Genomic DNA, 210,745 nt, shown 5'->3' with positions numbered 1-210,745 from the left:
TGTAATGAGGTGACCAGAACTGAACACAGTACTCCAAGTGGGGTCTAACTAAGGTCTTACATAGCTGTAACATTACCTCGTGGCTCTTGAACTCAGTCCCACAGTTGATGAAGGCTAACACGCCATACACCTTCTTAACAACACTGTCAACCTTTGCAGCAGCTTTGAGTGAGCTGTGGACATGGACCCCAATATCTCACTGATCCTCCACACTGCCAAGAGTCTTACCACTAATATTATATTCTGTCTTCAAATTTAACCTACTGAAATGAACCACTTCACACTTATCTGGGTTGAACTCCATCTGCCATTTCTCAACCCAGTTTTGCATCCTATCGATGTCCTGCTGTAACCTCTGACAACCCTCCACACTATCCACAACACCCCCAACCTTTGTGTCATCAACAAACTTACTAACCTACCCTTCTACTTCCTCATCCATCCGGGTCATTTATAAAAATCACAAAGAGGAGGGGGTCCCAGAACAGATTCCTGCAGAACACCACTGGTCACCGTCCTCCATGCAGAATATGAACTATCTACAACCACCCTTTGCCATCTGTAGTCAAGCCGATTCTGGATCCATAAAGCAAGGTCTCCTCATTACTTTCTGAATGAGTCTTGCATGGGGAACCTTATCAAATGCTTTACTGAAATCCATATACTGTACCCACCCTCTGAACATCCCCTCCTGGATCCAGCAGCAATGATGGGGTCCAAGATGGCTGGGGGAAGTTCTGTTGCAGTGAATGGCCAAACCAAGCTTCCACGCGAGGGATGCCCTTCCCGTGCTTCACGGCACATGTTTGCTAGATGGCCATTGACCCTACGAGAGGGTTCATCCGCACTTTGACAGGTCTTGTTTATCATCCTGTGGGGTGTCTAGCCACCCTCATCACCAGGCAAGCCCGGTGGGGGAGCTGGTTTAGTTGCCGACCACCTGACAATGCAACAGGTAGTACTGGGTTACATGGTACCAGTGGCCCTCAGATGAGTGACCTGACCTATCCCTAATTAAACTATGTCTCTCCAAATCCTCATAAATCCTGCGTCTCAGGATCTTCTCCAACGACTTGCCCACCACTGAAGTAAGACCCACTGGTCTATAATTTCCTGGGTTATCTCTACTCCCTTTCTTGAACAAGGGAACAACATTTGCAGCCTTCCAATCCTCTGGAACCTCTCCCATCCCCATTGATGATGCAAAGATCATCACCAGAGGCTCAGCAACTTCCTCCTCACTTCCCACAGTAGTCTGGGGTACTTCACATTTGGTCTCAGGGACTTATCTAACAATGTTTTTTCAAAAGCTCCTGCTTTAACAGTACCTAGTTTCTTGAACATTTCACAAGCTTTTCTTCTTAACTAGATTTTCTACATCCTTTGTACACCTTGGTTCTTTTACCCTACCATCCTTTCCCTGCCTCAATGGAACATACCTATGCAGAACGCCATGATTTGCCACATTTCTGCCGTGCATTTCCCTGAGAACATCTGCTCCCAATTTATGTTCCCCAGTTCCTGCCTAATAGCATATTTCGTGCTACCCCAATTAAATGTTTTTCCAAATGGGAGATAGAGTAGTAATCACTACCTCCAAAATGTTCTCCCACCGAGAGATCTGATACCTGACCAGGTTCATTTCCCAATACCAGATCAAGTACAGCCTCTCCTCTAGTTGGCTTATCTACATTTTGCATAAGGGAACCTTCCTGAACACATCTAACAAACTCCATCCCATCAAAACACCTTGCACTAAGGAGATGCTAGTCAATATTAGGAAAGTTAAAATCACCTATCAGAACACCCTATTATTACCGCACCATTTCAAAATCTGCCTCCCTATCTGTTCCTCAATGTCTCTGTTAATGTTGAGGGTCTATAAAAGAACACCCAGTAGAGTTATTGCCTTCTTCCTGTTTCTGACTTCCATCCACAATGACTCAGTAGACATTCCCTCCATGACTTCCTCCTTTTCTGCAGCCATGATACTATCTCTGATTAGCAGTGCCACTCCCTCATCTCTCTTGCCACCTTCCCTGTTCTTTTTGAAACATCTAAAGCCTGGCACACTCAGCAGCCATTCCTTCCCCTGAGTCATCCAAGTCTCTGTAATGGCCACAACTTAATATTTCCACGTATTGGTCCTTGCTAATGATACTCCTTGCATTAAAATAGACAGATCTCAAACCATCTAGCTGAGTGCTTCTTTGCTCTATCATCTGCCTGTCCTTCCTCATAAACTCCCTAAAACCTGTCATTACTTGTGCGCCAACCACCCTATCCTCTGCCTCTTCACTTCGGTTCCCACCCCCCTGCAAATCTGGTTTAAACCCTCCCCAATAGCATTAGCAAACCCTCCCAGAATATTGGTTCCCCTCCAGTTCAGGTGCAACCTGTCACACTTGTACAGATCACCCCAGAAAAGCTTTGAATGATCCAAGAATTTGAAACTCTGCCCTCTGCACCATCTCCTCAGCCACTCATTCATCTACACTATCTTCCTATTCTGACCTTCTCTAGCTCGTGGCACTGGGGATGATCTGGAAATTACCACCTTGGAGGTCCTGCTCTTCAGCCTCTTTCCTAACTCCCTAAACTTACTGCACAGGACCTCTACCCCTCTCCTATCTATGTCATTGGTACCTACATGTACCATGTACTTCCAGCTGCTCACTCTCCCCTTCAAGAATATTCTGCAATTGCTCAGAGACATGCTGGACCCTAGAATCCTCATCCTGAAGTGTGAATTCTGTTTTCTCTCTCCACCGATGCTTGCCTGAACTGCTGAGTGTTTCCAGCACTGTCCATGTCTTGCTTTGCCACCAGGCAGTTTCAAGTGATGAGAGAATCTCAGTCCCCACTCTTCAAGGCCCAGGCTCCACACCAGAAGACGCATCAAATCTTACACTCCTTCAGGCTTTGGCAAGTGGCTACAAATGCCTTCCGTAGATGGTGCACACCACAATCATGGGGGGAAGGGTTAGGAATGGATGGTGTGTCAGGCAAGCAGCTTGCTTTGTTCTGTATCTTCAAAAGCTCCTTGAGTGTTCTTGCAGCTGCACTGATCTGGACAAATGGGAAGTATTCCATCACACTCCTGATCTGTGTCTTGTAGATGTTGAAGGGCCTTGGTATGTTGCAGTGGTGACTCTCACCTCACCTCTGGGATTCTGCTTTTAGGTCCATATTTGGGTCAGGATGTGATACAGTCAAGGCTTAAGCTGTCCTGGTGATCCCCAGAATAACCAAAGTGGAAACTATTTGTACAAAAATGAGGAACTGGGAGCAGAAGTTGGCCACCCAGACTTGAATCTAATCCTGATTCCACCTCCTCCCCCCAAATAACCCTCATCCCATCAACAATCCTACCCAAATGTTTCAAGAATATTCAAAGATTCTGCTTCCCCCACTCTCAAGGATGGGTTCTGAGGTATTTCAACTCTTGGAGAGTAGGTTTGTCCCACCACTGTCTTAAACCTTTTTAAATTATGTGCCCCAGTTTTAAATTCTCCAACAAGAGGAAAAATTCCGAGACAACTCAGGATCTTTTTTTCAGCAATGTCCCCTCTTATTCTCTAAACTCCAAAGGTATGCAAGCCTAGCCTGTCCAATCTCTCCTCATGCAACCGCACATCTATTTCAGGTAAAAATCTATGAACTACCTCTAAATCGTTTGCAATGAAGGACTTACTTACTAACTTAAGCCTGTCATCCCTACTGGGGCATAGATCACTGAGAACAGCTCATCAGAGTGCTCTATCCTGAGCCAGTCTTTCGTTATTGCCAGATGAAGCCCATCTTCTTGGTATGCTTCCTCACTCAGGGATAAGGTCTTTGGAGCTTCTGTTGGCTTTTCTGCAGCTCTGGTCATTTATAGGATGGGATTGCTAACCCTGTGCCCAACCTTCCTCCTTTTGCAGCTGGGCTTGGAAGCATCCATGGCATAGTTTGCAATTGTAACACTCTGGTTCCATTGGCTGTGTAAGTCTAGGGAAGACACCTACTGGTCCCGCCAAACGTGGAAGGGAGATTGAAGTGCAAGCCCCCCAAACCCCCCCCCCCCGTTTGTGTGGATGCTACGTAATGTGTTACCCTGTTACAAATCAGTACCACGAAATAACAGACGGTACATCGCATACAATTAAAAGATTTAGCTTTATAATTCTTAATTTGAGTGAAGGGTTAGTGAAGAAAAAGCAAAAAAGAAAGAAAGGGGCCCATTTTAATGAAACAGTCTAATGTGCACAAGTTGGAGCTCATGGTTTCCCCTTCGCCAATCTTCCTTCAGTCTTCATCAAATCCCGCCCCACTCCGGGTTGGCTCCTCTGACCTCTTCTCTCTTCTTCCCCCCTCAGAAACCCCAAGCCCAACCTTAGTCCCTCACCAGAGAAACCTCCCCTGAATCCGTTCATTCCCATTGGATGGCACACATTTCTCCTCTCTCTTATCTTCAACAGTAACCCAAACAAGCAGCTTACACAGAGAACAGAAAAGCAAAATAGAGAAAAAATATGAACCATGTGAACCAGGGCATTACACAATGGAGAACATCCTCTAAATATGGAGACCAGTTCTGCAGACCAAACTCTGGGTGTGTCTGACCAGGGCCCCAACTGAAGCAATTGCTGTTCAGCAGCATTGCTGACAATACCTACTCTCAATGTGCTGACATCCAAGAGGAGACCAGGGGTGGGCAAACTTTTTGACTTGAGGGCCACAAAGGGTTCTAAAATTTGACAGGGGGGCTGGACCAGGAGCAGATGGACGGAGTGTTTTGGTAATACACCTCATAAGAGAAAATAAAATATCATGGGATATGTAGAAAACATGTGCTTTAATATCAATTGAAAATGAACAAATGCATTACAACAAAATATCTGTCTTTGAAGTCCCATGGTATTTAGCTATTTATTGAAATGACTTTTAAAACACTGAAAATTAAATGAATAAAATACAGCTTTTTTAAATAGTAAGTTATTATTTTAAAGCACTGAAAATTCTGTTATCCTTCAAGATATTATCATCATCACTCTCCTCCTGACTGTCTTTATTTCAAAAGCGGTAGGAGATGCAGGTCTACTTGTCCTGCTCCTTCTTATTCAATTGTCCCCTGTGCCAAAACTCAACAACGACCCGCACAATGACAAAGCAGGGAGAGCGCGCCGGTATGCGGAGCTCTGTGCTAGCAAATCCCCGCAGGCGATCTCTCTGAGCCGGAACACTGGCTAATTGTGAGCCGGTTCGGATGTGCCAGGTCACAAGGTCACAAAGTAAAGCGCAAATGTGGAGTAATACGCTGCACCTCAACAAAGGTCAATGTATGTAGATTGCGTCATCTATTGGGAAAACGCCAGAATTGCGGGGAGAAAACGTTAACAAGGTTTATTAATATAATTTCATCAAGTTCTGCGGGCCGGATTAAAAAGCTTAACCGGCCGCAGTTTGCCCATGCCTGGACTAGACACTGTTACTTTGATATGGCCCATACCTTCATTCCCTGCTCCAGCCTCACACGCCTTTATTGAGAGCAATGCTTTATTTTAAACTTTATGGAGAGAATAGGGTTCCCAGGTACTGTGGAGCGGGGGGGGGGGGGGGGGGGTGCGGTTAGAGGGTGATGGTGAAGATTAGAACCAGGGCTGTAAGTATATTGATATGTTTGTGGTGATAGGCTTAGGGACACTTAAGAACTTCAATGTGCAGAGAATAGTGGGATGTGGACATCGTGAAGGCCGAAGTGATTAGTTTAATTAGTTCATCGTTGCTGTGCTAAAATTTGTTCTATGTTATATGTTTTCTCCTTCTCTTTCTCTGCTCCTTCCCTCTCCCTTACTCACCCTCTCTCACTCTCTCCCTTTCCCCATGTACTCTTCATGACTCCCACTCTCTCGGTGTACCCTCCCCACCCCCCAATCTCTCTCCCTCTCACTCTCCATCTCTGGTGTGCCCATGGGGTGGTTATGTCCCCATTCTAGGACCCTGGTTCTAAGGTCTGTATTCATCCTTTGCCCAACCAGAGCCATCTCTGTCTGGCAGGAATACCCTACAGTGCCAACATTTCTGTACAACACAACACCTGTCCCCCATGGCGCAGGTGGGGACTTGATTCTTTTTGTAGATGTACAAAGGGATATATTTTGTTTCACCACAATGCTGCTTATCATGAGATAGCACCACCACCTCAATTTCAGCCTTCCCTTCCCTCAGGCCCCAGAGGGTCATAAATCTGAGGAACTGTTAATGCCATAAAAATGCCATGTCCATGGGAGTATTTAAAGTCAAAATTTATAGGTTCTTGATTGGGAAAGGAGTTAACAGTTATAGGGAGAAGATGGAAGAATGGGGTTGAAAAAAATTAACCATGGGACATAGAAGCAGAATTAGGTTATTTGGCCCATTGAGTCTGTTCCACCATTCAATCATGGCTGAACTTTTTTCTCCTCCTCAGCCTTCTTCCTGTAATCTTTGATCCATGTCCAGTCAAGAACCAATCAATTTCTGCCTTAAATATACCCAATGACCTGGCCTCCACAGCTGCCTATGGTAATAAATTCCACAGATTCAGCACCCTCTGGCTAAAGAAATTTCTATGTGTTTCTGTTTTAAATGGACAGCCCTCTAACCTGAGGCTGTGCCTCTTGTCCTAGACTCCCCATCTTGAGAAACATCCTTTCCACATTTATTCTGTCTAGGCCTTTCAACATTCGAAAGGTTTCAATAAGATCTTCTCTCATCCTTCTAAATTCTGGCGAGTACAGACCCAGAGCCTTCAAACGTTACTCATGATAACGCTTTCATTCCTCTGAACCTCCTCTGAACACTCTGTAAAGCCAGCACACCTTGTCTTAGATGAGGAGCCCAAAACTGTTCACAATACTCAAGGTGTGGCCTCACCAGTGCCTTATAAAGCCTCAGTATCACATCCCTGCTCTTGTATTCTAGACCTCTTGAAAAGAATGCTAACATTGCATTTGCCTTCCTCAACTCCAATTCTACCTACAAGTGTTCTGCACAAGGACTCCCAGGTCCCTTTGCATCTTAGGTTTTTGGATTTTCTCCCCATTTAGGAAATAGTCTGCATATTTATTTCTACTACCAAAGTACAGGACCATGCATTTTCCAACATAGTATTTCATTTGCTATTGTCTTGCCCATTCTCCTAATCTGTCTAAGTCCTTTTGCAGCCTACCTGAATCCTCAGCACTACCTGCCCCTCCAACAACCTTTGTATCATTTGCAAACTTGGCAACAAAGCCATCTATTCTATCACTTAAATCATTGATATATTGCATTTAAAGAAGTGGTCCCAACACCAACCCCTGCAGAACACCACTAGTCACTGGCAGCCAACCAGAAAAGGATCCTTTCATTCCCGCTCGTTGCATCCTACCAATCAGCCAATGCTTTAACCATGCCAGTAACTTTCCTATTACTTTCCATGGGTTCTTAAGCAGCCTCATGTGTGGCACTTTGTCAAAGACTTTCTGAAAGTCCAAATGTACAATATCCACTGCATCCCCTTTATCTATCCTAAATGTAATCTCCTCAAAGAATTTCAACAGATTCATCAAGCAAGATTTTCCCTAAAGGAAACCATGCTGATGTTGTTCTATCTTGTCCTGTGTCACCAGGTACTCCATTACCTCATCCTTAACAATTGACTCCAACGCCTTCCCAACCACTGATGTCAGGCTAACTAGTCTATAATTTCCTTTCTGCTGCCTTTCTACTTTCTTAAAGGGTGGAGTGACATTTGCAATTTTCCAGTCCTCTGGCACCACGCCAGGGTCCAATGCTTTTTGAAAGATCATTACTAATGCCTCCACAATTTCTACTGCTACCTCTTTCAGAACCCTAGGGTGCAGTTAATCAGGCCCAGGTGACTTATATATCCTTAGGTCTTTCAACTTTTTGAGCAGTTTCTCCCTTGTAATAGTAACTGCACTTACTGCTCTTCCCTCACATCCATCAACATCTAGCACACTGCTAGTGTCTTCCACAGTGAATATTGATGCAAAATACTAATTTAGTTCATCTGCCAACTCCTTGGCCCCTGTTATTATTTCTCTGGCCTAATTTTTAAGCAGTCCTATATCCATTCCCATCTATCTTTTATTTTTTACATACTTGAAAAGTTTTTTACTATCCTCTTTGATATTGTTTGCTAGCTTGCTTTCATATTTCATCTTTTCCCTCCTAATCATTCTTTTAGTTGCTCTCTGTTGGGTTTTAAAAGCTTTTCAATCCTCTGTCTTTCCACTAATTTTTGCTTTGTTGTATGCCCTTTCCTTTGTTTTTACATTAGCTTTGACTTCCCCTGTCAGCCACAGTTGTATGATTTTGCCATTTGAGTATTTCTTTGGTTTTGGTATACATCTATCCTGCACCTTCCTTATTTTTCCCAGAAACTCTCACCATTGCTGCTCTGCTGTCTTCTCTGCCAGCATCTTCTTCCAACTTACTTTAACCAACTCCTCTCTCATTATTTTCTGTTACTCCACTGAAATGTCAGGCTTTACTTTCTCCCTACCAAATTTCAAGTTGAACTCAGTCAATCATATCGTGATCTCTGCCTCCTGTACCTTGAGCTCCCTACTCACCTCCAGTTCATTACATAACATCCAGTATAGCTGATCCCCTAGTAGGCTCAACGACAAATTGTTCTAAAAAGCTATCTCATAGACATTCAACAAACTTACCCTCTTGAGATCCATTTCCAACCTGATTTTCTCAATTGACCTGCACGTTGAAATCTCCCATGACTATCATAACATTTCCCTGGTGGCACGCCTTTGTAATCTGTGTTCCACATCCCAACTACTGTTGGGAGACCTGTATATAACTGCCATCAGGATCATAAAAACATAGAAAATAGGTGCAGGAGTAGGCCATTCAGCCCTTAGAGCTTGCACCACCATTCAGTATGATCACGGCTGATCATCCAACTCAGAACCCTGTACCTGCTTTCTCTCCATACCCCCTGATCCCTTTAGCCACAAGGGCCATATCTAACTTCCTCTTAAATATAGCCAATGAACTGGCCTCAACTGTTTCCTATGGCAGTGAATTACACAGATTCACCACTCTCTGTGTGAAGAAGTTTTTCCTCAAATCGGTCCTAAAAGGCTTCCCCTTTATCCTTAAACTGTGACCCCTCATTCTGGACTTCCCCAACATTGGAAACAATCTTCCTGCATCTAGCTTGTCCAATCCCTTTAGAATTTTATACATTTCAATAAGATCCCCCCTCAATCTTCTAAATTCCAGTGACTATAAGCCTAGTCGATCCAGTCTTTCTTCATATGAAAGTCCTGCCATCCCAGGAATCAATCTGGTGAACCTTCTCTGTACTCCCTCTATGGCAAGAATGTCTTTCCTCAGATTAGGGGACCAAAACTGCACACAATATTCTAGGTGCGGTCTCACTAAGGCCTTGTACAACTGCAGTAGAACCTCCCTGCTCCTGTACTCAAATCATTTTGCTATGAATGCCAACATACCATTTGCCTTTTTCACCGCCTGCTGTACCTGCATGCCCACCTTCAATGACTGGTGTGCAATGACACCCAGGTCTCGTTGCATCTCCCCTTTTCCTAATCGGGCACCGTTCAGATAATAATCTGTTTTCCTTTTCTTGCAACCAAAGTGGATAACCTCACATTTATCCACATTAAATTGCATCTGCCATGAATTTGCCCACTCACCTAACCTATCCAAGTAACCCTGCATCCTCTTAGCATCCTCCTCACAGCTAACACTGCTGCCCAGCTTCGTGTCATCTGTAAACTTGGAGATGCTACATTTAATTCCCTCATCTAAATCATTAATATATATTGTAAACAACTGGGGTCCCAGCACTGAGCCTTGTGGTACCCCACTAGTCACTGCCTGCCATTCTGAAAGGGTCCCATTTACTCCCACTCGTTGCTTCCTGTCTGCCAACTGTTATGGATGCACCACAGCTCTGAGGGGCCAAAGGGTGCAGGGGAGCCCCCTCCTTTTTGAGAATCGCAAGAGCATTATTGGGTTGTGTCAGAGGACCCAGGAAATGAGAGAGAGAGACCTGGCCATTGTCTCCTGGAGACAACTTTTGTGGATTGGGGACTATGCTATGTGCAAGCCCTCGGGTAAAGTGGGCTGGTTGAGAGAGAGTTTGCATCATCCCAACCTGATTGACATCTGAGACCCCGTGTGGAAGTATAAAAGAGGGTCTAGGGGAACAACCCCTTTCAGACGCACCAGAAGAAACGCTAGCGATCCCGCAATAGCGGGAAGCCATTTGAAGGAAGCCACATGCGTTCGGTTCCCTTGCCTGGGGGCTGGTGGCTGGTACCACGGAAAACGATTTGGAACTAACAACAGGGAACTCACTCCCCCGACGCAGCGGATTGGCCTCATAAAAGTCCTGAGCAAGTTTAAAACCGTCTCTCTTAAACCCAAATAGCTGCAGCTTGAAAGGACAGTGACTTTTATCTTTCCATCGGACAATACAATATCCCCTAGAGGACATTGGTTCCAGTCCAGCAGGTGCAGACCATCCTGTTTATACCGGTTCCACCTCCCCCAGAACTGGTTCCAATGCCCCAGACATTTGAATCCCTCCCCCTTTTTTCAAGCCACGTATTCATCTGAAATATCCTCCTATTTCTACTCTGACTAACACGTGGCACTGGTAGTAATCCAGAGATTATGACCTTCGTGGTCCGACTTTTTAGTTTATCTCCTAACTCCCTAAATTCACCTTGTAGGACCTCATCCTGTTTTTTACCTATATCGTTGGTACCTATGTGCACCACGACCACTGGCTGTTCACCCTCCCATTCCAGAATGTCCTGCAGCCACTCAGAGACATCCTTGACCCTTGCACCAGGGAGGCAACATACCATCCTAGAGTCTCGTTTGCGGCCGCAGAAACGCCTATCTATTCCCCTTATAATTGAATCCCCTATCACTATAGCTCTCCCACTCCTTTTCCTTCTCTCCTGTGCCGCAGAGCCACCCAAGGTGCAATGAACTCGGCTGCTGCTGCCTTCCCCTGATGACACATCTCCCCCCAACAGTATCCAAAACAGTATATCTGCTTAGGAGGGAGATGACCTTAGGGGATTTCTGCAGCGGAATCCTTTTACCCTTGCGGTTTCTTAACTCAATCCAGAAGGATTCAACAGCTTCTGATTCTATGTCACATCTTTCTACTGATTTGATGTCATTCTTTACCAGTAGAACTACACCACCCCCTCTGCCTACCTTCCTATCCCTCTGACACAACATGTAACCTTGGACTTACAGTTCCCAACTACAACCATCTTTCGACCACAATTCAGTGATGGCCACATCATCATACCCAACAATGTGTAAAAGTGCAACAAGATCAATCACCTTATCCACCATATTCCAACCACCATATACTCCGTGCATTGCAATATAGCACTTTGAGTACCATATTTGCTACCCTTTTTGATTCTGCATCCCTAATGCACTGATACTTACCCTGCTGGCTGCAATTATGTCCTATCATCGACCTGTTCTTCATGACTGCATGCTGTCTTTGCTTTTTTTTAATTATCTGTCCTATCCTGAGTCCCTTCACTCTGGTTCCCACCCCTCTGTAAATTAGTTTAAACCCTCCCCAACAGCTCTAACAAACCTGCCCAAGAGAATATTGGTTATCTTAAGGTTCAGGTGCAACCCGTCACTTTTGAGTAGGTCATGTCTCCACCAGAAGAGATCCCAATAATCCAAGAACCTGAAGACCTGCACCAGCTTTTCAACCATGCATTAACTTGCCAAGTCATCATGTTCCTACCCTCACTGGCGCGTGGGACAGGCAGCAATCCAGAAATTACGACCCAGGAGGTCCTGCTTCTCAGCATTCTACCCAGCTCTCTAAATTCTATTTTCAGGAACACTTTGCATTGGTTTCCAATGTCATTGGTATCAATGTGTACCAAGACATGTGGCTTGGATGGGAGAGCAGATTCTATGGGTTGTATATCCTAATTCTGCTCCTTTATCCTAAGGCCTTGTTTCTTTAAACTCACTGACAGTCATCTCATTATCACAAATCTCCATAGAGAAGCTTTGGTGTTACTACTTCCCCTGCTTTGCTTTGGAAACTATGATCCCTCACTCTTCACCCCCACCCCCTCCCCAATTCTAGGGAAGGGGCCCTGACCTGAAACATTAACTGGTTTCTCTTTCCATAGTTGCTGCCTGACTGGCTGAGATCTTCCAACATCTCTGTTCTTGTTTAAGAAACATTCAAGTGTTTAAATTTTATCACGTTTGGATTCTAGCTTTCATTCTTTTGTTTAATCCCCTCCTATAATTAAACCAGCCCCTTCCATGTACAAACCTCTCATCCCCTCATACAGAGGCATGAGAGAGGAGCTTGCCCAGGTCGATTGGAAGGGGATAATGGCGGGAATGACTGTGGTAACTTCTACTTTCAAAAAGACCACTGATCAATTTGATGGCCAAAAGAAGATCTTTATCTGGGACGGGAAATTATATTTACAATACAGAGGCTTCCAGGTACCTCATGCGGCATGGGTGGAGGAACTATATACAATGCATACTGGGAGTAAAAAAGAGCGGAAGCAAAAACCCCGCCAACCCCGGATCCCGCCTCTTGCTACCAACAGCTTCCTGATTAGTAATAGCTTACTTTTAATAATACTCACATTACATCACTTCTCCCCCTTCAAAATCCCCAAATATAGAAGAACTGGGAAATAAAAAACAGTGGTATCATTAGCAACAGGTTATATTTATATTTGCAACAGGTGGTATTTAAACAGGAAACGTGAAAGCCGGGTACTAAAAATCCCCTGTCATCCGCTTCAGGCCTTCCTTCACTGTCTGAACAGCCCGCCCAGCCAAACCATTTGAGGCTGGGTGGAAAGGGGCCACCTGAATGTGACAAATGCCATTCTGCCGCATGAACTCACCGAACAGCTCTCTGGTGAACGTCGGGCCATTATCAGTGACTAGAATGTCAGGCAACCCGTGGACTGCAGACACTTGCCTGAGTTTGTCTATGGTTGAGGGGGCTGTGATGTTGTGCATGATGTGAGCTTCGATCCATTTGGAATGCGTATCTACCATTACAAGAAACATCTGTCCCATAAAGGGGCCAGCAAAGTCCAAATGTAGCCTAGACCAGGGGTAGAATGGCCACTCCCATGGGTGCAAAGGAGCCGGTGGTGGCATGTTCTGATTGGTCTGACATTGCGTGCATGATTTTACCTTGTTCTCCAGATCCTGATCCATTCTTGGCCACCAGATGTAGGATCTTGCAAGGCTTTTCATTCAAGACACACCTGGATGAGTCTCATGAATTTCCTCTGCAATCTGTGAACGGCCAGGGGGAGGCACGATGACCCTCGCCCCCTAGAAAATGCAACCCTCCTGCAGACTCAGTTCGGTCTTGTGTTTGGCATAAGGCCTCAGTTCCTTTCCTTCCACAACTCTGGACCAACCTTGTAAAAGGAAAGTCTTACTTGAGACAGGACTGGGTCTCTCTCTGTCCATTGCTTGATCTGGGTCGCCTTTACAGGTGTCTCGGACAGCCTCTCCAGTGAAAACACAGTCTCTGGAGGTACACATGTAGTAACAGGCATCTCAGGTAAAGGGAGTCGACTCAGCGCATCGGCGTTTGCATTATCCCCACCCGCTCTGTACACTATAGTATACTGGTAGGCTGACAATGTGAGACCCCAACGCTGTATCCTGGCTGAGGCTAGTGGTGGGATGTATCTGCTCTCCCTAAAAAGGCTCATCAGTGGTTTATGATCCATATAAATTGTGAATGCACGTCCATAGAGGTACCAATGAAAACGTTTGACCACAAAAACAATGGCCAGACCTTCTTTGTCTAGCTGTGAATATCCCTTCTCAGCAGCCACCAGGGTACGTGAAGCAAAACCAATAGGCTTCTCTGAATGGTCCTCCATTATGTGTGAGAGAACTGCCTCAACTCCATAGGGCGAAGCGTTGCATGAAAGGGTGATCTCCTTGTCTGGGTCATAGTGAACGAGCAGCTTCGCTGAGTGATGGAGTTCTTTCACTTTCTTGAAAGCTTCCTCCTGCTCTTCACCCCACTGCCACTTAGTGTCATTGTGAAGCAGCTTATACAGTGGGGCCAAAACCTTTGAGAGGTCTGGAAGAAACTTGCCATAATAATTCACCATGCCCAAAAATGATCTGAGTTCAGTGACGCTCTTGGGGCTGGGGGCCTCCTTGATAGCTCTCACTTTTTCCTCCAGTGGGCAAAACACCTCAGCTGTAATCTTGTGTCCCAGGTAGGTCACACTCAGAGCCAGGAACACACATTTTCTGTGTTTCAACCGCAGCCCTGTATCTGAGAGTCTCTTCAGCACCTGTTCTAAGTTAGCCAGATGCTCCCCCTCCGTGGCTCCCATGATCAAAATATCATCAAGATACACTGCTACTATTGGAGTATAAAAGTTGCATTGTTTGCTGTGTAACCAAAACTATGTAGTCAGCTTTCAGTTTGCTATTTGCTATGCATGTATCCAATTTAGTAGGAAAGTGAAATCTTAAGAATGTAGAAGACAATGGTATGTTAATGAGAGTAAGCTAAGAGATGTAGATTAGAACATGATTAAGTCAATGGGTAGAAACAATAGTGGCAGATGTACTTGCGATACGCAACTGTAGACCGATTGGATATGCTAATACAACTAAACCGGGAGATTGCTATAAAAAATGCTATGTACAAGGATCGGTGGGCAATCAGCAACTAGCTCAATGACTGTCTCAGCTTTGATTTGCAAATTAAAGTTTAACCCTTCTTGAAGAATCTCCTGGTTGTTTGTGGGGCACGAGAAACCACGACACTACATGCAGAATCCCCAGCAGCAAAGAGTCCATTGTCCTTTGGAAAATGGTGGGGCTAGACGCCACTCCAAACACCAGGTGATTGTATTTGAATAATCCCTTGTGTGTATTGATTGTGACGTACTCCTTTGAATCCTTGTCAAGCAGCAGCTGTTGGTAGGCATGGCTCATGTCCAGCTTTGTGAACAGCTTACCCCCTGACAGGGTCGCAAACAGGTCATCCGCCCGTGGCAATGGGTACTCCTCCAGCTTAGAGACCCGATTCATTGTAAGCTTGTAGTCCCCACATATCCTCACCATTTTATCTGCCTTATCAAAACTGGAACAATAGGAGCTGCCCACCTTGAAAACTGGATGGGCTCAATGATGCCCATCCCCTGTAAACGTTCCAATTCCATCTCGACTTTGCCTTTCAGGGCAGTGATCTGGGCTTAAAACAACGTGTTGTGGCCCCAGGGTCAACATGGAGTTTTACAGTCATGCCCTTCAGTGTGCCCAGCTCGTCCCTGAGAACGTCACTATACTGCTGCAGAATGTCCTCCGTCGTGTATGCATACTTAATTTCATGCCAGCTGAGCCGGATTTTGCAAAGCCAATCACGGTCCAAAAGACTGGGCCCACGGCCCTTAGCTATCACCAGCCTAGCTTCAGCCTCTGACCCCCAGCTGAAATATCCACATATAACACCCCTAAATGAGGTATGGGCTGCCTCATATAGGTCCTGAGTTTGAGCTTAGATGGTCTGATGAGAGGCAGGTTGGATCCCCATGTCCTCCTGTAGGTCTCTTCACTGATGACCGATGCAGTACCCCCTGAATCAATCTCGAACTTAATGTCCATTCCCTTGACAGTGACTGTAACATAATATGGTTCAGGTGGTTCCTCATCTGTTTCCACCCCAAACATGTTGTAGGCACATGCTGCCTCTTCATCTGCTTCTTCTTGGTGGTGTGTGGCTGCCTGAGTCTGTTGAGCTTTCCCCTGCCCAGGCTTAACCTTACCCTTTATCCTCCTGCACTTTTTAACTAAATGTCCCTTTTTGCTACAAGCACGCCAGACAGTATCTTTGAATTTACAAACATTTGCATACTGCGTTCCATCACACCGAAAACATTCCACCCGCTTTGCCTGTTTACCAGTCTCGCTCCTGACTTGGAGCACTGCTGCCGACTGTGACCCCCCCATATCCTTTCTGTATATCCTTGGCATTATTAGCAGCCAACTCCATGCCTTGGGGAATCTCTAGGGCTGTCTTGAAAGTCAACAGTGGGGTTTCCCCCAACAAGCGGCATTTTACAGCTTCATTATTAATGCCGCACACTAATCTATCAAGGAGCATGTCATCCAACGCAGCTCCGAAATCGCAATGTTCTGACAGCTGCCAAAGCTCAGCCACAAAATTGCCCACAGACTGACCTGGCTTCCGGACATGGCTGTGAAACTTGAACTGTTGGACTATCACCGAAGGCTTTGGATTGAGGTGGTTCCCCACGAGCTTGACCAGTTTGTCGTATGGAATTTCTCCCGGTTTCTGCGGTGTTCCTTATCAGCTTCTACGTCTTTGCCCCACACACACTCAGGAGAATAGAGCGCTTCTTAGCCTCCTCAGTAATTCCATTAGCACAGAAAAAGGGGCCCAACCTTTCCTCATACTCTGGCCAGTCCTCGATTTGCTCGTTGAACACACCAATATTTCCCAACGTAGCCATTTGAACACGAGGCTCCTCATCCACTCACAGCTCCTGTTCGAAACACGCCAACCAGTCCACAAAACCAGTTCACCTCGTTGCCAAAAATATGTGGTAACTTCTACTTTCCAAAAAGACCATTCAACAATTTGATGTCCAAAAGAAGATCTTTATCTGGGACGGGAAATTATATTTACAATACAGAGGCTTCCAGGTACCTTGTGTGGCATGGGTGGAGGAACTATATACAATGCATACTGGCAGTAAAAAGAGCGGAAGTAAAGACCCCGCCAACCCCAGATCCCGCCTCTTGCTACCAACAGCTTCCCGATTAGTATTAGCTTACTTTTAATAATACTCACATTACAACAATGACAGCACAACAGAGGTGGCTGAAGTTGCTGGGAATAGTTCACAAAGCACAGGATAGATATGTCCAACAGAAGAATAAGTTCTCAGATGGCAGAGATAGGCAATCATGGCTGACATGGGAAGTTAAGGATTGCATAAAAGCCAAGAAAAGCTCATATAAAGTAGCAAAAGTGAGTGGGAAGTTGGATGATTGGGAAATTTTAAAAATCCTACAAAAGGTAACTGAAAAAAGCTATAAGAAGGGAAAAGATGAAATATGAGGGTAAACTAACCGATAATATAAAGTAGTACATTAAAAGATTTTTCAGTCATACAAAGAACAAAAGGGAGGTGAGAGTTGATATTGGACCATTGGAAAATGATGCTGGTGAGGTCTTAATGGGGGACAAAGAAATGACAGATGAACTTAATAAGTATTTTGCTTCAGTCTTTACTGTGGAATGCACTAGCTATATGCTAGTTATCCATGAGTGTCAGGGAGCAGGAGTGAGTGCCATTGCTATTGCAAAGGAAAAAGTGCTAGGCAAGCTGAAAGGTCTAAAGGTGGATAAGTCATCTGGACTAGATGGACTACATCCCAGAGTCCTGAAAGAGGTTGCTGAAGAGATAACTGATGCATTGAGCATTATCTTTCAAGAATCACTTGACTCTAGCATCGTCCTGGAAAACTGGAAAATTGCAAATGTTACTCCACTCTTTAAGAAGCCATTTTTCTGCCTTTTTTCCAGCTGGTTCAGATCTTGCTGCAAGCTTTAATAGTCTTTCTCACTGTCCCCTACACCTCTAATATTGGCGTAGTCCACAAATTTGATGATCCAGTTTACCACATCATCATCCAGATCATTGATATAGATGACACATAACAATGGACCCAGCACTGTTCCCTGCAGTACACCATGAGTCTTCTGTCAGAGAGATAACCATCTACTACCACTCTTTGGCTTCTCCCGCGAAGTCAATGTTTAATGCAATTTACCACCTCATCATGCTAAGCAACTGAACCTTCTTGATCAACCTCCCATGTGGGACTTTGTCAAGGCCTTGCTAAAGTCCATGCAGACAACATCCACTACCTTGACTTCATCAACTTTCCTGATAGCTTCCTCAAAAAAACTTTATAGGATTGGTTAGACCATGACTTACCATGCACAAAAGTTCGTTTACTAGCCATAAGACCATAAGATATAGGAGCAGAATTCAGTCATTTTGCCTGTGGTGTCTGCTCCTCTATTTCAACATGGTTGATCCAATTGTCCTCTCAGCCCCAATCTCCTATCTTCTCCCCATATCCCTTCATGCCCTAACCAATCAAGAATCTATCTACCTGTGTCTTAAATATATACAATGATTTGGCCTTCACAGATGCCTGTGGCAAAGAATTCTACATGTTCACCACCCTCTGGCTAAAGAAATTCATCCTAATCTCTGTTCTAAAAGGACACCCCTCTATTCTGAGGCTATGTCCTCTGGTCTTAGACTCTCCCACCAGAGGAAACATCCTCTCCACATCCACTCTATCAAGGCCTTTCACCATTCAATAGATTTCAATTAAGTCACCCCTCATTCTTCTGAATTCTAGTGAATACAGGCCCAGAGCCATCAAGTTCTCTTCATATGACAAGCCATTCAATCCCAGAATCATTTTCGTGAAGCTCCTTTGAACTCATTCCAGTTTCAGCACATTCTTTCTAAGATAAGGACCCAAAACTGCTCACAATACTGTAGCAAGGCCTTACAAGTGCCTTATAAATGCTCAACATTACATCCTTGCTTTTATATTTAGCCCTCTTGAAATGAATCCTAACATCACATTTGCCTTCCTCACCATAGACTCAACCTGCAAACTATCCTTTAGGGAATCCTACACAATGACTCCAAGTCTCTTTGCACCTCAGATTTTTATATTTTCTCCATTTTGAAAAATAGTCAATCCTTTCATTTCTTCTACCAAATTGTATGACCATACATTTCCCGACAATGTATTCCATCTGCCATTTCTTTGCTCATTCTCCTAATCTGTAACCTCTCTTCTTCCTTAAAGCTACCTGCCCCTCCACCTATCTTCATATTGCCTGCAAACTTTGCCACAAAGCCATCAATTCCATCATCCAAATCATTGACATATAACATAAAAAGAATCAGTTCCAACACAGACCCCTGTGGAACACCACTAGTCACTGGCAACCAACCAGAAAAGGATCCCTTTATTCCCACTCTTTGCCTCCTGTCAATCAGTCAATACTTTATCCATGCTACAATCTTTCCTATAATACCATGGACTGGTAGCTTGTTAAGCAGCTTCATGTGAAAGGCGTTCTGAAAACCCAAGTTTATAACATCAACTAATTTTATTTTGGTTATCCTGCTTGTTATTTTTTTCAAAGAATTCAAACGGATTTGTCAGACAAGATTTTCCCTGAAGGAACCATGCTGATTATGGCCTATTTTATCATGTGCCTCCAAGTACCCTGGGACCTCATCTTTAATAATTGACTCCAACATCTATCGAACCACTGAGGTCAGACTAACTGGCCTATAGTTTCCTTTCTTCTGCCTCTATCCCTACTTGAAGAGTGGAAGGACATTTGCAATTTACCAGTCTTTCAGAACCATTCTAGAATCTAGTGATTCTAATGTATCTCCACAATGTGCCTTTTCTCCCCCACTCCCTTCCCTACTGAGTCACAGAGCTGGACTCAGTGCCAGAGACCAACCACTGTGACTTTCATCTGTTAGCTAACCCCCCCCCCCCACCGCCCCAACAGTATCCAGAGTGATATACTGCACCTGTTGTTGAGGGGATGGCCCCAGGGGTTTTCTGCACTGGCTTCTTAACCCCTATTCCCTTCCTGCCACCCAATTTCCTGTGTCCCGCACCGTGGGTGTAAGTATCTCCTTATATATCCTATCTATTACCTCTTCATCCTCCCAGTGATCTGGACTTTATCCAGTTCCAGCTCCAACTCCTTAAAGCAAAGTAATAGAAACTGCAGCTGGGTGCACCTCTCACAGTTGTAGTCAAAAGAAGATCTAGAGATCTCCCTGACTTTCCACTATTCTGCCTAGCATCGCTTCTTCCTAGCTGAGTAAATATAAAGAAAGGAAAGAGAAAAAGCTTAACCTTGAGCTTTTTTTGCTTTCTCTGACTAAAGCCTCAAGATCACCACTCTGAATTTGTCCACTCAGACGATGGTCACTGCACTTGCCCCTGCCTTCCTTTAATTTGCTCTTGCTAATCAATCCCAAACATGGATTGGTCGCTGGCCATAGCTTCCTTTTCTACTCGGGCAGTAGACTTGAGTGAAATCCCCTCCTCTCACAACTCCCGATATCTGGATTCCAATATCCCTAATCACTCCGCATCTATCCAAATATCCGGTCCCTTAGAATACCTTCCAATAACTTTCCCACTACTAATGTCCAGATCACTGGCCTATAATTTCTTGGCTTATTCTTAGGGCCTTTTTTAAACAATGGAACAACATCCTAGCTCTTCTCCAATCCTCCAGTACCTCACCTTTGGCTAAGGATGTTTTAAATACTCTAACTCTGCTAGGGCCCCTGCAATTTATACACTCTTCTCCTACAGGATCTGAAGGAACACCTTGTCAGGCCCTGGGGATTTATCCACCCTAATTTGCCTCATGGCAACAAACACCTCCTCCTCTGTTACCTGTGTAGGGTCCATTACCTCACTGCTGCTTTACCTCATCTCTATCAACTCCGTGTCCATCTCCTGAGCAAATACAGAAGCAAAAAAAAATCCATTTAAGATCTCCTGCTCCATGTATAGATTACCATTTTGTCCCTTGCAATCCTTTTGCTCCTATATCTGTAGAAGCCCTTAAGATTCTCCTTCAACTTGTCTGCTAGAGCAACCTCATGCCTTCTTTTAGCCCTTCTGATTTCCTTCTTCAGTGTTGTCTTGCATTTCTTTTACTCCTCAAGTACCTCATTTGTTCCTACCTGCATATACCTACTATGTATGCACCTCCTTTTTTTTAACCAGGGCCTCAATATATCTCAAAAAGCAAGGTTCCTTAAACCTGTTATCTTTGCCTTTTATTCTGACAGGAACATACAAACACTGCATTCACCTTTCACTTTTGAAGGCCTCCCAATTACCAAGTACACCTTTGCCAGAAAACAACCTGTCCCAATCTACACTTGCCAGATCCTTTCCAATGCTATCAAAATTGGCCTTTCTCCAATTTAGAATCTCATCCCAAGGACCAGACCTATTCTTTTCCATAATTAATTTGAAACTAATGATTTATGATCACTAAATGCAAAGTGTTCCCCAATACAAACTTCTGTCACCTGCTCTGTCTGGTTCTCCAAAAGGAGATCTGGTATTCTCTCTCGTTGTGACATATATGTATTGATTGAGTAAACTGTCATGAACACATTTAATGAACTCTTTCCCATCCAGTCCTTTTACTGAGTCCAATCAATATACCGTTTGGAAAGAGAAAATCTCCTACTAATAACAACCTTATGTTTCTTGCAACATTTTGTGATTGGATTTGTCCTGTAAATCCCACAGACTGCCTGTCTGTGTATATTGTGATACAGCACAGAGTGGGCCCTTCCCTAACCTAATCACGGGACAGTTTATAATAACCAATTTACCTACCCAGTATCTGTTTGAACTTTGAGAGGAAACTGGAGCACCCGGGGAGAACACACATATTTCACAGGGAGGGCGTATTGACTCCTTAGAGGCAGCGCTGGAATTGAACTCTGAACTCCGGAACGCCCCAAGCTGTAGTAGTGGCATGCTAACCACTCCGCTACCGTGGATATAATATAATCCTATTAACGTGCTCCTTGTTCCTCAGTTCTACCTATAAAGCCTCACTAGACAAGCAGTCCAGTCCTATCATTTTGATTCCTGACTTTGTATATTGGCTTAAAAACATCTTTGAATGTACAGTAGGCTTAGCAACATCGGGTTCCTCTTTATCAACTGCAGCTTGGCATTCAGTACTATCATCCCCTCAGAAGCTGATTGGGCAATCGAGGTCAGGTGACCTTGCAGCTTGCAAAGCTCAAGCAAATAAAAAGAGGGAGAGCTCTCGTAGAGTGGCCTGTCGGGAAGCGGCCTGGTCGGGGGAAGTGCCTGGTGTGAAAAGTGCTGGTCTTTGGCTCGAGATATTCTGGCAGTTGGATAGTGCAATCAAGAATTGATTAGCAGTTGATTGGCAATCAAGATTTGAATAGCCCAGACTCAGCAGAAAACAGCTGATTGGGCAATCGAGGTCAGGTGACCTTGCAGCTTGCAAAGCTCAAGCAAATAAAAAGAGGGAGAGCTCTCGTAGAGTGGCCTGGTTGAGGGAAGTGCTAGTTTTTTTTTTTTGGTGTGAGAGTCTTTGGTGAGGAGACTGAGGGAGGAGACTATGCTGGGCACAATTGGAGAGGGTGAAGACATGACTGCTAAGCTGATTCAGTGTGCTATGTGCATGATGTGGGAGGTCAGGGATGCTGATGGTACCCCTGGCTGCTATAGCTGTGGAAAGTGTGTCCAGATTCAGCTTCTGAAGGAGCATGTTGCAGCACTGAAGAAAGAACTGGATGACCTCTGGTTTATCTGTGAAAATGAGAGTTTTCTGGACAGGACCTACAGTGAGGTCATTACACTGAGGATACTGGAAGAGAGAAAGGTGGCAATGATGAGGAAGGAAGGGATGCTTGAAGTACAGGAGATCCCAGGGGATGTACCTCTCGTAAACAGGTTCACCCTCTTGGAAGCTGTCAGGACAGAAGATACTGCCAGTCTGAGAGGCGGACAGGTCTACGAGCCGAAAATTGGTGCAGAAGCAGAGCTGAGGAGTCAGACATCAGGAAGAGCCGTGGTAGTAGGGGACTCCATAGTAAGAGGTACGGAAAGGGGTTTCTGCGGCAACAGGCGAGATTTAAGGATGGTGTTGCCTCCCTCCAGGATCCAGGACATCATGGACTGATTGCAGGGAATCCTCAAGGGTGAAGGTGAACAGCTGGCAGTGGTAGTGCACGTTGGCACAAATGACATCGGGAAGAAGAGGAAGGACATTCTGCAGCGGGACTTCAGAGAACTCAGAAGAAGGCTGAAAAGCAGGACTTCCAGGGTGGTTATCTCTGGTTTGCTTCCAGTTCCTTGTGCTGGAGAGGGCAGGAACGGGGAGATAATGGATCTGAATGTGTGGCTGAGGAACTGGTGCAGGAAGCAAGGATTTACATTCTTGGACCACTGGGATCTGTCTTGAGGTAGAGATGAATTGTACAAAAGTGACAGGTTGCACCTTAATAGGCGGGGGACCAGCATTCTGGCAGACAGGTTTGCCACTGCAACACGGATTAAACTAAGTAGTGGGGGGAGGGGATGAACTTGAAATATAAGGATGGAGTTAAAGGGAAAGTGAAAATAAGAAAAGTTAAAAAGAACAACAGAATCAATGGTGTAGAAAGCTCAAGAAGACATCATACAGTATGGCCAAATGATTTAGGAATTGATATGAAAGGAGAGGGGAGTAAGGAATTAAAAGTATTATATATGAATGCACGAAGTATAAGGAATAAAGCAGATGAACTTGAGGCTCAGTTGGAAATTGGCAACTACAATGTTGTGGGAATAACAGACATGGCTTCAAGCGGACAGGGCCTGGGAAATGAATATTCAAGGATATACATCTTATTGAAAGGACAGACTGACGGGCAGAGGGGGTGGGGTGGCTCTGTTGGTGAGGAATGATATTCAGTCCCTTGCAAGGGGGGACATAGAATCAGGGGATGTAGAGTCAGTATGGATAGAACTGAGAAATTCTAAGGGTAGAAACTCCCTAATGGGAGTTATCTACAGGCCCCCAAACAGCAGTCTGGATGTAGGGTGTAAGTTGAATGAAGAGTTAAAATTGGCATGTCGCAAAGGTAATGATACAGTTGTCATGGGGGATTTCAACGTGTAGGTAGACTGGGAGAATCAGAATGGTACTGGACCCCAAGAAAGGGAGTTTGTGGAGTGCCTCCGAGATGGATTCTTAGAACAGCTTGTACTGGAGCCTACCAGGGAGAAGGCAATTCTAGATTTAGTGTTGTGCAATGAACTGGATTTGATCAGGGCCCTCGAGGTAAAGGAACCATTAGGAGGTAGTGACCATAATATGATATGTTTTAACCTACAATTTGAGAAGGAGAAGGGAAAATCGGATGTGTCAGTATTACAGTTGAACAAAGGGAACTATGGAGCTATGAGGGAGGAGCTGGCCAAAGTTCAATGGAACAATACCCTAGCAAGGAAGACAGTGAAACAACAATGGCAGGTATTTCTGGGAATAATGCAGAAGGTGCAGGATCGGTTCATTCCAAAGAGGAAGAAAGATCCTAAGGGGAGTAAGGGGAGGCCGTGGCTGACGAGGGAAGTAAAGTGCAGTATAAAAATAAAAGAGAAGTATAATATAGCAAAGATGAGCGGGAAACCGGAGGACTTAAAAGCTTTTAAAGAGCAACAGAAGATAACAAAAAAGGCAATACACCAAGAAAAAAATGAGGTACCAAGGTAAACTAGCCAAGAATATAAAGGAGGATAGTAAAAGCTTCTTTAGGTATGTGAATAGCAAAAAAATAGTTAAGACCAAAATTGGGCCATTGAAGACAGAAACGGGTGAATTTATTATGGGAAACAAGGAAATGGCAGACGAATTGAACAGTTACTTTGGATCTGATTTCACTATGGAAGACACAAACAATCTCCCAGATGTAATAGTGGCCAAAGGAACTAGGGTAAAGGATGAACTGAAGGAAATTTGTATTAGGCAAGAAACGGTGTTGGATAGACTGCTGAGTCTGAAGGCTGATAAGTCCCCGGGACCTGATGGTCTGCACCCCAGGGTACTTAAAGAGGTGGCTCTAGAAATTGCGGACGCATTGGAAAATCATTTTCCAATGTTCTTTCGATTCAGGAACAGTTCCTGCTGATTGGAGGGTGGCTAATGTCCCACTTTTCAAGAAAGGAGGGAGAGAGAAAATGGGGAATTATAGACTGGTTAGCCTGATGTCAGTGGTGGGAAAGATGCTGGAGTCAATTGTAAAAGAGGAAATTACGACACATTTGGATAGCAGTAGAAGGATCAGTCCGAGCCAGCATGGATTTATGAAGGGAAAATCATGCTTGACTAATCTTCTGCAGTTTTTTGAGGATGTAACTATGAAAATGGACAAGGGAGAGCCAGAGGATGTAGTGTACCTGGACTTCCAGAAAGCTTTTGATAAAGTCTCACATAGGAGATTAGTGGGCAAAATTAGGGTACATGGTATTGGGGGCAGAGTACTGACATGGATTGAAAATTGGCTGGCTGACAGGAAACAAAGAGTAGTGATTAATGGGTCCCTTTTGGAATGGCAGGCTGTGACCAGTGGGGTACCACAAGGGTCAGTGCTGGGACTGCAGCTGTTTACAATATACATTAATGATTTAGATGAAGGGATTAAAAGTAACATTAGCAAATTTGCCGATGACACAAAGCTGGGTGGCAGTGTGAAATGTCAGGAGGATGTTATGAGAATGCAGGGTGACTTGGACAGGGTGGGTGAGTGGGCAAATGTATGGCAGATGCAGTTTAATGTGATTAAATGTGAGGTTATCCACTTTGGTGGCAAGAACAGGAAGGCAGATTACAATCTAAATGGAGTCAAGTTAGGAAAAGGGGAAGTACAACGAGATCTAGGTGTTCTTGTACATCTTTCAATGAAAGCAAGCATGCAGGTACAGCAGGCAGTGAAGAAAGCTAATGGCATGCTGGCTTTTATAACAAGAGGAATTGAGTATAGGAGTAAAGAGGTCCTTCTGCAGCTGTACAGGGCCCTGGTGAGACCCCACCTGGAGTATTGTGTGCAGTTTTGGTCTCCAAATTTGAGGAAGGACATTCTTGCTACTGAGGGAGTGCAGCGTAGGTTCACAAGCTTAATTCCCGGAATGGCGGGACTCTCATATGTTGAAAGATTGGAGTGACTGGGCTTGTATACACTGAAATTTAGAAGGAAGAGAGGGGATCTGATTGAAACATATAAGATTATTAAGGGATTGGACATGCTGGAGACAGGAAGCATGTTCCTGCTGATGGATGAGTCCAGAACTAGAGGCCACAGTTTAAGAATAAGGGGTAGGCCATTTAGAGCAGAGATGCAGAAAAGCTTTTTCACCCAGAGAGCGGTGGATATGTGGAATGCTCTGCTCCAGAAGGCAGTGGAGGCCAAGTCTCTGGATGCATTCAAGAGAGTTGGATAGAGCTCTTATAGATAGCGGGGTCAAGGGATATGGGAAGAGGGCAGGAACGGGGTACCGATTGTGTATGATCAGCCATGATCACAGCGAATGGTGGTGCTGGCTAGAAGGGCCGAATAGCCTACTCCTGCACCTACTGTCTATTGTCTGTTGTCTAAAACTAATAAGCTTCAGGACCTAGATGTCAATACCTCCTCATGCAATTGGATCCTTGATTTCCTCACTTATAGATCCCAGTCAGTTCGGATTGACGACGACACCTCTTCCACAATCTCCATCAGCAGAGATGCACCACAAGGCTGTGTGCTTAACTCCCTGCCCTACTTGCTTTACACTTATGAAAGTGTGGATAAGCACAGCTTCAATGCCATATTCAAGTTTGCTGATGACACCACTGTTGTAGGCTGAATGAAAGGGGGTAATGAATCAGCAAATAGGAGGGAAATTGAAAATGTGGCTAAGTGGTACCTCTCACTCAATGTCAGCAAGACCACAGAGGAGGAAACTAGAGGTCCATGAGCCATTTCTCATTGAGGCATCAAAGATGGAGAGGGTTAGCAACTTTAAATTACTCGGTGTTATCATTTTGGAGGACCTGTCCTGGGGTGCAATATGCAAGTACAATTACGAAGAAGGCACAACAGTGCCTCTGCTTCCTCGGGAGTTGGTGAATATTCAACATGACATCTATTATTTTGACAACCTTCTATGGATGTGTGTTGGAGAGTATATCGACTGGCCTCATCACAGCCAGGTGTGGACACACCAACAAATCCTACAAAAAGTAGTGAATATGGCCCAGCCCATCATGGGTATAGCCCTTTCCTCCACTGAGCACACCTACGTGGAGTATTGTCGCGTTACCCCTCAACCATCAGGCTCTTGAACCAGTGGGGACAACTTCATTCAGCTTCACTTGCCCCATTGCTAAACTGTTCCCACAATCTTTGGACTCACTTTCAAGCACTCCTCATCTCATGTTTTTGATATTTATAGTTTATTTATTAATTATTATTATTATTTCTCTTTTGTACTTGCAGAGTCTGTTGGCTTTTGCACATTGGTTGTTTATCTGCCCTGTTGGGTGCGGTCTTTCAGTAATTCTAGTATGGTTCCTAGGTTTACGGATCTCACTAGCACTTGGCATAGGTAGCAATCCTGAGGTCACAACCCTGGAGGCCTTGTCCTTTAACTTAGCACCTAACTTTCTGAACGAACTTTGCAGGACCTCATCATCCCTCCTACCTATTCCATTGGTACTGATGTGGACCATGACCTCAGGATGCTTTTACTTAAGAATGTTGTGGACTTGATCCAGGGTCCCTGACCCTGACACCCTGGAGGCAACATAACATTCAGGAATCTCATTTTCATTCATAGAACCACCTTTCTGTTCCCTGAACCAACAAATCCCCTATCACTACACCTCATTTCTCTCCCCTTCCCTTCTGAGTCACAGAGCCAGACTCAGTGCCAGAGACTTGACCACAGTGGCTTTACTTTGCAATGTTATCGCCCCAACAGTATCCTAAATGGAATATCTATTATTGAGGGGAACAGCCACAGGGGTGCTCTGCACAGTCTGCCTATCCCCTTTCCCCCACCTGTGTCCTGCACCTTGAGTGTAACTACCACCATGTCTGTTCTGTCTTTCAAACCCTCAGTCTCCTGAATGATCCGGAGTTCATTTAGTTCCAGCTCCAAATCCAACTCCTTAACATGCATGCTTGTAGTATTATGGGCATCTTACCTAAGAAACTATGTGCTGGCATTGGAGAATGTCCCAAACATTTTCCCGAGAATGATTACAGGAATGAAAGTGTTATCATATGAGGAGCATTTGATAGCTCTGGGCCTGCGTTCACTGACACTTAGAAGATTGAGGTGGTTACCATTGAAACTTATCGCATATTGAAAGGCCTAAATAGGGAGGATGTGGAGAAGATGTTTTTCCTATGGTGGGCCAGAGGGCACAGCCTCAGAATAGAGTTATATCTATTTAGAATAGAGGTGAGGAAGAATTTCTTTAGCCACAGGGTGGTGAATTTGAGGAATTAAGTGCCACAGACAACTGGAAGCCAAGTCACTGACTATATTTAAAGCAGAGGTCAAAAGGTTCTTGATCAGTTAGGACATCAAAGGTTATGGGGAGAAGGCAGGAGAGTGGAGTTGAGAGGAATAGTAAATCCGCCATGATGGAATTGCAGAGCAGACTCGATGGGAAAAACGGCCTAATTCTGCTCCAATGTCTTATGGTCTTATATTGTCACCAAGGAATGATTTGCAGGGAAAGGATTGTGATTGGAACAGGTCGGACCAGTTCTGGAGCAGGTCGGACCAGTCCAAACTGGATGGTCTGAACCTGTACAGGACCGGGACTGTGGCCCAGGGAGGTGGGATCAGCAACCTGTTCACGGAGACAGAGGAAGAAAAATGGGGTAGAAACAAAGGGCACGAAGAGAGAAAGCAAATGTGGTAGTTGGAGAAATCAGAGATGAAAACCAGACTGGGACACAGAACAAAAAAATGTGGAGATAAATAATAATGTTAAAAGATTTGCCTGAAGGCTTTATAGCTCAATGCACTTTGTTATCACAATATTAGAAGTATATGGGGATATCGGTATGTCACTGAAGACTCTTGTAAATTTCTACAGATGTATGGTGGAGAGAATTCTGACTGGTTACATTACTGTCTGGTTTGGAGGGGCCACTGCACAGGACCACAAATTCATAGAGGGTTGTAGAGTAAGCCAGCTTTTTCATGGTTCAACTCATCCCACATTGAGGACATCTTCAAAAGCCGGTGAAGGCAGCATCCATCATTAAGGGCCTTCATCACTGGGGAGTGGGGACATGCCCTTTTCTCATTACTACCACCAGGGAGAAGGTATAGGGTACATGAAACTCACACCTGGTGGCTCAGGGACAACTTCTTCCCCTTCAGATGAGATTTCGGAACCGTTCATGATTTATTATTTTCCTTTTGCACTATTTCTGTAATTTATAGATTATTTTTATGTCTCTTACTTCTACCACAAAACAACAAATTTCACATGGTTTGTCAGAATCAGTATTCTGATTCTGATTCTGGGGATGATGGGGACCATGGAGACTGAATGCCCAGGAGTAATTAATACTTAGGCAGGAAAAACAAAAGAGTTAAGGAGTAGAGGTGGTGTTGCTGGTTTCAGAGATTAATATGATGGGGAGGAAGAATATTAGCTTGGGTGATGGGGAATCTGAATGTTTTGAGCCGGGAAATACCAAGGGAGAGAATATGTGAGGGTAGCTGTTTACAGACTCCAAAACAACAGTGGGAATGCTGCAGCTGGCATTCCAGAGGAAATTGGGGAATTATGTGGTAAGGGTGTAATTGTAACTGTGGATGACTGCGCTTAGACTGGGTGACCAAATTAGCATCAACCCTGTGGAAGAGGAATAGCTGGATTTTGTACTGATCACATTGAATAATAGAGCCCAACAGTTTCCTGTCTCTGCTCCCATAAGGGGAGGGGGGGCTTGGGGCTCCTTAATCCCTCTTCACTAAACAACATATCCCAGGAACTAGATTGCTTAATCTTTTGCTGTTCTACCTGATCGCATTTGGTGTGATATGTAGGTAGTGAAATGAAACGGGCTGACTGAGGCGAAGTATGGGATAGGAATACAAAGTCTGTGCTGACCATGAGACCAACTTAAACTAATCCCCTCTGCCTGGATATGGTCCATATCCCCACATTCCCCCTGTTTGTGTGTCCATCTAAATGCATTGGTGTTGTATCTGTTTTCATCACTTTCTCTGGAAATGCATTCCAGGCATCCACTATTCTCTCTGTAAAATAAAGATATGTTCTACAAATCTCCTTTAAACATTCTGTCTCTTACTGTAAACCTATACGCTCAAGTATTTGATATTTCTACTATGGAAAACAAACTCTGTCTCTATGCCTCTCATAATTTTATATACATCACTCAGCCTCCTACACTCCGGAGAAAATAATCCAAGCTTGTCCATCACCTCCTCACAGCTAATGCTCTCTAATCCCAACAACATCTTGGTGAACCACTTCTGCATTCTCTTGAAACCCTCTACATTCTTCCTACAGTGAGGTATCTGAATTCCAAATGTAATCTAACTAGAGTTTCAATACAGCTGCAACCTTGATTGTCAACTTTTATATCAGTGCTTGACTAATGAAGGCAAGTATGCTATATGCCTTCTCTGATTACTCACATTGCCACTTCCAAAATCTGCCCATACATCAACATTCTTTTGGGTCCTGTATTTAACTATACTTTTCTCTTTTTCCACGGTAGGGGAGTTTAAAACTGGAGGACTCCCAGTTTAAGGTAACAGAGGAAATTTTAAAGAGGAGGATCTTCTTCAACAGAAAGGTGGTGGGTATTTGGAACAAGATGCTAGACATGGTGGTGGCAGGTACAATTACACTTAGTTCAGAGATAGGAAAGATTTAGATGAATATGAGCCAAATCCCAGCAAATGGGAAGAACTTAGATAAGTATTACACTTGGCACGGATGCTGTAGACCAAAGGGCCTGTTTCCATGCTGCATGGAAAATTTTAGAATATGTGGAAATCAAATTGAAGGGGAGCAGCCAAATAAATGTTGAGACTGTGATTACATCAGTCACAATCTCATGGAACAAAGGTGCAGATGAGAGGGTTGGAATGGACAAATTCCGTTCTTGTTGCATTCTTGATTTTTTTGTGGTGCACATCGCCATCTGCTGTTATTATAATGTATGACATCCAGGGATTGCACCACAATTGGGTAGGATGGCTCACATTACAGTGACAGTGTTGTAGAATAGAGGGATCTAGGACTACAAACACACGGTTCCCTAAACCCAACATCAGGTAGATAGGGTGGTGAAGGTGTTTGGCATATTGGCCTTCATCAGACAGGGCAATGATATAATAAGAGTTGAGATGTCACATTGCCCTTGTATTAGTCATTGATGAGACTGCACTTGGAGTACTGAGTTCAGTTTTAATCAGCCTATTATAGAAAAGATGTCACTGTTGGAAAGAGAGCAAAGAAGATAAAGGAAAATGTTGCCAGGACTCAAGGGTCTGAGTTATAGGGATAGATTGAATTTATTCATTGGCATATAGGAGACTGAGGGGTGAGCTTAGAGGGGTGCATAAAATCACGAAGGGCATAGATAGGGTGAATGCACACAGTCCTTTTCTATGGCAAGGGGATTCAAAAACCAGAGACATAGTTCTCAGGTGAGAGGAGAAAACTTTACAAAGGTCCTGAGAGGCAATTTTTTCACATTGATAATGGTTTGTCCATGGAGTAAGATGCCAGAGGAAATGGTTGATGCAGATAAAATGGTATCATTTAATATGCACATGGAAGGGTTAAGCTCAGAGGGATATGGGCCAAACAAAGGGAATTGGGACTAGCTAGGTGGGCACCATGGTTGGCATGGACTGGTCAATCAGGAAGATGTTTCTGTGCTGTATGTATCTGTGACCAAATTGAAAGGATCAATGAAAGTTATTCATCATCTGTTGGTTACTTGTGATTCCAAGTTGTGCCTGGATTTGATCTTGAAGAATCCATCCAGGTAGTTCTGCTGAAGGATCTCAGCCCTAAATGTTGACTGTATTCTTTTTCCATTGATGCTGCCTGGCCTGCTGAGATCCTCCAGCATGTTCTGTGTATCGCTTGGATTTCCAGCATATACAGATTTTCTCTTGTTTGTGTTCAGGTATGTCTTCTACCATACTCCCATGAAGTATCTTCCTCTTGGTGTGCAAGGTTCTTGGCCTTAAACATACTTAAGGACTGGCTGTACACAGCAAAATGGGATCAAGAGTTCACATTTCCTTATTTCTGTCCTGTATGGGTCAGATTCAGATTCATTTATTTCCCTCCTCATTTGACTTCTTTATTTCAGGTCACCCCTGGTCACCTAACACTCTTTAGTCTAGGACTCTCCAACCAAGGAGACAGCCTCTCAACATCAACCTTACAATTCTTTTCAAAATCTTAAATTGATTAACCTAAACAATGAATGCAAGTTCTAAATGGCAAAGACAAAATAACTCAATTATTCCAACAGGTGACACAAGGAATGGGAGATGTTGGAATCCAGAGCAACAAAGGGGAAAGAGGTAGAGGAGGTTCTAAATGAATATTTTGCTTCAGTATTCACTCGTGAGAGGGACCTTGATGTTTGTAAGGACAGAGTTTTAAAAAAAGGCTGATATGCTAGTATCAGAATCAGATTTATTATCACCAGCATGTGTCATGAAATTTGATAACTTAGCAGCAGCAGTTCAATTCAATAAATAAAATAGAAGAAAAAACTAAATATTAATTACAATATGTATATTGAATAGATTAAAAATTGTACAAAAACAGAAATAATATATTTTTGAAAAGTGAGGTAGTGTTCATGTGTTCAACTTCCATTTAGGAATCAGATGGCAGAGGGGAAGAAGCTGTTCCTGAATCACTGAGTTTGTGCCTCAGGCTTCTGTACCTCCACCTGATGATAAAAATAAGAAAAGGGCATACCCTGGGTGCTGGAGGTCCTTAATAATGGACACTGCCTTTCTGAGATACCACTCCTTGAAGGTGTCCTGGGTACTTTGTAGGCTGGTACCCAAAATGGAGCTGACGAAATTTACGACCCTCTGCAGCTTCTTTATGTCCTGTGCAGTAGTTACCCCATATCAGACAGTGAAGCAGCCTGTCAGAATGCTCTCCATGATAAATCTATAGAAGTTATTGAGTGTTTTTGTTGACATATCAAATCTCTACAAACTCCTAATGAAGTATAGTCGCTGTCTTGCCTTCTTTATAAAGCTGCATCAATATGTTAGGACCAGGTTAGGTCCTTAGGGATCTTGACACCCAGAAACTTGAAACTGCTCACTCTCTCCACTTCTGATCCCTCTGTGAGGATTGGTATCTGTTCCTTCATCTTACCCTTCCTGAAGTCCGCAATCAGCTCTTTCGTCTTACTGAAGTTGACTGCAAGGTTTTTGCTGCGTCACCACTCCACCAGTTGGCATATCTCATTCCCTGTACGCCCTGTTATTTCCATATGAGATTTTACCAACAATAGTTGTATCAACAGCAAATTTATAAAGAGTATTTGAGCTATGCCTAGCCACACAGTCATGGGTATAGAGAGAGTAGAGCAGTGGGCTAAGCACTCACCCCTGAAGTGCACCAGTGTTGATTATCAGTGAGGAGTCGATATTGTCACCAATCCACACTGATTGTGGTCTTCTGGTTAGGAAGTCGAGGAGTCAATTGCAGACGAAGATACAGAAGCCCAGGTTCTGTAACTTATCAATCAGGATTGTGGGAATGATGGGATAAATGCTGAGCTATAGTCAATGAACAGCATCCTGACATAGGTGTTTGTGTTGTCCAGGTTATCTGTGTGAAGAGCCATTGAGATCGTGTGTGCCATTGACTTATTGTTGTAATAGGCAAATTGTACTGGGTCCAGGTCCTTGCTGAGGCAGGATTAGTCTAGTCATGACCAATCTCTCAAAGCATTTCATCACTGTAGATGTGAATGCTTTAATGTTAAGAAAGAGGATAGGCTAAAACATTTGATTAATAACTCCCTGGGGCCGGATAGTATATACTCCTGGTTACTACTGGAGGCGAGGCAAGGGAATACTGTTTGAGCAATGATCTTTGAGCATTCACAGGCCACAGTAGTTGTGCCAGATGATTGGAGGGTGACAGATTTTATTCCATTTTTCATTAAAGGGAGTAAGGATAACCCTGGGAATTATAGACCAGTGAGTCTTTCTTCAGTGGTGGGAAAATACTTGAATAATCTGCATGGCTTTGTGAGGGGTAGGTCATGCCTCACAAACCTAATTGTATTATTTAAGAATGTGACAACACATTGTTGAATGTGGAGCAGTGGATGTGTGTATATGGGTTTTAGTAAGGTGTTTAAGAAGGTTCCCAATGGCAGGCTCATTCAGAAAGTCAGGAGGCATGGGATCCAGGAAAACTTGGCTGTGTGGATTCAGAACTGGCTTGTCCAGAGGGTGATTATAGATAATGCTGGTCTGCAGGGATTGGTTCTGGAATCCTTGCTCTTTGTGGTTTTTATAAATGACTTAGAAGAGGAAGTGGAAGAATGAGTAAGTTTACAGATGACACAAAGGCTAATTGTGTTGTGGATACTGTAGAAGGGTGTTGGTTACAATTGGACATTGACAGGGTGCAGGGCTGGGCAGTGACGTGGCAGATGGAGTTCAATCCAGAAAAGAGTGATATGATATACTTTGGAAGGTCGATATGAAGGAAGAATATAGGATTAATGGCAGGATTCTTAGCAGCGTGAGGGATCTTGGGGTCCACATCCACAAATCCATTAAGGTTGTCACACACATTGATAGGGTTGTTAAGAAGGCCTTTAATTAGTTGGGAGACTGAGTTTAAGAGTCACAAGGTAAAGTTGCTGCTTCATAAAACCCTGGCTAGACCAGTCCTGATGAAGGGTCTCGGCCCAAAATGTCAACTGTACTTCTTCCTATAGATGCTGCTTGGCCTGCTGTGTTCCACCAGCATTTTGTGTGTGTTCTTTGAATATTGTGTTCAGTTCTGGCTGCCTTATTTTAGGAGGGTGCAGATTTGCCAGGATTTAGAGAGCATGTCTTATGAGGATAGGCTGAATAAGCTAGAACTTCCTTCTTTGGCTTAAAGGAGGATGAAAGGTGTACAAGATGATAAGAGGCACGGATCAAGTGAATAGTCAGAGACTTTTTCCTCCAGTGAACTGATGCCTAATAAGAAGGGGCATAATTTTAAGGTGATTGGAGGGAAGTACAGGAGGAATGTCAGAAATAGGTAGCTGTGTTTTCCCCCCCCCAGAGAATGGAAGGTGCATGGAACACACCGCCAGAGGTGGTGGTAGAGGCAGATACATTAGGGATATTTAAGAAACTCTAAATCACGTGGATGATAGAAAAATGGTGGGTTGTGTAGAAGGAAAGAGTTAGATTGATCTTGGAGTAAATCAAAAGTCAGCTCACCATGATGGGCCAAAGTATTTCTACTGTGCTGTAAAGATCTGTAGGAACTCAGCAGGTCGAGGAGCATCTGTGGAGGGAAAGGAATTGTTGATGTTTCAGGTTGAAAGCATCAGGGCTGAATGTGGAGACGGGAAAATTAGTACATAGAGGGATGAGAGAGAGGGGCCAGTAGGTGATGGCTGGACTGAGGAGGGGTGAGGGTTGATGGGCTAATGGAGTCAGAAGTTGGGGGAGTGGGTTGAAGGCAGAGGCTGCTGGAGAAAGATGAGCAGGAACACAAAGGGTTCACAGTGCTGGAATCTGGTGAGGTGACAATGGGAACCATTATGGGAGAACTGGAGGGTAAATAGAACCAGATAGGCACAAGTAGGTGGTGGGGTGTGTGGAAAAGGGACAAAAATGAAGGGGACTTGAGGTGGATCAAAACAGATGGTCAGGGTTACCTAAATTTGGAAAATTCAGGGTACATGCCATTGTGCTGTCGACTACCCAGGCAGAATATGAGGTGTTGTTTGAATTTGCGTTGGCCCTCGCCCCAGCAGTGGAGTGTATCGGTCAGGGCAGGAATGGGAAGGGGAACTGAAATACTCTGTAACTGGGAGTGCGATATGGCCATTGGGGACTGAGCACAGATGCTCTGCAAACCTATCACCTGACCTGTGCCTAATCTCATTGATGCACACATTTAGACGACACAAAGGTTGGTGGTGTTGTGGATAGTGTAGAGGATTGTCGAAGATTGCAGAGAGACATTGATCGGATACAGAAGTGGGCTGAGAAGTGGCAGATGGAGTTCAACCCGGAGAAGTGTAAGGTTGTACACTTTGGAAGGACAAACTCCAAGGCAGAGTACAAAGTAAATGGTAGGATACTTGGTAGTGTGAAGGAGCAGAGGGATCTGGGGGTATGTGTCCACAGATCCCTGTAAGTTGCCTCACAGGTAGATAGGGTAGTTAAGAAAGCTTATGGGGTGTTACTTTCATAAATTGAGGGATAAGAGTTTAAGAGTCACAAGGTAATGATGCAGCTCGATAAAACTCTGGTTAGGCCACACTTGGAGTACTGTGTCCAGTTCTGGTCGCTTCACTATAAGAACGATGTGGAAGCTTTGGAAAGGGTACAGAGGTGATTTACCAGGATGCTGCCTGGTTTAGAGAGTGCATTATGATCAGAGATTAAGGGAGCTAGGGCTTTACTCTTTGGAGAGGAGGAGGATGAGAGGAGACATGATAGAGGTGTACAAGATATTAAGAGGAATAGATAGAGTGGACAGCTAGTGCCTCTTACCTCAGGCACCACTACTCAATACAAAAGGACATAGCTTTAAGGTAAGGGGAGGGAAGTTCAAGGGAGATATTAGAGGAAGCTTTTTTAACTCAAAGTGGTTGGTGTGTGGAATGCACTGCCTGAGTCTGTGGTGGAGGCAGATACACAAGTGAGATTTAAGTGATTACTTGACAGGTACATGGAGGAATTTAAGGTGGGGAGGATATTTGGGAGGCAGGGTTAAAGGGTCAGCACAACATTGTGGACCAAAGGGCCTGTACTGTGCTGTACATGTGGGACACACCAGAAGCACTAGTAATGGTAACTGGTTTATGATTGTTACATAACAGAGCGAAAAGCTTTTGTTTATGTGCCACCCAGATCATTCCATACATCAGAGTAGTACAAAAGAGAAAATAGAACAATGCTAAATACAGTGGCCCTTGAAGTGTGGTGCAGGTAAACAAATAAAGTGAAAGGACCATGATAAGGTGGATTCAGAGATCAAGAGATCACCTTTAGTGCATGGAGATTCCTGAAAGAAGATGAAATGGTTGAAGGAGGTGCACATGATTCTGTGCCCCATCGAAGACGCCACAAGTAACTTTGAAATGCAGCAACAGGTGTGGATGGCTCTGCAATGAGGCTCTCCCATATGGGCTGAATGTGCTTTCCTCTATGGGATTACAACCCTCTCATTCCTTAAGCAAAGTTTATCAGGCACACTGTGGGAGAAGTGATATGAGGGGGTGTCACACTGGTGTGGGATATTACTGATGGGCTGTCACATCTGATGGGGAGTGCTGCAGGTGTTATGTTTTGCTCTATTCTCTGAAGGCCCCGAGTGCTGTTTCTGTGGAACCAACTTTTGGAGGCCCCAGAGTGTTTTCCACGGTGTCCTATTCATTTCTCAGCCAACTTCTACACTCAGCCATCTGTGGGAGAATGCTGCACATCAATTCTGAGTCCTTGTTTCCTGTATTATAACAGTGACCACAGTTTTTGCTATAATGTATGCAGGGATGTTTGAAAGTGCTGTGGGAATTTAGGATTAACTTGTCTACACTCTTCATACCAGAATCATACTTCTCTCCACATCTGCCAGCCACTTTGGAATTGGAATTGGCTTTGGTTTATCATTGTCACATTTACAGAGATACAGTGAAAAGCTTGCCTTGCAAACTTTTCATACAGAACAAATCATTACACAGTGTATTGAGATAGATCAAGGTAAAGCAATAACAATATTGAAATAAAGTGTAACAGCCACAGTGAAAGAGCAGTGCAGGTAAACAATAAGGTGCAAGGTAGATTGTGAAGTTATGATTCTGCCTTATCTTACTAGGGGACTGTTCAACAGTCTTGACACTGCAGGGTAGAAGCTGTCCTTGAGCCTGGTGGTACATGTTTTCAGTATTTTTATCCTTTACCCAATGGAAGAGGGAAGAAGAGTGTTCAGGAATGGGTGAGATCTTTGATTATACAGGCTGCTTCACATGTACTGAGTTCTGTGGCTCACCTCTCATCTTTAAGATGCTCCTTTCACCAGGCTTTCACCTGGCTGCCCACCCTTTGGCCTTGATCTGCTGTGAAGTGGCTGGAACAATTTCAGTTCTGTGGAAGAACTGGTTAATTTTCGCTGGCTCTCAGAATCAGTAGCCTGGGACTGCCAATCTCTGACAAAGCCAGCAAACTTAAGGAAGGGGGGAAATGCATATACATGTACCCATTTTTACATCAACAGTGCTGAGGCTGAGAGAGTTGAGAACTTCAAGTTCCAAGATGTAAATATCACCAGCAGTCTGTCCTGATCAGCCATGCAGACACCAAGCCAAGACACATCAATGCTTCTGCTTCCTTAGGTGGCTAATGAAATTTGGTATGTCATCTTTGATCTTCAAATTTTATCATGTACCATAGCAGGCATCCTGTCCAGCCGCATCGTAGCTTTGTATAGCAAGCTCTGCCCGTGACCATAGAAACAGCAGAGTTGTGGGCACCATTCAGGACACCATGGAAACCTAACTCCCCTCCATAGATCCTGTCAACACTTCTTACTGTCTCAGTAAAGCTGCCAGCATAATCAAAGACCTCACCCACCCTACAGATTCTCTCTTCTACCCCTCACATTGGATGGAAAATAGAAGAGCCTGAAAGCATGGACCTTCAGGCTCAAGGATTTCTATCCTGCTGCTATTGATGCTTCCCCATTACTACAGGAGTGATTTTTGATATCACAATCTACCTCATTATCACCTTACACCTTATTGTCTGTATGCACTGCACTTCCTCTGTAACACTTTATTCTGTACTGTTATTGTTTTTACATTGAACTGCCTTAAAGTACAGTACTGGATAGTAGACAAGTTTTTCCACTGTACCTTGATATGTGTGATACTGATAAACCAACGTACACCCCAGCCCCTGGCTCTGTGGGGACCTGTGTGCTCTGGTAGGGGAGCTTGTGAGTCCATTAATCTGAGCAACAGTGTCAAGGTTTGGTATTGCAGGAATTGAGAGGAAAAACATTAAACAAAGGTTTGGTTATAAATATTTAATAAAACTTTTCTATTTAGCAGTCATTATTTTGTAAAGTTAACTGACATCATCGCATCGAGCAGCTGATTGTATAATCTTAAAATGAGTTCATTCAATGGGAACAGCACCACACACAGTTAGCACCTCCATCCAGTGAATACTGGTCATCAAAGTTAATACTTGTGCCGGCACTCAACCGATCCATCAGACACTCCAGGGCAGCGACAACACAGGAAAGACAGAGTGAAGCTCACTCTGCACTGTCCCCATACAGATTAGACATTTATAGTATTCTATTACATATTCCCAGGGTAGGAACATTCCATTTTATAGATTGAAGCTCCTTCTGTACCACTGTATGGTAATCCCACGGCATAGGTTAGACAATGGAGTAAAGCTCCCTCAGCAATGTTGTGCTACGCACTCCTGAAAGACATTGTGAGTTACAAGCTCCCTTAGCACTGTCTCATCACACACTCTGGGGGAAGATCTGTGAGTGCTGCTCCTCACGTTCCAGTTACTTTTTAGCCCCACCCTCTTCATATATGGTCATCCAGTAAGGAGGGTGGGGCAAGGAGGGAGGAGGATGTCCCAGTAAACTTGCTTCTGGGGCTGGCTATCCATAGATCCTGGAAGTGGGCAGTGGTGGGTTCCGCCTGGGCTGACTGACTGGCAATATTCAGAGGCGGGGGTGGGGGTTATATCGTGCCTGAGTAACTGTGGGAAAGGATCATGCAGAGTCCGGGGGTACCATGGAGGTGTTCTCAGACTGTAGGGGATAAATGGCATCCTAGATAGGGATAGGAATATTTTAACTTCATTTCTATTAGTCACTGTTGTTGTCTCAGTATTTTTGTTGTAGTATTGTAGAAATGTAAAGTTGCAATAAACACATTTTTTGCAATTAAAAAAAGGGCAGAGTAGAAACCGATTAAAGATTTCACTGTACTGTCCTGTCACACACTCATGGGCTAGAAAGTAACGCTCCTTCTCCACTGTCCCGTGTGTTACATACAGAGTAAAGTTCTATCTGCAGCCCATTTATGAGAAGTGACTTTCTGTCACCCATTTTTTCATCTGCTTTTACCTATCCGATCACCTCCCCATTGGTTCCAGAGGAATCCCCACTAGAGCAAGCATGTTCCTGCTTTGGGCGAGTACAGAATGGAGCTTCAAAACCAGGCAGTATACAGCTGGTGTAGGACAAAGTCACAAATCTGAGACCCTGACTGATGTGTGCTGGCATGAAATAAATCTAACGCTGTGGTAAATTGTAAGCTCGCCTCAAAAGAAATTGGAAAGCTTGTGACACAGATCCTGAGACTGAGGTGACGGAGCTGGAAATGATGTTGCTGCGGATAGTGAGATAATTATTCCAAGAGTTCCCGTGCTCCAGATCCACACTGATACTGTCCTTAACATACACGTGGAAACCATTTGTCATCAAGAGAGCAAAAAGTGTTGCAGGGAGATTCAGTAGTGTTTGCAAATTGTGAAAAAACAAGTTTCCAGAGACAGGAGGGTGGTGACCAGGGAAGCAGGACTAAGGTAACTGTGGGTGGGGGAGAACCAGAGAGCAGATGAGGAAATGTTCCTTTACGCAGGCAATTGCAGTGATAATGAACACACTGCCTAGAATAGAAGCACATCCATTCAGAAAACTCATTGGGACTGCAGGAATACGACAAACGGGGAGAAACCAGGATCCGGGTAATACTGAGTAACTTGACACAGGGACTAGGAACCAAATGGCCTCTTTCCATGCTGCACAAGCCCTTCTGCTGGGTCTGAGCTGGATTCTCCAATGCTTCAGAGGAGACAGGTACCTCCAATGGAGGGCTGCTTAACTGGGTGTCCCTCAGCTCAGTCACTTCAATATGCCAGGGTGGGGTTCCAAACACAAAGAGAAAGCTTTTACTTCTAATCGCTGCCCAGTGAATCTTTACTGGAAAACCAGGAATAGGTTTTGCGTAATTAGGATTTTTAAAAAATTGCTGCCATGCCTGTTATTCTCAATGACGTCCACCCACAACTGAGGTGGGTTTGGCAGAAGCAGTGAGTTGGTGAGTGGAGGTGGCACAATACAAAAGGCTGATCCCAGCATTCAAAATACCTGGCGTCCTTCCACCCACTCCCACTGTGCTTAGACAGCACTAATGCATCTCCTCTATGGACATGGAGGGAGAAGGGAGTGGTATCTGATCCAGGGAGAAGGGGGATCATCTGACCCACTGTAGAGATAGAGCACTAGGGTGGAAAGAGGGCAAGAAGTTGGGGTGGGAGGGAGGTGAACAAGTCTGGTGTGGGTGGGTGACAATGATCCATTGTTTCAATTTTTGCTCACCCTTCTCCCTCCCCTGCAGGGCATGTTACTGGTCCTTGCTTTAGTCAGAGCCACTCCTACAGGGGACAAATGCCACAAACAATGGTTCATCTTTTGCAATTTTAAAGAAAAACCCTCTGAAATAATTCCATCAGTTTGTAGGAAGAGTCAGTGGTGCACTCTGCACATCCAACAGCACTCGCAACAAACATAGCAGAGGTACTGGAAGACATCGAGCCACTCTTCGGTGCAATGCAAGCACAGGGAAAGTTCTCCACTCGCCAACCACAGTCCTTGGAAAAGTGGCAGGAAACTCACCACCACCTCGGGAAACCTTACAGCCAGCAAATCTGTTCCGTCCGAATAGTTAAACCTGCGCAAAGAAACAAACAGATCAACTATTACTATTGGGAGGGGCAAGAGCAGAGAGAGATGAAGGTGTGTGTCTGTGTGAGATCTGAGGGTCAGTGTGTGCATGGGACCTGTCCCCCAATGAAGGTCAGTTTGTGTGGGACTTGTGTACTCCCCAGTAAGGGTGTGTAGGACCCATGCCAGTGGGTGTCACAGAGAGCGAGGATTCTTTCAACTATTTAGCACACACCCTGTTTACCTGAGAAGGCACTTCCGTTTCTGAGCCCCTGGGACCAGCATCAAGAAGCTGTCCATCTGCCTCCTCTGTCCAGCCGCCGAGATGGAGTTGCGAATGGGCCCTTAGTGTTTCAGGTGAACTTAACCGAGGTACTGAGAGTGAAGGATAGCATTGATCAGCAAGCAGGCACTGCACACTCCATTCTCCTCCCTCACTTCCACCTCCCTGGGTTTCCCTCCAGCACTGGAAGATGATCATTGCACTCCTGCAGCCCTAGTGACATCCCATCAATTACGTCTCTGCACTTATTCCAAAGGAAATTACCCCCTGAACATTCTCATAAATGCAATTGTTGTGCTGTGACAATATCCTCGTAAAATATTCTGCAGTCCCTGTTGTCAATGACCAATCCACACTCATCCCACGTACGGCTTTGTCCCATAGCCTTCTCTACCTTACTGATTCAAAAGCTTATCCAAAAATTTTCACAACATTTTAAATGTTGTGAGAGACTCTGCCTCCACCGGCAGTGTGTTCCAGATTCCGAACAGCCTGTGCTTGCATACATTTTTCCTTAGATTCCCTCGAAACCGCTTACTCCTCACCTTTCAACACTGCCACAACCCTCCCCAATATTGAGACATCTTGAGGCACCAGCTTTTGAAGAAGGCAGCATCTATCATTAAGGACCCTCCCCATCTGAAACACGCTCTCTTCTCATTACAACCATCAGAGAGGACGTACAGGAGCCAGAAGACCCGCACTCAATGTGTTAGAACAAATTCCCCTCTGCCATCAGATTTCTGAACAGTCCATGAACACTACCTCATTATTTGTTTTTAGCACCATTTATATATTTTTGTAACTTATATGAAAACAAATTTGACAACATATATCTGTGATAACAAATCTGATTCAGATTCAACTCATGCCCCCTGGATGTAGACAGGGGAAGAGTTACTACCTGCCTTATCTATGCCTCTCATTATTTTATAACTCACCATCAGGACTTCCTCAGCTTCCTCTCAATAAAAGCCCAGTCCAACCAGTTCCTTCCCATAACTGGAAAAACTCTTATCACAGACAACACCCTGGTGAGACTCATCTGCCCTTTTTTCCAGTGCCTGTCTCCCCAAAGCGTCCTCCTGCAATGCATGAGCCAGTTTGCCTTGCTTGTTTTCTTGAATTATTCAGTTTATCCTTTTCCCTTCTTTCACTCTGAACCTAACCTTGCATTTCCCCCATGTCCTACTGCTGTGCTCAGTTTACTGAGTGGTGTTGGCTTGGCCCTTCGAGTGCTGAGACATTATGAGGTACCTGGAGCAGTGGGCTGCTCAGTGATCAAGCTGTGGACCTGTGACCTTGGTCCCATCTGTTGCGGCTGTACTGTCTGCTGGTGGAGCTGCGAGAGAGAACAGAATGAGAGGGTGTGAAACACAATCCCCAGAAAGGCAAAATCCTCACTGTTACCATGCCAACACTTCCCTGCCACCCCCCAGTACTGTCTCAAACCTACCTACCATCACTTGCCCAGCTCCTACCCTCCCCCCCCTTGCCACTCCAATCCCCACCTACCCTAAACTGCACCTAACCACAGATCTCTATCTATGGCTTTCTGGGGATAATTTCCTCCTCCTCCCTGTCCACAGGCCCAGCAACACTTCTCACCACCTGTCCTTCCTCATGGGCACATCAACTCTCTGATACATCTCAGCCTCTCTGAGCCCTCAATGTGACTACCCACCAAGCCCACCTTTCCTAGGTGAGCTGCAGGAAAACCGGGGGAGCTGGTATTTGGCTGCTGCTGCAAACTCAAACTTGGTCTGGGGTCACACATTACATTATTCTGTGTCACCTCTACAGCCTGATGTCAAATCTGAGACTCTGCTTGCAGCTTCTCCAGTGCCTCAATAAAACAGAAACAGACCCTTTGGCCCACCATGTCTGGACTGACCATGATTCCAATCTAAACCAATTCCATCTTGCCTGCACGTGATCTATAGCCCTCTATATTCCCTTGCTGTTCATGTGCCTTTAAAATGTTTATCGTATCTGATTCCACCATCCCACCCCCTGCAGTGCGATCCAAGACCTACCATTCTATGTAAAAAAAGGTTTTGAAAATCTCTTTTAATCTTTCCCCTTAATCCCCTGCTTTAAAGCTATGCCCTCTACTATCTGAAATTTCCCCTCTAGATGAAACTTATCTACCTTATTTCTAGCAGGTCAGCCTCCAGCCTCCCATGCTCCAGAGAAAATAACCAAAGTTTGTCCAAGCTCTCTTTATAGCTAATATTCAGGCAACGTCCCAGTGAATCTCTTCTGTACACAGTACTTCAAGTGTGGCTTTCCAATGTTTATAATCAGTGCTCCAATCAAAGAAGACAAATATGTTCTATGTTGTCTTTACTGCCCTGCCTACTTGTGTGTTACTGTTACATCGTGTACTTGCACATATCAATGATCTTGAGGGTCTCACTATTTAGTGTGTACTTCCCCTTACATATTCCTCCTTGCCAAGATCAACAACGATGCAAGTTGATTGGGTGGTTAAGAAGGTGTTTTGGCCTTCATTAGTCAGGGAATTGAGTTCAAAAGCTGCAAGATAATGTTGCAGCTCTATACAACTCTGGTTATTCTACACGGAGTATTGTGTTCAGTTCTGGTCCCCTTATTATAGGAAGGATGTGGTAGTTTTAGAGAGGGTTCAGAAGAGATTTACTAGGATGCTGCCTGTATTAGAGAGCAGGTCTTATGAGGAAAGGTTGAGTGAGCTGGGGCATTTCTCTTTGGAATGAAGGAGGATGAGAAATGACTTGAAAAGATATATACAAGATAAGAGGTATTGATAGAATGGACAGCCAGCATCTTTATTCCAGGGTGGAAATCGCTAATAGAAGAGGGCATAATTTTAATGATTAGAGGAAAGAATATGGGATGTCGAGGTAGATTTTTCTTTATTCCCCCCACAGTAGGTGGTGGATGCGCGGAATACACTGTCAGGGATGGTGATAGGGGCAGACACATTAGGGATATTTAAGGGACTCATAGATAGGCACATTGGTCAAAGAAAAATGAAGGGTATGTAGGAGGAAAGGGTTAGATTTATCTGGTGTGGTTACATCTCTGATCATCTCACACCTTAAAACCCTCTTCATTTCCCCTTTCACTCTCTCAGTTAATTATAGCCACATCCTATTCTTAAGGACACAAGTTCTTCATATTGTGTTCATTCACAGGGCTCATGGTCTGCAATTATAATGCAGGGCAAGCTGCTGGTAATAACTCATCCCTCTAGGAAAGTGATGGCTGGGTCTAATACACCAACTCCACACAGGGAGTCAATGACTGAGGGTGTGGCTCAATCATAGCCTGATGACTGGCATTATCACTTTGGGATTCTGATAGGAAGGTGGTGACACTATGAGCTGTGTGAAGTAACACATCCTCCTTCCCAATGACTCAGCTGTGGCTGACTTAGTAACTCTCTGGGTATCCAGTCCGACCTCAGATTTCACACTAAAACATCCAGTGAGGAATCTTGGAGGGGGTAACTGAGGGAGAGTTGCACTGTGAGAGGGATGATACTGACAGAGTACTACACAGTGGAAGAAGCATTACTGAACGAATGCAATACTGTGGGAGGGGCAGTACTGAGGCAGTGTCACACTATGTGAGGGGCTGTACTGAGAGTGTACCTTGGTATCACGGAGGAAGTATTGAGGAGCTTTGATAAGATAGTGCAGAGGGAACTACATCCAACCCATTATGTATCAGAAGACATTCTGTGCTTACCTCATGCATGTAGATAGCATGTAGACTCATTTCTGTGGAAGCAATGTTAGCGAGAAGTAGGGATCTGCCTGAGCCAGCACTCTCTGTCACACTGATGTAGCAAAGAGAAAAACAAGTGGTAAATGCCAATTAGCCATTAACTAATTGTGACTGGTTTCAAATGCCTCATTTCTGAGACTGTTTTCTCTGTGCGTGCTAGGCGATTTATCACCAAGGTAGTGGACGTGGAGAGCATGCACCATACATTCATCAGACAGGGTCACTACTGCTCTTCACAGAGAAATCTCCTTAGCCATCTTCCTGTCCTTGGTCAGTGTTTGAATGCAGCTGGTTCAACAAAACCTTGGAACCCTTGTTGGGCTTTACGAAAGCCAGCAAAATATTCAACTGTAGCGTGCATCACAGTCAAGGAGAAGCATTTAAACAAGGCATTTGTCTCAACTGATGGTCCTCAAGGCTGGTCTAGACTATAGGAGTGAGTTTGCCTGCACTGTACATGGAAACCAGACTGACTTGTCTCAGGAGGTGGGTGAAAACCTCTCATTGTCTGACCTAATCAAGCCAGAATCCTCCAGGTTTATTTCAGAATCATCTTCTTGGTCCTGGTCAAGACTGCAAGAAACTGCAGAGAGTTGAAGAGACAGCTCGCCATATCAAATAAAACCAACCTCCCCTCCATGGACTTTGTCTACACTTCACACTGCCTTAGGAAGGCAGCCAGTGTAAATCAAAGACCCTCCCCTCCCCGGACATTCTTTCTTCTCCCCTCTTCCATCAGTCAAAAGGAACAAAAGCCTGAAAGCAAGTACCACTGCGTTCAAGGACAATTTCCATCCCACAGTAATAAGACAATTGGAAAGTTCCTTTGTATGACAAAATGGACTCACAATCTACCCTTTTGTGATCTGGTTGTCTGCCCTCATTGCACTTCTTTTTGGCTGTTACACTTTATTTTGCACTCTGTTGTTTTCCTTTGTACTGTTGCAATAAATTATCTGAATGAACTGTATGCAAGAAAAGTTTTTCACTGTACCTTAGTACATATGACAATAAATCATTTAGTCAATTCTTTATTCTGTGTGTTCAGATGGTCACTTACCTCTCTTCAATGATGGTCCTGTCACTGCGGTACAGGGAACTCTCGGCACCATTCTCCACCAGAAGTGTGTGGGATCTTGTGCGGGCCGGATGGTGAGAGGAGGACAGCGAGGCCAGTACACTGGCAGCAGCAGATGCTGTACTGCAAGACTGTGCAGGAAATCCATCCCTGCCCATCAGCGGTGAGCCAGGCAGGGCAGAGTGTGTCAGCAAGCTCATGATGAGATTTTCAGGCTGCAAGGAGAAGGGTGCAGTGAGCTACGGGTAGTTGCAGATCACACACACAATGCCACACCCCTTTGACTGCCACGCTCCCACAGTACTACCCCTCTGTTATCCAGCAAACCCATCATTTAAGTTAAAAGAGAAGCTATTGAGTTTTTGGGCATGAACATGGAAGCCATTGAATACAGAGAAGATTCTGCAAACAGCAAGAGCTGAATGACCTGTTGAATTACTTCTGGTCAGCTGAGAGTTATTTATTGCTTTGGAACCAGCCAGCACTCTGCAGTTTACTTAGTCATGGAATGATTCAGGATGTAAACAGACCCTTCACCCCACCATTAATCTTGCCCCAACCCATTTTTTTCTTTCCAAATTCCCACAAACCCACCCTTAGATTCTACCACATGCATCCAAATATTTTATTTAGAGATACAGCATGGTAACAGGCCCTACCATCCCAATGTGCCTGCACAGTCCAATTACATGCGTGTGACACAATTAATCTACTAATTCAGAGCATCTGGAAGAAACCCACATTGTCATGAGGAGAACGTACAAACTCTTTCAGAGAGTGGCAGAATTGAACCCATGTCCCTGGCACTGTAATAGCATTATGATAAGCCCTATGCAACCTTGCTGCCCAAATTACAGTGCACAGTTAATCTACCAGTTCACATGATATGGGAGGAAACCCATGCTACCACTAGAAGAACTTGTAAACTCCACACAGACAGCAACTGAGATCAGCATTGAACCCAGGTCTCTGATACCATGTGGCTGATGCTCCCACAATCATGGTCAGCAAGCAGAGTGTGTTAGGGAGTCCTTACAACTGTTAAGATACTGGGGAGTCAATTTGAACTTGTTGAGGAGCTAGACGTTTCAACTGCACTTAAGCTGATGTCAAAATGGACAAATTACAATCAAAGATTCAAAGTATGTATGCAGTATACAACTCTGAGATTTGTCTTTCTGCAGATAGCCATGAAACAGAAGCATCAAACAGCCAACGCACAAACGGCAAAAACTGAGTGACTAACACAGAGAACATTAAACATCAAACTGCAGTCCTTGGAACAGTCTGGGAATGTTCAGTTTAGTTCAGTTCAATTTAGCTCTGTGTTGTCTGTTGACTGCAGGGCACAGAGCTAGATCGCCCTGATCAAAATTATACAAAATAGCAATTAAAACAAAGAGCAACCAGAAACCAGCACTGATGGGAGAGGCCAACCCCCAGCCAAGAACAGACTCCACACTGCACCCCCTCTAGCATCTCCTCTCCTGGACTGCAGCAGGCAAGCCCATGGTTTGAAGCCTCATCTTCCCTACAAGTGAGGCTACTTAGCTTCCCCGCCACCTGCTGTCCCACCAAACAAGGGAAACAGGACTGTGGCATCTTACATTAATAGTGTCCAATGCAAGAAAAATGTCCAAGGAAGTAACCCATGGTTGCATTGCACTCTGCCTTCCTCCAGCCGGCTCATCTGACACTCCAGCTGGCTACTCTGAGCAACAAGCAGCTCACTAATGCGGTAAACCTGTGGTACCCAAAGTTCTTGGAGTCCAGTATTGTCTTGTGACTATTAAAAACACATTTAACAAAGAGAAAAAACACATCTGTTGACCTTCCCCCCCACCCCTGCCCCCAAGAAGTCACTGCATCCAAATACACCACCATCTTACTGGTTTCACAAGTTCAGAGATATCCTTCACCACATTTTAAGACCGCAAGACATAAGTGCAGAATCAGGCCATTCAGCCTATCGAGTCTACTCTACCATTCAATTAAGATTTTTATTTTCCCTCTCAACCCCACTCTCCTACCTTCTCTCTGTAAGCTTTGATACCCTTATTAATCAAGAACCTATCAACCTCTGTTTAAGAATACCTAATGACTTGACCTCTACAGCAATTTATAGCAATGAATTCCACAGATTCACTACCCTCTGGCTAAAGAAATTCTTCCTTATCTCTGTTTTAAAGGGATGCCTTCTGTTCTGAAGCTGTGCCCACTCTCCTAGGCTCCCACACTGTAGGAAACATCCTTTCCACATCCACTCTGTCTAGGCCTTTCAACATTTGAAAGATTTCAATGAGATTCCCCTTCATTCTTCTAAACTCCAGCAAGTACAGGCCCACAGCCATTAATATTAACCCTTTTAATCCAGGAATCATTCTCGTAAGCCTTCTTTGGATCGTCTCCAATGCCAGCACATACTTTCTTAGATATGGGGCCCAAACTGCACACAATACTCCAAAAGTGGTCCGGCTAATGCCTCAAAGTATCAGCGTTACATCCTTGTTGTTATATTCCATTCCTTCTCCATCCTCTCCACACCAAAACACAGCCCATTGTTTCTTTCAGAGTGCTGGCAAAAGGACTTCAAATCTGTCAACTCCATTTCTCTTTCTACTGATGCTTCTGAGTGTTTGCTGTGTAAAGGGGGTTTCTTCTTTTTCTCTTTGTTACTGTTGGGAAAGGGTTTGTTTGTTTGTTAAAAGCAGGAATGTTTCTTTGTTGCGAGAGTGTGCTGGAAGCTTGTTTGTTAAAATTTACTGATAACGAGAATGGTATTCCTTTGTAAACCAAATGGGGATTAATGTTCTTTCTTCTGAGTTTGTAAGCTTTTGTTGAACGGCTTTTGGGGAGATCGGCACGAGGGGGTCGAGAGAGAGGACGCAATGCTGTAAGCTGGGCGAGGATCAGACCCCAAAGGGGGGTCCGAAGCCGGGAGGTACTCCGAGGGGGGAGGGGGGGGATGAAGCTAGATGTGCTTGGTTGACCACTCGGAGGGTCCTGAGCTGCGAGTCGAGAGTTCGGAGGGTCCTAAGCTGCGAGTCGAGGAGTTCGGAGGGGATCGAATGGTGGCCAGAAGACTTCAGAAATTGAGCTCCAATGGTTGTGCACGAAGTGGTTTGGACTTTGATAAGTTTGGCGCCTTTTCTTTATTTTTCTCTTCATATATACTGTATCGTTATTAATCACTAAGTTATAGTAACCTTTATAAATTGTACTCATTTAATCGCATATGGTGTACTGTCTGTTTTTGGGCAAGGCGGGGACATCACACAGCATCCACACCAGCTGATTACCCAGTTTGGTGGGGCCGAAGGCTGCTCCCCCTAGACGAGAATAAGCAGAGTGAGCCTGAGGCGACCCAGGGGGTTACAGCTGTATTTTGTGTTTGTACTTTTGAACTCTGCATTTGTTTCATAAAATGCAGAAAGAATCTTTAATATTCACTTTTACCACTCAGTCTCTTCTAAAAGATGTTCCCTCCGACAATGTGGCAGAGTCTTGTTAAGGCCCATCAGACTATCAGCACTGTCCCTTCGACACTGTAGCACTCATTCAGAAAGGCATATGAAGCCACAATACCCTAACTCAAAAACCAGCTTGGCATTGGCAGAAATTCCTCTCCATTAATAGAAGCAGCTGCTCACCCTATTAAAATCTGAAATAAACACATTATTGCCAGGCAAGGATAATAACAAGTTTTGTTGTCAAGCTGGATGAACGTGTTTAAGCTACAGACTAGCTGTGAGAAGCAGAGGAAAAAAGATTGTGAATGGCTTCTGTATGCTTCAACAGAGAGCTGTGGATGCTGTGGTTAAATGTTCAGTCCAGGACACATCCTTTCACCCATCCTATAATAGTGGTGTCAAGTATTCAAGCCAATAATTTGCAGATTTACATTATATAGAATTTTTGATTTATATTTTGTTATGACAATACATATATTGCTCCTTTAGAAATCTGTACTCAATCTATTTTACTAATCCAGTCTATATTTACCCAGGTATGCTAACTAAGTAAAGATAATCTCCCTTGCACAGGTGTCTTTCTAAGTGAGAAACACCAAACTCACTGTAGAGTTACAAGGTACAGCCAGCAAAGGCACTTTAGTCCATCAGCACCACAAGGGTTAAAAAAAAGTGTTGGTAACATTCAGCAAGGAGAAAGCAGAGGAGTTAATGTTTCAAGTCTATTTGTGTTGCCACTTTCAAGGTGCTCAAGTCAAGTCAAGTCACTTTTATTGTCATTTCAACCATAACTGCTGGTACAGTACATAGTAAAAATGAGGCAATGTTTTTCAGGACCATGGTGCTGCATGAAACAGTACAAAAACTAGACTGAACTACGTAAAAAAAAACAGAGAGAAAAACCATACAACAACTACACTAGACTACAGACCTACACAGGACTGCATAAAGTGCACAAAACAGTGCAGGCATTACAATAAATAATGAACAGGACCAGGCTCTGGGTATTGAGGAGTCTGATAGCTTGGGGAAGAAACTGTTACATAGTCTGGTCGTGAGAGCCGAATGCTTTGGTGCCTTTTCCCAGACAGCAGGAGGGAGAAGAGATTGTATGAGGGGTGCATGGGGTCCTTCATAATGCTGTTTGCTTTGCGGATGCAGCATGTAGTATAAATGTCCGTGATGGCAGGAAGAGAGACCCCGATGACCTTCTCAGCTGACCTCACTATCTGCCGCAAGGTTTTGTGAACTGAGATGGTGCAATTTCCAAACCAGGCAGTGATGCAGTTGCTCAGGATGCTCTCAATACAACCCCTGTAGAATGTGATGAGGATGGGGCGGTGGGAGATGGACTTTCCTCAGACTTTGCAGAAAGTAGAGACGCTGCTGGGCTTTCTTTGCTATGGAGCTGGTGTTGAGGGACCAGGTGAGATTCTCCAAGAAATTTGGTGCTCTTTACGATCTCTACCGAGGAGCCATCGATGTTCAGTGGGGAGTGGTCGATCCATACCCTCCTGAAGTCAACAACCATCTCTTGTTTTGTTCACATTCAGAGACAGGTTGTTGGCTCTGCACCAGTCCGTTAGCCGCTGCACCTCCTCTCTGTAAGCTGACTTGTTGTTCTTGCTGATGAGACCCACCACGGCTGTGGACTTGCACCCCTAGATCAATCTGTACATCGATGTTCCTAAGGATCATATCATTTACTGCATAATGTGCTTTTACTTTTGACCTTCCAAGTGCAACATCTCACACTTGGCTTGACTAAACTCCATCTGCCATTTCTACACAATGGATATATCCAACTAATCTATATCCTGTTGTATCCTTTGACAACCTTCTGCACTATCCACAATTCTGCCAACTTTTGTATTATTTGCAGTCCACCTACACTTTCATCCAAATCATATCAGACAGGAGGTCCCAGCACTGATCCTTGTGTGATACCACAGGTCCCAGATCTCCAAGCAAAATAACACCCCTCCACTACAATCCTCTTTCTTCTATGGCCAAGGCAATTTACAATCCAATCAAAGGAGTCTCCATGAATCCCACATGCCTTACCGTTCTGGATCAACCTATTATGAGCAAATTAGTTGAATGCTTTACTAAAGTCCATATTGATAACAATCACTGCTCTACCTGCATCGGTCATCTTCGTACCTCCTCAAAAAAACCCAATCAGATTTGTTATTCCAGAATCTACAGGGGTTTTGCCTTTGGAGGACTGTACCAGTGTTTCTGCTCCCTCACTTCTTCATTCCACACCGAGACTCTAACTATCCTAGAACTTGCAGTGATACTTACAACATTGGCAGACTCGTTGGAGAGAAGTGAGCTGCAGAGTGGAGTGTCAGAGAGGAGGTGCTGGGCAGGAAGCCCGGCAGCTGCATCATGTTGCACTTTGTCCTTCAGGTGGCTGATGAAGACCGAGCTGTCCTGTGGTGGATGCCAGCGAGGGTTGGTGATGGTGAAGTGCATGAGAGAGAGTTCAGTCTTCCCATTCTCCGCCTGCTGGTAGACACTGGCCTCAGTTTGGCCTTCTGACTGCCACTGTTAAAGAGAGGACCATTATCTACAGAGATAATTGATATCATCAAACCATTCCACCTCCCACAAGCAGCCCAACCAATCCAGGGTCTGACCCCAAACCTCCCCAACCCAAGATTCCAGGATTCATCCCCCAAAACATCTCCAACTCAGGGAATCCGCCCCCCCCAAAAAAAAACAACCCCATCCAAACCAGGGTCCATTCTTGAAAAAACCTCCCCAACCCAAGGTCCATCCCCCAAACCTCCCCAGCTCTAGGCCCATCCCCCAACAAAGGACTGTCCCCCTAAGTCTGCCCAATCCAGGATCTGTCCCCAAAGACTTCCCCAAAGAGTCTGACCCCTAACCTCTCCAACCCAGGATCCATCCTAAAACATCCCCAAACCCAGGGAATGCCCTCAAACCAACACAATCCAGGGTCTGTAGCCCAAACCAGTTCAATCTAGAGTCTGGTTGTGGAACATTAGAGACAAGAATTTCCACCTGTAAGGAAACCCCATGGTTTCTAGAAAAAGGCTCTTTGGCCCAACATGAATGTGTTGACCCAGTTTTCTGACTGAGCTAGTGCAGTTAGCTAGAGTCTGTGACCGCGTGAAGTGAGTGTTGGTTATAGGCTCGGTGCTGCTCCCGTGCCCTTCACACCATCTACTCACCATTGGATTTCCATGCTTGCGGACATCCATCTGTGCGAAGGAGCAGATGTCGCCAACTCCAACCACCTCCACCGAGAAGTTCCGGAAGAAGTCAATGATCTCCAGGGATTTGGGTCGCAAGGAAAAGATCAGCACAAACGGAGTGATGATGGGGCTGAGTAACTCCTCCAGAATAAACACCTGGAATACACAGAACTGAAGGTCAGCCGCCACCCTAACATGGCATCCTAGTCCGAGACACCAGCCTGGGTGTCTGCTCACTGCTGAGTTGGAAGGTCAACCCAACATTCTCCCGGGCCCCACTCACTGAGCGCCAGCCGGCCACAAGATCTGGAGACGCTCTGCCTGCAGATAAGCCGAAGGGTCACCTCTAGAATTGTGAGCCTCGTTCACAGGCAGGTTTGCGGCTAACACATGGCTAAGGGTAGAAAGTTTCCAAGGTCTATACAGGGAAAAGGACAAAGCTCAAGGAAATCTACTTAAGTTCAGGGGAGGGATGAATAATATTTCTCTGCACTTGCCTCAAAATTTAAAGAAAGGGTTAGGGGGTAGTAGTGAGGAAGTACAACACTTCCACAGAGGCTGACAAAGTGCCTCGCTCTCTGAGAACACAGGAACAGGCCCTCCAGCCCAAGATAATCTGCATCAAACATGATGTCGTTAAACTGAATCTCTTCTACCCAAAGCCGATCCACATCCCTCAATATTCACGTATTTATCTAAGAGCCTTTTAAACGCCACTATCATATCTGCATTGACCCATAGGTGCCCCGTCCAGGCACTATGTGTACAAAAAATACCCTCCCCCGTACATCCCTTTTAGACTTTCCTCTGTCATCTTAAATGCATGTTCTGTTATATTTGACATTCTGTAACCTATGAAGAAGGGTCTATCTACCCTATTTGTGCCTCCCATAATCTGATAAACGTCTGTCAGCTCTCTTCTCAGTCTCTAACACCTCAGAATAAACAACCCAAGTCTGTCCATCTTCTTATTATTGCTCAGACCCTCTAATCCAGGCTGTATCTTAGTGAACCTCTTCTGCATGCTTTCCAAAGCCTCTACATCCTTCCTGTAATAGACCAAACAGAACTGCACACAAGTGCAGTGCTGAGTGCTGGACTGTTAAGAGGGGGTGTTTTGAGAGAGTACTGGAGTGCTACCAATAGAGAGTCAGCACCTGGCACTTCACTGTCAGGGGAAGGAACTGAGAGATTGCTGAATTCTGGTGGGGCAGTTTGAAGGGAGTGAAGCACTGTTGGAGGTGCAGTGCTAATGGGACCCTGTACTGTGGAGTGGTAGCACTGAAACAGGACCACATCACCAAAGGTACATTGCTCTGCTGAGCTGCCAATTCTCAAATGAAGCACTTCAGATGACAGGGGTGCATCTGGTCCCTCAGAAGAGGAACTCAGAGCTTTCCCCCTGTCTTCAGGGATCAATAGTTAACCCCAAACCACAAATGAAACAAAACACCTACCACAGTCACACTGCTGCAGATAATACAGCTGTGATATAGTGACCATACTTCGAAAGGGTTTCAGTGGCTGAGAGAGAACTGGGTGTGTCCTAAAGTAGCGAAAGGTGTTAAGGAATCGTGCTCTGATGGACCCTACTGAGCTCTCCCCTGGGGTGGAATTCAGATACTGCCATACCGCTTTGTACTGGAAGAGCTGTGCCATCTCATCCCGGGTCTCTGATTTATTTGCGTTTCCCTTCCAATGGTCAGGCATGTAGTGAATGTGGGCAAGAACACACTGCAGAAGCTGCTCTGGGCACCACACCATGTATTCATCTGGTATGAAAGACCTGAAGAGAGAGACAGCAACAAAGCTACATATCAGGACTCATTTCAGGAACACAAGTAGTGAGACAACCAGTGCCCAGGACAAGAGCAGAAATTACTCTGTTTGGCCATTAAAAACTGGGGTTGCGTCATTGTGGAGAAAACTTCTGCTCTACGTTTAATCCATACCCCAGATGTGTGTCAGGATAGTGTAGAGGGAGCTTCACTCTGTCCAATCGCTGGATTGTATGATTGGATGATGTGGTGGGAGCTTCATTTTGTATCCGATGGGACAGTGAGGAGGAGCTTCGGTCTGTGTCTGATCCTGGGAGTACGTGATGGGACAGAGCAGAATTAAGTTTGTCATGTGTCTGACCCTGGGAGTGTGTAATGGGATAGTATAGAGAGATCTTCCCTCTTTATCTGACCCCAGGAGTATGGGAGGGGATGGTATAGAACTTTACTCTGTGCCTGTCACTGGCTGCAATGAGACAAGGTAGAAGGAAGTTTTTATGTCTATCCCATTCTGTTTCTGCTTTAAGTGTGTGGGAGGGGGCAGAGCTTTACTCTGTATCTGGCCGGGTTCAGCCTGCTTCAGATGTGTGTGTGTATGTGATGGTGTTGCATAGAGGGAACTCTGCCCTGTAACATTTGACTGGGTTAGTGCAGTAGGAGAACTACAGCTGCAGTCTGGAATGAGGATCCATAGGCTCTAGTCTCTGGTGTTTCGAAATTCCCCATTCGCACAGTGGTCCTGTCCTTGCTTGGTGTGAGTCACCAGCAACCCAACCCCCATTGCTTACCTACACACCGTCACTACAATGCCCAGCACCGTAATGGCGGTTAGGATGTGTTGTACCGTCAGCACATCCTCATCGTAGACAGTGAGGGCGATCAGGACAGCCAGGATGGAGCCTGAGAAGAAGGCCAGATTCTGGGCAATGACCATCAGAAGTGGCGAAGTGAAGGAGTTCATGTATTTGGCAGCAGGTTTGTAGCCACAGCTGAGGCGGGCTTGTAGCTCATGATCCAACTCATTGAAGTGCCGGAGGTAGAGGCGGCCAAACAGGGACCAGCGACGGGCTCCCAAGCTACCCGGCTCCCTCTTGATCACCTCAGTGTAGCTGAAGAAGGCATAGAGGACCTGCCAGACTAGAATGAAGGGGCAGAGCAGGAGGTTGGCAACACCCATCAGCAGCACCATCCGGCTGAGCTGCTGGGCCAGCTCCAAGCGGCTGCTGGAGCGTTTATACTTGGGATGAAGGTTCCACTTGTTCTGGAACAGGGAGCCAGGGCCCCAGAAGAAGATCAGTTCAAAGTTGTACTTCAAGCCCTGGGAAAAAAAGACGATGTCGCCCAGGAACGGGATGCTGAGGCGGACGGGCAGCAGAGACTTGTTCACCATGGCCACCATGTAGTTCTTGAAACGCAGAATGCGATGGTAAATGTCCAGCTCTGTCAGCTCCTTCTTGTGGATGCACATCTGGTGTTCCCGCTGCAGCTGGATCAGGCGAGCCTGCACCTCCTGCCACGTATAATTGCACAGTTCGATCTGCAAGGGAAAGAAAAGCCACCCCCTCAGTCACTGCCCCATGAGATTCATATGAGAATGCAGAGCATGGTAATAGCCCAGACAGAGTTGACATGGAGAGTATCTTTATAGTGGTGGGAGAGGGCACATCCTCAGAATATATGGACATTTCTTTGTACAAAGATGAGGAATTTCTTTAGTCAGAGGGTGATGAATCTGTGTAATTTGTTGCCACAGATGGCTGTGCAGGCCAAGTCTTTAGATATTTAGGTATTTAACTCAGTAAACTCAGAAAAAGCTGCAGAGGGTTATAGACTCAGCCAACTTCATCATAGGTACTAGCCTACACACATTTCTTATTCTAATTTATAGTATATTTTACTGTATTTATTGTACTGTATTGTTGCCGCAAAACAAGACATTTCACACATACGTCAGCGATAATAAACCTGATTCTGATTCAACACTTAGCGCAGAGGTTGGATTGATAAAGGCATCAAAGGTTATGGGAAAAGGCAGGAGAATGGGGTTGAGAGGGAAAATAAATCAGCCTTGATTGAATGGCCTAATTCTGCTCTGACGTTTTATAGCTTCAACCTACACGTTACTAGGCCACAGGCTATACTAACCCAATGGACAATGAGTCTCATGAAGGATACCTGCCACCCCCGTCACTCCCCTTTTCTGTCTTCTACCTTCTGATGGAGCTGCCATGTTCTTGGATTCTTAACGCTACCTTTCTCAGTAATCCTGATTTTAAAATTTTACTCTTTTAGTTAGAGATACAGTATGGTAACATGCCCTTCTGGCTCAACAAGTCTGCACCGCCTAATTGTAACCATGTGACAAATCAACCTACTAATATTATTAACCCATACATCTCTACAATGTGGGAAGAAACTGGAGCACTCAGAAGGAACACACAATCACAGAGAGAACATACAAATTCGTTCCAAACAGGGGTGAAATTGAAACTGGGTCACTGGAATTAAGCAGTTCAAGAATAGCTACTTCCCTTCAACTACTCAGTTCTTAAACCAATCAGCAAATTCCTGGTCAACACAACTTAGCAACACATAACCACTTTGTAAATGGTGTCCTTTCTTGTCAAAATTGTACATCATTTATGTTTTGCTTGGGAATGCTGTTTATCTGATGCTACGTGCCTGTGATGCTTTGCAAGCAAGTTTTTCATTGCACCTGTGCATATGTGTACGTGCATATGGCAACAAACTCAATTTGAACCTTTGCATCATTTTGTTGTTTTTATCCAGGTTGTTACATCTTTTCAAAGTCAAATTCAAGGTCAAGTCGACTGCCATATGCACATGAACATGTTCAAGTTCAATTGACATTCAACCATATACGAAGACCATGAATACAGACAAACAAAACTCCAGGGCCAAGATGCAAAACACAGAACCAACAGTTACATACAGCACAAGACACATATAAGTTTAAAAAGATAATACTTTACAGCAGTTTTCGGAGTTGGACTGTGCCCAATTAGTAAATAGGAACCAACAGAAAGGACAAATAAAGATAAAGCAGGGGCAAGTGGAGCAGCCTTTAAGTGAGTAGGCCAGTTTGGGAGTGGCTTTGATTCATCAGGCTTGGACAAGGCAAGTATCTGGTAAATTTCTTCTTCTTTATTCTCATCTGTTAGAGCACAGTTAATGCAGCAAGAATGGCTCCAGGGGCTGAATTGAGTTCTGTGTGCGAGGTGTGGGAATTTTGGAACACTTCCAGTCTACAAAGTAACTGCAACACATACAACATGCTGGAGGAACTCAGCAGGTTGGGCAGCATCCGTGGAAACGTTGACGGTTTGTTTCCACGGATGCTGCCCAACCTGCTGAGTTCCTCCAGCGTGTTGTGCATGTTGCTTTGACCCCAGCATCTGCAGATATTTAGTGTTTCCAAAGAAACTACAACTGCACTAGGGACAGGTTACACCTGAACAAATATCCCCTTTGCAGACAGATTTGCTAGAGAGTTTAAACTAATTTGGCAGGGGGAAAATCGGGCTGAGGAAGGGGTAGGATGGGTTTACAAACAGTGTGTAGTGAGACTTCTAGCAAGGAGAGGCTGAAGATAGGAAAAATTTGCAGACAATGAGATGAGCTGCAATGTAAAAGGGAGAAAATTGAAAAAGGTTATGAATACAGGAGTGAAGGTGTTAAATTTGAATGTACATAGTATACGGAATAAGGTAGATGAACTTGTAGCACAGTTACAGACTTGGATGTTACTGACTAGTATGTATGACATTGTGGGCATCACTGAATCATGGCTGAAAGAAGACAATAGCTGGGAGCTTAATGTCCAAGGATTATACATTGTATTGAAAGGACAGGCAGATAGTCAGAAAGGTGGGGTGGCTCTGTTGGTAATAAAAATAATCAAATCATTAGAAAAAAGTAACACAGGATCAGAAGGTAAAGAATCATTGTGGGTAGAGCTAAGAAACTGTGAAGGTAAAAAGACCTTGATGGGAGTAATATACAGACCTCCAAACAGTAGTAACATGTTGGTGCTGGATCCCAAGAAAGGGAATTTGTAGAATGCCTACAAAGTGGTTTTTAGAGCAGCTCATGGTTGAGTCCGCTAGGGTATTAGCTAATCTGGGCTGGGTGTTATGCAATGAACTGGAATTGATTAGAACCCTTAGGAACCAGTGATTGTAATATGATAGAAGTTGCCTTGAAATTTGAGAAGGAGAAACTAAAGTCAGATGTATTGGTTTTAAAGTGGAATAAAGGTAATTACAGAGGCATGAGAAAGGAGCTGGCCAAAATTAATTGGAAGGAACACTAGCAGGGATGATGGCAAAGCAGCAATGGCTGGAATTTCTGGAAGCAATTTGGAAGGCGGAGGATAGATAGATCACAAGGAAGTATTCTAAAAGCAGGATGATGCAACTGTAGCTGAAAAGAGAAGTCAATGCCACCATAAAAGCCAAAGAGAGGGTATATAACAGAGGAAAAATTAGTGGGAAGTAAGGGGATCGGGAAGCTAAAAACTAACAGAAGGCAATTAAAAAGTCATAAAGAAGGAAAAGATGGAATACGAAGGTAAGCTCGTCAATAATATTAAAGAGGATATCAAAAGTTTCTTCAGATATATAAAGTGTAAAAGAGAGGCAAGAGTAGATATTGGACTGCTGGCAATGCTGGAGAGGTAGCAATGGGAAAAAGAAAATGGCAGATGAATTGAGTAAGTATTTTTCATCAGTCTTCACTGTGGAAGACACTAGCAGTATGCCAGAAGTTCAAGAGTGTCAGGGGGTGGAAGTGTGTGAAATTGCCATTACTAGGGAGAAGGTGTTTGGGAGACTGAAGGGTCTGAAGGTAGATAGGTCACCTGGACTAGATGGTCTATACCCCAGGGTTTTGAAAAAAGTGACTGATGGTGTCTGAAAGCATTAGTAATGATATTTCAAGAATCAATGAATTATGGCATGGTTTCAGAAGACTGGAAAATTGCAAATATCACTCCAAGAAGGGAGAGAGACAGAAGAAAGTAAATTAAAGACCATTTAGTCTGACCTAAGTGGTTGGGAAGATGTTGGATTTGATTGTTCAGTATGTGGTTGGAAGTACATGATAAAATAGGTTGTAGTCAGCATGGTTTCCTTAAGAGAAAATCTTTCCTGACATATCTGTTGGAATTCTTTTGAAATACTAAGTAGGATTAGACAAAAGAGAATCAGTGGATGTTGTGTACGGATTTTCAGAAGGCCTTTGACAAGGTACAAGCCCATTACAGGAAAGGTACTAGCATGGATAAAGCAGAGGCTGACAGGCAGGAGGTAAAGAGTAGGAATACAGGGAGCCTTTTTGGTTGGCTGCTGGTGACTAGTGGTGTTCCATAGGGATCTGTGCTGGGACTGCTTCTTTTTATGTTACATGTCAATGACTTGGATGATGGAATTAACAGTTTTGTTGCAAAATTTATAGACAATATGATGAGGTGGAGGGGCAGGTAGTTTTGAGAAAGTAGAGAGGCTACAGAAGGACTTGGACAGATTAGGAGAATGGGCAAAGAAGTGGCAGATCGAATACACTGTTGGGAAATGAATGTCATACACTTTGGTAGAAGAAATAAAAATGTAGACTATTTTCTAAATGGAAAAAAAAATTCAAAAATCTAAGATGCAAAGGGACTTGATAGACCTTGGCCATGATTCTTTTGTAGGTTGAGCTGGTGGTGAAGAAGGCAAAGGCTATTTTCAAGAGGACTAGAATAAAAAAGCAGAAGAGGAGGCCAAGGACTGCTATGTCAGAATGGGAATGAGAATAGAAATTAAAATGATCGGCCACCTGGAAATTCTGCGTTTTGCAGATGGAGCAGAAGTAGTTGTCAAAGCAGTTTGCCCAATTTATATTGGGTCTCACCAATGGAAGCTGCATTGGGGGCACTGGATACAGTAGATAACCCCAATAGATTCACAGTTGAAGTGATGTCTCACTTGGAAAGATTGTTTTGGGACCTGAATTGAGGTGAAGAAAGAGGTGAATGGGCAGCTGTACCATTTTTGTCCATTGCAAAAATTAGTGGGGAGAGATGACTGGACAAGGAAATCATGGACAGAGTGGTCCTTGCAGAAAGTGGAGAGTGGAGCAGGTGGGAGAGGGGAGGAGGAGATGTGCTGGTAGGATCCCATTGAAATGTGGAGAATGACATGTTGGATGCAGAGGCTCATGGGGTGGCAGGTGACGACAAAAGAGGAACTCCTATCCCTCTTAAGGCAGTGGAAAGATGGAGTGATTGCAGGTGTCTGGGAAATGGAGGAGATGCAGGTGACAGCAATATCAATGGTGGAAGAAGAGAAATCCTGTTCTTTGAAGCAGAACATCTCTGATGCCCTGGAAAACATCATCCTTGGAACAGATGTGACAGAGACCAAGGACTGAGAAAAAAAACCCATCATTTTTACAAAAGATAGGATGGGAAGAGGTATAATCAAGATAGACATGAGAACCAATAGACTTTATAAGACCATAAGATTATGCCAAGCAAGAATCCATCAACCTCTGCCTTAAATAAACAAAGACCTGGCCTCCACAGCTGCCTACGATAATGAATATCACAGATTCACCACTCTGACTAAAGAAATTCTTTGACACCACTCTATTCAGAGGCTGTGTCCTCTGGTCATAGACTCTCCCACCATAGGAAACATCCTCTCCACATCCACTCTATCAAGGCCTTTCGCTATTTGATAGATTTCAATTAGGTCACCACTCATTCTTCTGAATTTTAGTGAATACAGGCCCAGAACCATCAAATGCTCTTCTTATGACGAGCCATTCAACCCTGGAATCATTTTCGTGAACCACCTTTGAACCCTCTCCAGTTTCAGCACATCCTTCCTAAGGGGCCCAAAACTGCTAACAGTAGTCCAAGTGAGGCCTCAGCAGTGCTTTGTAAAGCCTCAACTTTACATCCTTGCTCTTATATTCCTGTCGTCTTGAAATGAATGCTAACATTGCATTTGCCTTCCTCTCCACAGACTCAAGCTGCAAATTAACCTTTAGGGAATTCTGCACAAGGCCTCCCAAGTCCCTTTGCACCTCAGATTTTTATGTTTTCATGCATTTGAATTGCCATCATACAACCAGTTAGGATACTTTCAAAATCCGTAAAAGTTTGTATTTTTTTCCCCCAAGAAGAGTGTTCGATGACAAGCTGAACCTCCATTACTCTGTATTTCATTGTACCCTAGTAGATATGACAATAATCTAATCAAAAACCAAATCCCATCAAGGGAAAAAAATGTAAGAAAAATAGTGGGGTGGGAACATTAATAAAAAATTTTCAAAAAAGCTCCAATGCACAAACATGGGCTCTGAGAACTGAGCATCTCAATCCTGACGAAGGGTCTCCGCCCGAAACGTCAACAGTGCTTCTCCTATAGATGCTACTTGGTCTGCTATGTTCCACCAGCATTTTGTGTGTTGTTTGAATTTCCAGCATCTGCAAATTTCCTTGTGTTTGCCCAATGCTAACTGTTCATGAGGGGAACTGACGTAGGCATCCGAACTGGGAAAGGTAAACTGCAGTTCACCACAGCAGTAACAGAGGAGTTATTCTCTACGATTGCACAGTGAGACCTTCAACTGTATCAAACTAACAGAAAGACCAATCACCCTCCCCACTAACACATTGATACATCAGGTCACTGGGTACATTGAAGCCTTCTAAACAGTCCCCATGTGAACTGTGGGCTATACCGTGGGAATCTTCAATGCTTTGATGTAGAACGTTCTGATTTCCCAGTAGCTCAAGAGGTTGCAGATAACTTTGACCAACCGATAGACCCAGAAGACAGCAGCCATAATCAGGAGGAAGATAATCCAGCCATTGTTTCGAATCCTAGAAGAGAAGCAGAAAAAGGTAACATTAAAATTAATTTGTAAGGCATTATCCATTCCAGCAACAGTCAACAGAGTAAAACTATATATATATATATATATCAATAATTTTTAATGTATTTAAATTACTATTTTGTATTTCATGAGTTATACTTTTCTCATGTGACCTAATCTGATACAAGCTTGGGTTTTCAGAGTTTGTTCCCTTCCACAAAGGAAACTAATAGTTATTAAAAAAAACATGATTAATTAGTCTGAATCTCAGGGGTAGGGATTCAAATCCTATCAGTTAAACCTATTTAAATAAATCAGGTAATCTGTGAGTTTACACCATAAAAGCAACCACATAAAAAGATGTGTTTACTGCAAGTTCTCAGCAGACCAGACTGCTCTTTCTGAATTGCATGCAAGACAGTTACTGGCTCACAGATAGTTCAGCCTTCAATACTGTAATTGCAAGCAAACTCATCACCAAACTGAGAGACCTAAAGCTTAATGACACCCTTTGCAATTGCATCCTTGACTTCCAGACTAGCAAATTGGAATCCGTAAGGATGGGCAGTGACACCACAACTCCTCCACCACAATTATTCTGAACACTGGTGCCCACAAGGTTGTGTCCTCAGCCCCCTATTCGATTCACCATACACTGAGTGGTCATGCTCTGCTCTAACTCAATCAACAAGTTTGCACAACACATTACAGCTGTGGGCTGCATCTTAAATAATGATGAGTTGGAGTACAGGAAGAAACAGAATGTTTAATGCTATTGCATCATGATGACAAGCTGTCAGCAAAACTGCAGAGTCAGTCATTGACTTCAGAAAGGAGGCAGTGCAAGTGCTTTTGTCTACCTCAATGGTGTTGAGGTTGAGAGTGTTAAAAGCTTTAAGTTCCCAAGTGTGAACATCATCAATAGCCTGAATTGGTCCAACCACATTGATATCATGGCCAAGAAAGTGCAGCAGTGCCTCTACTTCCTCAGGAGTTAAAGAAATTTGTCATGTCTTCTTTGACACTCACCAATTTTTATCAATGCACCATAGATTTCATCCTATCCAGATGCATCACAGCTTGTTAGGGCAACTGCTCTGCCCATGATAGCAAGAAACTACAGAGAATTGTGCACATTATTCAACACATCTCCCCTCCATGGACTCTGTCTATGCTTCTCATTACCTCAGTAAAGGAGCCAGTATTGTCAAAGACCCCACCCATGTTGGACATTGTCTCTTATTCCCCCGGGTCTCTGGTGCTACAGAATCAGATTACATGACATGAAATTTGTTGTTTTTCAGCAGTACAGAGCAAAGATATAAATGCACAGGATTGGGAGAAGTTACAGACAGTTGTAAGCTCAGCCAGCTCCGTCAAGAGCATTAGCTTCCCCACCATAGAGGACATCTTCAAAAGGTCATGATGGACCCTCACCTGGAATATGCCCTCTTCTCATTACCACCATCAGGAGGAGGTACAGGAGCCTGAGTAGGCACAATCACCATTTTTGAAACAAATTCTTCAACTGGTCATCAAATTTCTAAATGGTCCATGAACTATCTATTTTAGCACTGTTTATTTATCGTATTATACATTCTTATTGTAATTTATAGCCATTTTTGTCCTGCACTGTACTGTTATTAAACAACAAATTTTATGACATTCGTCAGTGATAATAAACCTGATTTTAACAAATAAATAGTGGAAACAAGGGATAATGAGGTAATGTTCACTAAATTTCCTTGTGATCAGGAGAGACTGGAACTCATTCTGTTGAATTGTTAGTCACTGAAAAATTAGAATGGTTTGATATAAAAACAGACTATGCTCAACATGTCCTACAGCAATAAATTGTATGATCAATACTTCTCATTTAAGTGCTATTATTTATCTGACAATGGGCCAGCAGTTTTTACTCTCCCTAGGGATACTTACATTTCTGGAAGTATCAGCTGAATGTACAGCATCAACAGGAAACAAGAGTACATTGTCCTTGTGTATAATACAGTATCAGCAGGCTATCTACTCAATGCATCAGGATAACTCCATCCCTCTTCCTGACAATAGTTTGAAACTGAACCAGCCTGCTCAACATCATGAAATATCTGATCAGAGGGTCAGCTTGACCTTGTATCTGTGTCTTTATCAGAAGTTTGCTTTCACCTCTCCTTCCATCTCACTTCATCCATTGATGAAATCCTCACCTGTGCCAACAATTACAAAGCACTCCTGACTGGTCCCCAACTCTGCTCATTATTCAAGCTGATCAGACTGCTGCTGAAACTCTAACACACCCGTTCCAATTAATCCCATCAATCCTGTTCGTTGCCTTCACCAAATCCATTAGAGCCTTATATTTTTTCCCCAAATCCCTTCATGGCATTTTTCCTTCCTACTTGTAGAATTTTCTGAATTCTGCTTATTGAGTTTGAAACTCCTGAATTCTGTGGCTCACCCACTCGTGCCCATGCATTCTGCATTTAGTGCCCTGAGCTTTGGACTTCTGTCCCCAAAACTCCCCGCGTTCTCACTTCCCTTGTTCTTTATACACGTCTCCAGTTGAAGCAACTTCCTACAGTTGAAGCATAAGAGGCCAAACCTGCACTGAAATTTGTAGAAAAGCTAATTTTAAATGAACTTGCTGTTGGTTGGGACAGGCTTTTTGCATGTAAATGGACACCTGGCAAGTGGGATACTTAAAAGTGAGACAGGGAGAGTTCAGGGTCAGCATGTTCTGTTTAGAGTGAAGCGCTGGGCCGGCAGGATTAGGGAACACCATTTGATGAGGGTTTTTTAGGCTCTAGTGAGAAAAAAGGAAGGGGAATAGATTAGGGACAGGCAGCTGGCATAATGCAAATCCCTTGAGGAGTCTGTTCCTTGATAAACTTCAACAGATGTATAGTGGAAAGCATTTTGACTGAATGCGATACATCACAACCTTGCATGGAAACTCTAATGCATGGGAACATGAGATTACAGCAGTGGAACTCATCCAGTTCCATAATGGGTTGATGGGTTGAGCTCCCTCCACCAACAAAGACATCTATGGGGGGGGGGGAGAGAGGGAGAAAGTGGGGGGGGGGGAGAGAAAGCGGGGGGGGGAGAGAAAGCGGGGGGGGGGAGAGAAAGCGGGGGGGGAGAGAAAGTGGGGGGGGGAGAGAAAGTGGGGGGGGAAGAGAAAGTGGGGGGGGGGAGAGAAAGTGGGGGGGGAGAGAAAGTGGGGGGGAGAGAAAGTGGGGGGGGAGAGAAAGTGGGGGGGGAGAGAAAGTGGGGGGGGGGAGAGAAAGTGGGGGGGGAGAGAAAGTGTGGAGGGAAAAAGCAGAGGGTTCAGAGTTATTGGCCAACATCAAAGAGTGGTTAAAGCAGAGGGCAGGTCATCCTGCCCAGGGATTTTGCAGTACTGGCCCATTGCAACAGGAGGGGCAGCAGAGTAGTCATCTCATGAGATCTTGTCCCAGGGATGTGTTAGACCAAACACTGGCATCTTGCCTCACCAGTTGAAGTGCCAGGGAGAAGTAGCAGTCTATCTCTGGATCATTGGTGTTGAGCAATATCACTCTCACTGGCTTCACTGAAGATAGAAAGGGTGCAGAGGAGATTTACAAGGATATTGCCTGGATTGGGGAGCATGTCTTATGAGAATAGGTTGAGTGAACTCACCCTTTTCTCCTTGGAATGACAGAGGATGAGAGATGACCTGATAGAGGTGTATAAGATGTTGAGAGGCATTGATTGTGTGGATAGTCAGAGGCTTTTTCTCAGGGCTGAGATGGTTGCCACAACAGGTTTAAGGTGCTGGGGAGTAGGTACAGAGGAGATGTCAGGGGTAAGTTTTTTACTCAGAGAGTGGTGCGTGTGTGGAATGGGCTGCCGGCAACTGTGGTGGAGGCGGATATGGTAGGGTCTTTTAAAAGTCTTTTGGATAGGTACATGGAGCTTAGTAAGATAGAGGGCTGTAGGTAAACCTGGTAATTTCTAAGGTAGGGACATGTTCAGCACAACTTCGTGGGCCGAAGGGTCTGTATTGTGTTGCAGATTTTCTGTTTTTATGTTTCTATAAATGGCTGACAGCTGAGTAAGGGCAGCAGCTGCTTCTCAACAGGAGCCAAACAGCAACTCTGCCTATTCATAGCATATCACGTTTCTAAACAGACTCAAAGTTAGTGTTTAAATAGTTTTCACTTGAAGACAAACGTGCTGAATTATTGCTTTGAAAATAAAAGACATAATTACTTTTCCACAATATTCATATCACATGGCATCAGATCATACAGCACAGGAACAGGCCATTCTGCCCACTAGATCTATGCTGACTAATGGGTATCCATCCATATAGATCCCATTTTCCAGTATTTGCCCTTGGCCTTCAATGTCTTGGCAATTCAAGCACTCATTTAGACCCTTTAATGCTGTCGGTGACACTGCCTACACCACCCTCTCTGGCAGTGCATTCCAAGTGCTCAGCACTCTCTGGGTGAAGGAGGTCTCTCCCAAGTCATTTCTAAGTTTTTTACTCCTTACTCTAAACCTATGAATTCAGTTTTATTCATCCCTGATAAGTGGAATAATTTCTTGGAGTCTAACCTTTCTACATTGTATATACCTTATTTTGTCTGCCTTTAACATCCTCTGCACCAGGGAAATAGACTCAGCCTCTCCACACTCTCTTCATAACTGAAACAATCCATCCCATGGAACATCCTGGTGAATCTCATCTGCATCTTGTCCATTGAATTCAGCTTCTAATGTGGTGACCAGAACTGCATACATACTCCAGCTAAGGTCTGACCAATGTTTTATCAAGATGTAACATAACCTCCCTGCCCTTGTTTTCAAAGCCCCATCTAATGAAGTCCAGTATCACATCTGCCACATTACCTCTCCAATTTGCCACCTTCATTTCAAAGGTGGTTGTAGGTTACAACGGGATATTAACAGGATGCAGGGCTGGGTTGAGAAGTGGCAGATGGAGTTCAAACTTGAAAAGTGTGAAGTGATTCGCTTTGGAAGGTTAAACTTGAAGGCCGAGTTCAGGGTGAATGGCAAGATTCTAAGCAGTGTAGAGGAACAGAGGGAACTTGGGCTCCACATCCATAGGTCTTTCAAAGTTGTTGTGCAAATTGACAGGGTGGTTAAGAAGGCGTATGGTACAATGGTCTTCATTAGTCAGGGAACTGAGGTTAAGAGAGGTAATTTTGCAGTTCTATAAAATTCTGGTTAGACCACAGTTGGAGTATTGTGTTCAATTCTGGTTGTCTCATTATAGGAAGGTTGTGGAAACATTAGAAAAAGTGCAGAGGAGATTTACCAGGATGCTGCTTGGTTTAGAGACCATGTCTTGCGACGAAAGGTTGAGTGAGCTCAGGCTTATCTCTTCAGAGCAAAAGATGAGAGGCGTCTACAGTAAAGGTGTATAAGATTATAAGAGGCATAGATTGATTGGATAGCTAGTACCTTTTTCTCAGGGTGGCAATGGCTAATGCCAGAGGGTATCCTTACAACTTGCATTAAGGAAAGCTTAAGGGTGATGTCAGAAATTTTTTGTTTTACAGAGAGAATGGTAAATATATGGAATGCATTGCTGGGTGGTAATGGCTAATATAATTAGACATTTGTTAAGGTGTGTGGAGGAATTTAGGAGAGATATCATCAAAGGCAGGTTTTTTGAAAAAACGTAAGAGAGGTGGGAGCCTGGAATGTACTCGTGGGGATGGTGGTTGAAGTTCACACATTAGGGACATTTAAGAGACCCTTAGATAAACACATAGATGAAAGAAAATGGAGGACTGTGGGCTATGTGGGAGAGACAGGTTAGATTAAGAGGTCAGCACCACATCATTGGCCACAGGGCCTCTAATGTGCTATACTGTCAAATACTCTATGTTCAAGGATCCTTGGATTTGCACATCAAGATCTCTCTGTTGCTCAATACTCCTAAGGACCCAAAATGATGTGTGACTGATCCTACTTGTCATGTTGTTTGTAGGAAATGTTTGCACCAGGAATGACTCACATGCTTTTCCTTGAAATGTTGCCGTCAGATCTTTTTACCTTCACCAGAGAGAGAGGGCAGACTGACTCCTGTTTAATCCTACATTAGAAAGATAACTTCCTCGGAACTGCACCAGGACTGCCAGCCTGGGCTTTAGCACTCATTTCTGTAAAGCAGGCTTGAACCCAACAGCCTGTTACATGTTGGTGAGGGTGTCACTAGTGAGAACTTGTTGGGGGTCATCAGGGCTTGTGGAGAGAGAAGAGTGGGACTGAATCATATTGAGAAAAACTAATGGAACTAAGGAGCCAGCAGAGGCTGTAAGCAATGATTTGTCAACTTGATATATTGTAAACATTCCAACTTTGCTGCAACCTGCCAATGACTCACCTTATTTGGGTACAGCATAGAAAATGGTTCAGTAAACATCTCGGCACACAGATTTCAACCCTCCTGACTAACGTTACCTGCCCATCCTCCACCCTTCAGAGAGAAGCTTCTATAATTCATGGATACAGGGAATGAACTGCCAGAGGATATGTTAGAAGTGGGTACAATTAAAAGACATTTGGACAGGTACATAGATAGAAAAGGTTGGAGAGAGATAAGGGCAAAATGCAGGCACATGGGACTAGCTCAGTTTGGCTACTCATCAATATTAAACCCATTTTTCAGTACTCAACATGCAGCTTTCTATGCCTAGGTGATTCAATTGCTCACCTAGACAGTTCTTAAAGGTCACCAACAACTTTGCTTCAAACACTATCACTCCCATTCTGGCTCAGTACAGCTGACACCTATGAGCAACTATTTCCAAAGTCTCCAAGGAACAGGAATTACCAACAGTGACTAAGATGACTGTAGCAACTTAGTGAATATTATTCCTGACTTTGAACAGTATGGAGGTTTAGCTCCCACCCACTCTCAAGCTTAGCAGTGAGGGAGTATGGCATTGACAGAGGGATCATATTAAGAGAGTGTGCACTATGGAAGAGACAACGATAAAGCAACATGTACAAAATGCTGGAAGAACTCAGCAAGTCAGACAGCTTCTCACAATTTCTTCATCAGAATCAGGTTTATTATCACCGGCATGTGATGCAGGTTACATGTAGCTTGTACTCCTCCCTGCTCCGCCCACCTTCATAACCTGGCTTCTGCCCCCTTCCTATACAGCTCTGAAGGTCTTGGCCTGAAACAACATCAGTTTGTTCTCCTCCATAGATGCTGCCTGACTTGCTGAGTTCCTCCAGCATCTTGTGTGTGTTGCTCTAGATCTCCAGTATCTGCATAATCTTGTGTCAATGATGAAGGAGCTCTATACTGCTGAAGTTGCAGTCCTGAGGGCATATTGTACTATCAAGGGTATAGCACCAACAGAACAATGAGGAAGCTTTGCATTGTCAGGACAGCCAGTCTCTTCAAAAGCTAAGAAGCTTTCCCTGATATCCTTGAAATATTTGCGGAACTGACAGTAACAGAGTCATGAAGAGTATTCTGAATTAATGACAAAAATTCCCTAGCAGAGCAATAAAGTATTAAGATTTGTCTCTGCAGGTCAGTTTTCAAAAGCTGACTCACATTAATTAGCAACGTGGACTTGTAAGGACTTGACTTCACTGCACAGCTAGTGTTCTCAGGATCCACAGAACAAAACATCACATCAGTAATGCATTTCAGCACAGCCCAGTCAGGAGAAGTGTGTGTGGCTCTGGTTACCCCATCACAGGAAAGAGTGTGAAAAGGGTGCACAAGAAGTTTACCAGAAAGCTACCAGGATCAGAGAGTATATGCCAAATGGAAAGTTGGACAAACTTGGGTTGTTCTCCCTGGAGCAGGATTTCTTAGCCAAGGTTCCATGAGAAAGGCCACTAGGGTTTCGTCTTTTGAACTTAACGCAATGCGTGATGCTACTGCTCAGAGGTGGGCAGTGACCGAGTAGCCCTGTTAGCAATCTCAGCATAGTATGGCAGTGCACAGTTGGACCATGTTTATTTGGTTGAGTCCATTCTCAGTTTTTGATGTAAGATAGAGGAGACCATTGGTAATTGGTGATCGCTGTATTGCATGAGGGGAGGACAGTAGGCTATTGAGGAGCATGAAGTATGTTTTCCGAGCATTGAATGGACTCACCCAATTTGACCTTTTCTCCTTGGAGCAATGGAGGATGACAGGTGACCTGATATAGGTGCATAAGATGACGAGAGGCATTGATTGTGTGGATAGCCAGAGGCTTTTTCCTAGAGCTGAGATGGCTAACACGAGGAGCATAGTTTTAAAGTGTTTGGAAGTAGATACAGAGGGTACGTCAGGGATAAGTTTTTCACACAGAGACTGGTGGGTGCATAGAATGCACTGCCAGCAACGGTGGTGGTGGACACAATAGGGTCTTTTAAAAGACTCTTGGATAGGTACATGAAACTTAGAAAAACAGAGGGCTATGTGGTAGGAAATGCTAGGCCACTTCTAGAGTAGGTTTCATGGTTACCACAACATTGTGGACTGAAGGGCCTGTAATGTGCTATAGATTTCTATATTTCTATGTTATGTTTCTGTTACATTCTGATCATGCACTCAAGATAAGAGTTACTGACCTACCCTGGACAAGTTCTGGATTTCTGTGAAAGAAGAATATCCTGCCATTCATAGGAAAGCAATGAATACTTTGCTGCAGTTTTCAACTTCCTACATGTGTGAGCAAACTTTTTCTTGTTTAACAAGCATCATGAGCAGGGACAGAAATTGTCATTTCAGTTGAAGGTGAAATCTGTGCGATGTTACCTCAAGTTAAACTCAGAAATGAGAAGTTTACTTTGATAGTCTTAGAAACATAGAAAACCTGCAGCATAATACAGGTCCTTCGGCCCACAAAATTGTGCCGAACTTGTCCCTACCTTAGAAATTACTAGGCTTACCTATAGCCCTCTATTTTTCGAAGCTCCGTGTACCTATCCAAAAGTCTCTTAAAAGACCCTATCGTATCCGCCTCCACCACTGTTGTCAGCAGCCTCTTCCATGCAAACACCACTCTGAGTAAAAAACCTTACCCCTGACATCTCCTCTGTAGCCACTCCCCAGCACCTGAAACCTATGTCCTCTTGTGGCAACCATTTCAGCCCTGGGAAAAAGCCTCTGACTATCCACAGGATCAATGCCTCTCGTTATCTTATCCAACTCTATCAGGTCACCTCTCATCCTTCATTGCATCAAGGAGAAAAGGGCGAGTTCACTCAACCTATTCTCATAAGGCATGCTCCCTAATCAAGTCAAGTCAAGTCAAGTCACTTTTATTGTCGTTTTGACCATAATTGCTGGTACGGTACATAGTAAAAATGAGAACGTTTTTCAGGACCATGGTGTTACATGACACAGTACAAAAACCAGACTGAACTACGTAAAAAAAAACCCAACACAGAGAGAGCTACACTAGACTACAGACCTACACAGGACTACATAAAGTGCACAAAAACAGTGCAGGCATTACAATAAATAATAAACAGGACAATAGGGCAAGGTGTCAGTCCAGGCTTCGGGTATTGAGGAGTCTGATAGCTTGGGGGAAGAAACTGTTACATAGTCCGGCCGTGAGAGCTCGAATGCTTTGGAGCCTTTTCCCAGATGGCAAGAGGGAGAAGAGATTTTATGAGGGGTGCATTGGGTCCTTCATAATGCTGTTTCCTTTGCGGATATAGTGTGTAGTGTAAATGTCCGTGATGGCGGGAAGAGAGGCCCCGATGATCTTCTCAGCTGACCTCACTATCTGCTGCAAGGTTTTGTGAACTGAGATGGTGCAATTTCCAAACCAGGCAGTGATGCAGTTGCTCAGGATGCTCTCAATACAACCCCTGTAGAATGTGATGAGGATGGGGCGGTGGGAGATGGACTTTCCTCAGCCTTTGCAGAAAGTAGAGACGCTGCTGGGCTTTCTTTGCTATGGAGTTGGTGTTGAGGGACCAGGTGAGATTCTCCGCCAGGTGAACACCAAGAAATCTGGTGCTCTTTACGATCTCTACCGAGGAGCCATCAATGTTCAGTGGGGAGTGGTCGATCACCAAGACCTTTTCCTTAGTGAATACTGAAGTAAAGTATTCATTAAGTACCTCTGCTATTTCCTCTGGTTTCATACACACTTTCCCACTGTCACACTTGATAGGTCCTATCCTTTCACGTCTTATCCTCTTGCTCTTCACATACTTGTAGAATGCCTTGGGGTTTTCCTTAATCCTGCCCGCCAAGGCCTTCTCACGGCCCCTTCTGGCTCTCCTAATTTCCTTCTTAAGCTCCTTCCTATTAGCCTTATAATTTTCTAGATTTCTAACGTTACCTAGCTCTCTGAACCTTCTGTAAGCTTTTCTTTTCTTCTTGACTAGTTTTACTACAGCCTTTGTACACCATGGTTCCTGTACCCTACCATAACTTCTCTGTCTCATTGGAACGTACTTATGCAGAACTCCACACAAATATCCCCAGAACATTTGCCACATTTTTTCTGTACTTTCCCCTGAGAACATCTGTTTAAACTTCAAGCTTCCAATTTCCTGCCTGATAGCCTCATAATTCCCCTTACTCCAATTAAACATTTTTTCTAACTTGTCTGTTTCTATCTCTCTCCAATGCTATTGTAAAGGAGATAGAATTATGATCACTATTTCCAAAATGATCTCCCACTGAGAGATTGGACACCTGACCAGGTTCATTTCCCAATACCAAATCAAGTACAGCCTCTCCTCTTGTTGGCTTATCTACATATTGTGTCAAGAAACCTTCCTGAACACATCTAACAAACTCCACCCCATTTAAAACCCTTGATCTAGGGAGATGCCGATCAATATTGGGGAAATTAAAATATCCCATCATGAAAACCATGTTATTTTTGCACCATTCCAAAATCTGTCTCCCTATCTACTCTTCGATATCCCTGTTACTATTGGGTGGCCTACAAAAAACACCTAGTAAAGTTATTGTCCCCTTCCTGTTCCTAACCTCCATCCACAGAGACTGCGTAGACAATCCTCTATGGCGTCCACCTTTTCTGCAGCCGTGACACTATCTCTGATCAACAGTGCCATGCCCCCACCTCTTTTCCCTCCCTCCTTGCCTTCTCTGAAACATCTAAACATCTAAGTAACCATTCCTGCCACCACACCATAGCTCTAAGTACTGATCCACGCTCTAAGCTCATCCGCTTTGTTAACAACACTCTTGCGTTAATATAGACACATCTGAAACTTTCGGTCTGAGCGCATCCCTTCTCTGGAACCTGCCTATCCTCCCTCTTGCACTGTCTATAAGCTTTCTCTATTTGTGAGCCAACCTCCTCTTCCCCAGTCTCTTCAGTTCGGTTCCCACCCCCCAACAATTCTAGTTTAAACTCTCCCCAGTAGCCTGAGCAAACCTCCCCGCCAGGATATTGGACCCCGGGATTCAAGTGCAACCTGTCCTTTTTGTAAAGGTCACACCTGTCCCAATGATCCAGAAATCTGAATGCCTGCCCCCTGCTCCAATCCCTCCGCCGTGCATTTATCCTCCACCTCATTCTATTCCTACTCTCACTGTCGCGTGGCACAGGCAGTAATCTCGAGATTACTACCTTTGTGGTCCTGCTTCTCAACTTTCTTCCTAACTCCCTGTAGTCTTTTTTCAGGACCTCTTCCCCTTTTCCTACCTATGTCATTGGTACCAATATGTACCATGACCTCTGGCTGTTCTCCCTCCCACTGCAGGATATCTTGGACGTGATCCGAAACATCGTGGACCCTGGCACCTGGGAGGTAAACTTCCCTGTGTCCACAGAATCGCCTGTCTGACCCCTTAACTATAGAGTTCCCTATCACTACTGCCTTCCTCTTCCTTTCCCTACCCTTCTGAGCCACAAGGCCAGACTCTATGCCAGAGGCACGGCCACTGTTTCTTCCCCCAGGTTGGCTGTCCCCTCCCCAACAGTACTCAAACAGCTGTACTTATTGTCAAGGGGTACAGCCAAGGGGTACTCTCTAGTACCTGACTCTTCCCCTTCCCCCTCTTTACTGTGACCCACTTGTCTGTTTCCTGTGGCCCTGGTGTGACCACCTGCCTATAACTTCTTTCTATCACCTCCTTGCTCTTCCTGACCAGGCGAAGGTCATTGAGCTGCCTTTCCAGTTCCCTAAATGGGTTCCTTAGGAGCTGCAGCTCGACACACCTGGGTGCAGATATGGCTGTCCAGGAAGTTGGGAGACTCCAGGACCTCCCACATCTGACACCGAGCACAGAAAACTAGCCTCGCACACAATCTTTCTCATTTCCTCAAATAACACAGGTAAACCTACCTCACCTCATCCTGGTACTGCCTAAGCCCTTATGAGTTTTAAAACTAAAAATTTATGAAAGGGAAAGAAAGATCAACTTCAAGAAAGGCAAGCTAAACTTAACTGCATTTCCCCCCCCCAAGAAAAGTTGGATAAAAATTCATTCTTTACTCAAGAGTATGGACAATTATTGTTGGATTTATATATATATCTATAAAAAAATTTACTGATCAAATGTACTGTGAGCTGTAGATGTAATGCTATTTATACGGGGGGTTCCCTGAGACCCGAATGTTATTTCAAGGGTTCCTCCAGGGCAAAAAGGTTGAGAAAGGCTGCCCTAGAGTGTTGGAGGCTGGGGGAAATATGACAAGAGGTTGTTAATACTGTAAGAGGCAAAGATAGGGCAAGTGGTGAGAATCTTTTCTCCGGGGTATAAATGACAAAATTAGAGAACACGCATTTAAGGTCAGGGAATGAAGTTTAAAAGTATGTGAGCAACAAGTTTTAGAGTGGTAGGTGCTTGGATTGAATTACTGGGTAGCAGTGGGAGCAAGTGGTATGTTGTAGTTTAACAACTAGACTACTAAGCTAGATTACATTCAGAGTAATGCTCTGAACAGGCCTTTCAGCCCTACTGGTCCATGCCAACCACAGCAACCCCCTCCCCCCCCACATTAGTTCCAGTTGCTCAAAACCCTCCAAGCCCCTCCCCTCTATACATCTATCCAAATACCTCTTAACTGATGCAACTGGAACTGCCTCAACCATGTCCTCTGACAGCTCATTCCAGGTTCTCACCACCCTCTGTATAAAAAAGTTACCTCTTGGGTGCTGTTAAATCTCTCCCCTCTTATCTGTGCACTCTAGTTATGGACTCCCCAAACCTGGGGTAAAAAAAGACTCTGACTGATCACCTTATCCATACCCCTCAGAGACCAGGATATGTAGAGAATGGGAAGATATAGATATTACACAGGAGGACATTTAGTACAGTATACATTTAATTCAGATCTGCCATCATCATGAGCCAAATGGTAATTCCAATGTTGTACTTTTCTATCTTTATTATCACAAAGCAATGACATATTGGCTCATTATTTGCAACAGATCTCCATTCCACAGGTGACTGTTCATGAAACTGCTGGGTTACTTTTACTCTAAAACTCTGGTTAGACTACACTTGGAATATTGTGTTTATTTCTGGTTGCCTCATTATAGTAAGGGTGTAGAAACTTTAGGGTGCAGGCAAGATTTACTAGGAGATTGCCTGGGTTAGAGAGCATGTCTTATGAGGATAGGCGGAGCAATAGGCTTTTCACTTTGGAGCAAAGGATGAGAGGTTGACTTGACGTAAGTGTGTAAGATAAGAGACATAGACAGAGTGGACAACCTGAGACTTTTCTCCAAGGTGGAAATGGCTAATGCAAGAGGGCATAATTTTAAGGTGATTGGAGGAAAGTATATGGTGGATGTTAGAGGTAGGTTTTTTCTTTAAGCACAGAAAATGGTGGGTATGTAAAATGTTCTGCCAGGTGTGGTGGTAAAGGCAGAAAAATTAGGGACATTTAAAAAAACTCTTAGGTCAGTACATGGATGAAAGAAAAACCAGAGGACTATGTGGTGGGGAAAGGTTATACTGATCCGAGAAAAGGTTAAAAGGTTGGCACAACATTGTGGGCGAAGGGCCTGTACTGTGTTGTTCTAAGTTCTAATAGATCTATCCATCTAAATGTCTGGCCCAGCTCTGTGTTTATGCAACACATACCTAGTCCCAGCTCTTACCTTGTGGTACATTCTTCAGTGGGTAGAATAGCATCAGGCAGAGTGACTTTATTCCTCTCTGGGTACCCAGATCCAGTATGGTTTATGAACTTATTTGCAAACAGCACATCATATTCCACACAGTTGAATAGGAAAGTAGTGAAAAGCACAACAAACAAGAACTGCCTAAAATACAGAAAAAGAAGAAAAGACTTCACCATTAATAAACACAATCCTAATCACCACAGTTTAGTAAAATGATCACTTCGATAACTTTGCACTAAAATGAACTTTTGTTCTAATTGTTTTCTTTCTTGCAAAAACTGCTTTGTTTGTCTTGTAATTGTTCATATGTGCTGTAACACTGCTGCAATGAATTTTTTCATTGCACCTGTCAATATATATAGTTGTGCATATGACAAAAAACTTGACTTTAACCTGTATCCAAGGTTCTCAATCCAAAATTCTTAGCATCTCCTTGATATTTCACTGAACACCAAAGAACTTTCCTCTGTATTTAACTCATACAGGCTTGACTGAACAGGGCAAATTACAAGAGCATTATGCAAGAACTAGGAGGAGTTCATTGTCAACAGCTGTTTTTGGGCAAGTTCACATTTGACATGTGGAAGCTATTTAAAGACTAACTGCAAGGAGTACAAGGCAGGAATGTGTTAAGTATTTAATATTTCAGTAAGATTTGAATAATCTTATAAATATACTGTTTGATTAAGCGTTCTTTGTTGTTTATATCATTCATTACGGTTATATGTAAAATATGTGAAATGCGTATGTCATAATGTTATGTATGCACCTTGCTTAAAGTAAAAATATGAAGTTACACCAACATCTCTTGGCTCCTTTTTCTTCCAATTAGTTCAATGTTTTGCAATTACAAAACCTAACTGTGCTGATGCAGTATTTTAAAAATTAACCTGAGATGACTATCAACCTGTTGAAGTGCAGCAAGATACTTGAGTATTAAAAAAGCACCATGCAGCAAGTGTTCTTTGTAAGGGGAGACAACACTGTTAGAAATCACAGGTTCATAAACAGTGAGTACCAAGCGATAATGATCAGAAAATAAAGGCAGAAATGGCTGGCTACATTGGCAAGATTGACCGGTAGATTCCACAATAGATAACTGGTTTTTGTATACTGAGCTAATTGAACAATACTTCGAAACAAATGAAATAGCCAATGGGAAATGAATACCAATTATGCTGACTGCATTGGATTTAAAGGCATACAGTTTGTTTCAGTTTGACTGCTCCAACCAAATCAGCAGAAGTGAGCTTTGGTGATATTGTTAATATAATGCAAGAAGCTTTAGGTTTCATAAATAGAACCAAAAGCAAGGGGAATCCCTTTCAGCTTATGTGGCTGAATTGAAGGAATTGTCCAAGCACTGTCATTTTAATAATGGGCTTGATAGTGCACTCTGAGATCATTTAGTTTGTGAAATCTTACAAGAAAGAGCTCCTAGCTGAAGCACAACTTACATTTAAAAGAGCAGTTGAGATAGCTGTATCAATGGAAACCCCAGAGAGAAATACAATTGAGTTGCAGTCAGGAATGTAAGTGAGTGTAAACAAAACTGCAATCTCTAAACAGAAACCAAATTGTGTTACCATCATGGCAAGGACTCACATACACCAAAAAATGCACATTTATAAGTTAAACTTGCAGAAAGCAAATTAAGAAAGGATGATGCCACAACTGTCTCCATGCTGTACTTAATGAACTGTTGCCCAATAGAGGGAAAACAGATGTTGGTGGTCAACCTTTGTTTCTGGTTGGAAAGCATATTGAACCAAGGAAGTACCATGCTGCCAGAGGAATTGTGGAAGTAATGAAAGCAGTGGTCCGACTATAACAGTTTTTGTAGGCAACATATCTGAGAAAACTTCTGATATTTTAGTTTTGTTGTTACTTTCAAAATGTAGCTTGGTTTTAAGCTGGAAGAGAGCTCACGGAGCTTCACAAAAATTGCAAGCATTTGGCTTTTGTGAATATAAGGAACCAGAATTCACTCTGTGTGCATTAAGGTTATTGCATGAACTTCAAGTGGTAGGCAAAAGCTGCTTGTAAAAGTATATGTAAAGACCAAAACCCAGCTAGATGAATGGAAGGCCAAAAAGAAAGGAGTCAGTGGAGATACAAAAGTAGAGGGCTTATCAGATGATGTTGTGCATGAGGAGACCAAGAGGAGAGATCAGATTGTAAAGGGAGCAACAGAAGGATTAATAAGAGAATATTCCAGTGAACTAAATGTAACTTCCAAAGATCAAGATGCACAAATTAGAAGAAAAAGGAAAGAGAAGAAAGATGTCTAGATCTGTCAGAACCATTTTCTGCAGTCTTAGAATCAACTCCTACAACCACAACAGAAGTGGCCCTAGAACCTGAGATTGTTTTCACAGTCACAAGTCTCACCTGCCAAGCAGAGTGATACCCCTTGTCAGGAAGGATGTTATCCCACAAAAGTAAGAAAGTCTCCACAGCGATTAAATCTTTAGGCCTGAAGGGGACAATATAAAATTTACTATGCTGTGGATGTCTATATATAGTAGCTTTATTACATAAGATACTGTGTATAAGTTGAGATGCATTCTCTATTGAGTTGGTGTTCACAGCCAAGTAGGGAGGAGTATTGTGAATTTAATATGAGTATTCTTATAAGTATATTTTTGATTACACATTCTTCGTTTATATAATTCATTAATGCTATCTGTAAAAATAAGTGAATTGTATACATCATGATGCTACCACGCCATATGTGCGTGCCTCATTTAAAGTAAAAAGGACGAATTTATAGATCCACATCCCTTGGCTGCTTGTTTTCCTTCCAATTAGTTTAATGTTTTGAAGTTACAAAGCATAACAGTATGTTCCATTCAGAAGGAAGGACAAGGAAGGTAAGATAAAAGAACATTGGATGTCAAAAGAGGTGTTGAATTTAGTCAAGAAAAAGGAAAAGTATGTACAGCTTAGGAAACTAGAATGAAACGGAGTCTTTGAGGATTATAAAGTCAGAAAAACTCAAGAAGGGAATTAGGAAAGCCAGGAGGTAACATGAAAAATCCTTGGCAAGTAGGATTAAGGCAAATCCCAAGGCATTCTATACATACATCAGTAGCAAAAGAAATAACTAGAGAGAGGGTAGGACCACTCAAGGATAAGGGGAGTATGCAGAGGATGTAGGTGAGGTCCATAATGAGCACTTCACATCAGTATTTACCAAGAAGGCTGTGGAAGATAGAGAGATCAGTGCTAGTGTCTTGACATACTAGGGCAGTTGGATGTAAAGGAAGAGGTAGCATTGGCTCTATTAGAGCATTAAAGTGGATACATCACCAAGGCATAATGGGACATACCCCAGGTTATTAATAGACACAAGCAAAGAGATTGCTGGAGCCTTGACCAATATCTTCATGCAAGTTCCCGGAGGACTGGCAAGTAGCTAATGTCGCTTCATTATTCAAGAAGGGTACCATGGATAATCCTGCTTACTTTAGACCTGTGATTCTCATGTCAGTGGTAGGCAAGTTACTGGAGAGAATTCTTAGGGATAGGATTTATGAGCATCTGGAAAACCGTGGCTCAATTAGGGAGAGCCAGCATGGCTTTGTGCAGACAAGGTAGTGTCTCACTAACTTGATCGAGTTTTTTGACTGGGTGGCGAGAGAGATTGATGGAGGTAGCATTATTGATGTTGTCTACATCACGGACTGAGTAAGGTGTCTGACAAGGTCCCTCATGGGAGATTCATCCAGAAGATTAAGATACATGGGATACATGGTGAATTGGCTGTTTGTATTCAGAACTGGCTTGCTCATAGAGATGGAGGGTACTAGTCGAAGGGACTCATCCTAGCTGGAGGTCTGGGATTAGTGATGTTCTGCAGGGATCTGTACTGGGATCTCTGTTGTTTGTGATGTTTACAAATGACTTAGGTGAAAACATAGATGGGTGGATTACTAAGTTTGAGGGTTGGACAAACTGGGGTTGTTTTCTCTGGAGTGGCAGAGGCTGAGGGAAGATCTGATAGAAGTTTATCAAGATTATGAGAACCATAGATAAAGCAGACATACAGCATCTTTTTCCCAGGATTGAAATATCAAATATCAGAAGGTATGCTTTTAAGGCAAGTGGGTACTCTCAAAGGAGATACGAGAAGCAAGCTTATCTTACAGAGTGGTGGGTGCCTGGAATCTGCTGCCTGGGGAGGTGGTAGAAGCAGAAACATTGAAAACTTTTAAGACGTTTAGAGACACATGAACGTGAGGAAAATGGAAGGATATGGACATTCTGTAAGTAGAAGGGATTAGTTTAATTAGCCATTTGATTACCACTTTAATTGGCTTGGTATAACCAAAGGGCCTGTTCCCATGCTGGATTATTCTTTGTTCTATATGCTGTCCTTATCCGAGGAAAGTTATGGAGTCATAGTAAGGAAACAGGCCCTTTCCTCCACCTCACTAACCATCAACCACCCTTTTTCTGTTCTTCCCACGTTCTCATCAACTACCTCCTCATTCTGCCACTTACCTACACATTAGGAGCAATTTATAGCTGCCAATTCACTCACTAACCCACATATCATTGGAATATAGGAGGAAATCCACATGATCACAGAGAACATGCCAACTCTCAGAGTTGAGTATGTGGATCTAACCTGTTGTGTACCTAGTCTGACAGCACACTGTACTGTGAGCTCACAGTATTTGACATTAATCGCACACTTGTTACAATAAGATTCTACTTACACCAGTTCGAAGAACTCAGAGAGCATCATGCAGGCAAAGCCATTCTTCTGGTGGAAATGATATATGTAGCCAAGTTAAGGGACATTGTCTGGCTATGGCAGTGAGTCCAGACAACACAGACATTCTCCATTACACCAACCTCTCAGCACAGACACATCACTGTAACATTTTCAAGTAATCATGAATAGAATAAGGGCTTAGGATTTACATGCATTTCATAAAGTAAAGGCAGTATGTACTTCTCATTTTGTGAAGTTGGCAGTGGTCTGCTTCTTTGAACCAATGCAGTCAATGTGGAGATAATGTTCCAATGACTCTGCTACAGACAGAGTTCCAGATATTTAAATAAACAGTAAATGCTGGAAAGAAAAACAGAGGTAATGTTTCAGGTCAATAACCTGTCACCAGTTCTGATAGTCCCTGACCTATAAGGTTAAAACTGTTTCTGTTTCCATAGATGTTGCTTGATGCACTGCGTGTTTGCAGCATCTGCAGTTTTTTTTAATATTCCCAGCACTTTTATGCAGCAAGGATAGAAGATAAGAACATAAAAAATAGATTCTAGAGGAAATAGAATTCTGTAGATGCTGGAATATGAAGCAATAAATAACCTGCTCAGTGAGGAGGGAGGGGGGAAGGAATTCTTGACTTTCACGATATAGGACAAAGAGGAAGTGATGGACATGTGATGAGAATAAGTTACAGGGAGCAGTGAAACAGAGGAAAGCAACTGATGAGTTTGCACAATTAGCAGCTGGCATGGACCTCAAGGGTCAAACTGACTCATTTTGTGTTGTAATAAGTAAATACGACAGTCTTAATTGTGTGGCCTTGGCCAGTTTTCACATGACATAAACAAACCAACCTATTGCATAAATAAACCAGATAACTTGTTAAATAAAACCCCTTTATTCATGAAAGCACACAAAAATGATCTCCCCTTCCTTAAATCTGTCATTTCTGTAAAAGTGAAGCCAATAATCAGACTGCTTTCCACAAATATTATAGTACAAGTTATTTCTGTTTAGACTGCATATCAGTTCTTTCAATTTACCTGAAGAACCTGAAGGCAGTAGAGCACAGAAATCCGGTGTGCAGAAAGTCACCATAAATGAGAGGAAGCAAAGTTCCGGAAGGGTCCAGTAATAAGAACTTTGAAATTACGACCATTGGTTGGTTGAACATCAGTCCATGTCAAGGACAATGTTCTGAACTAAAATAATGTCATTTAATCACTTCAGTAACCTAATTAAACTCAAGTTCCCAAGAGGACCCTACGGGACCCTTCTATGTATATCACTGGAAGCTACTTTGGGAAGATGTAAAAGATTTAAAGTTACCTTTATTTGTCACATGTACACCAAAGCATCAAAACATACAGTGAAATGTGTCATTTGTGTTAGCAACCAACTGTCTGAGGACGTGCTGGGAGCGGCCACAAGTGAAACCATGCTTCTGGCATCAACATAACTTCCTAACCTTAACCTGCACATCTTTTTAATATGGAAGGAAACTGCAGATGGTGCTGTAACAGTTATGATAACTGCAATGATACCGTGCCGCCCCTGTCATATCACTGCCTGACCCTGAAGTGCTCTTCCAGTACTTGTTGTTCGAGCAGGTACAGACTTTTTTCCTTGTCATTATTCCCTAAACAATGCAGTATAATAACTACTTTACAGAGCATTTATATAGTATTAGATATTATAAGCAATCTGGAGATGATTTAAAGTATACAGGAGGATGTGCGTTGGTTATTGTGGATCGTGATAAAAAAAAATCGGAAGTTCTCTTACTAAGTTGGAACAGGTACATCCGGTATTATTAGGTGTCAGTGGGGGGGGAAGGGTGTGTGTGTGTGTGTGTGTGTGTATTTTATATATATATATATATATTTTACCTTTCTATGCATATAAAGCACTTAAAAACACAAGTTTCAGCGCTGAGCTGGGGAACGGAATTTCCCGAGTTCAATCAAGTGACAGAGTAAAATTATTGGAATCGTTGACCGACATAGCCTTTTCCAGTGACCGATGGCATTTCACCTCTTTCCAATCGCTTTATTATTTCCACTTTATTTTCAATCGTGATCGTGATTATTTTCATGAACAGAAATACTGCAGATTCAGGTTACTGCTGTTGGGTCCTAATGTCCACTGCACGGAGACTGGCTAAATAAGGTCTGGGGTTCCGCTGGGTCCCAAGATCCACCGCATTGAGACCACGTTGAATAAGGGACTTGAGCAACCACGAATTTTGGTATCCACGAGGGGTCCCGGAACCAATTACTCACGGATAAGGAGGGCCAACTGTAAATCGATTAGATCTTCCATTAGAGTCCTGAAGGGTTTCGACCCAAAATGTCATTCCCATTTCCCTCCACAGATGCTGCCCAACCCATTGAGTTCCTCTAGTATCTTGTGATTCCAGCAGTTGTAGTCCCTAGATCTCCCAATGCCTTCTCATTTTTTTTTGGGCCCTTATGACAAATTCTGTTCCTAATTCTGATTCTATTTTCCTTGGTGTGATAAACAACATTGAGGTAAAGTGCAGATCTCATTTCTGTGTCATCACAAAAATGCCTACTTTTGCTTTTATAATATTGAGTGACTGCCCTACACCTGCTTATAGTACATAGAATATAGAAGTAAATAACACAATGTAGGCCCTTTGGCCCACAATCTTGTGCCAATTCTTTAACCTACCCTAAGATCGATCTAACCCTTCTCTTCCACATAGCCCTCCTTTTTTCTTTCATCCATATCCCTATCTGAGACTCATAAATCATGTCCCTAATGTATCTGCCTCTACCATAACCCCTGGTGTTCCATGCACACACCGTACTGTGTAAAAGTACTAGTTCTGACATACCATTATACCTTACTTCAAATCAACTTAAAATTATACCTTCTTGTATTAGCCATTTCCACCCCAGGAAAAAGTCTGACTGTCCACTCAATCTATGCCTCTTATCTTATTATATACAGTTGGCCCTCCTTATCCGCAAGGGATTGGTTCCAGGACCCTTCGCGGATACCAAAAACACGGATGCTCAACTCCCTTATTTAACCTGTCTTAATGCGGTGGACCTTAGGACCCAGCGGAATCCCAGACTTTATTTAACCAGGCTCAGCTTGGTGGACGTTAGGACCTGGCGTCAGAGCTCTGGTAATCCGCAGTGTTTCTGTTCATGAAAGTAATCACGATCGCGATTGAAAGTGAAGTGGAAATAATAAAGAGGTGATCAGAAAGAGGTGAAATAAAGAGGTCATTGTAAAAGCATTAGGCTATGTCAGTCAACAACTGGAACAATTTTAAAGGATGTAGGGAGAAAGGCCCTGCCCCGATGGAAGCTACAATTATTACTAAGCAACGGAGTGATCTTATTATTGGGTTTTGAGTTTTTGATCCTCCACATCAACCCGGCACGAATGGAGAGTGCACTCGATAGTGGTCTGTCACTGGTTCATTTTCCCGAGCCCGGCACTGAAACAAAAGTTCTTAAGTGTTTTATATGCATAGAAAGGTAAAATATAATCTATATACTAAGACAAACATTTGACTAACTGACACTAAATAATACCAGATGTACCTGTTCCGACGTACTTAGTAAGAGAACTTCTGATTTTTTTTCGATCCTGATCCACGGTAACCCACATACATCCTCCTGTATACTTGAAATTATCTCTAGATTACTTATGATACCAAATACAATGTAAATGTTATGTAAAATAGTTGTTATACTGCATTGTTTAGGGAATACTGACAAGAAAAAAAAAGTCTGTACATGCTCAAACAAGTGCTGGAAGAGCACTTCCGGGTTTTCTTGATTCACGGTTGGTTGAATTCGTGGATGCGGAACTCGCAGATAAGGAGGGCCAACTGTACCTCTTATCAAGTTGTCTTTCATCATCCTTTGCTCTAAAGTGAAAAGCTCGCTCAAGCCATGCTCTCTAATTCAAACTGCATCCTGGTAAATCCCTCTTTCTCTTCCACATCCTTCCTGTAATGAACTGATCTGAACTGAATACTCCGAATATGGTCTAACCTGAGTTATATACAGCTGCTACATTACTTCACAACTCTTGAACTCAATCCCCCAACAATGAAGATCAACACATCATACACCTTCTTAACCACCCTATCAATTTGAAGTTTAAAGTTGATTTATTCTTAAAGTACATGTACGTTACCATATACAACTCAGATTCGTTTTCTTGCAGGCATACTCAGCAAATCCAAGAACCATAACATATTCAGTGAAAGACAGCATGACAGAGGAAGGGCAAGCACCAATATGCAAAAAACAATGACCTGTGAAAATACAAAAGAAAAAACCCAAAATAATAATAATAAGAAGAAAATAAGTGGTAAATAGAGAACATACGATGAAAAGTCCTTGAATGTGACTCCATAGGTTGTGGGAATAGTTCAGTGATGGGGCAAATGAAGTTGAGTGAACTTGCATGGTAACTTTGAGGAATCTATGGACATGAATCCAAAATCCCTTTGTTCCTCAAGACTAAATTTATACTTCCAAAGTGAATGACTTCACACTTCTCTGGATTGAACTGCGGATTTGTCTGTTTACTGGTGCTGCTGGTCATAGTTAAGCCAATGCACACATCCAAAGCCCTGGTACTGATGTCCTCATTTAGCATCTGATTAGTATTTGGTCAATTAACAATTTGATTTTTAAAAATTCTCATCATTGGTTTTAAATCTTTCCATGTTTGGTTTTAAATCCTTGTGATCACTGTGATCTCTTTCACCCTAATACCTTCTATAACCTTTGCACCTCAACTTTGGTCTCTTGCATATTCCTGAGGTCAACTGCTCCACCTATGAGTTGTACCTCAACCAGACAGTACCAAATTCCGGTGTTCCATCCCCAAACTGCTCTGCTACTTGCTTTCACTTTCTGGTTCTCAGGAAAGCTGCCACGTTGACAATGCTTTTGGCCATTTGCTTTAATACTTCCTGAAATGGTCCAGTGTCAAAGTTCCATTCAAATGGAGAAATTTATCAAGTCAGTGAGGACTAATGGAGAGGAAAAGTTGATGTTTCAGTCCAAGACATTTCATTAGGACTGTAAAGGAAAGGAACAGAAACCAGAATAAGAAAGTGGAGTGGAGGGGAAGGAGCACAAGTTAGCAAGTGATAGGTGAGACCAGGTGAAGGGAAAGGTGGCTGAGAAAGGTGGTGGGGGGCAGAGGTGAAGTAAGAAGCTGGGAAGGGATAGGTGGAAGAGGTAAAGGGCTGAAGGAGAAGGAATCCAATAGGAGAGGATGGGGTTCCAAGAAAGGGAAAGAGAAGGGGAACAAGAGGGAGGTGATGGCTGGTGGGGAGACAAGAGTGGATGAGAGGGGAACCAGAATGGGGAATAGAAACAGAAAGAAGGAGAAATGGGGGAATTAAAGGTAATTGATCTTCATGCCATCAGATTAATATGATGTGCTGCGTCCCCAGTCTGAATTTGGTCTCAACATTACAGTAGAGGCCGTGGACAGACATGTCAAAATGTGAATAGGAAGTCATACTGAAATGGGTAGGTACCAAGAGGTACTACATTTTGCAGTGGACAGGGCAAAAGTACTTGACAATAAGGTGATGTCTGTTCTGACATGTAAAACTTAGAGCCGATCAGTGACCACATACCATATACTAACTTATTATTATTTAATACTTGGCATAATTAACTTATTATTATTACTTAATTATTTAAGGTTTTATATTGCCATATTTCTACACTATTCTTGGTTGGCTGTAACAAAACCCAATTTTCCTCAGGATCAATAAAGTATGTCTGTCTGTAAACCCATCTTGTCCTCATACAGAGGCCATGAAGTTGTACAGCATAGGGAAAAAACGCTTCGACCCATGTGTCCACGCCAAAAAAGATGTATATTTAAGTTAATCCCATTTCCCACATGCCCTATATCCTGCTAAACTTGTCATCCATATAACTGTCCACGTTTCTTAAATGTATCTAATGTAGTTCTTAATCACTTTCTCTAGCAGCTGATTACTATTATTACCACCCACTATGTAAAAATTATATCCCTTATACTATCCCTTTCAACAAAAGTTTATTACATATTTAATTTTAATAAATCAACTTAGCATTAATCATTGTTTATGGAAAACCACTCAAAGTTTCTTAAAAGGTTGGGTCTAATTTGAGATATTGTCTTCAAAGCAGCACTGCAGTTAACAAATGGTGTTAAAAGCATGAGAACCCAAATAGACTAATTCTGTTTCTATTTCTAATTTTCTTAAATAGTGTCTATCCACCAAGCAGCTGTTTGTAATATTTTGGCAAATTACAGCTAAATTATAGCTGTCATTGCAGGTGTAACCTTACAAATTTTAGTAAATGTATAGTTTGTGCAATCAATTTGCCAAAATATTGGTCAAATGAATGGCCTAATTCTGTTTATCTTATGGTTTAATTTAAGTGGACCATGGAATTGTACTGAAACCATCCATTGACTTATGCATGGCCTCATTCCCAGGTTCCCAACTCTTAAGTTTTGGGTTCGACATGCATTTAACGAACACTGTAGAGGTTATGATAAGTGTGATGTTGTATACAACTCAAATCAGGGCATATTGCTTGTGTATAAATATCTGAATCGTTTATGGGGGAGCCTTTATAGTTATTGTTGATGAATTAATGATTAACCCATCACCTGTGATCAGAAAAACAGATAACCATGTGAGAGGTGACAAATGCTCAGGAGAAGCAAGACTTTGGACTCTAGTTCAAACGGTTCCCCACAAAGGGGGTTTCCTCATGCAAGCCGAGATCTAAATGAGATTTGTCACTGACACCATTCAGCAGACTTATATTCAGTGGCCACTTTATACTCCTGTACACCTGCTCGTTCATGCAACTATCTAATCAGACAAACATGTGGCAGCAATTGAATTCATAAAAGCATGCAGACATGGTCAAGAGGTTCAGTTGTTGTTCAGGCCAAATAGCAGAATGGGAATAAATGCGATCTGAGTGATTTTGACCATGGAATAATTGTTGGTGCCAGAAGGGATGGTTTGAGTATTTCAGAAACTGCTGATCTCATGGGATTTTCACACACCAGTCTTGAGAGTTTATAGAGAACGGTGCAGAAAACAAAATATATCATCATATTCTCTTAGTTAAATAGAGTTACAGAGAAGGTTTGGTAAAACAAAAAATGCATCCAGTAAGCAACAGTTCTGTGGGTGAAAGCACCCTGAGGAGAGTCAGAGAAGAATGGCTAGAATGGTTCCAGCTGACAGGAAGGCAACAGTAACTCAAATAACCATGCGTTACAACAATGGTGTGCAGAAGAGCATTTCTAAACACACATTTCAAACCTTGACTACAGCAGCATAAGACCATGAACACACAGTCACTTTATTAGCTACAGGTGGTCCCCAATAAAATGGGCACTGAGTACAATGTCAATACCAGGCTGGTAAAAGGTGAACCCTGGTCACTTCCTATCTTCATTTCCAAAACGGTCAGAGGCCAGTTCCCTCACCTACTAATCAGAATCTTATGGCCTCAAGTCCTTTCCTTGAAGAAAAAAATCTTCATAGGCACATCAGAGCAGCACAGAGGGAGTGCCAAACTGGGAGTGGTAGTATAGATGGGAAGGTGCCAGCAATGAAGGAGTAACATGCTATGGGAGGGGCAGTAGTGAGTGAGTGTTATACTCTGAGGTGCTGTTGGGGAATGTTACACTATGAAAAGGGCAATACTGAGTGTGTCACATTGTAGGAGAGGTGGTACTGAGGCAGCATCACACTGGGAGCAGTGCTACTTAAGAGTAATACATTGCATTGGGGAAAATGGTATTGGAGAAATGTCGCTGTGGCAGTACTGAGGGAATGTCACACTGTGGGAAGGGTGGTACTGAGGGAGTGCAGTACCATTGGAGGGCTGAGAACCTTCATCAGAAACGGTCATCCCTACCTTTCTGCCCTTCAACCACACACATCTCTCTACAAACAGCAACGATTTCCCTCTTTTCATATTACTAGTTACAAAACCAGGGGATATTCAGCTCACCTCCTACATAAAACCCGCACTAATTGCATGCTGCCCAATTACACCCAGGGCAAATTATGGCTCATTAACTATTCAACACATCATGGAGCCACTGGAAGAATGTGGAACATGGGGGGGGGGGGGAGAATGTGAAACACATTTGGGTTACAGGAGGAAGAAGCTGGAGGTCCATGAACCAGTTCTCATTAAGTAAACAGGAGAAACGGGAGATGAAGAGGTTCAGTAGCTTTAAATTTTTTGACATGGTTCTGTCCTAAGACCAAAACCCAAGAGCTATCACAATGAAGGCACAACAACACTTCTTCTTTCTTAGGAGTTTGCATATTCAGCATGTCACCAAAAACTTTTGACAAACCTCTAGAGATGCACAGGTCAATTGCATCACAGTCAGTAATGGAAACACCAATGCCCATGAACAGAAAAGGCTACAGGAATTGGTGAAATCAGCCCAGTCCATCACAGGCAAAGCCCTACCATCATTGAGCACATTTACATGGAGTGCTCCAAAAGAAGGCAGCATCCATCAAAGACCCCCACTATCCAGACCATGCCCTCTTCTTACTCCATTTGAGAGAAAGTACAGGAGTCTTGAGTCCCACACCAGCAGATTCATTGAGCTACAACCATTAGGCTCCTGCACCAGTGTTGATAACTTCAATCATCATTACTCTGAACTATAGACTCACTTCCAATTTCTTTACAACCCATGTTCTCAAAATTCTTTTTTGCATAGTTGTTTTGTTTTGTACATTAGTTGTTTGTCAATCTTTACCTGTTTGTGTAGTTTATTTTTCCATAAATTCTATTATATTTTATTCCCTGTAAATGGCTGCAAAATCAGTTGGTGGTGTAGTGGCATCAACACTGGACTTCGAGGCAAACAGTCCTGAGTTTAAAACCTGCCAGCTCCTTGCACGCTTTCCATCTGTGCTTGGTTGAGCATGAGATAGCAACTTGGCCTCATAAAAAACAGTCAAGTGCTACCGAAATGGTAAAAACAGTACTGCCATAAGACGCAAAAAGGAACAACACAAAATGCCTGTGAGAAAATGAATCCCAAAAATAATATATGGCAACGTATATATAATTTGATAGTAAATTTACTCTGAACTTTGGACACAAACTAACTGGAAATGCCAGAGGCAGCACCTAAGCTCCTGGTCGAAGTTAGGTCACAGGAGAATGACTTACTTCCACTCCAATATTGTTGGTTCCCAGTTAACTGAAAAATCCTAGGTGAAACTGCCAAAAAATGGATGGTTGGTTGAGATGCCCCTTTTCCTCCAGTACCAGCATCACTCCTTGCCCCCATGAAAACATTGGTTGTTCACCTCCATGTTTGACCTCCTGCTCAAAGGAATCACTTTGGTATGTGAGAGAGGCTTCACTACCTAAATATACTGCCAAGTCTAAATTAATATCTGACTAGAAAAGGATATTCTTGTGAAGAAATTATCCAGGTTCTTAATGTGATGCCACGAATCTGTAAAAGAATACAATTAATATAATTAATCATTACCCACAGCACAGATTAATTATGAGTAAGCGGTTATGGACAGAAGCAGGACTGGCACATTGAGCCCTCAAACCTGCTCCATTTCATAAGATCATGGCTGATTCAATAGTAGCCTCAACACCACTTTCCTCTCACCACTTTCTCCTGATTTTTGTCAAATCAATTTTGAAGATATTCAATTACTACTTCCACAGTTATTTTTGTGAAGACTGTTGTAAAGAGTCACAACTGCCCAAGAGAACAAATCATTTCTCATCTTCATCTGAAATTGGGACCCTGCATTCTGAAACTATGCTCTCAAGTTCTAGATGGCTCCACTGGAGGGAGAGCCTCTCAGCATCCTGCTCAGAATCTTATACATGATCAATTCTTATTCTTCTAAACTCCACACAGTACAAGTGTCAGCTCACACCCCTTCCTTTCGTCCTTGGAATGAACTCAGTGAACCTTCTCTGCACATCATATGGAGACCAGAACTGTATGTATATGCAATATCATCTTATCTTCTACAGTAGTCTCAGATCTTCCTTATTTTTATACTCCATACCCCTTACAATAAAGGCCAACATTTCACCAGCTTTCCTACCTAACCCTGAGGACCTGAAGATTATTTTCTACCCCAACTTTTGAGCCTTACTCTATCTACTAATTTATTTTTCCAGACTCTGATTTCTGCATCCACAATGCTCTGTGTAGAAAGTGATAGCCTGGAACATTTTAACAATAGAAAAGAGATGGTGCTGGAGATCTGGAAATGTATAAAAGGTGGAAAACTCCAGAATCCAACCTGGTGTATTCGCTATCATCATAGGAAATAAAAGGGGAGATTTCTGGGACCTCCATACAGATTTATGTATCTTTGTTAGCCACAGCAGAGGTATTCAACATAGAACATAAAACAGTACAGCACAGGAACAGACCATTTGGCCCCCAATGTTGTACTGAACCAGCTAAAAAGCACATCAAAAATACCCAAAACACTAAACCCTCCCACCTACACCATGCCCACGTTCCTCTATCCATGTGTCTATCCAAATGTCTCTTGAAGGCCTCTAAGTATTTGCCTCTACCACCATACCAGGGAGCATATTCCAGGCATCCACAACTCTGAGTAAAAAACTTACCCCTCACATTCCCCTTGAACCTACCCTCTGGTATTAGACATTTCTACCCTGGGAAAAAGACGCACACTGCCCACTCTATTAATGCCTCTCATAATCTTATAAATCTCTATCAGATCTCCCCTCAGCTTCCATTGCTCTAGAGAAAACAACTCAAGTTTATCCAGCCTCCCATGATAGCAAATTCCCTCTAAACCAGACAGCATCCTTGTAAACCTCTTCTGCACCCTCTCCAAAGCCTCAATATCCTTCCTATAGTGGGGAGACCAGAAACGTATGCAATACACTAGACGTGGCCGAACCAGAGTTTTAAGGTTGTAATATAACCTCTGGACTTTTAACCTCAATGCCTCAACTGATAAAAGCGGGCATTTCATAAGCCTTCTTAACCACCTTAATCAACCTGTGTAACTACTTTCAAGGAGCAATGCACTTGGATCCCAAGATCCTTTGCCAGCAATACTTGTCCTAAACAGTGTACTGTCTCCTTGCATTTGCCCTATCTCGGTGCAATACCCTACATTTATCTGGGTATTTGCCATTTCTCCATCTGTCATTTCTCAGCCCATATATGCAACTGATCTATATTGTGCCGGATTGATTGCCAGTCTTCTACACTACCCACAGCTCCCCAATCTTGGCATCATCCACAAAATTACAAACCCGCCCATCAACATTTTCATCCAGTTCACTTATACACATCACAAACAGCAGCAGTTCCAGCTGAGATCCCTTCAGTAACCACAAATTACAGACCTCCAGCTCGAGTAAGTCCCTTCAAACCACTTCCCACTGTCTTCTATGTGCAAGTCAGTTCTGAACCCAAACAGCCAATTCACTGCGGACCCAATGCATCTTAATCTTCCGGTTTAGCCTCCCATGAGGGACTTTCGTCAAACGCCTTACTAGAATCTACGCAGACAACAGCCATTACCCTACCCTCATCAATCTCTCGTGTCACCTTGTCAAACAGCTCAGTCGTGTTGGTAAGGCACAACCTGCCACATACAAAACCATGCTGGCTCTCCCTAATTAGGCTATGGGTTTCCAAATGCTCATATATCCCACCCCTAAGAATTTTTTACAGCAATTTCACTACAGCTAACATGAGACTACATGGCCTATAGTTCCAAGGATTTTCCCTTCTTCCTCTCTTTAATAGAGATACAACATTAACCATTCGCCAGCTGTCTGGAACCTTGTCTGTAGCTAGAGAGGACACGAAGATAGTGGTCAAGAGCCTAGCAACCTCATCTCTTGCCTCCTTCAGTCACCTGGGGTAAATCCCAACAGGCTTGGGGACTTATCATTTGGAGGCCCAACACTTCCTCCTCGATCTCTAAACATCCTATATGCATGTACTCAATACTTATCTCCTAGTCGTCCATATCCTTTTCCTTGGTAAATACTGAAGCAAAGTACTCCTTAAATACTTCACTCATATTCTCCACATCCAAGCAAATGTTCCCTCCTTTATCCTTGAGTGGCACCATCCTCTCTCTAATTATCCTCTTACTCTTAATGCATAGAATTCCTTGGGAGTCACCTTAATCCTACTTACCAAGGTCTTTTCCTGGCCCCTCCTGGCTTTCCTAATTCCCTTCTTTAATTCTTTTCTGGCTTCTTTATACTCATGTGTTTCGTTGGATCATAACTTCCGAAACAATACATACTTTTCCTTTTTCTTCTTGACTAAATTCATCATCTCTCTAGACATCCAAGGTTCTTTTAGCTTTCCATCCCATCCTCCCTTCTGACAGGAACGTACCTTTTCTGTACTCTGTGCATTGATCTTTAAACCTCTCCATATGTCTGATGTGAACTTGCCAGTGAAAAGATGTTCCCAATTAATACTTTAGTCTGTCTAATGCCCTCATAATTTGCCCTACTCCAATTTAATACTTTCCCAAAAAGACCACAGCTATCCCGAAAGTTAAAGAGTTGTGGTTACTGTCCCCTAGCTGTTCACCCATTGTAACGTCAGTCATCTGGCTGGGCTTATTACCCAACACCAGATCCAGTACGGTCCCTCCTCTTATTGAAACGTTCACACATTGATTTGAGAAACCTTCCTGGATACACAATAAATTCTGCCCCATCTAAACCCCTTGCACCAAGGTGGTCACATTTGACATTAGTGAAGTTGAAATCTCCCATGGAAATAAGTCTATTAGTTTTTTTTTAAAAACACATTTCCTTAATCTAATTACCTATCTGTTCCTCAATGCCCTGGTGGTTATTGGGTGGGGGGGGGGGTTGGTCTGTTGTACAATCTCATCAGTGTGATTGCTCCCTTCCTATCACTGAGTTCTACCCAAATGGAGTCAGACCCAAATCTGAAAAACTGAAGCATAAATAATATTATGCATTTATTTAAGGAGGATTGCAGGGATAATCAGGGAGCTTTGTGAGCCTTACATCAGTGGTGGGAAAACTACTGAATGGAACTCAGAGACTGGATTTATCCGTTTTTGTGAAGATCAGCATGGCTTTGTGTGTAGGAAATTGTGTCTCAGAAATTTGATTTGAATTTTTGAAGAGGTGTCCACAGAGGACTAACAAAGGCATGGCAGTAGACATTGTCTACATGGACTGTAACAAGGTCCACACGGTAGATCGCTCTGGAAGGTTGAAAGACATGGGTTCTAGGGTACGTTAGCTAATAAAATACAAAATTGGCTTGGTGAAAGGAGGGAGAAGGGTAGTGAAGATTGCTTTTCAGTTGGAGACCTGTGACCACTAGAATGCACAGCGATTGGGGTTGGGTCCCTGTAGTCTATATTGTGATGTTAGAAATCTCAAATAAGACATTCGGCACAATTTTTGAGTTTGCAGAGGACATCAAAAGTGGTGGTGTGGCTGCCAGTCAAGAAGGTTGCCCAAGGTAAAGGTGATGGAATCTAACTTGGACAAGTGCAAAGTGATGCATTTTGGGAAGTTAAACAAGAGCAGGACGTGTAAAGTGAATAAAAGGATCCTGGAGTATATTGTTAAATTGAGACCCAAAGGTTCTTTGAAGTTGGGAACACAGATAAAGTGGATTGTAATGAAGGCATATGGCATTGTTGCCTTTATTGGCTGAGGCATTAAGTATAAGAGTTAGGACATCAGGTTACAGTTGGATAATTGTTGTTTAGGCTGCACTTGGAGTATTTACTGTGTGTAATTCTGGTCGCCACACTACAGGAACAACTTGACTAAGTTGGAGAGGATACAGGAAAGGTTTGTAAGGATTTTGCCTGGATTGGAAGCTTTTTTCATTAGGAGAGATGGGATAGTCTAGTCCTGGAGATTTCCCTGGAGTGAAGGAAGCTGTGGGGTGACAAGATTGAGGTATGGTCAAGTCCCATGAGTTGTGTTTCCAGAAAACTATCCAGATTGTGATTTTTTGTCATGTGAACCCTCCTTTCTCAACAAAGGAAAAGACGTACATGTAGAAATTTGGCATTTTTTAAAAAACATAGCACACAGAAGATGGTTAAATATTTCGAGACAACAGGAGCTGTAGTGATTACATTAATGACAGCAATTTAAAAAAAAATCAAGAGGGCAAATCAGATCTAAATAGAAGTCAGAATTAAGCTCTGTACCTTTGAGTCCCTCTGGAACATGAACCAATAGATCTTCACCAGGTGGAGAATCCTCTTCATACTCATCCCCCACAAGCCTCTGGTATTCCTGGTAAGTCTCAAACCTCGCCATTTTTAAAAATTACATTCCTCAGAGCTGCCCTGTGTAAACAACTGAAAAAAAAATAGCAGTGTCAATATGAAATCATCCAAACAGCATGACAGTGTGCAACATGCAAAAGAGTGGGGGCAATTTGGGAATACTCAAAATAAGAAGAGTATGAGAATGTGTTGCAAGGGGGATCTTGGGGCCTAAGCCCATAGCCCCCTAAAAGGGGTAACACAAGAAGATAGGGTGGTGAAGGCAGCAAAAGGCATACTTACCTTTATCACTCAAGGAACTGAGTATAAAAGAGTCATCAAGCCATGTTGTAGCTGTGTAAAGCTCTGATTAGGCTTCAATTGGAGTACTGTGCGCAGTTCTAGTCACCCTACTATAGGCAGGATGTGGAGAGGGTGTCGAAGAGGTTTACAAGAACGCTGCCTGGATTAGTACAAACTATAAGGAAAGGGTGGACAAATCTGGGTTGTTTTATCTGATGCAGAGGATGCTGGGGTGGTGGGGGGGGGACACGACTTGGTACTGGTTTATAAAATTAGTTATAGATAGGTTGGATAGTTAAAGCCCTTTTTCTGCTGAGCTCAAAATATCAAATACTAGAGAACATAGTTTGAAGGGACAATATATAATGGAAATGTGAAAGATAAATCTTTGTTTTACAGAAAGTGATGGGTGTCAGGAATACACCAGGCTGGTGGTGATAGTAGATATGGTAATGGAGCTTAAGAGGCATTGAGACAGATACATCAATATGCAGAGAATGTGCAGGTAAATAGACTTAGTTTGATTTGGCATCATGGGCTGAAGTGCCTATTCCTGTGTTGTGCTGTTCAATAATCAATAAGAGGCCAGGCCAGGCAAATAAATACCAATTGAACAGCACCACATTGATACAAGGACCTACACATCAAGATCAATGTGTCTGAGACTCTGATTAAAGAAATTTGGGAAAACACTTTTGATCAAATATGGGGAGGACGACAACCAAGCTCGTAACTATAGAATGGATCAGAGCTTGGAATGTACCCTGGCCAGAATAGATAACACCCGAATCATTGCTGAACTAGTAAAAGGTAACAATGGAGCAAATCAGTAAAACTTTTTCAAAGTACAGTTGCTGGAAATCTAAACTAGAAACAGAAATTCCTAGAAATACTCAGCAGGTTGGGCCATTTCTGAACGAAGAGGAAATGAGTTAATGTTTCAGTTAGAAGACTTTTCTTCATAACTGAGAAGGAAACAAGCTTCTCGGGTTTTCAAGTTTCTCTTCTCTCCTTCCCAGTTTTCACAAATGATCTTTGAACTAAAACTACTCTGTTTTCTCTCCCAATAGACAAAGCCTAACCAGCTGACTGTTTGCAGCAGGTTAATCAGACAGGCTGATTCTGGGATTGATAACACAAAAATTGTAAACTCCTGCTTTGAGACTTGAGACAAAGCAAGCTGTTAATGACAATAGTTCTCCTCACACGGCTGCTCTCTATGGGGGAGGACTACCATCATTAATGAAGTTGGAGGCACAATAACATCAAGTGTTTAAACTTGTAGAACAAATTGAGCAAAAGGATTTGAGTTTCCAGCAAACAAAACACCAGAATATGTTGAGGGTATTCAGCAGATTTACACCTCAAGTCAATGACTTCTCATCAGGCTTAATTAATGAAGGCCCAATTGCCCAAAATATTAACTCAATTTGAATTTGAATTTAAAAAAAACACAAAATGCTGGCAGAACTCAGTAGGCCAGACAGCATCTATGGGAGGAGGTAATAAAGACATTTCGGGCCGAAACGTCATTATTACCTCCTCCTATAGATGCTGTCTGGCCTGCTGAGTTCTGCCAGCATTTCGTGTTTTTTTATTTATTTCCAGCATCTGCAGATTGACTCGTGTTGCCTTTGAATTTGAATTTATTTATTTAAATCTTACATCCGTCCCACAACATGGAGTAAAAATCTTTGTGCTATGATTCCATCACAATGTACAGACGTGTGAATTTATAAGTCTCGTGGCTTGTAGAAAGAAGCTGTCCCATAGCCTGTTGGTCCTGGCTTTAATGCTGCGGCACCATTTGCCAGACGGAAGCAGCTGAAACAGTTTGTGGTTGGGTTGACTGGTGTCCCTGATGATCTTCCAGCCCTTTACACACCTGTTGCTATAAATGTCCTCAATGGAGGGAAGTTTACATTGACAGATGTGTTGGGCTGACTGTACCACTCTCTGCAGTGCCCAGCGATCAAGGTTTGTGCAGTTCTGTGCCAGGCAGTGATAGAGCCAATCAGGATGCTCTCAATGGTGCCCTGTAGAAGGTCTTGAGGATATGAAACTGCCAAGGAACTTGAAACTACTCACTCTCTCAACTCCAGTCCCACTGATGCTGATCGGGGCAAGCCTTTCTCCATTCCTCCTGTAATCCATGAGCAGCTCTTCTGTTTTTCTGGACATTGAGAGAAAGGTTTTATCTTGACACCACTATGCCAGGGTGTTTACCTCTCCTCTGTCGGCTGTCTCGTCAGTGCTAGAAATAAGGCCAGTCAATGTCGTGTCATCTGCAAATTTGATCAACAGATTGGAGCTGTATGCGGCAACATAGCCCTGGGTGTAAAGGGAGTAGAGGAGGGGACTCAGGACACAACCCCGGGGGGGGGGCACCTGTGATGAGGGTCAGAGGGGCAGAGATGAGGGAGCCCATCCTTACCACCTGTTGGTGATTGAATAGGAAGTCCAGGATCCAGCTGCACAAGGCAGGGTGCAGGCATAGGTCTCTAAGCTTCCTGTTAAGTCTGGAGGGAATTATGATGTTGAATGCTGAACTGTACTCCAGGAAAAGCATTCTAACATATGCATCCCTCTTCTCCCGGTGAGTGAGGACAGTGTGTAGTGTGTTGTCAGTAAACCGATTCCTTTGGTAGGCAAATTGTGGGGGGGGGGGGGTCCAGTGTGGGTGGTAGTATGCTATAGATGTAGTCTTTAACAGGCCTCTCAAAGCATTTGCTCATAACTGAGGTGAGTGCAACAGGGCGCTAATCTTTCAGGCTTGGTTTTCTTAGGTACAGGGACAATGGTGGATGATTTGAAACAGGAGTGCACTACGCACTGGGAGAGGGTGAGATTAAAAATATCCGTAAACACAACAGCCAGCTGTTCCACACACACTTTGAGGACCCGATTTGGGATACCATCGGGCCCCTGCTGCCTTGTGGCTGTTGCCACATTGGAAAGCTCTACATACCTCAGCCTCAGAGATGACCAAGGTGCAAATCTTGTTGATGGATCTCCTCGGGGGGTTAGTCTTATCAACCTCAAATTAAGTATAAAAAACATTTAGCATGTTCGGGAGTGAGGTGGCAATGTTAGCTCTAATGTTGCATTTCCTCCTGAAGTCTGTGATGGTGTGCAGTCCTTGCCGTATGTTGCATGTGTCATTGTTGCAGAGTTGTGACTGGATTTTGTCCCTGTGCTGCCATTTTACCACCTTGATGGCTCTATGTAAATCACAGTGGCATCTCGAGCTCCTGTTGGACTCCTGAGGCGAAGGCTTTATTCCTTGTGCTAAGAGCAATACGCACTGAACTATTTATTCAGGGCTTCTGGTTTGGGCACAGCTGAACGGATTTTTAGGGAACAATATCTTCAATGCACATCTGTATGAAGCTTGTGACCACCTCTGTGTATTCAGAAATGTTATCAAAATACCTCCCAGGTGACACCTTCAAAGTAGTCTTGTAACATTGAATTTCTCTCTCCACAGAACCTGCCTAAACTGTTGAGTGCTTCACAAACACAAAACCTGCAGATGCTAGAAATCCAAGCAACTCACACAAAATGTTGGAGGAACTCAAAAGGCCAGCAGCATCTATGGAAAAGAGAACACAGTCAATATTTCAGGCCAAGACCCTTCATCAGGACTGGAAAGGAAGGGAAAAAGTCAGATTAAGAGAGTGGGGGCGGGGTGAAGAGGAAGCAGGGAAAGAGGTAGAGGGGAGAAAGTACAAGGTGACAGGGTGGGGGACTGAAGTAAAGAGCAGGGAAGTTGATTGGTGAAAGAGGTGGATTGTGCAGTCAAGTGTCTGTCTTAACATGTTAAGTAAGCATTCAGTAGTTTTGCAGCTGTGGGTTAGAAAATGTTCTTCAGCCTGGTGTTACGTGCTTTCAGATCTTTGTATCTTCTGCCCAATAAAGAGAGGAGAATAGAAAATTCCTAGGGTTAATGGGGTCTTTGATTATGTTGGCTTCTTTACTGAGTCAGTGAGAAGAGCAGACACAGAAAATAGAGGGAAGGCTGGTTTCCATGATACGCTGAGCTGTGTCCACAACTCTCTGCAGTTTCTTGCAGGCAGAGCAGTTATCATACCAAGCCATAGTGCATCTGGATAGAATGCCTTCTATAGTGCATCAATAAAAATTCTTAAAGAGTACATACCAAATTTCTTTCACCTCCTGAGGAAGTAGAGGCACTGGTCGGCTTTCTTTAATGCTTTCATGAATTAAATGCAGGCAGATGGGAGGTAGTATACATGGGTTCATTATCCATTCAGAAATCTGTTGGCGGAGGGGTGAAAGCTGTTCCTGAAACATTGAGTGTGTTTTCCATAAGACCATAAGGTATAGGAGCAGATTTAGATACAGGAGCTTGAGAACACTCATTCAGCATTTTGGGAATGGCTTCTTCCCCCTGCCATCAGATTTCTGAACAGTCCCTGAACCCATGAAATCTATCTCACTGTCTTTTTGCACTATTTATGTATTTCTTATTGCAACATAGTAACTTTTAATGTATTGCACTGTACTGCTGCCACAAAACACTAAGTTTCATGAAATACTTAAGTTATAATAAACTTGGTTCTGATTCCTCCATTACAGTACCTGCATTTAAGACTGCAGGACACTTTGGTATGTTTGGAGATTGTGAACATTGACGCGATTCTTTGTGCTGAACAGTTGAAAGAATGCTCACTATGCATCTCAAAAACCGAATGTTTTGTTTTTGAATCTTCTTGCCCTTTTACCTCCACATTTGGTACAGAGTGACCAGCTCCTAGGCTTGACATCCCTTCCTCATAAGACAGCCTTTGATAAGAGACTCTCCGTGGTATGAACAAGCGATTGTTGGAATGTCTGACACCACTTGCTCAGTTTGAATCACAGTGTTTTTGAATATTGGAAAGAGAACATTCCCAGATGTGTGTCAGTAAGAGGCTGTCACCGGAAACCCTCTCAACACGTTGATGAGACATGTCAAGTGGGATCAACAAGTACAAAATGAAGACTGACTGTCAGAGACAGCAGATAAACAGAGAAGCTTCTTCATGTGAGAGCTATCCAAGGAATTTCAAAACGTGCCAAACATCAAATTTTTTAGTTATAGCAGTTCACTCAAAAGCAGTTGACATTGAGGAAGCACTGCATTGTCAATAGCATAGCCGTAATGGAGTCACAAAGTCAGAGTAAACAGCATGGAAATAGGCCTTTTGGCCCAGCATAAACATGCTACCCACAATGCCTAGTGAAATCAATAAAGTCTTCTTTGGAAGTTTACAATCATGATGTTCAGTGATCAATTTGGGAGTTTACTTAAAGGCTTGCAAAAGATTGACCATTTATCTTCTGATGATAGGTTTACTCAACACTTCTGGTCTTTGATTTGAATTTTGAGAATGCACATTTTCTTTTTCTTTTCAGCAAGTATCCAGGGACAGTTTTGGGCTCATAGACAAATGGATTAAAGGGTCATTACTGTGGTCAGAGCTGTTCACACAATCTGTGGCAATGATGTGGATGAGGGTTTTAAAAAATATTTTTGATGAAGTACAGCATGAAACAGGCCCTTCAGGTTGCTTGAGCCGCGCTTCCCAGCAACTCCCAATTTAACCCTAGTCTAATCACAGGATAATTTACAATGACCAATTAACCTAACAACCAGTACACCTTTGGACTGTGGGAGGAAACCAAAGCAGCTGGAGAAAACGCACACAGTCACGAGGAGAACATACAAACTCCTTACAGGCATCAACGGGAATTAAACCCCATTTCCACTGTACTGTAAAGCTTTGGGCAAACCATTATGCTACCATACCACCCCAAGTGCCGTCAGTTTCGAGTATCAAATATCCAAGACTGCTGATGATAAAAAGTTGAATGGCAGTTGAACGGCCCATTTTGTCTTCAAAGCAGTGCTATGCAAAGACATAAAACTACTATACATTGCAAAATAAATAAATAATGCAAACGAAAGAAATAATAAGGTAGTGTACATGGGTTCAGGGACCATATGGAAATCTGATGGCAGTGAGAAAGAAGCTATTCCTAAATCATTAAGTTCAGAGTAACTTTATTATTAAAATAGATATACTCAGTTGCCACTTTATTAGGTACACTTGCTTGCTAATGCAAATATCTAATCAGCCAATCATGTGGCAGCAAGTTAATGTGTAAAAGCAAGAGGTTCAGTTGTTGTTCAAACCAAACATCAGGATAAGGAAGAAATGTGATCTAAGTGTCATATTGATTGATTGTTGGTGCCACATATAGAACATAGAACAGTCCAGCACAGGAACAGGTCATTTGGCCCACAATGTTGTGCCGAACTAGCTAAAAAGCAAATCAAAAACACCCAAACAATAATCCCTCCTACCTACACCATGTCCATATCCCTCTATCTTCCTTCTATGTGCCTATCCAAACATCACTCAAAAATCTTAATTATTTGCCTCTACCACCATACCAGGCATCGCACTCCAGGCATCCACAACTTTGAGTAAAACATTTTCCCCTCACATCCCCTTGAACCTACCCCCTCACCTTCAATGCATGCCCTCTGATATTAGACGTTTCAACCCTGGAAAACAGATGCTCAGTCTACTCTATCTATGCCTCTCATAATCTTGTAAAGCTCTATCAGAACTCCCCACAGCCTCCGGCACTCCAGAGGAAACAACCCAACTTTATCTTGTGACATCACATGCCCTCTGAACTGGGCAGTATCCTTGTAGACCTCTTTGCACCCTCTCCAAAGTCTCAACATCCTTCCTTTAGTGGGGAGACCAGAACAGTAGGCAATACTCCAGTTGTGGCCGAACCAGAGTTTTATAAAGTTGTAACATAACTTTTGAACTGGCTTTTGAACTCAATGCCTCAACTAATGAAAGCAAGTATTCCATAAGCTTCTTAACCACCTTAATCAACCTGTGTAACTACCTTCAAGGAGCTATGAACTTGGATCCCAAGATCTCTCTGCACAGCAATACTGTTAGAGATCTTGCCCTTAATGCACTTTCTCCTTGCACTTGCCCTATCACAGTGCAACACCTCACATTTATCTGGGTTACACTCCATCTATCATCTCTCAACCCATATCTATAACTGATCTATATTGAGCTGTGTTGATTGCCAGTCTTCTACACTATCCACAATTCCAGCAATCTTGGTATCATCCACAAATTCACTAACCCACTCATCTACATTTTCATTCAGGTCATTTATATCATCACAAACAGGAGAGGTCCCAGCATAGATCCCTGCAAAACACGACTAATTACAGACCTCCAGCTCGAATAAGTCCCTCCTGCCACTACCCTCCATCTTCTATGTGCAAGCCAGTTCTGAATCCAAGCAGCCAAATCGGTCTGGAGCCTATGTGTCTGAATCTTCTAGACTAACCTCCTATAAAGGACTTTGTCATTAACCTCTTATGAAGGACTTTGTCAATCCCTTACCTAAATCCATATAGACAACACCCACTGCCCTACCCTCATCAATCTCTCTCATCAGCTTGTCAAAAAACTCAATCAAGTTGGTAAGGCACGACCTACCAAGTACATTCATTCTGGCTCTCCCTAATTAGGCCATGGGTTTCCAAATATTCATATATCCTATCCCTAAGAATAGTCTCCAGCAACTTCCCTCCAACAAGCGTGAGACTCATTGGTCTCTCGTTCAATGGATTTTCATTTGTTCTCTTCATAAATAGAGGTACAACATTAGCCAATCACCAGTCCACCGGGATCATGCTGGAGTTTAAAGAGAACACGAAGATGTTGGTCAAGAGCCCAGCAATCTTGTCTCTCGCCTCCTTCAATAACCTGGGGTAAATCCATCAGGCCTTGGGGACTTATCCACCTTATACTCATTAGGAGGTTCAACACTTAGTCCTCCTTGACTTCTAAACACCCATTTTTATACACTCAGCACTGATCTCCTGCTCCCCCATATCCTTTTGCTTGGTAAATATGGAAGCAAAGTACTCATTAAGTACCTTGCTTACATTCTCTGCATCCAAGCAAATTATCCCCCCCTTTATCCTTGACTGGTTCCACACGCTCCCTATTAATTCTCGTGCTTTTGATGTATGTATAGCATGCCTTGGGAGTCATGCTATACATGACTAATCCTACCTACCAAGGACTTTAAGGCCTCCTGGTTTACCTTCTTTATACTCCTTCTGTCCTTCGTTTGATCCTAACTTCCAGTTCAATACAGTCCTTATCCACGAGGGATTGGTTCCGGGACCCCTCACGGATACCAAAAAAAAACACGGATACTCAAGTCCCTTATTCAACCAGTCACAATGCGGTGGACCTTAGGACCCAGCAGAATCCCAGAGCTTATTTAACCTGTCTCAGTGCAGTGGACATTAACAGCCAGCGGCGGAGCTCTGAATCTGCAGTGTTTCTGTTCACGAAAATAATCACAATAGACAATAGGTGCAGAAGTAGACCATTCGGCCCCTCGAGTCTGCACCGCCATTCTGAGATCATGGATGATCATTCACTATCCATCAGATATCTATCTAGCTCCTTCTTGAAAGCATCCAGAGAATTGGCCTCCACCGTCTTCCGAGGCAGTGCATTCCACACCTCCACAACTCTCTGGGAGAAGAAGTTTTTCCTCAACTCTGTTTTAAATAACTGACCTCTTATTCTCAATCCATGCCCTCTGGTATGGACTCTCCCAACATCTGGAACATATTTCCTGCCTCAATCCTATCAAATCCTTTAATTATCTTAAACGTTTCAATCAGATCCCCTCTCAGTCTTCTCAATTCCAGTGTGTACAAGCCCAATCTCTCCAATCTCTCTGTGTAAGACAGCCCTGCCATCCCAGGAATCAACCTAGTGAATCTACGCTGCACTTCCTCAATTGCCAGAATGTCCTTCCTTAAACCTGGAGACCAAAACTGTACACAATATTCCAGGTGTGGTCTCACCAGGGCCCTGTACAAATGCAAAAGGACATCCTTGCTCTTGTACTCAATTCCCCTTGTAATAAAGGCCAACATTCCATTTGCCCTCTTCACTGCCTGTTGCACTTGCTCATTCACCTTCATTGACTGATGAACTAGGACTCCTAGGTCTCTTTGCATTTCTCCCTTACCTAACTCTACACCGTTCAGACAATACTCTGCCCTCTTGTTCCTGCTTCCAAAGTGGATAACTTCACATTTATTCACATTGAATGACATCTGCCAAGTATCTGCCCACTCACCCAGCCTATCCAAGTCTCCCTGTATTCTCCTAATGTCCTCTTCACATGTCACACTGCCACCCAGTTTAGTATCATCAGCAAACTTGCTGATATAGTTTTTATACAATTGAAAATGAAGTGGAAATAATAAAGCGTTCGGAAAGAAGAGAAACGCCATCGGTCATTGGAAAAGCGTTAGGCTATGTAGGTCAATGATCAGAACAATTTTAAAGGATAAAGTGAGAAAGGCCCGGCCCCGATGAAAGCTACAATTATTACTAAGCAACGCAGTGGTTTAATTATTGGGTTTTGGGGTTTTGAGATTTTTATCCTCCACATTAACCCGCCACGGAAAGAGAGCGCACTCGATAGTGGTCTGTCACTGGATCGAACTCAGGAACCTGTTCCTGAGCCCGGTGCTGAAACATACGTTCTTAAGTGTTTTATATGCATAGAATGGTAAAATATAATCTATACACTAAGACAAACGTTTGACTAACTGACACTAAATAATACTGGATGTACCTGTCCCAACTTACTTAGTAAGAGAACTTACTATTTTTTTCGATCCCGATCCACGATAACCAACACACATTCTCCTGTATACTTTAAATCATCTCTAGGTTACTTATAATACCTAATACAATGTAAATGCTATGTAAAATAGTTGTTATACTACATTGTTTAGGGAATAATGACAAGGAAAAAAAAAGTCTGTACATGCTCGAACAACAAGTGCTGGAAGAGCACTTCTGGGTTTTCTCGATTCGCGGTTGGTTGAATTTGCAGATGCAGAACTCATGGATAAGGAGGGTCGACTGTACATACTTTTCCTTTTACTTCTTGACTAAATTCATCACCTATCTGGGTATTCAAGGTACTCTATCTTTTAATCACTGTCCTTCCTTCTAACAGGAACATACCTTTCCTCTACTCTGTGTAATACACCTTTAAACACCTTCCACATGTTTGATGGGAACTGGGATAATCCTGGAAACTGCTGACTGGTGAGTCTCACTACACTGAGGAGGATTCTCAGGGACTGGACTTATGAGTATTCGGAAAGCCATGGCCTAATTAAGGATAACCAGCATGGTCTTGTGCAGAGCTTTTTTTTTACAGGTGACAAGGTGATGAAGGTAGAGCTGTGGCTGTGGATTTTACTAAGGCATTTGACAAAGTCTGTCATGAGAAACTCATCCAGAAGATTAAGATGCATGGGATTCATGGTGAATTGGCCGTTTGGATTCAGAACTGACTTGCACATAGAAGACAGTGGGTAGTGGTAGAAGAGACTCATTCTAGCCAGAGGTCTGTAATTACTAGTGTTTTGTAGATTCTGTATTGGGACCTCTGCTGTTTATAAATGATATGGATAAAAATGTAAATGGGTGGATTAGTAAGCTTGCAGATGATACAAAGATTGGTGGTGCTTGGGTAGTGTAGAAGACTGGCAAAGATTATAGCGGGATATAGATCAGCTGCAGATATGGGTGGAAAAATCACAGATAGAGTTAAGCCCAGCCAAATATAAAGCATTGTACCTTTGTAGGTCAAATGTGAAGAGACAGTACACAGTTAAGGGCTTAGCAGTGTCGATGAGCAGAGGGATCTTAGAGATCCAAGTTCATAGCTGCCTGAAAGTGACAAAACAGATTGATAGGGTGGTTAAGAAGGCATACGGTATGCTTGTCTTTATTAGTCGAGGGCAGGTATTGATTTAAAAGTAAAAAAAAGTTATGTTGCAACATTATATAACTCTAGTTAGGCTACATCTGTAGTATTGCACACAGTTCTGGTTGCCTCTTTATAGGAAGGATGTTGAGAATTTGAAGAGGGTGCAGAAGTGGTTTACCAAAATGCTGTCGGGATTAGAGAAATTGCTAAAATGAGAGTTTTGATAAACTTCGATTGTTTTCTCTGGAGCGGCGGAGGCTGAGAGGAGATCTCATTGAGGATTATAAGATTATGAAAGGCATTGATATAATAGACAGACAATGTCTAATACCAGAAGGCATGCATTTAAGGTGACGGGATACATTCAAAAGAGACACGAGGGGCAGTTTTTTCTTAAAACGCTGAGAGTGGTGGATGGATGGAAGTGGCCGCCTTGGGGTAGTGGTAGAGGAAGAAACATTGGGGACTTTAAAGAAATGTTTATATAGGCACATGAATGTGACGGAAATCCAATGATATGGACATTGTGCAGGCAGATCACTATTGGCCACTTGATTACTAATTTAATTGGTTTGGTTTAATACTGTGGGCTGAAAGGCCTGTTCTTGTGCTGTACTGTTCTATGAGAAGTGAAATACTTAAAAGCTGGGGTTCTCAACCTGGGGTCCACAAAGCCCTTGTTTAATGGTATTGGTCCATGACATAAAAAAAGTTCGGTGCTCCAAGACAGATAGTGTCATATATTTATGATAAATTAAACTCCCAGAAATATATGCCCATATCAGGAATGAAAACCTGGAATAGGGACATATCTGAATTGAGACAAGACTTATACTGGGATGTGATTTGGGATAATGCTGCCAGTGCTTCAAAAAACCAGAATCATCGGTATATACACTTGAAATTTTGTCACAGAGTATATACAACACCTAGAATTAGACAGCAAATGGGACTGTTCCTGACCCATATTGCTCATTTAGCTCCCACGGAGCCGTTGGCTCTTTTATACATGTTGTATGGGAATGTCCAGGGGTTTTTGGTTTGGGGGGGGGTAAGGTTATCAGTACTCTTACAGAACTAACAGGGGTACAATTACCAATGGACCCCACTGTACATCTTCTAAATGATGACTCCCACCTTTCCCTTATGGAAAAAAGAGGCAAAATCTGGCTGGCAAGCCTGACTGAAGCTAAGAAGATAGTAGTCCTCATGATATTTCAAGTACTCACTGGCTTCGGAGCTTTTTGGACATTTCTTACCTGGAATTATTATCAGCAAGAGTAAATGCTGCATGACCAAACACAACCTTAATGTGGACAAATTTGATACCTAACTTAAAAGATCTTCTATTAAAATAGGAATGCTCCGTCTGTGTTTGCATACTATTCAGCTGGTTGGTGGAGGGGAGAGGGGTGGGGGGGGTGGGGGGGTAGGGATGAGGGTTGGGGGGGTGGCTGAGTTACAGTCAAAATGTAATCAGCAACTGGTTATATTGAATGTAATTTGTTGGTGTTGCAATAAAAATTAGTGATTAAAAATAGGTTGGGAACTCCTGCTTAAAACGGACCTGAGGGGCAACTTCTTCACCCAAAGGGTGGAATGAACTGCCGAAGGAAGTAGCTGAGGAGGTACAATAGCAGCATTTAAAATACATTTGGATAAGTACATAGATAAGATTTCTTTTCCCTAGAGCAAACAAGACTGATGAAGGGCATCCTGATAGAGTTAGAGGTCCTCCTAAGCTTACACAGGGAGTGCTTCATATCCAGGACTCACAGCCAGAAGTGGTAGATTCTGGTGGAATAACTATGTTCAAGAGACAGGTCACTTGAATAGACCAGGTTTAGGAAGATACAGACCTGGTGTAAACAAATGGTATTAGTGTAGATGAGGAAAGGGGCTAGCATCAACATGGTTAGCAAAATGGCCTGGTTCTAGGCTTTACAAATCTATAACTCATTTATAAGATTCCTTCTTCATATCCACAAGATAATTTTTGTTCAGGCTGCATTAGTCACCATGAAACTTTGCATGAACACAATCCCATACATAATGCAGAATGAGGATACAAGTCTCAGCTAGCTTGATAGCTTGTTGTAAGATTTTATTGCCTGAATTGGTTGTTCTCTCATGTAACAGCAAGCATGCTTGAAATGTAATTACTTGGCCATAAAGTACTCCACAATCTTATGAGAAAAACCTGCTCATGAATGTGACCTCAGCTTTGCCAGCATTACTTCACAGGGATTTTAACCAGCAAGGCAAAGCAAAACTCCACTTAGACAACTTACAGTGCTGTAAGGCTGTTCAGATCACTAACACGAGAAAATCTGCAGATGCTGGAAATCTGAGCAACATACACAAAATGCTGGAGGAACTCAGCAGGCCAGGTAGCATCTATGGAAAAAAAAGTACAGATGACGTTTCGGGCCGAAACTTTTTTTTCCATAGATGCTTCCTAGCCTGCTGAGTTCCTCCAGCATTTTGCGTGTGTTGTTCAGTTCACAGACAGGAGAGAGGAAGGGGTGGAAGGTTAAGATGATACAGCAGGATAAGGAACAATGTGAATAAGTTAGAAGGGAGCATAATTGCCAGCAGTCAGGCCAAATGGCTGGTTTCTTACTTAACAATCTGTGTTTATGCTCCCTGTACACCACAGGATGGGAGCCACTATAATTCACTGCAGTTTATCAACATGATGTCCAAGTGGGAAAGAGGAAAGAGAGCAAATGAGTCCCTCTTTTGACACATCTGCATTCTGCATTCCCATTGTGTTCACACTAACAATTATATGTCACAAGGAAGATGCAGATGCTGGGATATGGAGCAACAATCAATCTGCTGGAGGAACTCAGGTTGAACAGCATCTGCTGAGGAAAGGAATTGTTGGCATTTCAGGTCAAAACCCTGCATTAGGATTCAAGAGACAAAGAGATAGGGACGAGATGTTGGAATGAACAATAAGAATATTTAGTTAAATAAATGTAAGTGAACGTGAAATTGAATGTTCTGTCTTGAAAAATGGTGCTGGGGAATGGCTGGGGTGGGGGTAAAAGTAACTGCTTAAATTGGGACATTTGGAAGAAAAGCCAGATAAATACAGGGTTGATAGAGAAGGATAAAGGGGAGTGTGGCAATCCCATAGAGAATCTGTGTAAAACTTGCTCAGATGGCATCCATCATCAAGGTCCCTCATCATCAGGGATATGCCCTCTTCTCGGTATTACCATTAGGATGGAGGTACAGAAGCCTAAAAGCCCACACTCAACAATCCAGGGACAGTTTCTTTCTCTGTGCCATCAGATTTCTGAACGCTCCATACATCAATGAACAGTGCTTCATTATTTCTTTATTTTAGTAATACATATTTTTTGTAATTTATAGATTTTTAGGTTTTTAAAGTTGCAAAACAAACTTTACATCATGTGTCAGTGATAATTAAACTGATTCTGATTTTGACAATAAAGATGGAGCAGAACAGATTTATTGAGACACCAGCTAGTGTGGGGAAATGCTGCCAAAAAGTATTATTTAAAGATTCAGGATCATAACAGCTGAACAAAGAAGATCATGAAGTGATTACATTGAATTGTTTAAACTTTTGAAGGGACGGCAGTATAGGTGCAAGTCTCCAAGAGTCAAGAACAAGGAGGCATAGATGCAATTTTAAAAAAAGATTTAAGATAGTGGAAAAACTTGAAATGGCGAGATACTGAATTGCACATCAAAACTAATTAAGAGGCAAGTCTGGTAGCTGAAGGAAAAGAGATTTAAAAGATAATGGGAATTTAGAATTAATTACATGGCATAAAAGTACCTGGATAAAGAGGTGGGATTGAATAGCTGATTCTGACCTGTGATTTCCATGTAATTCTGGATAGGAGAGGACAAGCCCCTGTAGTGTTACCTGTTTAAATAAAGATGTTCAAGGAGACAAACATTTGCATTGGAATTTTAAAACCTACAGACGTGTGCATTGCCCAGGTCAGGGGTCGGCAACCCGCGGCTCTTTCATCTCTGTGCTGCGGCTCCCCGTGGTTTGTTAGTTTTTGAAATGTAATTCGAAATTTGAAGATTATGGTGATCTTGTACAATCTAAAAACGTTGTGAAGACCCCATTTCCTGGCACATCCGAACCGGCTCACAATTAGCCACCGTTCCGGCTAAGGGAGATAGCCTACGGGGGTTTGTGAGTACGTGTCTTTTGGAGCATCCGCGCCCACGGGGACGGGTTGAGGGAGGCTTTAAATCAAGGCTGTTTAGTTCGAATAAAGTTACCTTTGACTGCAGTGTCTTTATTTTAGCGCTGCATGTAGCGCTACACCGCTACAACGTGTTTTTTATCGCTATTAATATACATCACCACTGCCAATGCCTGACACCCACCAGTGCACGCTTTCTTTTAATTCTTCGATCCAAGGTAGGCTAACTATGGAGTAACCTTTAACCCAACGTCTTTTTTTCGGAGTTCAAAATGTTTTTGTTGCATGCAGAAATGTAATTTCGTTTTCTCTGCAGGAGTTCATCAATTTCATAAATGCAACACATTATAGTTTGTTTATACATAGCATAAAGGCAAAAAAAAACCTGTTGTATGCAGTGTTATTTCATTTTAAATGTCAAACGGGTTTTGTGGCTCCCAGTGTTTTCTTTTCTGTGGTAAATGGGTCCATATTGGCTCTTTCAGTGGTAAACGTTGCCGACCCCTGGCCCAGATAAAGGAAGCCATCCACTTGAAATGTGTTATCACCATAACACTGCCTCAGTCTGCTTGCTTTACAGTGCCTGCTTGCCTGTTGTAATCCTACTTACACGAGTTCCTCTTCTTTAACAACATGAACCACTCTCTAGGTAGGGTGACACGTGTGACACCAAAGCCTTAGGCATTACACAGCCACACATACTTTGAAGGAATTCAGGTGGCCCTGAACCTTCAATATATGATAGGGACCTATCTAAACTGCTATGACAGGGAATCGCTTCTTTTAGAGTCAGAAAGTCAGAGTACTACAGCAGAAACATGTCTTCTAGCCCACCTGGTCAACGGTGAACTGTTATTATACTTAGCAATCCACACCTATATCATAGCCCATCATACCCCTTCTGTCCATGTAATTATCCAAACTTTCTCTTAAATGTTGCAATCAAACTGTATCCACACTCACAATCTCTTTTTCTTTGGCTGTCCATCGATTTCGATGTTGACTGTGCTGAGAGTTTAGTCTCTGCAGGCACGTTTATGGGCCACAAGACCAACATTGCATGCCATTCAAAAACTCTACTCCAACACGCCTTGCACAGTAATAAGACAGACGGTGGCTGTACCATCGACCCTTTTGGATTCATCTGCCACAGACACCATGCTGCCAGCGTCCTCATTGGCTGCAGCCTTTGCCTGAAGAGGCATAACCTACAAAGTAGCCAAGGCATGCTTACCTCCTTGACTTGGCTAGCCACGATCCTAATACTAGATAAAGTCTAGTGGTATACCAATGGAACATCACCTTCAAGGCTAGGTTAGACCTACCAGAGAACAAATCTCTGCCACATTTCGCTGATGTTCGGCCAGTATCATTCCTACGCCACGGTGAGGCGCCAAGTAGGATTTTGTAGGAGTGACACTGGCCGAACATCACACTCACGTGAATGAACAAGGTCCTCCTCAGGCTTCTCATAATATTTCACTAGTTCTAGTCTCACCCAAACTCAGTGGAAAAAGCCTGCTTGCATGTACCCTATCTATACCCCTCATAATTTAGTATACCTCCGTCAAAACTCTCCATCTCTAGGGAATAAAGTCCTAACCTATTCAACGTTTTTCTGTTACTTTTATGTGATCCTCATTCACAAACATCAAATGAATATTATTTTTCAACTTGTGTTGGAAAACTTAACATGACAGACGTTGCACTTATGAAAGGCACATGGCAATAAAAACACAACTCAGCCACTGATTCAATCTCTTAGCCTTGTATCTCAATCCTGACTTGTTCCATCTTAAGGTGACACCAGACTCCAATGCAAGACTGAGTGATTTGAAGGTGAGTTGTCCCACCAAATGAACACTCAGGATCCTTGCAGCAAGCCACTCTATCTATGAAGGGTTCCAGAACTGATACACTAGCTGCTGCACTTCCCACAGATATTGCCTGATTTACCGAGTGTTTCCAACATTGTTTTTATTGTGAGGATGAATGATACAGCCAGCAAACTTTTCCCAACTAATACAAGAGAGCATAATTTTAAGTTGATTGGAGGAAAGTATAGGTGTGTTACAGAGGAAGATTTATTTTTCATTTTTACAGTAAGTGTGTGGAATGTGCTGTTAGGGTTATGGAAAAGGAAGATACATTTGGGTACGTTTTAGAGATTCTTAGGCAGATGGATGAAAAAATGGTGGACGATGTGGGAGGGAAGGGTTAGATTGATCTTGGAGAATGTTAAACTGTGGGCACAACATCATGGGTCCAATATCTGCAGTTTGTTTTAGATTTTCATTTCCAGTCCACCTTGGACTGAGTGGTCAATTGACCAGGGCTGTTATCATCCCTAGTTAATGGAGTAGTGACTTTGGAATCCAGTCTTCCTGACCATGTCTTCCCCTTCCATTAGATTCCTCAAACTCCATAATAGAAACTTGTACAGAAATGAAACAGCACAGAATTAAAACTCAAACTGACATCAATCACCTGCAATACAAGTACAGGGAGTGATACTCTGGCATACAGCAGGCACAAGTAACCATTTCCCATGACTGAGCTATGCAAATGTGATTACCATTAGACAGGTAGATTCTTTATTGATCCCAAGGAAATTACAGTGTCACAGTTGCACTACAAGTGAACAGATATACAAACATTAGAAGCAAGAAAGAATTTAAAAAAGTTACCTCAAACAGTCTAACAGGAGGGGTCATCACTTCCCCGGCTACAGGTTGACTCATAATGGAGCTGAATGGGTAAGAATGACCTCATAGTGCTCCCCTGTTCAGCCAAGATGCCAACCAGAAGGTGGAAAAAAAATTCTAGAATTGCCAGGATTTTCCATAGGGTCCTTTGTTCTACCACAGGCTTCAGTGTGCCCAGTTTTATTCCTATAGCAGAGCCAGCCTTTCTAATGGGTTTATTGAACCTGCTGGCATCACCTGTGTTGTTGCCATTGCCCCAACACACCACCACATACAAGATTGTACTGGCAACAACAGACTGGTAGAACACATGAAGGAGAGGCCTGCATACTCCAAAGGACCACAGTCTCCTCAGGAAGCAGAGGTGACTCTGGTCCTTCTTGTACACAGCCTCTCTGTTGGTGCTCCACTGAAATCTGTCATCCAGGTGCACCCCCAGATACCTGTAGGTCATCACTGCATCCACACTTTCACAACCAATAGTAACAGGGAGCAGTGCAGGCTGTATCTTTCGAAAGTCCATCACCATCTCTTTGTCTTACTGATGTTGAGTTTGAGGTGATTCAGCTTGCACCATTTGACAAAGTCCTCCACCAGGGCCCTGCTTTCATCCTGTCATCCTCCCTTTATGCATGTAACTGTTGCTGAGTCATCAGAGAATTTCTGCAGATGACATGACTCAGCATTGTATCTAAAACCCAAGGTATACAGGGCAAACAGGAAGGGAGCCAATACAGCCCCTTTGGGGCCCCAGTGCTGCTTATAGGCATGCCTGATGCACAGCTCCGAAGCCACAGAAACTGTGGTCTGCCAGTCACGTAGTCCATTATAGGGTACAATGGAAGTGCCAACCTCCATTTTACGGAGCTTTCCTCCACAGTAATAGTGTGGGCTGTATGATATTGAAGGCAATAATAAAGAAAAAATCAAAAAACATGTACTGCCCTGCTTATCCAAATGGGAGTAGGCTCTGTTCAGCAGGTAGATAATAGCATCATCGACTCCAATGTGCTCCTGGTAGGCAAACTGTAGGGGATTGAGTGCTGTTCTGACCAGGGGTCGGAGGCAAGTCAGGATGAGTCTCTCTAGGGTCTTCATGATGTATGAGGTCAGGACCACTGGACAGTAGTCATCCAAGGTTTTCAGTCAGCCCTTCTTGGGTACTGGGACCACAGATGATCCCCCCCCCCCCCACCCAGTCAGGACCCTTTCCAGACTGAGACTCAGATTGAAAATGTGCTACAGAACTCCACACATCTGCTCAGCACAATCCTTCAGGACCTTGGGGTTCACACCATCCAGTCCCAATGCTTTAATGTGTCTGAGTTTCCCCAGAGCCCATCTCACCTGCTCAGTAACGAAGGCAAGTCCAAGATGACTGAAGAGTTGGTGGAAAGTCAGGGGTGGGGGAGGGGGAGGAAGATTGGGATGATAGCAGTTGATAACACTGGACCTCTTGTATGTAAATGTTCAAGATGCATACAGCTCCATAGCTCTCCTCTCACTTGGAAGATCAGATTACAACCTGGTTCACCTCATACCTTGTATAAGCCCAAAGTACAGCAGCAGCTAGCTACCACCAAGATAGTAAAGAAATGGTCTCCAGAGGCCATTGATGCCTAGAAGAGCTGCTTTGTGGTTACTGACTGGAATGTGCTTTGTGAACAATATGGTGAGGATATTAACAGATGTAATGATTGCATCACTGGGTACATCATTTTCCCTAATGCCTTCAAGGACTGTTCGCTGCTTCCCTAACAACAAGCCATGGGTCACCAGTGATCTGAAGGCTCTTCTCAACCACAAAAAGAGAGCCTTCAGATTGGGAGAGGGGGAGGAATTGAAACACATGCAGAGAGAACTAAAGGAGAAGATTGAGGTGGCTAAAGAGTACAGAAGAGAGCTGGAGAACAAGCTTGGGCAGAGTAGCACGTGGGAGGTATGGAGAGGCATGAAGAACATAACTGGCTTCAATCAGCCTGGCATGTAGAGTCTTGGAATGCAGCCATGAATGGGCTAACGAGTTAAACCAGTTCTTCAATAGGTTTGACAATTGCCCTCTGTTCACATCTCCCTCAGCACACCAGTCTAGGTGCTGAGGCATCCAATGCACCCTCAGCACCAACACCTCTCCTCCTTCCTCCAATTCAACACACTGATGAACAATACAGGCTACTACTGCCTACATCCGCTCCATGCCTCATGCATCATATTTCCAATGCAACCAGCAGTAGGAACCCTGAATGTTTCTCTACTAGGAAGGGACAGGGACATTGAAACAACAGGGATTAGTTTCCAAGATAAGATCGACTGACAACAGTAGGCCTGTTGCCCCAATTTACCGATTGATGAACATATCACGTTCCACAGGAGGGCAGGATCTCCAGGAAGTCTAACATACATACCCTCATCAAAGGCAAGCAGACCAACTTAGGTTGCCTATTTTGTTCATTAAGTGTCCTTATCGAAATGCTGGATTGTATTACAGCTCCAAGAAACACTGCATCAGCTGTTTCTCTACTAATAACTGGGTGTCTCACAAATCCACAACAAACACAAGACACATAGCTTTCTTACCTGGTATCATTCTACGGATGAGATCTCCCACCGTCCAGAGTTCGGATATCCAGTCCAGTAAATAGCCTTCGCTTTGTTAATTAAAGCAGTCTGTGGAGCCAACAGTCTCGTTTGTCTCAATTTGTAGTACGTTACCTAACTGCAACATCTACCGTTCATCTCCAGCCTCCTGCGCTTTGCCTCTGCCACTGGCCTACTGGCGAGCAGTAGAGATACTTTGCTTGCTTTCTTCTTGTACAAGTCCCATACTAACAACCAGAGATTCTGGCGACATCTGGCAGTTTAGTGCTGAGTGTCAACTGTACACTTTTTCGCCAGTCCCTGCCTTTTCGTTTCACTCAGTTTCCTCTTCGTTTGTGTGCACGTCTTTCTTCTCGATAGCTTAGCAACAGCACGTAAATGTAGAATAAGTCCTGCTCTTGGTGTTTGCGGTACTCGAGCAGTTTCTGGTGACTTTTTGCTGTGTCACCGTACTTACTGAAGCACCTCGTGTGCGCACTCCTCTTGCAGTTTCTCTGTTCTGTTGACTCTGTTCTTGCACTCTATTTATATTCCTCTTGCAGTCTGTTTATATCTGCCTGGTGTTTAACCTACACTTCTTATGCTTTGTCCTCTCACCCTAATTTGTACTGTGGTGTTTGTTTTCCTGTGTATGCCTCGTCTGCTCTTTGCTCTCTCCACCCCACCAGTCCGTTCTACTTTCCTGTTGTGTCAGCACTCGCTGGACATCATTATTATTTGCCCTGTTTCCTCTGAGTTAGTTGCTTCTTGTTACAGTCTTTGCTCTGTTGGTTGCTCCTGTGTTTTTTTCTCTCTCTCTCTCTCTACCTTCCTTTGTCTTGCTTGGATTGTTTGTCTAAAGTCTCCAATGACTTTTCTGTTTGCTCCCCTCATTTGATCTTCCCTCAATTACATTCCATGCTGGTTTTTGTCCAACCCTATTCCACTTTTCCAACTATATCATCTCCTGATTATTTTCCCTGCTTAATCAGTAATTTGTTAGCTTTTCATAAGAAAACTCCCCTCCCCGATTATTTCTCTGCTTTCAATTATCTTCCTTTCCCAGTTTACACCCTGTGCCCCCACCCCCACCGCGTGGTATCTGACCCGTTCTATTTAGCACCCCCTTTAACTATCCCTCCCTCTCATTTCAACCTCGTTTTGTTTCTCAACTCCTAAACCTTGCCTTTCCCCACCGGTGTCCCCTCTCTTCGCACACCCCACCCTGTACAATTCCTCCTCTCCCTTCCCTTGCACCTCTTGTAAATTTACTCCTACCCTTTTCTCCCTTGTAATTTTCTTTCAGCTTCCCCTCGTGTATTTCTGGCCCTGTTTTCACACCTCCCTCATCACCCCCTGAAGCTCCCTCTTTCACAACACCAAAGACAAATGACAGCTCTTACCAGTGACATCACATAGATGGACCTCTGACCCTGTCGGTGACCTCATAAGCGCCAAAATTATTTACAACAAAGCATACTGCCCGTTCTTGCCCTCGCCCGCACAAAATACGTAAAACAGAATTAAATATAAATAACCCTGATATAAAAATAAATAAAATAATAAACAAAACACGAATATAATCTACGCTATGAATTGTGGATGGGGTCAAAGATGGCGCCGCCCGCGTTGCTGGGGTAACGACACGAAGAGCGGTTCGGAGAGTCGATCCCGGTTCTTTTCATTTTGCTTGCTATGTTTCACTTGTGTTTAAGAAACGGTTATATGATCAGGGGATGTTTCCCCATCCACTCTGTGCGCATCTGGACCCGAACCGGGGGGAGATTTTCCGTTGGCAGCGGAAGGTAGGAGACAGCCGGGCGCTTGCTTTCCCGAGTATGCTAGGATTTGTAGTTCGCGATTCGTAGGAAGTATAAAGTATAAGCAGGAGCAATAATGATAGGAACTACAACGCCTAGCACACTTTGCAACAGATACGCCTGCCCTTTGCTCTGACTAAAAAGGGACATTAGCTTCAGACCCCAGTGCCGTGCCAATTATAATCTGATCTCCATATAGATCGCCGTGGTGACAACAGATTTAAATTATGTGATCATCTGACCTCAAGTAGATTGACAGAATCATTAGCAAGAGGATCAGGGAAACTGAACATTCCAAAACAAATGAAGCTAGAGGACAAAAGTCCAATTCCTATATCTTAGAGGATATCCTGACAAAGATCATGGCTTTCTGGCTCTTTATCTCTTGAACGTCCTGCTTCACCTATAGTTCTAATGTGTTGATCCGGAGCAGACTTTTCACAGTTCCACGAGGAAGGAGGTACAGAGACTCCTAAAGTCTCACACCACCAGGTTCAAGAACAGCTGACACAAGGAATTCTGCAGGTGCCGGAAACCTTGAGCAACACACATAAAATCAGATTGTTCGGATCTGATTCCTCCTTCAGCACTCTACCGCTTGCTTCCTTCCTGTCTCGTCTGAACTCACTAATTTCTTGCCAGCTTGTGCTCTCCCCTCCCCTGATTTTTTTTAAAATTCTGGTTTACGTCGCCTTCCATTCCAATCCTGATGAAGGGTCTCAACCAAAATGCCAACTCTTCAGTTCCCTCGATAGATGCTGCCTTCAGCATTTCTGGAATCAGAATCGGGTTTATGTTCTCTGACATATGTAACGAAGTTTGTTGTTTTGAAGCCGCAGTATGTGTAATATATTTTTAAAATCAATATGTTACAATAATTATAAAAAACTAAGTAGAACAAAAAGTAAGCAAAATAATGAGGTGGTGCTCAAGAGATCAGAAATCTGATGGTGGAGGCCAAGAAGCTGTTCCTAACACATTGAGTGTGTGTGTTTTTAAGCTCCTGCACATCTTCCCTCACAGTAGTAATGATGTTGAGGTTCCTTAATGGGAAATGCTGCCTTTTGAAGATGTCCTCAATGGTGGGGAGGCCAGTACTTGTGATTGAGCTGCCAACTTCTCAATGAAGATTAGTGTGTGTGTTCTCCCCACTTGCCCTTCTTGACATCCAAAATCAATTCCTTGATATTACTGACATTGAGTGCAAAGTTATTGTTCTGACACCACTCAGCTAACCGATCTATCTCAATCCTGTATGCTTCTTCCTCATCATCTAAGATTCTGCCAATTATGGTTGATTAGCAAATTTATAAATGGTATTTATAGTGCCTAGAAACATGGTCATGAGTAGAGAGAGTAGAGCAGTGAGTGGGCTAAGCACACACCACTGAGGTGCACCTATGTTGATAGTCACTGAGGAGGTATTATTTCAAGTCAAGTCACTTTTTATTGTCATTTCGACCATAACTGATGGTACAGTACACAGTAAAAATGAGACAATGTTTTTCAGGACCATGGTGCTGCATGAAACAGTACAAAAACTACACTGAACTACGTAAAAACAACACAGAAAAAAACTACATTAGACAACAGACCTACCCAGGACTGCATAAAGTGCACAAAGCAGTGCAGGCATTACAAAAAAAAAATAAACAAGACAATAGGCACAGTAGAGGGCAGTAAGTTGGTGTCAGTCCAGGCTCTGGGTATTGAGGAGTCTGATGGCTTGAGGGGGAAGAAACTTAACATATTTTCATTTCACGCTGACTGTCGTCTCCCTATGAGAAAGTCAGAGAGAGATATGGAGGCCTAAATTTCGAAGCATTTTAATTTGTACTGATGGTGTTGAAGGTTGAGCTGATACTGCTGTTGTTCAGGTGATCCAAGGCCAAGTGGACAGCCAGTGACTCAAGAACTTAACTCAGTGACTTGAGTGTTACTCAAGAACAGCTGATTTCCTTCAACCATTCAATTCTTGAACCACACATCCCTAATCACTACAGATTAGCAACACAATGACCACTATGAGAATGTTGCACTAAAAAATAACTTCATTTTTATTTTTTTGTCCTGACTATTTTCTTGTAAAAATTGTGTATAATTTATATTTTCTTGTTAATGCTGCTTATATGATGTGTGCCACGTCATGCCACGTTCTAGGACTTGGATATCAGCGCCATGATTCAAAGATTCAAAATCTTTATTATCATTCTCACCGTCCATCAACTCTGCAGGGCAGAATGAGACAGCGTTTCCCAGGAGCAGTGCAATCATAACATAACAAATGCAACACTAAATAATAAACATAACAATAAATAGTAAAACACAACAGCCACACGTCAGTCAAAAACAAGTTATAAGTGTCCAGTGCAAGTTAAAAACGTCCAAAACAGAGTCAGGTAGGGCAGCTATTTAGCAGTCTGACTGCCTGTGGGAGGAAGCTGTTTAGTAAATATAATATAAATATAATATATAAGCACTACTCTGAAGTTTTATGAATAGTGGGTAATCAAGACAGATACAAGAGAAATGAAAGAACAAAGGCAAATGGAAGATGTGGATGTGACTCCCATGTACAGTCTATGTATATAAGATAATCTTAAGTCATAACATCATAAAAGTACAGCACAAAAAAGGCCATTTGGCCCATCTAGTCCATGCCGAGCCATTTAGGCTGCCTACTCCCCTCGACCTGCACAGGGACCATAGCCCTACATACCCCTCCCATCCATGTGCCTATCTAAACCTCTCTTAAATATTGAAATCGAGCTCACGTGCACCATTTGTGCCGGCAGCTCATTCTACACTCTTACAACCATCTAAGTGAAAAAGTTTCCCCACATGTTCCCCTTAAACTTTTTACCTTTCACCCTTAACCCATGACCTCTAGTTCTAGTCCCACCAACCTCAGTGGAAAAAGCCTTCTCACATTTACCCTGCCTATACCCCTCATAATATTGTATCCCTCTATCAAATCACAGCCAGACTTGGCAGTTACTGTGTTTTATAGGATTGCTTTTATATTTCTGTTTACTGTGTTTTTTTTATGCTGCATTGGATCCTGAGTGACAATCACTTGTTCTCCTTTACTTTTGAATGACAATAAACAATCTGAAATATTGAAAGGTGATTTCCACAAATCTCTGCTGTGATTGCTGCCGTGTGAAATCACTGCTTGCCTTTTAGTTACTGACGACAGAGCTTCCAGGCACATAATAATGAGGTTATGAAAAGGGTTAATTACCTCGTGCCGCTCTTTGTCCACTCTATAGACGAAGCCAATCTGCAACAACAGCACTTGCTGTAGTGACCTGGCATATTGACTGAATTATGTTTTATTTCAGACATGTAGTGAGTGGTCAATTGAATCAATCTGAATGTGTGACATTCCCTGGACAGACATTAATGGCGTTAAATCCATTCCCTCTCAAAGTAACAACCACACTTTCACTCTGATATCAGTGTTTAGAGATCAAACTTGTCTTTGACATTTCACAGAAAATGCTGGAGGAGCTCAGCAGACCAGGCAGCATCTATGGAAAAGTGTACAGTCGAATTTTCAGGCTGAGACCCTTCAGCAAAACTCCGAGGGGTCCTCCAGCATTTTGTGTGTGTTGCTTGGATTTCCAGCATCTGAAGAATTTCTCTTGTTTGTGATTAGATTAACACTATCTAGGACAGAGGGATGAAGAGGAATAACAGACATTAAAAATTTACACAACAGTCAGATAAAACTTCTCAGGATATATTTTCATCAATGAAAACAGGATTCAGCACTCCATGCGAGCATATGGAATTCTGAAATGAAGTACACACCATTAAACTTAAACGAAGGCACAACCCAGAAAGATGAAGAAATGATCACTATTGAGGAAGAAGTTAACCAATGGAAGAGCAAAACCCTCCATGGAAGACATCCCCACGATCTGAACAGACCAGATGTTGACAAGGAAGTGTCGAATGCCTGGCTCAGAGTTGGAGATCTTTTCCCAGAAACAGAGGGGTTCCTGTGCCAATACAGGACCAGGTGGTTAACAGAAAAAAAACCCCCAAAAGTACATAATAATAGACCAACTAATTCCGGACAATAAATGCAAAAAATGCCAAGAGAAACCAGAAACAATCCAACAAATTACAGGATCCTGAAGCAGTTTAACTCAATCTGATTACGTACACAGGTGTGATCAAGTGGCAAACATCATTCACGAAAATCTTGCTTTAAAATACAAACTCATAAAAGACACCATTCTTTACTATAAATACGAGCCTGATCCACTTTTAGAGTTAGAGTCCCACAAATTATGTGACGACTGATCCATTATTACAAATCCGACAATCCATATTAACCATCTGGGTATAATATTACAGGAAAAACAAGCATGAACAACTTACTTAATAGATAACACCATATGTATAATATACAGAAATCAGTAAGTGAACAACACCGGAAATATGCTGAATTATAAGAGGAAGTTGAAAGACTATGGAATATGAACAGGGTATACATTGTCCCGATAGTACTGTAGATTCCGAACTACAGAGCGCATCTGATTAAAAGCCGCACGCTCTAATTTTAGAAAGAAAATCAATTTTGTACTTGTACAGGCCGCACCGGATTTTAAGCCGCAGGTGTCCCACGTTGTAATATGAGATATTTACACAGAAAGATATTACACGTGAGGATTTTTTAACTTTTAATTAAATCCGTATGGTAACATAAACAAATATATATTGCAAATGCTTTTTTTCGAACAGTGCCTGTAACACAGCTACTTTTAGATATACATACGTATCGGTAACACACAAATTACGTTGCGTATACTTTTTTACTGAACAGTGCACGAACAACATACCAATATCTCCTAACGACTAGTAAAAAAAAATATACTGCAGCCTACCAGGAAAAGTTATTGATCGCCTTCTTCATCTTCCTCCTGCGCACTAAAACCATCAAAGTCCTCTTCTTCAGTGTCCGAATTGAATAAAACCTCAGGATCTTGTCATTCACTTCAGTCTCTTCGTTGTCGCTCTCACTTGAGCACACGCGGTCAATAGACAATAGACAATAGGTGCAGAAGTAGACCATTTGGCCCCTCGAGCCTGCACCGCCATTCTGAGATCATGGCTGATCATTCACTATCAATACCCAGTCCCTGCCTTGTCCCCATATCCCTTGATTCCCCTATCCATCAGATATCTATCCAGCTCCTTCTTGAAAGCATCCAGAGAATTGGCCTCCACCGTCTTCCGAGGCAGTGCATTCCACACCTCCACAACTCTCTGGGAGAAGAAGCTCTTCCTCAACTCTGTTTTAAATAACTGACCTCTTATTCTCAATCCATGCCCTCTGGTAGTGGACTCTCCCAACATCTGGAACATATTTCCTGCCTCAATCCTATCAAATCCTTTAATTATCTTAAACGTTTCAATCAGATCCCCTCTCAATCTCCTCAATTCCAGCGTGTACAAGCCTAATCTCTCCAATCTCTCTGCATAAGACAGCCCTGCCATTCCCAGGAATCAACCTAGTGAATCTACGCTGCACTTCCTCAATTGCCAGAATGTCCTTCCTTAAACCTGACCAAAACTGTACACAATATTCCAGGTGTGGTCTCACCAGGGCCCTGTACAAATGCAAAAGGACATCCTTGCTCTTGTATTCAATTCCCCTTGTAACAAAGGCCAACATTCCATTTGCCCTCTTCACTACCTGTTGCATTTGCTCATTCACCTTCATTGACTGGTGAACTAGGACTCCTAGGTCTCTTTGCATTTCTCCCTTACCTAACTCTACACCGTTCAGACAATACTCTGCCCTCTTGTTCCTGCTTCCAAAGTGGATAACTTCACATTTATTCACATTGAATGACATCTGCCAAGTATTTGCCCACTCACTCAGCCTATCCAAGTCTCCCTGTATTCTCCTAACGTCCTCTTCGCATGTCACACTGCCACCCAGTTTAGTATCGTCAGCAAACTTGCTGATAGAGTTTTCAATGTCCTCTTCACGCAGCAGTCCAGCCTTTCGAAACCCGCTGGTGATGGTGGATGTTGTGACACGGCTCCACGCATTTAGGATCCACTGGCAGACTTGAGTTAAAGATGCTCTTTGCATGCGTACTGTTTTGGTAAAGGATTTCTCGCTGCTCGTCATCCAAGCCTCCCACTCAACGCGCAGCGCCACTTTAAATGCCCGGTTCACGCTGATGTCCAGTGGCTGCAAATACTTCGTGGTGCCCCCAGGAATCACAGCTGGAATTGAGTTTGTACTCTTGATGGCAGCTTTCACTGAACTTTCATTGTCAGCTGCTTAAAAAATCACCATCGGTGGAAGCTTTAGTCTGGATGCTGTGCAGCTCAGAACACAAGTAAAATGCGTTCTCTCATGGCCACTTGTTTTCAGTGTGATGGACGAGTCACCTTTTTTATTAACAGTCCGAGTGAGAGGCAGGTCAAATGTCAAAGGTACTTCATCCATATTTATGATATCATCTGGCCCGATGGAATTCTCCGCTATCTTTGTTTGAGTGAATGTGCAGAAGTTAGCAAGCTTTTCCTCGTGGTCGGGAGGGAGCTGCTGACACAGAGTCGTGTGTACCCTGACAGACAGGCCTTTTCGTCTCATAAATCTAAAACACCACGATGGCCCACCTCTAAAATCTTCGATTTTCATTTTGGTGGCGATTGCTTTAGCCTTCAGTCTGATCTGCACGGTGGAAACACCGCAGCTGCCTGCTCTCTGTGTGTTAACCCAGTCTTCAAGAAAGTTTTCAAGTTCGGGCCATCTGCTATGATTACCTCTGAAAGCTTTTGTCGTCTTTTTGCATTGACTCAGTTCTTCACGCTGGCGTCTCCACCGTCTCAACATCGATTCATTTATGCCAAGATTATGTGCAGCAGCTTGATTTCCTTCTTCAACCGCCAGATTGATCACCTTTAACTTAAAAGCTGCATCATATGCTTTTCTTCGAGTGTTTTCCATGTTGATGAGGGTGAGTACAAATGACTGATTTACAATAATTTAATTGTGAAAGTGCGCTTGATTTATCATACAATTTCATTGGACCTCTGTGAACTACTCATCAATTTTATTGGTCTACTGTTACGAGGCAAAATGTTTTTGGCGGCATGAAAAAAAAACATGCATTCGCCGCACCGTAGTATAGGCCGCAGTGTTGCCGTAGTGTTCAAAGCGTGGGAAAAAAGTAGCGGCTTATAGTCCGGAATTTACGGTAATATCTACAACTGGTATCATCCCAAAGTCACTACACATTAGAATTAAACAATTACACCTACACAGCAATATTTATGTAAATCTCCAGAAAGCATCACTAGAGTAGATGATGCACCCAGGCTGCCCACCCTAAAGCCATTCTCGATCTCACTAAATCAGTTTGGTACTTGGAGCAATCCAACCTTGTTCCTGGGTTAGGTGGACGAGCATTGAAACTCTTCTGCATTGCCTCCTCTCCAAATTGTTCACTCCAACTCTGACAGTGATACGAACTCCATCTGCAACACCAGCTCGCACAGATTGCACCTCAAAATGCCCCAGCCCGGCTGATTCCCCCAAACCAGTGTCACCTCCACCTGCCTCCTCACTGTCTATGGCAATAGTTCACCATAATTTGCTTCAGAAACGGTATTATAAATGATGTTTTTAGTCAAATCTCTGTCTTATGAATTACCAGTGAGATGTTACACAGCTTTGGTAGCGCCATCTTAAACTTGGAAACCCGGGAGTCACAGGGACTGAATAGACAGCAACAGGAACTGAGTTCCGCTGATTGTTGGCACTAACCGCTACGCTACTGAGCCGCCCCTTGAAATATTAACGCTGTTCTTTTTTCTACAGCTGCTGTCTGACCTTCTGAACATTTCTACTTTATTTCCAATTTCCCAGCAGTAGCAATTTCTTTAATTTGCAGAATCTTAGTTGAATTGCTTTAAATGAGTTTTATGAATATGTGATTTTAATCTTCCTACAGGTTCTCTCTGAGCAGGAGCCAGCAGTTCTGGAGATACCCTCCAAGTGGAAAAAGTTTAGAGACCAGCTTGTTTTTTCAGGTGTTGAACCTGATGCAAAATGGTGTCAGGCTGCAGGCAGGCAGCTACATGCGGGGCTCACTGAGGATTCGGAGTGCCTTCCTGCTGGTGGGCACACCTGGCCTAATAACTCTTGGACTAAGACTGAATGGGACTGTAGCTTACTGTGAAGAAGATAATGGCTGTCATGTTAAAGACCCTGTGCCACCAGGTCCTGAGTTCAACTGGAGAGAATTTTGGAGGTTCCTTCGTCCAGAGCTTTCCTCTCTGATTTGGGCTGTTATTGTAAGTATTCTATCACCTGCTGATTAAGTGTAATCTGAAGATTTTCTGGCCCATATCCCTCTGTGCCCATTTCCTCTTCAGTGATGATCCCTTTCATCAATGCTGCATGACATTTAATACCTGGCTATTGAGGTACTTCATTTATACTCTGGTCCCAGTTGCCCATATTTTGGTTCTAAATTTATTTTGGAATGTCAGCAACACTGGGAAGCCAACATTTACCACTCATTCCCAGTTAGAAGGTAGCCTTCTTCAGCAGTTGCAGCATGTGGTTAAGACCATAAGGCATGGAAGGTGTATACGCCATTCAGCCCAACTATCATGCTCCACCATTCAATGAGCAAACACGAGGAAATCTGCAGATGCTGGAAATTCAAACAACACACACAAAATGCTGGTGGAACACAGCAGGCCAGGCAGCATCTATAAAGAGAAGCATTGTCGACGTTTCGGGCCGAGACCCTTTGTCAGGACTAACTGAAATGAAAGATACAAAGAGAGTTGAAAGTAGTGGGGGAGGGAGAAATGCAAAATGATAGGAGAAGACCGGAGGGGGTGGGATGAAGCTAAGAGCTGGAAAGGTGATTGGCAAAAGTGATACAGAGCTGGAGAAGGGAAAGGATCATGGGACTGGAGGCCTCGGGAGAAAGAAAGGGGGGGAACACCAGAGGGAGATGGAGAACAGGCAGAGTGATGGACAGAGAGAGAGATAAAAAATAAACAACTAAATATGTCAGGGAAGGGGTAAGAAGGGGAGGAGGGGCATTAATGGAAGTTAGAGAAGTCAATGTTCATGCCATCAGGTTGGAAGCTACCCAGCCGATATATCGGGTGTTGTTCCTCCAACCTGAGTGTGGCTTCATCTTGACAGTAGAGGAGGCCATGGATAGACATATCAGCATGGGAATGGGATGTGGAATTAAAATGTGTGGCCACTGGGAGATCCTGCTTTCTCTGGCGGACCGAGCATAGGTGTTCAGTGAAGCGGTCTCCCAGTCTGCGTTGGGTCTCACCAATATATAAAAGACCACACTGGGAGCACCGGACGCAATATACCACACCAGCCGTCTCACAGGTGAAGTGTCGCCTCACCTGGAAGGACTGTCTGGGGTCCTGAATGTTGGTGAGGGAGGAAGTATAAGGGCAGGTGTAGCACTTGTTCCGCTTATAAGGATAAGTGCCAGGAGGGAGATCGGTGGGAAGGGGTGGGGGGGACTCGTGTTCAAGGGAGTCGCGTAGGGAGTGATCCCTGTGGAAAGCAGAAAGGGGGGAAAGATGTGCTTGGTAGTGGGATCCCGTTGGAGGTGGCGGAAGTTACGGAGAATTAACCTTTGGACCCGGAGGCTGGTGGGGTGGTAGGTGAGGACAAGGGGAACCCTATCCCAGGTGGGGTGAGGGCAGATGTTCGGGAAATGGGAGAGATGACTTTGAGAGCAGAGTTGATGGTGGAAGAAAGGAAGCCCCTTTGTTTAAAAAAGGAAGACATCTCCTTTGTCCTGGAATGAAAAGCCTCATCCTGAGAGCAGATGCAGTGGAGACGGAGGAATTGTGAGAAGGGGATAGCATTTTTGCAAGAGACAGGGTGGGAAGAGGAATAGTCCAGGTAGCTGTGAAAGTCTTTAGGCTTATAGTAGATATCAGTAGATAAGCCGTCTCCAGAGATGGAGACAGAAAGATCAAGAAAGGGGAGGGAGGTGTTGAAAATGGACCAGGTAAATTTGAGGGCAGGGTGAAAGTTGGAGGCAAAGTTAACGAAGTCAACGAGCTCAGCATGCGTGCAGGAGGCATCGCCAATGCAGTCGTCAATTGTACTACCTGGACTATTCCTCTTTTTACTCCCGAGGCCACCCCTCCCATGATCCTTTCCCTTCTCCAGCTCTGTATCACTTTCGCCAATCACCTTTCCAGCTCTTAGCTTCATCCCACCCTTCCGGTCTTCTCCTATCATTTGGCATTTCCTCCTCCCCCCACTACTTTCAAATCTCTTAGTATCGTTCCTTTCAGTTAGTCCTGACGAAGGGTCTCGGCCCGAAACGTCGACAGTGCTTCTCCTTATAGATGCTGCCTGGCCTGCTGTGTTCCACCAGCATTTGTGTGTGTGGTTCATTTTTTAAAACACTATTTTCCTGTCATCTCCATGTAATCGTTAATATTCCCAACCAATCAATAACCTATCTATCTCTCCCTTAAATGCACTCAATGAATTAGTCTCCACAGAGCTCTGTGGCAACCAATTCTACAGATTCACCACTCTCTGGCTGAAGGAATTCCTCCTCATGTCAGTGCTAAAGGGACATTCTTTATTCTGAGGCTATGTCCTTAAATTTTAGACACCCCTAATTATGGAAACATCCTCTCCACATTAAGCAACACACAAAATAATCACATAATTCTACAGCTCACATGTATATTGCATTTATCCTAATTGTACTAATTCTGCATACAGACACAGCATCAGCATAAAAGGCCTGCAAGTCACTCAGAATCAGGTTTATTATCACCGGCATGTGATATGAAATTTGTTAACTTAGCAACAGCAGTTCAATGCAATACATAATCCAGCAGAGAGAGAAAAATATTAAAATAATAATAAATAAATCAATTACTGTATATGTCTCTTGAATAGATTAAAAAATGTGCAAAAAACAGAAATACTGTATATTTTACAAAAAAAGTGAGGTAGTGTCCAAGGGTTCAATGTCCATTTTGGAATTGGATGGCAGAGGGGAAGAAGCGGTTCCTGAATCACTGAGTGTGTGCCTTCAGGCTTCTGTGCCTCCTACCTGATGGTAACAGTGAGAAAAGGGCATGCCCTGGCTCCTGGAGGTCCTTAATAATGGACGCTCACCATCCTTAATTGTAATATATTACTTCATCACTGGATCTACACCCTATCCAGAGTTATGGTGGGAGTATGTACACTAGAATGATTCCAAAACAAAGGGCTTGATGTGCAAGAAGTGTTTGTTGTCTTTGGGTCTGTACTTAATGGAGTACAGCCCAAAATATTGACTGCACTCTTTTCCATTGATGCTGCCTGACCTGCTGAGTTCATGAGCTAGAAAATGAAAGGTTACAGGTAACAATCATATCATTCACTGTGACAAAAGAGACTGCAGATGCTGGAATCTGGAACAGCAATCAATCAGCAACTCGAGCAGTACCTGTGGAGAGAAAGTCATTGTGACATTTTGGGTTATTCGTGGTATTAACTGGCAGAGTAGGTTTGAGGGGACAAGTGGCCTACTCCAGCTTCATATTCATTTGTTCAAAATGTTTAAACCCTCCCTTCCCTTGCTCTATTTTCTGAATTCTTGCTCAAAAGGTTGGTAGTTTTGATGTATATTATTGACATGCTTTTCTGCACACAAGATTTCCAGATGGCAGACCTCACATGTAGCAAATAATTGGTTGTGTGATAAATAGATTTCACAAAGACAGAGACAATGTGTTGCAATGAGCAGATGTAGCAGATAAATTTTAATATGGAAATGTGTGAGGAGATGTGAATGAACAGGGATACTATGTTCTATTTCATGTAAGCAGTGTTTTTATTTTCTTTTGTATAGCACTTGACAAACTGATGAAAGGTGGGTAGGGTTGTTGAGAGAGAAACATGGTTGAAATCTCCTGATATTGCAATGAATGCATCTGGGTGTTGAATCTGGAGTCTCGTGGTGGTAGTGTGTATAATGTCACACGCAGCATCGGGATTGCGTTGGGAAGGTGGAATGTAAACAACAAGCAATATGGTGGGGCTGAACTCATGCGGTAGATAATATGGATGTAAACTAACAGCAAGCAATTTGATGTCTGGATTGTAGATATATTCTTACACAGAAATGTGACAGGGATTACACCATCTGTTGTTCACAAGCACTGCAAGCCCACCTCCCTTCCTCTCACCACACTGTAGATCTGTCTGCTCGTAGCGTTGAAAGCCCATTCACAGTGACAAATTTGGGATTTGCTTGTGTAGTCATGTCTTGGTGAAACACAAAATGTTGCATTCCTTGTATTTGTTCTGTGTCCTCGTGTATTGCTAGTTTCTCCATTTTATTTGCCAGCTATCTTACATTCCCCATAATGATAGATGGGAGATATGGTTTTACATCTCTGTTTCATGTTGTGCCGCTTTTTACCTATCTGCAGCCTTGGTATCTTCATCTCTGCTCACACCAGAATATGGAGCTTCTGCTGGGCAAACAAAGGTTACTTCCCGGCTGCTGGTAGCTGCTCCTTCATATATACCCTACTACCTCCGCTGCTGTGGTTACAGCACTTGTTGGAATAAAGTATCCTGAAAATACTTGGTAGAAGGGATTAAAGTATTGACTACAGTATTTTCTAAATGGGGAAAACCATCAAAATTCTGAGGTGCAAAGGGACTTGGGAGCCTTTGAGTAGGATTCCCTTAGAGGTTAACTTGTAGCTTGAGTTTGTGGTGAGGAATGCAAATGCAATGGTAGCATTGATTTCAAGAGAACTAGAATATAAAAGCATGGATGTAATGCTGAGGCTTGATAAAGCACTGGTGAGGCCTCACTTTGAGTTTTGTGAGCAGTTTTGGGCCCCTTTTCTAAGAAATGATGTGATGACATTGAGGAGGGTTCAGAGGAGGTTTCCAAGAATGATTCTGCAAATGAAAGGGTTATCATATGATGGCTCTGAGTCTGTACTCACTGGAATTTAGAAGAAAGAGGTGGGATCTCATTGAAACCTATAAAATGTTGAAAGCCTAGATAGAGTGAATTTGGAGAAGATGCTTCCTTTAGAGTGTGAGTCTAGGACCAGAGTGCACAGCCTCAGAATAGAGGGACATCCATTTAGAAAGGAGGTGGGAAGGAATTTTTTAGCCAGAGGTTGGTGTATCTGTGGAATTCATTGCCGCAGGTGGCAATGGAGGCCAGGTCACTAGGTGTATTTAAGACGAAGGTTGATAGGTTCTTGATTAGTCAGTACATGAAAGGTTATGGGGAGAAGGCAAGAGAATGGGGTTGAGAGGAAAATGGTTCAGCCATGATGAAATGGTGAAGCAGACTGGATGGGCCAACTTGGGCTACTATGTTTTATGGTGTTATGTGGCAAAGCAAGCTGAGAAGTTTGTTGGAAAGCCTTACGGGAACTGTGGTGTTAGAAATAAGGTGTAAAATACTATTTCCATGTATATGTAACAAATAAAACTGAATCTGGAAATTGTGATGGGTTTGGACTAGTTTATTATTGTAGCCTATTAATTTATCGAAGATCTAGAAGTCAAAGCCTGGAGACTTGAGTCTAGAGGCCCAGAGGCCTGTCTAGGAGTTGGTGAACTGTGGGTGTGTGTGGTTGGGAGGGATGATGGGGGCTCGTTTTGCTGCTGTTGTTGTGTTACTTATTGTGTTCTGCGTTCTGCTGAACACTGTGGATATGTTATGTTAGCATCAGAATGTGTAGCGATATTTGCAGGCTTCCCCCAGTAGTCCTTACTGGTCAGTTGTTAATGCAAACAATGTATTTTTCTGTATATTTCCATGTATATGTGATAAATAAAACTGAATCCGGAAATTGTGATGGGTTTGGACTAGTTTATTATTGTAGCCTATGGTGGGATACAGTGAAAAGCTTTTGTTTGCCTGCCATCTGGAAAGATCATCACATACATAATACAATTAAGGTAGTAAAATGAAACAAATGGGGTGCTATTATATAGTGTTACACTTGCAGGTAAAGTGTAGTTTTGTATATTATTTTAAAACTATGTCTGTAGCCTACAGTTGCTGGGAACTGGGAATGCAGATTTAAGAAAATTAACAAAAGACAAATGGGACATGAGGAAACTACCTTTATGCTGGGGGTTGATATGAATGAATATAATAATAATAATAATAATAATAATAAATACTCTATTGATCCTGAATGGAAAATTCCAGCAGCAAAATTTAAAAACAGACTCAGCAGTGTGCAGACTTAACTAATAATAACATACAGAATGATAAATACACAATAATAATGTAGTGATGCTGCTCCCCAAGATAAAGCACCAAAGAAGACCGAAAAAGCTCTCCAACATCCTACTGCACACATCGAAGGATCTCAGCTTCCTCTTGTAAACAGCCTTGGTGTTGGTTTTCCAGTCAAGTCTGTTGTTGAGGTGAACACCTAAGTATTTGTACTCCTCCACCACTGCAATCTCTTCTAGAATGTAGACAGGACTCACCACAGTCCTCCTTCTGCTAAAAACAGCTACCACCTCCCCAGCTTTGGCCACATTCAGGAGCAGCTGATTCCTCCTGCACCAGTCCACAAATGCTTGACACATCAGTGAATCAGTTTCATGACAACATTCTAATAGTAGTTGGATAAATATTTGATGTGAAAGAAGTAGTTCAAGGCTATGGAGAAGTAACATGTGATCAGGGCTAATTGGAGAGTTTTATCATTTCTCCAGGACAGGTACAATGGACCGACCGAATGATCTCCTTTTGTGGTGTATAATTTCTAACCTCTGGTTTCTCTCTAAACATACATATTCTGAATTATTTGCTGATGCATCCATTTCTTCTCCCTTTCCTAGTTTGCCTGTGGTGCGGCATACCTGAATTCTCAGATCCCGCTTTTGTTAGGGGATTTGATGAACGCTATTGTCCAATGCCTGCGGACGAATCCTGCCTGCTACTTCAGGAGCATGAAAGTGCCAAGCACAAAGTTGCTAGGGGTCTACGTTATACAGGTAAGATCTCATGAGATAAGTAGTAGTTTGTGTATTTAGTTGGTGAGAATGTCCCCATGTCAGAACATGACACGATGGACCACTCAGGCAGGTAATCCTGGAGAGTACTGGAGCAGCTCACATAGGAAATAGCTTTGCATGCTGTGCAGAGTTACAGAGGGCATTTCCAAGAGATGGCTCAAGTTATGTGGGTTGGGCTCTTGATGGGAGGTTTGGGGACTCCATCTTTATTTTATTTAGAGATACAGCATAATACAGGCTCTTCCTGCCCAATTACATCAATTAACTTAGAATTCTATACATCTTTGTAATGTGAGAGGAATCTGGAGTAAATCCCCACAGTCTCAGGGAGAGCTTACAAACTCCTTATAAACAGCAGCAGAATTGAACCTTAGTCACTGGCACTGTAATAGTGTTAACTGCTAGGGTACCATGCCAGTCTGGGAAGCAATCTTGGCCAAGTGAAATGTCCTCTTGTCACTCACAATGACGGGCCTGCCAGCTGCTTCATTTGCATGCCTTGGTCTCATGGCTAGCTCCTCCAACATCCAGTCTCTCTATAGCACCCTCATTTCCAGCCAATAGAGCCATTGCCAGATCAACTTCATTCGCCATATACATTTGTATGTATTAGGAATTTGCTTTGTTGTGTTGGTACAACATGCAACAAAAGCAACAACATTCAACAATTATAAGACTAAAGTATTACATAAAAAATAAAATTATATGTTTAACTATGGATAGGAAACAAAATGTGAATAAATACATAAACACCAGCATGTATTCACAATATAAACAGCATTTTAAAAAAGTGTTTTAAAGTTTTCACCATGTTTTACAGTGACTGAAGTAATAGATTTAATTGAATTGACTTTACATCCTTTACATACATGAGGAGTAAAAATCTTTACATTACTTCTCCGTCTAAATGTGCAATGTGCAATTTATTTTTTCTTACAGAAACATTTGCATGATGCTAAACTAGGGCACATCATCAGTGATGCTATCTGGGGTTATCAGGTGTTTCTAGTCTTTCAACATCATACACCCTCGCCCAGGTGACCTGACCAGGATTGATCAGACCCCAGCCTATACCCTAGCAGCAACCCATGGATCTGCCCTCTTTATCCAGAGCCATCTTGGCACATTCTCTGCTGCACCTGTGGTGGTAGAAATGGCTCTCCTCTTCTCTCTCCCATGATTCCAAGTGCAGTGTATACTTTGCAGAGGGTCTGGCCTGCAAAGCCACGACACCCGACCTCCATGAGCCAACACTTTGCTCTCCAGCCCTCTTCTTTGGCAGTTGTTCTTCAGATCTTCATACTTGGTTCTTTTCTGCTCATAGGCCTCCTCCATGCGTTCTTCCCACGGCATGGTAAGCTCAAGCATAAGAATGTGCTTCGATGAGTCGGACCACAACACAATTTCAGGCCGCAATGTCATCTCTGTGATGTGGGGAGGGAACTGCAGCTATTTTCCCAGGTCTGCTTTTAGTTTCCAGTCCTGCATAGTGAAGAGCAACCAGGCTGCTTTCTGGTGTTCTGTTGGTCTTTCCCCCTCTTTGACAAAGCAGATGGTAGACTTGTTTTCCAGCATGTGTTAAGGGTGCTGCAGATTGTCTTAGCAATTGTCCGGAGGACCTGATCATGCCACCATCGATAACGGCTATCGGCAAGAGCTCTGGGGCAGCAGCTCAGAATATGCTCTAGCGTACCGGTCTTCTCACAGATGGGGCAAATGGGTCGTTCTGCAAGGCCCCAGCAGTGCAGGTTGGATGGACTAGGAAGGATGTCATAAACAGCCTGGATAAGGAACTTGATGAGGTGTGGATCCACCTTCCAGAGATCGTTCCACAACATCTTTCGCTCGATAACCTGCTCCCATTTGGTCCCGGCTCCTTGCTGTTTCATTGCCACAGCTCTGCTGGTCCTCTCCTCCTCTACAGCTGCCCTTACTTCATTCTGGACCAGTTCTCATCGCTCTTTCCCTTGTGCTTTGTCAAAATGGGGAACTTCAAGGCTTCCAAGTCCAACTCTTCCTTTGGCGACTGCCCGCATCAGCACTTTGTGGAGCAGTCGCGCCTTAGCTTCTGCTCTCCACTTTCTTCCAGTTCTCACTGCCACTCTTGTTCTGGCAACCTTTGGATCTGAAGATTCCCGGAACTGCAGCATCTCTCTTGCTCGCAAAACCTTGAACTCCTCCTCAATGGATTTCAGGGGGAGCCTCAGTTTGCAGTTTTCCCATACAGAGCGATGCTGCTAATGTTCCTTGGTAAACCCAGCCATTTTCACAGGAACCGGCTGACTACCCTCTCTAATTCAGCAACAATGGAAATTGGAAACTCATAGAGAAGCAGTGGCCAGAAGATTCTTGGTAATATACCGTGCTGGTAAATCCATGCCTTAAACCGCCCTGGAAGGCCAGACTTGTCAACCTCTTGCAACCATCGTTCAAACTCCCCACAGGTGCTCCTTATTGCCGCCTTATCTCTGAGTGTTGCATCAAGCATCTTCCCAAGACTTTTTACGGGGTTCTCTGTGATGGTAGGAATTGGAATGTCCTCAATAGAGAAACTCCTGTACTCTCCCCTTCTTCAGCACTACAGATCTTGATTTTGCAGGCTTAAATGACATCCTTGCCCACCTCATCAACCTTTCCAGCCCCTTAAGAATCCACCTAGTGCCAGGCTCTGACTCCATAGTGATAGTCAGATCATCCATGAAGGCTCGTATTGGTGTTTGGCGGATCCCAGATCTTGATTTCGGGCCTCGACACTCTGGCTCTGCAGATTTTACCAGCATGTTCATTGCCAGGGCGAAAAGGATGACTGAGATGGTGCAGCCTGTGATGATACCAATCTCCAGCCTGAACCAGCCTGATGTTATTGGCCCTGTTGAGACTCTCAGGTAGAACTCATTGTAGTAGTCCATAAGGAGGCCTCTGATTCCTTCAGGAACATGGTGCCTCTTCAGAGCGTCTTCAACAACCTTGTGGGTGATTGATCCATAGGCATTGGCCAAATTCAACCACTAAACCAATAAGTCACCCTTATTCTCTCTGGCCTCTCTCAGGAGCTGTGTGATGACTCCAGTGTGCTCCAAGCAGCCTGGTACCCTTGGAACGCCATCCTTCTGTTTGGAGGTGTCGATGTAATTGTTCCTCAGGAGGTATTCTGTTAGGTGCTTTGCCACCACGCTGAAGAAGAGCTTCCCTTCAACACTCAACAAGGATATTATCCTAAACTGGCTGATGTTCCTGGAGTTCTCTTCTTTTAGAATCCACACTCCGTTTGCATACTTCCATTGTTTGGGCACTTTGCCTCTCTTCCAGACTGCCTTGAGGATTCTCCACAGCCACCAGAGAGGCCGGGGGCAGCGTTTGTAGGTGTTGTAGGTGGTGCCACTCAGACCAGGCGCTGAGCCAGCTCTGGCTTTCCTGACTACTTGCTGAACCTCCTTGAAGAGAGGCTCTCGAAGGTGGAAAGCCTCTGCTGGTTCTGCGGGGGCAATGAGGGCCTCACAGTCTCCCAGTTCAGCTTCTCTGTCTGGGCTACTGAAGGTGCTTCGAAGATGGTGGTCCATCTGTTCCTTTGTGCAGGACAGCTTTCCACTTCTGACTCAGCAACTGTTTAGTGAACTGAATTTGGTTACTGATAAATGCAGATCTTTTCTGTGCTCTTTCTCTCCTGCACCTCCGATGTTGCTCTGCTCTTCTCAGAGTTATGAGCCTTTTCTTTAGCATCAAACGCAGTTCTTCTAGTGGTGCCCTTGCCTCATGGTTGGCCAACTTATGTTGTTGCTTGAGCATCTTCAGCTCTTTCCGGATGTTGTGGATTTTGGTGGCTCTGTTGTTTTTAATATGGCTGTTTGGCCCGCTTCTCTTCCTCGGTACCAAATCTTTCTGCTGCCACAGTTATGATCACTGTTGTCATTATCTGCAGTCTCCTCTCCACATCACCTTTGGCCTCTGTTTCCAACACTAGATCTATGTCCTCATCAAATCTTTGCCACTCTGCTGTCTGGCAGGCTTTGGGCCTGCTGGCACAGTCTGAGATATGATGTTGGGATGCACAGCTTGCACCACAGCTTGCTCTGGGTACTGTGGGGTGCTTCCTGACTCTGCTCCTCCTCTGTCTCACCAGATTGGGAATCTACACTTTGGGGTACTCTCTGTTGCTCTTTACACTTCATCCTTGACCGGTGGATTTTCAAGCCTCTCTGGTTCTTACAAATTTAGCCACAGATGCACTGTATACTCGTCGTTTGTCCGTTGCACTGGGTCGGTAGCGTTGTATCCTGCATGTACAACAGGGCAGTCAGTATAACAATTGTATCAGCGTGAATTAATCAGTCTCATGGCCTGGTGGAAGAAGCTGGCCTGGAGCCTGTTGGTCCTGGCTTTTATGCTGTGGTACTGTTTCCTGGATGATAGCAGCTGGAACAGTTTGTGGTTGGGGTGTCTCAGGTCCCCAATGATCCATCGGGCCCTTTTTACACACTTCTCTTTGTAAATGTCGTGAATTGTAGGAAGTTCATATTTGCTATCTGCACCACCCTCTGCATAGTCCAGTAATTGTCCAAAGTACAGTTCCCATGCTAGACAGCGATGCAACCAGTCAGGATGCCCTCAATTGTGTCCCTGTAGAAAGTTCTTAAGACTTGGGGGCCCATACCAAACTTCTTCAACTGTTTGAGGTGAAAGAGGCACTGTTGTGCTTTTTTCACTACACAGCCAGAATGTATAGACCATTTGAGATCCTTGGTGATGTGTAAGCCTAGAAACTTAAAGCTGTTCACCCTCTCAACCCCAGATCCATTGATGTCAAGAGGGGTTAGCCTGTCTCCATTCCTCCTGTAGCCCACAACCAGCATCTCCATTCTTGCAACATTGAGGGGGAGGTTGTTTTCTTGACACCACTGCCTTGTTATTATTTGAGATTAGGCCAATCAATGTAGTGTTGCAGCAAACTTCATTAGCAGATTGGGGCTGTGGGTGGTGACACAGTCATAGGTATACAGAGAGTACAGGAGGGGGCTTAGGACCACAGCTGTGAGGGGCACCTGTGTTGAGAGTCAGAGGGGCAGAAGTGAGGGTGCGCACCTGCTGACAATCTGATAGGAAGCCCAGGATCCAGCTGCTCAAACCAGGGTGAAGGCCAAGGTCTCTGAGCTTCTTGTCAAGCTTGTGGGGAATTATGGTGTTGAATATTGAACTGTAGTCCAAGAACAGCATTCTCACATAAGCAGAAGATAGAGGTTGAGTGACTAACTAGAATGGTTGATCAGATTAACTGCCAGGGGAAAGAAACTTTTCAGATGTCTTGAATTACTTGTTTTTATACCCTTATAGTACTCGCCAGAAGGGAACTTTTGGAAAAGGCAGTTGGGTGGCCGGGTAGTGTCTGCAATGATCTATCATGACCATTTATTTGTCTTTGTCAAGTCCTATAGTGATGGTAGACTATAACCGGTGGCATTTTCAGCTGACCTGATAGTTTTTGTATATTGTGGGAGGATGCTGCTCCAAATCAGACCCCAATGGCTTATGTGAGGATACTGTCTGAGATGGCAGTGTAGAATTGCTCCAATATGTTCTGGGTAAGATGGGATTTTACCAGCTGTCATGAGAAGTACATCCTCTGCTAAGCCTTTTTATTATTGAAAGAGATATTGTTCTCTCAAATGAGGTCCTGTGATATAAAAATGCCCAGGAACCTAAAATTTGAAATGGTGCTAGCTGCAGTGTTGTTAATAATGAGTGGGTGGAGAGGAGACAGGTTTCTTCTGAAGTTGATGTGTACCTTCATGGTTTTGAGGATATTTAGCTCTAAATTGTTGTGATTGCACCAGGGCACTAACTTGTTTACTTGGATTTGTCGCCTCCAATGACAGTGGTGCGTTCGGCAAACTTTGTCAGTTTAGCAGATGGATCACTGGAGACACAGTCATTGGTGTATAGAGAAAATTGGTGAGGGGAGAAATTGGAGAGAACATATTCCTGTGGTGCACCAGTGTTGAGTGAGCGGGATGTGGAGATGTGCTTGCCTGGTCTCACAAACTGCCTCCTATCAGAGAGAAAATTTGTGATCCACCTGCAGATGGGACCTGGTATGTTAAATGTAGTGAGTTTTCTTGCAGAAGCTTAGGGATGATGGTATTGAAGTTTGAATTGAAATCATCAAAGAGAATTTGGAAATACTGTTTATATCAGGGAAGTTGAGATACTGTAGTATGAATATGTTCCATATTCTTAAAATGACCCGGAAATGACAGGCAACTTATTTAGAGGACTGCAATAAACACTTGCTGATGGGACCTATATATCATTCTGAAGTCAGCGACCTCGGTGAAAATAATGTCACCATTGCACACCAATGGGGAGGTATCTCTGAAGGGTTCTCAGGCAGAGAGTTACCAGTCTGGGTTACAAATGCACATTATCCTCAATTGGGAGACTGAGAACTGTGGCCGAGACCTACTGTTTCTTCTTTTCCAGAAGAAATTGAGAAGCTTCTGAACTTTGACGCAAAAGCAGGGTGTGGGATAAAGTGACCGAGGATAATGCTTACAATTGGTGTAAGACCAATATTCAGGCCCTGTAGGGAAGCACTGGAGTAGTTCCTCTAGCATTTTGTGTGTGTTGCTTGGATTTTCAGCATTTGCAGATTTTCTCTTGTTTCTAAATCTCCATGTTGAATATTTAAGAGCTAAATCGTTCTTCCTGTATTGTTCACTGAGAGTGACCAAGCTGGTGGGATGGGACCAGGAGAGCTTAAGGGAGCCATTAGATTTTTCTGAGCTTCTCGTTTCCCCTGTTCTGCAGAAGAGACGTCCTTCTCCCGGACCTATGGCCATGGTGGTGATGATGACAGAATTAAGGAACAGTGCTAAAAAGTCTAGCCAGTTCTCAATGTCTGGGGCATACATCTTTTGATGCTGCTTTCCTTCACACTCTCATTCTATTTAGATTGTCTATGCCAGCCTATCACAACCTTTTTGCCCTGGAGGAAACTTTGAAATACTTTTTCGTTCTCAGGGAACCCCTGCGTACGTTACTGTGATCAGTACGTTGTAGATATAATGATTCAAAAGTAGTTGTCAATGCTGTCTTGAGTAGGGAATGAATTTTTAGCAAACCTTTCTTGGAAAAAAAACAGGTAGTTAAGCTGAGATGACTGTTCTTGAAATTAATCTCTTTTTTTTCCCTTTCATAAATTTTTAAAACTCATAAGGCAACCATAATAAGTTTCTGTTAAATAACTGACTTAAGCCAAAATGGGATTTAAGTTTTCTAAAGATAAGCTCGGTTGTAAATTGATTTCTGGGTAATAAGTTCTGCTACTAAATAACTTGCTTCCTGATTCTTTTACTGAATGTAACCTTTACTGTGTTTGTTTTGAGATTCCAATAGTTGTTTAAAATAATCAGCACTTTTACATGCCCGTATAGTTGTGATTTGTACTTAAGTGCCTTTTCAATTTTGCTGGAGCCATTGCTGTATTTGTAAGTTGTTTGCCACAGACTAGGCACAATGGAACAGGACAACTTGGATCACCAGTCCATGTGAAACCCATTGATAGTAGCTTTCGTTGTAAAGACAGTTTTTTTGTGTCTGTTGTTGCACTAATACAGTGAAATGACTTAGAAGGTTGTATTGTCAGACATTGGACCAAATAAAAAAGTACAGTATAATTGGTAAATAAATGAGAAAACTGCAAAAAATATATAAAAGCTTCATAATACAGTTCACTTTTAACCTACACAATCCACCTTTTGCAGCATTTACAGCAAAACCAAAGTGGCAGGCCATCAGCTAAGTCAAAATTCCTTCCTTAGAAAGAAAATTTCCCTCCAATTTTTTACTACACCAGTAGAGTTTGTTTGCTCCCATAAGTCAAGTCAGTGATGTATAAGAGGAAGTTGGGGAAGTGTAGTTCAGGAGGGAAAGGCTGATAACATAGCTCAAGTTGCTTAAGTCCATTCAATGCTCAGAAAACGGACTTCACGCTCCTCATCAGCCTACCGTTTTCCCCTCCATGCAATAAAATGCTTGCCAATTATCAATGCCCTCCCCTATCTCACATCAAAATCTGAGAATGGACTCAACCAAATAAACACGGTCCTACTGTACACTGCCATACTGGGCTGAGAGATCTCTAGCAAGATTGCCAACGGGGCTGCTCGGTCACTACCCAGCATTGCGAGCAGTAGCATCACACATTGCCCAAAGTTCAAAAAATGATGTATATTTTTTAGATCACAATCTCTCACAGAACCCCTAGCAACTCCAGTTGAGAAACCCAGATCTATGCCCTCTTTACCATTGTCTCCCTGTGTGCGGTTCAGAGTTAGGGGGCAGGGAGGCAAGTCCACCCTGGGCCAGTAATTTTCAGCAGAGGTTGGGAGAGATCTTTTGAAAGTTCTTCAGCATGCTTAACTTCATTTGTTAGAGTGTTGATTATAAAAAGTCACGGTGCAGCTATAGAAAACTGGTTAGGTACATTTGGAGTATGGTGTACAGTCTGGTCACTGCATTGCAGGAAGGACGTGGAGGCTTTGGAGAGAGGGCAGGAGAGGTTCATTGGGATGTTGATTGGATTAGAGGATATTAACTGTAAGAGATTGGAGAAACTTGGATTGTTTTCTCCGGAGTGGATAAAACTGAGGGGAGAATTGATAGTATATAAACTTATGAGAGGCATAGATAAGTGATAAAGAGGGTGGAAATGTCAGATACCAAAGGGCATAGATTAGGGACAAGATGGAAAGTTTAAACGAGATTTACACAACAAGTTTACACAGTGGTAGGTGCCTGGAATGGGCTGCCAGAGGAGGAGGTGAATCAGAATTTTGTTTTTTATTGCTGACATATGTCATGAAATTTGTTGTTTTGTGGCAACAGTAGAATGTGAGACATGTATTGCTGTTGTCTAGGTGCAGCTGTCTAAAGCATTTAGACAGACACATGAACAGATAGGAAATGGAGGGAAATAGACCACACACAGCCAGATGGAATTAGAATAAATAGGTGTCATGGTTGGCTTGAAAATGGAGGGCTTAGGCTGTTCTGTTCTACATCATTTCTTTAGTCTTTACTCTGACCACTGGGAGCTCTCTGGCTATGTGTAACCTGGGAGCAGAAAATTTAGTTGAACATCAGATCTCTGGCCTTGGTATGCAGTTGAAACCTAAGAGAGAAGGCCTCAATGCTGGGGACTTTCATACAGCACTGAAATAGCTTTTTGGCTTACTATGGTGGCGTGGTAGCATAGAACTTAGCATAATGCTTTATAGCGCCAGCAGTGAAGGTTCAATTGCTGCTGCTGTCTGCGAGGTGTTTGTATGTTCTCCCCACAACCTTATGGGTATCCTTCGGGTGATCCAGTTTTTCCCACATTCCAAAGACGTACAGATTAGTTCGGTTAGTAAGTTGCGGGCATGCCCTGTTGGTGCGAGATTCATGGTGATGCTTAGGGGTTGCTCTCAACACATCCTCAGTCTGTGTGGTTGTTGAGGCAAATGTAACACCCTGTAAGGTTTCACTGCTAATGTTATGGCTTCTCTGTAATGTTCCACTGCTAAGGTAGTGGTTTCTCTGTAGCAGCAACGTTTGGGTTATGACTAGAGATAATGGGGCATGTTAGCCAATGAGCGGGATGTTGTTCTTTCTTGTGTGTCTGGGAGCCAGGAATTTGCAGTCTTTTGCTGGGGAGAAATGAGGAGAGAAGTCACGAATGGAGGGTCTTGGTAGAACTCGAATGGAGTGGACTTGGAGCGAGTGTTCAAAGGTCAGCGATGATCTGAGGGGGTCGATGGTAGACGAACGGTCTATCAGTGAGCTCCAACGTTTGCGCATTAGACTGTTTCATGAGAATGAGCACTTTTTTTCTTTTTTTGTTTTCTTTACTAACCATATAGTCAAGTTAAGAATTATAAAGCTCAATTGTTTAATTGCATTTGTGTACTGTTTGTTATTTCATGGTACTGATTTGTAACGGGGACACATCACGCAGCATCCACCCAAATGAGATTTCTTAAGTTTGGCCATTTCGGGTGGGGGCTATCATCCCCTATATTAAGCTGACAGCTGAAGCAGGAGTTACACAAATAATACATTTCACTGTATGTTTTGATGTTTCGATGTACATATGACAGATAAAGCCAATCTTCTTCATATGCATGCTGACCAGCAAGCACCCATCTATACAAATACCATTTACCAGCACCTATTGCACACAACCTTCTGACCTTTGGCAGTTCAGGTGCTCAGATGCGTGAATAATTTTTGTCCTTATGGAAGGTAAAAATCATTAACAGAAAAGCAATTTCCTACACTTGCTCTAGATCAGTTTTTCTCCTTCTGATTACCAGGGAATCCTGAGCTGCTTTTATATCACTCTCTTGTCCAGAGTTGGCGAACGAGTTGCTGCTGCGATGAGGAAGGAGTTATTTGCAACACTGATCAGGTGTGAAATTTTTATTATGTTGGAACATTTCTTGTTGTATGATTTTGTCTCACAAATTGTAATGTGAAAATTGACAAGTTTGCTTACGCTTTCAGTAATGATGAAGGAACTTTGCCTGCTCATTTTTGCCAAAATATAAGAGGTGTTATTAATGATTCCTTGTTTCTCCACAGCATGTCTTCTCCAAGTAATCTGTAGCTATAAATAAACTGGCAAAAAGTTCAATTGTTAATGAAGAATTCAGTGTAAAATCACTTGAAAAACACCATAGTTTGTGAAGCGTTCAGTGAGGAGCAGGTAGATATTCTGGCCTCAGAATTTCTTTATTTTGCAATCTAAGATTAAAACAGTGCTGTGGATCACCCTAACAATATTGTCAATGTGTTGTAAAAAGCAAGAGCATCAGTTCACAGAGCAGCATTGTCAGGTTTCCTTGTGTAATATCACCAGAAGATGTAGGAGCAGGATTCAGTCATTTGGTCCATTGAGTCTGCTCTGCCATCTAATCATGGCTGATCCATTTTTCCTCTCAGCCCCAAATTCTTTCCTTCCCTTGGTATCCCTTCATGCCTTGACTGATCAAGAATTTATTAATCTCTGCCTTAAATATACATAAAAACTGGGCCTCTACAGCTGCCTGTGGCAATGAATTCCACGGATTCACTACTTTTTAGCTAAAGAAATTTCTCCTTATCTCCATTCTAAAAGGATGCCCCTCTATTCTGAGGCCATGTCCTCTAGTCCTAGGCACTCATATGACAAGCTGTTTAATTCTGGAATCATTTCCGTGAACCTCTTTTGAAACCTCTCCAGTTTCAGCATATCCTTTCTAAGATAAAGGCCCAAAACTGCTCACAATACTCTTAAGTGAGGCCTCACCAGTGCTTTATGAAGTCTCAACAATACATCCTTGCTTTTATATTTTCGTCTTCTTGAAGTGAATGCTAACATTGCATTTGCCTTCCTCACCACAGGCTCAACCCACAGATTAACCTTTGGGAAATCCTGTGCAAGGACTCCCAAATCCCTTTGTACCTTGGATTTTTATATTTTCTCTCCATTTAGAAAATAGTCACCTCTTTTGTTTCTTCTACCAAAGTGCATGACCATACACTTCCCAACACTGTATCCCATCTTACACTTTTTTGCCCACTCTCCTAATCTGTCTGTCCTTCTGTAGCCTCCCTATTTCTTCAAAACTAGTCACCAGCAGCCAACCAGAAAAGGCTCCCTTTATTCCCATTCTTTGCCTTCTGCTAATCAGCCACTGCTTTATACATACTAGAATCTTTCCTGCAATACCGTGGGTTTATAGCTTGTCAAACAGCCTCATGTGTGGCACATTATCAAAGGCCTTCTGAAAATCCAAATACACATCAACTGAATCTCCTTTGTCTAACATGCTTGTTCCATCTTCAAAGAATGCCAACAGATTTGTCAGGCAAGATTTTCCCTTGAGGAAACCATGCTGACTACAACCTATTTTGTCATATGGCTTCAAGTACTCCAAAACCACATCTTTAACAATTGACTTCAACATCTTGCCAGCCTCTGAGAACAGACTAACTGGCCTATTCACACAAAATGCTGGTGGAACGTAACTGGCCTATTACTTCCTTTCTTCTGCCTCTCTCCCTTCTCAAAGAGTTGAGTGACATTTGCAATTTTGCAGTCTTCCAGCACCATTCCAGAATCTAACGATTCTTGAAAGATCATTACTGATGCCAACACAATCTCTTCAGCCACCTCTTTCAGAACCCTGGGGTGTACACAATCTGGTCCAGGTGTCTTATCTACCTTCAGACTTTACAGTTTCCCAAGAACCTTCTCCCTAGTAATGGTAACTTCACACACTTCATGACCACTGACACCCAGAACTTCTACCATATTGTTAGTATCTTCCACAGTAAAGATTGATGCAAAATATTTATTAAGTTCATCTACCATTTCCTAGTTCCCCATTACTTACTCTCCAGCATTGTTTTCCAGCAGTCCGATATATGCACTTTTGCCTCTCTTTTACACTTTATGTATCTGAAGAAACATTTGGAATCCTTTTTAATATTATTGGCTAGCTTAGTTTCATATTCCATCTTTATCTTAATGACATTTTTGGTTGCCTTCTGTTGGTATTTGAAAGCTTCTCAATCCTCAAGCTTCCCACTGTTTTTAGCTCTATTATATTTCCGCTGTTCAGCTTTTATGTTGGCTTTGACTTCCCTTGTTCACCATGGTTGTGTCATCTTGCCATTAAAATACCTTTTCCACTATGGGATGTATATATCCTGGGGCTTCCGAATTGCTTATAGAAATTCCAGTCATTGTTGCTTTGCTGTTGTCCCTGCCAGTGTTCTTTTCCAATTAATTCTGGCCAATTCCTCTTTCTTGCCTCTGTGATAGCCTTGACTCCACTGTAATACTGATACATCTGACCTGAGCTTCTCTTTCTCAAATTTCAGAATGAATTTGATCATATTATGATCATTTGCCCCTAAGGTTCTTTTACCTTAAGGTCTCTAATTAACTCTGGTTCATTGCACAGCACCCAATCCAGAACAGCTGATCCTCTTGAGGGTTCAACCACGAGCTGCTCTAAAAAGCCATCTCATAGGCATTCTAGAAATTCCCCCTCTTAGAATCACGTACCAACCTGATTTACCAGTTTACCTGCATATTGAAATCCCCCATGACTATTGTAACATTGTCCTTTTGACATGCATTTTCTATTTCCCATGTAACTTGTAGACCACATCCTTATTACTATTTGGAGGTCTGTATATAACTCCCATCCAGGTCTTTTTACCCTTGCAGTTCCTTAGCTCTATCCACAATAATTCAACACCTTCTGATCCAATGTCACCTCTTTCTGATGATTTAAATTCATTTTTACCAACAGAGTCACTCCACCCTTTCTGCCTTCCTACTTATTCTTTCAATACGATGTGCATCTTAAACATTAAGCTTCTAGCTATAATCTTTCAACCATGATTCAGTGATGCCTCATTGAAGACGATGTTGTCTGTTTCACTGTGGCATTTCTTCAAGATGTGTTGAAAGTTCTTTCAGTTGTTATAAGGCAACAAATGAGGTGCAAAGTTTGTGTAAGATTACATATGATATTTGGCAGATGTATTCTATGTAATTCTGACTGTGCAGGTGTTTACTTCAGCCTTCTCATGTCTTTCTTTGGTTAGATCTACAGCAGAGCCCTCAATTCCCTTCTTCTTCATTAGCTTGTCCAGCCACCTGTTGAATGTAACTCATCAGCTACTCCCTGGTAGCAAGTTACACATTCTTGCTACTCTGGTGTGATTCCAAAGAAGAAATCCAGAGATACTTCTTCTTTGTTGAATTTTTTTTTTGATAAACAGCTTACTTTGTTGACCTTTGATTCTCTGTGCATCAACTCTATCAAAACCTTGCAGAATTTTAAAGAGTGCTGTTAAATCTTCTGTCAGACCATAAGGGGGATTGACCATCTCCTTTGCTCATACCACATACACAATAACCCCTGTGTGAAAAAGTTACCTCACAGGTCCCTATTAAATCTTTTCCCATTCACATTAAGTGCATATCTTGCAGTTTTACACTGTTCTGCCCTGTGAAAAAGACATTGACTATCTGTCTATGCTTCTCATAATTTTATATCCCTCTCCAAGGTCACCACTCAGACCCCTGTATTCCAGTGAAAAATATCCCATTCTCTTCTTGAAACTAAAGTTCTCCATTCCAGGTAATATCCTGTTGAAACATTTCTGAACCATTTTCAGTGCTACTACATCTTTTCTGCAGTGACCAGAACTGTACACAATATCCCAAGTGTGACCTTCCCACATTTTGTACAGCAGCAACACGATGTTCCAAATAAAACACTCAAAATGTTTGCCTATAAAGGCAACAAGTTAAGCATCTTCTTTCCTACCCGATCCACTTATTTAACCATTTTCAGGGAGCAATGAACTTGCACCCAAGATACCTCTGTACATCACTGCTTCTGATGTCCTTCTGTTTACAGTAAATCTCTATAACCTGAAGTGTATTACCTCATACTTGTTTGGAATAGCTTCCTTATGTCACCATTCTGCCCACCTCTCCAGCTGATCTGTGTCCTGCTTTATTCTTGCACAACCACCCTCACTATCCATAATTCCACCAATATTTGTGTCATCAGCAATCTTATTTATCAGATCATAGAACATTTGCATCCAAGTTATTTATGTCTATGACAAACAACAATGATCCCAGCACGATGTTCCCTTAACAAAAGTTGTGAAGAGCAATTATCTCAAAAATATAATTGGAAAATACTAGAAATACTTTCTCCACAGATGTTGCTTGAACTCCTGAGCATTTTGACATTTTCTGTTTGTATTTCAGATTTCCAGAGCAGTGATCCCAGCACTGATTATTGTGGAACACACTACCCACAACCTTCTTTTGTGCTATCCTTTACTCCCATGCTCTGCAATCTCTCCAGAAGTCAGACAAGAGGTGCTTCTATGCCCTTGAGTGAATTATCTAACCTTATTTGTTACCCTTGTGTTTGCTCCCATCAAGAAGTGGCTGCTGTCCTTCTACTGTAAGCCAAAATTCTCCCACAAGTGCCAGGGAGAGAGTGGGTCACTTGGCTCTGATTGCCCAGAAAGTAACTTTGCTTGGAGACTTGGCCCAGTGAAGCCTCATGAACAGGTCCAACAAACCTCTCACCAACAGGACCACAAAGTCGCACTGGCAACACCATCCTCTAGCTCCTGGTAGCTTTTGACTTTGGGCTTTGTGCTACATATGGATTCTATTTCGGTTTCCTTTGTAGGTTTCTTTCTACCACTATATTTTTGTCCCCTGCGAGTATTACTAATCCACCTGACTTTAATCCTTTCAGCCTGCTCTGTACCTAGTTCCTTCCATGCAAGATTGGCTCCAACTCTTCTGGCCTGTTACATACCCTGTGTGCATAACTTTATAAACATCTTAACTTATTTTAATAGGATTTCAAGTTCAGTTTATTGTCATTCAACCATGCACATGTATACCGCCAAATGAGACAATGTTCCTCCAGACCAAGGTGTACATCTCAGTACAGTGGATCCAGTTAATTGGGCCATTGGTGTTAATTGGTCAGCCACTTATTTGTAACTACTCTTAAAGACCAAAAACTAAACAAGAACATTGGCAGGATTCCCTTTGTGTATTTGGGACACCGTGCTGCTTAATTGGAGCAGATAGGTTATTGCTGAACAGGTTCTAACTTGAGTCAGTCATGTGGACTTGTGTAACTGTCAGATACTACACGGTGCTTAGAATGAACAGTTTTTAAATAGCATCAGTTGCATGTGCTTGTGTTCAAAAACCAGTGATTTTGGTTACTGACAGTTAGCAAGAAAAAAACAGTAAGACAATTCTGAACTGTTTTGCTCATGCAGTTTCAAACATTCAGGCTTGGAGATGCCAAAAACAGCTGGAGTGAAAAATTAAACTCTTTCACTACCTCAACACGTTTGAATTGACCTTATTTCTTACATCCTTCACATACATGCGGAGTAAAAATCTTTACAATATTTCTCCATCTAAAGGTACTATCCTTTACTCCCATGCAATCTTAGTAATTTATAAAAAAATATAATAGATAGAACAGTCAATGTAACATAGAAATACACTCAACTCAGCGTGAGTTAATCAATCCGATGGCCTGGTGGAAGAAGCTGTCCTGGAGCCTGTTGGTCCTGGCTTTTATACTGCAGTACCATTTCCCGGATGGTAGCAGCTGGAACAGTTTGTAGTTGGGGTGACTTTGGTCCGCAATGATCTTTTGGGCCCTTTTTTACACCTGTCTTTGTAAATGTCCTGAATCATGGGAAGTTCATAACTACAGATGCACTGAGCTGTCTGCACCACTTCCTGCAGAGTCCTGCGATTGAGCGAGGTACCATACCAGGCAGTGATGCAGCCAGTTAGAATACTCTCAATTGTGCCCCTGTAGAAAGTGCTTAGGATTTGGGGGCCCATACCAAACGTCCTCAACAATCTGAGGTGAAAGAGGCGCTGTAGTGCCTTTTTCACCACACAGCTGGTGTGTACAGACCACGTGAGGTCCTTGGTGATGTTTATGCCGAGGAACTTAAAGCTGTTTACCTTCTCAACCCCAGATCCATTGATGTCAATAGGGGTTAGCCCGTCTCCATTCCTCCTGTAATCCACAACCAGCTACTTTGTTTTTGCTTCATTGAGGCGGAGATTGTTCTCTTGACACCATTGTGTCTGAGAGATGACACAGTTAGGAACTATGAAGAATTTGAATGTGTGGACAATCATTTTGAATGTTAGGATGAAAATGAATATTTGGAATATGCAATCATCAAAAACATTGTATGAAGATAGTCCATTATCTGCACTATGTGTTGGCGCTGTTTTTATTCATTGTGTATACTGGATGAATTCCTCTGTCAATAACTATTAGGAACTCATATAGTTTTCTAGTATTGTAGTAGGATTGGTAGTGTTCTAATTTGTACTATATTTCATTTAAATACATAAATTGTTACTCAGTGTGTCTTTTTTATCCTTTTTAACTATTTCCGTGAAATGGGATAATTGGGTTACTGCTTAAGCGGGCCCAGAATTACTGGTCCCAATGTATCCTAATTAACCAGAATCCACTTTACTTATAACTCAAATACATAAAGTATTATTACCACCAGTAAAGTAATAAATAATAAGGTGCATTTATGACACAAGTTAAAGTAAACAGTATAACGCTATTGCCGCTTCATGATTCGTGACTGGTGGCAGGGAGTTCAGTTATCTTATACGGCCTGGGGGAAGAAGCTGTTTCCCACCTTAACAGTTCTTGCTTGAATGCTATGATACCTCCTTCCTAATGGTAGGGGGTCAAAGACATTGTAGGACAAATTGAAGCATCATTGACAATGCTAAGGGTTCTGTGTGCGCAGCACTCCTGATAAATATCTCTGCGTGAAAAAGAGACCCCAATGATCCTCTTAGCAGTCCTTGCCATCCTTTGTAGGAGCTTGTGGTCAGATGCTTGCATTTCCCATACCAGACAATGATGCATGCAGCTGGTATGGACACAGTCTTTGTTGCTCCTGTTAAAATTAGTTAGATTGGGGAGGAGAGCCTCCCTCGCCTCAATCTCCTCAGGAAGTAGAGCTGCTGCTGTGCTTTCTTGACCAAAGAGGTGATGTTGAGGAACCAGGTGAGATCATTGTCTTGAGGTCAGCAGGAGATGCTCATGGAGTGAGTACTGTTTTAGATTCGTTCCATAACCTTTACTTTTTCTAACCTTTGATCACTCTTACTTAACTTATTTTTACCTACACTCTTGCTATTTTTTTGGACTTATCGTTAAGAGTTTATTGTGAATTTTTGAAGATATGTATTCAGAAATGGCTCTTCGATCTAAAGGACGAGAACCTGGGCGGAACCCGAATGGTAATGGAAAGAAGCAAGCTCATCCGCAACGCACTGAATTAACTTATGAATTGTTTTTGGAGGTTTTGGATAAAAAATTTGATGAACAACAACAAATTTTTAAACAAGATATAAAGGCTTTTCAAGATTATATGGATAAGACGGATTCAGTAATTAACCAGCAGCAAGTTCTTATCGCATCTCTGCAAGAAGACACTCGGAAACGAGATTTGATAATTGAAAAATTGCAACAGGATTTACTTTCGACCTCTAAACTGGTGGAAACACTTAAAGTCAAGTGTGTCGACTTTGAGAATCGGTCCAGAAGACAGAACCTACGTATACTTGGTCTCCCGGATGGCATAGAACAAGGCGACCCCTCGAAATACTTTGCTCAACTTTTAAAGGATGCGTTCCCGTCTGTATTTCCAGATAGCCCCTCTGTTACTTGATCGCGCTCATAGGATTATGCGTCGATCACCGAGTGCTTCAGCTAAACCCTCGGTTGTAATTGTCCGGTTTCATTACGTACATGATAAAGAGCAACTTATTCATGTGGCCCGGCGTGTAGGAATGGTTAAATTTCAGGATCACAATTTCCGGCTTGGTAGAAGACTTTAGTTCTGAAGTAATGAAGGCAAGGCTTCTTTTTAAACCTCTGATGTCTGAATGTTATGAGAAAAATCTAAAATCTGTCCTCTTATACCCTGCGAAGCTTAGAATCTTGCTGCCGAATGCTCCACGCCGGTTTTCCTTTCTACATCTGAAGCGGGAAGTTTTCTGATTGAGAACTTCCCTGCTGCTACGGTCTCTCATTCCTAATAAATGAGGGATTTTGATCGTGTAAGATGGTTTTTGATTCCTCAAACCAGATTTTGTTTCTGGCTATTGGTGTAGGTTTACTCTATACTTTATATTCAAGTTAAAGTGTTCTTTCGTCATATTAATTGGTTTGTTTTATACACTAACCATTATACTATGTTGACGACTATTATTTTTGTTCCTTCGAATGTGTATTTTTAACCCTTCGAAGGTGAATTTTTTTTACTAAGATGGTGGTTTTTTGGAAAAATATTTTTGGTGTTTTTTTAAGATGGCAAGTTTTTTCTCTCGTCTTCTTCCTACAATGCATCGCTTATCACAGTTTAAATTTTTTTTTTGGTTTGTTTGGGTTATAACCCAATTTATAAGTTTTTAGTGATTATATTCTTTTTGTTTTTTTTACAACCAAGTATATTAAGAAGTTTGGTTTTAGTATAGTGATCATAATTTTTAAAGTTTGAGTGGATTTTTTAAAATATATATCCTTTATATATGGAGTGGTCTTCCGCTGATATGGGGGTAGAATTAGTTTCATTTTTTCCTTTTCCCAGCCTATTTTTGGCTGTTGTTTTTTTTCTCTTTCTTGATTGGGTGGGGGGTAGTCTTTTTTCTAACTCTATATTTCCTTTATCAGTTTGTTTTAGTTTTTTCATTTGGGCTGTTTTTGAACTACAAATATGTCTATGATGTAGTCACTTCCGGGTCCGCTCTTTATTTTTGTTCCTCTTCCGGGTGCATGAGTTTATAATTTGGTTAACCCTTTTTATACCAAAGGGTTGATTTTAGAAATATGGCTCAGACCATTAATTTTGTGTCTTGGAATACTTATGGTTTAAACCATCCGATTAAACGAAAGAAGATTTTCAAAGTATTCCAAAGACTTAATGCTCATATCATTTTTGTACAAGAAACTCATGTGAGGAAGGAGGACAATTATTGCTTTTTTAGGTTCTGGCGGGGTCAACAGTACCATTCGAATTCGAATGCCAAAGTAAAGGGAGTTTCAATTTTTATTGACTCCTCTATTGCATTTGTCCAACACGATATCTTTTCGGATCCTAATGGTAGATTTTTGTTAATTACGGGCTTACTTTGTAATAAAAAGGTTGCTATGGTTAATGTTTATGCTCCAAATGTGGATTGTCCTGATTTTTTTAAGTCCTTATTTACGTCTTTACCTAATCTAAATGAATATAAGTTGATAATGGGTGGTGAATTTAATTGTTGTTTAAATCCTTTGATGGACAAGTCTATATCTACTCAGACTTTACCCAATAAGTCGGCCACTTGTATCAACTCTTTCATGACTGATAATGGACTTTTTGATATTTGGAGATTTCGGCATCCTAAGGATAAGGAGTTTTCTTTTTTCTCACATGTTTATCATTCTTATTTGAGAATTGATTATTTTTTTATTGACTCTTGTTTAATTCCTTCGGTAAATGGTTGTGATTATGATATTATAGCTATTTCTGACCATGCTCCATTAAAACTTTCTATTAAATTTATGGATATAGTTCCTAATGCTAGACAGTGGCGATTTGATTCTACCTTATTGCAAGATCTGGACTTTATTAAATTTATGAATGAACAGATCGACTTCTTCTTTTCAACCAACTCCACGGAAGATATTTCTTACAGAACACTTTGGGACACTTTTAAAGCATATATACGTGGACAGATTATCTCTTACTCTGTTGGTCTGAGAAAACGCTTAAAGAAGGAAGCTCTTTTATTGGTTGATAAAATTAAAGAGATTGACAAGAAATATTTGATTACTCCTAGTAAGGAGCTTTACAAGCAAAGGGTTGAACTTCAAACAGAATATAGTTTATTACTTACATCTTCGATTGAAAATCAACTGATGAAGTCCAGATCTGATTTTTATATACATAGTGATAAATCGGGTAAACTGCTAGCTTGTCAATTGAAGAATGCTTTGGTTAAACGTCAAATTACTAAGATCCGTCAGCAAAATGGAGATTTGATGGTTAACCATGATGAGATAAATAAATCATTTCAAGATTTTTATACTTCCCTATATCATTTGGAATTTCCTCAGGATTGTGGTACCATGTGTGATTTTCTTGGGAAATTGAATTTCCCAAAATTATCACCAGATGATCTTTCAATATTGGCAACTCCTATGACTGATGCAGAAATCAAAGGGGTTAATTCCTCCATGAATTCAGGGAAAGCACCTGGTCTGGATGGGTATACAGTAGAATTTTTTAAATGTTTTTCCGCTACTCTCTCTCCTTGGTTATATAAGGTTTTTGAAGAAGCAATTAGATTGGGCAATTTGCCACAATCTTTTTATAGAGCTTCCATCTCTTTAATACTGAAGAAAGACAAAGACCCTACTGATTGCGCATCCTATAGACCTTATTGAATGTAGATTCCAAGATTTTTTCCAAGTTACTTGCATCCAGGTTGGAGAAAGTATTACTCCAAATTATCTCGGAAGATCAAACTGGTTTTATTAAAAATCGTTATTTTTTTTTAATGTTAGGAGATTATTGAATATTGTGTATACTCCTTCACATAATATTTCAGAATGTGTTATTTCATTAGATGCGGAGAAAGCATTTGACAGAGTTGAATGGCCATACTTATTTAATGTGTTGGAGAAGTTTAATTTTAGTCCGACATTTATTTCCTGGATTAAACTGATTTATCATACTCCAGTAGCCTCAGTGTTTACTAATAATCAAAGATCTCCCTTTTTTCGTTTATTTCGGGGCACTAGACAAGGCTGTCCTCTTAGCCCACTATTATTTGATATTGCTTTAGAACCCTTGGCAATTGCTATCAGAGATTCACAGGATATTCTTGGTATTAATCGTGGGACAGATACTCAAAAGTTGTCTTTGTATGCAGATGATTTATTATTATTTATTTCTAATACTGAGAAATCTATTCCAGTAGTTTTATCATTGTTGGCTCAATTTAGTGATTTTTCTGGGTATAAATTAAATCTTAATAAGAGTGAATTGTTTCCTTTAAATAGACAGGTCCCAATTTATGGAAACTTACCTTTTAAATTAGTTAATGACTCTTTTATTTACTTAGGGATTAAAATCACAAAAAACCATAAAGACTTATTTAAGGTTAATTTTGTACCCTTAATTGATCAGATTAAATGCTTGTTTACTAAGTGGCCACCATTATCTTTATCTCTGATAGGTAGGATTAATGCTATTAAGATGGTTATTTTACCTAAGTTTTTATATATTTTTCAAGCGGTACCAATTTTTATTCCAAAATCTTTTTTTACTAATGTTGATTCAAAAATTTCCTCATATATATGGCAGAATAAAAATCCCAGGTTAGGTAAAATATACTTACAGAAGGCAAAGAAGGAAGGTGGCTTAGCATTGCCTAATTTAGATTTTATTATTGGGCAGTTAATATTAGATATTTGATATGTAGGTTGAAAGATTGGGATGGATCTTTTAGACCTCATTGGGTGAGCCTGGAAATTAAATCGGTACCAGGTTTTGCACTGGGTTCTATTTTGGGGACTTCTCTCCCTTTTGCTCTTTCTAAATTGCCGAAACGAATTGACAACCCAATAGTTAAACATACTTTACGTATATGGTTTCAATTTCGGAAATTTTTTGCGTTTACTCAGTTTGTTTTAAATATTCCTATTGTATCCAATTGTTTTTTCCACCCTTCAATTATAGACCAAGCTTATTCGGCTTGGAAGACTAAGGGATTACTATAATTTTCTGATTTATTTTTGGACAATTGTTTTATGTCTTTTGAGCAATTATCTAATAAATATAATTTGCCTAGATTTCATTTTTTTAGATGTAAAGGGGGTTTCTTTTTTTTTCTTTGTTACGGTTGGGAAAGGGTTTCCTTTTGTTAACTAGCAGGAATGCTAATTTACTGATAACGAGAATGGTATTCCTTTGTAAACCAAATGGGGATTAATGTTCTTTCTTCTGAGTCTGTAAGCTTTTGTTGACGGGCTTTTGGGCAGATCGGCGCGAGGGGGTCGAGAGAGAGGACGCAATGCTCTAAGCTGGGCGAGGATCGGACCCCAAAGGGGGTTCCGAGGCCGGGAGATTCTCCGAGGAGGGGCGGGGGATGAAGCTAGATGTGCTTGGTTGACCACTCGGAGGGTCCTGAGCTGTTTGGAGAGTCGAGGAGTTTGGAGGGTCCTGAGCTGCGAGTCGAGGAGTTCGGAGGGGATCGAATGGTGGCCAGAAGACTTCAGTAATTGAGCTCCAACGGTTGTGCACAAAGTGGTTTGGACTTTGATAAGTTTGGCGCCTTTTCTTTAATTTTCTCTTCATATATACTGTATCGTTATTAATCACTTAGTTATAGTAACCTTTATAAATTGTACTCATTTAATCGCATATGGTGTGCTGTCTGTTTTTGGGCGAGGCGTGGACATCACTCAGCATCCACACCAGCTGATTACCCAGTTTGGCGGGGCCGAAGGCTGCTCCCCCTAGACGAGAACGAGCTGAGCGAGCCTGAGGCGACACAGGGGGTTACATAGATATTTACAGATTAGGAATTTTTTAAATACTGTACTTCCTACTTTTCCAAATTTTGTGTCTTCAGGTATTTTGGAGAGTAAGTTTGAATTAAACCCTTTTCAGAAAGGGCTTATATCAAAACTTTATAAGATCATTATGAAGATACATTCAGAGCCCCTTTATAAGACAAAAAATGATTGGGAAAGAGAACTTAACCTTATTATTCCTATTGAGAATTGGGATAGAATTCTTCAATTAGTTAATACATCATCTATATGTGCCAAACATTCATTAATACAGTTTAAGGTCGTATATAGGGCCCATATGTCCAAAGATAAATTGGCTCATTTTTATTCCTATATAAATCCTATTTGTGTTAGATGTCAATCTGAAATAGCATCTTTAGCTCATATGTTCTGGTCGTGTCTGCTTTTGAAAAAATATTGGAAAGGTATTTTTGATATTACCTCTGCGGTATTGAACATTGATTTACAACCCCATCCTATTACCGCAATTTTTGGTTTACCAATGATGGACTCACTTCATTTATCTTCTTCCGCCTGTCGAATGATTGCGTTTCTTACACTAATGGCTAGAAGATCTATTTTGTTGAATTGGAAGGAAATTAATCCTCCTTCTGTATTTCATTGGTTTTCTCAAACTATGTTATGTTTAAATTTAGAAAAAATTAGAAGTGGTGTATTTGATACTTCTATTAAATTTGAAAAGATATGGAGACCATTTATTCAATATTTTCATATGATGTAATATGACCCTGTTTCAAGCCTATTTGATTTTCCAGTTTTGATTTTATATATGTTGAGGTAGTGATGATGTTTCGGGCCGAAACGTCGTCACTACCTCCTCCCATAGATGCTGTCTGGCTTGCTGAGTTCTGCCAGCATTTTGTGTTTCTATTTATTTCCAGCATCTGCAGATTCACTCATGTTGCCTTTGAGATAATTGTCTCCTCACTTTATTGGTAATCACCTTTTTTAGATTTCCATCTGTAATTATTTGTACCCTCGCTATTAATGTCCTCCCACAATTGATTCTTTCTGTGTTCTGTTTTCCTGTTTGCATATTTAGCTGCTGACAGATCCCACTTCAGCACCTCATTTTGCTAGTTTAAAGTGTTTACCAATTCCTTATTTACCCTTTCTACCAGTTCCCATCCCAGTTCAAGTACTGTTGATGCAGCTCCTTCCTATCCCAGCACTGGAATTAGTTTCATATGAAAAGTAAAGCTCACTGGCCTGAACCATTAACTCTGACTGAACAGCTGAATAATTGCAAGATTTTCTAATTTTATGTTCTAAGAGGGATGATAAGCGTTGCTTTGTTTGGGGAGGTATTTGTGAGGAATCCACATAAACCATTGCTTCACACTTCTAATTCAATGGTGGTATGAGTATCTAAACTTAAATGAAAAGGTCTATTTGAATATTCTATCCATCTGAGCTTTTTTTCTTTCTCTAATTTGGTGTCAGGCAGGATGTGGCCTTTTATGATGCTACTCGGACAGGACATCTTGTGAGTCGTCTAACCAGTGATATCCAGGAGTTTAAATCCTCCTTCAAATTGGTGGTTTCTCAGGTGAGCTAATTGGGATTTGGGCTGGGATATATCAACACTGTCAATCACAAAGATCTGAGTTTGCTTCCATTCTTCATCCATATTGAGTACACATGTGTGAGGCTGAATCTTACCTTGGACTTAAGAAGGCTGAACCCCAATCTGCAGAATATACTCTTTCTTGAGGCAGGTCTTCCAATTCAGTAACAAGCTCGTACTGCACTATCACAAGGGCAACGTCAAAGGAATGCTGCACTGCCAGAGAGATACCTCTTGAGGGAAAACTTTAGTCCGAGTGATAGGACTGAAAGAATACAGACCGCCACAGGAGGTGCATTAGTAAAAGAATGCAGCAGTGTTGGAGAGGATGGGATGAGATGTGAAACTTGGGTTCCTCCTGCCTTCTTGGACAGATGTAAAATACCCCGAGATAATATGTTACAAAACTTAATAAAAGAAATTATGAAGTTGTGAAGGAAGAGTTTGACATGGTTGGTTGGGAAAATACATTTTAAAAAGAGTTGCATGGTGTCTAGCATTTAAATAAATAAATTGGTAAATTTGTTGACCCATGTACTATAGTTCAGTGAAGAAATTTTGCTTTGCATGCCATTTATACAGATAATTTCAACACATCGGTACATTGAGGTAGTACACGGGAGAGCAATAGCAGAATGTAGAATAAAGTGTTACAGTTACAGAAAAAGTGCAATGCAGATAGACAGTAAGGTGCAAGGCATAACAAAGTATATTGTGAGATCAAGAGTCTCTTATCATACTAGAGGACCGTTCAGTAATCTTTAAATGGCAGAATAGAAGCTGTCTTTGAGCCTGGTGTACATGCTTTCAGGCTTTTGTATCTTCTGCCCATTGAGGAAGGGAGAGAATATCAGCAAAATGCAAAGAAAATGGAGGTATAAAAACAAAAGGAATGTTTACCCTTTTGATGCCTTATCATTCATAAAGGTCATTTGTAAATGACTTGACAAGTTTCAACAACTTCCTGTTGCAGTACATTGGAGAACTGGACCAGGCATTTATTTTCTATCGTGGTTTACTCTAACACAGGTATCTTCTTCCCAGGGTATTTATTATGTTATTGTCACAAACATGTAGCGTGTTTCTTAATAGCCATCAAATAATGAACCAAGGACCAAAGAAGTCAGGATCTCTATATGATTTGAAGGGTAACCACTGGGCACTGAATTTATGTTCATAGGTTCAGCTTGTCACCAGAAACTTTGACAAATCTCTATAGATGCACAATGGGGTGTTTCCTAACTAGTTGCATCAGGATCTGATATGGATACACCAATACCAAGAAAAGGAAAAGGTTACAAAAAGTGGTGGACACGGCCAGTCGATTTCAGGCAAAGTCCTCCCCACCACTGAGTGCATTTACGTGGAATACTGCTACAGAAAAGCAGCATCCATCATCAAAGACACCCTCTATCCAGACCATGGCTTCTTGTCACATCGTGCAAGAGGTACAGAAGCCTTAGGTCCCAAACCATCAGGTTTAGGGACAGTTATTACCCTACAGCCATCAGGCTCCTGAACCAACTTAGACAACTTTAATTACCATGATTCTAAAGTTATTTTACGATCTACAGACTCACTTTCAAGGACCCTTTACAAATCATTTTCCTCAGAGTCCTGACGAAGGGTCTTGGCCCGGAACGTCGACAGCACTTCTCCCCATAGATGCTGCCTGACCTGCTGCGTTCCACCAGCATTTTGTGTGTGTTTCCTCAGCATTATGTTTTATTTGAACAGTTTTGTCTTCTTTTGCACATTGATTACCAATCTTTGACAGTTTATATCTTTTTTTTGTAAATTACGTTCTATTTCTTTTACTCCTGTATATGCCTGCAAGAAAATGAATCTCAAGGTAGTATATAGCAAAATACTTGATAATAAATTTACTTTCAGCTTTCAACTTTGAACATCAGGCTCATACATGGGCAGCACTGACAAGTATGCAACAGCATTGCACGATGCAAGGGTCCCAGTGCCAGCTGCCCGAATGCAGCTTGTGGTATGATCAGACCAATCCATTGTGAAAGTAACTGCTCAGATATCATTTCATCCTCCCCATCCACTCCCTTTATATTTTCCTACCTTTCCATTTCCCCTCATTTCTTGGCAGCTTTCCCAGTGAACAGCTTGCAAATGACTCAGCAGGTGGAAGCTCAGCAAGCAGCTGTTGTGTGAAAAAGAGGAGGAGTACTCTACCCTTTCTACGTGGGAGAAAACCATTAGAGCAAAAACTCCCAATTCCGCATCACTTTTAGTGACATGTTGTGACTTTGGTAATTGGTTTATATTTGTCACATGTTCTGAGGGACAGTGAATAGCTTTTGTTTGCTTATCATCTAGATAGACCATTCCATATACAAGTGCATAAGATGATAAATCTAATTCTGATTTATATTGAGGTAGTACAAAAGGAAAAACAGAATGCAGAATGTAGTGTTTCAGCGATAAAGAAAGTGCAAAAAAAGTGCAGACAAGAACAAATAAAGTGCAAAAAGTATAATAAGTTAGATTGAGGACTTTACCTGAACATACATTGGTTTTGCTCAGACGTTTTATAACAGCAGGATAGAAACTATCCTTTTTTTTAAAAAAACTTTTTTTATTGAGTTTTCAAATAATTACAGAAATAAAAGAAAATATACGAAAAAAATATATATACCCTTCCCCCTCCCCTTAACCCCTCCCCCCCAACATCCCTATAGAAAAAAAAAGAAAGAAAGAAAGGAAAAAAAAGAAAGAGTGCCTGGATATCGGAAGATCCCCACATGCTCCATGGAGTTCGTAATAACTTTAGTATATATATTTATTTCTTTCCCCAAATAACCAATTATTTCATCTTCGGAGCACCTATATATTTAATCCTGTCTTTTGTAAATAAGGGCGCCAAATTTTCAAAAATGTTTCATATTTATCTCTTAAATTATAAGTAATTTTTTCAAGTGGAATACAGCCATAAATTTCCTTCTTCCAACGATCTATACTTAAGTATGTATCCGATTTCCAAGTAACTGCAATAGCCTTTTTGGCTACTGCCAGTGCAATTTTTATAAATTCTTTCTGATATTTATTCAATTTGGGTTTCAGTTTTATCCCTTCAATATTGCCTAGTAAAAATAATATTGGATTATGTGGAAGTTATGTTCCAATAATTTGTTCCAATAAAACTCTTAAATTTGTCCAAAAAGGTTGAATTTTAGACCAAGACCAAGTAGAATGTAAAAAAGTACCGATTTCTTGGTTACATCGGAAACACTGATCGGATAAATTTGGGTTTAATTAATTTATTTTTTGTGGTGTAATATATAATTGATGTAAAAACTTATATTGCATTAATCTTAACCGGACATTTATTGTATTTGTCATACTATCAAGACATAGTCTTGACCAATTTGTTTCTTCAATTTTAATACTCAAGTTACTTTCCCATTTTTGTCTTGACTTATGAACTCCTTGTTTAATTGCCTGTTTTTGACTCAAGTTATGCATACAAGAGATAAATTTTTTAATCTTTCCTTTTTGAATTAAATCTATTTCATTAGATTTCGGCAGTAACATTGTTTGACCTAATTTTTCTCTTAAATAAGCCCTTAGTTGGAAGTAACAAAAAAGAGTGTTGTTTGATACTTTATATTTACTCTTTAATTGATCAAATGACATTAATATACCTCCTTCAAAACAATCTCCGATATATCTAATCCCTTTTTGAAACCAATTATATAAAAGTTGATTATCCATTGTAAAAGGAATAAGTCTATTTTGAATTAAAGATCTCTTTGCTAATAAAGATCTCTTTGTCTCATCATTAACATTTATCTTATTCCATAAGTCAATCAAATGTTTTAATATAGGAGATTCTTTCTTTTCCCATATCCATTTAGATTCCCATTTATATATATATAATCTTCTGGTGTATTTTCTCTTATTTTATCTAGTTCTATTCTAATCCATGCCAGTCTATCTTTCTCAAAAAAAGATGCAATAAATCTAAGTTGATTTGCTTTATAATAATTCTTAAAATTTGGAAGTTGTAACCCTCCTAGATCAAATTTTCATGTCAATTTTTCCAACGATATTCTTGACATCTTACCTTTCCAAAGAAACTTCCTCACATATTTGTTTAACTCTTGAAAAAACTTCTGGGGTAGTTGTATTGGTTGTGATTGAAATAAGTATTGTAGTCTAGGGAATATATTCATTTTTATGGTATTTACTCTACCTACAAATGTTATTGGTAATACCATCCATTTATCAAGATCTTCTTGAATTTTTTTCAGTAATGGTAAGTAATTTAATTTATATAAGTTCTTTATATCATTATCAACTCTTATACCTAAATATTTTATACCATTTGCCGGCCATCTAAATTGAGTTATTAATCGGCATTGACTATAATCTCCTTTAGTAAGAGGTAAAATTTCACTTTTTTCCCAATTTATTTTATAACCTGATATTTTCCCATATTTTAATCTATAGGATAATTTACGCAATGAGTGCAATGGGTTTGTTAAATAAAGCAGAACATCATCAGCAAATAAGTTAATCTTGTATTCTTCCTGATTAACTCTAAGACCCTTAATATCTGGGTCCATTCTAATTAATTCAGCTAATGGTTCTATCGCCAACATGAATAAAGCAGGTGATATTGGACAACCTTGCCTAGTTGACCTTGTTAACTGAAATGGTGTTGAAATTTGACCATTTGTCACTACTTTAGCTTTGGGATTAGTATTTAAGGTTTTAATCCATTTAAAAAAAGATACTCCTAATCCATAATTTTCCAATACTTTAAATAAAAAATCCCATTCCAATCTTTCAAATGCTTTTTCTGCATCTAAAGCAACTGCCACACTCATTTCCTCCCTCTTTTGCGCCAAATGAATTATACTAAATAACCGAGTTACATTATCTGCCGATTGTCTATTTTTAATAAATCCTGTTTGATCCATATGTACTAATTTTGGTAAGTATTTAGATAATCTGTTAAATAAGATTTTTGCTATTATTTTATAATCAGTGTTTAATAAAGAAATAGGTCTATATGATGCTGGCCTTAAAAGATCTCTTATCTTTTTTTGGCAATACTATTAAAATAGCTGTCGAAAAAGATTCTGGAAGTTTATGCATTCTTTCCGCTTGATGTATTAACTCCATAAAAGGAGGAATTAATAAATCTTTAAACTTTTTTATAAAATTCAGGCAGAAAACCATCTTCTCCTGGAGATTTATTACTTTGAAGTGATCCTAGGGCTTCTTCGACCTCTTTCAATGTAAAAGGCATATCTAATTCCTTCTGTTCTTCCGTATTTAATTTTGGAAGAGTTATTTGTGATAAAAACCTTTCTATCTTGACATTATCATTTTGTGATTCTGATTTATACAACTCAGAATAAAAATTCTTAAAAGTTTCATTAATTTCTAAAGGTTTACAAGTAATTTTATTTACTCTTGTTCGAGTTGCATTTATTGTTTTAGAAGTCTGATCTGTTTTTAACTGCCATGCAAGGACCTTATGTGATCTTTCACCTAGTTCATAATATCTCTGTTTAGTTCTCATAATTGCTTTTTCTGTTCGATATGTCTGGAGTGTATTATATTGTAACTTCTTATTAATAAGTTGTCTTCATTTTCCTTCTGTCATATTTCTTTGAGATTCTTTTTCTAATTTTGTAATCTCTTTTTCCAATTGATCTATTTCTATCATATATTCCTTCTTAATTTTAGAAGTATAACTTATTATCTGACCCCTCAAATATGCCTTCATTGCTTCCCACAATATAAATTTATCATCAACTGAATGTGAATTTGTATCTAAAATGAACTGAATCTGCTTTTTCATAAAATCACAAAAATCTTGATGTTTTAGTAATATTGAATTAAATCTCCATCTATAGATTGATTCCTCTTTATCTGTCATTATCATTGTCATTATCAAAGGAGAATGATCTGACAATATTCTCGTTTTATATTCCACATTTTTCACTCTATCTTGAATATTCGTTGATAATAGGAAAAAATCTATCCTTGAATATGTTTTATGTCTATTTGAATAAAATGAATAATCTCTTTCTTTTGGATTAATTCTTCTCCATATATCAATCAAATTTAAGTCTTTCATCAATGATATAGTTAATTTTACTACTTTTGATTTTGTGACAGCCTTTGTTGATCTATCTAAAACTGGATCTAGACAAAAGTTAAAATCTCCACCTATTAATATTTTGTCATGTGCGTTAGCCAAATTCAAAAAGACCTCTTGTATAAATTTTACATCATTTTCATTTGGTGCATAAATATTCATAAGAGTCCATAGTTCTGAAAAAATTTGACAATGTATAATTACATATCTCCCCACCGAATCAATTAATACGTTTTGTATTTTAATTGGTAAATTTTTATTAACCAAAATTGCAACTCCTCTCGCCTTTGAATTAAATGAAGCTGCAATAACATTTCCAACCCAGTCTCTTTTTAATTTCTGATGTTCTATGTCTGTTAAATGTGTTTCTTGTAAAAAAGCTATATCTGTTTTCATTTTTTTTAATGTATGTTAAAATTCTTTTTCTTTTTACCGGTCCATTAAGCCCATTAACATTAAAACTTTAAAAATTCAGTAAATTAGTCATTATTTTTAATTATGTTACTCCAATCTATAATAATACCTAATCTTTCAACTTTTGTGGTATCTTGGGAAATCTTTTTAAAATTCTCCATGTTGCTATGTGTGTCCCTACCGATCATCCAGGCAGAAAGATAGAAGAAAAATAGAGTATAAAGAAAAAAACAAAATACCCCCCTACTAATGTTGTGAAAACAAACCACAACATTACCCCCCTCTGTTGTACGGGTCATGGTGATCGCCATGATTACACACGTGAATCCCACAGTAACCGATCCAAAGCTCCCCAGCCCCCCCGCAACATAAAGAAGTATATATATATATATAAAAGAAGAAAAAAAACTATTCTCAATTAGTATTTCTGAAATTTTGCTTTTCTCCCCTGTATCATCCTTAAATGTCCATCACTTCCGTTCACTGTCTCTATCTTCATCTTTAATCCATTACGCTTGGAAGTCTCTATGTGTAATTAGTGAATAAATGGAAGTTTTTGTGCGAACTCCTCCGCTTCTCGATAATCGGTAAAAAATCTTCTTTTTCCCTTCTCCAAAAAACTTATCAGTGTTGCTGAGTGACGCATTATAAATTTATGACGCTTTTCCCATAAGACTTTTTTCGCTGGGTTAAATTCCTTCTTTCTCTTCAAAAAGTTATAACTTATATCAGGATAAAAGAGAACTGCCTTCCCTGCTATCATTAGTGGCCCGTTTCTCTTTTTGGCACATTGGGCAGCAGCCTTCAGGATCTTTTCTTTATCTTGGTATCTTAAGCATTTTATCAAAATTGATCGTGGATTTTGATCAGCTTGAGGTCTTGACCTTAAGGCTCCATGAGCCCTTTCAATCTCAATTAGAGTTTCTCCTTCCATTTCCAATTTTTCAGGGATCCATTTTTGAAAAATATTTATTGGATCTTCTCCTTCTATATCTTCTTTAAGTCCAACAATTTTAATATTGTTTCGTCTACTAAAATTTTCAAGCTTATCAATTTTTTCCATAAATTGTTTTCTTTCTTATGTCCAGGCAGTAGTATCATTTTCCATTTTATTCATTCTTTCAACTATGTCTTCCGTTGTAGTTTCCAAATCTATAATTCTCTATTCCATTTTTTCCTGTCTTTTTGTCATTTTATCAAACATAATCTCCATATTTGTCATTTTTCTTTTGATTACTTTTAATGCGCCTAATTTACGCATTATTTGCATCAAAGTCTTTTCTGTATTTCCAGAAAAACTTTCACCTCCATCTTCGTCTGATTTTTCCAAAGAATCTGACTCTCCCTCAGATTCACTTTCACTTTCGGTTTCAGTCGTAACTGGGAATTGTAGTTCTGGTTGCTCTCGTTTGCACATGCTCCTTCCTTCACGTTTGTGCAGTTCTCGTTGGTCTTTTTCTTCAGGATTGATCGATGTTGCCGCAGTTTCCTGTTCTGTATCGCCGGAGGTGAAATGTACCTGAGCCCGCGGTTCTTTGGCAGAAGTGGGCCTTGATTCTGTTCCAACTTGCATTGTCTTCACGGTAGTAGTTTTCTTCATCTTCTGTTTGTGAGGCATAACTTGAAACAATCTGGAGTAGTTTATAAGTAACTTTTAGAAAGTATTGACTAATTTTTCTTCACTTAAACATTAATTTATTGATTTTTTACGGGAGAGCTGGGTTCCAGCGTCTCGATCCTACGTCATCACGTGACATCCCCCCCTCGAAACTATCCTTTAGCCTGTAGGGACATGTTCTGAAGCTTTTCATATCTTCTGGGAAAGGGGAGAAGAGAGAATGACCAAGGTGGCAAGGTTCTTTGATGATGTCAAATGAGATGCATGGAGACCAAAGCCGTAGATGGAACAGACAGACAAGTAGAGAGACCTGGTGAGAGAATCTCTTGGAGTAATTTCTCTGAATTCAAAGTGCAGTTAGTTTTTATACTTTTTACCCACAAATTTGACATAAATTTCAATGGTTACAATTACATAGTTTACTGCAATGTTTTAACTGGTTCCATAGAATTACATGTTTACACCCTTAACTGGCAAGGCCCTTTGTTGGCACCAAGTCATTCACATGGATAATCTAAAAGTTTGTGAGAACAAAATCAGTTTTCCAAACATTTTTCTATAGCCACAGGGCTGTCTCTGTAAATACACAAACATCTCAGATATTGACTTACAGAAGAAATATTACAACAACCATGTCTGATGTGCTGAGTGGAGAAATGGTGACTGGAACCTTCTTTGATTTCTGTATCAGTGGTGAAAACCATCTTAGCTGATGATGTCTGATGGCTGGTTTCATATTATGGCCTTATTACCTGTACCTTAGGCATACTGGAATGTCTCATAGTCATCTTAATTTCCAAGCCACATGTCTTCCTGCTGTGAGTCAACACCTACTGTCTTCACAGAGAGTGCAAGTTGTTTACACAGATGTCTTTATAATGTCAAGATTACTACTTGTTACATTTGAACTGAAGGCAAATTTTGGCTTGCATTAATGCCTAATACATCTTGCACCATAACTCATTATTAAAAATACTTCTCTCTAACACAACCATTAATCATGCCCTAGTTTGGCACTTGGGTAAAACAAAGCAGCAGAAATGGGTGCGATCTGAGCTTTATTCTCCTGTTTCAACACCTCTTGAGTAACATGAAGCCTTTGATTCACAGGAGCAGTGAAAGATTTAACCCTAGACCACCCCTCCCCAAACTCTGTTTCACTCTCCACAGATGCTGCCTGACCTTGTCATGATGAGGAAGAGGAGGAGATAGTGGGAGCAATTGTTGAAGTCGGGCAGCAGCTGCGGAAAAAAAAGCGGAGTTATTGTTTCATAGGAATCAAAGCTGTTTTAAGTTGCAGGAGGGGGAAAGTTAGGGAATGGAAAGGGATTGTCTGTGATAAGAGTGAGACCAGGAGAGACTGAATGACTTGGATGATGGGAGAACAGGTAGGGATGAATCACTGATGGGCCATGTAAAAGAAAGCTTTGTTCAAAGACAAAGTTCAAAGTCGTTTATTGTTATATGCTGAAGTCCATGTAAGCACAGGTGAAATGAAAACTTTAGCTGCAGCTGCAACACAGGGACATAGCATCAGATAAGCAGCATTCACAAGAAAAACGTAACAGCAACTATGCATAACTTTTACTAGAGGGAACTTAGGATGGAAATCAGCAGAAGAGAGTAATGTTAGAGATCTAGAAGGTTATAAGGCTACTAGGAAGGAGCTTAAGAAGGAAATTAGGAGAGCCAGAAGGGGCCATGAGAAGGCCTTGGTGGGCAGGATTAAGGAAAACCCCAAGGAATTCTACAAGTATGTGAAGAGCAAGAGGATAAGACGTGAAAGAATAGGACCTATCAAGTGTGACAGTGGGAAAGTGTGTATGGAACAGGAGGAAATAGCAGAGATACTTAACGAATACTTCAGTATTCACTATGGAAAAGGATCTTAATGATCTTGAGCATGTAGATACTAAGAAAGAGGATGTGCTGGAGCTTTTGGAAAGCATCAAGATGGATAAGTTGCTGTTGAGTTGAAAGGTCTGTTCCGAGGATGTAAAGACAAATAATTGACCCACAGGCATCTGGGGAATTTGCTCAATTACTCTTGAATACAGGGAATAAGAAAGCTTGGATCCTGACTGTGCAGGGTTGCCATCAAACCTCTGTCCCAAGTATGATGGCAGAATATAGTATTGATGGTAAGAATCTTGGCAGTGTAGAGGATTAGAGGGATCTTGGAGTCTGAGTCCATAGGACGCTCAAAGTAGCTGCACAGGTTGACTGGTTAAGAAGGGATATGGTGTATTTGCCTTCATCAATTGTGGAATTGAATTTAGGAGCCGCAAGATAATGTTGCCGTTATATTGGATCCTGGTCAGGCTCCACTTGGAGTACTGTGCTCAGTTCTGGTCTCCTTACTACGGGAAGGATATAGAAACCATAGAAAGGGTGCAGAGGAGTTTTACAAGTATGTTGCCTGGAGTGGGGAGCATGTCTTACGAGAATAGGTTGAGTGACCTCGGCCTTTTCTCCTTGGAGCAGAGGAGGATGAAAGGTGACCTGATAGAGGAATATAAAATGATGAGAGGCATTGATTGTGTGGGTAGTCAGAGGCTTTTTCCCAGGCTGAAATAACTGCCACAAGAGGACACAGGTTTAAGGTGCTGGTAAGTAGGTACAAAGGAGATGTCAGGGGTAAGTTTTTTACTCAGAGAGTGGTGAGTGCGTGGAATGGGCTGCCGGCAACGGTGGTGGAGGCAGTCACGATAGGATCTTTTAAGAGACTTTTGGATAGCTACATGGAGCTTAGAAAAATAGAGGGCTACAGGTAAGCCTAGTAATTTCTAAGGTAGAGATGTGTTTGGCACAACTTTGTGGGCTGTAGGGCCTGTCTTATGCTGTAGGTTTTCTATGTTTCTATGTTAACCCAAATTTATTGAACCTCTCCTTATAGCACATGCTCTTTAATCCAGGTTGCATCCTGGTGAATCTCCTCTGCATCCTTTCCAAAGCATCCCATCCTTCCTACAATTAGGTGACTGGACATGAATGTGAGTGCTTTGCCTGTTGATTCACTCGCAGGACATGAGCCGTCACTGGGAAATCCAATAACTTTTGGAACTGAATGGCTTGATGGCTAACTCTTAACAATGTTGGTGGGCCAGGAATCACACATAGGCAAGCGAAGGCAAGGACAATTCATGTTCAGCCCTGAGAATGATCCATAAGTTACAGATAACGAGTGGAATAGTTAGGGGGATTGCACACAGTCTTTTTCCTATGGTTGGGCAATCAAGAACTAGGGGCATAGGATTAAGGTGAGAGCGGAGATAGATTTAATAGGAACCTGAGCGGCAATTTCTTCAAAGTACAAAGTAAATTTGTTACTGAAGTATGTACTATATGCTACCAAGTACAACTTTGAGATTCAATTTCTTGCAGACGTTTAGAGGAAACATAAGGAAGTATAACTGAATGTGAAAAAACATACACAAAGAGTGGCGTTGTAGTGGTGTGCTACACGCAGCGCTAAAATAACAACACGGAGTCAGTAAACTGCAGTTAAAGAAGATTTTATTTGAACTTCACAGCCTTGCTTTAAAGCCTCCCTGATCCTGCCCTCCCCAGGCGCGGATGCTGTGGGGGGCACGTACTCACAATCCCGCGCAGGCTTTTCCCTTTGTTGGTGAAGCAGACCTGGTGCCCTTTTGGGACTGGCCTTTGTGCCGGCGCGCTGGCTATTTGTGAGCCGGTTCGAGTGCGCTAGGAAGTGGGTCGCCACATAACCCCCCGCCCCACCCCAGAACCGGCGATACACCCCCCAATGTGCACAGTTTTCACAGTCTGGGCCGGACCTCTGTTTGAGAGGTCGGCCTCTGCGCCGTGGTGCCGGAAACTCGACTGGTTGCGCCAAGTCCACATGGGCTGGTTTGAGTCGGTCCACCGTGAAAACCTCCTCTGTCCCCCCAATGTCCAGCGTGAACGTGGACCCGTTGTTCCAGAGCACCATAAACAGCCCCTCGTAGGACCGTTGCAACGGTGGCTGATGCCTGCCCCTTCGTACAAACACAAACTTACAGTTCTGCTGGTCTTGGGGTATGCAGGTCGGGTTCTGCCCATGCTGCGAAGTGGGTATGGGGGCCAGGTCACTGAGCCTCTCGCGTAGTCTGCCCAAGACTGCTGCGGGTTCTTCCTCTTGTCCCCTTGGGGCTGGTATGAACTCCCCGGGGATGACCAGGGGTGCGCTGTACACCAACTTGGCCGACAAGGCGTGCAGATCGTCCTTGGGCACCATGCGGATGCCGAGTAGGACCCAGGGAAGCTCGTCCACCCAGTTAGCTCCTCTCAGGCGGGCCATGAGAGTCGACTTTAGGTGACGGTGGAAACGCTCCACCAGGCTGTTCGACTGTGGGTGGTAGGCAGTGGTGTGGTGCAGCTGTGTCCCCAAAAGGCTGGCCATAGCTGACCACAGGCTGGAGGTGAACTGGGCGCCTCTGTTGGAGGTAATGTGGGCCGGCACACCAAAGCGGGACACCCAGGTGGCGATCAGTGCCCAGGCGCAAGATTTGGAGGTGGTGTCGGTGAGCGGGATCGCCTCTGGCCATCTTGTGAACCGGTCCACGATAGTCAGGAGGTGCCGCGCTCCGTGCGACACTGTCAGGGGGCCCACAATATCCACATGAATGTGGTCGAAACGCCGGTAGGTGTGCCGCTGCACCTTGGCCGTCTGGCAGTGCATGCACATTCTGGGCCATTCACTGACCTGCTTGCGGAGTCCGTGCCAAACGAACCTGCTGGAAACCATCCGGACGGTTGTCCTGATGGAGGGGTGCGCTAAGTTATGAATGGAGTCGAAAATGCGTCGCCGGGACGACGGGACGGGACGGGGCTGGCCGGTGGCGACGTCACAGAGTAGGGTCCTCTCACCTGGGCCCACGGGGAGGTCCTGGAGCTGCAAACCGGAGACTGCGGTTCTGTAACTCGGGATCTCCTCGTCTGCCTGCTGCGCCGCTGCCAGCGCCTCAAAGTCTACCCCTTGGGAAAGGGCATGAACGGTAGGGCGAGAGAGCGCGTCCGCCACGACATTGTCCTTACCCGAGACGTGCCGGACATCCGTCGTGTATTCAGAGATGTAGGTCAGTTGGCACTGCTGGCGGGACGACCAGGGATCGGACACCTTCGTGAACGTAAAGGTAAGCAGCTTGTGATCTGTGAACGCGGTGAAGGGCCTACCTTCTAAGAAGTACCTGAAATACCGGATTTCCAGGTATAACGCAAACAGTTCCCTGTCGAAAGCACTGTATTTGAGCTCGGGCAGCTGCAGGTGTTTGCTGAAAAACGCCAGGGGTTGCCAGCGACCCGCGATGAGTTGCTCCAGTACGCCACTGACTGCCGTGTTTTGGGGATGTCGTCCGGATGCATCGGGATTTGATGGTATCCCTGGACGAGGTCTACCTTGGAGAAGATCCGTGCGCCGAGCAGGTTTGCTGCAAAGTCCTGAATGTGCGGCACAGGGTAGCAGTCTGGTGTGGTAGCCTCTTTCAGCCTGCGGTAGTCGCCGCATGGTCTCCAGCCCCCTGTCGCTTTGGGCACCATGTGCAGGGGGAAGGCCCATGGGCTGTTGGACCGCCAGATGATCCCCAATTCCTCCATCCTCTTGAACTCCTCCTTCGCCAGTAGGAGCTTGTCCTTATTATCTGTATTATTATAAAACCTTTATAAATCGTTACCTTTTAAAATTGAAGGATAGAGGAATGAGGCATCACCTCCGCCACCTGTACCATTTAGTCTCCCAAAGACCTGTCCATATTTTTGCTTTCTCTGCAACTTAAAGCATCTTATATTTCTAGCCTTTTCCAAGTCTGAGGAAATGTTAATGAACTGATATCTTAATTCTTTTCTCTCTCCTTTCATAGGTGCTACCTTACTTGATGAATATTTCTGGTATTTTGTCTTATATTATATTTGGGGCACAACTGATGCCCCTAATTAAACTAGCTTGGACCAAGGATGGATCAGTGTTACTTAGACAGCTGCAAGGATAGATTCTGCCAGTTTATTTTCCTGAATAGAGTGTTCCTCTTGGCTATAAGCTTTACTCTAAAATAAATCCTTCTATTTGCATTTGGTAGTACTCCAATGCCTCCAGTTACTAATCAATCCAAGCTGTCCTTCCCTTGGGAGCTATAGTTTGCATCCAACCCAAATAGGATTTATTAGACTGGTATAATATATCACTTAAGAAGCTTTAGATAAGTACATGAAGAGCTGGGGCTTAGAGGGATATGAGCCGAAGGCAGGAAATTGGGACCAGCTGAGTGGGCATTGTGGCCAGCATGAACTGGTTGGGATGAAGGGCCTGTATCTCTGCTGCATTGCTCTATGATGCTGTGAAACTGTACCCTATGCATTTGGCATAGTCCAATCCAAAACTGTTCTGCTGTTTGTCTGTTTTGATCTCCAGGGTCTGAAGAGTATTGCACAAACAATTGGCTGCCTGGTATCTCTGTACTTCGTTTCACCAACGCTGACTGAACTCATGTGTGTAGTGATGCCAGTCCTGGTCGGAACTGGCGCATACATGGGCTCCTACCTTCGGAAACTCTCCCGTAAAGCTCAGGAGCAGGTATGGCTGGAAATAGTTATGTGAGTGCTAGTAGAATGTTGAACCAAACTAGGAGGACCTGCTGAGGCGAGTCCAGGGGTGCAATGAAGGACCAAGTGAATGAGTCAGCTGGTAGGTACAGGGGAGTGGATGTAATTAATTAGGGCTGTGTCTATATTTGGTTTGGTTTGTTATTGTCATATGTACTAAGATATAGTGAAAACCTTGTCATGCATACTGTTACACAGATCAAATCATTACACAGTGCATTGAGCTGGAAAAAGGTAAAACAATAACACTGGTGGTAGAGGCAGATAGATTAGGGGTACGTGGATGAAAGGAAAATGGAGAGCTATGTGGGAGGGATGAGTTGGATTGATCTTAGAGTAGGTTAAGGATTGGCTCAATATCATGGGCTGAAAGGCTTGTAAAGTGCTGTTCTATGATCTATGCAGAATGAAGTATAAAAGATATTGAAAAAGTGCAGTGCAGGTAAACGATCAAATTCAAGATCGAAATGAAGTAAATTGTGAGGCTAAAAGTCTATCTTACAGTACAAGGGATTTGTTCAAATGTGTGATAGTAGGGATAGAAACTGAACTTGACCCTGATGGTACGTGTTTTCAGGCTTTTGTATCTTCTGCCTGAATGGAGAGGAGAATATGTGGGCATATTCTGTAAATCCAATAACCATAATAGAATCAATGGAAGACCTCACTCAACCGGGCAGACAGCCCGTGTACAAAAGAAAAAAAGAAATAAGAAAAGTAAGTAAATAAGCAATAAGTATAGAGAGCATGAGATGAAGAAACCTTGTAAGTGGGTCCATAGGTTATGGGAAAAGTTCTGTGATAGGGCACGTGAAATTGAGTTCAAGAGCTTAATGGTTGAGGAGTAATAACAGTTACTGAACTCGGTGGTGTGAGTCCTGAGGCTCCTGTTCAACCTTCTTCATGACAGCAGTGAGAAGAGTGCATGACCTGGGTGGTGTGGGTCTCTGACAATGGAACGAGGCAGCAAGAAGTATAGACAGAGTCCATAGAGGGGAAACTGGTTCCTGTGATTTGCTCATCTGTTTCCACAACTCTCTGCAGCTTCTTGTAGTCACATGCAGAGCAGTTATCATACCAAGATTTAAAGGTCAGATGTTCTTACATATTGTTAGCACTGGGCCAACTGAATTGTATAGAAAATATTTTGGCCCAGTGAATTGCTGGACCACCAATATACTGTAATGGGAGTGTCTCGAAGGAGATTAGTGTTTAGCAAAACATATGGGAATTAGTTAAAAGAGGATAAAGGGATGAAATCCTCAAGGTAATTAAGTATTGAACTATCTGTGGGAAACAAAGTGAACATTGAGCCCTCAGAGTCTCAGTGGTTGCCACACTTCTTTCTGAGTCAGCAGCCTGAGGAGTTGAAATCTGTTCCAGATTCCAAGAATGGCACTCATAATTCAGCCTAACTTTAATCAGTGTGGTAAAGATGGAGGCTTTTATTTTCAGAGGGCTGGGACTGGTGGAAGAGTACCCTGTCAGGGGCAATACTAGAGGAGATGAGGGCAGGAGAGCATTGTGGTGGTATAGCACAGTTTGAGCAGGACCAGGTAGTAGAGCACAGGCAGAGCAACATCAGGGGAGAGTTGCCTTGTCAGGGGGCATTGCCTGGAGAGATACTCCCGACCGAACTGCAGGACCAAGGCAGGTATGTCTTATCAAGTAGAATTGAGAGTGATGAAGTCATGCACTGACAGAGGTCTCTGCATGACTTGTTATTCACTGGTAATGGTGATTTTCAGAACATATAGAACATAGAATAGTACCTCACATTACAGGCCATTCGGCCCACAATGTTGTGCCGAAGCAAATTGTGTTTATGGCAAATTAGTCACAGACCCATTAGACTTGTTTCCGAAGTGTATATTATAACATTATAGATAAGCATAGAACTTCCTCCGCACTGTCCTGTTGAATTTTCCTAGGACAATTTGAGGAGCACTGTTGCGACTGGAGGTCTGTGACTGGTGGTATTCCACGGGCATCAGAGCAACCTCAATTTTGTAGTTTGTGAAATGTATAAGAACCCAGATGAAAGTATAGTCTTGCTGGTTAGTACATTTATAAACAATTTAATATTGTGGAGGTGTAGATAATGTGATGGGTTTCAAAGGATTCAGTAGGATATAGATCAGATCCAACAGCAAAGGAAGTGGCAGATGGAGTTCAATCTGTGCAAGTGGGAGGAGATCCATTTTGGGAGGTCAAATGTAGGGGAAAGGACCCTCAGAACATTGAAATGCTGAGGGATCTTGGGTGCAAGTCCAGAGTGCCCTGAAAATGGCAGTACAAATGGACAGGGTAGGAATGAAGGCATATGGTATGCTTGCCTCCATCAATTAGGCCATTGAGTATAAAAGATGGCAAGTCACGTTGCTGTTGTAGAAAGCTTTAGTTTGGCCGCATTGGGAGTATTGTGTGCAGTTCTGATCATCACATTAAAGGAAGGACTTGGAAGCTTTAGAGAGGGTGCAGAAAAGGTTTGCCAGAATGTTGCTTAGATTAGAGAATATTTGCTGTAGGAAGAAGTTAGACAAACTTAGGTTGTTTACTCTGAATCTTCAAAGGCTGAGGTGTGACCTGATAGAAGTATATAAAATTATGACATGCAGATATAAAGTTGTTTTTCCCCCAGGGCAGTAATATCAAATTACAAAGAGCATAACTTTAATGGACAATGGAACGAAGCAGCATAAGTATAGACAGAGTCCATAGAGGGGAAACTGGTTCCTATGATGTGCTGATCTGTTTCCACAACTCTCTGCAGTTTCCTGCAGTCACATGCAGAACATGCAGGAAAGTGGAAAGTTTAAGGAGGATTTTTTTTACATGTGCAGTGGTAGGTACAGTATCTGGAACTCACTGCCTGGTGGAAGTGGTGGGGGCAGATACAAAAGCAAAGTTAAAGAGGCATTTAGAAAGACATCCCAAGAATGATTAAATAATTTAGGAAATGCAGCACAGATTGGATAAATAGTGATGATTACTGTACACTATTATTAGGAGTGTGACTCACCAAGTGCCCTGTACTGCTGCAGATCTGTATTTTCCCATCACTTTTATGCTTTCCTGTACCTACTCTGTATCCATTCAATTTGAGTAATTTCATGCTAATTATGGTAATTCGGAGCCAGAGCTTAATGTTGTATTCATCGTGATTCAAGTTGTAAGGAAAAATTAAAGCAAAATGTGCAAAACTAATATTTTTCCACCAACTGGAATGATTTGTACAAATTCATCCTTTGGAGTGCTGAGTGTCTTTTGGAATTTAATACCAAAAGTGCAGGAGTTGAGTTTCTAACTTCACTAATTCAATCTGGAATCTCTTTCAATAAATCATTGCAGGTTTCCAAAGCAACATGTGTGGCAGATGAGGCACTAGGAAACGTACGGACAGTGAAGGCATTTGCGATGGAAGAGCTGGAAAATGAGTAAGGAAAAATGGGAACCATCCCACTGGAACCAATACCAGGGCTGATGTGTTTTCTATGCTAAGTTAATATTTGGGAATAATTCCGTCACATGCCTTGGAGTAATGGAAGCACAATGTATTGTCAAGAGAAGGAAGGTGATATCAAGTCATGCAGGATTAGGGTTAGGGTAATACTACACAGGAAAGGATCTTTTACTTATATCCCCATTGTGCTGTATATGTGTAGGAGCTGATTGTTCATCATGCCTTAAGTAATGCAAGTTAATAGAATCAATGAGAGAATACAGACTGTGTATCATTGAACATAATACATTGCTGGTGAGAATATCTTGACTAACACCTGATGTGATTGTTTTTATAAGGCTTTACTCAAAAGAAGTGGATAAATCCAGGGATATCAACCAGTATCTAGGATTTGGAATCGGCATCTTCCAGGGATTATCTAACTTTGCGCTGAATTGTAAGTACTGTCATTTTATTCATGGGTAAATCCCATCCAATAGAAACAGATTGACAGAGAACACTGTCTTGGAGAAATGCTGGAGTACCCTGTCACAGGGATACATTGGTGACAGGGAGGCAATTGGTGCTATTACTGTAACTGAAAGGGAGATGCCAGAACTGGAGAGCCACAGTAGCATATTGAAGGAGATAGAAAGAACAATCAAGGAAAATATAAAGATAAAAGTCAAATTTATTGTCATATGCACAAGTATACATGTATGCACAGGTACAATGAAAAACTTATTTGCAGCTGCATCACAGCACATAGCACCAAATAAACAGAATTCACAATAAAAGCATACATGATACATAGGTTATACACAAATTTTATAAGAAGAAAACACAATAGAAGAAAATAATCCATTTTAGTGTAAAGTGGTCATAGTGTTATTAAGCTGAATTAATTTGGGTTGTGCCCATTCGTTCAAGAACCAAATGTTTGAAGGGATATAGCTGTGCTTTGCTCAGCATATTGCCAAGCATGTTAAAAGTCTTTTTTTGGCATTAGAGGAAAAGATCAAATAAAATAAACAGTGTAATGAAAATAATTGGACTTTGGCTAGATAAAATCCCTGGTTTGAATATTAAAAGTCAAGTTGAGCTTATTATCATGTGCACAAGTATGGTGAGGTTTCGTTGTACCTGGGAAGTAATAACAAGCTGCTCTTGCGCATGCACAGTAGTTCATTTAAAACTTGTTAATCATTGGAGGAATTGCAGAGTGAAATTCTTGTATTTAACAACTGGGATAAATAGTCCAGGGATCCATAATCAGCTGTAGGAAATTTCATAGAGTCTTTATTGTAACCAAAGCAGAAGTCAGCACAATGAGGATAGATACCAAAATGCCATCTGTGACCAATGAATGAATTCTTAAAAGGAGGAATAGATCATCGCCTCCACAATCTCCATCAGCATAGGTACACCACAAAGCTGTGTATTTAGCCCCATGCTCTACTCACTTCATACTTCAGTCTGTGAGGCTAAACACAGCTCCAATTCCATATCTGAGTATGCTGATTTAATTGGCCAGATTGTAAGCAATGACAAATCAGCATATAGGAGTGAGATTGAAAATCTGGCTGAGTGCTGCCACATTAACGACCCTTCACTCAATGTCAGCAGGTCCAAGGAGCTGATTATTGACTTCAGGAGGAGGAAACTAGGTCCATGAGCCAGTCCTTATCAGGGAATCCGAGGTGCAGAGGTTCAGAAACTTAAAATTCCTCAGTGTTATTATTTCAGAGGATCTGTCCTGGGTCCAGCACTTAAGTGCTGTTACGAAGAAAGTATGGCTTAGAATTTTGCATAGGTTTGGCATGATGTTTAAGACTTTGACAAAATTCGATAGATTTGTGGTGGAGGGTATATTGACTGGTTGCATCACAGCCTGTTATTGAAACATCAGTGCCATTGAATGGAAAATCTTACAGAATACTTTGGATACAGCCCAGTCCATCACGGGTAAAGCCTTCCCCACCATTGAGCACATTTACACAGAGTGCTGTCGCAGGAAAGCAGCATCCATCGTCAAGGACCCCCACCACCCAGGTCATCCTCTCTTCTCGTTGCTGCCATCAGAAAGAAGATACAGGAGTCTTAGGACTCACACCACCATGTTCTGGAACAGTTATTACCCCTCAACCATTGTGCTCTTTAACCAGTGGGATAACCATTCAACTTCATTTGACCCATCACTGAACTGTTCCCACAACTTATGGACTCACTTTCAAGGACTCCTCATCTCATGTTCTCAATATTTATTGCTTATTTTTTTTTCCTTTTTGTATTTAAAGAGTTTGTATTCTGACCTGATGGGTATGGTCTTTCATTGATTCTATTATGTTTCTTGGATTTACTGAGTATGCCTGCAAGAAAGTGAATCTCAGAACTGTATATGGTGATGTATATGTGCTTTGAAAGTAAATTTACTTTAAACATTGAATAATAGATTTAAATAACACACAAAAAGCTGGAGGAACTTTGTAGGTGAGGCAGCAACTGCGGAGGGAAATTGACAGTCAGCATTTCAGGTTGAGATCCTTAATCAGGCTGCATTTGGCCCATAACCTTCCAAATCTTTTCAAATCTGTCCAACTGTCTTTTTAAAAAAGTTGTTAATGTACTTTCCTTAATCACTTCCTCTGGAAGTTTATTCCACATTGATACCACCTTTTGTGTAAAAAGAAGTTGTCTCTCAAATTCCTCTTCCCTCTCACCTTAAAACCTTACAGTTCTTGATTCCCCAACCTTGGGAAAGAATCCCGAGTTTCTTCACTCTCTATATGCCCTTCATGTAAACCAAACATTAGGTTTTATTTCTCAAGAGACAGAACTGACTAAAGAAAATATACAAAAAGCTGGTTTGGCTGCATGCTTAATATTGTTCCCAATTTCTACACCATGCTGTGGGGTCCCAAATAGAGGAGATTGATATGACAGATATAGTGAAATTACTGATAATTGTGAGAATGTCCAGTTGCACTAATAAATCCATTCAGGAATTCAGCACAAACCAATTTATCCACAGAGCGATAAAACATAGAAAACCTACAGCATAATCCAGGCCCTTTGGCCCACAAAGCTGTGCCGAACATGTCCTTACTTTAGAACTATCTAGGTTTACCCATAGCCCTCTATTTTTCTAAGCACCAAGTACCTATTCAGGAGTCTCTTAAAAGACCCTATCATTTCCACCTCCACCGCCGCCGCTGGTAGCCCATTCCACGCACTCATCACTCTCTGCGTAAAGAAAAACTTACCCCTTACCTCTGTGCCTCGGGGCCTTCTATTGAAGGAAGCGTTTGTGGTTGTACAGCAGCACAGTGATTCATTTACTCTGTTAGTCTAGCAAACCTATTGATCTGGAAAAACAATTCATGTTGTACTGTAGGATTTGTATCAAGATAAATGAGTTGATGCATAAATAGCAACATTATGGTCTAACATTCATTACAGGTGTGCATTTGCAGGATGATCAGACTGGGAATTGTTCAGTATTCTAAAAGAATAGACATAAAGGGAAAATATATGGGGTAGCTTTGATAATTAAGCAATGCTGAGTATTAATAATAGATGCACTGGATAGTGATGTGGAATCCATTTGAGTGAAAGTAATGAATATCAGGGGAAGGAAGACACAGATGGGAGTAGTTTATAGGCGTCAATGTATTGCTTCTCAATAGGAAAAAGCATAATTGGGCAAACATCAAGGCATATAAGAAGGGAACTACAATTATCATGGGTAATTTTAATCTGCATATTGATTTAACTAATCAAATTGGCAAGGGCACCATTGAAGAAGAATTTGAGGAATGCACTGTGGATAGGTTCACCTAGCAGATGTTACAGAACTATACAGAAACAAGCTATTTTATCAGAATCAGATTATCATGAACTTCGTTGTTTTGTGGCTGCAGTGCAGTGCAAAGATATAGAAATTACTATAGATTACACAATAAATAAGTAATGCAAGAAAAAGGCATAATGAGGTAGTGTCCATCACTTCATGACCATTCAGAATTCTGATGTTAGAAGGGAAGAAGCTTTCCTTAAGCATTGAATGTGGGGTCTTCAGGCTCCTGGACCACCTCACTGATAATAGTTGTGAGAAGAGGTCATGTCCCAGATGGTGAAGATCCTTAATGATGGATGCAGACTCTTGAAGATGTCTAATTTTCTGCATTCCCATACACAGTTCAAGGGCGGACACCCAGGGCCCATAACCTCCTTAAGTCTAATAAGAACATTTACAGAGGTATGAATATAGTGTTGTCTGGTGTGATTAGGTGAATAAGCTCAGTGGATCAGCAGTGGCAGATACTTAAACAGCTAGTTAATGCTCAGCAGAAATTTTTCCTAATTTAAAAGAGGGATTCCATGAGAAAGAGGAATACCCACACTCAACAAAGCAGGTGAAGGAAAATATTAAATCAAAATTTAAAACATACAAAGTAGTAAGTGATAGTGAAAACAACTGTGTATCTTATAAGAACCAGTAGGGATAGGTTATAAACTTAAGGAGGGAGAAGTGGATGCAAAGTGTGGGCCCCTGACAGAATGAGACGGAGCAATTATTGCCGGAAAACAAGGATACTCCATTGAGAGTAGGGGAGATTCAAACAAGAGGACATGAGTTGAGACTTAGGGGGCAAAAGTTTAAGGGTAACATGAGGGAGAATTTCTTTACTCAGAGACTGGTAGCCGTGTGGAATGAGCTTCCAGTAGAAGCTGTAGAGGCAGGTTCGGTATTGTCATTTAAAGCAAAATTGGATAGGTATATGGACAGGAAAGGAATGGAGGGTTATGGGCTGAGTGCGGGTCAGTGGGATTAGGTGAGATTAAGTGTTCGGCACGGACAAGAAGGGCCAAGATGGCCTGTTTCCATGCTGTAATTGTTATATGTTATATGGTTATATGACAGTTAAGTTAAATCAATACTTTTTACCAGCCTAAATCTTGTTGGAGGACACAATAAGTATCCAAAAGATATTTGATAGTCTCAATTCAAACAAGTAAAGAGGAAGTTGCTGCAATCAATTTCACAATAGACAAGATAACAAAATATTAGAAGACATAATGACACTTAAAAGCAGACAAATCACCAGGTTCCAACAGCATGCTCCTGAGGATTATAAAGGAAGCAGCTAACAGAGATGGTGAAGTTTTACAAAATTTACTGAGATGCGGAATTTACTAGTGGATAAGAAAACCACAAATGTGATTTCTTTGTTTGAGATCAAGAAAGATAAAAAAGAAATAAGTATAGTTTTCTGTTGTTGGGAGATGCTGGAGTCTATAATTAATGTAGAAATATCTGGTTACTTAGAGAAGTTTAATGCATTTAAACAAAGACAAAAAGGTTTTTATGGAAGGAATTTTGATGAATTTGCTAGAATTTTTCAAGCATGTAATGAGTAGAGTCAATAGGGGTGAATCTGTAAATTGGTAAATTGGTTTATTATTGTCACAAGTACCAAGGTACTGTGAAAGTCTTTGTTTTACATGCTATCTACATAGCTCATTTCATCACAATAGTGCATTGAGATAATGCAGGGGAAAACAATAAAAGAATGCAGAATAAAATGTTACAGACACAGAGTAGGGGAATGCAAGTAGACAATAAGGTGAAAATCTGTAACTAGGCAGATTGTGAGGTTAAGAGTCCATCTATCTACTGGTTTTATAACAGTGGGATCGAAGCTGTCGTTGAGCCTGGTGGTACGTGCTTTCAGGTATCTGTATCTCCTCCCCAATGGGAAAGGGGAAAAGAGAGAATTCTGTGAGGTGTAATGTGGCTTTTTGATTATGTTGTCTACTTAACAAAGACAGCGAGAATATAAACAAGAGTCCATAAGACCTTAAGAGCAGAATCAGGCCATTTGGCCCATTGAGTCTTCTCTGCTATTCAATCATGGCTGATTTACTTTTCTTGAGCTTTCTCTTAACTGTTGAAACTTTTGAGAACATATCAGTCTCTGGTTTATGTATACCCAATTACTTGACCTACACAGCAATGAATTCCACAGATTCAATACCCTCTTGCTGAAGAAATACCACATTTTTATTCGGAAGGGATGTCCATGAGATTTATGAAGGTCCATAAAAACCCATGAACTCTCCCTCACTATTTTACACAGCTTATTTGTTAATTCTTTATTAGAACTTAGAGTATTGTTTATGTATTGCAATGTACTGCGACCACAAAACAATGAATTTCACAACACATATCACTGATGATAATCACTATCAGGATCAGAATCAAGTTTGAGGCTGTGCACTGTGATCCTAGACTTTCCCACTACTGGAAACATCTTCTCCATGTCCACTCTATGCAGGTCTTTCAATATTCAGGCTTCAATGAGATCTCCCCACACCCATCCCCACCCCTGCCATCCTTCAGCCAGTACAGGTCCAGAGTTATCAGTTGCTCCTCATACATTAACCCTTTATGTCTGAGATCTTAAACCTCCTTTGGACCCTCTCCAATGTCAGCATATTTTTTGTTAGATAAGGGGCCAAAGCTGCTTACAATACTCCAAAGGCAACACGAGTGAATCTGCAGATACTGGAAATAAATAAAAACACAAAATGCTGGCAGAACTCAGCAGGCCAGATAGCATCTATGGGAGGAGGTAGTGACGACGTTTTGGGCTGAAGCCCTTCGGGTTTCGGCCTGAAACGTCGTCACTACCTCCTCCCATGGATGCTGTCTAGCCTGCTGAGTTCTGCCAGCATTTTGTGTTTTTACAATACTCCAAATGTGATCTAACCAATGCTTTATAAAGTCTCAACATTACATGCTTGCTTTTATCTTCTAGTCCTCTTGAAATGAATGCTAGCATTGCATTTACCTTCCTTAGTACTGATTTAACCTGCAAGCTAACCTTTAGGGAACCCTGCATTAGGACGAGTCCCTTTGCATCTCTGAATTCTGAGTGGGTTCCCCTTTTAGAAAGTAGTCTACACTATTCCTTCTACCAAAGTGCATGACCATACACTTAGCTACACTGTATTTTCATCTGCCACTTCCTTACCCATTCTCCAAATCTGTCCTGGTCCTTCCGCAGACTCCCTGCTTCCTCAACACTACCTCCCCTCTAGCTATCTTGGTATCATCCACAAACTTGAGCACAAAGTGATGTGAAACTTCAACCAGAATTTGGTGGTGAAAGTATTCTATTCACCTGATGCTCTTGTCAGAAAGTTGCTATTGAACAAGGCTTAAGTGGCTGTGGATATTATGCACTATCCACGGTGGAAGGAGTGCATGTTTTGGTGAGTGGGTACAGAATGGATCAAGTCTTGTGCAGTTTGCTGTTGAACATCTTGTTTATGGATCCTGTGGATGGGATGTTCACTAGTTCCAACTCCCCCAACAACCAAAGGCATTTTCACGTTCCACAACTATTATGGTCTTGGCTTTTGCTTACTTTGCAATGATCTCCATGTTGCTGGTTCCCACGGAATTCTAGATCTGTGCCTTCAGATACCCATCCCATAATCTTGGGATTTCCAGTCTGATAACCCTTTGCCTCCCTACCTCCCAGTCTGTTTCTGGGACATTAATTTAATTCAGATTTCTGTTACCTTCCCTAGAGTCTCCTCCTTTTCAGAGTTAGAATCAGGTTTAATATCATTGGCATATGTCATGAAATAAGTTGTTTTGTGGCAGTGGTACATTGCTATATATATTAAAAATTAAATAAGCAGTGCAAAAAGAGCAAAAATACATAGTGAGGTAGTGTTCATGCATTCATTGTCCATTCAGGAATCTGATGGTGGAAGGGAAGAAGGTGTCCTGTGTGTGTCTTCAGGCTCCTAGTACCTCCTCCTTGATGGTAACAATGAGAATAGGGCATTTACTGAGTGATGGGGCTTAATAATTGATGCCACCTTCTCGAGGCATCGCCTTTTTAAGGTGTCCTGGATGCTGGGGAGGCAAGTGCCCATGATGGAGCTGGCTGAGTTTACAACTTTCTGCAGCTGCTTCCGATGCTGTGCAGTGGCCCCTCCATACCAGCTGGTGATGCAACCAGTTAGAATGCTCTCCATGGTACACCTGTAGAAATTTGCAAGTGTCTTTGTGATATTAGCTTAGAACAATTATCTATGCAAAGGCAGAATGTTAATGCTAATAGTTGTTCTCTGTTGTTGCACTTGTAGGTTTAAGGTACAATAAAATGTCAACAATGTTGTTTCTTGCAGGTGTGGTTCTGGGGACGATCTGTGTCAGTGGATCATTGATGGCAAAGGAACAGCTACACGCTGGAGACATGATGTCATTTCTGGTGGCCACTCAGACTGTGCAGAGGTCTGTTGGTTGGGACTGTGGTGGGAGGAGAGTGTGGGTGATTTGGAATGCTGCCATTTCTTTCTTTCCAGAGCAGGTGGATTCAGAGCCACTACCTATAGATGGTGATTTGCACTGACCATTTCCTGTTTATCCTCTGGCACTTGAATTCCAGCACTATTCAAACTCAGTTGGGAATGGGTCAGAATTTTCAGATGTAGCATCGACACTAAGCTGTTGTCCCTATGGGGCTGGGTTCAAATTCTCAGCTTTGACATGAAAGATCTCATCCATTGATGCTTGTTAACACCAGAATACATAGGAGCAGAGTTAGGCCATTTGACCCATTGATCTGCTCTGCCACTTGATCATGGCTGATTCAAGTTCCCTCTGAACCTCATTCTCCTGTCTTCTCCCTGTAATGTTTGATTTCCTTATTAATCATGAACCTGTCAGCCTCTACTTTAAAGATACTCAATGACATGGCATCCACTGCCATCTGTGGCAATAACTTCCATTGGTCCATCCTCTTCTCTGTTCTAATGTTATCCCAGTTTGAAGTAATATTTTCTGGTACTGTCGTTCGTATGCTGAGCAAAAGATTCTGACTCTCCCCTCTATCCATGTATCTCATACTTTAATAAACTTCTGTCAGGTCCCCCCTCAGCCTTTGCCGCTCCGGAAAAAACAACCCTAGTGTGTTCAAGCTTTATTGTAGCTCATATCCCCTAATCCAGGCAGCATCCTGGAGAATCTACTGTCCTATCTCGTCTGCCTTAACTGTGATTCCAAACCCACATATGTAGTGTACTTGAAACCATCCCTTCAGCTGAGGAACATTCAAGAATGGGAAATAATTGCTGATGTTGGCAGTAATATCCATGTTCCGTGCAAAAGAAAATAGATATTGCTGGTTCTCAGGTAATTACTTCTTTCTCTTGATATAGGTCCTTGGGACAAATTTCCCTTGCTTTTGGACAGGTGAGTCCTTTTACCCCTACCTTATCTCTTAATATCAGAAACTCAGTCAAATGTACTGTAAATGACCCTCCGCCACACTTCATACACAACACATGAAATCAACACCAAGACCCTAACACTGCACCCCTACTATATCACTGCTTCTCTGAACGCCAGATATCTTTAAAATATACCACCGACTGTAACGCTAACATTATTCCTTCCCTCCTTCCAACCTAGTCTGCAAGCCCCACTTTGTAATTCTAAAAGCGCAGCTGTGATCCCACTTCTCCCTGTGTTTGCCAGATCATCCGTGGAATGGCCTCTGGAAGCCGAGTGTTTGAGTTTCTGATGTTGGAACCAACTATCCCGATAAAAGGTGGACACCAGATCCCATCGGATGCTCTGGTTGGACACATCCAGTTCCATGATGTTACATTCAGGTGTGTAAGAGCTGAAGGTGTCGAAGGTTAGCTCATTATTGGACATTGCACCCAGGCTTCAAGTGGGGTGTCACTAATTGGTTCTCCTTTTATTGTACATAAGTTAGATTTAAATCTTCATACAGTGAAATATGCTATGTCAAAATAGAGAGGAAGCTCACTCCACACTGAACCTCTCAAATGTTCAAAGGCGACAACTGCATTATCCTTCTGTCTCCTTCGTTCAAAGGAAAACAAGACCAGCCTATTCAGTCTCTCTTGAGAACTAAAATCCTCCAGTCCAGGATAACATCCTGGTAAATCTCCTCTTCACTCTGTTCAGTGAAACATATCCATCTTATAGTGTGGTGACCAGAACTGCATACAATGCTCCAATTGCAGTCTAACCAGTGTTTTGTAAAGTGGCAAAATAACATCTCAGCTTTTATATTCTATATCCCAATCTTTAAAAGCAAGCATGTCTTGCTTATCACCTTGATAGCACTTCTAAAGAAACATAGACTTAGACTTGTCACTTAGACTTCACTAATGTTTTACTACTTCCTGTATTTGTCCTATCACTAAATGGCCTCTCTTAACATATCACTTCATATTCATAAGGATTAAATTCTATCTACCAACTCTCTGCCATGTTTCCATCTTATCTATATCCTCCTCTAGCTTGAGACAATCTCTTTGCTATCCCTGCAAACACAATTTTGTATCCTTGCAAAGTTACTACTCAGACCTCCTACTTCAACATCCAACTCATGAATGTACAAAAATCACAAAACTAATGGTCCCAGCATCAGTCCCTGCCTTACATACTGGCATAGACTTCTAATAAAAAAAATAGCTTTCCAATACCACTCTCTGCAACCTACTACTGAGCCAATTTTGGATTTGATTAGCCAGCTTACAATAGATCCCATGCACATTAAACTTCTGGACTTGTATTTTGTAAAGTTGCAATATAACATTCCAACTTTTATGTTCTATGTCCCAATCTATGAATGTCTACATACCATGCAGGATCTTCCTCTACACTGTTGTACCAGACATATCCAGAGCAAGCACAGCTTGGGTTAGAGTCAGAAAGGGTGTCAGTGATGCTGCAAATAGTGCAGTTGCCACACAATTCCAGCAACCCAGATATTGGATGCTGTCTGTGTGGAGCTTACACATTCTCCTATTGAGTGTATGGATTTCCTCTGGGTGTACTAAGGTTTCCTTCCACATCCAAATGCCTGGATACAAAGCTGTTGGCTCAGCCGTTCCTTTCTTGAGTCTTTTACTTTGGTTTCCCTGCTAGCATACAGCTATCAACCATATCCAATCCGTTTACTGCATTTTTGCTCTTAATGCTCTTACCAGCCACAGGAAGGGTAGAATTCTCCTTGTCTTCACCTTCCACCCTGTCAGCTTCTATTATCAATAGATAATTCCCAGCAGGATTCCACCAGCAGCCACATCCACTCTTCTTCCTATCCAACATTCCAATTGAATTAAAATTCCACCAGCCACTTAACCTTCTCATAGGCCTTTTCTGTGAACACATGCCCGTTTACAATCTTCCTACTACCCAGGGACTGAAAAAGTTCTTTCAGGTGAAGCGTTTCTATTTCCTACAACTACATTCATGATTAAGAAGTCATCTCCCCTGCAGTGTACAAGCCAAATATAGATTCCAACACTTGGAATTGGAATTGGTTTATTATTGTCGCATGTACAATGAAAAGTTTTAGTGTTATGCACCATCCAGACAGATCATTCCCTACATAAGTATGTTGAAGAAGTAAAAAGGAAAACAGAGTGCAGAAGGCTAAATGTGGGAAATTAGGACTAGCTGGCTGGCCACCTTAATCAGTATGGATTCTTTAGGTCTAGTGGCATGTATCTGTGCTGTATGGTTCCATGACTCTATTGTGTTTAAAGATAAAGACAAAAGATTAGTTTTATTTGACACAAGTACATCAAAACATACAGTGAAATGCTTAATTTCACAGTTGACAACTAACACAGTCTGAGGATGAGCTGGGGGCTGTCCACAAGTGTTGCCATGCTTCCAGCACCAACATAGCTTGCCCACAACTTACTAACCCTAACTGTACATCTTTAGAATGTGGGAGGAAACCAGAGCACCCAGAGGAAACTCACATTGTTATGAGGAGATTGTACAAACTTCTTACAAAGAACAGAGGGAATTAAATGCTGATCACTGGCACTGTAGAGCATTATGCCAGCTGCTATGCTACAGTTGCAGTGCAGGCAAACAATTAAATGAGAGTAAGATTGAGAGATCACAAGTTCATATCTTAGTATATGAGAGGACCATTCAAGAATCAGAACAGGGGGAAGAACCCTGTTCTGTCTGTGGGGTCTAATCTTCTGTCACTTTAATTCTCTGCTGCAGACTAATGTTGCCTTCAGTAATGTTTGTGTTTTCTCAAGGAAGAACTCTTGTTTTCCATCTGGGTAAAACAAATCCTCGGACATAAATTCTCACTCTTTCTCTCTACATCAACGTGGCTTCAACTCCATCTGGTAGTTTTTGAAGTAATTGTTGCCGTGACAACTTTAATCTTCTGCTTGTGCAACATTCCCTCTGTCCTCTCCACCTTTCCATCTCAGAAATATGCTTTTCCACTTCTATGTGAACTCTTTGAACTGAAATATCCACACATTTCCTCCCCCCATTGATGCTGCTCCACCTGCCGAGTGTTTCCAGCCATTTTTGTTTCAGATTTCTAAACTCTACAGGTTTTTTCTCTCCAATATCTTTTTCACCTGGTTAAGGAGGGAGAGCTGCTAATGAAGCAACCAACCAGAGCATTGTCCCATCAGCATCTGTAAAGTGAATGATAATCTATTGCTGACAAATAAGCTTTGATTAATTCATGAGGGAGAATACTCTGCTGTTTCTGGAACATTTCCTGTTTCTCTTACAAGATGGACAAGGCTTTGGTGCAGCACTGGGGTTTCAGGCCTGATTATGGGCTCAAAATTCTCAAAGCAAGTTTCTGATGGTCTGCTGTCAACCACATGCCACATCAACCACCAATCCCTGAGCTATAAATAACATTGATGAGGCTTCATTGTAAATCAAATCAAACAGATTCTCTTTGTTCCCATAGATATCCCACTAGACCTGGCCACTTGGTGCTGAACAGGCTGAACCTGACCCTACCTGCGTCTAAGGTGGTGGCCATCGTTGGACAGTCGGGAATAGGTGAGGACAGTTTCATATTGATAGCCAAGAGCCATGGTTCCTTCTTACCTCACCCTATTCCCTCCAAGCTACTGATCATCCAGCCTTTCCTGCTGGCTTTGACCTTACCTGGTACTGTTAATGATATTCCCTCCTTAGATCCTGCTTTTCCTTATGTTTTCTCATTGCACTCCACCCCCCCTTTACGCCAACTCCCATTCTATCTACAGCCTCCCTTTCCTGTTTATTCATGTTGGAGCCCTCCTGATCCCTCCCAGAACTCCTGAATATTTCCAATAGTTCCAACAGTGGAATGGTGCAGTGGCATAGCAGTTCATGTAATACCATTATAGCGCCATTAAGCAGGTTCAGTTCCACTGCTGTCAGTAAGGTGGTTGTATGTTCTCCCCGTGACCACATTGATTTCCTCCAGGTGCTTTAGTTTCCTCCCACATTAGTAGATCATTTGATCATGTGAGTATAATCGGGCAGCACAGTTGGGCCTGTCACTGTGTATCTCTGAATTAAACGAATGAGAGTTTTCTACCCAAATTTATGTGGTCCTACACCATGATGATGAGGGTAATCTGTCCAATATCACTTTTCTTAAGCTGTTCTACACAGCCACATATCAGTGATGGCATCCCTATCCATCTGGACACTGTTCTCATCACTCATCAGTGACATTGATCATTTCCTGCTTCTGATATATCTGAACAACACGAGCAGAAATTTCAAAATTAGAAGTACATTTATTATCACAGTAAGTGTACTATACTATATCTTTTTGCAGGCAACCACAAAACAAAGAAACACAATAAAATTCATGAAAAACCCCACACCACAAAGATCTTGTGTGCAAAAAAGAAAGAACAAATCATGCAAACAATAATAAAAAACAAAGAAACAATCCACAGAAAATGAACTGCAGAGTCCCCAAAAGTAAGTCCACAGTCACAGAGCCAGTTCAGTGCTGCAGCCAGTCCAGGAGCTCGATGGCAACAGGCCACAGCTGTGGAGCCAGGTTCCGTGCTGAGGCAAGTGCCAATGGCTGTAGAGTATGTACAGTGTTGAGTTGAGTAAAGCCTCCTAGACGAGTGAGCTGAACACTGGTTTGTCCTCTGCCCTCAGCCTCAACGCCTTAATCTTCTTAATCTGGTTTGGAGCTTAAATCAGCCAAACTTTTGGTCATTATCCACTCTCAGGCCTGGGCCCTGCCACTTTAGTCCAGCCCCAGTCTGCTCCAACAATGGCCGCCATGGTTTTACCTGCATTCTCTAGTGTCCAGTTCTCCGAATATTTCAGGATACTACAAAAATGCCAGTTCACACAGACATTTCAAAAGAACACCTCCCAGCAGGAAATTTGTCGTCGGCATCAGTATGTCTCACAAGATGATGGTGTGACACTTTTCTGATGGTTCTTGGGGTTGTAGACTTGGGGCTAGTTGCACTTTCTAGAGTGGCTGTACAGTTCCACTCCAGAGTAACAGTCTCTTTCACAACGGCTGCAGGTGAAGGAAGAAGGTGATGCTGCTCTGGCTTCTCTTATTGATGAGCACATTGGTCCTTGCTATCTCAGCAGGTTGTGCACCACTTTCAACTGCGGCCCTCCATGCTGTCCGGTCTTCAACTGTTTCCTCCTATGTGTTGAGGTCAATGTCTTCCAATTTCATGCCCCACTTAACCTGTAGCGGAGGTATGGTCTTACTTGTGGGCGGTAATCTTCGCTCAGCTTGCCATGCAGTGGGAAATTACAGGCTGCAGATTGCAGTGATCGTAGTCCTGAAAAGGTATATTTAGGAGAATTATTAATAGTTTTGTTTGCTGCCTTAAAAGAGTCACTGTCTCACCAGCGCCATCTTTGCAGCCCAAATACTGGTGCAACTGAATCTGTTATCTTTTATCCTTGTCAGGGTAAACATAAAACAGAATGATACAAGCCCTTTTGTACCTTTTAACCTACCCCAGAATCATTCTAATTCTTACCACCCATATAGCCCTCTATTTTTCTTTCATCTATGTGCCTATAGACTCATAGAGAAGTACAGCATAGAAACAGGCCTTTTGGCCCATCTAGTCCATGCTGAAACCATTTAAACAGCCTACTCTCATTGACCTGCACCAGAACATAGAAACATAGAAAACCTACAGCACAGTACAGGCCCTTCGGCCCACAATGCTGGGCCGAACACGTACTTACTTTAGAAATTACCTAGGGTTACCCATAGCCCTCTATTTTTCTAAGCTCCACGTACCTATCTAATTGTCTCTTAAAAGGCCCTATTGTATCCGCCTCCACCACCATCACTGGCATCTCATTCCACACACTCATCATTCTCTGCATAAAAAAATTTGCCCCTGACATCTCCTTAAAACTGTACCCTCTTGTGTTAGCCATTTCCAGCCCTGGGAAAAAGCCTCTGACTATCCACATGATCACTGCCTCTCATCATCTTATACACCTCTGTCAGGTCACCTCCATTGTTCCAAGGATAAAAGGCCAAGTTCACTCAACCTATTCTCAAAAGGCATGCTCCCCAATCCAGACAACATCTTTGTAAATCTCCTCTGCACCCTTTCTACAGTTTCCACATCTTTCCTGTAGTGAGGTGATCAGAACTGAGCACAGTACTCCAAGTGGGGCCTGACAGGGTCCTATATAGCTGTAACATTACCTCTCAGCTCTTGAACTCAATCCCATGGTTGATGAAGGCCAATACACTGTATGCCTTCTTAATCACAGAGTCAACCCACACAGCAGCTTTGAGTGTCCTGTGGACTCTGATCCCAAGATCCCTCTGATCCTCCACACTGCCAAGAGTCTTACTATTGATACTATACTCTGCCATCATATTTGACCTACCAAAATGAACCACTTCACACTTATCTGGGTTGAACACCATCTGCCACTTCTCAGCTCAGTTTTGCATTCTATCAATGTCCCGCTGTAACCTCTGACAGCCCTCCACACTATCCTTAGCACCTCTAACCTTTGTGTCATCAGCAAACTTACTAACCCATCCCTCCACTTCCTCATCCAGGTTATTCATAAAACTCACAAAGAGTAGGGGTCCCAGAATAGATCCCCGAGGCACACCACTAGTCACTGATCTCCATGCAGAATATAACTCATCTACAACCACTCTTTGCCTTCTGTGGACAAGCCAATTCTGGATCCACAAAGCAATGTCCCCTTGGATCCCGTGCCTCCTTACTTTCTCAATAAGCCTTGCATGGTGTACTTTATCAAATGCCTTGCTGATATCCATATACACTACATCTACTGCTCTACCTTCATCAATTGTGTTTAGTTACATCCTCAATCAGGCTCATAAGGTACATCCTATCTTTGACAAAGCCGTGCTGACTATTCCTAATCTTATTATGCCTCTCCAAATGTTCATAAATCCTGCCTCTCAGGATTTTCTCCATCAACTTACCAACCATTGATCTAAGACTCACTGGTCTATAATTTCCAGGGCTATCTCTACTCCCTTTCTTGAATAAGGGAACAATATCTGCAACTCACCAATCTTCCGGAACCTCTCCCATCCACATTGATGATACAAAGATCATTGCCAGAGGCTCAGCAATCTCCTCCCTCGCCTTCCACAGTAGCTTGGGGTATATCTTGTCTGGTCCCAGTGACTTATCTAACTTAATGCTTTCCAAAAGCTCTAACACATCCACTTTCTTATTGTCTATATGCTCAAGCTTTTCAGTGCATTGTAAACCATCCCTACAATCGCTAAGGTCCTTTTCTGTAGTGAATACTGAAGCAAAGTATTCATTAAGTATCTCTGCTACCTCCTCCGGTTCCATACACACGTTTCCACTGTCACACTTGATTGGTCCTATTCTCTCACATCCTTATCCTCTTGCTCTTCATATACTTGGAGAATGCCTTGGGGTTTTCCTTAATTCTGCTTGCCAATGCCTTCTCATGGAACCTTCTGGCTCTCCTAACTTCATTCTTAATATCCTTCCTGTTAGCCTTATAATTTTCTAGATCTCTATCATTACCCAGTTTTTTGAACCTTTCGTATAGTTCTTTTCTTCTTGACTAGATTTTCAACAGCCTTTGTACACCATGGTTCCTGTATTCAACCATCCTTTCCCTGTCTCATTGGAACGTACCTACTCAGAATCCCACGCAAATACCCCCTGAATATTTGCCACATTTCTTCCATACGTTTCCCTGAGAACATCTGTTTCCAATTTATGCTTCCAAGTTCCTACCTGATAGCTTCATATTACCCCTTACTCAATTAAATGTTTTCCTAACTTGTCTGCTCTTATCCTTCTTCAATGCTGTAGTAAAGGAGATAGAATTGTGATCACTATCTCCAAAATGCTCTTCCACTGAGAGATCTGACACCTGACCAGGTTCATTTCCCAATACCAGATCAAGTACAGCCTCTCACCTTGTCGACTTATCTACATATTTTGTCAAGAAACCTCCCGAACACAGCTAACAAACTCCACCCCATCTAAAACCCTTGCTCTAGGGACATGCCGATCAATATTGGGGATATTAAAATATCCCATCATGAAAACTATTTTATTATTGCACCGATCCAAAATCTGTCTCCCTATCTGTTCCTCAATGTCCCTGTTACTATTGGGAGGCCTATAAAAAACACCCAGTAGAGTTATTGACCCCTTCCTGTTCCTAACTTCCACCCACAGAGACTCAGTAGACAATCCCTTCATGACTTCTTCCTTTTCTGCAGCCATGATACTATCTCTGATCAGCAGTGCTACGCCCCCATCTCTCTTGCCACCTCTCCCTGTCCTTTCTGAAACATCTAAAGCTTAGCACTCGAAGTAACCATTCCTGCCCCTGAGCCATCTAAGTCTCTATAATGGCCATAACATCATAGCTCCAAGTACTGATCCACACTCTAAGCTCATCTGTTTTGTTCATTATACTCCTTGCATTAAAATAGACACATCTCAAACCATCAGTCTGAGTGCATCCCTTCTCTATCACCTGCCTATCCTCCCTTTCAAACAGCCTACAAGCTTTCTCTATTTGTGAGCCAACTGCCCTTTCCTCTGTCTCTTCAGTTTGGTTCCCACCCCCAGCAATTCTAGTTTAAACTCTCCCCAACAGCATTAGCAAACCTGCCTGCCAGGATATTGGTCCCCCTCGGATTCAAGTGCAACCCATCCTTATTGTACAGGTTACACCTGGCCCAGAAGAAGACCATCGCTCTCCATACCCCTACCATCCATGTTCCTATCCAAACCACTCTTAAACATTGAAATCAAGCTTACATGTACCACTTGTGGTGGCAGCTTGTTCCACACTCTCACAACTCTCTGAGTGAAGAAATTTCCCCTCATGTTTTCTCTTAAACTTTTCACCTGTCACTCTTAAATCATGACCTCTGCTTGTGGTCTCACCTAACCTCAGTTGGAAAAGCTTGCTTGCATTTACCCTATCGTTGCCCCTCATAATTTTGTATAACTATCAAATCTACTCTCAAGCTTCTACATTCTAAGAAATATAGTCCTAACCCGGGGGTCGGCAACCTGCGGCTCCCGAGCCATTTGTGGCTCTTTCACCTCTGTGCTGCGGCTCCCTGTGGCTTTGGGAAATAATTGGTCAGTATTTAATTAAAATGTATTTTATGTTAGTTTGTTAGCTTTTGAAATGTAATTATGGTGATCTTGTACAACCTAAGTGTAGCGACACATTTCCTGCCACATCCGAAACGGCTCACAATTAGCCAGCATTCCGGCTAAGGGAGATAGCCTACGGGGGTTTGTGAGTACGCGTCTTTTGCAGCATCTGCGTCCATGGGGGCTGGGTTGAGGGAGGCTTAAAAGCAAGGCTGTTTAGTTCGAATAAAGCTATCTTTGACTGCAGTTTACTGACACCGCTACAACGTGTTTTTTATCGCTGGCTGTCCAGACGGAAGGTGCTGAAACGCTTTGTCGCGTGTCTGGAAGAAGTGAAAACTTTCCTGGGCAGCAAAGGGCTCACCTTTCCTGAGCTGGAACAGCCAGAGTGGCTGGAAAAGCTACACTTCATGGTAGACATGACAGCGCACCTGAACACGCTGAACACAGCTCTTCAGGGGAAAGGACGTACAGCCCTGCACATGTTGGAGGATGTTTTGGCATTCGAGCGCAAGTTGACAGTGCTTGCCAGAGATTTACAGAAAGGCACTTTGTCTCACTTCCCCAATTTGAGGTCACGACATGATAATTTCGGAGTATTTACATTCTGCAATCATCGCAATGCAAACATCGTTTGGGAAACGCTTCTGTGAGTTCAGAGAGGAAAAAAACACATTATCCTTCCCGGTCACTCCCTTAAGCATCGATCCTTCCCTACTGAATACGACTGCATTGGCAGGTGTGAGTCAACCTGATCTTGAGATGGAACTGGCCGACATAGCCGACAAAGACATATGGGTGTCCAAGTTTAGACGCTTGACAGCAGACCTTGAAGATGTTGCCCGTCAGAAGGCCGTTCTTGCTCAGAAACACAAATGGAGTGATATTGAAAACCTCACGGATGACAGCTTGCGATCCTGTGTAAAGATGAAGGTGACATCATACAGCCCTGATGTGCAGACGCTGTGCGCTGAGGTCCAGGAGCAGAAATCCCATTAACCAAGTATGATAAATATTTTAATTGCCTATTATTTTACTTATATTCATATTTTTTCATTGTTCAGTGAAATAGTCCTTTCATTTTTCAGGATGACAGCTGGCTGACGTTATTTTTGGTTTGCTGCTGGCGGAAAATTTAAGTTCGGCGTTTTTCATAAATACAAGAAGGACTCAAATAGACATTGAATATTTTACTTAAAAGTAACTTTCAACCCAAAGTCTTTTTTTCGGAGTTCAAAATGTTTTTGTTGCATGCAGAAATGTAATTTCGTTTTCTCTGCAGGAGTTCATCAATTTCATAAATGCAACACATTATAGTTTGTTTATACATAGCATAAAGGCAAAAAAAACGTTGTATGCAGTGTTATTTCATTTTAAATGTCAAACGGGTTTTGCGGCTCCCAGTGTTTTCTTTTCTGTGGGAAACGGGTCCAAGTGGCTCTTTCAGTGGTAAAGGTTGCTGACCCCTGTCCTAACCTATTCAATCTTATAACTCAGGTCCTTATAAAGTAACATCCTTATAAATTTTCTCTGCACTCTTGCAACCTTGCTTACATCTTTCCTGTAGGTAGGTAACCAAAACTGCACACAATACTCCAGATTAGGACTCACCAATGTTTTATCGAAGTTCAACATTACAACCCATCTCCTGTACTAATTCCATTGATTTATGAAGGCCAATGTGCCAAAAGCTTTCTTTATGAGTCTACCTAACTGTGATGCCACTTTCAATTAATTATAGACCTGAACTCCCAGATCCCTTTGCTCTGCCACACTCCTTAGTGCCCTATCATACACTGTTTAAGACCACCATTGGTTAGTCCTACCAAAGAAAGAAAACCTTGCATTTGTCTGCATTAAATTCCACCTGCCATTTCTCAGCCCATTTTTCTAGCTGATGCAGATCCCTCTACAAGCTTTGATAGCCTTCCTTACTGTCCACTACACCCCCAATCTTGGTGTCATTCTCAAGTTTGCTGATCCATTTAACCACATCATTGATATAGATGACAAATAAAAAGGACTCAGCACTGATCCCTACAGCACATCGCTAGTCACAGGCCTCCAGTCAGAGCAACCACCCTCTACTACCATTCTTTGGCTTCTCCCACAAAGCCAATGTCTAATCCAATTTACTAACTCATTTTAAAGGCCAAGCAACTGGACCTTCTTGTCCAACCTCCCACGTGGGACCTTGTCAAATGACTTTCCTACAACTAAAGTCAGACTCACCAGCCTGTATTTTCCTGCTTTATGTTTAGAACCTTTTTAAACAACAGAATAACATTGGCAATCCACCAATCTTCTGTTACCTGTCCTGTCGCTAAGGATGATTTAAATATCTCTGCTAAGGCCCTGGAAATTTCTGCACTTGCCTCCCCTAGGGTCTAAGGATTTATCCACCCTGATTTCCACCCCTCAGGATAGCAAACACTTCCTCCTCTGTAATCTGTACAGGTTCTACGAAGTTGATGCCACTTTGCCTCACTTTTATAGACTCTGTATCCATTTCCTGAGTAAATACAGATGCAAAAAAATTTTTAAGATCTCCCCCATCTTTTTGACTCCACACATGGATTACCATTCTTGTCTTCCAGGGACTGATTTGTCCCTTGCAATATCTGTAGAATCCCTTAGGTTTCTACTTCACCTTATCTACTAGAGTAACTATATGTCTTATTTTAGCCCTTCTGATTTCTTGCATAAGTGTTCTCTTGCATTTCTTATACTCCATGAGCATCTCATTTGTTCCTACCTGCCTCTACCTGCTATGCACTTCCTCTTATCTCTTAACGAGGGCCTTAATATCTCTTGAAAACCAAGGTTCCCTACACTTGTTATCTTTACTTTTTATCCTGACAGACACATACAAGCTTTGTATTCTCAGAATTTTGCTTTTCACTTACCAAGTACAAGTGTGCATTGCTTAACGTCCACTTGGACAATGTCCGATCGCATATGCATCCGTAGTCCCAATTGGAGAACGTGGCATAGAGGATGTAACCAGTTTCATGTATTGCACGACTTTTGAGTGTAGTAGTGTTATCTCTCTGTTTAATTTTCTTTCAAAAATATTACCATAAAGTGCATCATGGCTTCCAAACGGAACAAAACCACTCCTAGTGATAGCAGCAGCAAGAGACAAAGTATATAATATGGTGTTCGCACAACGTCCAAATCACATAACGTCTGATTTCACAGAACGTATCATGGATGTTAAGCAATGCATACCAAGTACACCTTTGCCAGATACCAGCCCGTCCCAATCCACACTTGCCATACCATCAAAATTGGTCTCTCTCCAATTTAGAATCTCAACCTGTGGACTAGACCTTTCTTTTTGCATATTTACTTTGAAGCTAATGGCATTGTGGTCACGAGATGCAAAGTGTTCCCTTACATAAACTTTTATGACCTACCCTGTCTCATTCCCTAAAAGCAGATCCTGAATAGCACGTTCTCTTGTCGGGACTTCTTTGTGCTGATGAAGGAAACTTTCCTGAACACATTTGACCCACTGTATCCCACCTAGTCCTTTTACAGTATGGGATTCCCAGTTATAATGTGAGAAATTAAAATTACCTACTATAACAACCTTGTGTTTTGTGCAGCAGTCTGCGATCTCTACAAATCTGTTCCTCTAAATCCCTAGGTCTGTTGGGTGGTCTATAATATAGCCCCATTAATATGGTCATACCTCTCTTATTACTTGGTTCCACCCATAACACCTCACTAGTTGACTTCTCCAGTCTTATTTTTATAGACCACTGCCATGACATTTCCCTGACTCGTCACTCCTCCTTTAATCCCTCTCGCTTGGTCATGTCTAAAACAACGGAACCCTCAAATATTCAGCTCCCAGTCCTGCCACTTCTGCAACCAAGTCTCTCTAATGCCTCCAATGTCATAATTCCAGGTGTTGATCTGTGCCCTGAGTTCATCCATTTTTTCTACGATACTTCTTGCAAGTAAATATATGCAGCTCAGGATACTAGTTGCACCATGCTCACCCTTTTAATTCTTGACTTTGTCTGAGGTCTTACCTACATTTGTCTCCACTAACTGTTTTGGCACTCTGGTTCCCATACCTCTGCAATTCTAATTTAAACCACACTGCAGCATCAGCAAACCTTCCTGCTAGGATATTAGCCCCCTCCAGTTCAGCTGGAAGCAAGCTCTTCTGTACAGGTCCCGCCTTTGCTGGAAGAAAGACCAATGATCCAAAGATCTTATGCCCTTCCCCCTACACCAATTCCTTAGCCACGTGTTGAACTACATAACTTTCCTGTTTCTGGCCTCATTAGCACATGGCATGGGTAGCAATCCTGAGAACTCAATCCTGGAGGTCCTGTCCTTTAACTTAGCACCTAACTCCCTGAACTCCCTCTGCAGAACCTTGTCACTCGTCCTATCCATGTCATTGGTCCCTGTGTGGACCACAACCACTGGCTGTCCACACTCCCTCTTAAGAATGCTGAAGACTTGATCTGAGATGTCCGGTGGTAACATACCATCTAGGAATCTTGTTTTTACCCACAGAACCTCCTGTCCTATAACTAACAAATCCCCTGTGTCCTAGTGTGCCTCTTCTCCCCACTTCCCTTCTGAGTCACAGAGCCAGACTCAGTGCTAGAGATGTGACTGCTGTGACTTTTCTCTGCTTGGTCACCCACCTCCCCCAAACCCCCAATTTGTTGAGGGGGTTGGCCACAGGGGTTTTCTGCACAGGCTCTTTAACACCTCACCCCTTCCTGGTCATCAGCCAGTTTCCTGTGTCCTGCACCTTAGGTGTAACCACCACTCTATACATCCTGTCTATCAGCCCTTTAGCCTCCCAAATGTTCCGGAGTTCATCCAGTTCCAGCTCCAGCTCCAACTCCTTAATGTGGATGGTTAGAAGCTGCAGTGGGATGCACTTTTCATAGTTGTTGTCATCAAGAACATTGGTGTCCCTGCCGTCCCAAATCCCACAAGTGGAGTATTCCACCCTCCTGCTTGACCATCTAAGAGTCTTTTAAATGTCTATAATGTACCTGCCTCTACCACCACCCAGCAGTGCGTTCTGTGCACTTACCATTCTCTGTCTAAAAAAAAAACTACCTCTGCTATTGCCCTCTATACTACCTCTTATCACCTTAAAATCATGCTCCCTTGTCTCAGCCATTTCTGTCCTGGGAAAATGGTCTCAGGCTGTCCAGTTGATCTATGCCTCTGATCAACTTGTACATTCCATCAAAAGTCACCTCTCATCCTCCTTTGTTTCAAAGAAAAAAGCCCTAACTCACTCAAACTATCCTCATAAGACATGCTCTCTAATCCAGGCAGTGTCCTAGTATATCTCCTTTGCTCCCTCTAAAGCTTCCACATATTTCCTATAGTGAGAGAACCAAACTGAACACAATACTCCTAGTGTGATCTAACCATTGCTTTATAGAACTGCAACATTACATCATGGCTCTTCAACTCAATTCCCCAACTAATGAAGGCCAATACACCATACACTTCCTTCCTTGACTACCCAGTTAACTTTGAGGAATCTATAGACATGGACTCCAAGATCCCTCTGTTCCTTCACATTAATCTTGTACTCAGCCTTCATGTTCGACCTTCCAAAGCGAAACACTTGACTTTTCCAGATTGAACTCCATCTGCCACTTCCTAGCCCAACTCTCCATCCTATTAATGTCCCACTGTAACCTACAACAAACATCAGCTCTATAACCATCCTGCAAACCCTATTTTTTAAGAAACGTATGCTTCAAGGAAGATTAAAAAAAGATAGCAGGTAATGGATCTTGAACAACATACAGCAGGTCAGGCAGCTTCTACGGAGGAAAATGGATGGTTGACATCTTTTGTCTAGATGATACGTGTGGGACAGTGCTAGCAGTTTTTGTGTCCAGGAGTGTTATACCTCAGGCAGCATGGGCAGATCCAGAAAGAAAAAAGTGCCAAACAAGATAAGACTTGGCATCCATTTAACCTGTTATGGTGACCCTGTATTGGGACCAAGTCGGTCCCTGACCACCAAGAGCCAATGAATTTCCCGGGAGTTACAGAGTCACTGAGCAGTACAGCAAAGATACAGGCCCTTTGGTCCAACCATTCCATGCTGGTCTCAGTGACCACCCAGCTAGTCCAAAAATTTCCTTTAGCCCATATCCCTCTAAGCCAGTGGTCCCCAAACTTTTACATGCAGTGGACCTATACCAGGGGTCAGCAACCTTTACCACTGAAAGAGCCACTTGGACCCGTTTCCCACAGAAAAGAAAACACTGGGAGCCGCAAAACCCGTTTGACATTTAAAATGAAATAACACTGCATACAACGTTTTTTTTGCCTTTATGCTATGTATAAACAAACTATAATGTGTTGCATTTATGAAATTGATGAACTCCTGCAGAGAAAACGAAATTACATTTCTGCATGCAACAAAAACATTTTGAACTCCGAAAAAAAGACTTTGGGTTGAAAGTTACTTTTAAGTAAAATATTCAATGTCTATTTGAGTCCTTCTTGTATTTATGAAAAACGCCGAACTTAAATTTTCCGCCAGCAGCAAACCAAAAATAACGTCAGCCAGCTGTCATCCTGAAAAATGAAAGGACTATTTCACTGAACAATGAAAAAATATGAATATAAGTAAAATAATAGGCAATTAAAATATTTATCATACTTGGTTAATGGGATTTCTGCTCCTGGACCTCAGCGCACAGCGTCTGCACATCAGGGCTGTATGATGTCACCTTCATCTTTACACAGGATCGCAAGCTGTCATCCGTGAGGTTTTCAATATCACTCCATTTGTGTTTCTGAGCAAGAACGGCCTTCTGACGGGCAACATCTTCAAGGTCTGCTGTCAAGCGTCTAAACTTGGACACCCATATGTCTTTGTCGGCTATGTCGGCCAGTTCCATCTCAAGATCAGGTTGACTCACACCTGCCAATGCAGTCGTATTCAGTAGGGAAGGATCGATGCTTAAGGGAGTGACCGGGAAGGATAATGTGTTTTTTTCCTCTCTGAACTCACAGAAGCGTTTCCCAAACGATGTTTGCATTGCGATGATTGCAGAATGTAAATACTCCGAAATTATCATGTCGTGACCTCAAATTGGGGAAGTGAGACAAAGTGCCTTTCTGTAAATCTCTGGCAAGCACTGTCAACTTGCGCTCGAATGCCAAAACATCCTCCAACATGTGCAGGGCTGTACGTCCTTTCCCCTGAAGAGCTGTGTTCAGCGTGTTCAGGTGCGCTGTCATGTCTACCATGAAGTGTAGCTTTTCCAGCCACTCTGGCTGTTCCAGCTCAGGAAAGGTGAGCCCTTTGCTGCCCAGGAAAGTTTTCACTTCTTCCAGACACGCGACAAAGCGTTTCAGCACCTTCCGTCTGGACAGCCAGCGATAAAAAACACGTTGTAGCGGTGTCAGTAAACTGCAGTCAAAGATAGCTTTATTCGAACTAAACAGCCTTGCTTTTAAGCCTCCCTCAACCCAGCCCCCATGGACGCAGATGCTGCAAAAGACGCGTACTCACAAACCCCCGTAGGCTATCTCCCTTAGCCGGAATGCTGGCTAATTGTGAGCCGTTTCGGATGTGGCAGGAAATGTGTCGCTACACTTAGGTTGTACAAGATCACCATAATTACATTTCAAAAGCTAACAAACTAACATAAAATACATTTTAATTAAATACTGACCAATTATTTCCCAAAGCCACAGGGAGCCGCAGCACAGAGGTGAAAGAGCCACAAATGGCTCGGGAGCCGCAGGTTGCCGACCCCCGACCTATACCATTTAAGCGAATGGTCCATGGTTCCTGGGTTGGGAACTTCTGCTCTAAGCTCTGCCCCCTGTGTACCTGTTGAAGTGCTTCTTAAATGATATTATTGTACCTGCCTCAATCACTTCCTCTGACAGTTCATTCCATATACTCACTATCCAATTGCATGAAAAATTGCTCCTCAGGTAACTTTTAAATCTTTCCCCTTTGACTTCAAACCTATGCCCCAATGCTCTGGACTTCCCTGCAATAAAACTGTTACCACACACCTTAACTGTGCCTTTCATAATTTTAAACAGTTTTATGAGGTTGCCCCTCATTCTTCTAAATTCCAAGGATTAAAGGCCTAGCCAGCCTCTTCCAATTATTATTGTTCTAGGACCCGAAGTTCTAAGTTATAGGGAAAATTCTTCCCTGATCACCCAATGCAGTCCAAATGTGTTCACACTAACCAAGCTCCTAATAACTCAGCAGATTTATTTTCTGTGATCAAATCTCTGTTTTAGTGAGGAATTAGAACATAAGTATAGAGTGTTCTTCATGGGAAAAAGTTGGGAGTACGACTGTTAATTTGTTTTAAAAATGTGATTAATATGATTAAAGGAAAGTCAACGGTAACATCTCTGCTGGAGCGATTCTATGAACCATCCAGTGGAGTGATCACCTTGGATGGACATGACCTCAGGACCCTGGATCCACACTGGCTGCGTCGTCACGTTATTGGATACATTAGCCAGGTAAGTACTCTTCATACTGCCCATTTCTCTCCTCTTCCCGCAATGCATCTCCCCTTGCCCTTCTCTACTCTGCTTCCCTTCCTTTCTTTTGCTGCCCTGTTTCTCTGCTTCTCCAGTCCTGTTTCCCTTTTCTCTGGGCTCCCATGTGTCCAGAAAAGAGCTGATATTACCTCTCACCTTATACCTATGCCTTCTTGTTTTATATTCATTCCAACATAGGAAAAATAGATTCTTACTGTCTACCCTGATCAAGTCAACCTTCAGCCTCCTCTGCTCCAGGGGAAATGAACCCAGCCATTCACAGTGAAATACTCCAACCCAGGCAACATCCTGGCTGATCTCTCTGCATTCCCTCCAGCACAATCATATCTTTCCTTTAGTATAGGTACCAGAACTGCATGTAGTCTAATCAGAGTTTTATAGAGTTCTGATAATACTGAAGTTAGCTATGCCTGTTCTGGACCCTGATGGTCGTTGGGTAATATCATAGGGTAAATGTTATTGAAGCATCACAAATCTTTCCAGTATTGCCTTTTGCCCATACAGGAATATAAACTCTCAGTATCTCACTAACTCTCAGACTGGAGTTGTTATTAATGTTCCCCTCACTCAGCTGAGGCTGATGTAGGGAGTTCCCTTGGGATGGATCTGATGTTTCAGTTCCAACACCCAGGGTGAGATGGTTTGGCTCTTGTTAGAAATCCTCTGAATTGATATTCCTCTTGTGTGCATTGCAGGAGCCGGTACTGTTCAGTAGCAGCATCATGGAGAACATCCGATTTGGTAACCCAAATGCCACAGATGAGGAAGTGTACTTTGCAGCTCAGCAAGCAAATGCAGATGGGTTTATCCGAAGTTTCCCTGATGGATACATGACTGTTGTAGGTGCGTGTGACAGCACATTCCTACTAACAGAACACATGCATGCAGATTACTTCAGCAAAGATCATCTGGGAACACACCTCGGACAGTCAGCCACACACAGGAACACACCTTGGATATTTGTGCGTGCGCTTGCACACACGCACACGCACGCACACACACACACACACACACACACACACACACACACACACACTCACTCACTCACACACTCTCTGTCTCTCTCCCCCCTCTCTCTCCCCTCTCCCTCTCTCTCTCCCCCCCTCTCCCTCTCTACCCTCTTTCTCCCCCTCTTTCTCTCTCCCTCTCTCTATCTCTCCCCCCCTCTCTCTCCCCTCTTTCTCTCTCTCCTCTCTCTCTGCCTCTCTCCCCTCCCCTCTCCCTCCCTCTCTCTCTCCCTCTCCCCCCTCTCCCTCTCTCCCCCCTCTCCCTCCCCCTCCCTCCCTCTCTCTATCTCTCTCCCCCTCCCCCTCTCTCTCCCCCTCTCTCCCCCTCTCTCTTCCCCTCTCTCTCCCCTCTCTCTCCCCTCTCTCTCTCTCCCCCTCTCCCCCTCTCCCACTTACCGCTCCCACTTCCCACTCCCCCTCTCCCTCCTCCTCTCCCTCCCTCCCTCCCTCTCTCTCTCTGTGTCCCTCCCCCTCTCTCTCTCCCTCTCCCCCTCTCTCTTCCCCTCTCTCTCCCCTCTTTCTCTCTCTCTCTCTCCCCTCTTTCTCTCTCTCTCTCTCCCCCCCCCTCTCTCTCTCTCTCTCTCTCTCTCTCTCTCTCTCCTCTCTCTCTCTCTCTCTCTCTCTCTCCCTCTCCCTCTCCCTCTCCCTCTCTCTCCCTCTCTCCAGTCAGAGGAGAGCCACACACAGAGGAACACACCTTGGAGAGTTGGACACAGACATACAGTTCACCTCAGGCAGTTGGCTACACACGAACTGACCTTGGACAGTTGGACACATACAGAACGTGTCTCAGATAATTAGGCACACATAAACACACTTTGGACAGTAGGATACACATTTGAGCACACCTTCAACAGTTGACAAAGGAAACATCTTCATGGAATGAGGAAGGGCAGAGTCTTCACTGCATTAATAGATTGATCAACATGTTTGTTAACAGCCTGTGTTTATTGGTCAGGTGAGCGGGGAGTGACTCTCTCTGGGGGTCAGAAGCAGAGGATTGCTATCGCTCGCGCCCTGATTAAAAATCCCAGCATCCTGATCCTTGACGAAGCCACAAGTGCGCTTGATGCAGAATCGGAGCGGGTAGTGCAGGAGGCACTAGACAACATCCAGAAAGGCCGGACAGTACTAGTCATTGCACATAGGCTGAGTACAATCAAAGGGGCCGATGTAATCTGTGTGTTGGCGAATGGACATGTTAAGGAGGTAAGTATAGCTCACTTCTCTTGGTTGTTCCTGCTACAACGGTCAGCCTCAAGGCTACAACTAGCAGTGGGATGACAGCATTGCATCATGCTAAAAAAGATTCAGATTAAGATTTATTTATCACATGTTTGTGGAAATGTACAGTAAACTGTATCGTTTACGTTAACAATCAACACATCCAAGGATCTACTGGAGACAACCAGTAAGTGTTGTCAAGCATTCCAGCACCAACATAGCATGTTCACAATGTTCAGTAGAACAACAAAAAACACAACAGCAAAACAAGTCCCCTTCACACCCTCTCACCCAACCCACCCACTCAGGCACACACACAGATAGGCCCCCAATTCCAGGTCAGGCCACCAACAAGTCTCCAGTCCTTGGCCCCACGCTCTCAGAATTGTAGATATTGGGCCTCCTCTCTTCCCTCTTCCCCCCACCCCCCATCCTTGGTTTGGACTTGCAGAGATATCAGGCCTCTGACCTCCAGGCAGGCTGAACCAGTGGCTTTGATCTATCGGCCTCTGCTTCCAGACTTGCCAACTTTGGTCTTCAACCTTTGGGTTTCTACCTCCAGACCCACTGAGGTCAGGTCTTCAACTTTCAGTTTTGTCCCCAAACTTTGCCAGCCTCTGGGTTTGAACTTTGGGCCTAGACTTATTGACTCGCAAGGACCTCTGACCTTGGTGACCTGGGAGGGTTACTGGCTCTCATGGCTCCTGCACATATACCCAGGGACTCTCAATTAAATACAATGGCTGTTGTCAGTGGAACTCGTCACTCAGGTCACATCTTCCCATACTTAACCAGAGGCTGAAAGGATGTGGACAGTGTCATGCTAAGAATTAAAGTAGTGGAACCTTATCGTCTTTAAAGCCTGTTCCACCATTCAGTAATATTAGAACTGACTCTCTACATCAGCTCCCTGTCACCTCTGTCCTAGGAGGTTAAAACATGGTATTGTATTTCAAGAAATGAAAAGTGATCTGATTTACAAGTTTTTCATTACACCTATGCATAGATGTACTTGTGCATATGGCAATAAACTTGCCTTTGAGCAACACACACAAAATGCTGGAGGAACTATCTCCTTTAGTTCCTCCATCTCCATTCTCAGGATGAGGTTTTCCACCGAGAAGTTCCTCAAGCATTTTATGTTGGTTGCTCAAGATTTCTAGCTTATGCAGGATCTCTTGTATTTCCTTGAAACTCTACATTGACTTTGAGTGCTTACAACTATCTAAGGCACTAATAATTAGAAATATTTCATAGGGAAAATTAGCTCGACATTGGAATTACTCGATGACTGAAAGCTCTCCTAAGGAAATGTTAAAATCTGGAGTACAGCAAACAGTTTTAACCCCTTGTTTCATTGAAGCAGTTGAGGGAAAGTTCACCAGGATTATACTGGGTAGGAAGAGATTGTTCACCAAGAAAAGTTTAGACAGGTTATCCACGTGCATGACTGCACTTGTGTGGTAATGATGGAGAGGATGAATGTTCAGGACAGTGAATGATGTGCTGTGAGGTGGGCTGTTTTGTCCAGATTATGGCAGGCTTTTTGAGTCTTGTTCAAAATTCAAAGGAAATTTATTATCAAAGTACATATACGTCACCATATACAACCGTGAGGTTCCTTTTCTGGCAGGTATATACAGGATGTGTAACACAATACAATCAATGAAAGACAGCACCCAACAGGATGGGTAAACAACTAATGTGCAAAAGGCAACAGATAGTGCAAATACAAAAGGAAAAAAAAATCATGTTAATAATAAATGAATAAGCAAAAAAAATCAAGAATGTAAGATTGAGATTCCTTGAGTGTGTGTCTGTAAGTAAGATGTGGGAACAGTGGTGATGGGACAAGTGAAGCTATTTCTCTCCAGTTCAAGAGCCTGATGATTAAGGGGTAATAACTGTTCCTGAAGCTGGTGGTGTGGGTCTTGAGGCTCCTGTACTTTTTTCCTGATGGCAGCTGTGAGAAGAGAGCATGAGCGTGAGCTGTGTAGTGGGGATCCTTGATAATAGATGCTACTTTCCTGTGGCAGCACTCCATGAGGGTAGATGTGCTGACTGGTGGGGAGGATTTTAGCCGTGATGGAATAGGTTTTATCCACTACTTTTTGTAGGATTTTCCATTCAAGGGCATTAGTGTTTCCAAACAAGGCCTTAATTCAACCAGTGAATGTACTCCACCACACTGTTGGTCAAAGTTACACTCATTAGATCTTCTTGTGGGTTGGGCAAACACTATGGTTGAAGACCAGCTATCCCCGTGGTCAATGACTGAATTTCAGGCCCCACAGATGAGGCCAGTGACCTTCCAGGTCAGCAAATTCCCCCAGATCAGCAGATCCCAGTGTCAGTGGCCTTTGTAGGCAGGAGGGTTGGCAAGTCCAGTGGTCGGAGGTATGTGCATATCCAGAGCTTGAGGCCTTGAGTTTGGGATCCCATCATTGGCATGACCTGGAGTCGATATCAAAGTTGATAAATCTGGAAATCGGACGCCCAATGCCCGCAAGTTATCTGTGGAAGTTCAAGGCCTGATGCCTGCAAGTTCACTGGTAGTTGGATCCCCAAAGGGCCTTTCCTGGTTTTGTATACCTCTCTGTGTGACTGGGTGGCTGGGTGTGAGGGAGAAAAGGGGTTTGTTTGCTGCTGTTTGTTTTGTTGTTGCGTGTGTTATTCTGCTGAACATTGTGGGCATTCTATTTTGGCACCAGGATTTGCTGTGACACCTGTGAGCTGTTCCCAGTACACCCTTAGGTTGTGTTTGGTTGTTAACACAAGTATTGCATTTCACTGTATTTTTCAATCCACCCATGATAAATAAATGAATCTGAATCTGTAAATAGAGAGTGGTTCAACACACTTCTGACCTATAGACAGTGAAAGGCCTTGATTACCAGATTTGATTCACTTGCAGCAGGATGTTCAGTCTTTGACCTGCCATGTATTTATGTGGTTGAACTAGTTGAGTTACTGAGCTCTGGAACGTTAATGGTTGTGTAATTAGTGATGGAAATGCCATTGTATGTCGAGGGTCAGTGGTCATCTTCTCTTGTCTGAGGTGGTCCTTGCCCAGCACTTTTGTGGTGCAGATGTTACTGATAAGCAATCTGAACCTGAATGCCATCTGGGTTTGCTATATACAGGCTGGGGATACTCACTTGCTAAAGAGTTGTGAGCAGAAATTAACATACTGTCCTTAACAGCCAACACCCTCATCATAGCAACTATCAGAACTTGGAGTTTTCTGTCTGTTATCCTTCAGACAAAAGTGACAATGTAAAGATTCATAGAGATAAGTATTGGGAAGCATTTGAGCTGACATAGATGGAAGCAGACTATTTCTGGGAATTTGGGAATAACAGACCTTAAAAGATCAGAATTATTTGTCACATTGATGCGTACAGTGAAATGCTTTGTTTGTGTCAATGACCAGCACAGTCCAAGGATCTGCTGGGGGCAGCCTGCAGGTGTCACCAACATTGCATGCCCACAACTCACTAACCTGGACGTCTTTGAATGTGGGAGGAAACCAGAGCAGCTGGTAGAAACCCTGTGGTCACGAGGAGAATGTACAGACTCCTTATTGATAGAGTAAAACACTATCATAGTGTTATGTTAATCTCAATGCTTCCTTGCCAGCCCAGTTCATTCAATGTGCTGGGAACCAGTGGATGATTCAGGAATGTCAAGTACAAGTATGTACATGAATTTTACTTGATTCCCTCTTCTTGTCACAGGTGGGGACACACGCAGAGCTGCTGCAGAAAGGAGGGCTTTACGCAGAATTGGTGCGCAGACAAGCCAACGACGAACCTGTTATGTGAGGAGCAGGAAAACTCAAGGAATGGATTCCTGGCAGTCATTCACACTGAACTGTCCATTTAAACTTAATGGGGAAGGAAGCTCTAGGTCCAATCACATTGCCTCACTCACTGGTATTTCTGACAATATGGACTCTGAGGTTCCAATAGGGAGCAAGGAGGGATTCTCTCATACTGTCCTCCACAGATGTAAAAATCCATCACACCACACTCCATCCCAGGCTTTGCCTGTACCTGGAGTACAGGTGAGGATCTGTCACTATAACTCAGGTATAATACTGATCAGTATAGGTCTCTCAGTGTCTAACACAGGCATACTACACTGTTGGAAGCAGATATGTCACTGATTGTGTAAGTCTTGGGGATAAATGGCCCTTTATGCAGTTAGAAACTTTTAACATCATGTATATGTATACTGATTATAAGGCATATTTTGTTTCACTTTATTTATAAATTATACTTTCCCCAGTTGAGCTCTGGTTGCATTTATACACCTACATGGGTGAGCATGTCCATTCCCAAGTTGGGATTTGATTGCATTTACACACCTGCATGGGTGAGCACATCCAAATAGGTGCAGTCTCGCATTCTCCCTTTGTTATTATACACAAGGCTTGTGGAGAAGAATTTGCAATGGCAGTACTGAGCTGAAGAGAATTACCTTAACAAACAATG

The 210,745-nt window shown here is 42.5% G+C and overlaps 2 protein-coding genes and 1 pseudogene across 6 annotated transcripts; 1 reads left to right on the top strand and 2 right to left on the bottom strand.

The window, feature by feature from the left end:
* Positions 1-12,822: 12,822 nt before the first annotated feature.
* On the bottom strand, positions 12,823-16,574 carry LOC132405062 (uncharacterized protein K02A2.6-like; annotated as a pseudogene).
* Positions 16,575-39,713: 23,139 nt separating this feature from the next.
* Positions 39,714-118,477, bottom strand: atg9b (autophagy related 9B). 5 transcript variants are annotated; one of them, XM_059978467.1, is made up of 16 exons: positions 117,049-118,477; positions 111,419-111,471; positions 96,327-96,479; positions 91,539-91,582; positions 82,041-82,105; positions 77,293-77,457; positions 63,091-63,232; positions 56,127-56,875; positions 55,193-55,346; positions 53,537-53,716; positions 52,641-52,886; positions 46,846-47,078; positions 45,747-45,837; positions 43,269-43,353; positions 41,964-42,103; positions 39,714-41,735 (listed from the first exon to the last, which is right to left on the bottom strand). In XM_059978467.1, the coding sequence occupies exons 3-16, from the start codon at positions 96,436-96,438 to the stop codon at positions 41,730-41,732; spliced, it is 2,412 nt and encodes an 803-aa protein (XP_059834450.1). In that variant the 5' UTR covers positions 96,439-96,479; positions 111,419-111,471; positions 117,049-118,477; the 3' UTR covers positions 39,714-41,729. The 5 variants fall into 5 exon arrangements, with proteins under 5 accessions (XP_059834450.1, XP_059834442.1, XP_059834433.1 ...); XM_059978459.1 differs by lacking the exon at positions 111,419-111,471 and adding an exon at positions 98,778-98,862; XM_059978450.1 differs by lacking the exon at positions 111,419-111,471.
* A 101-nt stretch (positions 118,478-118,578) lies between these two features.
* On the top strand, positions 118,579-210,538 carry LOC132398702 (mitochondrial potassium channel ATP-binding subunit-like). The gene is given in 17 exon segments (XM_059978498.1): positions 118,579-118,730; positions 118,733-118,853; positions 126,857-127,199; positions 133,756-133,911; positions 144,282-144,376; positions 158,616-158,721; positions 173,314-173,475; positions 176,856-176,941; positions 177,306-177,403; positions 185,155-185,260; positions 186,187-186,220; positions 186,506-186,642; positions 189,756-189,850; positions 203,843-203,976; positions 204,714-204,861; positions 205,984-206,234; positions 209,987-210,538. Coding segments are annotated over 17 exon segments (2,250 nt in total). The 5' UTR covers positions 118,579-118,639; the 3' UTR covers positions 210,074-210,538.
* Positions 210,539-210,745: the final 207 nt, after the last annotated feature.

Source organism: Hypanus sabinus, chromosome 1 (genome assembly GCF_030144855.1).
Source record: "Hypanus sabinus isolate sHypSab1 chromosome 1, sHypSab1.hap1, whole genome shotgun sequence".
NCBI lineage: Eukaryota > Metazoa > Chordata > Chondrichthyes > Myliobatiformes > Dasyatidae > Hypanus > Hypanus sabinus.
Note: the sequence above shows the minus strand (reverse complement) of the source record. Positions and strands in the feature narration are given on the sequence as shown.

Excerpts from the sequence above, each read along its gene's own strand:
- atg9b (XM_059978467.1), bottom strand. The coding sequence starts at position 96,438 with ATGGCGAGGTTTGAGACTTACCAGGAATACCAGAGGCTTGTGGGGGAT. Across the intron at positions 56,876-63,090 it reads AAGCATTGAAGATTCCCACG|ATCGAACTGTGCAATTATAC; the intron begins GTATAGCCCACA and ends TTTCCCTTGCAG. Across the intron at positions 55,347-56,126 it reads ATTGTAGTGACGGTGTGTAG|GTCTTTCATACCAGATGAAT; the intron begins GTAAGCAATGGG and ends CTCTCTCTTCAG.